Raw genomic sequence first — 219254 nt, 5'->3', positions numbered from 1 at the left:
TTTGAGTGATCTTGTGAATAGTGTGGTAAAATATGAATAACTTAAGATGTTTGATTTACGATTCAACTGCGAAAGGAATACTTTGGTAAAGGATGCTACATGGTAAACCTGTTGATCTAAATATCAAGAGGTTGCAAATTAATCAGAATACAAAACTTCTTTTGCTTTACTTTAGTTTTGATGATAAAAATCCTTTTAACTGTATTCAGAGCAACTTACCTGGCTTTTTTACCTTTACAGTAGTAAACACACTGAAATATTGCAACAACTAAGAAAACCAGGGCTACTGCAGGAAGAATAGTTACTAGTATTAAATCCAGTGTGTTCCAAAGCTGGTTACATTTGGGGCCCATGTACCAATACTCCATCCAGCCCTCTCTGTAGTAATCACATCTGCAAATAGAGACATTCAAATTAAAATGATGTTGCTAAAATGTAAATAACAACAACAAAAAAAAGAAAAATTATCTTATTGTAGAATTACTCACTAATGGACACTGCAGGAGTCCAGAGATTCAGTATTTTTTCAGTTTGTCTAAAGATGTTTCTGATCTGAGATTGTCTACTCGTCTTATTCTAGATATGATGCAAATACAGGGTTTGCTCAACCACGAACCTCATATCCAAATTGGCACTGCAGTAATTCAAAGGTAATAAGCTTTGCTGAGAAGAGAGTATGTAACCTTAGTAGTCACAGATCAATTCTGCGTCAAAGGCCTTTTCACCATCCATAAGCAGGTGAAACCTTCACTATCTCCAGGACAGAGACACAGATATCTTATACCTTGGTTCATATGCAATGCCTATACTGAGCTGGATGTGATATAAATATATACATTTACAGTTTCAAGTAGCATTTTATTTGCTGGCATTGCAGGAAAATTTAGGCAGTATTCAGTTATCTAATCTGATATATTGGCTAAAACAGGAGGTCAGCTGCACATAAACAACAGAATATTATGACTGGGTCACAGAGAAATGAATTCTTTGAGTCAATTAGTTAATTAGATGAGCTTCCTAATTCTGACCAGTTATTTTCTTGCTGACTTCCTACAAGTCTAAGCGCCACATTTTCTACTCATATAATGATTTTTGTTTTGAAAGGAAATAAGCAAGCACATCTTGGAGAATAAGATGTTTAAATACATGATTAAAAAAACCCCCACACATTAATTTTGATTAATCTGAGAAAAAATCCCACATTATTACATATTTCAGTTGTAAGGCAGAATATTCAAGACAATAGCAATTTGTGGGGAAATTGAGGTGGACAGTGATTATAAAAATGATTAATTACATAGTGTAAAACAAAATAACTTCACATTCAGATCTCAGCTGTGATGCTTTCCAGCAGTTGTGATTTCACGCAGACTGTGAACGAGGATCAACATTTACTGTCACGAAGCACAACACTGGGTCTACATTTTCTTCTTTATTAACAGTATATTACACAAGCACATTTACACGAAAAAGACCACTACGACCTACCTGCAAAAAGGTTTTTCATTTTTACATTGACAAGGAACACTGGCAGGACAGAAGCTGCCGCTATTATGACAGTCACTGAAGTCCTCAACTCCAGTGCAGTTGGCTGTAAATTAAAAACAACAAAGAAAAACAGCTTAAGACCTTTATATGGTGCTATACGATACTGTTATCAAGGTGTATTTCCAGTTACATCAGAAATTTAAGCTTCATATGAAATACTCTGCAAAAAATACTGTATCTTAATTTCCAGTGGCTTGTCCCTTAAAACTTTTGAAATGATTGGAGAAATTAAGGCTTACCAGCTAAAATTACTCTGAATTTACAACAACCTTCCAGATAGCCAGCAAAGGGTATGGTTGATATGATTACAATTTTAATCACATTATTTAAATGTGGCTATATATGAATTGTACTGTGTATAATCTCTGGATCGTTGGTAAGAACTAGAAATCATAAAACCCATTTGGGACTCAAATTCTCTGTCTACCATCCCAAGCAAAACCTTTTTGTATGGTTTGCTTTTAGATTATTCTTCCTCAGTATAAAATAAAGGATTTCTTTTGCATTAATGTATCTTCTCCTCCAACTCTTCTGTTATCTATGCATTGTGAGTTGTAAAGTATGTTCCAAAAGTCAACTGCTTACAGTACTACAGTAGCACCTGGCCATCTGAAAATAATTACCTCACCAGGAAACTTTTGTCAAACCTCAGAAGTTACCACATTTGACATTTCAGCCCTTTACAACCCTACACATTCTCTGCTATCTGTTTCTTTCTTACATAGGATGTGGCCTGAACACTGTACTCATCATTCACACCAGCAAGCTGCACACAGAACCAGAGGTTCTGGTACAAAGCTGGTGAAGTCTAAGATTTAGGAACACACACCTGAAATCTTTACATGTAATATACAACTAAATGACCAACCAAAAGGGACCACTGGAAAAGGTGAGGAAGATCATCAGAACTGAAAGACTGTATATTGCAAGGCTAAGTACCATTATGATTCAGAAAAATAACCAACACAACAACCAATACAGCTGAATATTATTTGCGTAACTTTTCACAGTAAGATAAACTTCTAAAGAGCGTCCTTTGAATTAACATTCAATTAACATTCACATTAATATTCAATTTCATTAAACAACACTCTGCTGAGTCACAATATAACAATATTTTTTCTTCTTAAATGGTTAAAGAACACTTAAAGGAAACGTTCCTATAAAACCAGAAATTCCATCCAGTTCTATAAGTAACTGAGTCAGAAATACTTCCATATAATTAAGTCTTCATGTAAAACATTTTTTCAATGCATTCTGGCTTCATGCTCTTCATAACTGATCATTTTCTTCATGTCAGCCTCAAAAAAATCCAAAATTTACTTTCTATAAAATGGATGTACAACTTTTAAAAATCCACATACTGAGCATCTCTTCCAACTTAAAAAATAAGCTAACTGTCCTACTTGTTTAAAATATATCCCATCAGACCGCTTGGCTAAAATGGTCCAAAGCACTTGGCAGAAGAACTCAAAATCTTTGAAACACTTCATAACAAGAAGCAGTTAACACACAAAGATCTTAATACTTCACTGTTCTCCCATTATTCAAAATTATCTCCTCCTAAGTTAGAAGAACTTACTCAGAAGCAATGCCACTGGGCTTGCAATATTTCAGGAGTACTACTAAAAGTTAGCAAGTATTCAACAGAAATATTATTCTTCTAGCAAACTATAAAGCAAAAATGCATTTCTTACGTTCTTGACTCAGACAATCACCAGCCACCAACAGAATGAAAAACAAGACTTTAAGGACGGACATCCTGAAGCCAAGTGTGACAACAGACGGCTTTTCCCAGATGTTGGTAGCAGCAGAATGAAGTTTCTGCTACTGCAGTTGACCACAGCATGTCAAAGATCATGGATTTTGAGCTTGTTTTATAGCATCAATCTCTATAAAAAATTACTAATTAACTTGCATCAGATACAACTTCCTGACAATTGCTCCACAGAAATTCATCTTACGGTAAGCGAGTAGTTCCATAAAACGTTCATTACCCTTTCAATTTCTGAATACATATGTAAAGAATTCCTTTAACAACACGACTTTCAACATGCTGAGGTATGTGACACAAGTGTTTATCTGTTCTCCTTTCAGGTGTACCTTGCCTTTTCAAGATAGCAACTCTGAATGTATTTGAATACAGAGTTCCTTGAACATACAGTGTTTTAAAAATGCGTCAGAAGTTTGTTATTTGTATTTGTTATTCGTCTTAAGATGTTTGTGCTTTGAAAATGAAATCTGGCTGCAATGATGGCTTCTCTGATTTCTAGACACTGCTGCAGCTCCTACTATATTGCTGACACCTCTTTCTTCAATCCACAACCAGCTTAATCACAACACATGGTTGCAATCTTTTTGTATTTCTCACAGTTTCTCAACTTCTCATGTCATGATTTTTCCAAAGCCTTTCCCACAGTTGGACACGAAACAGTATGCATATACTTCCTCATTATCACCACAGTAATTATTAATTTCCTTTTCAAATCTGATTGGAAAATTCATATTTCTGAACTGACTAGACAAGATTTTTTTTGCATTTTCTACCATCTCTGCATCTCTTCTTTTTACAGGTGTGGCATTACAGTTTTATTTCAGTCCAAATTGTGAAGGTAAAATCATGCCTGCTCTCCATGAATAACTGCATCAGATTTGAGTCCCAAGCACAAGAGTTCAACTTGCTACATTTGGAACTTAAACAAAAAAAACTTAACAACATGGACTTCCTTCCCTATATTACTAAAAAAATAAGTAGACAATATCTATATACCTACTTCAGTGACTGCGTGTTATTGGTCTTTCCGAAAAAGTTAATGCCTAAGACATAGCTAGGCAGAGGTTTGCGTTAACAAGTCCTGTATATGTTCTAGCAAGAACCAAGTGAGAACAAAGAAATCTCTCAGTTTCTAGGAAGTGACCAGTACTCTCTTGAATCAGAAACTGGGGTTACAATTATTAATTTCACCTCAGTGAATGTTGATGCTGTTTGCTCCTCTGCCACTCTACTGCATGAACAAACTGTTCTAAGGTGTTCTTTGATAGGAATTTCTGCAAGTATTTTGTTGTGACTTTAGTGAATTAGTATGTCAGAAAAACTTGTTTAGTTTACATGAATATTTACTTTTGGTTTTCTCAGGACCTCTTCAGCCTCATGCTTCTGATTCTGGGACTGCTTTCTTTCAGACCTGGCTCTGACACCTGCACCACAAGCTGCTTCCAAATTTGCCTGGTTAACAATTCAGGACGGTTCTAAAATTCCACCTCATCAACAACAACTTGGACAGGAACGTGGCATCTTTTCCCATCATATTGCCTTCCCTTAACAACTTTTTAGAGGCTTACTAGAATCTTTCCTGGTGACCAACTGCGCAACATTTAGAAGGGCATTTCTCCTCAAAAACACAACATAAAATTGTTTCTGAGTAGTTCAGTTTCAAAATTAGACAGTCTGTTTAGTACCTTAATATACTGTTAATGTAAAGGATTACTTTAGTCATGTTGTACTCAGTTTACACAGTACTCATGCAATATCCACAGTAGGCCAAAACATACACACACACAGAGCACAGGACAATTTTGTCCTACCTTAATGTTAAATATTTGTTCCCTGAAAATAATTCTCTATCCTCGATCAGCAAGTCTCTGAGTGAATGCCTTGTCATCCTGAAGAACAAACAACAATAAATGGAGACACCCCCACAGTCTGTGAGAGTTTAGCTGGCTTGTAGTTGAAGTACAAACATTAGTTTTAAGGACAATTCCTCATAACTCAGAAAACACCAGCACAGATTTTTTATTTTTTTCTTTAAATTGGGAACTAGTTGCTTAAAAAGACATACCAAGCATAGTTAAATTACCAATGAAAGGTAAAAATTAACCTTTATTTTTCAAAGGATAAATAATTATCGGTAAAAATCAATGCCTGGTACATCCTTCAAACAATACTGCTTTGAAAGTCAGATTTTCAGCCCTGTCAGAAGGGTGTTCCACAACAGATCTGGTATCATATTGAGTTTTCCTCATCCAAGAAAAGAGAAATTACCATGTACCCTTATAAGAAAACGTGTAATCTTTCTTCAGATGTAAGAAAGCAGAAGTACCTGTTTGTATACATGCTTCATTGTTCTAAATGACATGAAATTTTCCCTCTGGCTCCAACTCACAACTACCGAATGCTAAGCACTAAATACAGGCACTTCATGTTGGGGGATAAACAAACAGTTCTATCTAAGGCTTTTAAATTTGATTAAAACAGAAGATTCAGGAAAGCTTTAATTAGTAGATTTTACCCAGATGAGTTGTTCTAACAAATCACACTACAAAATAAAACAACAGATCACTGGCTGTCTATCGCGCAACCGGATTCTACTGAATGCAACAGGTTCGGACAGGGCTTCACAGAGGGTTCAGAGAGGTCAGCAGTAGGTTTTCCTTTTAAGTTCCTACTTACGTAAGTACCAAACAAGGAACTAAGTTTATGCTGCATTGTCCAAAACTGCTTTAAGCTTTTCACTTCACAGCATACTAATTTCTTTCTCATACTGCCCCGTTTCTGGAACATTCGTCAAACCAAATTATGCATTCTACAGCTACAATCTACATAAGTCAACATCTAGACTAATTCGATAAAGCTGTGGAGTCTCCTTATCTGTATGCTGGCCTGTGCAACCTGTTGTAGGGAACCTGCTTTAGCAGGGGCGTTATACTCAATGTCTCTGGAGGTACCTTCCAACCTGTACAACTCTGTGACTCCATGAAAGTTACTGACTGAAATTACAGGTCAAAGCTGGTCAACTGCTTGTTAGCTATAATCTTAATTCCAGACCAAGTTCAAGACAGATTGACACACCCTATACTACCATTGAGTTGCAGAGGTCCCAAAGGAGGAACAGAAAGTAAGCTCAGATATTATTATTAGAACCTTTTATTAGGACCACTACAAATGAGGCTTATGAAAGTTAACAGCAGTTAAAAACATGGTAGCCTCAGTTTAGATCTATTATCTGATCACAGCAATGGAAACACCTAGCATTTCATTCAGTTATTTCAGGATTTGCCAATTGTTACATTTCCTTCTGCTTAGCACTTCAGTCTGGTTTGTACATTTGCTATTGTCTACGGGAAGAACTCATCATTAATTGTATAACCACAGTGCTAAATACAATAACTTCTCAAATGGTTATGATTATGCTGCTTTCTTGACCATGGCTTACTACAAGCAACTTACCTAAGCTTTTTTTCACCGAAACCCTGCAATCTAAAATAAAAATTATACACAATCTAGTCTGTATTAATGCTTCTTTTCAGAAGAGTACGTGCTGTAATACCACTTTTCTTCTAATTTAACATATATATTTTTGTATTTTAAAGACATTGAGGAATACTCACAATTGTCACTATAAGGTAGCTACGCTGATGTATTAAAACAACCTTTTCAACATCTACCAAGTTATTCAAGAATGATAATGACAATATCACATTTAAAATGGGCACATTCCTTGTTTGCACATTTTTTTCAGGCAGTCATACTGTAGTTCACACCATACGTAACATTATTTATCAATATTTGGATTGAGAAATTATTTTACCTGGGAGATCATCATGGAGTCATACTGAAGTAAACATATTTTCTATGTCTCAGGCTTTAAATAGAACGTGCCCATTCCTCCAGCGCGGGTAAAAGCCTTTTTTTCCTCTCAGTCCTGACCATCAGTAGTCTTGAAATCATCCAAGAAAAGAAGATGGAAGCACTTTTCATTATTCAACACACACAAACAACTGAAAACTGAGTTTTGACATGTATTGCATGTTTGCACTGTACGGATATGTATTGATGACTTCTGCCAGGAATGCTGTTCAAGCACTTCACAAGAGAGGACTTTTTTCTTCTACCCAACAATAGTGAAACATCTGTAACTTGGTCACATTTACCACTTAACTTTTAAGATGTACTTTAAAGAAAAGGAACTGACAATTGGCCCTACAGTTGAGGAAACACAGGAGTTAATGTTGACAAGCATCTTATCACCCTTTATTTTCAGATGCTTCACAATATCATCACAAAATAAGGTATCACAATCTGTTTCAGGTAAATAAAAATGATAGCATCAACAAATGCCAAATCTTGATATGAGCAATACAATCAATTATAAATAAAAAACCACGCAGTAATTGAAAAATGTGTATATTATAAAATATTGCCATGTGATCCAGTTCTTTAAAAGACATTGGATTTTTCAAAAATACAGAATATACATTAAAAAAATTACATCCTATTTTCTTCTGTTGTGGTACTGTATAAATTCAACTGCACTTTTAGGATAAGCTGTAAGTTTATGTGGCCATAAAATGCCTCTGAAATATGTAAAAGTGTTTCACTAAAATCTAATAAAGCCATGTCTTGCATTGCAACCTACCAGGTGTGCTTAGGTTAACTGCTCATTATTCAACAGGTTTGAATACTGAATCTGAGCTTATTACAAAGACTGCAAGGTGCACAGACTTAAAAATAGGACTCACAAGTGTGTCATAAGGTACACGCGAAGCCATGTTTTTAAAGCCACTTCACAGGTCCTTTGCCATAATTAATACAGAGACATGTTTAAAGTTCTTTCTACTTATCTGGAACAAGCCATATAGAATGTGGAGCTTCAGATGTCTCAACTGAAGAGGGACATTTCAGATTTGACCAAGAAACACTTCTGAGAACACAATTTGAGTAACGAATACTCATCACCATTTTAATATTTTTACAAAACCAGCCTAGCAATCTGACATTGCCTTTCTTCTAGCAAATATATTCCAAATTTCTGATTTTATCTTACTTTTAACCTCTCAAGTGTCTGACATGGGTGGACAAGACTGACTCCATCAGAAGTTCACGTTAGCATAGAACTATTGCTTAGATTAGATTGCTATAGATTAGTATCTATTATCTAGGTTGCAGAAACACCCCTTGAGAGACTGGCTGTCATCTTCCTGAAAGCAGAAAATGCATCCAGCAAGGATGCAAAGCTTTTCATACATTTTTTGCCTTCTCTTCTTTGTTTTGAGATCCTTAGGCTGTACCTGCCTCAGTGCAGAAATCCAGGCCACTGATTTTAGTCCCAGGCCTTTGACTGTGGGGATCCTGAACAAAAAACAAAATCCCTGTCTCATGTGGAGGAGAATGTGTAACAAGAGAGAAATCCCAAATGACAAAGAAACTGTGCTAAGAAGTGACAGTAGCAGAACAGATCCTGAGGTGGAACAAAAGCTTCACACACTCGCATGCTACCTAGATCCTCCCTTGCACCAGGAGGAAGTAACACAGCAATACTGCTCTTAAGAATGCCAGACCTGTATTCCTCACACTATTTACTCATCAAAGTGAGTACAAGCAGAATTTTAAGTTATATCCCAGAAAATGCATCAAGGCTTCAGAGCAACAATTTAACTGTGAAACAGTTATATCAAAATTTTGTCCTGAGGAGTAATTAAAGACTGTTTTACAGCATAGGCACGGCTTTGTGCATTGTGTCCTTTTGCAACATGAATTTCTTCTGAATTCAGGGTTTATAACACAAACTGTTTGGATGAAGCATCTAGGACTGCTCAGCTTAACTATTAGGAACAAACCTTTTCCAGACTTATCTCTATCATGAGATAGGAGTATTAATGCCCTGAAATTAAAAGCACTGGAACAACTTTTTTTGCTTTCAGGTAGAGGAAAAACTTGTAAGGCCTGCTCTTGCCTGGAAAGGACACACATGCTCATTCCTTGGCATCTCCCTAATGAAACTTTCTACCCTCCTCCCAGGAGATTAATGCACAGCTTTTTCATACTTTGTCCTAGGAAATGTCACCACAGTAAACCATGCAAACCTGTATCATCTTACCTTTCTTGTTGACCTGTGGAAGAGCTTCACACAAAGGACCTAAATTAGAATTTAAATAGAATCCAGGTGCAGAACAAGTGGTTTTGCCTTCATTTTTTAATCCAGAAGCTGACTAACGGACCAGATATGGAGGCAGATAATTCCTGCCATCCCATCTAGCATTTGAAAATGATCTTCCTTTAAATACTTTCCCTTCCTGCCTTCCTAACTTTTCTACTGCTCTCTCTGTAGTGAAACACTGTTACATAGGAGCTCTGTGCAGACTGACTTAATATTTTCTGAAGCATGGCAGTTTCATTGGCCTTCTATGTGATTAAAGAAACAAAATACATGAAATTCTAATTTATGGATCCCAAGTGAATTTAATTAATAGAATTATTTTTCTTTAAACCTTTTATTTACTGACTTTACTTTGTATTGGACTCTGTACAGAGTAAACACTTCACCTGAAATCTGGATTACAGAATATTGATACATCTGTTTCTAAACCAACACAAAAGCCTTACTTGGCTCATCTGTTCATTCAGCATGTTCCACTGTGCAATATCTCCTCACTAGTTCTGTTAGCCCTACAGTGACACTAGGAGCACTGACTTTGAAGTTGCAGCCTCATAAGAAGGAATCAGGCAGTGAAATCTATTCTTATGTAGAACAGGGCAAATATCCTTTCAAATCCCATTGCTGAAAATACATTCATGTGAAGCAGTGTTTCTTTTCAGGTTTCAGACATAAACCAAACTACCTGTTTCTGTCATGGTATTCTCACTTTTTGTTCTATTTATTACTTTGGCAATTTCTAGATGTTTATCAGCACTTTCAACCATCCACACATTTCTTACTTTAAACTTTCAAGCTCTTTTCTAAACATTACTTATTCACTCTATATAAATCAAACAGCATCAGCTTCATGGATTCACCAATTTGCATACAGTTCCTCAAGTTATTAGAAGTATGTAAAAACTAATGCATAGTCTATCACAGATGTTTTTAAGATCAGTTGTTTCCCAACATAAGTGACATTTAAATACAAAACACGAATGCACAAGAAATTCAGTTTCCATTCATATTTGTGAAAGAGGCAAACAAGAACAAATGACTCAGCAATGAAGGAAAAAAAGTGATTTGTTTACGTAAGCATTAGAGATAATGTAATACATATGACAAAGTAATCAGTTAAGGACACTCAGGCCATTAAGAGTTGTTCTTCATCCTAGAGCTTAAAGTGAAAAACAAAGAAGCCTCTCTCACCCTACTCATGACATTCCTCCTTTCTATCAGAGAACATTTGAGCTGAAATATTGCTCAATATGTTCACCTTTTCAAATACCTTTTGTGAAACGACATTTATTAACAAGTTTGGCACAGAGAAATTTCACTGTGAGAAGACACAGACAAATCTCATTTTCTCAGTGTCGCAGTAATGACACTGAATATGAGTGAATTCTCACTGCTTTTAAGTAGTGAGAAACAAAATATTCATTGAACAGAATCGTGTAAGTCAATAATACAGTTCGGAATATAAGAAAATACCTGATTAAGTTATACCTCACACAGTATGAATCACAAGGCTTATTCCTTCCCTTCTTCCCTCCCCCTTATCTGTAATACTTTGCAATGATTTGTAATCAGATGTCTTAGCTTCTTGTACTGTACATATCCACATCTTCTGGGCTGGACTGGCCATGGTCCATAAGTTTTGGGTCAGGTTTAAACTTTCTTGTCTTCACTGTTCCTGTAAGAAATATTAGAGAAACTTACTGGAGAAATAACACAACCCACATCACATGGTGTGAAACAAAACATTATTGATGGAAAAATCAAAGATGTATAAGAATTTTGAAACTGTAACAGGGAGCACAGTGAGAAAATTAAAATATTCCTGTAGCTGTTAAATGATATTGTCTTCAGTATAATCTTGAGAATAATAAGCTATAGCAGTCTGTTCTATTTTAAAGCAAGGATAAGTACAAACTGTATCCGAGTATCTCAAAATATGCATTGAATTTGTATATTGGACCTGAGATTATAACTGGAATTTTTCATTCACCTGATGAAGGCAGTGGATCTTTAGTACTCCAAGACTCTATAGGAGAACAGTCTGTCCTGTTAGATGATTGTGATTCAATAGCAGATTCAGACTGTATATTAGATATTTCTTTCTTTTTCTTATCTTCTTGTGTAACCAATTTTGACTCTTGCTGAAGCTGTGAACAAACATTAATGCAAAATAAGCTTGTATTTTATAAAATTACTCTCAGGTATGACATAATGCAATGACATCATGCAACGACATTCAGTCAGTAACATTAGTGAACTGCATGCACTGGACGCACCTATAAAAAAGATAAACTGCAATAAAAACCCCCACAGCTTTGATACTCTAACTTGAAGCTCAAATTTCAGCAAGTTCATTTTTCCATGAGTGTATATTCAAATCTGGTGCTCTGTTTTAACCTGAGACCCTCTAACTGCTTCACAAAGAAGTCATCGTCCTCTACAGCCTTTACAAAGACAAAAAAAATAGAAAAAAAAATGTAGATCTTACAAAACACTTAATACTAGACTACTTACTACTGATAGACTAGATGATCTTAGATGTCTTTTCCAACCTTAATGATTCTATTGTATCCTTAGCTAACAGAAGGGAGAGAGACCAATCATCATGTCTCCCTAGTAATGGAAAGGAATACGTTGTTTTGGTTACAGGCTTCACCAAGTGGAAAAAATTAAGCTAACACAGAGTAGCACCATACACTTGTAGCAAAATACTCCTAACCATTAAGATGTCTGAGAAATTTTCATTTCCTTTAAAAACAGCAAAAATAATACCGTGCAGAACTGAAACTTTATTTAGGCAAATACTATCTTTTTCTAAGTGTCTTAAATGTTTGCTGGACAGAAAAAACTTTCCAAGTTACAGGAAAAAGGAGGTCTAATTCACAGGGTAACGTAAATGGACTACCTGAAATGGTTATGGAGTTTTCTTCATTCATATGTTTAAAGACAAGTTAGTCACATCTACAGTGATTCTTCTTCGCTAAGCTAAAAAATGAGCAGTAAGAGAAGCCCAGTCTTCTCTTGTGCATCTTACACACACTGTGAGAGCACACAGAGGATTTCAATTTCCACTGCTCTGAACAGTGCAATAAATAATACATTAATTAAATATTTGAATTATAAAAACATCAGAGAGTTTTCTGTACTTCACTTAAAACAATTAGTGATCTTAAACAGTATCAGCAGGACCTTCTCACTTACTTTCTTCACCCTCTGAATTTACAATCTGCAGTCATTACATCAGAAAGCCTACCTTGGAGGCATCTTCTTTCTTGGCCCATAGGGATCGTACAGCCTCGTAGGTTTTATGGCTTGCTGAAATTACCTTTTTCCCTGTTACCTATTAAAAAAAAAAAAATGCATCTTTAAAATAGCTTTAAAAACAACAACAGATATGTAGACCACTCAAACGCAACACAGTTCATGAGAACATGCTCAACACCATGCTGAATAGGACATACTTTAACCATCTGCTTCTCAAAATCAATTGTATATTTATTTTTTCATCAAGGAAGTCCCATCTATCCAAACCAAAATCAAAACATACTCAAAGAACAGCGTTTTGTTAATGTTAGTACAATTGACCAAAACAACTATGAAAGAATCCAGACTTGCCTCAATATTCTGCAAATGACAGTAATATTATTATTACAAGACAGCAATACAAAAGACTGAAGAAAAACAAACAAAAAATCCCCACCATAAGATGACCCAGTCCGTGTAAGTGAGCAGGGTTCTGCTTTACACACCTGAATCCTTCAGTCTTTCAGATTTTAGAGAAGTAATTTTCTAACAATGCAGTAACCGTGGAGAAACTTTACAAGTATTCAGTAGACACAGAATATTTCATAGCTACAGCTACAGAAAAGCTGCAGAAGTTGACAGAAGTAAATGGGAAAACAAGGACTTAAGACTCCACTACAGAATTTCTATTCATTTCTGTGTCTTCCAACCCTGACACTTAAATCCCACTCTAATGAGACAAGGAAGTTCCCCCAGTGCCTCCTGAGAAACTGTAATCCTCAACAACTTGTACGAATGAAAACAAATACTTCTGCTCAGCTTAGTCATAGAAGGCTGCCCAAATATTTTAACTACAGAATTAAGTCTTTACTATGTCTCCCTAAATATTCCAGAGATATTGTTGAGATATGATCCAGAGATATGATTCCAAAAACCAGAGATTCAGATTAATTTCAAGACCAAGATGCAACAACCAGAACTACGTCTTCCTACCTCATACACTTCATTTAGAAATGCAGTTTTTAAACTACAAACACAAAGACTATTGAGGAACCAAGAAGACTTCTATGAAAACTACAGCAAAGGAAGAGATGTGGTGACATTTTCAATTCAGTCTTTGTACAGAAATGTACTGTAAGCAAACAATTCTTGCATGCAAAATACGAAGTGTGGTGCTGCTTTTCTACATAAACAATGGAGACATTAATCAGGTAGGCAACTGCAAGATGACTGTAGTTTGAAAGCAAGGAATCTTATAAAAGGTGTGGTTGTATTTCAAACTGCACATCTGCCAAATTCAGCAACTTTGTATTTATTTTCTATTTATTTTTATTTCAGCGAGACAAAAACACGTTCATTCATTTGAGAAACAAGGACTAAAACTGAGAAGCTACACAACCACACTTTCAAATTCAGTCATTTTATTTACTTCTGATAGTTACACAATTAACAGCTGTGGTATACTGTGTTTTAATGAAGATGCATTTGAATTCCAACTTCCAACTTAAATCAAGTGAAACTGGAATGCTGTGACTAAATTCACTGTTAATTCAATATTAAAACACAAGTAAACTTACCTTAGCAATTACTACTGCCTGAGCTGGGTAACAAACTGAAATTCCTACCGTAGTAAGTCCCAAGGGATATGCAATTTTCTTAAATCTAGAACCTGTACAAAGCCAAATATTCCAAATAATTAGACACTAATGTAACATAAAGCTAAGTGGTCGTATTAATTAAACACAATCGTTTAACCTCTAACATTTGTTTTGCATCCAGTATAAATCCACCATGGCTGATGGAGAGAATACAGAATGTTATTACAGTTCAGTAAATGGCCAGGTTAGCAAGAGATACTGATATACTCCAAGTTGGGTTTCCCAAATGAGAAAATCCCAAAGCAGATTTGCCAATATTGTAAAATAAAAAGAGAAGAGTGTCAGTTAGGAGCTGCTGGAGCTTTTCAGAAGCTGCATTCATGCTCTCTCAAAGAAAAGGGCTGAACGTGGAGCAGCCAGGGACATGAAAACTTGGGCCTCTTTCCTCAAACATGAGGATGGCTGAGCCAGACTGAAGTGCCCCTTTGCTGACAAGAAGCCCTGCTAATAGATTCTCAAGTCCAATTAAAAACAAACAAACAAACAAACAAACAACAATTTTAAATATCAGTCCACCAAAAAGTAACAAGGATACAGTAAGAAATCTACCAATCTGTCAAAAATTTTATGAATCCATTTCCTTTACAAAACATTGAGATAATGTGCACTCAGGTACTATAAATGAACATTTTCTGAACATTATTTTCTAGCAGCCTAAGTATTATTCTTTTCATATTTATCTTTGAAAACGAGGAGACTATCTCTACAAGAACTCTTCTGACTCCAAAGTTGCCCAAATCACACCTTGTGATGTACATTCCCCTGTGCCCATCAGCCAAATCCCATGAGCTACTTCATTCTGCTCTATTGTTTCAGCCAACATCTAAAATAAATATTTAATAACACCTGTTCAATTTATCAAGGAGGATTTTCTTTGAATACTAGCTGCTTATTTTCTCTATTTCAGAAAAATCTCTGGACCGTTAAAACTGCTACATGCAACATACACAATACACCAGCAGTGAGAATAAGCACAGAAGCCCTACCTTTTCTTGCCAGCACTGCACCAGCTAGGCCTGATATTGTAATTATGCCAACTCTGGGAAGAAATTCTGGTGGTGGATTCTTCAGGTAAACGTAAGCATCTTAGAATTAAAAAAGAATTAGAAATGTCAAAGAAGTAAAGCAAATGAACATTAATCTCTATCTTTGTTTCCCACTTTGGAAACAATAATGGAAGTAAAAATGTAAGTAGCCAAAACCGAAAACTGTGTAAGGATGAAATTTTTGTTAATGAACGAAGAAGTCTTTTTTCCCCAGATGCATCCTCTAACACCTGTGATAGCTGGGAAGGGAATCCCAGTCCTCCAAGCATAGCAATAAAGTCAGTGATTTTTCTCCCTAGAACCATTTTTATGTTTTATCAACAATCAAAAAATAAAGCAAAGGTTTAAGTTCGGACAGTACTATTAGTTAACATAAATTAAAAACATTTTTGAATTTCCCTGTATATTTTTATAGAAAATTACTCTTATTTCCAATTTCTAACGCTGAACACTAACATGCAAACACTACTTGTGACTTGTGCAAGAATAAGGTTTTTTTACAGTGAAGATAAGTTGTGGAATTTTCATCCCTGGAGTTGTTCAAGGCCTTGCTCTGGCCCTGCTTTAATCAAGGACTGAGTGATGATTTACAAAGGCCCTGAGCTGAGGGCTCTACAGACAGTCTACAGAGGTTCCAGCTTCAACAATTCTATGATTCTAAAAAGAAATGAATGGCAAATAAAAAGTACCACTCAGAAGACTCTGAAGACATTTGCTCCATTCTGAGCTCAAACGTTTACACATAAAAGTAAGCACTGCCTACAAGCCATCAATTCAAGAGTCAGTGCCTTCCTCAGACTTCAAAAGACATTCTACAGAATAAATGCAAGGCAACAGGAGCGTAAGACATGTTCTCTGCACCTCCCTTCATCACAATGACATCTAACATTTTGACACTCCGTACAAAATCCCGAATCTGCCAGAACAGTATTTACTGTAAGGTCACAAAATATAGAAAGCTAAAGTCAAAGGAGTGAGAAATACTACTCAAAGAGTCATGTCTCTCCCCTAAGGACAGAAGTGGAACTTTACAGTGATATAATGAATTAAAAGTGGCCCCAGCCATCTTCTTCCCCACACTCCTGAAAAGTACTGCAGTGCAGACCCCTTCCATCCCCTCCCTCCCTTTTATTTTGTTCAAGTAACATTTGCTGGTTAGACCAGTTCTTGAAGCTGCAAGGAGACAGAACAGAGAACATCCAATTCAGAAGTAGCTGACTTGCTTACCTTTACCAAACTGAATTGAATCCACTATTCCATTTTTAGCAAAGAAAAAAACATCCTACAAAAATAATAAAATAAATTTAAGTACTTCGCAAAAGTAGAAGTCTGTAGTACGATCCAGCCAGCTGCTACGTATGGCTCAACAGAGAAATAAGACAAATATTAGTCAACTTTAAAAGAAAGCCCCACCAGATCTGTAAAGTTCCAGAGGCTGTGCCGAGACTACCTCCTTTTTGCCTAACACATTTAAATTATTTACATTTTCCTCCACATTTAACTAAACAATTTCTCTTTGATTTAATGAGAATTTGTTCAAAATTAACATTTTAGGGACAAAACTGTAGGGCAGCAGCAGATCTGCACCCCAAATGTGCAACAGAAGAAAGTTTCATTACAAAATATCATTACTACTTCCCCAGAAAATCTTGCCCTGCAAAACTATTTTTGTCATTTAGATTGCAAACACGGTACTCAGTTCTGCTGAAGATAAGCAATACTCATCAGTATTAAGATGTCTGCTCAATTATTTTGCAGGACTCCTTTCAAATTGATAAACTTACCTTATTACAAAGGCCTTTTTTTAATCCTGTTATTAGCACCACTGTCCTCAGGCTGCTAAACAAATCAAGCAAGTTTACTTTCTTTAGGAAATTTAACAGAATATCATCATTTTCCTCACAGAAAAAAAAGCTTGCAGTAACAGTGACTTGGTGCCACCAGAGGTCACTGCTCCCTCTCCTTGACTGTTAAGGACATGGAATCGAAGTTTGATACAGATTTATAACTAAACTGCTTCAGTTGTTTAGTCACTGGCCATACTTTCACAGATCAACACAATCAGAGTTGATTGAAAATACACATTTTGATTACTCTTTTTTTTCAGCTACTCTGCTGTATCTCTAAGAAAAAAGTACAAGCAGAAAAAATCACTACCTGCAGCATGAGAAAGTGCCATTGACTAGTGGGTAAGAGAATGCTGACAGGTATCACATCTTTTTCTATACTTAGAATATTTGATAACAGAGTTGCAAAATACTGTTGATGGACACTCAGTAAAAGGCTGCTTTAGCAGTTTGATTGGATGCACATTGTTCGCCTTCCCTAAAGGAACTGTTCCTGGTCTTTTGAAAGCAGCACTCTTTCTGGGACTGTACCTGGAATTTCAGACACCCAGACATAACAGCTATGCTGGCAGGAAGTTACCTACAAAACTCTTACCACAAAAGTTAAGCAAAAAGTATTTCTAAAGCTGACAGCATGAGTTGGCCTTGACCCACTTTTGTATCGACTGAAAGGGATCTATTTGATCTTTCTGACATCTGCACTGGAAAACAGGGAGAACACACAAGTTCCCTGTTAAAAGAACAGTAGAGAAAAATGAAACAACTGTTCATTTTTGCATTTGAAACTACAGGACTGTGATAACACAAGAAGTTGCCAAAAAAACCCCAACAGGGTCAAGTAGGATATATATATATATATTTTAACCTTTTAGTCTAGTACTATTAGGAACTGTAGGAAACCTTGGGGGCAGGCATTTCTTACCTTACACCATCCAATATAGCGGCCAGTTGTCTGTCTTATTGAAGAGAATTGCTTCTGCAAGCGACCAGGCTGTTCTTCAATGTATTTCGATTTCAAAGGTGGCGAGCAGTAAATTGGAAGCTGGAATCACAAGTATAACCCTACTGCAGGGAGACCATTCTGTAAACTGACCTGCATTTACTGACACTGAACAGCACTTCTCAAACCCACAAATCTTTAGCCTTCCCATTCCGCAAAGAAAGACTGTATCAAATAGTGCTTTTTTACATTTAGAAACTTAATCACACAGGTATGTCTACAGGTCAGTTCTTCACAATTGAAAACAAAGTATTGTACATGCTAGGAGAAGTAGAACTACTGAGTGACAGAGATGTATTTTATTAATGATAAGCATAAGAAAGACAAATTGGAAGAATCATGTAGTTTGTTGATCGAAATTGTACAGTACAAAAGACTTCTTATCAGAAAGTATTATACTGTTATCTCTAACTCTAGAAAACAACAGAATGATGAACACAAGGTAAAATTCCACTCATTTGCACTATTCCTTTCTATTTGTGCTGTAGTGGTCAATTATTTTGGAGGCAATTTGTGTAATCACATAATACTCAGTTATACTGTCTTTTATTTACAAGTTAATGATAATCAACAGCAAGAAATCAGAAAAGCAGTAAGAACCGCACGCACCTGGTTTGGCTTCAGCAGCTGACTTGTTGATTCCTTTTCTGTTGCTGCATACACCGCACACAGGAATGGTAGGGAGGAAGAAGCAGCAGCCAGCCTTGTCACCTGAGAGATGAAAGAAGGAAGTCTTAATGTAGAAATAAGACTTCATTCCGTCCAGGATTTTGCTATCGCATTGTGCTTGACCACATACAGGGTTAAACAAGTCATTTTCAAAGCCTTTCTAAAATAGGCAACTTTCAATAAATGCTTGGTACACAGACACTTTCTCAAATATCAGTGACAAAGAAAGAGCTAGAGATGACCACAGTTCTGTGCTCAGTGTCATTTTAATGCTTTCATTGCTCCTTACAATAAATTAAGTTCTACTCTCGTCAATGTTTAACTACTCCAAGTCAGTGAATGTCATTTTTGTCTTGGCAAGTTCAGTGTTACTTGCAATAATCTGCCATCTCCCAGTTCAGAGAATGGTCCATCTGCTGTCTGGAAAAACCGCGTGTCAACAGTAAGCAACAAGATCAGAATGAAGAACCACCTGCTTAACCTGTCTAACCCTGTAAAGTCTGGTCATAACAGCTCCAGGTCTACTTAAATTTGGAAAAAGAAGAATCCTTAACTCAGAGGTGAACTCAAATACTGCTTCATGGGAAGCTGCTTTTTACCTCTCTGCCTTAAGACACCAATAGGATGCGCTCCAGGCACACGGTGCATTAACCACCAGACCAACACGCACTGAAGCATCTGCACCTTCCATCAGCAACGACTTTTCTGCTCTTCACCTGAAGCATTTCTTAAACTGCAAAAACGTGAAAACAAGGATGGAAAGCATTCTGGGATCTGCATGGTGACGGCAGGGGTAGTGACAGAAAACCTGAAATCCAGGATAGAACCCCACACCTTGATTTCAGGAATTCCTCACCATTATCTTCACTTTCAATTGGAAATATCTTGCCAAAGGAGCAGGATTAACTCCACAGCATTTAGGTACAGTAATGACACCAAGGACATGGTTCCACAAAACAAGCACCAAGAGTAGAAGCACGGCCCTGAGTGATTCGGGTTCACCCGAAAAGCCACAGCACACAGACTGAACCACCCAACACAACAAACCTTCATTGTTCCCAAAGCAAACAGTGTGACCATCAGACCAATGCTTTCAGATCACACATTCACAGCCAAACAGAAGGCAGCACAGGACTGCTATGAAAGAAGGAGCAAACAGCCTGCCAATAGTTATTATTTATTTCATGCTTTTTTCCAACATAGAAACAGCACAAAAATGCGTAGGGCAGATTTCTTGTGATAATGGCTCTTAGAGCCAAACAACACAGTCTGAGCTCCAGCAGATTTACGGAGGCACACCCATCCCCTAGGAAAAGGCTGTGCTTTATGTGAATTATTAAAGAAAACTATTTAAGATGCACCGTAATCCAGATAACCTACTTCAGAACAAGATGCAACACTCCCATTTCCAGTAGACGCTACCAGGAAATTTTGAAGTGAGAAAGCATTCAAGAGTTACATTGTTCACTTAAATCTGATTATTTCGGAGAGTTACAACGAAGTTTATTTGTGGTAAAAGTAACAGAGAAAGCTACAACGTGAACAGTGAGAGTACTCCAATTCCTGACTGACACTAATTGCTTTACTTTTGGACGCCTGAAGACAAACACATGAATATTTAAAATCCCAGTGAACAGCTCTGCTATCTGACACTGATCTTGGCAAAGTACAGAAAGGTTTAACTCATTTAACTGAGGAGAGAGAAAGCAGCATCACCTCAGCTACATTCAGTAGGCTTCACTGTACCGAGTTGTTACAGAACCAGACAATTACTGGAGTTGGAAGGGAGCCTTAAACACCAACACTCCAACCCCCCTGCAGTGAGCAGGGACACCTACAGCTCCATCAGGTGCTCCGAGCCAAGTCCAGCCTGACCTTTCTAGAGCCTGCAGGGATGGGGCACCACCACCGCTCTGCGCAACTTGTGCCACTGCCTCACCACTCTTACTGTGAAAAACTTCCTTATATCCACTCTAACTCTCTTCTCTTTTAGTTTGAAGCCATTTCCCTTTGTCCCATTTGCCTAATGAACATTGCCTAATTAATTCACTATTAATGCCTTAAAATTATTTTATTAAAGATACAGTCAAAGGATAGCAAACATTAAACAAGGAAAATAACACACTGTTTACGTAAGGAAGTCAACAGATAATTTACTTATGAAATCTTCTAAAAGTTATACATTACCAAGCAATGACAGAATGCTGTTATAACTAAGGTGAGGAGAACAAAACCTCTGTAAAAAAGCCCAGGCTGTAAAATACATGGGAATCACATGGTTCATCAGTAAAACAACTCCAGAATATCGATAACCGATTCAATCCAAAACAATCTTCCTGCTACTAAACTGTTTAATTCATCCTTTAAAAAAAAGTTTAGTTTAACATCTGACCCTCATTTTAATAATAGTTCTGCTTTTGCCCGAGTTAAAGCTCTGACCTAAGCCTTAAGGAAACAACAAAAAAATCATTTAGTTCCTAATAGCAACAGATCCAAATACCAGCAGACAGAAGAGCCAGGAGCCCAAATAATACCTTCTGGAAATGAATTTAATATGAATATAGATCTAAACACTGCCAGAATTGCAGATACTAGAAGTTATGCACCTTAATGCCTTGGATAGGAGGAGGACGAAAAAGAAAAGAGAAAGGTCAACAGCAATAGTCTAAATAACACTATTAAATAACAGGTGAGCATCACAGTACAGCACACCAACCCACTCAGATCTATACCCTGAGCTTCACCTGGCCGTGCTATGAAGCCCCATCATTTCCTTTCTCAGCACAACCCAAAGCAACAGCCCCGATCTTTGCTCTGCAAAAGAAAATGGGAAGATTCACACGTGAGCAACCTACTCATCAATGCGACTGCATGGAGTGGGAAACCTGACTGCCTACACGAGAGAAAGCAGAGCTTTGAGGGCACGCCTTGCCCTGTTTAAACACTCTGTTATCCGTGATTGCTTTAGACACTCGTGAGCCCGTTTGTTACGGCATGTCTTTAATACTCGTGTTTTAATGATGCACTACACTTCGCCACCCTCCTACCTAGCAAGTATCGTGATGACATTCGATACCTCGCGTAAGGAGCAGAAGGCGTTTCAGACAGCTGTTGTTAGACGGAGAACAACCGGAAACAAACTACTTTTCCTGCAGAACTGAAGCCCTGCGGCAGCCGCTCCTACAGGCACAGGTCCGGCGGCAGAGGGCTCGGCTTCCCGCTCCTTTCCCTCAGCGCCAAGCAGCGGCCGAGGCGCGCGGTGGGAGGAGGCAGCCCTCAGCTCCCACCCACACCGCGCGGCCGCGCAGCCGACACCGGACAGCCCGCCAAGGGACGGCCGCGGGAAGCTCAGCACGGCGACCTCGTGCCCTCACAGCCCCCGCGGGCCGCCCCCGGCTTCTCCCGACCCGGTGCCCTCGCAGGGCTACGACGGGAGCCGAGCAGCGAAGGCCACAGAGAGACGGCGGGATGCGTCGCTCCGCGGAGCCCTGAGGGACGGAGAGATCGCGGGAGACATGGCAGCCTGCCCTCGGGCCCGCCCTCGGAGCGGAAAGGGGCGCCCACACCTGCGGAGCCGCCGCAGCGCCGCCCTCCCCCCGCGCCGGGGGGCACTCACCTTGGCCGCCATCTTAGCGACAGCCCCGCAGCCGCGTACGGCGAGCGGGAAGGGCCGAGCTCTCGGCCGCGGGCTCCTCCCGGCGGGGCGGGGCTCCACGGCGGCTGAGGCGGTGGGAGCGGGCCGGAGTGCTCTGCCGGGCGGTGCGTGTGTGCCGGAGTGCGGGCCGGCCAGCCTTGCGCCGAGAGCGGCCTGCAGCCCTGGTCCGGTCCTGCTCACGGCACGGGGCTTTTGTGGTTACTCTTCCTAAGTGCAGTTATTAGAGAGCACGCGCTAAAACAACGTGAGCACAGAGTTTAAGTGCAGATAATTCCGTTTATTGAAGTCCAAATTTACAACTGAAGTTTACAACTTTTTTTTTTTCTCCCCCCAAAACAAAAGCTTCGTTTGAATTTAGGAAGAATAAATGTTCTGTTTAATAATGTACAGACTATATCTCTTAAATAAGTTAATATCTTTGAAAAAAGAGCAATATGTTCCTTTTTTAATGTTGCAGTGCAACTTACAACTTACACGTCTGTGCAATGTACCATGAGGTATCTGCCCAGTGAGCAACACACAGTGAAGTTTTCCATTCATAAATTTTCATTGTAGACACACAAAAAGTTAACAAGTTCATCTGTGATAGAAAAACGCAGCCAGTTACAGTAGTTCACACAGAAGTCATCTGAGAAGAGGAAAAAAAGAAACCTAACGTTCACGGCCTATATAAACTATTGGATCATCTCTCAACATAGACAAGTAGAAAATTAAAAATACTGTTGTGAAACCGAAGAATACTGTATTATCCAGGGGTTGAAACCTAGCCTAACCTGTATGCTTCCAGTTAGAGCAGGTAATCTCTCTCTGTTTCAATGAGCTGAAGGACTTTACTATGGTATCGGTAGAGCATCTGCTCATAAAAGCGCTTAAGCAAGATGGTAATTAGAGAAAAATTGCAGGATGTCACAAACTGTGATACAACTCAGACACCTTCCCTGGCGTGGGCAGATGGTTCACCGTGACCTCTCAGTTCATCTCACAGTTGTTTGGAAAAACAAGGCTGAAACATGGAAGATTCCAAGTATTTGAAGCTTTGACGCTTCAAACATTTCAAGATGGCTCTTACTAAAAATACTTATTTTTCATAATGACATAAAACACATATTTACTTTAGAAAGAATCAACCACAACATAACTTGGTGATAAATAACAGTTCTGCCGCTAATACTTATATACATACTGCTTGTAAACAAAAAATGCCCACAGGTCATGGAGTCTCCATGAGTTTTATACAAGGCGCTATAGATTTTTTTTTGTTATTGAAAACAGTCCTATTGAAAGTTTGGTTTATAACCTCCTATTGCTACAGAAACAGTAAGAATGTTTATATTTACAAAGAAACAAAGACCATGGAGACCCCATGGCATTATTTGCTAAAGATTTGAAGTTAGTGGGGTTTTCAGTACACGTTTATCAGCACGTTCAGATTTAATTAACAGTACAGGTTGAACACCAGCAGTACAATTCTCTAGTGCTTTGGTATTTCAACCCCTGAATATACAAAGACATTACTACAGCCTACTTCACAGTTTAATGCAAGTAAAGTGCAAGCCATAGTACAAGGGTGTCATACATTTTCATACATGTAAGCATTATCTATAAAAGGCTCTCTATACAAGTTTTATTAGCTACTTTAGTAAACTAGACAGAAGTCACCTATGGCCCAGCAATTAATGCTCTTGCAAGGATATTGTCTTTGTAATACAGTATGTGTCAAATGTAAAAAGTTCATTAATACTAGTGCATTTCTCCTATATTCTAACCTGCTTCCATTTCAGATCTGTAAGTTGAAAACCTTGTTTCTCAATAAAACAAAAGTCTTAACTGGTAACGAGGCCTTTGCTGCTGTTTTGGCCAGTGAACAAGTTCTGTTAAGACATTTGCTTCGTGGTTGCCAGTGAAAAAAAACAAAGCAATAGAGCTAATATGTATAATGTGGCATCCTTATTTAAACTGCAGCATTCAGACAGATACATTTACAGTTAGTAAAAAGATCTGTATTGATACCCTCACCAGTGCCTGAGAATGAGTCATACTCTAGAAATGTGAGGACAGAAGTCAGTGGACCTTTCAGGTCAAACAGCAATTTGTTGATATATTTTTTAACTTCTTCAACATTGCTTTCTTTCAAATACTGCTCGTGCAGCGGCATTAATGCATACAGCAAAGTCCCTGGCTGTCACATCAACCCTTGTATGCATGTGACACAAATAAACACATTGTGTTTGTCCGCAGTAAGAATGAATGTGGTTCTAAAGATAATGGTGTGCAGTATCTTCCAGAGAATTGTTTGTCCTTTTCTGACCACTGCGTCCCAGTACAACATCAGCTATCTCAACACAAAGAAAACAAAAGAAACACCCCCCAAAGCTGAAACTCTGCTAAAAGCTTAAACAATATTCTTTATAGACCTCAGGCTAAGTATGCAAGCATGGCATAAGCATAGAAATTAATCTTAAACAAATGGTTTTTCATGTACCATATCAAGTGCAATACCAAGAATAGTCACCTGGCTAGATACAGTGAATGGAACTGCTCAGAAATAAAATACTATGCTTATAAGTAATAGGAGTAAATAAATATTTTAAACTAAACTAAGACAATACAACTCACTTGTTCTCTTTTGAAACAACAGTGTATTCTCCATTCATTAGCTGGCAATATGTCTCAGGTCTGATTTCCAGATGTGTGTTAACAACCACTGAAAGGCACAGCCATTCACTGTAAATAGGAGATGGGAGAACCTGTCTCGAGTAGCCTGCCTGAAAAAGCTGCTCTGAACCTTAGCTTTAATGAGGGAAACATTCTAGAAGGAAAGAAGGAACTTGTTGCTTAATAGAAATTAATTAGATAATATTTGCTTCTTGCGTCTGTCACATTATTAGATATTTTTATAAATAATTATTAATAAACATCATTTGGCAATAGGGAATAGTGCTTATTATCTCAAAGGAGATCTTAAGCTCAGTGGTCTAAGGCCGGTGGTATGTGCAGTCTTCTACAGATTTACCCTACAGACAAAAAGGCGTTACTACAAGGGCTGCTCCGTAAGTAATGCCTCCCATTTTATTATGCTGGCTCATGATGTCAGAGACAGATGTTGGTGGGATGGCAGGAGAAGTTGAACCTTCCTACCAATATTTTGTTACATTTTGCTGCTGTGTGACAGATGGCAGCAGAGGGGCAGGTTGAGAAAATGATGTCTGGTAAGGAATTGCCTATGAAGAACAGACGTAGAATTGAATTCCTTCATGCAGAAATAATGACATCCACTGATGTTCATCGACACTTACTGAATGTTCTGGAGACCATATAGTGGATGTGAGCACAGCGAGGCCATGGTCGGTGCATTTTAGCAGCAGTGACAGCAACATGAAAGACAAGCCCTGTTCTGGATGGCCATGCACAGCTGTCATACCACAAGATGAAGAGCATCTGCACCAGCTCATCTGCATGAATCAGGTAATGGTGATGTCAGCGTTGAAAAATAGTATTTGCAGCTGAGAATTTGCTTTACCAAATAGTCTTATTGTGCTCTTTGTTGCCTTCTTCATGGAAATAAATAGTAGGCATTACTATTGGAGCAACTTAAGCTCTTTCATTTGATTTTTCCCTAGTTGGAAAATTAAGCAAAAATAAACAATCTATTATGAAACCAAGATGCCACAATATTTTAACAATATACTACAGGAACTTACATGTACTATAAACAGATTTTTCTGAGCAATTCTCAGTGTGTCAGTGAAGTGACCTCTTCAATGTTACCTATGCAATCCTTCCCTAAATTCCGAATTGAATAATTATTTTGGTCTGGAAAGCTGGAATTGCTGATGACGGTAAGAATTTAGCAAGAGATACATCTGACAATTCTCTGCAACACTTTTATTTTTCCCCTTGGAAAAAGCAAGTAGTGCAGCACATTACTAGCAGAAAAGATAGTAGTCTGGATCTGAACATGAACTGGCTGATCACATTCAGAATTCCCGGCCTGGAAAAGGCATCAAATCACATCCTCCAATACCTTTTAGTAGCAACTGATCAGTCTCTCCTTGTGGCACTAAAATCTAATGCAGAGCAAGAAGTGCTCGTGATGTGTTTGAGAAAGCAGAAGATACAGTAAGGTGGGTTTTGCCAGTGAAGGAAAGCAACTGGCTCTTTTGTGGAGGATACAGATCCCCTGCACAATACAACACAGACTGATTTTGGTGATGACAAACAGAATCCTACCTGTCCTGCCTTCAAGTATGAAGCCAGTATTTTCCCAACTTTATTTCTGTCAAAGAATTTGGGGACACAGACTGATGAGAACCTCCTTTCGTTACGTCTTGATCACATTACCAAGACTAAATTCAGGAAAGCTGTTGCCTAAAATCTATGAAAACAAGAAAAAAGCTCCAGTATTCCCAGGAAGTGCTACTGAGCTGGCTTCTAAGATGGTTTTCAACAAGCAAAGAACTCAGTGGATACAGAACAGTATATTCAAAAGAAGGGGAATCAGTGGTTTATTGAGAGCATGAAATCAGGTGTATAGAAAAGTATGTTAAAAACAAAAAGACTAAGCTGGTGAGGCCACAGAATGATGATTGAGGGACATTTTTCCTGCAGCTAAAAAAAAAGTATGTCAGGAATTCTGCCCGAAGACACACAGATGGCAAACTTTAATAAAATGTGCATAAATAATACACATCCAAACAATCTCTTCATGTAGTTATACGCAGTAAGAATCAGTTTTTGTTTAAGCAGGCAGGAAGAAAATCTATTATGCTAATTAATGTACTGTAATAATATAGTACTGTAATAAGTAACTACTAATGCTGTTTATTTCCCTTGAAAAACTCAACAGCAGACTTTCTTTTTTCTTAATTTAAAAACATTATGTAATCACAGCTGCCTTAATGATTTCAGCTGCACTGTACAGAGTTAGAGAACCTTTTGGTCCAGGAGAAACTGACTTATTTGGGTTTGGTACATGGATTTTGGATACAATGTCTTTATTGCTCTTTCATTCAAGTTATTTTGAAGATCATGAAATTCCAAATAATTGCTCTATGGTGACTTTGTGCATTAATTTCTGTAGTTCAGCTGGATTAGTACTTAAATGCCGAAAGAAAAAACTAGTGGTGGGGAAGGAAGGGCTTTAGTATGGAGTTGAGTGTGCATGCAAGAAGTATGTAAAAATTCTTGTCAGGTAGCCTTTGTGGAAGAACAGAATGTTTGTGTTGCTTGATTTAAAATTAGATTTTGCTTGCTATAAAGTACAAGCAATACTTAAATCTTACAAACTTTATATTTGTTTATGAATATAGAAAATTTGATCTACTTAATTTGGTGACCATCTATCACTGCGTACACATAAAGTATGAATTGGTTTGTAAATGGTTTGTATCATTTATGCATTTCCTTGTTTTACTACTTAACTTTTCTTCCATATTATACGAATGATGGTATTAAAAATAGTGAAACACCTTTCAGAGATCTGCTGTGAACCAAGTTAAACAAACACCTTCTATTAATGCTTTTGCTGTTCAGTTACTATAGCACTCACACAGTAAATACGTTTAAACAGAGTTTTACATTTTGCATCAATACTGCAACTCCAATTTTTATGACAAATTGTTGTTCTCTGTTTCCTGTATGTTTTTTAGGTGTTAGAGCCCTCAGTGTATGCTTAATATTCAGTAGGATATGTATGATGTGATCCTGCTCCATTCTGACACATGCATCCAAGGAGCCATTGCCTTCAGTGACTCTCAAGTCTATAGTTAGCTTGCTAAAGCATGTCAAATATGCCTTCGTGTTGCAAGTTCTGTCCTATTGTATTTGCTGCAGTGATGCTGCAATCAGCTGCTTTTGTGATGAGAACTCGAAACAGCTGTCAAGTAACAGATCCCTACTAATAATATCTTACACTATTCTAGAATTCTGTTTAATCACTGCACCCACCGTGGTTCAAATAAAATGCCAAAAAAACCCCACAAGAATAAAAATCAAATCTGAGTTGTGTTTCTTCAGGGCTATATTGAGTTGACAGGGCAAGGTTCTGGTAGCAGAAAGGCTGCAGGAGTGGCTGTGTGAGAACAGAGCAATGGGCTGTCCTCACGTCAGACAGAGCCCTTCTGGCCAGCTCCAGGATGGCCCTACCACTGGCCAAAGCTCAACCATCAGCAAAACAGATGACATATTTAAGACAGGACAAAAAATACCATGCACTATTTGCAAGGGAGTGAGAAAAATCAAAGAGACAAATTTGCAGATAACAAGAACAGAGAAGGAAGAGCAGGGGGATGTTCTCAGGCACAAGAGCAAAGATTCCCCTGCATTCTGTGGAGGAGCACTGGGAGCAGTGGATGGATGTGCCCTGATGGAGGCTGCAGCCTGTGTGGAGCCCACAAAGGAGCCTGGAGGACACAAGCAGGAGCAGTGTGCTCTTGAAGGACTGCATCCCACAGAATGGACTCATCCTGGAGTAGTTCTGGAAGAACTGCAGCCTGTGGGAAGGACCCATACTGGAAGCTGATTAAGGACTGTATCTGCAGGAGTGGCATCATGCTGGAGCAGAGGAATATAGTGTGAGGCAGGAGTGGCAGAGATGGAGTGTTACAGACTGACCATAGCCTTCCATTCCCCATCCTCATGGTGAGAAGAGTGGGAGGAAATAGAAGAGCCAGGAAACAAATGAAGTTGAGGCTGGGTAGAATTGGGACAGTGTGGTTTTAATTTTGTCTTTGTTGCTCATTATCTTGCTCTATTTTTAATGAACAGTTAATTTAAGTAGTTTTCCACAAGCTGAGTCAGTAATTGCTAAATGATCTTTCTGTCTTTATTTCGAACCAAAAGCTTTTCTCCCTGTGTCCTGTTAACTTGCCACAGTTGCGTGATGAACACTGTCCTAAACAAAAGGAATACCTCTACCCAGTCCTGGTTTTATGAATACTTAAATCTCTTTCTGGAAACTAGAACCTCTTTGAGATAACATTTTTTTCCCCATACTATATTGAATTCTATGAATTTTACAGTTCTCGGTATATGAGAGACAGTTAAGTTTATATAGTGGCAAATTATCAGTGAATATCTCTGTTTAAGTAAAATGGCATCAACTGAATTCACACCTCTAGAACACCTCTGTTCTAGAAATATTCTAGCAAGTGTAGTTGAAGAAAACTATGAACCTGTGCTGGAAACTTATGTTCAGTAACATTCAGAGCAATCTTTTTTTCAAGAATGCTGGTATTTTCTCCAAATTCTGATTCATCTGATTCAAGCAAGGAAGTGAAAAACATGATGTGACCTGTGTGTCTTTTCAAAACCAATCAGTACGGACTGGTTTTCTTCAAGTGATGTCATGAATAACTTCACCCACTTGCTGATGTATTACTAACAGTTAAAAGTTATTGCCAGACATTTGATGATTTCGAATCATTTACTCACTTCAGATGCCGGTCTATTACAGAATTTGATTAGTTTAGATTTTTTTTTTTTACTCAATGCTTATCCTTGAAGCATCGGAGCTGTTTTGAATTGTGTGACTCACAGGCATGCGTCACTTAAATTCACAGTGAAGAAACCATGAAAACCTGCAGAATGTGCCGTATTCAGTGCAGACGTTTTTCTTTCACCATGAAATATTTCAAATTATGTTAAAAGCAGCGTTAAGTTGCAGCATTAGTGAACAACCAATATTGTTCTACTCGTATCTTAACTTCTGTGCCACACCTACACACTCATATTCATTCACTTTAAAGGCAGGCACAGTATTTTACAAACATAGTATCTAAATGGCATATACTGTATGCCCATAGGGCCAGATTGGGATCTATTTGCTAGATGTACAGTGTACATTTTAAGGCACACTATAGGGATTGAGTTTACATTTTGATAAATCTGTCCTTTTATTTGCAAAGATGGTCACTACTTGAAAATGTAGTAAAAATAACTGTTCATCTCTAAGAGTGTCCAATGTTTTATGTTTTCATTTTATATTTTCTCAAGAAAAAAAACATGAAAATGTGAACTGTAGAGCATTAAAAAAGTAAATATCAACTACTGTGTTACGTTTTATATACATAGATATATTCAAATATATCTAAATATATAAAATGATTGCAGGAGCTCATACTAGAAGCTTGGTTTTAGTACAGTACTTTAAATATACTGGTGTTTGTTTTCAGTTACACTTCTGCACGGCTTCTTTCTAATGCAGAGCTTTATACGGACATCGATCGATAATAGCAAACAAAAAAAAACAAAACCAAAGAATATTATTGTCTTATCATGCAATGTAGTAGGCATCCTGTGGCACTATTCTCTTATCCAACTTATTTACAGTACTGCTGAGCACATTATTTATAAATATTACAGTGTTTGTCTTACTGATTTTTCATGGCACCCAGCAGTTATTCATGATACGAGTCCTGTCAGACATGAGTTTCAATGAATGAATGTGTATGTGTCAGCATTGGTGCTGAGGTTGCAAGTTCAGAGGCTCCATTTTGAGATTTCAGAGCAGCACTGTACTCACAAATGTCCAGGAAAAACTCATAGTTCTTTAGTTTCCAATCTTTAAACTTCTTTGATGTTAAGTTGGGATCATCCAGGAGGCTGTTGATAACTGTGAGGTCCCCTTCCTTTGCCTATCAAATTCCAGAAAGACACAGTACATGTCAAAATGAAATGTATCCCACACTTTGTATTTTGGAATTTTATTTCTTCTTTAATTGTAATGCAAGGTACTAAAGAGACTGCTATGGACACCTGAATTCTTTTGTCTATATTCAGGAACTACTGCAGCTTAAACTGGTTGACAGGTTATGTCCTGGCACTTTCTACAACGTGCCTATAAACAGTGCCAAGTAATGTCTGGTTGGCTGCTTTTGGCTTCACTTTGATTTGAGACTAGAATGCAATTGCTTTCAAGTACTGTTAGTTTCTTTGAAACTTAATTCTAAAGCGGTAAAGAAACACTCTATATCTATGGGAATACACTGAGAGTTTATACTTCTACGACTTCAGATTTCTCATACACAAGATTAATGATAAAGCCTTACTTTTAAAGTGCTCTTGAGTGCTCTGATGTGGTGAAGCTTTTCATTGATAACTGGATCATTACATCGCTTTACAAAAGACTTGCGAAACTCCTGCTTGGTGGAAGGGCGCTGTTCTCCAAAAGCTGACAAACTAGCTTGTTCCAGAGATTTATAAAGCTCTTGCAGACCATCTAAGTTTTCTTCAGTTTCTTTTATGCTTTCTGAAAGAAAAGAAAGAAAACTAAGAACAGCCACAGCAATTCAGCTGAAGTAGATAAAAAAAATAAACTGCAAATTAGTGTGTAAAATAACCTTTGACACAGCCTTCCCATTTTCATTTTGAAAAGCCACAAAGCTATATCATTTAACACTACATTCAAGCATTTTAAATGCAAAGACCTCCACAGTCACTGATGAATTTGTCAGAAACAAATATTGATGGACAAAAACTTGACTGAGAATAATGGAATTATTACTCTTCCAAAGCAGTAAGTAATATCAGAGCATCTCCAAAAGCTTACCTTCTGCACAAAAACTATTATGCCTTCTAATAGGAATTTTCTCTTCTAAGTTTTCCTCTGTTCCTTCTATGGACTTCACACGTCCCTTAACCCTGACATCTCTGTTTCGTGGAAGACTTTGACTGCGTTGCTTCTGTGGCCTGCTATGAGAGCCATGTCCTCTCTGACATTCCACTAAAGGGAAAGGCCCATCCTGTTCATAATTATGACGTCTTTGTACTGGCAATGTTGCTTGTCTTCGTCTTTCTGGTGACATTCCAGGCTGACCACTCACATATTCTGGATCAGGAGGAACAGTTTGGAGAAAATGGAGCCCTGAACTGGTTAATGGAGTCTCTATCAGATCCTGCCATGAGCGTCTTTCTCGGTAGGGAGGTCTGCATCCTGAAGAATGTGTGCTTCCTGCTACATCTTGTCGAGAATCTTCAGCAGAAGAATGGGAATATGTTGATTCACTTGAAAAGTGTCGTCCATGTTTGACTTCAGGGAATGGACTTGATGAAGTCACCTGGAAAGAAACAAAAAAGATCTGACTTTAAGACAAAGTTTCAAATATACCCAAGAAAATTTCAAGAATGATATTTACTAATAAATTGGGCTTATATGTGTGTTTTGATATGTCATAATATGAACCTTTGTGAACAGAACATACCTAGCTGTGAATACTTCTATACAAGTGCATAAAAAGTATTCACATAAAGTATGCTATGTTTTAACCACTCCCTATTCTTGTTTTGCACATTCTCTGCCTGTTGTTAACTACTGCTGGAAAGAACCACTTGGTAACAAAAGTCTTCTGAAGACCTGTCCAGTTTATGCTCAGTCCAGCAGAGTGCTGTGAAGACATGAAAGCCCACAGAAGAAACCATAATTGGATTTTTATTTTTATTATTATTTTTAGAGGATAAATATCCAGCCAAACAAGAAAAAAAAAGCCAACAAAAAAAAACTTCAGCACCCAGGAAAATTTCTGAATTTGGGGGACTGCTAAATGTATCTGATCATTTTAATTCTGCTGGGTCTGTGTATCATTGTAATTCAAAAAAACAAAGAGAAAGGCAAAAAAGTGAAAAAACAGAAAGGGAGAGGCTTAACCTGTGTCTCAGTTGATAAAACAGCATCACATGGGTGATTATCAGTCTGAACTTCACCCATGTGATGCTGTTGCCTCAGTCACTCTTTCTTTGGGTCTGGTTGTGTGAGGATCGTGTCATTCACGCTGAAGAAAAATCTGAAAGAAAAATAGAGAACAGTCCTACCTGCTTAGAAACAGATTAAATATCACATCATGTTCTATATGTTAGAAATGTTCTTATTTGCTACTAGAACCTGTTTGTAAACACTTTTTCCTCTAATTTATCAAAACCTCTCCCTACACAATATACTAGAAGTATTTTTGTCTGCTACTTAATGTCTTTTGACGCTGGCAGAAAATACTGTCACTGCTATTGTATTGTATGCAATGCTTCATTTGGTGAAAAACAGACGAAAAAAATAAAAAGCCTTACCTCTAAAAATTCATTTTTACAAATGAATGTTCATACTACAATGTAATTATGAAATGAATGTGATCTGGTCTTAATTTCAAACACCCAATAATATCCAGTGTCCAATACTCATGACCTAAAAACAGTCTCGGTAATGCAAACTGTCCCATTCATTGCATTATGTTCACATTCTGCAGTGAAGTCAGCATTTGAATCTTTTGTTGATATTAGGTATTGTATCATACTACAAAAAATGTAGTATACACAGTCTGGTGGCATATCTGTGTAAGAAGACCTCTCCTTACTTTGTAGTCAACTTCTTATGAAAACACTCAGTTCATAGCTCGTGAGGGACAGCACTAATTTCATTCTTACAATGAGATCTATCTTTGTCCAACCTTTATAATAATTAATATTCTAAACAAACAAAATGCAGATCAAAGCGCATCCTTGGTGGTGACCTAATGTCAGTATTTATAACTCACTGAAGGTGTTCGGTGATAGGTGTCACACAGTGTTGAGGAGCCTTCCTGCTTCAGGGTTAAAGAGCCGTCAACATCATCCTGGTCACTTTCACTCCAGTAATCTGCTAACAAAGCATTCTGGGTTTCAGTGATGTATTTTTCCACAAGAAAGCTATTCTGACAGTTTCAAAATATCATTAGCTTGCAAGGGCAAACATTTCACAGTCACCTAGGTCACTTGGCAGCAACTAAGGAGCAGATCTTGCAAAAACAGACGGTATTTCAGATACACAGGTACAAAGAACTACCTTCCAATGATTTAGGATAGTGTTACAGAAAACACATTAAGCACCTAACCACTGTACAATAAACAACAGCTTCTGGTCAGAGTTTCAAAAGGAAACTTCCTTCAAGGAGCCAATGTAGAACTGAGCCTAAACATTTACTTGAACTGCATTCACCTAATAGGTCATGACAAAAAAGGCAAGGCTCAGAAGATGAAGAATGGATCTAAAGCACGTCTTGACCCTGTAACTGTGATGTCTTCGCTTGCTCTAGGGTGATGAGCATAGGTAATGGCTCTGCTCTCAGGGATTATAATGCAGCATGGACTTTGCATTGTGTTTATCATTTTTCTAAAATATTTCTTAAAATTATTATTCTGTATTTTATTTTATTGTTTTGGAGGCACTAATAAATCTAATTCTTCAAGGCTATACATTCTTATGATAAGACATAGCAGCCCATATGTTAATAAAGAAGTCAGTTATGACATCTTCAGTTTCATTCAAATAATGAACAGATGTACTCTCTGCTCTTTTACTTATCTCTGAAACATCACCTTCATCAGGATGGATATCCTTGTCATCAGGTGTGTAACCAATTGCTGCGAGACCCAGACGATTCATCCATCTAAAAGAATAACAGGAAATGAAGAAGAGGGATACTTAAAAGCAGTGTCAAGTGTAAACCTGATGGTGTACAGATTCCCATCACATATAAAAGTCAGAAACAACAGTTAGTCCCTACACTGAGCACTGCAGACTGTTAAAATCATGATTCAGATAAATTCAGTAGTTAATGATTTCAAGTGACTGAAAGTTGTTCCAGTTCACACTGCATTTATTGCACAGGAGCACACTGTATTTATTTTGATCACTACTTCAAGAACTTTCCTGAAAATGCTACCAAGAGACTATATAACAAACTGGAATGATGATAATACCTGCATGAAAACCCATATCTGAGTTACAGTCTTAAATACTCCCTTACACAGTGACCAAATTATTGTCATCAATTTCGTAGCATATTGAATGTGTTTTCTAGAAGGAGCTCTGTTTTCTTTTCAACAGTGAAACGCACATTTTGTTAATAATTATTTTCTTGACTGATGAATCCTATCACAACAAAAAAACCTTTCAAAGACTGCTCAAGGAAGATATTAGGAAACATTAGGTACTCTACAACAGTCACCATTTTTTTGCAGATAGAAACAGGAAAGCTATTAAGTATAATTAGAACAAAACAAGCTTTTAAGGGCATTCATGAATACATTACTTTTGTAAAGATGAATATGAAGGATAGGAGCAAGGAGACAGAAAATGAAGGAAGAACGTACTCCACTAAAAATAGAATACAATTCAGCATGTATTCATCTACTGGTCTAAGCAGTGCCCTGCAGTTGCTCAGAGCATTGGTCTTCATCTGTAATATGAGATAGAAAACTGACTCACTGTATGGCCTTCAGCAAATCATTCTATATATCTTATGACTTACATAAGCATCACAAGAGGATAACAACATTTACTTCTTACAGGTAATTGTTATAATGATTAGTTCAATTGCAAAAGTATGAAAATACAAAGAACTGTACAATTGCATTGCTTTGCCTTTCCATATTAAAACAGAAGTCCCCAGATTGGAAGTGAAAATTAAATCAGTGATTATTTTTCACAAATACCAGCTACAGGCTTACAACTGCTAACAGAGACATTGCATCAGCATGCATACCTCATCTTTATCATTAAGGAAGTAAATTTCAAATGGATTAACAGGTTTACTGAAAGGCTGATTTTCTGCAGTGCTCACCAGAATAATTTCATTCAAGAAAGGACACGCTGATCACTTGACATTTGCTTCATTTTTAACAGGTGATATTTATAGCAGTAATTGAAATGACATCATACTTTCTCAATATTAAACATTTTTATTTACTATTTTTTCAACAGCTATTCCTGAATTTCTAAGCTTGTTAACATTGGAGAAAAACAGCTGTAGTCATATTTTACCTTGACAATTAAGCATTATGCCTTAGATACTTTAACTAAGGTTCTGCTTAAGCGCCAACAATAACCAGGGTGCTACCATCTTCAAACTCAAACCAAGTTCAGCCTCTTTGGTGATCAGTGCGCTGAAATTTATGTTGGATTAAATTTCTTGCCAGTTTTATCTTGTTGCTCATTGTTATTTGCTGATGACTGTTAATATTAACCTTCAAAATAACATGGACTTCCTCAGCAGACAGATTATCTACTTTATTTATATGGCCTCATCGTCCATATCTGGAAATAGCAGAAGGTACTTTTGCTTCTCGAAGGTTGCCCAGATTTGTTTTTCCTACCAAAAGGCAAGAAGATCCTTGCAATAGTTACAAGTACATTCTTACCCCATTTACCACAATTCAGAGTTAGCTCTTTGTCAAGAAAATGAATAGAGATATCTGATGACATTCACTGGTTTAAAGTGATAAATTCTCATCTAACAAAAGAAAAAGAATCTCAATCTTAGGTTTTGTATTTTTTTAAAAAGCCCAAGTGAATGTTTTTGAGGTTAATCAGGAGTTACAGAAGTGCTGAGATTACAGATCTTTTTCCTACAGTTAACACATCCTTCCCCCCCGCCCCCAAGGAAATGCAAACTCAATTCAAAAGGAAAGCTGTGTAAACATGATGAATTTGCCTGATGAGCAAATGCATGCTTTCATTTTTATTAAGAAAACAGGCAGCCAAGGTTATAAAAAAGTTCCCTCTGGAAAGCGTGAATCTCAGCCACTTGGTTCAGAACTTTGCACTGAATGCCTTGAGGGCAAATGTCAGGTTTCAGGAAGGCAATGGGAGCTGTGTGTCAGAATCAGACTCTCTAAGGGATAAATGACTGCATGCTTAATCAAAGGTCATGCAATGCAAGACTATATGCTATATCTGTCAGGCAGTACAGTGAAGAAACAGGAGATAGTTTGTCTAGTTTGGTTTATACTGCTGATTCCCTCACAGCACTTTGAATTGCGTGGGATCATAAAAAGACGTGAGATATTCTGGCAGGTACATGCATAGCAACCTTACATGTACATCTCCATAGATCTCAGCCCCAGAGGCAGAAAGTTTGATGCCTCTTACTCAATAATAATAATAATAATAATAATAATAATAATAATAATAATAATAATAATAATAATAATAATAATCTTTCTTTCCTTTGCAATTCATTTCTCAAAAATAGGCAGGAAACAACTTAAACAGTACTTTTCACTAGGTTTGATTCTAGACTGGTCAGCAAATGGTAGGGTTTGTATTCTGGACAGAAAATAGCTGTGATGCATGAGGAGCTGTAAGGTATCCCAAGGATACTCTACTCCAACATTTTATTTTCTTGGATGTATAGAAGCCCTATGAGAAACAAGTCTTACCAAATTACATACATTGTAACAACTTATAGGGAAACAACAAGTGTTTTAATGATTTTTTCTTATTGCTTTTACCTTAGAAAGCCAAAAGGAGGGAATGGGAAACCTCAGGAAAAGTCACACCAATACAGGACTAAGTTTTGTACTATGTCTCAATAGCTCAAATTTTAAATAATTCAGACTTTGTTTTAATTAATTCTGTTGGTTACGACCAGGCACTGTTGTCATCGCTTTGGGATAAAGTCGAGCTGCATGGCAGGAAGTTAAGTTAAATTTACTGAGATAATTCTGGTTAGTACCAGGGGATTGCAGCCTAGGGACTGTTCTGCAAGTCTGATTCTACCCCAAGGCCTGGAAAGGGATGTTTACAAAGACACTGAGGGCAGTCATGAACTAAGTAGCTGTGACAATAATCAAAACTTGATACTGAAGAGTGAGTCATGCTTGAAATGCCCTGAGTTGTCAGGAGTCAGCAACATATTCTCTTACTGATCATTTAATAAAAACACTGGAGAAATGCTAAAATGGACTAAACAACCAGAAAAACATTTTCATGCAGCTTCACTGTCCTAGTAGACTGCATTAAAAAACAATGACATGCCACCTCTCATTTTACAAATGCAGCAAGTTTCTGTTTGCTGTTACAATTCCTCTTGCCGAGTATAACAATGAGCCGAGCCAAGGTCAGTGCAAGTCCCTGGGACCAAAGGCAACAAGAACTCTCAGATCACTAATCCATTTTAAAAGTGCCCGGCAAAAGATGGAAACAATTTATGAAGCGATGCATGCTTTCATCAACGGTTGTAGAAAAAAGAAACCATTTCTTTGAAAACAAAGTGCTAACCAGCTGAATCACCTACAGCTGCTAAAGGAAGTCAGGTGAAAAAATAATGATGCAGGTAAAGGCCAAAATCTGAGAAAAGAAAACCACAGATCCCCCTTAAAAAAAGGACTGAAAAAACGTTGCAGAAATACTAGGATATGGTACATTTGAGTTGGGGAGTAAATAGGAAAGTATAAAAGAAGACAGTACTCTTAATTTATAGCAAAGTGCTACCATCAAAAAGGATGGCTTCCTCATATGCGAAGAATTGGTTAACACCTGTATTTAGGGTAACAGAGTAGTGGTTTGAGTCAGACGTCATCCACTTGGCTATTTCTTTCTAACAATCCAGAACAAGGTAAACATGAGTGAAAAAAAGCCTTGGAACATTTATTTTTTTTTAATTCTGAAAAGGTGTAAACTCAGGAAATAATCCCTCCCCCGTCACTATTCATTTTTCTTAAGTGTTTCCTTAAAAATGAAACCAATGAAATACCAAGATGTTAAAGCACATCATAAATAAATACAGAGTTATGTATTTAAAACCCATCTCTTATCTTTCTCGTGTCTTTTCATCAATTAATACTTGCACTTCCATGTCAGCACAGGTTTGTATTTTAAAATTTTCAGAGCAGGAATATAAGGAATATATCTGTCTTTACTTTGGGGATTGCTTATATATATATATATGTGTGTGTGTGTGTATATATATGTATGTATGTGTATATATATGTGTGTATATATGTATATATGTATATACATACACATATACATACACATATATAATATATAATCTTTTAGCCAAATAATGTGCATATATATATATAACATATATATATTTGGCTAAAAGATTATATATTATATATATGTGCACATTATTTGGCTAAAAGAAAAAAAAACGGATCTGAATTGGAAGTTAAATTCAACTAAATCAAGTTATCTTTTAGTTTATTGAAATATAAGTCCTCTTGAACCATCTATTTCATACCTACAATTTATTTAGTGCAATTTATATGTATTTTCAGGTTATAAACTTTGTATTACATCTTCTCAGACCAGTGAGATAATTGGATTCCAGAGCTCACTGTAAAATTATTTGCAATACTGAATTATATTTGTAAATCAATTCTGTATCTGGTATGCTGGCTTCTTTCTGACCAGTCCTGCTTAATGGATGTCTGAAAAAATCAATGTTTCCTTTTTAGGCTCTAAGGGTTCATTATTTTCACTGTTCACTAAGGCTGTACAAGTAACACCCTCATTTAACAGAATAAAGGTTCATGTAATAGGTATGGCTAAGATTATTCCTTTTTTTCACCACAGAAAAGAAGCCCAAACATAACCGATGTCTCACCCTGACGTATAGCACTGAATGGTTTTCTCAATGAGCTCATCTCTCCAAATATATCAACTCTCAACAGCCTGCATTTCTACTGTTTTATTTGACACAGTTGCTGGAATTTGTGAAGTCAAATCATTCAAGGCATAAACTGTAAGTACTCTCTGATTTTATAATTTGACACGACTCCGTGGATCTTGTTTCATGCATTGTCTTCTTAGATTTGTCAGGCTGGAAAAAAATGAAAAAAAAGCCCCAGACACTTTAGGAATTGACAAGTGAACCATAGCAATTGATGCCCCCTTTGTGTGTGCATCTACTTCATGCACTTAATGGGGATTTTTTATATTTTTTATATCTTCACTCTGTCAACTGAATGCACATCTGGCCTTTGTGCTCAGAAATCTGTTTTGGTTCTATTTTCTTCTTTTTTGTCTTTAAATCCTGCTGGATGATAGACAATAAAATTCACTGCTTCTGTGGCAAATAAATAACCCTTGTGGCAATAAATAAAGCAGCATCTTACTGTACAGATATAATTCTGTAACACAGAAAATATATACACAATAACGTTATGATAGACCACAATTTCAAATAAAAGCCTCAGGAAATCTACTGGAACCATCAGAGAAACTCACTCAGCTGGAACATCTCTTGCCAAATTTCAAATACATTTCCAAACACATCTGTAGCAGCTCTAGCACTGCCTAGGCGAAGCAAAAGGAGTAGCCATTGTTGAAATGAACTTGGATTGACATGCTGGTACCAAAGGGAATCAGTTAAGTAGGTAAAGGAACCAGTTAAGAAGAAACTAAAATATTGTCTTCATTAGTGAAATGCAGTGACTGGATTTCACACTAATGTAGTCTTGTCCCATAGATTTACCAGACTACTGTGGATAATTCACCAGACTTTCTTGATATCCATCTACAGGCAAGTACCAGTTGCTACCTCCATCTACCACTTCCTTTACTATGCCATTGCAGATGCTCCAGCATGTGAATCCACCTTGTATGCCAGGAAAAGATATGGATGAGATTTTGGGGTTTGGAGGCAGGAGGCAGAATATTGGTAAGGAAAGGGACGATTTATTTCTGAAATCTGATTTCCACATACTGTTACAGAAATCAGACCAAACAGGCCAAATAATACTGTTAAAGGCCTGATTTTTATAGTTTTATCCACCACTTCTTCTTGTTAGTAAAAATTCCAGTTTTTGCAGTGTTGGCTTAATATTTCCAGTATAACATTACAATTTGGGACTATAACACTTGTTCATTTGTCACTGGGAGGTACAGCACTCTTCTCAAAAACACTGCTCTATTAAATGCAGATGAACTGTTTGGCCCACAGAACAGCTATATCGATTCACAATGGTATTATTTCTAGCAGAATTTGATTATGTTAATTTTGTAATTCAGACTATGCAAATCCTAGTTCCTGTGCATTAGGGATAAATTCACACCTGAATGCTAATTTGGATTGTGTGTTGTGTAATTGCAGTTGTGTTTTGCAAACTCCTATAAATTCCTCCAATGTACTGCTAGAAACCAGTCTAGTCTGGTCTGCATCAAGGAAGAGATAGTAGTTCACTAATCTGTGGAAAGAGTCCATAAGTCACAGAAGGAAGACTTTGGTGGCTTACCAAAAGAAAGGACACTTTGAAAACATACAGGCACCCCCTTGTGCAGCATCTTCCCCAGACTGAGTGCTGCATCTGTACTACTGCAGTGTTCACTCCCACATGTCATGTTTTCATCCAACCTCTGGGGCCTGAAACTTCTGATCAGAAATTTTTTTGCTTGCAACCGATGGGTTGTTATGTGAGCACAATAATTCAGAGGCTTGAAGTGGCCTTAAGAGTGACTTCACTTTTCCACGATTATGAAACAAGTTTGTAGGAAGATACAAAGAAAGAAGGAAAAAAAAAATCTGCTGTTCCTGCTAATTTACAACACTATTGGTAGACATAAATTCAGGGATTTCAACCTGTAAGCTTCTTTCATATTCCCCACAACTTCTCTGGGCAAGATACCGCAGAATAAGAACTCTTTAATAACTGACACAGCTCAATTTCTTAAAGAACTTGTAAATAAGGACAGACAGATGTGACACAGATAGCCTTCCATTTGCTTGTTGACAAGTGTCAGTGTCTAATAGGAGTATATGTCAGAGTTCTTTAGTTGCCAAGATCTTTTCTTAGGGGTTAGCTTAGTCATAAAGAAAGATTAAAAGTAAATTACAACTGTAATACACGCACAAATACTGGTCTTGTATCCCACAGCTGACCCGACACTTGCCTCAGCTGATTAATCAGAAGTTAAGGCTGTGATTACCAATTTCCCATACAGGTGTATACACTTGTTATACACCATACACAAAAATTCAGAAGATACGCACCCTGAAAATCGCTTATATTCAATAGCAGTTTAATTCAGAACATATCAACCTTTTAAAGTTTCTTTTTAAGAAAAATAGTGTTTTACAGACTTTCAGGTCTTGGAAGATATTATGAGTGATTCCTCCCAGATCAATTTATCATCATTTTAGACTTAAGTAGATAGTGTAATTTTGAATGGCAGCCAAAGATTTGTGGGAATTATTAATATCATGAAGTTAACCCAGTTATTCAAATCAAGCGTGGTCAAATGGTTCAGCCTATAACAGGAGGGTGTTTTTTTCCTTTCTTTAACGTTTGGAGTCTCCAAGGAGACTGTAAATGAACCACATGCTTCAATCACAAGGAAATTTTAAATAAAATAGACATTGTAAAACAACTGAAAATTAAATTCAATGCTAATTTCCTTAGGAGTATTAAAGCTATAAATAGGTTATACATGGTCTGGGAACAGATGAAGCACTTGTGTGAAATAAGGCTTTAACAAGCTTGGAATACCACGTGACCATGGCAAGCAAAATTTGACTTCATCAATTTCATTATTAATTCATTTCTAAGAACACAGCTATGCTCATGTAGACCTGACAAAACAGCACGAGCATTAATTTTGCAAAGCAAAGTCTGTCTGCAACATGCTACACAGCAGGCAAAATTCTGCTGCAAAAGAACAACACTATCTGCTACACACAAATCAATTACTACCCATCAGTGAGTAGTACTTTCAAAGGCCACACAGTATTAAAGGCAGATTCCAATATTCTAGAGATTAAAAAAAAATCCAATCTAGTAAACAGTGAATCTTGAATAAGAAATTGAATATAAACAGCTGTTAAAAACAAGCTGTCGGTAAATGAAGTTGAAAAAAAAAAGGCTATATATTCTCTACATCATGAATGAAGAAATGCTACTTTCCTCTTCTACATATTAAACCTCTTTTATTTTTCAGTGTAAACATGGAAAATCCAGTTAAATTTTGTGGTGTCACCAGAATTATGAGATACCATATAACGTATTTGCTGTATTACCTTAGAGTACATGGTTAGCAATGTGTTGGAAGGATAACAGTTAGCTTTTTAGGTGCATTTTTTTTTTCTATGAATCTTGCATACTCCATTTAAATTTCAGACATGATGTCTGGGGTGAGGAATTCCAGGAAGAATATAAAGGCTGCAGGGGATGCCCAGAGATTTTACAGAGGCAGCATTGCAATCCATCATTTGGGTTGCTGAGTGAATTACAATGACCCCATTGGAATAACACTTCTGGTGGAAAAATACTGCAAAAGAAAAAAAATTCAAGGGGAAACCTCACCCCTCTTTGTCTCCTCTCATGGAAAACAGAAAAAAAGGCTCTAGTTAATTCCAAACTATTGTGACAGTATGATATGAAAACAGATCCTGGCACCCTACCAACTGTTAGGCTCCATGGAGGCTGTACACTGTCATAAAGACAGCTGTGTTGTCTCCTTAGTATAGGAAAATCAATAGATATTTTATTGAATGTACATCAAGACTTCCTGGTTTTCCTTGAGTCAGAAAATGTTATGGTATAATAGTGAGAGCTTAGCAATGGCACTTCAACAAATCACATCTATCAAAGTAGCTAAAATTAAGGAAGAAACCATGCATATTTTAAACTGGAAGAAGAACCTCAGTTTTGTACAGAACAGATCTCAGCCAGATTACATAACCAAATAATGAAACACTGCTAACAATGAAAACAAACTTTTTGCAGTAAATTTACATCCAGGTAGTAAACTTTGCTACAGTGAGATACTCCTGAGAACTGAACCTCCTCCTCCTCCTCATTAATGAATGATGAACAGGCCTGAAGTGCTTCAATACATCTAATTTTATGCGTCAATATAGTTTAAAATGATCTCTTGATGTTATTGTTCCAAAGAAAAAAATCCATCTGTATTCTGAAGGTAGCTGAGCCTAAGTCTCCAAACAGAGAAGACTAACGAAATTTCAGTTCCATCAGTCTATGCCATGCAAGATTTAAGGCTTCAAAGTCTGGTAAAGTTTTCCCACGTGTCCTTGCTTTTTACTCCGGCTGTGAATAAACAAATTCCCGAAGTAGCAGGAGGAGGTGAAACATCTGACTCTGTCTTTGATCCTCCCAGACACTTCCCCACCTTTATCTAGCCTCTGCCTTCATCACTGAGTCACAGGATAGAAGTACAAGGTAATTTAGGTTGGAAGACATCTCAGGAGGTCATCTGTTCCCACAGCCTACTCACTGCAGAGCCAACTTTAATTTTGGATCAGGTTGTTCGGGACCTTGAATGCCCTCCCTGCGCAACCAAGGACATTTGACAATACACAGCAACACTACCAACCCAACGTTGTTAGCTTTGTTGGAAGAGTGATACAATGGATCAAATTTTTGTTGTTGTTCTTTTTTTTTTTTTTTTTTTTTTTTTCTGAAGTATTTTGACATGAAGAATAAATGCATCTCATTAGTTTAGTCTTATTCCTGTTTAAAAATAAATATTTGGAATTGCTTTTCACAGGCTTTTGGTGGCATTATGCTAAGATGAACTAACAGAACTCAAAACTCTCTTATCCCATAATGCAAGTTACTCTCAGAAGCTTTGGTAGGCATGCATTGTTTTTACATACAAGAAACTGTTAGAGCATAACATCTATAAGGATATTTTCAATGTTTAACAAAAACAAACAAACAAACAAACAAAAAACCCAAAGTGTCATAAAAAACCTCAAAAATTTAATGAACAGAGATGAGACCCACACAGCCAACTTTCCTAATACCTTTACAGAACTGTGCTACATGGCATGACAAAAAATTCCAGCCAACAAAATAAGCCACACAATGTAAAGCTGTACATACTAAAACCAGTGGAGGACCAGAATGGATCATATTGAGAACACGAATGATCAGCATTACATCATGCTCCAGGAACACATTTCTGTGTGAGATGAAGTATTATTTTCAATTATTGGTGTATCAAAGAAAATAATATATTACTTACCTATTCATTTCTTCAAGGCAGTCTGTTGCAAAGTAGAAGCTCTTTATTTTGGGGTGACATGCTTTGAAGGCACTAGAAAAGAAATGCAAAGAAGAAAAATATATTTTCTTTCAAGGATCTTGTCTACAGACACTTAAGACCAACATGCACCATAATTATTCAGCATGTTACAAGCTTAACAGGCCTTTTGAATGCTCAGTCTTTCAGATGGATTCGTACTGATCTGTTTACATCTACATTTCAAAATTTACAAGTTTCAGAAACACCTGAATTACTTAGAAATGTAAATTCATTTAATAACTGATGATGTTATAAATTAGAAACATTTTAGATGAAACTGAAAATCTTATCGAGTAAATTTAAGTACTTAATAGCTGTTCCAAAGGTCAACTACTCTAAAGGACTGTGATCTTGACCCCACCAATTTTCTCACATATGGCTGTGGCTTTTGTTCTACTCAAAGAAACACTTAGGACAACCATTTTTTGTATCAATTAAATAATGTAACAATTAAAAGGAGTATTGCTATCAAGGAAGCCACAGGCTCAGACCATTAAATACTACTGTTTTGATTAGCTGGCAAATGAATAGAATAGAATAACAACTATCATACATAGAATTTAGGTTAAAATACTGACATTTATATGGTAATCAGTAGATGTAAGAATTAGATTAGAAATCATTATACATGACATTATGAACAATCTGATTATGCATGTTTTCCACTATTAAAAGCTTAAATGTAAATGAGTGTTTTATTAATGTCTATGATTAATTGCAATTTACAGAGATTGAAAGCTGAAGAAAATTGACTTGAGCACACCTATTTTCTTATGTATACTGGTAATGCATACAGTAATAGTCTTTCCTAACAAAGGATTTGCAAAAGAATGAGGTAGCAGAGTTGTATTCTCTGTAGTTTCCTTTTTCATGAGTTTATATGTATATTAGAAGGATAAATTTACCTTTGCACAGAGGGTCATCATAAAACATCTCGAATCCACAAAAAAAGATGCAAGAAATATTCAAGCATTGTTTTGACTTATGAATTGACAATTTCAATGAAGATCCTAATCTCTACTTCTGCTGATTTAAAGCATGCACAAGTCACAAGAAACTTATAAAAATGTGATGTTCTAATGAAATGAAAAGATGAATGAAAAATCAGTGGACAAAAAATAAGCAAGCAAAAAGGCAGAATATTCTGGCATTTACTGTAAATACCAACACTAGAAATTCCAAATAACAGGCAGCTTGTATGTTGCAAATGAAGACAGAATGCATGGGAAATCCTTAAATAGAAAGGGAACTTTTCTGATGCCCACTAGATGGCATACAATTGTTAATTATATATACTGAATTTTAAGATTTTACTGCAGGAGATTTTGATCTAAGCATATGTTATTTATGGGTACATTCTTTTCCCTGACGTCAGTTCTCTTTACGGGTAGTTGGAAACATTGCACAACATCTTGACCTTCTAGTCTTCCATTTGCCCAACCATCTTCCAACCTTGAGATTTAAACATTGACTTGAATTGGACAGGATTATGTGGTGGATCTAGAGATTCTAATCCTTTTGATTAAGCCTGTTAGAATATCACATGATGGAGTTTCTGCTTGTAAACAGGATTATTTTTCTAGACAGGAAAATTACATACATAAAAGCATTAAAACGCCAGTATTAGTGTCTCAAAGTCAATCTGTTAACAGTCAAAGGATTTCAGATAAACAGACCTTAAATTTGTCTCCACTATGTTCATGTAATGGCAACATGAAACTGCAGATAAGTTTCCAGATAAATATTTCTATACATGTGGATAAAACAAATAATGTAGAAGAACGATGTCTGAACGATGTCTGTATTTTTACCTCTGGCTTCTTTTGGAGCACCCCACAGTGAGTGCTGTTTGGTTTGCAATCTACCAAGACTGTTAGGCCTGTTTCCCAGCCAGCCAGCTCCCTGCAGGGGAGCTCATTCACAAGTGCAGTACTTTGCAGTGTCGTTGATGGATCTTGGAAGATCCTTGCCAACCCATTTACCCAGACTGTGTAGATCCACCCAAATTACAGCCCTGCTCTTGAGGCATCAACACTTTCCCGCTCTTTGCTGTCATCTAATGTGGGGCCAGAAGTGTATTTCAGTTTTTAGGAATACTGCTCTGAGAACAACATGCTACACCTTCAGACCAAGTTCCCTGCTATTTCAGGCACTGTATCACATAATAGATTTTGCAAAGTTATCAGAAAACAAAAATAAAAATTACACAATTGGTATCAACTTCCTAGATAATGTAATGCCCACATATATTGGGTGACCCACATATGGGTGACAGAGCACTGGAACAGGCTGCCCAGGGAGGTGGTGGAGTCTCCTTCTCTGGAGATATTCAAGACCCACCTGGACGCCTACCTGTGCAACGTGGTGTAGGGAGCCTGCTTTGGCAGGGGGGTTGGACTCGATGATCTCTAGAGGTCCCTTCCAACCCCTACAATTCTGTGATTCTGTGATATTATGTCAATGAAATATTATATAGAATTCTGGCTGCGTTGTTTCAACTTGAATCAACAGCCCAAGTGGTCACTTTTTAAATTTTTGGAAGTTTGGTCAATACATTAGTGATCATATCCTCATTTCCATTCATCTTGTGGAACAGCATCATCACAGGACATTATAATGATCAGTATCTTTGAAAATAATGTGATATTCATGTTATGACACGTAAAAACTTAAGTAACTAAAATTTCTAATAAAATATGATCATTCTACATCATGAAGATGCAGGCTTTGCCCAAAAGCAATGGAAAGTTTACCAGCATGAAAACAAGAAAGCACCTCTAGTAGGGGCAAGGTCGTTCTGCATCCAAATATAGCCTAGGAAGCTAAACTAGTCTGAGATAGTGCCATGATTCATATAATAATCAGAGTCCTTTCATTAAATGCATTAGTGAGGCAAATCATCAAACCGTATCAGACAATGCATTCAATGACTGTATATTTTAGTTAAAGCTTTCTTAACACTATTGCATTCAGTGTACACTATGGACATCAGGAGCAGTCACACTGTAACACAGCATTTCCCATCTGATAGAACACTGGATAAGACAATCTAAAATCTAAAAATAAAGGACATTATTCTTGAAAGACTTCAAATTTTTATGTTCAAATGGGAAACTCTTCTGCTTTGAACAGTGGTGGCTCCGAAAAAAAAAGGCAGATTTGAGGAGAAATCCAAGCTGAGTGCCATAAGGATTTTTTGAGAGAGCTGGAAGAATCCTAATATGAATATTGCTGGGCTTCTATTATGTACTAAGTGCTCTTTCAGAAAGTTTTAATTCATGTAAAAGTGCAAGAACCTACCTAAAAAATAGGAAAGAATTAGGATTATTTCCCATCCTTTTTAAGACAATTGCTTTACTAATTTTTGAACTGTTAAAATGAACTCAGTCATACAGAAATAAAAACACAATCAGAATTACATTTCCATATTTCAAGCATGCAGCAAAACAGGCTATATTAAACACATACTAAGAAAAACTATTACTATTACATTTATTATTACTATTATATTACTATTACTACTATTATGACAAATATATTGTAAAGTGGAAAGAAGCAAGAACAGGTCCTACAAAATATTCCCCTAGCTTTCTTAAAAGGAGGCAAGAAAATCCTAGCTAAAGTGTTTCATTATAGTCCAGCAGAGACAGGAAGAAGCATTTCTAGGTTATATTTATTTAGATTGCGCCACCATCACCTCATTTGCAAAAGGAATGCAGAAGAATCAGGTCACAGAACTTTGTCCCCAGGCTCACCAGAACCGTTAGCTTCTGAGCAGAATCAGGCAATATCAATCATTCTCAGTCCTGTCCTCAGTAGGGCAACATCAAAGAGGATCAATAAGTGCTTTATCAGTGCACTTATAGAAACCATGAATTAGAGCTGTAACACAAGCGGGGCCTGTCATTCACATACACTGATGATACTCTTTTCAGTCTCTGGAAAAGCACATAAAAGACTAGCAAGTGTAACATGTAGTTTTTATGATAGGGCAAATATATAAATGATAGCCCAGGAAGAAATCAAAGGAAAATTCTGCTCAGTGAACAATGGGAATACTATTAACATCTTCATTATACTTTTACCTCTGGACCTATGTCTTTTTGAAAGTATTCAAAGCCTGAAGGTACTCAGCTTTCAGTAGTGTTCAAAGTTTTAGTTAATCAGACTTTCTGCGCATATACCCTACAGAAATTGCTCTGTAAGAAGTGCTAAGATTAAAGCTCTGGAAGCTATTTCCAACTGTGCACAATTGCCCTCTGTTAAATCTTTATTAATTCACTGAAATTTGTTAAGTGTTTTAACAAAAGGGTATTTTTTTTTCCCTGTATATTTGTTCAATATTATTATTAATATCTACTTGCTCACAGAAAAATTCATAGTGCTCAGTTCATGTTAAACTTCTTCCGTGATAGTCTCAGTTGAAAGAAGTATCATAACTATAAACTGCACTGTCATCTTCTCCGACAGTAATAACACCTTCAGACAAGAACAAGCAATTGAAGAGATTTGATTTGCTAATCAGCAGCCTCTACTGTAATTCACATCTTCTGTGCTTTCTTGTGCGCATGTCCATAGTTGTAGGATGCATTCCTCAGACCAAAACCATGTTTAGTCAGCAGAAAAGCACGACAAAAATTCAAGATGCTTAGTGATAACTGGAATAGCTTTAGCAAGAGTATTTTAAAGCTATTCTATGTAGCTCCTGAGGGTAGCAAGTTTTAAAAATCTATATGATGCCTGCAGATATTCAGGAGATACTGCTGAGCTGCTAGTCTCAAAGCATTAGAATTATTAAACTTACTGTTTGACAGCTATGAATTCTAATCCCAACACTGCCTGCAAACAGTGCCTGTTATTAATTATGTGGCAAAGCTTAACACATGCTTTTTACTGGGAACAGAAGGCAGTAGCAGAAATATGCACATAAGAAGCAGAAAAACTGAAACACTGTGTTCATTTTGTATTTGGAACCTAAATATTTTAGCAGTTGAGAATAACTCAATATTGGATATATAAATGTCCTCCATAAAGGAGAAAACTGAGACTATATTCACCAGCTCTTGCTATGCTAGTTCTTAAGATATTTCCTATGGTAATTCTTGCACATTTGACTCTTATCCTGAAGACTATACTGAACCTAAGAAACTTTCTATCTGTTGGCTAATGTATTCCCTTTTTTCCCCCCTGTATTTATTTAACTAAAGTTGGAGCTTGGCTGATGAAAGCATTATACATTTTTTTTGTAAGATGGCTCATAGAATTTACATTAAGTTGCATCTTTTAAAATGAACAGAAACAAAGACGAAGCATTGCTTACAGTTTTCAAGGATTTCTTTCTGAGTTTTCACTACCATGTATAATTCCAAGAGCAATCCTTGAATTTAAAAGCATAATTGACACATCACTTACTGTTTTTTTCTGCATTCAATTGCTCTGTCTATCCTGAACTCAGGCAAGCTAATGAATCCTTCTGCTTTTTCATCCTATCGAAAGAGAAAAAGTGATAGGAGGAACACACAGCTGAAGAGAAACAAGCAGTGGTCATTTATGTCTTATACTAAGAACAACCTCCCAATCAACTGGAATACTGAACATATTTTCTCTAAGAGGTTTTTATTAAACATTTAGTTTACTTGATTTTTATGAAACTTTTATGAAGTAAGTAAATTGACTGCTCCTTAAAGGAGCTGCAGTCATCCTAAAGTCCCTTTGTTGATGATTACTCAAAACCTTTCAGTGCCAAATGAAGCACACTGTATAGCATTCAGGATGTTAACAGCCACAGGAAAAAATAAATCTATTTTTTCTTCATATATTCTGCACATTGAAACTGTTTTGTGTTTAAGCCACAATTGTACAAATGATCTGTCCTTCTGGTAATAACCGCGGAGGTTCCTACATTGAGCTCACTGGTGTTTAAATGGAAAAGTAATAACTAGAAAGTAGTTCCTGTCACTTTTTAATTCCCCTGAAGTAATTTGCCTTAAAAAACAAGGAGATACAGTAACATCAGTCAGATTGTTGAAAAACACAAGCTGAATGTGAGTGCTGTGTTAGTCCAAACAAGAATGGAAGAATATTAAATACTGATATATTTGTTGCTTTAAGAGAACCATGAACCTCGGCTTTTTATTAAGAATTCAAAAACAATTCCAATTGAAGTGTTCCCAGCTCAAGTGAACCAGACATGGCAACTAAATTGGCTATTCTCTAATATTTATAGACTTTATTCAAAAGAATGATAAAAAATAAGGTTTAATTTAGGCTTCCTCCAAACACAAAGTATACTTACATTCTGGTTTGTGTACCAGTACAAGGAAGAATCCTTCAAAATAAACCAGTACTTCTTCCATTTCTGTGTGAAGTAACCTTTGGCATCCTTTTTCTTCCACAGCCAGCCTTCACAATCTCCATGCCCCAAGTCTTTGCAGGAAATTCGTCTTCTGCTCCCACTCGTCAGAGAGCTCCCTGAGAACACAACAGCAGTGTGAGACATCTCTCTGAATGCTATTCTTCTCAATATGACCGCATTACTAATTTTAAATGATGAATCAATTCAAAAGTCTTCAAGCCAAATCCTGTCCAATTTCAGAGAGGAGACTGAATTAACTGCTTCCAAATTCCACAATGCTCTACAGTTTTGGTTTCTGCATGAATACAAGACAAAAAGAGCTTTTTTAGAGGATCTGTTCCTCTTAGGACTGCATTTTTAACTGATTAAAATAGTTATGATCATTCTAAGCAAAAAACATATTCCATTTAGTCTTGAATCTGAAACTCATATAAATAATCTATATCTAAACCATTTCTGTTTTCAGAATGTTAACTTGAAGAAGTTACCTTTTGACCATTTCCTGGATTTTACCCTGAGAGAAGCGTAATGGAATGACTGTAAGAAAGAAAAAAAAAAGAGGGATTATTAAAAAAAACAGTTCAGGTAATAGAACTGACATGGAACAGCTTTCACTACCATCTCCATGGTTATCTTAGGATTAGTTATTGTAGGATCTTACTTTTATTTCTTTGTATTACTATTATAAACACCATAAAGAAAACAGTGGTGAGACTACCAATTAAAATCTCATATTTTCCTTTATTAATTACACTTCTTGCAATCAAATCATTACAGTTCTTTGGTCAAATGGATATGAAGGAACTTGAAAACTGAGGATATAAACTTGCACACTACCACACTCAAATAGCAAATGCTTGTGACAAAGTTCTTGTAAGCAACTCTGAAACAACATATTAAGCGTAAATATCACACTATTCAAATTAAAATAACTGAGGATTATAACTAAAAGTAATAAATTATTATTAAGAAATTAATATTTAGAATGGAATTTTTCAGTTTAAGCACTGTAAGAAACCAACATCTGAAAACAGGACCTTAACTACCTGCAAGATAGAGGCAACTTTTAGTTTAAAATAAGAATAAAGGGGGAAGGAGTTGTTCTGCACACATCCTGTTACCTCCCTGTAACAACAGTCAGCTTACACTACTGAATGCCATGGACACTTCCTGGTGTCTTACAGAGATCAGTAATTCTTTGTTTTTGAGAGAGTTGGCCTGGGGAACGCCAGCTTGCATGTCTGACAGGTGACAAGCTCTGTAAGCATACATGCATAGTATCACTGTAAGACAGCTGCAGAGTTATCTGTTTTTGGTTGTTTTTTTTTTGAGAACTACAGAAGACAGAATATTAATGCTTGTTCCCACACTGTAGGAAAGACAGTGAAAGACAAGCAGGAAATAGAAGAACAGAACTAAGACCATGAGAAAGTATTAAAGATGCACAGCAAAACTCATTATTTATCAATGTACTATAAGCCCCAGCAGCAGAACCAGTCAGTCACATTGTCTCAGCTGGCCTTCTGTGGTGACCGTGACTAAAACAATCTGATCAGACTCTCTCTCTCTCTGCATAGAAATGCATTAGCACAGAACAGGTTTCTGGTTCTGCAAAACAAATCACCAACATTTTCCACAATTTAGGCTAAAAGAATTCTTCAGTGAGGTAGAACTCTATAAATCTAATCACATCTGAACATTCTAATTTAATTGCAGAACTTCAAGAAAATGAAGAGCCGGAGGATATCTGCTTTTGAATACACACCAGAAAGTGGTATGTATCATTCAGTATAACAGTTCTAAAAATAAAGAAAGTTCAAGTATAACAAAACAAGAATTGAAAATATTTGCTCTTCCAAAAGTACAAGTTACTTAATCTCACTACATATTGTTCATGCAGACATACATGGTATTAACATCGTATTAACAGAAAGAAAACTAGAGAAAGACTTGCAATTCCTTGCAAAGAAAAGTTTAACTAGTGCTGCTAAAGCTGCAGAATTCAAGCTTCATATTCTGAGAGATAAAGACACTAACTTATAATTAACTTTGTGGTAAACAGTTTAAGAAAACAGTCAGAACTTACAACATAAAGTGAGTCAAAGTTACTACGGGAAAAAGGCTGATGACCTGAGAACATACTGTGGTTGTACGCATTTAACCTCCTGACTCAAAACCACAACATGAGGCAGAATGTTAAAGCACGCCACTACCCCCACCTCAGTCAAGAAGAAGAAAACCATGGAAAAAAGATGGTAGAACTGAATTTCTGCTATGTGAAGTTAAATCAGTGAGACTTCAGTACATCCACAGTGAAGCAGTAAGAATGCTGTTTAGGTGTCACAGAATCACCAAATGAAAAGTTAGGTTTCATTTTAAAAATGCCCTGGAGAACTAGAAATTCAGTCACCTGTCAGGATGAAAGGAGCTAAATCATTAATGCAAGCCTGGTAGCACATGCCTCTGCAATTTTGAGGGAAACTTTAACAAGTTCAGAACACAGCAATTGGTGCGTTCACTAGAACAAAATGCACAAATCATGGGGCATGTAGTGCTGATTTCCTCAGGTTACGTGTATTAGATTAGTTGTAGTGCTGTGATCCCAAGGAACTGCAACAGGCTTAAGTGTTTTTCAAGGGAGGCAGCACACAAGGTAGGGATTGACAGGTAGAGGAAAACTGCAGAATATTTAGTTATATGCCTTCTGCTACAGCCACTGACATTTAATATCACTGTGTGAATCCTTGGGAGGCAGAACGACATCTGTGAGCTTACAGCATCTCACAGCTTATCTACTCAGGAAAAAAAGTCTCAAAATGAAGAAAAGGTATTCTATCACTGAGGGTTCCACTGTTTGTCCTTTTAATGAAATACTTGACAAAATATGAAATGACCAAAAAGTCTAGATATTTTCTGTTAAAGGCCTCCAAAATCGTCACTGTAAAACAATGAAAATCTAAATAATAAATATCCTTGTCAGAGTATGTGTACTATTTAAATATCTTAAGAGTTTTTCCAATTTTCATTTCCTTTAGGACAACATTGGAAGATGTCCCTTTCCAAACTGGAGTTCACTACAGTTCTCCTCCCAGAATTAATACATGCCTTAGCTTATCTAATGAGGTACCTATTAAACTTTGCCAAAATTACTGCATACGCTTCAGTCAACTATGGTTGCAGTGGATACGGCTAAATTCAGAAATTATTCTTAGGCTTTTGTTTTCTTTTGTAAATCATTACCTTCCTCATGGATGTACTTCCTTGACGGTCAATGGCAGAACTAGCATATCTGGGAGAGAGAGGAAGAAAGATGTCAAATAACAACAGGAAATAATATTCTGAATAATAACAAATGCACAAACACATTTCTAAATGCATCCCTGTGGATATATTTACATTTTCAAAGATATTTAAAATGCAGCACCTAAAATATGAGGCATGTTATTTTCAGTGTCTTTGTTAACGTTATTCAAAAACATAAAGTTATTCTCAGTACTGTGACTCAAAAAGACAAATCATTTCAGAACATCCATCTCAATAACTACCTGAACACGCTCAAATTTCATCAGCCAAAACTCAAAAGCAAACAACAAAGTTCCTCCCTCCTTAAATGATTCTTAGGAGATATAAATCAGAGTTAGCAGGGCTAACTGTTATTTGCACATTTTGAACAGCAAAATTTGCCATGGGCATAAAGGACTCCTAGTGTTTAAACTAAACTAGGAATGAACAAGTATTTTCAAACAAATAGCAACAAAAAGAACTGCAAATAAATAAATTAGAAACTATGTCTGAGGACTCATTCCCACTTAAAAATGTAATAGGATATGGATATTTACTTGAACATTTGTATGTGACATTTAGGAAACACTCCTATGTGTTCTACATCTTGCAAATTTAGTTCCTTCCTATATCATTAAGGAAGAAATTTGATTTCTCCTTGGTTTGATAAAGAAGCATTTTCCTTTGAGATTTTCTGGGTATTCTATATAACTTTAGCAATATGTAAGTAGATCTATAAACAGTGAGACATTAAATACATAGCTGTTGGGCTAAATTTGATGTGACTGTCAGATGTTTGCCAGGTGTGGAAAGTCTGATCTTTTCTTTTATGCAGTTCTTTCCCTGCCACCTCCTCTTTGATGCTTCAGAAGCACTTAAAAACAGGAAATTCATAAAGACCACAGTAATGTAGCAGTTAGCTCAAGAAAGGTTCTTTAAATCATCAGAAAAGCAGTAATATTTTTGCAGTACTAATATCCTAACAGTACATTCTTGGCTGGCAAACAGGGAATGCAACAGTTACATTTGTTGTTGTAGGGAAGTCCAATTTTTCTGAGCCCAGAAACAATCTTGATGAAAAGAATAAAAACCAAATTCTTAACAAGAAAAAACCAAATGAGTGAACTTTCCCAAACTGATCATGATGTAGGCTCCACTGGCTGCTACAGTTTAGTCATTATAATTTTTAGCACCAGTATCCCTGTATTAGAGATCTCCGTATACGGCTTAATGCTTGGAAAGGCTATTGCTGCGTGCAGTTTCAGTTCTACAGCCCTGGAGAATTCTGGGCAAAGTGTCACTTTTCTGAGCATGAACCACGATGAGCATCTTGACACTGTGGTCCACGACAGGTTAGAAAGGGAAATACCTGAGACTGCAGCGAAAAGATGGAATGAATAACATTCACATTAAAATTACAAGTTAAGAATTAAAAGTCTGAAGTTCTGAGCTGCCTGTAGATTACAAAGATTGAATGAAACAACTGAAAAAACAGAGTTGTTAAGCTTACAACATTTGGTAAAGGAATGGACAGAAGCCCAAACCGCTGCAAGGCAGATTTTGTCATTAATGCTCCATTTCTGTCTACCCATGAGAATGCCATAAATGCACTTCCATCCTGCTGGGCATTCCCCCCTGCTTTCTGGTCTGTTACTTTAATCATGGCTTTGACCCATCTGGAAAGTGTCAGTTTCAATGCCTCCATTCTTTCTCTCAGCCAATATACAATATGAACAATACATCTGCTTTTTTATCTCAAAAGTCCTTAGTCAAGTTTCATTTGCTTCCACGCAAACACCATAATGCATCCCCTTGCCATAATCATAGACTCTACTTACCAGCAACAATCTTGTACTTATAGAAATTATCCGCAATTGGGTTAACTCTTCAAAAGTTAACATCTAATGAAAGGTCAGGAATATGTATTCTAATGTACAATGAGAGTAAATTATATCTGGGAACAGTTTTGCAGTCTGTGGGGTTCTTTTAAAAGGTTTTGTATGTATTAAAATCTTGACAAAATTAAATTATTCCTCAAACATTCAGATCCACAGATGACAGGAGAAGAAATGGTGACCTTTTCTTCTCTTCAGACGAGTAAATTGTCTATACGGAACTGGCAGAAATGATTAATTTAGACATAAAGGAACCCTAACATGTCATCTATTTGTGTTCACTTTATCTGTACCACATTTAGTTGAGTTATTCCTCACCTTTCTTTTGAGGAAATCAGCTGTTACAGAAGTGAAAGAGAGAAGAACGAAGAGGGAGATAAAGCCAAATGGAGTGATATGGTTATGATGGCCAGGCCCAATATTTCTCAAATCAGTTCAGAGAACTGATCTTATGAATGCTTGTTTTCATGTCTATGTTTAATACTGGTTTTGATACAAACCAAGAACTAGGAAAACAAAAACCAATCTCTTATAATTAACTTATGCCAACACATCAAAAGAACAAATTAAATACCAGGGTTGCTCTGAAATTAATGCCTCTCATTTTAATATATTGGCCCAAGATATTGCAGGCTGATTTTGGTAGCATGGCAGCTGAACCGTCCCACCAATATCCCATTACATTTTGTTGCTGTGTGACAGATGGCAGCAGAGGGGCATTCTGACAGAATGGATCTGACATGGATATATCCGTGAAGCAAAGGGGCGGAACTGAATTCCTCCATGCAGAAACAATTACACCCACCGTCATTCACTGACACTTGATGAATGTTTCTGGAGACCAAACAGTGGATGTGAGCACAGTGAAGAGGTGGGTGGTGCTTCAGTAGTGGCGACAGAGACAGTGGTCACAGGAGTGGCATGTAGGCTCTTGTTTGTTACTAGCAAAAATGGACAGCTACTGATGATGACTATGTTGAGAAATAGCATTTTGTAGCTGAGAATTTGCTCTTTCAGTAGTGTTGTTGTGGTCTTTGTATCTGTTGTGGTTTATATGGAAATAAATAGGAGGCATTGCTTCTGAAGCAACATAAATTATTACAAGATATTTGCAAAATCAACAATTGCCTAATGACATAAAAAAGGCAATGTACTAAGCAAATAACCTTTGAAAAAAGTAAATGAAGTTCAATTTTGTTGTAAACCTCATTCTAAAATAAATATTCTCGTGCATTTTTCTTCAAATGGATTTCAGAGATATTTCTGTTTGATAGAAATGTAAAAAATTAACAACTCTGAGGTTTTATATACTCTGCCTAGCTGTATCTCATACACCGGAACTTCTATGGATAAAAAGGTTTTCTCCCTCCTACCCAGACATTATAAGCACACCAAAACAAGTATAAAAAGTTAAAAATTATGAAATCCAGGTAAAAAGCAACAAGCACAGATCAAGGCTAAATCTATCTCTAGTCTCGGTATTACATGCATATTGAATCAGTATTCAGTATTCAGTACACTGAACATGGAGCTAAAGTAGGAGGGCTAAGAAAAAGCTAAGAAAAAATGGGAATGTCTTTGACACAGGTGGTAGCAAAACAGAGAATTTAAAAGACTCGAGTACCTTGGTGGCTTCCAGCTCACATCTTAAAAGACATGCAAATGAAAGTGCAATCAATTGCTGAGGCTTCTAATGAGGATTTCAAACGAAGAACAGTACTATATGATTAGAAAATAGTGATAATGAATAAGAATGGTAAAATCAGAAGTATGAGGTGGCAGAAGTGCTGTATTCCAGCTTTATGTATTTTGATAAAAGCTGCAAGAATCTGAGCGTACCATTATACCTGAAGTATTTTTATTGAATGCCGAGAATTGTCACCGATTGAGCACTGAATGTGGAAATACAACAGAATAGAGGTATAATTCTGCATTTTTGCTGTCAGAGCAGTTGTAGCCTTTTAAGAGCATTGCTGGAATTATGAATAGCCTGCATTTTCTATTCATATAAAGAATCCTCTTTAGTGAACATAAGTCACATGGTTCTTCATTTATTAAGCATCATTAAACAAGTGCAACTATGTGCACCACCTCCACATTCCTCTTTTCCTTTCCGGGAACATGTTTTCATTTTTTACTAGATAAAGATAGAAGCAACGTCACACAAAACTCTAGAAAGGAAAGGTGTTTAAGCTTGTAGCATTCATAGAACATCTACCTTGAGAGTGACTAAATCCATCATTACATGAGCTCAACTATCAGAACAAATTGGCATATCTTATTAGATCCCTATCATTTTGGTTTGTCCACAGGTGATCAAATAATAAATATTAAAATGATGGTGATGTGAATATAGTAAAGCAAAAAGAATAATTATTTTGAAGTTCGCTTACCTTTCACTTAGCCTTTGGTATCTGGAATAGTTACAATCAATATTGTTGACTTTCTTAAAGCCCTGATTAAGGGGGTTCTGGCAGTAATGGATAGAATTATAAACTAGAAGCAATATAAAATGATTCTAGTTATAACAAACTGCTAATATATATTTTCCATTGTTCTGAAAATCATTTTATATACGACTCACTGCTTTAAGTTGTATTTATTATTTAACTACACAGAGCAATCTAATCTTACATTCTCACTATCCAAATCTGCAAAAATTTCCCAACCACTGAAAGATTCCAGTATGTTAAAAAGAAAAAAAAAAAAAAAAAAAAAAAAAAAAGGTCATTTACCAGAGCTTACTTACTTTTCAAACAGAAAAAATGGATATTCACTACTGAGTACTGCATTTTCCTTCTGCTGTGATTGAATATCCTCCTGTCATTCTGACTGGAGACCTGCCTGGAATGTCCCTACTGATGCACAGTCACCACAGACTATGTTGAGTGCTTCTGCTGCTCTGCAAAATGGCTCCTCTTTCAAAAGATTACATAAATACAGGATCTCAAGTTTAATGAGCGGTAGAGTCAAGAAAGAATTTTGAAGTTGCTGGTTAAATATTATGCACTACATCTGAACACAGTCCCTACTATCAGCTGGATACCTAGTTCTATATGGGGATTCAAAACTGTTTGAGTAACACCTTCATTGACCCAGTGCAAAGAACAACTAGAAAATGGCAAATCTGTCTCCCCGTTCTTTTTCACTTAGCATATAAATGGGAAATAAAATTCTGAATGTAAGCAACATGCAAAAGTCTCTTCAGCTTTCACATCTCACATTCCAGATTGCTTCAAGTCCATCCTGCTTGCAGCTCAGGATTAAAGCCAACAAAAAAAACTTCAGGAAAATGAAAGGTCGTGGAATATTCTTCTTTGCCTTTGTTTTTTAAGTCCACTCTTTTTATGGTATTTATGTGGTATACAATTTTGCTTTTTCAAAATATCTATATTTTTAATACTACACCTGTTCCTTTCAGTAACCACAAATATGGCTTTATACCATTCAAAACTCCTCAGAGATTTGACACAATTCAGTAAAAAATACTTTTCTGTTTAAAATGTCATTCTGACAATGTTTCAGAATTCTCAGCTTCAACACTGAGCAGTCATACTGCTTAAGGGACCTGACTGCTGCCCTAATGCATCTATCCCTGATGCATTATTTATTCTAAAGAACCGAGCACATTCTTTTAAAATAGGTTAAATTCCTCACCGCTGTAATTGCACAAATTTGAAAGCAGTGTATAAGAAAATGCATTTGTGCAGAACTATATTGCACCTTATGTGACATTTCCTTATTGTATGTTCTGAAGAACACTCATGTAGCAACCTGGATGGACTTATGTGGTCACAGGAGCCTGTCTTTGACTGCTTTACATGAATTCATGATTTCTAGTTAAGTTCTTGTAATCTCCATATCGTAATGCATTCCTGCCACAATGAGCAAGTGCTCACTGAAAATTAATTACTGAGTATTTTGCAGTGAAATTTGACATCTCAGTTCTACACTGGCTCATCTACTGATTCAAAATGATGCTACAGTCTGTTACTTGATATGTCAGGCACCAGCCAGCTATCAGATGTATCCGTACTGTTCTGGACTACTGCAGGAGCATCTGTACATTCAAGTTGACAAAACAACATCAAGAATAAACTAGTCTCTTCTCTCTGATCTCTCCAGAATTAACAAATAAAACAAATCATTTCCAAAGTATGCCAAAGCCACCAAGGATATGATAGAAACATTTTTTAAGTATTAATATTTAAAAATACAAAGCACTTTATGAAGAAGAACCTGAGTTATATTTCCAAGTATAAACAAACTGCAATTAGTCATAAAGCAGTAGTGTTAAAACTCATTATTCAACTAGCAGCTGGGCAATGCATGAATGATACAATCCTTTTTAGCCTTCTCTTTTCCCTGCGAGCCTGTGTGGTCAGAAGGTTAGCAAGATCTTTAAAACCAAGGTATCTGTAATGATGTCTTCTTGAGCAACCTGGTCTTTGAGCAACGTGGTCTTTTGAGCAATGTGGTCTAGTGGGAGGTGTTTCTGCCTATACCAGATGGGTTGGAACTAGATGATCTTAAAGGTCCCTTCCAACTTATGGTTCTATGATTCTGTGTCATGGCTATGTTGTAGTTGCACATCTAGAATCTATTATAAATATAAAAACTTCCTATGACTTATATTTGTTTTTCCAATATTAAAATTAAGATCAAAGAGCACATGGACATTTGCTTTGAAGAACAACTGGAGAAGCAACTACATGTTAGATGTCTTATTATTAGTATGTATTATTAGCACATTCTCAGCCCTGAAACAATAACAGTTGTAACATACAAATGTCTCCCTTTTCTTCTGCTCAAGCCTAAAAAACCTTACTAGATCTGCTTTGCATTCTACTCATCTTAAGGGATTTGTAAGCAAGATTCTGTAGTCGCATATTTTGCACACATCTGTTTTTGGCATTTGGCTAGTTTGTGGCTTTGACTAATGCTTTTTGTAACTATTTCCTTTAGTATGATGTATGTTTTATTACCTGTAAGAACCATCTTTTTGGCTCTTTCTTTTTTCTTTTTAGACAAAATGATGTAATCACATCACTGCAGCAACACAAGCAACTGTACAGTCAAGGCTATTTCATACAAATATGTGAAACTCTTCTCACAGCCCCACAGTACTTTACTATATGGGATAAAAATCCTCTGACAGATCCCATCTAAGCTGATTTTAAGCTGGAATATCTTTATATTAGGTTATTCAAGCCCTTAACAAAGTTGCTTACGAGCAAGAAGATTTCATTCCGACATTTAAAGATGTTTTTCAAATTTTTGTGAGATACAAAACAGTCACAGGACCTGAAATTTAAAACCAACGGGAGAAGGACTAGAAAGGGAAAATCACTCTATAAAATAAATTAATTTTTTGGGGTCCATAGTAGAATTCCAAAACCAAATACTCACAGTTAAACCAAATATTTACAGAAAAATGGCAAAAGTCTAGTAGAAATTTATATTTTGTCTACCAAGAATGTTCGGACATACTAAGCACGTGCAATCCTCTCAGAGTAACTAGGTATGCTGACAATCCCAAAGTAATTGGCACCAGGTGATGTGTATAGTGAGAACAACTATCCCCTGTTGTAGCCCTGGATACTGGCTATGATGTAGTGAAAGGTACTGAAGGAGATCGCCAATTTTAAATACTTGGTGGAAGCACTGTAAAGGTATGAATTATTTTGTATTCAGTGCGTGGTTTTACTTCATTAACAAGTTTATGTCATTCGCAGGATGAAAATATTTTAAAAAAAGAATAATTTTCCATATGTATACACTGCAACAAGCCTTATTTACAGCATTCCATGATAGTCATAAGTTATTTCAGACTCATTCTTTTAACGTGACATATTTAATGAAACTTAAGTATTTGGTACATCATCAAATGTGAAGGAAATAAAGACAGAAATCACTACAGTATTCATTCAAATGGGTTCATTAAATTCAAATGTAAGAGAAACAGCAGTCCTCATTCTTAGAATTTATCAAATTTAAGACAGTTACAAGCAGGAACTTTTGTGCATACTGAATTATATGTTAACTGGAAAATTCTGCTTGTTCCTTTCAAAAATTACGTTAGTCACACATCTGAGTTTTTATCCTCAGAGTCGTTCTGGAAAAAAAAAAGCTGAAGGGTTGTTTTGTTTGTTGTTGTTGTTATTTGTTCCTAACACTGAGAGGCAGCGTCTCATGCTTTGTACAGGCATCATTTTTTCCACCTCATAATTTTTAATAATTTTGCACCTGAAGCATTTAAATAAAGAAAAATCAACGTGTGTAATTTATCTTCATATTTGAAGTTAGCAGGTGAAAGAGTTATGATGTTTGTTAAGAGATATTAATGCTTTTCTCACTAAGAAATTATTCCTCAGGTATTGCAACTGAGTTTCTACAAGTTAATAAGTACATGTAATTCATGGACAAATTATATTTATTTAAACACAAAAATAACAGAAGAAATTACCTTTCAGTATCTCCACTGACTGTGTCCCCTGCTCTCTGTAGAAGAAAAACAAATAGCATTAAGCAACACTAAAGAGTATGAACTTCCTTGGTGCACTCAGCGTCATGATAACCACAGTAGAAGACGAGACAGAAGTAAATCACACCACTCATTCTGTAACTCGAAGAGAAAAGAAATGGAAAAGACCAGTTTCTACGTAGATGTTATTCCACAATGAAGATCATGTTTAAAGCAACTCACATCTTCGCTTGCAAATGACTTCAGCTGCTGGCATATTGTTATCAAACTTAAGTAAAACAAGAGGCTAAAAATGTCAGCAGGTCAATGTTTGCAAAAATGTTAAAATTTGAATGTGTGCTCCAGAATGTGTTACATGCAAAGGAAAACTTTACAATCTAGACTTTCAAATGAAAACTGCAGAGAACGTTAAAAACAATGAGAAACCTGTAATCAAATCTTTCATTAACACCATGCTTACATAGCTTTCCATAACTTGATTTTCTAAAGTGAAGTTATTTATCTGAAGTGTGGAGCTGAACTCTTTTAGAAGCAAGTGACTCAGGATTAAAAATAAAATATTCAGACTCTTTATTATTTTAAACCAAGCTTTCTGATGGAGAAGTTTTCCCACAGCTAAAAAGCAGTTTCTCATCTTGAAATGCAGAAATTGCCACTTGAAAAAATTTTGACTTTAAATCCTTACTGAAGAACCAAATGGGAAACAGATTCTTTTTTTGGAAGTATAATGCCTGGGGTTTAACATCACCACTTTTGGTACACTGTAAAATATTTAATCTCATATGACCTCAGTAAACAGTTACAGAACTTAGCTGCTCAGTTCACATAACTAAAGACAGGAAGTCTGCTGGTTCTATTTTTAAGTCTGCTGGTTCTGTATTTAACTCCATAGACTCTGAAAAACATATTCTAACTCACACAGATTTAAAAGAAAGTTTTGTAATGTTCAGGGGCAAACATTAATTCTGCCGCCTCCTTCCTTCAAACCAGATATTATCATAGATCATATTCCACTGTGATATTTCTACTATGACTAGTGGATGGTTTGCCACTGGAAACAGCCAGAAAACGTTAAATTATTAAGTTATTCTGTTGATAAGTTAGAGAGGAAATTATGATGTTGCAATATTTTTAAGTTCTCATGAGTCTTGTTTGTCAACTAATAATTAAGTTCATTACATCTAATGAAATTAAACTAGTTACCTAGCATGATATCTCAAAGGCATTTTATCCACAGCAGGACCTTTAGTCTTTACTAAAGAGTGAAACAGTCCCTGTTTTAATTGTCATAGAATTCCAGTACCCTACTTATCTATGATGCCCCTCATGCTCTCTTCTCTCTTATTCTGACACATTGTGGTTATAGTTATAAAAAAGTATTTTACAATAGACTTTAAGTTTGCATCCCTACAGGATACAAGGAAATGTTTTATAGATGCTTCTATAGCAGCTGACCTCTTTACTAAGTTAACCATGAATTATAAACAATGTGTAAGACCATTTAAAATAAGGTAGCTGACAAAGAGTACAGAAATGACATCCTCACAGATAAAAGGAAGGAAATCTCCCACATGTCTTATTAAGTCTAGGCAATGACATGAGCTCTCTATTGAGTGATTGAGCACAGAAACTGGTAACAGGTTTTCTTGTTTAAACTGAGTGATATAAATGACTTTATCCTCCTTAGAGTATACCTGAAATCTAAAGTGGAAAGTACCTACAGAAATGAAAATATAGCGTCTGGAAGCATTCATCAGATTTTCTTGAATGAGACTGAGTGATAAGAGCATACAGCTATAGCAAAATATCTGTTTGAAGAGCTTGGTAAAATCCTGCATAATAAATGTCAGATTTCTGCTGCTGTTAATGCACTATTAAATATGAATGAACTGATCTGATCATCCCTGAAAATAGTTTGGACAGCCTAGTAAAATACATCTTGCGGCCAACCAAGCAAAAGAAATTTGACAGCAGTGCTACCCATGCTACTTCTACCAAAATAAATTTTATTCATCGGAAAAGATTTGTAGTTTTCTTTCTCATATCCTTCTGCCTTACAGTGTTGCTAATTTTAATCACTAAAAATAGGAAACTAATTTAGTCAGTTTAATTGTTTCCCATTATGACTCCTAACAGGCAGAGGTCTTTCATTTCTAAGGCTACTCCAAAATTAAAGTGTTTCCAGATCAGGATCTATTCGCTTTCTCTGAAAATAGGATTCATGCCATATTCCGTGACAAGGCCAACACACTTTTCCCCATTCACACCACACTGGCTATCTTGTTTTCATCTCCTATACTACAAATATTCATTATCACTACAGAGCTGGTCCAGCTTTGTAATTTTCCTCCCAAAATAATGTACAAAGAGCACATTTACCATGGGTGATCATTTTGGATCTGTGTTCAAGGTTCCTTTTGACCAAACAGGTTCAATTAGTGTAACTGTAAACAACTGTTTGCATATTGTGAACTTGCATATATTAGACCGAAATAGAAACAAGAGTTAAGTATGCTTCTGTTAGTAAAACGTGTTTTTCTAGAAGTCTTATTTTCTACACCACTAATTTTCATAAATATTGAATAATAAAATCTAATTAACTAATGGATTGTCTGTCATAGGGAAATTTTACAATGGCTCTATGATAGCAGGAAAAGAAAAAGATGAGTAGAATCTGTAACTACTTGTCAATTATGCATTTTTTTACCTGTTAATAGCTCACTGCAATTTAGCATAGAAGAAAATAGCTGTATAGGCAGAAGGAGCAAACAGCTGATATGAGTCCGTAAAGGATATTTCTATTAAATATATTGCATCAACAGTAATTTAAATCTTATTTCTGACTGCCTACGTTTTTCTCAGTAATTTATTTATTTTTAAAAAATCTTTGTTCCTGACCAATTAATTACTGACACACTTAATACTGCCACTTCAGGAGGGATAACTCACTACTTACATACATACGCATGTGGATGGCATTTTGTTTGACTAAATTTTTACCCAAAATCTATCACTGGAATGCAATCTCAATGCTAACTTGAAATGTCAATCTTATAAAAGGATTTCTGATACATATATGTAAAACCAACAGAACCCACACTGACATTTTTATAAATATGTACAGTGCTGCAATTAATTTCCTTGTGTAATTCAACTGCAGGCACAGATATTTACAGTGACACGTGATAGACTTCTATCTGCAATTTCATCAGTGTTATGCATCTTTTTTTGTGAGCAGTTGCTTCTTAAATTCCTGTTACGTGGAAAAAAATTGCCTTAGCCTAGTTCTCAAATTGAACTTTACTTCATGTTAGTAAAATGCCACGTTCATGAGTAGTAGACATGTGGGAGGCTCATGAAGGACAAGTCTCGCCATGCTGCCACATACTATAAAGCACAGATTCTGTGAAATTCAGGTCACTGGCACTTATTGGCCTTCTTTCAAGTCAGCTTTGTATTCATGTAGTTCCAAGAATTTTCAGTAGATCTACTTCAAATGGATAAGGTCTGTACCTTCAATAACTCAACAACTATTTACCCAAAATTTCTACAGGTAATTGAAAAACAAGTGAAGAAATTATATAAAATCACAGGAAAAAAATCTGCAGAGATACTATAAAGGTGTTTAAAAGTCACTGTTTACTTGCTTACATGTGGAGAAGACTAGACTACTCAGTAGTGAGAGTAGGACAGCTTGATAATGAAAGTTACTAAGTGCAATGATCAAATGAAATATATTCAAACATTCATCATATATTCAAAAACAAAATATAAGGTTTTCCTTTACCTTTATAATAAGTATTGTTCCTCTGCTCCTCTATACTCAAATATTTAATGCTCTCCAAAATTTTTTCTTCAGCTGCTTCCTGAACTCACATATTCATTATCCTAAGCATTTCTTTACAAAATGCTTGTTCAAAAGTAAAACTGTAGCTGTGCTGGCAGGGGCTTTATTTATCTCTCTAGCTCAGTGAGCTGATGCTTAAGCTACTGAAGACATAACGTTTGCAAAATTATTATGCTCTGCTAAAAATGAAAGCTGCCTTTGAGGTTTTTCTTGCACTCCTGTTAAGGGGTGAGATAATAGACAGGAAATAATCTTGTTCAAGACACACATGTGCAATTCAAAGAACTCAATTTTTAAGCTGAAAAAAATGTGACAGATGAAAAAAATAACTACGGATAGAAAAGAAAAATCCAGTCAGAAATTTTAATTATGTTCTACATTATGGATATTACGCCAGTGTATAACAAGTAACAGACAGCTGCAATGGTTTTAAACATCTTAGGAAAGAAAGCATCTAAAAGAGAAGACACCACAGATCATAGATGAGATTTTAAAATGTGCTCCAGGAGAGCATGTAAAAGAAGGCTGCCCTTTGGCTAACAATTGCTCGTGTAATAAATAAAAAAATAATCCACAACAGGCCAAAGCACAGCAACCGATGGACTGTGTCTCATATTCACTGAAGTCTCTTTCTCCTCATCAGTCCATCCTTTTAAAAGAAATTTAAGGGAGGCTGAACCTGAACATCAGAAGGTGTAGACCATGAAGAAGCAAAAAAGCCAAAATATGAAGCTCTACCTAATTCCTTCAAAAACTAAGCATAAATACAGCACTCTAAAGAAACTGAGGAGGTTTTATAGAATAATTGTTTAATAGCAATGCTGTTTACTAGCAATCTACATTTGACACAAGATGTATAGAAGCTGAAGAGATACTCCTTTGAAGTATATGCTAAATTTTAAAGAACACAATTCTATTTCATTACAGAAAAATTACAAGATAGGTAGAATTTTAGGCTAGCAGTATTGCAAATGGTGTAAAAGATCACAGACATGAAAAATGTACTGCTGTTCCTTCTGAAAAATCAATGTACAGAGCCCTAATACAGCTGGAAATCCAATCACATGAAATTATGCTGCAAGATAGGGAATGTATTTTTGAACTGTAAGTTTCTAATGTAAAGAAGCAAAATATTTTCCTGCTGAGGAATTAAAAAATTTTGACATGCAGAAAAATATTCAACAGTGATTTTCCTGCTCATTATTTTAAGGCAGAGGTAAAGGAAGCAAAGAGGAAGAGTGGTCCAGGTTGGAAAGATATAGTGCAGCTTCAAGAAGTTACACAGGCCAGGGAAAGATTCAGTTCTTTCCCCTCCTTTTCCTCAAGGTACAGCCTACCCAGGGTCCTGCTCAATGGAGGACTGATCTTTTTTCTATCATGCCAACCACGCTGTCTCTTGACTCCCAAAACTTCTTGCTCATTCTTTCACCTACCAACCTTCTAGGTGAAAAGTGAAAGGATGGGGGCCAAGGCTCCCAGAGTGTATAGAGGAAGACTCAGAGGAGTGTCTTAAGAGTACTGCAGCTGGCTTCCTGCATACTGATATTTTGGTCATTAACAGCAGGAGATGATATCTGTATCACAAGGAAGATGAGTTCACACACTTGCAGTTTGTGCATTCTTCTGGATGAAGAATATTCCAGTTATAGTAGAAATAACATCAGTTTAATAGTAATCAACATGTGCTGAATCAGATAAGTCCAAATGGCTGTTAATTTACCCTTAAAGTACATCAACAAGATCATAAATATTTATTCAGGCTTCAAAAAATTAATAAAAATAAATTAATCTGCCTGAATAACATAAGACGGTAAATCTTATCTCTACTGTGACTTTCTGGAGGTAGAAGACACTAGATTGCTTCAAAAATTGCAGCTTACGTATGAGAATGCAGCAAGTTAAGAATGCTTCACCTGCAATCTCTTATTAACAGTTAGTAGTAGTTCATTTGAACATTGTAGAATGACAATCTGTGCTAACACAGCAGAATTATTTATAAAAACATGCTGTATACCTGCATAAAGATAGCCTCGTATATTAGGGTGCTCTCAGACTCTGAATAGTGCTAATAAATTAGGAAAACTTTTCCTAATAATTTATTTCCCCCAGCAACACCAGACACTTTAAGATGAGGGGGGGGAACCAGAGCAAGCAGCTCCTATTTATCTGGAGGGCAAAGCAGCAAAGAGCAGATACAGGGAAAGTCTACCCCTATATAAACAAGGGGTAAAGATGTTGGAAATGCTGAGCTACAGGATCACCATCAAGGCTTGACACTATGAGAAGCAGCAGACGTGCAGTGCACAACAGGAGTTTAAGTGGAAGGTGATACTGTAAATTGCCTTTTCTATTTGGAGTTATGTTTATAGATAATGAGATGTTCATTTACAGAATTATGTTTGAAGAGAACTGCAAATAAATATAATATTGGATATTCGTATTTTAAGGTGGGTCCTTACAGCACCAGCTAGATACTTGTCAGTTCAAGCTCCCAGGGATACAGTTAAGATGCAGAGATACAGTACAAATGCATAGTAATCTTATCATGCAATCACTAAAAATGGACAGAATCAGTTTGAACCTACAGAACCTAGAAAAACTCATATTCGTTTCTCTGATCTTCTAGGTTCCTTGCAGTGATCCTCATGGTGACTTCTGAACATACCAAGAAAGTAGGGAAAGAGCATTTTGCACCTGTCAGATGCTTAAAAAGAAAAGATAGAAGTTACCTGTGAAGAAACTCATTTTTGGACATTTCACAGGCTTCTTTTTTCTTTTTTTTTCTTCTTCTTGCAACAGAAGGCAAGCAATAAAATATAAGTATTTTCCCTACAAAATTGGCAATAGAAGAGTCCTTCTTCAGTTATACGGAGCTGAATACATATGCTTCTCCCAGATTACCTTATTATATTTATCATAGTAGTACACAGACTGCTCATCATCCAGAATAACATCTGGAACATCTGGCACATCCCAGCAAGCATGCGTTACAGAAGAAGAGAGGATCTGCATTGTTTCTGCATATGTTTTAGTTCTCAGCATGTACCACTAAATTTTATGTCTTTTGTAGAGCTGCCTTCTGCAGTTCCAAGAACAGTCAGATAGCATTTACATTATTCAGTGCTGAAAAAAGGCGAAAACTGCCAACTTTGTGTCATCAGCAGCAAGAAATTAAATAGCAAGTTTAGCAATCACTGTGAAACAGTGACTAATCCCACACTACTATAATGCTTCAAATTATCTTTAAAATGGTTCTACTGCTGTAATATTCCCAATGACTACCCCATTGCAGCCGTTATTTGGTTTACTAAGTAGAGAAAGTTGTACTGAAAGAATATATCTTAAAAGTTGTTAAAAAATTGACTTTTACACTGAATTTTAATTCACAAAAAAAAATTAAATGATTTAACACAAGAAATTAATTGGAAAATTAAGATGATCTCAAAGAAATGATTATAAAAGAAAAAAAAGAAAAAAAAAAAGGAATTAGTACCAGCTGTTTGGTAATTTGGTTAGGTAAAGCTTTAAAATGTCACCTTTTAAGTCTTACTGACTGTAAATTCTCAATTGAATAAAATCTCATCACCTAAATAAGTAAATATGCTGAAATACTGATAAACATATATATGTATATAAATACATAAAGGTAATGAGATGTTTCTAGATAGAAATATATCTTTCTTTCCCTGTCAAAATGCCATTAAATGTTCTTTGATACTTAAAATTTTCATTCTGAGTAGATATTTTCCACAATTTTTTTGCTTCACTTTTCAGAATTCTTTCAGTATTCAAAATGGAAAGACTTTGTTCATAAAAATGATCCTAAACTGGCAAGAATCCAGAAAACCCATGTCAGCAACTATTGTATATTTGTCGACTCAGTTCCTCTTGTATATTTATAAGGCAGTTCACCGAGTGCTTGAGATATTTTGAATCCTTTGACTCTCTCCTGAAGAATTGTAAAGTTGTGACTCAAATGTCTGAAACACTTAGGCTGACAGAAGAAGTTACACCACTGTGTCTGCCAAGGACTGTCTTCCAGGTGTCCTCCTCTACAGTTACCACACATTATTATTGACCTTATGTGACCGGTACTGAACTGTCTTTTGGGGTAGACCAACCACTTCATGTAATGTCTGGATGAGGAGCTACAAGATATGGTTTAGTGGTTTGCTGTAGCTACAGTAATGGGAGGATGGTTGGACTAGATGACCTTGTAGGTTCTTTCCAACTTTGTGATTCCATGATTCTATGATTCTATGATTATGTTATGTGCTCCCATGATAAAGCCTTTTTTAAATTCAGTTTCCACCATCACATTCAAACCCTTTATAGCTGACATATAATGTTCTTAGATTATGTTTTCATACTTCTGTTATCCTGCAATATCATATTAATAATTTAGTATCTTTGTTTAAAAATGATACTCTTAATACAGAATGAAAGTGACAGCCTAAGAATTCTGCTCCTTGTCACCTTGATCTACAAATAGAAAAAATGGTCAATAATAATCTATAACTGCATATTACATTATTGCAGTTTTCAAAATGAAATGAGACTTCTGTGATGTGCTTTGTTGTTGTTGTTTTTTGTGTGGGTTTTTTTGGCAATGTGATTGGCAAATTGCTGTTCAGAACACAACCTTTATATGAATGTATTAGAAAAAGTGTGAATATGTGGTACATTAGCTTTAAACAGAAATGCCTTAAGGTTGCTTCGGTGATGATAAACGGTCTGACAACAGGCCTGCCTCTGGGAACCAAACCAGCAACTATCACTGTTTAAAACTCAGCTGGCAATTTACCCCACATAACCCATTTCCCTTTCTACAGAAGTCAGGTGAGTCAAAAGAGACAATCCAAAAACTCAAGGAAATCGGTTGAAAGAGTGGAGATTCTACAGAGAAACATTTGCAGAGTTATGACATGCTGTTCTGTTTTATTTTATCTTTGCAGATTTGCACAATGATTTTCTCACTCCTAACAAACTCAATGATAGATTTTTTCTCTGGATTTGAAATCCTTTTTCTTTGACTCTGTGATCACAGTAACCTGTATAAGAGTTTAAGGATGTAAGAAACAACTGCCACTAAACAGTCATATATTTTGGTTTATAAGCTACTTGACTTTCTCCAAAGCTGGGGAAACTCTGTGTTTTTTAAAAATGCTAAGTTCCATTGGCATAGGAAAAGGAAACTTACATTTTCCTCAAGAGAAAAGGAAAATATCTGATCTTCAGACTATCAAATGCTGGCAGCTTGCAGGAAACAGAGATGAATGGCAGGCTATGTTTGAATGTATCCCCTTAGGCAAAGCTTACTCACCTCTCAGGCTTGTTGAAACTACAATAATTTCTCAAGATTTTGCTTAGGGAGAGAAACACCAGCAGAGACCCTAAATGCAAAAGAGTATTGAGAAACTAAATATAAATACACCCTAAGAAGCCCACACTGATTGTGGGGAGGAAATCTGCTCTCTTTTAGTAAAATTGCCTCAAATACATTAAGGTTTGAGCCCCAAAACCTTTGAAGGTACCACTCTGTGTCAAAAGAATGGAGTGGTCTGCTCCCAAATGGTAGGACCATGAATAAAGAAGGCAAGATACACATACAAAGTATGAACAATGAAAACTGATGTCTAAAAGGCTATTCCTTGTTTCTAGTCACCTAAAGCAACACCAGAATTCTGTACTAGCTGACAGTTGTGGGAACTTTTTCATTGTAGTTATGAGAATTGGCTGTTCATCTGGGAGATACAATTATTCCAGATTTATTGCTTCCAGGCTAGTGACAATCCACAGTTTTCACTCCAAAATGTTTTCTGTATTATTAAAATACATTACTGGATGGTGTCCATGGTATCACAATATAAATAAACAATAACTCCATTAAGCTCATGGTAACTTTAAGTAATCTACAATTATTATCAGAGCTTGAGATCCCTATGAATCATTTAAAAAAAAAAAAAAAGAAGAAAAAAAGTCAAATGCACTATTTTACTTAAAGCATCTCATACCCAGTGGTGCTTGCCATGCATTTTTCCATCTGTCTAGACTATTCTTATGTGAAAGCTACCTTGATGTGAGCATTAGGAATATTCTTGGACCATAAAATGCAAAATTAAAATTCAAAGTATGTTATATGTGTTTATATCTTATCAGTCCTTAAAGGAAAATACTTTAATGTTTTTCCATGTAATAAATAAAATCAATAAATAAAAATTAAATAGCATTTTTGTTATGTACTTACATGGTAAAGTGGAACTGTATTGTTTTCTGCTAGTGCGAAATTCAAGATATCTTGCTGTCCAGGTTCAAGCCTAATGTTAACAGTAGATGTCAACACAGAAGGACTGATAGGGTAGTTTGGACTGCTTGCGCTTTTGCCTTTTTTTCTTGACCTACGACCTGTGTCCCTTTTGCTGTCTTTCTGTGTCAAAGGCTCTTCTTGGATAACCAATATCTTATCATCACTCAGGTACCGCAGAAGTGAATTCTCAGAGTCAGTGGTTGGATGGAAAAAAAGTGAAAAGAAATACAAGTGAGACAAAACAGAGATTTTCATTCCTACAATCATAAATGGTAAGGCAAGTTACCAGGTAAATATAAAACCTTGTTTTTCTTTAATACAAGTTTATTTTAATCTGATCTAAGTTTACAATAAATATTGCTCTATGATATTTCAAACATATAGCTTGTTTCAACTGAATGTTATATGAAGTGTGTTTAAGCACAAGGGAAATACAACACAGCTGATTTTTCAGTTTTTACGCTTACACAAAGTATTGGCTGTCATGAAGAACAATCTTAATTAAATGTGTAGTGTTCCACTAAAGAACAAAACAATACAATGAAATGAAATGCAAAACTGCACTTTTTTTTTTCCCATTAAAAAAAAAAAAAAAAGACACAATAGTTAGAGATGAGATGTGGAAAGGAGCCTTTTAAAAATCTATTTTTCATTTGTACACAAATCCCAGAATCTAGGAATCCAGCCCTGAATCTTCGAAACAGATCAGTCTGTGCATTCTTCCTCAGACTGTAAATCAGTCTCTCATCTCAGTGACAGTGTTGCTGAACAACACCATGTGTTCAGGACTACAGAACTATTTACAGGGAAGCCATTTACATATAAGTTTGGTTAAAGAAAAATCACCTATATTTAGAAAGGACATATGGACCGGTCCTAGTAGACAGAATTAACACCTAACTTAACATTATCATTAAAATCTACAACAGTATAAACACACAAAATGATTTACAGTGTGGGTAAGGTCCTGTTAAGTTAGGGATAATTACAGAAATAACAAGTGGAGTTGAACTACAGTAGAGTCATGTATGCCATCCTCTACTGTGTTAACAAATGACAGTACTTTTCATGCAATGCAGTCTTTAAAACACACAGCATGAATGCTTCTTTCCAGGGTACATCAAATGCACGTCTTTGTAATATATATGCCTTGTAACATATATGTCTTTGTAATTAGTTTATACACATACACACTTCTAATCTTTGTGCACCTACTTCCTGAGTCAGTGTTATTTTTACAGAATTTTGCATGCCATTTTGAATGAAAGTTTTGATTTAAAAACAGATTTTGGTTACAACAATTTGAACTAAACAGCATCTATGATTATTCTGCCTACATTTAAATATTTCCTTTACTGGAGAATCTCCACAAGCATTTGAAATGTCTCACTGCCTTCACTATTGTGTTCCCAAATATATCTCAGTCATTTGGCCACAAAGCAGAACATAGCACTGATCTCATGGTAACATTAGATAGACTGTACTTCTAATAATTTAAGATTTACTTAAAAAGAAAATGTTTTGTAAACTAAATCTCCTATTTTCTTAGTCATTATTGAAAAGGCCTATACTTTCCATCTCCTTCTGGTTTCTTGCTCCTACAGATAATACTGTTTTCTTTTGCATAGTTTAAATTTAACCTGACCTTTTCAAAGGAATGCTCATTTATGCTCAGTTGTCAGCCACAACAGTGACATCTTTACAGGCAAAATCTTTAATCTAAGCAAACTTTACAGAAGAATCTTCATTGAAAAATAGTTTTTAATTGGCAAAACATGTACCTAACTTAGTTTTTGAAGTTTCAAGTGTAGATTTCACAATATACTTCCAAGTGTTCAAATCAAATCTGCTTTTAAAATCAAATTATTTGAACCATTCTAAAAATGACAGTTAACTTATAAGATAAAAAGTACCATTAATTAGAAAATGTTAATATTTCAAGTTCTTTCTGAAATCAATTTAATGAACCTAAAGTTTAGGACTGAAAACACAGGAATAATTACATTCTTTGTAAAATAGTTTGATAGAATACATTTGTAGTTGTGTTTCTTAAAATTATTGTAATATGAATTTTTATTTATTTATTTATTTATTTATTTGTTCTATTTCAGAATGAAAAGAATCATCAAAAGAACAGAAATTAGATCAACAGGAAAGTCCCATTCTCCAATCTTAATTCTTATCACTTATTTCACAGAACGGTAAGGATCAAGAACTGATTGATATTAGCACATATCTTACAGCCTTTTTTTTTTTACCCCTTGGTGTTTATCTGCCATTCTACTAAAAGTAAAAGCCTTGTACTGATACAAACTGTACTAGCACAGTCTATTTTCTGTGGTAATCAAGAAAACTAAGTTTAGTTTCTGAGATGATATCTTCGTGGGAAAAAGAAACCTTGAGGAATAGCAGAGAAAAAAAAAAAAAAAGAAAGAAAGAAAGAAAAGAAAGAAAAGAAAGAAAAGAAAGAAAGAAAGAAAAGAAAGAAAAGAAAGAAAAGAAAGAAAAGAAAGAAAAGAAAGAAAGAAAGAAAAGAAAGAAAAGAAAGAAAAGAAAGAAAAGAAAGAAAAGAAAGAAAGAAAGAAAGAAAAAAAGAAGGAAGGAAGGAAGGAAGGAAGGAAGGAAGGAAGGAAGGAAGGAAGGAAGGAAGGAAGGAAGGAAGGAAGGAAGGAAGGAAGGAAGGAAGGAAGGAAGGAAGGAAGGAAGGAAGGAAGGAAGGAAGGAAGGAAGGAAGGAAGGAAGGAAGGAAGGAAGGAAGGAAGGAAGGAAGGAAGGAAGGAAGGAAGGAAGGAAGGAAGGAAGGAAGGAAGGAAGGAAGGAAGGAAGGAAGGAAGGAAGGAAAGAAGGAAAGAAAGAAAGGAAGAAAGGAAGAAAGGAAGAAAGGAAGAAAGGAAGAAAGGAAGAAAGGAAGAAAGGAAGAAAGGAAGAAAGGAAGAAAGGAAGAAAGGAAGAAAGGAAGAAAGGAAGAAAGGAAGAAAGGAAGAAAGGAAGAAAGGAAGAAAGGAAGAAAGAAAGAAAGAAAGAAAGAAAGAAAGAAAGAAAGAAAGAAAGAAAGAAAGAAAGAAAGAAAGAAAGAAAGAAAGAAAGAAAAACTCACCACGGCTTCCTCTTTTGTAGATGTTTTGTTCCTTTGACTCCCCTATCCAACTGTAGTCAGTAGGCATTGAAACAGGTCTTAAATCACCTGGAAGCAAATCAAGGTGAACCAATATAATTTTTGAAGATCAGAAATAGCAGTCTGTAGAATGAATAATGCCCGCACATTAGAGACGTGACATAACCCTTCAGAGCAAACCTTTTCATCAGCGCCTATGCATTATTGAACTACAGCATTCTGAATCAGTTAAACACCACAGATGTTTATGCTCTTCACTATATGAGGGAAGGTACCAATGATATTGGTGAAATTACTTGTAGACTTCAAGTACTTTTAAGTTCTTTTCCAGTAAATCTTGATCACTCATTAAATAGATCTTTTGTAATAAAAAAAAAAAAAAAAAAAAGGCTTTTAATGTGGCTAATTTAGAATCATAGAATCAAAGGTTGCGAAGACCTCTAAGATCATCCAGTCCAACTGTTCACCTATCACAAATATTTCCCACGAAACCATGTCCCTCAGTACAACATTCAAACGCTTCTTGAACACCTTCAGGGATGGTGACTCCTCCACCTCCCTGGGCACTTCTGACCACTCTCTCTCTCAAAGCATTTTCTAATGTCCAACCTGAACCACGCTTATGCAACTTGAGGCCATTGCCTCTAGTCCTATCATTGGTGTCACGGGTGAGAAGAGGCCAATGCCCACCTCATCACAGCCTCCCTTCAGAAAGCTGTAGAGAGCCTTAGTAAAGCTAGAAAGATCGTTATTACAACTACAAAATGAAATATCTATCAGTTAAACAATACAACCTATCTGACCTGGAAAACCACATGGTAAGCAGTGAGACCTCAGTTTCAAGGAAGACTGATTTCAAATGCCTTAAAAACAAAGACGGAGTGTGGTTTGCTAATAACAATAACAACAAAGATTTGAACATTATAATTTTAATTAAAGTGATTTTGTGGCTATATGGTTGTGAGATATTCATGTATGTTATTCATTCCCCACTTTGGTATCAGCAGAACATCAATAACAGAACATTAAACTTGGAATACTACAAAAACTGACCATAAAGCATAAGCACTTTGGCCTTTTTTGGTGTATTTGTATCACAAAACAAAAGACTGACACCTTTAAATTATTGGTTAAGTTTTGCATGACCCACAAAATCACGTGTGCCAGCTGACAAGTACAATGTTCCTTAAAAAACAAAGAAACACAAAATAAGTCAACAAGACGAGAATATGAATAAGAATACACATAGCAAATTGAAATTAACAGAAAAACATGGCAGCTTTTCTGTTCAAAAGAAGAAAAGGCTGAAACCCTGATGAGATTTGTAACACATAAATCCCAGATGACACAGCATAATCAACATTAAAGGTGGGAACTTAGGATGGAAAATACACAAAAGTGAAGAAAAAAGTGATTCTGCATACATTAATCGTAAGTTCTTTCCCAAATAAATGTAACCTATGAACTTGTTTTACAGTTGTAACTTGAATACTAATAAGACAACAGGAAAATTACTGTGTATAACAATAGAAATTAAAGGAAACAATACTGATTACGATACCTTGGTCTCTAACAGAAACAGAAAAGATTTGATATGCTTTGCTACAGGATCTCTAAATGCAGGAATTCTGTTAGAGTCAAGACTAATATTAGATAATAAGCCTTAAAAAAAAACCAAAATGCACTGCAACCATGATAAATACGATCTTAATTTTCACAAATGTTATGAAAAGAGGAGCTTGTTTGCCTCCATGGACTTTGCATACATTATCAGTATTGAGGGTCTCATTTTCCTGTGTAGTCTTCCATCTACCACCAGCTGCAACAGAAACTGATTTCTGATAATCACTTTATTTCTGGCAAATCGCTGGTAGGAATTTTTCAGCTGCAGTTTGTGTGAGTTCTAGCAATAATGAAAGCATCTGTTCAACCATGAAAGACTTCAAAAGTCTCATTTTTTCCTGTTTTGCCCATGGCTATTTGGTTCCAGCATCAGATGCATGCTTCATAGATCCACCAGAAATCTTGTCTTTCCAAAGAGACATACAGTCACTTTGATGAATCAAATGTACATCTTCAAGTCAAAAAGTAAAAACATACACTACAATAGAACAACATTTGGAACTGCTGGTAATTATCATATTAATTTAACCTGTTGTTTTTTAAAAAAAACTTTGGTTTAACAATTGTTTTAAAAGCAAAAAAGAACAAAAAAAATCCTTTGGTTTACAAATAAATTCTTCCTAGATTTTAAAACACTGTCAGAGAAAAATCAGACAGAACTCTCCATTGTAAAACCAGGAAATTTGCATACTATTATGATTTGGCACAGAGCCCAGTATTTTAAACTTGAAGTCATTATGTAGCAGTATCCTATGAAAGCATGCCAAATTCATCCATCTGCTTCCAATTTTAATCACAGTTAATATTTCTCTTTCATTCTAATTTTATTATAAAATGATGTTGCTTATCAGGGAGATAAATACAATGTTACTGTACTTAAGATGGTGTACTGCTCTTCAGTGTTAATGTGGCTACAGTTCTCTCAAGCAGTGAGTAGATGGCTGTAGAAGTTACTAAAAATATTCTATGTAGAACAAAAAACTGTTAAAATTTTATCAAAGAGGAAGAAACTATCTTTGGGTTTTTTAACAAAATGAGAGAAAGGAAAAAAAAAAAAAGGCATCAGAGTTGGTGGATGTAGCACTTATTGATGGCATCATAAATATTTGACAAAAGATGGAACCTAGCTGTAGGGAGCATTACATCCAAAAGCAGACACAAAATGCATGTCATCTGCATCACCAAATTCACATATAATCACAGTTTTAATTGTGAGTATTTCATCTTAAAATTCTGTAATCAGTAGAATTCTGAACAACAGTAACTTATTACCCTGAAAACTGAAACACTTGAGAATGCACTCTGATATTACAGTTGCATCATTCTAGAATTCATCAACACCAACACCAGAAAGATCATTTTTATAGATAAACTAAGAAAAATCTCATTTTCAACAACAACATTACACAGATAAACACATATGCAAGCATGTAAATGTGTAACTGTAATGATATGGGTATACATACATAAAAATATTCTAGTAAGCAAGAGTTGATTGTTGTTTTAATAGTATCAGATATTTAAGCAGTCATTATTTGAAGATAACTGAATATATTTATAGTATTAAAATTCATTGTAGGACACTATTTAAACAATTATACCTCTTCAAGATGGCGCTGATTTTTCTCTAACTTTATATTGTACAGACATTTCAGAGCCAATGGCGCACCATCTAACAAAGAACGACAGCCACTTAGGGCTGTTGTAGTATTCATACTACAGTTTGTAAATCCAGTTAATTTGAAAATGTTAAAGAAATTAAGCCTACCGTGAGTGGGTGTTTTTTCTCTTCTTCGCACCCCTGCAGCTCTGCTTCTCTCATAGTCAGAGCCTGTAGGGTGGCCTTCACCTTCAATTAACGTGTAGTATTTACCACTTTCATGCTCAAGAAAATAACTTGGAGACTCAGAGCCTTTCATTCCAGACTTTCCAAACTTGCTGATGTCATCACAAGACATGATGCCAATTTCATCCCTAAAAATAGGAAACCAGACGATTATGAGAAAATCAGCCATTTCATGAAAAACCTAAAGCGTACCAACTGTCTATCATAAATAAATGACAAATGAATGGCAGTTGAATTTCTGCGAGTGAGAATTTTCATAAAACTGACTTAATTCAATTTCAACAAATGTAAATTAATAAAATCATTAAATTCCATCTTAACTGCAAGATAAACATAGCTAACCAAGAGTTTTCTTCCATTTGAAAGGGAGAATCACTGAATGTTGTAATATGAGATGACAAGGGTTTCCCCTGCAGAAATACATGCTTTCGTACAAACTGCAAGTCACATAAGAGTAAGTAAGAAGACTAAATGATGAAAGACTTCTTTTTGCTAGTTTAAGGAAAACCAGGTTTTGCTTAACCTGTATGCAGCTAATTCAATGTTAAAAGTGTCTCAAAAAACTGCTATGCTGTTTAAGGTATTTCTGGCTCATAATTTCACTAAATATTTAGATGAGGGTTTTTCCCAGCTTTTATTAATCTAGTGAAATTACAGGATAAAACTTTGTTTTTCAAGACCTCAGATTCATTAGGAATTAAATACCTGGGGCCGTAAAGTCCTGACATGGGAGAAAGAATGTAAACATCCTGGAGTGCTGAGTTTTCCATTTTGGAGGACATGCCCATTGTACTTGTTGGTGTTGTGGAACTGCTTGTTGGGCTGGTTGGAATTACAGGCTGCCAAAATAAATAAATAAATAAACAGTTAGAGAAATAAATAACTAAATAAATCAGAAACATATGAATGATAAATTAATGCTTTCTGTGATTCAAGCAACATTAAGTCAACATGCATGATCTTACAAATCACACCTTCTTTTTGAATTAACCATTTTTAAATTACTGAAGACTCATACAAAAAGATGTCCATGGAAACAGCGCTTCAGCAAAAAGTTCAGTGCTAGTTATAAAAGATGCTAATAAAAGACCATTAACGAAATCAATGGTACCTCATGGAAAAATCTGAGATTCAAAATCAAACGGTGATTTTTAGCCAACACAAAAAAATCAGTTGAGGAGAAAATGATATACATGATTGAAATACCTTACATAAGAATAGCTAGAGAAATCAGGGAAACTTTCAGTGAACAAAAGCACTCAGAATAATAATATCGATTGCTATTTATTGCCAACAATTGCTTATTATTTTTCCCGGAAATCATAGCTGTGATGCATGCATCATGAAGATAACAAATAGTTTCGTTTCACAAATAGTGACTACTATCAATTAATCTAAGCAGCAAATGTGCATATGATATGTGTTTAAAGTATTACTAAAAAGTGAGTTTTGTAGGATTTAATATATTTTTATTTTTTTAAATTTTTAGATGATGAATTTTTCACCCAAATGTTGTAGGGGTGTCCAAGTCAATGGATATAGGATCAACTAAACAAATATTCAACGCAAAGTCATATACACAAAATCTTTTTTCAGTCAATGTGCAGTTTGTTATTTTCGTTCAATAAACAGAAATTATTTTAATGTAATATTATTAATCAGATAATGTATATGAAAAATTCAATTCAAACACAGAATTGTGCTTGAATAGTTACAACTTGTTTTCTAACATGAAACATGAAGACTAATGGTAATATTTTTCTGAACAGAAAGCTTTCTTTCTTCCAGAGATAAAAATTGAAAATATATTTATGTCATTCAACAAGAATAAGCTGTTTTAAATATCAGCAAAGAATATCTTTCCATGAGAAAAATCAGACTGCATAGGGGTCTTCTCTCTTATTGTTAATTCTCGCTTATTTAATTCAATGTCTGGGTTTATCTTTTATTTCATAAATACAAATAATTAAAAAATTACTGCCAAAGATAAGCATCATTTATGACTGATTTTCTAATTCCTTGTCTGAAGATTAAGGACTGGTGCAGTCTGCACTATTAGCTACTGCATTCAGCATACCATCAGTATTTCAACAGTTATCACAGAATCATAGGGGTTGGAAGGGACCTCCAGAGATCATTGAGTTCAACTCCCCTGCCAAAGCAGGTTCCCTATACCAGGTCACACAGGTAGGCGTCCAGGTGGGTCTTGAATATCTCCAGAGAAGGAGACTCCTCAACCCCCTGGGCAGCCTGTTCCAGTGCTCCGCCACCCTCACCGTAAAGAAGTTCTTGCATATATTCGTGTGGAACTTCCTATGCTCCAGTTTCTAGTTATGGTGTGGCAGTAGCAGTAGAGACTAAACAGCAAATATTCCAGTAATCACCCAGCTTACCTGCAGTTGGATGCCTAGTTTTATGTTATCACCATTAGAGACTGACAAGTAGAAAAGGCATTTCAGACTCAGAAAAGAACTACTCTCTAGTGAGTAATTCCCAGAAAATTAGAACTTTCCCATTCACTTTAACATTTTATTTAGTTTTTTGTTTTGTTTTGTTTTGTTTTTTACATTCTGAATACTATCTATTTCCCCTTTCTTTGGCAGCAAGAAAACTGTTTTGTTTTTTTTTTTTCCTCATATGGTTTGTTTCCAAGGACACTAATGAATTGTACTGTGCTCTGGATTTTCTCCAACTGACTAAACTAGGTCATTTTAATAATAGCAAATATCATCACAGCCAGGGCTATCAATTAAAAAGATGTCCTCAACTTTTTAAATTTTCTGTCTCAGGTCCAGTTAATGTTCTTAAAGTTATTTTCCTGACTCTCCATGTGTGTGCCAGGGATTGCTTAACATAATGTATGAGAAGTCACTCATGAGCAAAAAAATAAAAAAATAAAAATAAAAAATATCCCAAGAAAAACGTGTTTTGTTTATAAAGAACGTGTTTTGTTTATAACACACCAGGTAACTTGCTGCTAGCTATTCATAATTTCTAACAAGAACAGTTCATTATAGGTAGGATAATTAAGTAATGTTTAAATATCAGAATGAAAATGAAACACAAATTCAGCGCTCATCAGAAATAAACAATTGCTTGCCAAATGGAAAAATTCAAACTGTTTTGGAAACAAATACATTGTTATGACTCTGAGTGTGTTTTGAAAATATTGGGGATAATTACATACTGTGTCTATTTCAAAAGTGCTGTTCAAAACAATAAATATATGGCGTCAGTGTATCCTGCAAAAAACAGCAGGGCTAGATCCAAGAAGCTGGTGAAGCCCAGTAATACAGCAAGAAGAGGCTTGAACATGGACATCCCTTACCTTTAGAGGGGATTTGATGATTAAGGATGGGGCACTGAGACACTGCTTTCTCCCTTGAAGGAATAAACTCAATCCCCAGAATTCCCCTGATGGGTGAATTCACAGAAAACACACAGGCGTCACTCTTCTATATGGATTGTCTGTGGTAAGGGAAAATTGGGCTTTGTAACTGTGTATCACCCTACGAATTCCTATTGCGTGTCATTTTTGTCAGAACAGATTCATTCATGCCAGCGATATGGATAACTAATTGCTTATTTGACAAGCTGCTATTCAGAAAGGTTGAATGTTCAACAATAAGATACTCCTCCTCCTAAGTACAAAACAAAATCTTAATACTACTACTACACCAGTCTTTATCACATACTGGCAAGTCAGTATGGCTGTGCTGTGAAACAGCTGGTACACTCACAGTATGTTCGTGTCTTGTGGATTTATAAATTTTTGATAGTTGAAATATACAGCTTTTTTGATTTCCACGTTCATCTAAGCAGATGTTATTTTCCCTCTTTGGCTCTATAAGCATCTGTTCTCATAATGTTACAGAATTTTTCTTTTGTTTAAATTTTTTTTTTTTTTTATTATTATCTACTTAAGATCTGAAATGAGTTCCTTACCTAGAGTTATTTGGAAGATACTTATTAAGTCTCAGGGCATGGCATGCATTTTTGAATACGTAAGAATTATTAGAAAACTGTCAGTGTTGAAAAGCTTTATTACTCACATCACCAACTGGCAGATTCTATAGCTCAAGCAAAATAATAAAAAGTTTAGTGTTCTGGGTCAAGTACTTGTAACAGGAAGAATTATTCTCATTAGAAAATTTCTAGGAATAAAAAGAAAAAATACAATAAATCCTTGAACTGAATGAAATGGCTGGAAGCTCACTTTTTTCTTAAAATAAAACCAACAAACACAAACAAACAGAACCCAGTTTGTCATTGCAGATGAAAGAACCACTGAGTGGAAAGATAATCAAAGAATTTAAAAATGAAAATCATTTTTCTAGTGTTGCATAATGTCAAATAGAGACAAAATAAGAAAAAATGGTATGACAGACACATTTCATTGAAAGATAACTGAAACAGAACTTCTATTTTGACAGTCTACTACATGAAGGAAAGCTATGCAGATAAGAAATAGGACATTTAGATGAAAAAAATACCATTTGTGCCCATTGACAGATTCTTCATCACTAATGATTCATGAATTGACTTCTAATGTTTTTTTTAACATAAATATTGTGAAAAAATTAAAACCTGTATGTATCTTAAGCAGTCATACAAAATCTGAATTCAAAAAATTCCTGCTGAGTATCAGATAACAAATATTTTTTCACACCTTTGAATTTCAAGTTCTTAAATCCTACCTCTGAAATTCCATTCTGCTCTTTTAATAAGAATTATATCTTACATTTTAGCATTTTACAAAGGAATTCATCACATATTTGAATCATACACATACTTCATGACGCTATGTGCAGGAGTGACCGTATGATTTCTACTAAATAAATTTGTTCAACAACTCTTCTTATTCTTCATGAAAAAAATATCTCTATATACCTATATCTCTCTCTATATATATCTCCCATAAAAGACTATGCAACATCTCTGACTTAGAAAAAGGTACTTTCTAGGTAACTGCCTGATTCCTTTAGGATTCTGCTTTCTTGTAGTTGGTGAGGGCAGGGGAAGGAAGGAAACATTTGGCTTATTTTTTATGAAAGATTTGGGTTCACTTTACACAACATATTTCCTTACTTGCCTCCTCATAAAGTAAAGGAGAAAGGAAAATATAGAGGAAAAACACACTACTGTTAGTGAAAGAATTTTTATCCAAAAACTAATCTGCTGTTTAAACATCACAAATACTATGTCAGGATGGAAGAATGTTCTGCATGCACTCTATCTCAGGGTGTATTATGTTACCCTTTCTTTTGTGATGGTCTGACTGCTGGATCATTTTCAGTGTTGATCCACTTTAACTCAGACTTTATTTTGCAAATTGTCAGTTGGCCAGACATTGCACATCCTAAGGTATAAAACCTTGTCTATGCTGACTGTATTCCACTTATCTTTTAAAGTCTGTCAGATAGCTTCTTGATGTTCCGTGGTCAAATTTATTCTAGAAGTGGTAGGAAGGCTTCTGGTTTTATTTGTTTTTCTCGTGCTTTCAATGAGTCAAATGGATCTGGAGAGCCTAAAAAGTGCCAAAGTCAAACAAAGGCAAGGACATCCTGCAGCCATGAACAGGGAGAGGGAAGTGAGATCATTGTTTCTCAGCAGCATCAAGCTGTTAGGTCAGCTGTCCAGGAAACACAATATTTAGTATCATCTTGAAATTAATTATGCTAGTTCCAAGTCATTAACAACAACAGTAATGACTCTAGATCTAGGTGAGAAACTGGCAAAACCGAAAACTGCATTTGGAATTGTTTCTACATCCTGACACTTGAGATCATTTGTGTGGACTGAAGGCTAAAGTAGACCACAAGACATTAAAGATCTTGTTAAAGATTTTCAGCATCTTATTACAAAGTCTACTGTTAATAAATAAACCTGGGAATGTTCCTTTTGTTTCCTGAGATGATTCATGTATGTATGGAAATCCCTCATATTATTCTCTGGTATGGAAGAAGATCCTAGTTACAATGATACTTAAAGAGCCCTTTGTTCCTCAAGGGCTCTTGATTTCTGTGTCAACAGAAGAGGACACATCACAGAAAGTGAAAATGTTGAAAATGCTACAAAAGACTTCGATGCACTTTAATATATCTGACAGCATGACAAAGGGTGATAACTTATGTAAAACATACAATGTTGTATACACAGCAGATATTAGTTTCACATTGATTTAGCTTCCTGAATTTATGATACCTGTGAATTACAATTCTTTTATGTAGCAACATAAAGAGAGGTTCTCCATGGAAGCAGTATTGCAAATGCCTTTCATTGTCTCTGGAGACTTCATATGAAGTTCACAGACAGACATACAATCATACTGCTAGAGAGAAGGACGTTAATCCTCTGCCCTTATGACAGAAAAATCTGATTGGATCTCAGTCTCCTCTGAGTGTCACAATGTCCCTTTTCTATCCCCCAGTAAGGGTAGTCACAGGGAAAGGAAAGGTGGCATAAAACAAAATGTCAGCACTCACTCCTGAGCTGCAAGGATTGCACATATTGCTTACCTGAAGTAGCTGAACAGGATGTAGGTACTTTAAAGCATGAAAGGTTCAATAAAAGGCAGGTGGGGGAAAAAAATGACAGCACAGGTCTGAAAGGTTTGTTTTGTTTCATTCATGTAGAAATTATTTAGAAACACAATGTATCATGTGCACCAAGCAAACAACTCTGAACCTTCCATGTTACAAAAATACACGAACTTCCTACACTATATAATACATCATTAAAGATAAAAATCATTATCAAATGCAATTTTTAAGTTGATAACTGCGCATATTTGAGCTGTTTGTTTGTTTGGTTTTTTTTAATGATGTTTCTATCACACATTGACACATTGATTCTTTTTCTTTTTCTTTCTTTCTTTTTTTTTTTTTTTTTTTTTTTTCCCAATCTATATTAATTTCAAGAAATATATATGCAGAAATATCAGAGGATTCATTAGCATTGCCACCAGAAACAAACTGATGAGAAATGCAGACTGCAAGGACAGTTTTCCTGAAATACTCTGCCATTCTTGATCAAAACCAAGTACTTTTTATAGACTGTGAAGAAATGAAAACAAAGAGAGGCAATTGCTAGCCAGAGCACATTACTCACACTTTGGCTGCCTAGCTCCTCAGTAATATTATGTGTAAATGAACTCTTATGATTGCCAACTTCAGGAAAAAAAATGAGGAAAACACTGTTAATGACACATATAGTATTGCCACACGGACCTAGCAACCTACTTCAAAGGAACTGGGAATCCTTTTTAAAGAGGATTCTGCTTCTTCTATTGGAAAGAACGGTTCTTGGTATTTTCCCTTTAATTATGTGAAGGATTTACCATGACACCAGAGCTGCAGCAACCTTCTTACCTGAAGTGCAAGAGGTTTCCACCTGACGTTCTTCAAAAGGGCAGGAGCAGAAACCAGAGTATTCTGAGGACGTTTTTTCAAGGTTAAAATCACACCATTTGGGTCTTCCCGCAATGCATTTACCAGGTTCTTTAACTGCCAGCCAACCTAAGAAAAAAATTCCATTTTCAAAACTGAGTTTTGAAAGTTCTCCATTTAGCTCTAGATGTGAAGGAAGGCTTCTATGGGCTGAAATGGCCTATTACCTCCTGCTCTTTGCTAACACAAGCAGTTTTTATAAAGTATATCTGATTACTTCTGTTGGACTGAAATGATGCTGGTGAAGTTGGGTCATTTCTGTTGTTTTTTGCTGTTGTTGTTTTGTGTTTTTTTAAGCCTAATTTCTTAATAAAATAATGTATAAGTGAACACTCTCTTCTTTTTAATAATTTGTAAGGTCACTGTATATTTTAAATCAAGTTTGCAAGCAGAACTGATATTTTTAAAAAAGTTAGGACATGAGAAGTGCCACAAAGGATTTCAGCAAATGATTTTGCAAACACCAAATTAATACACTTCTAAGAGAAAGACAAGCAGAACTCATATTTTGTATGTTATATTGGCTGGGTAACCATTCCATGTGTGCTTTGCTCACAAGCAGACAAAATATTAGTGCTTTCAGGGGTATCATTAATGGTAAACGGGGCAGGGAGACAGAGGAAGGGAGACATGGTGATAAGTCAACAGACAAAAGCCAAGGCCCTCTTCCCCTCCAGAATTTACTGGTTCCACTTCTCCCAGAGCACTCTGTGAGACAAATCAAATTTTATATTATTCCCAGCAAGTATCAGGAAAAAACAACTTTTAATACATTCAATATTTCAATGTGATCATTATAGACAAATGGAGAGAATATTTTTCACAACTTCCAAGACAGAAAACTTTGCATTCCCTGTTAGCTGTGTTATGGAATAATTTATCTGGATTCCTTGTTGAAGCCCTCACTGTGGAGGAGGTAGACATACTATGCTTTCTCAACATATACAACAGTTTTTAGATCCTACCTGAAAATAATTATCAATTACTAGATTCATCAACACACACCCCAGACAGAAATGAATAATTCAAGTTACCATAAAGGGGAAACAGACATTAAAAAAAAAATAAATAAAAATCACTAAAACCAAAAATATTTTAAGTGTACCTCTCATAAAATGATTATTTATAGACATTTATTGATTGTCTTGATTATTTCAGTATGAACGTATATAACCATGAAATCGTTATATCTGAAAATAAATAATAGATTTTTATGGGATTTTTTATTAATGTTTTACAATACCCTATCATCCTGAATGGGTGAAGAGGTTTTGAATAATATAAGATATATTAATGCTTATGCATTAGTCTTATGTTTATATGCTGATGACCACAACTTTCTGAGGTGTATAGGCACATGAGAAAAAAATATGTACCAAAATGGTCAGATGTATAAATTCAGAATAGAAAATGAAAATCATTAAAATTCACATTTTTGTAAATTAAATCACAATTCCTACCTACCTAGACATAGTTACGTATTCTTTTATTAAAACACTAGCTTAAATATGAGAACAAATTTGGCTCCATGAATTCCCTAAATTCCTTCTAACATTTACATTTTTGTCAATACATTTGTGACCCTGCCTAGATAATGAGATGTCCCACAACTTTTGAGCTTAACTCTTTAACTCTACAAGTATATGCAAGCATTCAGTGCCATTATATTTGCTATAATTAATTTTTGACTATTTTTAATAGTAACTGATTATACATGAAGTTGGAGAGAAAATTATAAGGGTAACCATGAAGAGTTCTCAGTTCAAATCCTCTTACAAGACTGTAAGAAAAAGGCTAGAACCCTATTGTTTTTATCTGAGCTACACAGTGGGCTGAAGCCAGGATCCCAAAAGTGAACACCTACCTTGGAAAGAACTGCAATATGCATCATAGTTTTAAAAAGGATATTAATAGCCTTTTAAAGTTCTATTCTATTTTTACTGTTGCTGGAAAATATTCTAAAAATGCATTGGTCAAAGGAAAGCAGAAAACGAAAGTAATTTTAAAGAAGCCACAATTGAAAACATATATATTAACTTCCAGTCCATACTAACTATTCTAGTTTGTGTCCTGCTTATAAAATGACTGTATATGTATGTGTTTTTTACTTAGTTATAGAACTGAAAGTGAAATATTTTTTATTTTTATAGGTGGCTGTAACTTTCAGTATGTTGAAACCTTCAGAGTTCCCCGAGCTCCTTTTAGATAAGAATGATAAATAATTAAGTTAATGATGAATTATTTCAATGATAATCTTAATGACAAAATTATTAAATACCAAGATCTATTAAAGAACAGTCTGCAATCATTACTACTAGGCTATGATAAAATGCTCATAGGAATTTGGACATGTTATTATTAATCGTATTACTAAAAATATCTTTGAGAAAATAGAAGTCATTATAGAGGATTAAAAATTCTTTGTTGAAAACCAGTCCTTCAAACAGAGTATGACATTTATTCTTAAACATTCTTTAATAGCAATTATCAACCTCTGGCTGTGGTGAGATGTGATCAGCAAAAGGATATTCTGGTCCTTTAAGTTTTTAACTATTCAGTTAATCAGATTCTACAATGGGTTAAGACATTTCACTCAGTATTGAATGTTAAAGTTAACATAAGATTAATGAGGAAAAAAAAAAAAAAAAAAAAAAAAAAGACTAGCATGACACTTTATTTTCCTGAATAAAAGAAACGGGTGCAATTAGAATACCAACTAAATGTAAATCAACAAATTCAGGACATTATTATGTCTGTTTATATGATGTGGTAAAGCTCTGCATGGTGCAGTTCTCTACTAGACATATTTATATAATGTAATACAGTGCCCTATTTCTATGTATGTGCTCTCATAGTTAACCAGGCCTACAGAGTGTGAAAAGTCTCATATGCCTGAGGTATATCTGGTTCATAACCCAAAGAATGTGAAAAACACAGTCAGAGGCCTGCAGTGAGGATTACCACCAAAGTCATGGAATCATAGAATCATTAAGGTTGGAAAAGACCACCAATCGTCAATCCATCCCCACCACACCTGCTGACCCATTTTCCTCAGTACCACAACTAGTCTTTTACTGAACACCTCCAAGGACAGTGACTCCACCATCTCCCAGGGCAATCTGTTCCAACACATCACCACTCTTCCTGAGAAGTCTTTCCTAATATCCAACCTGAACCTACCCTGGAAGAATTTAAGGTCATTATGCTTGTCCTGTCACTGGTTACCTGGGAGAAGATGCAAAACATTTGTAAAGAGAAATGTTATATATTACAGGAAATTAGATATTCCAGGGCTTTAAATTTGTTTAACTTCATAACATTAGCCAAAAAGAAAAATTCCTCTTAATTTAGGTATTAAAGATAGAATCACAGAATGTCAGGGATTGGAAGGAACCTTGAAAGATCATCTAGTCCAATACATAGATTAACGGAATGTAAATGAAAAATGATAAGAAGCAAGCAGAAATTTAATATCTTTTTCCTGATTTATTTTTAGGAATGTTCAATTAAAACTTTTTATTGATTTGTACTACTGTATTGTTAAAAAGTGGTTCTAGTGAAATAATTTTGCTCTACTCTTGTCTGTTTTAAAGTATTTTCTCAAAGAAAGTACAAGAGACTTTTTTAGTGGATACTGGAATAACAGAGCAATGTTAGCAGGAGGACGGTTGGACTAGATGATCTTATAGGTCCTTTCCAACCTTGTGATTCTATGATTCTATGGTTTAAAGCAGCAGTTCAAAAATATCAGTCTTTATGATACTAGATTTCCTTATCACAAGAGTATAATGATATAAACATACACAAGGCTGTAGTAATTTTTTGTACCTAAAGCTGATAATTTTACAGTTAAAACTGCATGAGTTGTATGTTCAGAAAAACAACTCACTCATTAACCTACATTCAATTAGTTCGTCTTCTAGTTTGTCTGCAATAATTTCTTTAAAGTCTCTCAGTATTGACTTTGCTCCTTCACAGTGCATTTGTACATGAGTAAGCCTATGCATCTGTTAAAAGAAACTGAAGAAACAGCTGGGCTGTTGAAAACAATGCTTATCAGAGGATTCCAGTAGTTAAGGCCACCACAAGAGTTATTTACCTCCATACTGGTTTCTTTAAAAACTCAGAGAGTGGTACTAGAAGTGCTTAGTCAATAGAATACCTATATTCTTTCCTTTGCTTTTCCTGAAAATTCTAGGGATAAAGTATAAATGCATTTCCTCAGTTCCTTTACTACTTCATCAAAACCTATACATCAATTGAGATTCTAAAAACACTGAAAACTTACGAGAAATACAAAAATATATAATGCATCTCACAGAAAGAAGGTAGATTAAACCTTCATCCATTTGTGAGAGTTGTGTGTATTAATGGTATCACTTGACAGGCTTTAACTAAAAAGGAATTTAAGACATGTCTTCCGATGCATTTGATCAGGAAACCAATAGTAAAGAATAACATTTATAAAATATTTAGAACGTATGACATTGCACACCACCTGCAAACAAGTAATTTTGTTTTGACTCCAGTAGGACCTAACCCCTACATGAACCAGGACAGATGTTTCCCCTCAAGGCTCTTTGAATACATAAGCAAACCCATCTGGATATTTACTTGAATCTTAACAGCGTGACCTTTCTTCATATTTTCATTAAAAATAAATATGTAAATAAATAAAAGGACTGCATAAGCTCAACATTTTGTTAAGGAAAAAGACATCTTTTTGTATTTTAAAGCCATAATTCACTTTGCCTTACAATACTGCCCAGGTGAGGGGACTAATCAAGGGAAGCAGTTTGATTAATATGGATATCAGAAATTATTATTAGGCTGTAAGATCACAAGACTACTTTTTGTCACGAAATGGAAGCTCTTCATTAACACTGGTAGCCGATTTGCTCTCCTCATTTATTTCTTAACTGTTACTAACAATAATTGATGGTGCAATTATAAACATTCTTCCTTTATCATACAGAGAGATTTTCATTAAGTAACAGAGAAACAATGAAGGGCAGAATTCTTAGAGTGCTATGTAGACATTCCCTTACAAACCAAATGACTTCTTCTGGGGGTAGAAGTTGTAGTGATTATGACATTTTCTCTTCAGTTTTTTATCTTTCTTTTTCCTACTTACATTTCACAACACAGCGAGATTAAACACAAACAGTACAACCTGGTGCTACATTTACAGACATACCTCCATCCACAGTGAACTTTAATTAAGACTCAAATTTACAATTCAATACACATACATCTGCAATATTAATTCAATAAATATTCTAAACTTCAATAAGGTAGTGCTGAAATTTACCAAACTGTTGCAGGGATCTTAATTTTGTTCCCTCTCATTTAAAAGATCCAGATTTATGTGAATGGGATTCAGAATGCAATCCATAGCAAAAGGAATTTGTGCATTTTATGCATCCAAACAGTGTTCATGCTGTTCTTGCTATTATCAAAGTATGCTAATTGACATACAATGAGCAGTATGAAAGGGCATTAGACTGCTGATCATGTACTTATGTAGTATCCTTCACTCCAGAGAATAACCTTATCAAGTATGAAAATGCATCAACATTACATAATCATAATAGCTATTTAGAGATAATGTACCAAATACCTGTAACAAACACAACAAAGCAAAGGTTTTGGAAGAGAAAGAGCCTTTCCAGGCTACTACATCCATTTGTTTCCTGTTCTATGTAGTTGCAGGCAACTACAGGTTAATCATTTTCATCAGTTCCTCAATCACCCTCCTAAACTGATCTCTTTCAGATTTTACCACAGATCTACTTACAGATGTTTGTCTGGATGTTTGCTCTTCCACAACATCATTTTTTGCCTTTAACTGTTCCTTCCCTTTCCTGACCTGTATAGCCGCTACCTGTTAAGGCAGAAGAATTCTATTTCCTCTCAGGCCCAGCTGGCTAAGTTAACCAAATTAAAGTCCTTAAAAAATTGGAACTAAAGAATCCCTTCATCTGAGACACTATATTCATCGTCTTTGCCTCCATTACATTTTTAAATGTTCATATGTAAATTCACCTTTGATGACTGCAAATGACCTGAACAGTATTTCAGACAAGATATTACCAATGTCAAGACAATGGCATTAAAACTCTATTTCCCCTGGAAACGTGTTCCTGATTAATTCCGAGTTCATCTTTGCCATTTTCAGTCACATCACCTCCGTGGTGATGAGTCGATTTGGGATTAATTACTACATTCTGACTTCTGGATTCTCGCCAGCTGCTCCTGAGTAACATTTAGCTTTCAACATGAGTTACTAAAAGCATTATTATTGCTCTCTGTCCTATTAAATGACCTTCAAATTCTAATCTTCAAAAAAGTTCTTGGTTTTCTGAAAACTCATTTTTCCCTAGTTAATATAATACTTCTGTGTACCAAAGTAGATCAAATATTTTACAGATGGTCACATAGTTAGATCAGTATTTGTTTGGATCTGTAAGATTTCTGCTGTCTGAAAAATGATCAAAGGTAGAACATTAATCATTTATGCTTCATAAATGTGTATTGTATTTCATCTAACATGCCTTTTTCTACATGTCTTTAATCATCCTTTTCTCTGTAAATCCTTCTATAGTATTTGCTAGTAAGTTTTCCTCTTCACATTTCAACAACATACAAAGTTATCCTAAAGCAGAAAGTTCATTTAAAACCTGTGCTTAGGAACATGCAATTGAAGTGTTGTTGTCTTTAGCAAACTTAGATATAGATTATTGGGCCTTCATTTTTCAACTTTGCTTCCAATCTGAAAAGGTATGTATTTCTCTGTTTTTTATGACTGTCTTTCTTCTAACTGTCCAACATTTTATATGATTCATGTTATGGAAAATGGAAAGAAATGAGTATTTCTTAGCACTAATTTTACCCTATTTTCACTGCATGACTGTCCTAATCTTTTGATTAATGAATCAATTCCCACCTATTAAAAAAAACAAAAACAAAAAACAAAAAACAAAAAACAAACAAAATCTTTAACAAAAGTTAAGACAAAATGAAATTTGCTTTCCTTTTATTTCAGCTAACAGCAGAATAGATGTATTTCACAGAACTTATGGTGTAATTGCAATTTTTATAAACAAATAAAAGCACAATAACATATAAATGACTTATGTTTAATTTTATAAAAAAAGGAAACTAGAAATTCTCAAGATAGTGGCAGAATTAGTGCCTGTTTTTACTGATGAGCTACAAAAAGAGTTAATGTATTTAAGAACATGTAATTTATTTTTCCAAGTATCTTGTGGTGTTTTATTAAAATCTAATAAGCAAAAAAGCAAATAAGGAAATTGGATAATGATTAAGTGATCTTAACAGCTAGTGGTGAGTCGACTGATTTAATTAATTTCTTGCCTAAAGTACTATTATTTTTTCTTTGATCTTCGTAATTGTATAACAGAGTGTTCTTTGGTTAGAGCAAATTCCATGTGGTAAATCTTTTATTTCTTACTCAACTGTTGCATTATATAATTTGTAAGCAGCTTTGCTTTGATACTTTTATGAACCCACTTAAATTTTCATCTACACTGAAAAATCATTTGAAAAGTAAAGCAAGTTGCATTGTTTTGTTAATATGGTTAATATACTTGCTAATACAGCTGATTTCAGGAAAAAAAAAAGTATTAATATTTTTACCTTTAGCAATCAGATACTTCTTAATTCAGATATGCTTTATATAAAATAATGATATAAATTTTAAGCAACAAGAATTATTTTGAAGACATACAGCCACAACATTCCAGTCACACCAATCCGAAAATACTTAACTCCACACATACAGCAATTCAATGGACTGACATTGTCAGCATACTTAATCCTCTGCTATAGCTTTACAACCCCAGAGAAATGCCTCCAGGATTAGAAGGGCTGTTATCTGTGCTGACTCCACTGGAATGTGGGGACAGTATAGCTATTTTCCACTCTACATCCTAAACCTATTTAAAAGCTTACTTCTCTCACAGTTTCAAAATGGTTAGTGATTCCTCTCTTCAAATGGACCCCCCAATGGAAAGAGACAAATTTCAATTGAAATTACAGTTTTTATTTTATAGAGAATAAATCCAGGTGTTCTTTTAATTTCAATTTTGCCTGAAGAGAAATGAGCAGTAGCCTTTAAAAAATGGCAAACAGCAAGTTAGTGGTTACACTAAAATAGTCTCATTTGTGCTATTTTGGCACAGGTGTATTGCCTTGTCTATGAATTTATTTTTCCTGTAGAGCAGTGACTCAGTGTTAAATATGCAAAGTATTACAGCTGGGAATTTAAACAAAGTGAGTAATGCATTATGATGAAAATCTGAAAGTGCTCAAATTATTTTGGTTATCAAAAAAAAAAAAAAAAAAGATGAAAAGTTAATTTGATTACACTCTGAAAATATCTACACAAGAAATGGGATCTCCAGTAAAATAGATATAAATGTGTCAAGATCAAAGGACTAGAAGCATAATACAAATAAAATGACACCCCACTCAGCAGTGAGAATAATTAATGACTGGAACAACTTATTACGGGTTATGGGAACATCACTGGATGTTGTGAAAAATCAAATTATCATGGTGAATGAACAAACATGAATTTATCCAGAAAATATATCGACCTTGTTTAGTCAGAATTAGATGAGATTATGCCAGTAGTCAGTTGCAGGATTAGAACCTATATACCTAATCAGGGAAGTATTTTCACTAATGGTAATACAGAATGACTACATATAATCATTTTCAGAATGGATTTTTTTAAAAAACAGGATTTATACTTGACAGAGTAGTGTAACATTAAATAAATTTCCATCTTATAATGATTTAAGTATGGTCCCTATGGAAAACAATCATGCTACTGGAGACAGTAGATTTCATTGGATACATATATTTAAAATAATATTCAAAGAATCTTGAAAAGTCTAAAAATCCAGGAAATATTTAAATGTAAAATAAGCTGCTTATTCACATGATATAAACTGAACAGTGTCACGTTAGAGAGACATTTTCTTTCAGCTCAGGAATAGGGTAAAAGGTAAATAGGATTCCCTCATAACTGGTTATAAATCAGTACAAAGTGTTGCTGGATTTTTATTTTAGAGGGAATGAAGATGTGACACTTGAATTAAAAAGTGAATAAAGTATTGAATAAAAGTTTGGGGAAACAGAAAATAAAAGAAAAAGGGGAACAGAAATATTTAGTCTCCACTTTGTGGAGATGATTCTTGCAGGTTAATTAATGATAATTTCTGCCTTTTTAAAGTGTAAGCAATGATTATGATATTTTAAAAGCCATGAAGAGTGATCCACTTTGGCAAAGTTTCCTAGTAAAAGTTATTATACTTTTAGCAGTGGGAACAGGCAAAATCTGCAGAGCAGAACCTCCAGAGTACTTACCACAGTTTGATGGTTGACTTGAATCACCTCATCACCAGCATGGATTTTCTTGCACTGGTCAGCAGGAGACTAAGGACAGGAGATAAAAATTAACTTTATATTTGAGGTAGAGGAACATGAGGGAAGAGCATGGATGAAAAGCATGAATGGGCAAAGAGGCGAGAAAACTCTGCCCAGAGAAGTATTATTATCAAATAACAATAATTTATTATATTAAAAACTGTATCTGTGAGGAGCAACTTTTTTTTTTTTTTGTAACAGATGGCCATTTAGTGATGAAGTAATCTCAAATCCTACTTCCCAAGGTGACAAACAACCTTTTTGACTGTTTGAACTATTTTAGCTTCTTTACCTCTCGGGGGGGAGTATCAGGCCATGAGCTGTTCCAACCTTGCTTGGAATTCACTGGGTGAATTCACATCACATAGCAGTGAATCTGTCAAGCCAACAAATACTGAACTACAGCACATCCAGGGACAGGGCTGGGAAAAACACATACGTAACAAAAAAAGCAGGCCTAATGCAGACTTTTATAGAACAGGTTTTCTGCTTAAGTCACTGCAAATACTCAGGAAATATCCTACAGCTCCATCAATTTTAAGACATTACTAGATTAACTATATGAATACAAAATGGTAATTGAAAATGTATTACATCCTCCACAGTCTGGCTCTTCAGTATATATAATATTACTCCACTCCCATGATTTTGGATCTGACTAGAAAAACTACCTTACAATAAAAAAAGCTTCTTCTGATCATATTACAATGCATTCAATTTCACTGTCCTGCAAACCACCTGAACATGGACAACAGCACATCAAGAAATGTGACAGTAGAAAAGATCTACCTGCACTAAAGGTGACTTGAAGAGGCTTATAAGCATGACCTCACTGCCTACCAGTCAAAACTTCCAGAAAACTGGCAAGAGCTGTTCTGTTGGCAATCTACTCCAACCACAAATCACAGCTCTCATTTTTTTTCCACTATGAGGATGAATATTATAAACAAATAGAAGTAATAAGGGCAACATGAAACAACGTAACAAAAAACGAAGCAGCCATTGGACAGAAAATGACTACAATTGCTTCTAAACAGAATACTAAAGAGATTGTTATGGTTTAACCTTGATAGGTTGGCAAACATCACACAGGTGCTTGTTCACTCCATGTCCTCAGCAGAATGGGAAGAAAATACAATTAAAAAGCTCAGGGGTTTAGATCAGGGCAGAGTGATCACACACCAATTACCATCACGGGAAAACTAAGCTTTCTTAAACATGTAAGTAAAGAGACACAACTGAGCTAAGGCCAGTGACTTTTGAAGCTGCCTGGAACTGGCTCATATCTGACAGTGAGCAGCTTCCAAACTCTTCTTACAGGACTACCCTACAAACCCTACTGCTAAAATTGTGTCACATAAACACAATTCAGAGACAATCTACGAGGAACTCAAACACTCTCTGATAGTGACCACCTGCTGACTAATCAGTAGATTTTGCCATCTACACAGTTGCTAGGGAGTAGTAGGAAACATCATTAATTATTCAATAAGTAATAAATAACAAGCCAGTAGGGCAAACAGACAATATTTGACACTGATTCCAAATGTTATATGTACTATTCCAAGCTTTCACCTCCAGCCTTCTCCTTGCTTATCATTTTAGTCTCCCTTCATGAGCTGTTCGCTAACCACTCACCTGCTTGATCTCTGCTTGTTCTTTCACAGGGGTTTCTCTATCTTGTGTAGCAGAAGTCCAGCCCTTCAGCTAAACTGCCTGGCTATTGCAACCTGCTGTCATTTCCTGACATCTTAGTCCTCCCACACCAAAAGAAAAAGGATTTTGCCTATATATTTTCTAGCCAAAAACTGCCTGTCTCTAGCATCAATTTATCTTTTCTAGTGGAAACACAGAATTTTGGCAGACTGCTCTTGATACAGAACTAAACTTATAACAGAAAGATATTCTGCTTCCATGTCTAGAATTCAACATGAACATACATTTGATTGCTTTAACCTGTGAAAGAAAAGTAAGCAGGAAATGGAAGCAAATTTCACTATTCATAATGCATTTAACTTCAGTTGACATTAGTTGAGAAAGCAGAGGCCTGGTTCTTTTTTTTTTTTTCTTTTTTTTTCTAGGTCCTTTCCTGACTTTGACAAGGCTGAGCTAATTATTATCTTTTAAAATTAAGCACTGGTATTGAGGTCAATTATCCCTTCAAAAGGAATGAAAAATCAATTTGCTGAAATGCCAGAAATTAAATGTCTTTGAAGCTGGTTTAACTGCACATGTGATTACACTGTAAGAAAAAATAAAACAAAATAACAACCAAACAACTTCTTAGTGCTCTTTTAACAAAAAAACCTTACACAGACAAGACACAAAAAGTTTTAGGGTTTTAATGCCTGGTTAATTTTTATCTCCTCCCAGGAATTTCAGTTATATGTTTTTCCTACAAACTGCTCCATATTTCTACGTAAATTACAATGAACAAGTATTTTAATTATAGGAAGTGTTATTTGTTCTGTGGCTGCAACATGATCAAGAGTTCATAGGTTTCCAGAGTCAATATATACTTTTTACATCTATATTTATAAATTCTTATGACTTCTAAATGCTATCAATGGTGTTAGTGTAAGTAAGTAAATAAATTTTAATTTACATTACATTTGTCATAAACTGTGAAAAATAAATAATCAGGCTTTCCCTGGTCCTCTAATATCTCAGGAAATGAGTGACAAAACCCATACTGATTTATACAAAACAAGGAAAACAAAATATCCATATTACATGATATGTGATATTTTGGACCCACATGGCTAGCTGCACAATGTAAATTTCATGTTCCTTGGGCATTGCTCAGTTTCAATACCAGCTTTATGAAATTTCAACTTCTAATTTATCCAGTTATTCACTTTTAAACAGTTCCAAGGCTGAATAAAATCTTTGTGACTAAAACATGAGCTATGTGGAAAACAGAGGGGGTGGGTCCTATTATCAAGTCAGTCATAAAAATTGTATTGCAGAAGTTGAAGTGAAATCATTTTTTCAAATTTGTAATTATGAACTGCAAGTTAAGTAACAAGAAGCTACTTCACAGATAAACTGAACAGTATGACAAGAATAACAATCAGCCATGCTGATTTATGTGTTGCAATATGCTTATCACTGACTGCAATGTTTTGACTGGAACCACTGAGCACAGAAGTTCAATATTTTTGTCTTTTATGATTAGTTACTTCATCACAGATATTTTTCTACATCTATTTCCACCATTTTCAAATTTTTAAGAAGGTGACATAGTATGTGTAAAATAAATAAATAAGACAGTATTGATAAGAAGTGCCTTGGTTTACTTCAGGTTTTGATATTAAAAAAAAATCACTGCAAATATACAGAGAATACTTGCATGCATGACATAAGTCCTTCAGGCTAAGCAAGCTTACATTTTCAGTTGTTCCTGTGATTACATGCAGCCCATCATATGTTGATTTGATATACATCCCCTGAAAAGAGGCAAAAAGGCAATTAATACTTGTGAGAAACAAACATTGTTTGCGTGATAATACAGTAATATGTATGTCTGTTTCAGTTTAAGAATGGTACCATTTTTGATGTCTGGAATATATCATGTGTGAATAGCATTTGCTATGTTAAACACTTTTGTATCATTGCCTGTTATACATAGTATGCATTTTTAAATTTGAAAGAAGTTCTTGGATAGAATTTGGTGTCAAGCCCAAGTCTCAGCATAAAATCTTTATACAATTCAGTATTTGAAACATTTAACATAACCTCTCTTTATTGCTACTGGCATAAGAGAAGTATCAAAACTGAAACAATAAACACAAATAGTCTTTAAAATTATATGCCCTCTTTTCAGAGGTTCAATAAAAAGGAAACAATGTGACTTAGAAAATACATGAGCCACTGCTCACATTGCCAAGTTATGTAGAAAAAATGAGCTTGGTGAGCTAATAGGAGTTTTGTAATTAGTCCAGCAAGAATTCTGCTTCAAGGAGTTGATTGATGAGATACAGAGAGACAACCTAAGTAGGTACCTATCTATCTATACATGCGTGCACACACATGTACACCGAGCCTTAAATGTCAGCAAGACTCAATTGCTTGCATTCTTACCTATCACGAGTAAGGTCATAGCTTCACGTCTCTCTGTATTTTGTGGTTATACATCAAATTTTGAAATCTAATTAATCTAATTGATACATTGTACTGCTGATTCATTATCCTTTCAATAATTCTGCATCACCTTGCACTGTCAAAATGGAAGTTTAGAGCCTCCAGCAAATGAGAAAGAACATTTTGTTCAGGAACTGATTTCAAGATTCCTGAAAGTTAATGAAGATCTGCAGGCTAGTTGTTAGCCTAAAAAAAAATAGTAACATTTTACAAAGGCAAGATTGTCTTGCTCTCTACAGCTACATAAATTGCAAGGCTGCAGAGAATTCAGAGCCAAACTCGTTCTGAAAGCATGAGATGGGAGCATGAGAAGTAAGAGATTCAAGTTGGAGCTTTGCAGAAAAACAATTTTATTTTTGGTTTTACTTTTATTTTTTTGAAACCCTGAGGGTGATGCAGCTCTGGAACTGGCTGCCTAAAGAGGAATATCTGACCTTGGAGATGATCAAAAGTTGACTAGATGAAGCTCTGTGAAACCTGCTCCAACAGAATCCATTGTGACTTTTCATTATGACAAAATGTGGCTTCTACCTTAGTATTAACTAATAAATTTTCAGATAAGCTTCACTTTCCTTAAATCTTAAAAATAAAAGCTAATACAGGTTATACAGCTTAATTTTATTGCTTTTGAAATACCAGTTTAGATAATGCTCACTGTGGATGTTCGTTCTCTTTGTACGTTGCCTTGTTATGAATGTTTGCATTTATTAATTTTATAAGGTCATTTCATTAGATCACGCAGTTAGTGTTTTTATTTCAGTTCATAAACACCCATGCATGTTCACTCTGTTTTTATACAGTCACAGCTGACAAACTCAGACATAAACTGTATTAACATGCCTACTATTACAGTTCAGAGGAGGCTGTTCAGCAATGTTGAAAGTTACTTCAGAATGTAATAGAGAATATATGGAGAGGGTTTTGGTATTTGCCACAGTATCTTTCAACATGTACATCTCAGTGCAAAGTATTTTGTCAGACAAGCAGCCATTGAACTATCAGAAAAGAGTTTCTTCTAGGGAATGCTTGACATGAGATTATTTTTAAATAAAGGAGGCTGAAAAAGACATTTTAGAATAAAAATAGACTACTGAGCTCATAATAACATGTAAAGAAATTTAGAAAACACTATCAATGAAGGTACATTTTCGTACAAAACACAATCCTTTTCTGAAAATGATTAAGGATATGGTATTTATTTAAACCTGGAAATTAATTCAGTTTATATTTAAGTTTATGCCATATCTATGGGATGTCAGATTCATTTGCTGAACAGATTAGAAAATGTATAATAAAAACTGTTTTGCAAATGAAGTGTTGCAAATAAAAACTCGCAATTAATAAAACTGGATTTTATTGTAGATAACTGAATTCTTATATAAGTCTGAGCTATCTGTTTAGAACAGATTTTTCACCAAAAGTAACAAACATTCATTTTCCAGGTGCCAACTGTGCACAAAGCTGAAGCTGCTGATCTCAGTAGCTCATAAATTCTTACCCATGCTTAAAATCAAGAGTAGTTGTGTTTTATAGTCAGTCTATAAAAGTGACAAGCCTTCTGAACAACATAATGGTATAATGTGGTAAGCACTTCCCATTGAGTCTCCAAAAATAGATTTTTGGTGATTTTGCCCCAAATTGCTTTCTGTATGAGATTCTTACCTATAAAACTGAAATTACAATATCACTTTCACAAGTATGTATTGAGGATAAATTAATTGATGTCTGTGAAGAATCCAGTAGGGTCACATAAAAAAAATTCTCATGATGAAATTGGTAACTGAAGGGAATGCAGAGCTTAGATGAAGTGTGGTAAATAATACATCACACCCTACACTGAATGATAAGGATAAAAATGGAACTCTGAATACTTTCCATTCAGTGAATAGCATTCATTTTTCTCTTGAATGGAGTAGAGATCCTGTGGAAAAAACTGCTATACAATCATGAGAAAGCCATTTGTAATTCATTACTCTGTTCTATATTTGATTCTGATTAATGTTTTACTGCTCACATGATTTTTCTTTTATTCCCATTTATAGTTCTTTTTCATGTTTTTTTCCTATGCAGAACACAGTGTCAGCAAAATTGATTATAAAGAACTTTCCAACCTACCATGTTATAGTGCATTCACAATTAGGCACAGAAAAGTCAGTCAATTCACAGTGATTTCGCTTCAGCTCAAAAAAAATTTAAACGGGCAAATTTGATTGCAATGCTTATCTCACATCCTCCATCAGCAGCACCCACTTACTGCAGTTGTGTTAGCTATAAAAGTACTGGTACATTGCAGATGGTTGAGTATGTACACCACAGCACTTTCACCTAGTGACAGAGCCTATTCTACTGCATGGGCAAAGCACAGGCTCTGCTTGATGTTCCACTGGAAAAGAGGGCAGTTTGGAGGAAACTACAGGCCATTTGACTGCCCATGACAGTGCAACCAAGAAGTCTCATTTTGGTAACCAGTGTCATAAAGGATTAAATCAAACCCTGAGACTTTATGATAAATTGCTTTGAGAGTGTACTAATCACATCCAAGAAGCCAGTTGAATGTTTCTGGATTGAAAGGAAACTCATAGAGATCCAGATTGCTAGTGTGCAGGACTGTATTAGCCTTAATGCAGGTCAAAAGCATCAGCAGTGTTACAGTATATATATTAGACAAACTATAAGTGATACTGACTTGACATTTCTTGGATCTCCCTGAATTAACTCACTAATTGGACAAGAGAAGAAACTAAGCCAAAAAGACAGGAGATTTGGTCATTACGGATGCATCACAGCAAATAATATTTGTCTGTCTTCATGATTACATATTGTAAAAGTGTGTATGATGCCAAAAAGTTGAAGTATTTTATTGATCTGTAGTGTTCTTTATAAACTGTACCTATCTAACACTAAATTACATATATTTAATCGTAAAAAAAATTACTTATGGTATTAATGCAGTCTCAAATCAGTATGTGTACCTCACTAATTATGCTCTTGTAACTTTGAGAGAATTTGCACGTCATCTTTGCTGCTGTTCATTCAGTATAGAATAAAGACTAAGATACTGAAATAATACAAAACAGCTAAACGGGAATTAAAACAAACACTCAGATATAAAGAAGAAACATAACACAGTGTGTATAGTGACACTAGAACATGTTTTAATTTGGCAGTAGAATCTTAAGTTCCCAAGCACTTTTCCTATCTAAACCTCTTACAGCCTACCGATACCAGAATGTATCAGTGTGAAGTGGGAAACTAAGGAAAAGATACAGAAATCTTTACCTACTGACACCTAAACCTCACAAAAATCCCTTGCCTAAGTGTAACACTACAGTAATACTAAGAAATGGTAGCAAAATAATTATTACACTGTGAACTCTGGAGAGAATTTTAATTGTATGACCAATTACTAATGCAAAGCAACTGGGATGTTGAGAAGACACCTACCTGGTCTGCTCAGCGAACAGCAGTTTGTGAATATAAGGGATGTATTTTGCTTTTGGGGTGATATTTATCAAAGTTTTATTTTACCAAATGGTAAGGGAGGCATGTAACTATTTTAATGCAAAAAAAAAAAAAACAACCTACCGGCCACTAATCATTTTCAAAGCACATTAACTAATGACAATGAATGCTCAAATATGTACATATACAAATAATAATAATAATAATAATAATTTACTATTTTAGTGCATTTCAAAAGCTGTAATAGGGTTATCAAGAGACTATAACTTATTTTCAAGCTGCTCATATGTTTACTAGTTGCACATCAAGCTCCAGATGAAACTGACAATGATACTGACTACAATCCTTTTATTTGCATAAATGCTAATTAAACTACTTTCAGAAAACATATTCAGCTTACTAAAAGAAATCAAATAAATATAATAGCAGGATATGAATGAAAATACATTCTCATTTCTTGAACTGTACTTTTATAAAATAAAGATATGAGGCTTGTACTCTAATACTTAAACTCCTTTGGTACTTACCAAACCTTCACTAGGCATGATGCTGGTGAGATGAACTACCTCTAGATGCGCTGACTGTGACACCAGAGAATCAGATGAGAGTGAAATGATGTGGTCACAAATTCCAGACAAGGTTTTACACTACAAAGGAAAATAAGTCAAAGAAAAATATAATTCCTTGTATTTAACTGAAACTACTGGCAGTGTTCTTATGCCTGAGAACAATCTGAGAATAAACAGTTTATTTCTCTCCTAAAAACTACAGGTTGTCAAGAATTGAAGTTGTGAAGTATTGGGAAGTTAAGATCAAGAGCATAGAATGACAAAAAGTATCTGTGCCAATAAAATGCCTGTACAGTACTTTTGAACAAAAGGTTATACTGTGTACTGAGAGCATTCATGCATCAAAAATACCCAAACATACTTTAAGAAAATGCTTGATGAACTTAATCTGGTCTGTTATTATAAGAAACCATAATAAATTAAATGGAAATAGAGTGAAGCCTGCAAAATCCACTTGTGAAGTGTGTGAATCCACAGACACCTTCAAAATAGGAACCATATTTCTAAGGTGGTGATAATGACAAATTAAATCTATTAACTAAAACCCTTAAGTGTGTGGATTAGAAAGAAGTTGATCTGGACTCTTGGAGAATCTTAATGTGTAAAGACCAAGTTTAAAGCGTTCAAAAAGAATATGTCCCAAAATATTTGAACCTAGTCTGAAGGCATGTCATGGTTTTGCAACTTTGTAATTTTACTATCAGTATTCCACATCATAACATCATGTTAAGCATAGATAATTTTGACGAATCTGCTGCTCACAGAAAGAAGACTACATGTCCCAGGGAGCACCACGGTCAGTCATATGACCAGGACTATATAATCTCACTTCAGTGCTGGACTCGTTCTCTCGGATCCTGCCAGCCATGGGGGAGTGTGTGGAAGCGTTCCAGCCGTTTCGCCTAGAGTTACAGTAGGCCTCTCGGTTTCGGGACTCACTCTCTCTTATTTTACTTGATTTGTTAGCCTTAATTCCAATTATATTGCATTATATTGTGTTATTCTGTATTCCGATATAGTATTTAGTAAAATAAGTGTGCCTCCTTAGATCGTTGCCGCTGTATTTATTTTCTCTTTCCTTGTTTTCTTTTCCTTTTGGGATAGCGGCCCTGCAGGCCGTCTATACCCCTGTCATGGGTGCCGGTAGATTTTAGGGTAACCTGTGACATAATTGGTGGAGAATGCGGGCAGATTGCCAAGAAATTTGGGCAAAAAGGGGCAAAAGTGGGCAAAAACTGCAAAAGCTGCTGTTTTTCCTGCTGTCCTTTTAGTTTTTTACAGAGCTACGAGTTTTTTTTTCATTAAGGAGCTATCTGAAGTTTACGTTTCTGCACCTGGGAGCTTGACCTTGAAAGTCCAGGCGGACTGCCAATACCCCGGAATATTTTGTAAACTTTTAGCTCTGCTATCTCGTTATAGAAGAGAGGAAAAAAAAAAATGTGTGCTCTGTTAAAACTGCTTGTAAAACTGCTTTTCAGGGGACTGCATGCTCCTTGTCCCTTCCCTGAATCCATTATGCAGTTTTTGAATGCCCATTTGACCACACTGTTAATTTCCCTGAACATACTGTTGGTTATTTTATTAATCTCACTCAGTATCTGGATTTATAACATTCTGAGGAAGTCTTCCCCAGAACCAGAGAATACTGAGTGGCAGGGAGTGTGGAGAGGCTTTGATGAGACTTTAAAAAGACAGACATCTTCAGCGTCATGGAGCTTTACTCCTGAACACTTGAAGAATCCTGAGAGCTTGATCGCATATTTGAGGCAGGAATGTTGCGGCACAGGCAGATCTCAGGAGGCACAAATGATTTGGGGCCTGGCTAATGCCTATTGGGCCTTATTCAATTTTGAAGCTGAGAGAGAGAGTCTCAGAGCTGAAAAGGCAGAGAGGGAAAAAGTTTTTGAAGCTGAGAGAGAGAGTCTCAGAGCTGAGATGGAGAGTCTCAGAGCTGAGAGATATGACCTCCTATATCAGCGTGACACCCTCCGGTCCGAACTTGATGCCCTCTGGTCCAGGCAAGATGCACCCCAGTCTGTGAGAGACGCCCTTCAGTCCGAGTGTAACACTCTCCAGTCCGAGTGTGACACTCTCCAGTTCGAGTGTGACACCCTCCAGTCTGGACATGACACTCTCCAGTCCAAGTGCAACACTCTCCAGTCCGAGCGCAACGCCCTCCAGTCTGAGCACGACGCCCTCCAGTCCGAGTGTAACAACCTCCGGTCAGAGCAAGGCTCCTTCCCGAGCCCAGACGAGGCAGCCTGTAGCGGAGCAGCGCAACCCCAAGCGGACAACACCGGTCCCGGCTCCCCCGGTGGGTCTGTTCCATATCTGGAAGGGGTTAGTGCGCTTCCGGGCTGAGCAGGCACCCGCTGCTATGGCCACGGGGCAGGAGGTCGTGCTGCCCCCCATCCAGCCCGCTGGAGGCCCGGCTGTCCGGCATGAGGGGTGGCCTTAGATGTGGCTGAACAGGAGAGGTGGCCAATGCTTCATCTTTATACTGATTCATGGACGGTGGCAAATGTCTTATGGGGGTGGTTGCAGCAGTGAGAACAAAACAACTGGCAACGACAAAGAGGTAAACCTATTTGGGCTGCTGAACTGTGGAAAAACATTGCTGCCCAAATAAGAAACATTGTTGTAAAGGTGCGCCATGTAGATGCTCACGTGCCTAAGAGTAAGGCTACCGAAGAACATTAAAATAACCATCAGGTTGATCGAGCTGCCAAAATTGAGGTGGCTCAAATAGACTTGGACTGGCAGAACAAGGCCGAATTATTCCTAGCTTGATGGGCCCATGAGACCTTGGGCCATCAAGCAAGAGATGCAACATATAAGTGGTCCAGAGACCGAGGGGTGGACTTAATTATGCATGCTATTGCTCAGGTCATTCATGACTGTGAAATATGCGCCATAATTAAACAAGCCAAGAGGAGGAAACCTTTTTGGGGGGAAGGGCGATGGCAAAAATATAAATATGGGGAGGCATGGTAGGTTGATGATATCACCTTGCCATGATCTCGCAATGGTAAGCGTTATGTGCTCACCATGGTGGAGGCAACCACTGGGTGGCTTGAAACATACGCAGTACCCCATGCTATCACCTGAAATACCATATTAGGGCTGGAGAAGCAAGTTCTATGGAGGCATGGTACTCCAGACACTGCCCCAGCAGTTCCACTCCTATCCCTGTCACCTGGGCAAGAAGCAGGAGCTCATGGTGAGGATGGTGTGGATGTGCCAAGTGAGCCACCCCGCAGTGAGGGGGGTCATCCCGCAGCCACGAGGCCTGGGTTCACTGTTCCCCTATGAGGGTTTGGAGCTGAACTCTCCAGGCCAGGATGTGAAGCTGCTGGCACAATCGTGTGCCCCGGTGGCGCGGTGATAGAAGTGCCGCTTGCAACACCGGAGGCCTGGGTTCGAATCCCCGCTGTGGCACAAGTGGTAGAAGTGCTGCTCTGCTACACAGAGGGCTCGAATCCCGGGAGTTGGACTCGATGACCTCTAAGGTCCCTTCCAACTCGCATAATACTGTGATACAGTGATCACCTGCTGGGGAGTTTCTTGATGAGCCCCTCCTTGATGCTTCTCTTCCACTGGACGGAACAGATGACTTGGAGGATGGCCATACCACCAGCAGTGATGCTGGTCTGCTTCTCCCCTCTGCTTATGCTCTGGGCTCCTGACCTGATATCCAGATTGATGGAGACAGAGGAGGACAGTCCCAAGAAGTCCTCCGTGCAGTGGCCCTGTAGCTTAGGGAAAGGATGAGTGCACCTTGATGTGGGGGAGGCCCCACTAGTGCTGCCTTTCCCCTTTTTCTCCCTCCACCGTTATCATGTTCCTCTTTCTGGCAGTTTTGCCATTTTCTCGAGTTAGTAAATAATAGTGTGTTAAGCTACGGAGTTTTATTTTCAGCTTATGGATTTGCATGAAATAGAAAATAAGGTTGCTGATTGCTCACAACTATGTATGTGTGTGTGTGTGTGTGTAATAAGCATAATGTAATGATGTAGAATAAGGGGTGGAATGTCATGGTTTTGCAACTTTGTAATTTTACTATCAGTATTCCACATCATAACATCATGTTAAGCATAGATAATTTTGACGAATCTGCTGCTCACAGAAAGAAGACTACATGTCCCAGGGAGCACCACGGTCAGTCATATGACCAGGACTATATAATCTCACTTCAGTGCTGGACTCGTTCTCTCGGATCCTGCCAGCCATGGGGGAGTGTGTGGAAGCGTTCCAGCCGTTTCGCCTAGAGTTACAGTAGGCCTCTCGGTTTCGGGACTCACTCTCTCTTATTTTACTTGATTTGTTAGCCTTAATTCCAATTATATTGCATTATATTGTGTTATTCTGTATTCCGATATAGTATTTAGTAAAATAAGTGTGCCTCCTTAGATCGTTGCCGCTGTATTTATTTTCTCTTTCCTTGTTTTCTTTTCCTTTTGGGATAGCGGCCCTGCAGGCCGTCTATACCCCTGTCATGGGTGCCGGTAGATTTTAGGGTAACCTGTGACAAGGCATGCATTTAAGATGAATTCCAGAGTGGTCTTGCAGTCAAACTTACTGTATGCATCTATTTTCCTTCAGGGACTACGCACTCATTTTCCCTAATTATAGAAAACGGTAGTGAAATCCCTTAAGGGAAGTTTTGTTTCAGTCATTTGCAAAAGCATGAGGATTTCTAATATATCATTTGACACTATACATACAAGTTAAACAAAGTTGTCATGAGAGATAAAATTAACTGACTGAATTTATAGATTACATTCCCATTCACTGTATGGTTACTCATCTGGAAATGTAAGTACAGCTCTGGAGCACTGGATGTGGCATTTGTATTTTGGACCAGATGCAAGAAGCAAAGCATCACATTCAGGTATGCATGACTGCATCAAAAGGTCAGCAAAATAACAGGAATGTTTCCAGCAGTTTAAGCTCTGGGCCAGGACCCATAAACAAAACTTCAGGTCTTGTCTTCTCACACTGCAGATATGGAAACTGGCTGGCTCAAATAACGTATTTTACTGCTGTTCTACATAAAACCTGCTGGCTGACCCTGGTTGCGTGCAAATGATTTCAGACAGTTTTTGAACTACTGTCATATCAAAATAATATTATTTCCAAATAAAGCACTCTCATGCTTTCACATCTTCTTAAGAACATACAAGCAGATTAAATGCAGATTAAATCCACAGTCTACTTGTGTACCGTTTATAATTTTATCAGTTGTCATATGTAAATACTTTCTCAGTAAAGAAGCTTTAAAATTAAATAAAAAGTAAACAAGTTTTCACTCAGATTTAATCTTATGAATCTTAAGATCTCACCACAGTTCACAAAGTTATTTCAAATCTGTGCTGGGAAAATACTCAAAAATAATATATTGGAATAATTTCAAGTATTACTTTACTGTAAATGTAGTTCAGCACGAACAACAGACACCTGACACTAGTTATAAATAATGCAAAAGCTGAGACAGTATTGATGGGAACAACTGAGGAGAATTTATGAATAACTGCACAGGGAAATATCATTTGATCTAGTGCTATTAATATGAGAAAATGCATTAACATTTGCTAACATTTTTGCCATAAAAAAATAGAAAGTTCTAAAGTCCTGTATACTAGTTTAAAAATGGAAAGTATAAAACTGAAACTTTTCCCTCTTCTACATTTTCAAGCTTCCATTGAGAAGAGGTAGCAAAGTCAAAAGTAACATAAAGATGGAGTTCCAGAAGATGTACACAGATAGAATCACAAGCCACAAATTAAAAGATGTTTGTGTATATATATATATATACATACTCCAAATCCCAGATGATTTTAGGTGCTTTTAGTTCTTTTCAGAATCAGGTTTGCAATAGAGAGCTTTTCTTCCTAAAAGTCACTGCATGCTTTCTGAATTTAACAGCACATCAATGTTTTATGATATATTTTAATCCCTGCTGGAAGCAGAGTATGTGTAAAAGGCTCTAAAAAAAATGTCAGGCACTTGGTAAGAGCTTGTCAAAAGCTTATCTAAACTTGTAAATCCTTCGAGATTTCCCCCAAACCATACATTTTAACTCTATCTTACTGTGAGGACAAGCTTTTTGTTCACGTACCATGAAAATATAAAGTATTAGTACTTAAAGGCCAATATTCAATCGATAACTTTGCATGAGATTCTTCCATTTCCCTTTAGTCATTAGATTTGTTGAGTGCTGGAGGCTTTTACAGTGTTCTGGGTCAGTGACGACCAGAGAAGTTAAAAATGCAAATAGGCAATGGACTGAGAGCATTCTACGCAAGCAGTACTAGCAAGAGTATTACACTACAAAAAGTGTACTGTCGCATCGTATTGTAAAGCTTCTAAAACAACCTGAGAAAAATAAAGAAGTATTCTTAATTAACTGTAGTTGGGGAGAGTGAGATGCAGCCTTGCATGCAAAGATAAACAGGCATGGGTACCAGAAGAAAACTGATTCTTAAGGCTTAAATTAAAAAGATGTCCAATTTAGCAAGGTGTAAAAAGACTTGATAGTTCTGGTTCTGAAGTTAATCACATCACCTTCTGGGATCCTCCAATCTTCAGAGAATTTGAAGACATTATCTTAGGTGAAAAAATGTTTTAATAACATTTTTGTGTAGAGTCTATATTTCTTTAGGTCGATTATAAAAGAAAGCACATTTTGGAGTTTGAAATGTGGACTACTGAGGCAATAATTAAAGTGGCTGAGAAGAGGCACAACCTGCTAGTACTAAGCTGGTTTCATGGGCCACAGTCTACACAAGCTGATCTCTCTTCTTGCTTGTGTTAAAAAGACTTTTTAACTACATGCACATATAAGTATATGTATATATAACAGTTTTATTTTACTTATGAAAACTTTAAGTTTCAGCAACTGATATGATTCATGATGAATTTAGTCAAAAGTAACCTTATTGTCCTATAGTGGAATTTAATACTTTTTAAAAAATGATTAAAGGGCATGACATAGGACTCGAGAATACCATAATAGAATACTTACCACGTGAAGAATTTTGTTTTCTGTTTCATACACTGTACAATCCTATGGGAAAATAAAACAAACATAATTAATGCATAGTGTTTAAATTTCCTATTAAGAAAGAAAAGAATGCTTAATACTATCAACTCTCTCTTACAGATGAACCACAATCCCAAACTCTTCAGTTCATCATGTCCAGAATGTCACTTCATAAAAGTAACCTGACTTTTCTTATGGCTCATTTAACCTCAGGGATGATCTAGTCTTCCATTATAGTAAAGAATTTTTTCTGCTCAGTACAAGCAGTAAAATACATTTAAAGCAGTGGGGACAGTCATGAAAATAATAAATTTAAAAAAAAAACAAACAACAAAATTAAATGAATGTAATTGATCTAGCATCTTGGAAATTCCCTGAAACTCAGAGCAGAAGAGGCATTGCCCAGCTCTGCAAGGAAGAATGCATGCTGTTGTACAAGTGGTGTGAGGTGCAAACTGCTGTGTCAGACATAACAATGGGCAGGCTGTGCTACTGTAAAGTGTCAGAAGCAGGAGTAAGCAAAAATTATTTTGACAAGTACAACATTAAAGATGTTAAAGATTATGTGCTTGGTTCATTCTTGCTTCAAGGCCCTAATTATTTTTACTGTCTGCATGGGACAAGAAACAGCCATGGTCCCATTTCTTGAAAGAATTTCTGTAACAGCTCTAGTTTGGGGTTTTAGAGAACACAAGTCACACCAGAAAGGGATGGCAAAAGACTCAGGTTTGCTCATACTGCACACTGGTTCAGAGATATCCAGAGGGTTTCACTGCTTTAGAGTTCCCAAAGTTAGAACTGAAAATATAGTCCTAATTGTCCTCTATATTTGCTAACGGCTTGTAACTTCCAGAGCAGCCATTTTCCTATTTGTCACTTTAAGGATAGTAATTCTTACCAATCATAACTTAAAACACTGCTCACATAACTCACATCTTTTATTTAATAGCATTACAGGCAGACAGAATATGACTTATATTTCGTGAATGAAAGTACAACATTTCCTAAAAGGTTTCTACTGCCTCTACAAAGCTCTTTAAACTTTGGAAGACTTCCTCAGAACAGTTCTCTACTGCAAAGCACAGCCATAGCATGAGAGTACTGAATCCTTTCCTACAGAAGAGAGTCCAAGTGCACTGAGAGAAAAAGCAGCTTCTCCTGCCAGTAAGTACTCCAAACTGCCTCGCCAGCTCTCATGATGTTTTACAAAAATTAAATTAAAAGGAACATAACAAAACTGCAAGCGTGCCAGGCAAAGTGAGATTAAAATAGAAATGCCTGGAATTCCTCCACAAAGCAGTCACCTTAGAGGCCACCTGCAGCCCTGTCCCCAGAGCTCCAGAACCTTCTGTCCCCGAAGGCTTTGTGGTGGGCACTGGTCTGTGACACCAACCAATTGTGTCAAAGGGGGGCTTTTATTTAACAAAATCTGAGGAGAAAATGTTTCTGAGGTGTCCCAGCATTTCAGCCATGCTGACAGATGTTATTTAAGTCAATTAATGTTTAATAGCAGTAAAAATAAAATTGGAAAACTGCTAAATGAGTCATTGCATTGGAAGGAGCATTTTACAGAGCAAGTTAAGGACTTCAGGATATACTTTCAGGTTATATTTGAAGTTAAAAAAATACTTTGGTTTCTTTTCCTTAAATAAATTTTTAAGTAAATTTTACTTTCTGATATACCTAGAAGATCCTCTAACTTAAGTTCCCGTAAAGTTATCATCATTTCCTCTTTTCAGGATCAACAAGATAGCAGTAACAGTTAAGTGCTTTAAACTTCCCATAAATTAATTCCAACATCCTCACCCCATTTGCTCTCAAAGTAGATTAGCTGCATGATCATCTTAGGCTGTGGCATTCTCTGCAGGAGCCTCTGCAACTGACTGACAGCTCCCTGCTCCCCTTGTCCAGCAGAAAAAGCCCTTGGCTGTGTCCCATCCAAGAAGGCCATATCCAGGCCTGCTTTTGTGGGCCACTGTGGTGAGGAGCCCAGGGCAGCTTTACCTGTGTGAACCATGCAGCCTTGTGCACACACCTGGAGCAACAGAGGCTGCTTCACCCACATCATTAAGCATTTATTCTGGAGAACTGGCACTTCTGTGGAAGAATTAGTCTCCATGTGAAGACAGTTTTCAAAATGAGAAAGTTAAAACCAGATTGCGAATGACAAGGAACACAGAGGAATTTATATTAGCATTTCATGGTCAAGTATCCCTTTGATGTTTCCTCTGTATTCATGCTGTTATTTTCTTCAGAACAAAAATAAGAATGCAATTAGTCAGTTTGGTTGGCAATGCCCAAGGCAGTTTTTCTTACATGCTTTACACACTTCAAACAGCATATCTACCATCTCCCTTTAACCCTGCAAGTACCAAGAGAAACACATGATCACAGGAGTGCTTATTGCTTGATTTCAGAGCTAATAGTGCTATCTAAATTATTCCTTTAATTTCTGTGCAAGAAAAATAATATGAGCTTAATTCCAAACAAGCTCAATTACTTTAGGTCAAATAATAGAAGACTTGCGTAGAGTAAAACTGAAATTTTACTGCTTTGTAGAGCAGAATTAATGTTAGCTATACTTAGGTTGCACACCCAAGATTACATTAGCATTAAAATTGTTAATGGCTTTGGGATTCCTTCCAAAACATATGTATAAAAACCTTTTTTTTTTTTTTTTTCTTTTTTTTTTTAACTGAGAGGTTAAAAGCACTTGCAATATTATACTAAAATTCTAAGATATATAGGTCACAACATCCTTCTGATGTTTTTTGTTTTTTTTTTTTTTTTTTTTTTTTTTTTTTCTTGTTTTTCCCCTGACACACAGAAATGCACAAGGGATCTCATTAGGAAAAAAATAAAAATAAAAAATTCTTCCAGGACTAACATTAATAGTATTTTGATCTACTCTTTTAGAAGACAAATAATAGTTGTATTCTTTCTCCATCCTCCATGGCCATGAAGATGTTAAAAATGTATTGTGTTTCTTCGAGCTAAAAAAACTAAAATTAAGCAGCAGCATTCCATTTCTCCTCTGCAAAACAGGGAAGTACAGGAATTATGAAATAATCACTCCTACAGTATTACGTACAAGCCAGTTTCTGCACTGCCCACAGCATTCTGACTTGGAAAGGTATCACACCTTCACAACTCTTTTAAGATAAAAGAGCTTGTTTTTGAATATTGATAAAGAAAAAAACCTGGTAGGACTTGCATACAATCATGGTGCATTCAAAATTTTAGTTTGCAATTCTGAAAGAGATCACAGATACTGCTGAAATTTGCAGATACTGTAAAAACTGTGAAGGGTAATTGGGCCCCAAAATTAAGATGCCTTTTGCAGCTTCCTATGTAATGCTTTTCATTTACAATTTCTCTATTTATTTTAAGGAAATGTAGGTTTGTGAGGGATAAGAAAACTAAGTACAATTAAGTGTTACATATCTAAAATTTATCTCATTCAGTATAAAAAAACAGTCTATGAGAATGGTTTCTATTATTTATGCCACTCACTTCATATTTTAGTCTACAGTTAAGATTACATGTTTTTTTAGGTGAGACATCTTTGCTTTCAGATCAGTTTTCCTCAGATTTAGTAACAATAAAGCCATCTCACTCTGAGGGATATTGTTTTATCAGTACTTTTTGGTGCTAAGTTGTACATACTGTAAAACTATCAGATAGCTATGAAGCAACGCAGATCTGAAAATAAGGTAAGAAAAAGACAAACCTGGTATTGATTTGTAACTAAACTTAAAAATAAACTAAACATTTTTCATTCTGGGTTGTCCCGGAGACTGTTCTCTAAGATACATTGTTTTTAAGTTGCCAAAATGAAGACAGCTTTTGGAATGAAATGGTATTGAAGAAATAAAACAAAACCCCAACTTATTACTGGCAGAGAAGAGAATTTCATTTGCCAAAAGCAGTCAAAAGAATAGAAGAAATGGAGACCGCAATTTTCTTATTTTCACCTAGACCACTGGGAAAAATTAAACTCACACAAAGAAAGTGCAATATCAGCTGAAGAGAGGAATCAGAATCCAAAATTTTGTACTGCAGAGAAGTTCATTTTGCTTAGTCTGTAAATCAAAAATAGCCTAGTGTTATAAACACTAAAAGGAAGCTTCATAGAGATACATTAATAATTAAATGTCTACATAGGAATTTATATACAAAGAAAAGAAAAAAAAAGGATTGTTTGTTTTCTACTGCAATAGTGCATAAAGGTAAAAAATTCTCAAAAGCAAAAAAAGCTGAGTATTAGAAATTAAGGATAATAGCGTAAAAGATGTAATTATGTGTCAGTCTTGGTTACACAATGTACACACAAAATCTGGTAGATACTTGACTTATTTGCTTTTTTTAATGCAAGAAATAATACAGAGGAAAAAAAGATTGCAGAATATTGCTATTTCAGAAAGCCTCTTAAGTGAGTTTTGTTGCTGATTTACTCTGTCTACCTGAAGAACTGCCAGATAAAAATCAAGGGGCATGCAATGGATTCCCCTTCTACTGGAAGAAGGTCCAGGTTGCTTACAAAACTACAGTGAAGCAAGACTTCATCTTGTTTCCCCTTCACTTTTCAACTTTCAATTTTCCTTCCTTCCAAGACAGTCCTTTTCTGTACTCCAACATCTTCCACTCACAAGAAGGGAAGCTCAGTGTAAAAATTTGTGAAACTAACTCACACTCCATTTTTCTGTACTTGTGTGTGACTTCCTTTACTTCAGAGGCAGATGCTGAAGATAACAATAGCGACTCTTATTGTTTGTAAAACATGTAGAACTACAGAACCCTTATTTGCTTCATATTTCACTAGCGTAGTGGTAATTACAAACAACTTTCAGGTAACAGACTCTCTTTTGAGTGAAGAAGACATAGTACAGTTGCATCTTGATATAAGAAAGAACTTGTCCCTGAAATATTTTTAGTTAAACATATTTTAATCTCTAATGATTTGTTTTTTTAGTATTTAACCAGTGGCATTGTTCTTCTATGGCAGTAAATAACATGAAATTGTCCACACAAAATAAAAGTGAATTATTTTTAACTACACGCTATTCTTTGATCCATCCAGATGCATGATTATAGCCAAAAGCTAAAATCTTCCCATCCTCTTACCAAAAGAGGATACAAATACCAAAAGGAATACAAAGGTAATATGCAAAAACAATTTTTTTCTGGTCAAGTAAAAGCTTGGCAATGTTTTTATTATTATGATTTTTGAGCAACTATAAGTACTTGGATATCCTGGAAGATAACCACTCCTACCTGTTGTACAATGGTTGTTAGTTCCAGGCACAGTTGAACAATGTTGTTTTTCAGCAGTGAGTATTCTGTCACACTGACAAATGGAGACCTGTGAGAAAGGAAGGATAGATTTATGTGATATTAAGGATATCTCACAGTACTTATGATTAGTAAATTCATTTTTATACAGGCAAATGTATTTTGTGGTTTAAATCAAGAGAAAGAGTCCAGAAGTAATGAATATACTTTTCAATAAAGCAGCTTTACTGTTTGGTTTTTGTGTGTGTGTGTGTTTTTGTTGTTGTTTGTTTGGTTGTTTTGGTTTGGTTGTTTTGTTTTGGTTGTTTTGTTTGTTTGTTTGTTTGTTTTTGAGTCTTCAGTGGCATTTAGAAGATGTATATAATACAGAGATCGGCTGTACACATGCAAAAGCATGAATCACCTAATCACTACAATCTCCAGCACAAGCCACATAACTTTCATAAAATATGACTATGGAACAAGAAACAATGTTGGCTGGAAGGAAGTGGATCTTGGCTAGAACACCAGAAGTTATCATTCTTAACGTCAATGAAACACGAGTTTCCAAATTATTGTAAGCAGTCAAAATTTCCTTTGTATGGTTCATGAAAAAAGCTTTACTAACTAGTATGACAGCAATCTTCTGCAGCAGTTAGCACCTTAATTCAAAGAGGAAAATAATGCCTCCTTAGTCAATAATAACTTCCTGTGAACTGGGATTTTCTGCAGGCTTTCCACATTCTAACCAAATCTGACCCCGTTTGAATTTATAAGAACTGACAAGGTCATAGCCCAAGAGAATATGAATGCTGGCATTAGGTTAGGGAGATGTCACCAGGATTATACAAATCTCATAAAGGAGGGTGATTCACTCTCACTATGACTTCTAAGGTACCATTTATATACTCAAGAGCACTCAGATTCCAGATAAGTGTCTCTACAGCTGTAACTCCAGAAAAATGGAAACACACAAATTCCATGATGCAATTTTATGTTTTGGGTTCTGTCACCATACAGCTAAAATTTTAACCACATTTATCTGGATTTTTTAATTGAGACAGTGATGGAATCAGGTGAAATAGTTTTAAACTAAAAGAGGGGAGTTTTAGATTAGATGTCAGGGTGAAATTTTTCACTGAGAAACTAGTGAAGTGCTGGAACAGCCTGCCCAGAGAAGTTATGAATGTCCCATCCCTGGAGGTGTTCAAGGCCAGTTTGTATGGGGGTTTGAGCAACCTGATGTGGTGCCCATTTTGGAGGTTGGCAGGAGGATTGGAACTAGATGATCTTTGAGGTCCCTTTCAACCTGAGCTAATCTGTGATTCTATGATGATTCTATGATTCCTTTCCAAATTAAGTGAATACTATCATTTACTTCCATATCCCCATGAGTAGAAGGTCAAGAAAGAGTAAATTACCTGTCCAGCCAGGCTAGTAAGTTCTTGGCAGCACCAATCAGGTCAACTACAGAGGTAAGAAAATCATTTGGCAGTCGTCTGGAGGCCCTGCCATCATAATGGCCACTCCTCCTTCTACCCGTTATAAAATTCTGAAGATTTTTGGCCGAGGCATTCAGCTTGTGAGAGAGAGTTCTCAGGTTTTCGGTCTCCAAACCATAGTTCTGAAGGGAAAGAGGAAAATGCAAGCAAGTGAAATAGGGTGTCGTAAGCCATGTGAACAGAACAATGAGGCAAAATACTCTGACTGGTACTTGGCTAAATAGAAACAAAACTTATGGACATCTGGTGTTATATTAAGCAACAGGATCCTTTGGTTGAAACATGCCCATAGTGCTACCGAGCATGGTGGTCTTTTTGTTCATCTTTCACCTAGCCAATTCTCCACTTAGAGCCAGGTGATAAGTACAAAGATTTCAGCTCTAATACTCTAATAATAATAATAAACTCAGATTCATAGTGAAAGTCTCCAACTGAACTGAACCAAGATCTCTTCCTGCCACAGCAGAATTTAGCGTAAGAAAAAAATTTAATGAGCACTTAAATAAAATCATCTTTCACCATATGAATTGATTGACATTATTCATTTCAACAGTGTGTGTTTTAAAGGATGACTGTTCATCAATACTGCATACTAATTTTACTCACTAAACTTCTTCTTCAAAACAAAGAATAAAGAGCAGCAAGCAATAGGCAATCTTGTTGGATGACAATATTGATATTCGTACAAAGATTAAATGTTTCCAACAACAAAATTCTAATTCTATGATTTACAACAAAATTCTAATTCTATGATTCTATGTTTCTATGAAAAAGACAGAATGCATTGAATGACAACAAGCATATGAGATGAGCTGTATGAAAATCACACAAAATATAAACAAATGGTAGGTGAAGCTACTTGCTAAATTTGGATCAGTTCTGACTGGTGCACAGGCCGGTGCCTTTTCAGCCTGCTATTCTCCCTCTCAGATAATAACTGAAAAATAAATGAAGTTCTCTACCTCCAGCTTGTAGGACAAGGCATGGAAACACTTTGCTATGATCTTAGCTCAATGCAAAGATCTGACTTTTAAAAAGAATTCTAAATGCTAGGGACAGAATTCATTTCAGTATTATGTACATACTATGCCTAAAGCATCCCAGTCAGTCAATGAGGTTTGGAAGCATCACATAGAAGACTAAATTGTGAAGCAAATGAAAATTACATTGGCTTAGTTACAGACAAGAACAATTCTCTTAATCTTTTTTTCCAAAACAAATATCATACAGTTAACAACAGTTTCACTGAAGGAAAGCTCTCTATTTTCAAAAAGTTTATATTTAAAAAGCATGTTGTATTTGATATTTGCATGCCATCTGTTTAATATTTGCAGCTAATCTTTCTTTTATTAAAATACTCAATGAGTTCCCTCCCCTCTATTTTTCTGTCACTTCTACTCATGCCAAGATGATGACTAAGTGGATGTACTGGGATTCCTTCACCAGCTTGCAAACTGTACTAAGCAGTGTTCAGATTCCCCTAAGGAAGAGTTTGATTTTGCATTCTCAACAACATTTTTTTAATGATGATAAATCAGATCCTCCTCCTTTTATTTCCAAGTCATGCCTTGGTTATCCCTGTGGTAACAAGCAGAAAATGCTTCTCCAAATAATTCATTATAGCATAAAAGCTCAGGGAACCTGTCAGTTTATTTTCAATAAAAGTCAAGAGGGAAAGGAAACAGCTGGACCAGAGAGTCCATGAAATGCCAGTGTACTTGCACCAGACTGCAAGTCAAAATTTTGAAGAATGTGGGCTGGTTACTATCAGTGTAATCACCTGGAGTGAATTTTATAGTCTTGATTCAAGTCACTGGAAAACACAAAATGTATTTGAGGAAATCCACCCACTAAGCAGGATTTTTAATCTCAAAGTTTACTAATTAGCATGCCAGTGGTAACTTTAATTAAGGAAAATATAAAGTCTTGAATGTAGAATGGACTAAGAATAAATAAAATGCCATAAAGATAATAAAAGATTAAAGGTAATTTTTCATCACTGTAAAAGTGCTGATGCAAGCTGGAGATTTAATTGAGATCTATTTAGTAAGGTACAATAAAAAGAAAAAAGATAAAATATTATAAAAATGACAGTGAATTAACATCTCTGTGGAAGACAGACATTGTAGTGCTTCCCTCAAATCTAAGATCTTCAGGTAAATGAAACAACCTGAGACAACTATAAAACTGGGAAAGGAAAGATTAAAAATAGTCTTTGAATGTATCACTGCCAAGCACTTCATCCCTATTTACTGCATTAGAAAACTGCTGGAAGTTATGGCTCCCTTAGTCCTTCCCAAGGAGGGAGAAAAAAAAGAGATGTCCCAGAAGAGATAAGAGCAAACAGTTGTTTACACACTCAGATTTGATCTGACTCCATTATGATTCAGTGAATGTACTTAAAAACAAAAGATGGAAAAGAAGCTGTTTAAGAGAATCAATAAGTAGGTGGGTAGCCTTGTTCTGTATATATGACGCTACAAGTACTTGGATCTCTTCTAATTCCCACAGGCATCTCATCTGCATGATGCCAACAGGTAGTCTAAAACCTGCCAAACTAAATTATTATCACAGCTATCATATCAGATCTCAGTTTTCACAGCTACATATTCTGCTCTTACTATGTTAAGTATGTACTGATGCTGTGAGAGATACTGTAGATATGTTTTCAGCCTATGAAATTCTGGCTTCTGACAGGTGATTCCTCTCTTGCACAATAAACCCTAGATATTAATCTGGCTGTAAAAAAACAAAATAAAGAAATACAAACAAGGCCACAATCTTGAAAAGGTTTCAAGTCAGTGCCATTAGCAGTTAGAATTATCTCTTCTGAAACAAACGAGTAAAAAAATCTTCACCAAAATAAAAACAAACCAAATCAAGGTTTCCTCCATTCCCTGTTTCTATTTCATGATGCTTAAGGCTGTTAGATAGTCCTTTTGTTTGATTTATTGATTATTCTATTAGTAGCAGTGGACACACAGGTTCAGATGAGAAATACTGATTGCTGAAGTGACCCCAAGCAATGTGTCACTAGAAGAACTACATAGCCATGCACTTTTCCTAATCTCCTTAAAAACTTGGTTACAGGACAGCTCAGTGAGAACAAAGTCCAGATGAGCCCAGCACACTCCCTGTCAGCAAATCAGGACTCACAGGTATATTGCAGGAAGTGTAACTGCAGTGAGAAAGTAAGAGCCAATCTTGAACACAAAACGTGAATGGCAAGTCTATGAGGAGTTTACTTCATCTTTTCCATGTTCAAAGAGTGAGCTACTTTTTACATCCACTTCATATGGTATATAGCAGCATTATTACCTTCACATACAAAGTTACATGAAGATGATATGATTTGTTCAATGACAGAAAGATTTAATAGTACATTTTAGTTCAGCAGTTCCTGGTGCCAAATCGAGCATCTTTTATGAAGCTTAACACATAAGGCATTCAAAACAGCACAACTTAAACACTAAGCTGCACTCACATTTGCATGTTTAATACAGAAGGTTAAGAATCCCCACAATTTATCAGTGCAACCCAGCTGCGGTGGCTGCAGCTGCCAGGTCTCGGTTCCAGACGGCAGCAGCAACAGCTCGGGACCATTAACAAACCCACAGAGATGTGCCTTTGCCCCTGTGGGTACTATTTTGTCCCTAATACCAAAACACTCTCAGCACTTCAGACTACTCCTGTCCCAGTCTGCCCCAACAGCAGCATGTCTGGACTTACCGTGTGCTCCACTCCTTCTCAGAACCAGGTTTCCCAACTGCTTTCAACTGATGTATTTGTGAACTGCCATAGCAAGATGCTGCTATGTCCTAGCTCAAGTCCCAGCACTGATGGATAATGAGCTGGATTGCAAATTAAATTCAAAACTCCACTTCGGCCACATAATCCCACTACAAACTGGCTTTTGACCAGACCCATTCTCAGACGGCACAAGCTGACTTAAAGGTACTGTGGACTTGCAACCACTGAAGCAGCTCTTCAGGGATGCTCTGCAGAGAAGCAGAGCTGCTCCCTGCAGGCTGCCCCACTTGCTGTGCATCCCACCTGCCATGTGCCACGTGCTGGGCCCTGAGCTGACGAGGAAAGAAAATCCCCAAGAACAGTAATGGAAGACTGGAACCTCCGTGGGCAAAATACCACATGGGACCCTGCAGCTCACGGCTGTCTGCATTGCTGTGTATGTAGCTCCAGCAAGAGCCACAGCTTTGCAATGGAAACCACAGTGCCCACAACAGCATGTTCATTATTCAATACTGAGAGGAGGTAATCACAGCTTGTTTAATTAAGCACAAAACCAAAACCACATGTTTTTAGCATAAATTGTTTTGATATTTGAATACAGTGAGAAAAATAGGTGCAGTTTGTTAGTTTTTGTTGTTGCTGTTTTTAATTGCCCTTTCTGGATGTGTATTTTTAAAGGTTAAAACCCTCATAAAAACTCATCATAAAATACTCCTTTTTGTAAACAATTCTTTGATTTCATCATGTAGACCCTGCTCAGAATTCTTTTTTTTTTTTTTTAATTATTCTGTTGATGATATGAATGAACAAAGGTTACCAAACTAGCGGGAGCCCAGAGCCTGTCAGGCGTTGTATCTCAGTCAGGCATGTCATAGTTTCCTCTAAGAATTTGCAAACTGAATCTCCTTTATGCACATAGCAAATGGAAGGAGGTAAAATAATTTTTTTCGTGTAAATCACAGAGGACCTTCTCTTGAAATTATCTGAACAAATAAACGAGTTTTACTGTTGAATTAGAATACTAAATTAAAAGTGTGTATAAAACCTCCGTTCCACAGAACATGACCTATTTTTAAGTATTTATTATAGATTTGAGATAAAGTGCTAAAAGATCCAGATTGGTATTTTATGTGAACAGTTGTGACGTAGACTGAGCTGAAGGAAAGAATAAATTACACCCTGTAATTAGCATATTAAATTTGATAGTGCTAGAGATCTGCTGCAGTGGTTTGCAGACAGGATGAAAGGATTTCACATGCAGTCTGCTAAAAGTTACTGCTTTGGCACAACTAGTGCTTTAGCATGCTGGGGTCTGCCACTTAATATCTGATGTATTGTACATATAACTAGATATGTATATATTATGTGTAGGTCGCTCTGAAAACAATGCCCCCTATGTACTTCCGTGGAAACTACAACAGATACAAACAGAAACAAAGAGCACAAAAGCACTATCTGATAGTTACAAAACAGTATTTTTCAACACAGTCATGACCAGCAGTGATGAACAAGGCCTGCATGCGTCGCTCATGCAAATCAGTGCCAGTGGAGATGACCACTGTTGCTGTTACCACTGCAGAAATGCTGCATTCACTGCCTCACTGCATTCGCATACGCTGTCTTGTCTCAATCAATGTTCAGCAAGTGTCAATGAATGTTAATGGGTGCCATTTTTCAACTACCCCCCTTTGCTTCCTATGCACTTCCATGTCACACACCTTTCTGTCAGACTGCCCCTCTGCTGCCATTTGGCACAACTTACCATGGGCTATTTGCATGAAGGTTCTGCCCCTACTGCCATCCTGCCTCAGCTGTTGTGAGCAAACATCATAAAGTAGGAAACAGTACTTTCAAAGCAGCCCTCACAAACACACAAAGGGGGACATAAATATATTTATATATGTATATATATATATATGTATATACACACACATATATATGGTTCTGGGGTGTGAGGTGAATGTGTTGCGCTGGCTACTGTTTGCTGATTGCCTGTGTCTGTTGGCTCAGAGCAGAGCTATTTTTTAACCAAAGAGCTGTCTGCAAGTGACCTTGTAGCATGAGACCCAGGAACCTCCTCTGTCTTGAATCAACACAAAAAGCTCAGTAGAGATCATGAGTTGGGATACAAATTCAGGTCTAGAGTCTAAAACTTAACACGCTTCCTGAATGATAAAAAAGGGCAATGCTCATAATGAAATGCAAGTCTTGACAACACTTAATGAAAAGTTAAAAAAAAATGCTAAGAAACCATGTTCTAGGAAATGTGTGTCAGCTGTAGCTCACACAGTGCCAGATTTGTCACTGCGCAGTAGTATTTTAAATTGGGTAATGATCATGATCACATATTTGGCGAGCAAAGGAGTAAGATGTGTGAATAATAGGCAATTGAACCCAATGTGACCTAATTCTCAGAATGTCTTATCACTAACCACCACTTCTGCACAGTTTAACTTCTCTGTCTGGAGTAAATGTCTAGTGGAATTAGTGCTGTAATAGCTATTCCAGCTACTTTCTAGCAAGGAGACACTGTACTGCACACTTAAATGTATTAGCACACAAAATGATACCTGTTCCAAAATGATATTAGGATCATTTCCCAGATTACAAAGGAAATCTAGCTTACTAAATAGCATGTGCTTTGTTCTGAGCTATGGAAGGGAAAAATATAGGTCACCTCTGGATACATGCTACTTAAACTAAAATATCAAATAATTTGTATTTTTTGAAAGTACAAAAAGTCCTACCACCTGCTGTTTCACTAACTGTAGATAAATTCCCCTGTTGATAAAATACACATTTGTGGTTGGAGACTGCAGTTCAAGAAGAATATTGTCATAATTTGGCTCAGAATTTTCTTGAAAGATTTCATTCTAAATCAGTAAATTAGCAATAATATAATAAAAACAATCCTTATCACCTTTAAGATAATATTTGACTATCATTTTACTATGGCTGTCAAACTGCAGTAGTAAAATTTAGTTTATGTACACAGAACACAATGATATTTCATTATGAAATTCATTCAGTACGAAATGCATCAATTTAACTATCATAGTACTACACAAATATGTAAGATCATAACACAAATTAGAGTATATTATCTGAAACACCTCAGTTCTTTTCTCTGCATAGCTTTCCTCCCCCTGGTGCTCTCTTCCATTATAATTATCTGAAGCAAATTGTGTCACAATTCTTTCTTGCATCCTAAGTGTATAATTTGGAACTTATCACAGTGCTTTTCAGCACTTCATATACCTTCCTACCATCTTGTAATAGATACATTAATTACAAATAAATATTTAAACCTTATTTTAAAATGAAACTATTGTATTATATTTTAAGCCCCAGAGGAAGCTTCGGTGTTTCCATTGTCACTTGTATGTATAATGTAATCAAGAATTATTAAGGTACAAGATGATAGGACTAAAGATATTGCATTATCAGTCGCTTTACATGCTCTGCTTTCACTTGGAACCATCTTCCAATACACCAAAACAGACACTAGTCTATGATGTGTTGTTTCACAAAAATATTGAATTACAAAACTTGTTCTAAGTAAAGGTTTTCCCTCAGAAGGGAAGTCTCATGTCTCATTTCGTTGGGAAGAGATGCACGGTCATCTATACTGAATTATTTCTGTGGAGGCAATGAACCTTTTCTTTCAGAAGGAGAAGAGACTGAACCTTACCCATGCTTAAAATAGCACTTTGGTTTATCTCAGAAAGCTAATGCTTTTACTCCTTTTCTTTGAACTTCAGCAGCATGCCTCTGAGCACTTCTTAACTGCTCTTTGCTGTACTTTAATTCACATTTTCTGCTCAACTCCATCTTCACAAGGGGTTTGGATCTAAACTCCCATTAAGTGAATTTGCATTTAAAAAAAAATATAAAAATTCTCCACTTTAAAAAGCATTTCATATTTTCTCATATTTTTCAGCAAAACAGCCTCATAACCACAGTGATGTAAAACTGTGACTGTACTACACCACCCATATATCATCTCTCTGTCAAGCTGACATCTGTGCATATTTAATAGCTGCAATGTCATATCTCAGAAAATATACCAGCAAAGAAATAAAGCTGTGGCAGCATTTCTGTTCTGATATGCACAAAAGCAAGACCCAGAAGGATGAAGGAAAGTTGGGCTGTTTTGTGGCTTTGCACGTCACAAGATAAATTGTTTCCAATTACTGTACTTCAGTAGTAAGGAAGACCTAACTGCATATGGCTTCAATTAAAACCCATATGTAAGCCAGACCTCTGTGATGGCTTGACCTCTTCCGTATGTGCTATGCAGAATATGCTGACTGTGGATGCAGTGATAAATAAACAAGACCAAAAGATGACCCAGTAGATATTCCCTCCAAAGCATATTAGTCTGTGATCCGCTAATTTTTAAGCTGATTATCAACTCTTGCCTGCACTTGTGGTTACCAAGTGTCCATGTTACAACCAAAATCTTAATTATTTTTTTTTTTAAGGATATCTAAACTACATACAAATTCTTTATTAAATATTCTATTGCAGATCCAGGAAACCCCACTGGTTTTATTTCATGGGCAGAACATCTCGAGCTCCTACCAACTCTTTACAATACTCCCTAACCTATATCATTTCTCTGCACTTCTCAACAAAACCTAATGAAGCCACAGATGTGGAGCACACTGTTTAATAATCACAAACCTTTATAATATTTTATTAAATCTTGTGACCAATTAATCTTTGTTATTTATTCATAATAATCATAATTCTGTGGAAGAAGCAATTGTCCATTAATACAAAGTTTTATTTTAACCTTTTTAAACTACCTCTTGAAATGAATTATGAGTGCAAGATTACAGAGGATAAGCGATGCAGTATGTCGCACAGAATTAGGACTGTGAACAGCAGCGAAATATTCAAAGTTCAAATAATGATTGATAGGATTGCTTTTTGGAAATACAATGTCAGAACTGAGTATTACACTCCCTGCATCTCCTTCCCACTGAGAATTTCTGCAGTACATTGCTACTTGTGCAACACAACATACATTGAATCAGTATGGCTTGCAAATCAGCATCCTAAAGAAGAAAATAAATTATTGCTTTCTGCAAGGGAAAGAAAATTTTGCTATTGAGATACATAAGCAATAAATAAAAATTGATCCTTCCCCATGAGAAAAGCTGCAATCTTAGAAATAAAAAATCCATTTTGTTAAGGTTCCTAATATTGGTTTTAAACAATTATTTAAAAGTCCACATAAATAGTAGTGTTATTATTTTTCATTACAAGACTAAAAATTAAGAGCGTACTTCACATGGGCCATTGCAAAGACAAGAATTTATTAGATGTTTAAAACATGAAATACTTCACTGAGATTTTAAGTTATTTATAAAATACATATATATATTTGTGGAATACTACTTTTTTCAGTTAAGGAGAAAAAACTAATCTCGTCATGCAACGGTTTGTTCTTCCCCATTTATGCTCCAAAAAATTGACTTGTACCCCCTAAACTTAATATACTTTCCTTCTACTATTTAATGTAATTACCTGAGTCTGAATCGATACTCCATTAGCTGGATCCAGTCAGTGCAAATTCCAGCTTTAACGTTTTGACCACCAGCAGAAGTTACTGCAATACAGGCAAACTAGTACTTCAATAACTGAAGTTTAAGCTGGCAATTTCAATAGGATAATAGATTTATTTCTTAAAATGTTCAATGAAGTAGTAGTCAATGTTATACAGTAATTCACAAAACACATCCAGGTTTCTGAAAGAAAGCATGAAGGCCTTCTATGCTGAAAGTCTTGATTTTAGAGAAACTGCATATTTCCCTCAATACAACCTAGTTAAAAATATTATTTCTGTGTTTGCAATGAAGATTAGAAAATAAGTAATGCTGTCATGAATCACTACAGAGATTATAGATTCCCTGAGTTTAACTCTTTGGTACATAATGTTATTTCGGGGGCATTTTCGTGTAATCGCAGCAAGATCTGTACTTGTATACTTCACAAAATGGAGCATGAACTTTTAAAAATCTTGCAATGAGTATAGAACAACAATTTCCAGTGATTTTTACTGTAACAATGGTTTGAAGTCATCAGTGCGCATTATTTAATATCTTTATATCTGTAAGGGTCTATTGGGTATGAATAACATACAAGTCAACAGAACGTGAAACTCAAACAGCCCGTCTTTGCCCCTGCAGATTTTCCTCCTCTCACATGTGAAGAAATCAAACAAGAAAGATAAAGACTATCTGAAGCCACTGACATAAGCCTCAGTGCACATATGGATACCTGAGCTCAGTAAATTAACATGGATATGCATCAATAAACAATAATTATGTTTTACAACAGCCAATAAAGAGCAGAAGCATGATGGACTCCCATTGTCAAAGCTTCACGGCATTCAACTACAGAAAAGTTTTCATTAGACCAAAATTTAATGCACCCACCAAAAATAAACAAACCCTAAACAGCCTACAGCCAAATCTCAAAACAAGGTATCTGTCTAGTACTATAGTTACGTATTTGGTCAGTGTTCCTGTACTGTCCGGAATCAACAGTATTTCCACAGCTACAAAACCCCAGAAGACTCACCCCAGCAAACTTGACCAAGACTCTGTTAGCTAAGTTGCTTTTCATAAAAGACTAGCAGCTTACTTTTGCTATATACATTTATATGAATCAGTATATGTTGTCTATAAAATACAAAAAAATGCCTAACCAATGCCCCCACCTACACAAATGAACAGCTGCTTGGAATTAAATACCACATAATACTGCTATGAAAAGTACATTTACCAAAGATATTATATTCTGTAGTCTATGGCATTCTGTATAAAAACAGGAACTCACAGAAATTAGAGGTTGTGACAGCTGATCAGTTTTGTGCGTGTGGTTTTGTATGACAGGACTGTTGTTCATGTTATAACACAGTAAAGGCCATCGTGAAAGCCAGAGTAATCTGAAAAGGATAGCCTGACTCAAATTCCCACATTTCAACTTGAATTAAAGTTTCATCCCTTCAAGCTGGTCAGGTCTTGGTTCTTATTTACTCAGTCTTGCAAAACATTCAAAGCCCACCTTCCTCAAAGCTCTGTAAAAATGTAAATGCACTCTCAGTCCTCCACAAACATCATGCAGAAATGGAAAAAGTGTAAAGATTTATTTCAAATTAATATTTGCAGTAGCAATAATGAAAATCTGTTACAAGATATGTATATATTTTAAATTTATTTTGTGTGTGTGAGTGTGGAAAGCTTTAATCAACAATCTAATGTTGTTTAAAGTACTGTAGAAATTCAGCAACATGTTTTATCATGAAATGAGAAATGGCAGAGGACAAACTGTTCGTTGCAAGGGAGTTGAGCTAGATAACCTAATGAGGTTCAATAAGGCCAAGTGCAGGGTGCTGAAGTTGGGTCGGGGAAACCCCAGGTTTTATACAAACTGGGGGAAGATCTCCATGCGAGCTGCCCTGTGTAGAAAGACCTGGGGGTCCTGGTGGACAAAAAGCTGGACATGAGCCAGCAGTGTGTGCTTGCAGCCTGAAAGGCCAACTGTGTTCTAGGCTGCATTAAAAAAGGGATGGCCAGCAGGGAGAGGGAGGTGATTGTCCCCCTCTACTCAGCTCTTATGAGGCCCTATCTGGAGTGCTGCGACCAGGCCTGGAGCCCCCTGTACAGGAAGGATTTGGAGCTTTTAGAGCAGCTCCAAAAGAGGCCACTAAGAGGATCAGATGGCTGGAGCACCCCTCCTGTGAAGAAAGGTTGAGGGAACTGGGCTTGTTTCGTTTGGAAAAGAGAAGGCTCTGGGGAAACCACATTGTGGCCTTCTAATACTTGAAGGGAACTTAGCAGGAAGGGGAACGGATGTTTACAAGGGTGGATAATGATAGGACAAGGGGGAATGGTCTTAAACTGAGACAGGGGAGGTTTAGGTTAGATATTAGGAGGAAGTATTTCACACAAAGGGTAGTGAAGCACTGGAACAGGTTACCCAAGGATGCCCCATCCCTGAAAGCATTCAAGGCCAGGCTCTGGATGTGGCTCTGGGCAGCCTGGTCTGGTGATTGGCAACCCTGCACATAGCAGGGGGGTTGAAACTAGATGATCATTGTGGTCCTTTTCAACCCAGGCCATTCTATGATTCTATGACCTTAAAAGATCCTTTCCAATTCTAAGAATTCTACGATTCTGTGATTATATGAATATTACAAGAATCCCTCTTTTTAATTCACTCTGGACCTGAATCATATAATAGAATCATAGAAATGACACTGAAAAAAATCATACTTAAAACTTAATTACCTTTCTTCAGTGTCCTGATCCTAGTCGATTTCTAGAAATACAATATTTGGTAACACACTGGAAGATCAGGAAAAAAATTACCAGTCAACATAGAATCCATAAAATTGTCCAAACTGCTTGACTTGAAAGCCTAAAGAATGAAACAACTAGAATAAGCAAAAGATGATGCATCCTTTCTGTTATGTGGAATAGTCAGCCAACCCATGCAGTAGTATTAATTCAATAGGCTGGCACAGCATAATGGATACCACTGGGCTGCCAAAAGATGGATTTCTTTTCAAACTGAGATTAATAAAGCCTTCTGGATGCATGTGTACATATAGACAAAATTAATGCATGTGTCAGTATTCTCTAAGGACACTAAGGAGATAGAATACCTCTTCATTTCTCCCTGCAGAATATCTCAAAAATAAGATGATTTATTTCCATCTATTTAAGCACCAATATATAAAATGAAGAATTCACTCTGGAATAATTATATTAATCTTTGAAAAGGGAAGGGGAGGTTGAGGAAATAAGCATCTGACACATCCAATGCCTTGTTAAAAATGCAACTTGATTACACATCATGCAAAGTAATGAAAAATTCTTCCCAGAGTACTCCCAATACTGATAAAGCAAAAAAGAATCAGCAGAAAAGATGAAAAAGATCTAAATAGAGATCATAGCTATAGCCACTGAAAAATAGCATTATTTTAAGCAAAACTTGAGCGATTTTAGTACTGAAGAAAGAACTTCATCAGTAGATACAGAGACAGCTGTGAAAGACTATCTATGTTGTTTCGACATGGTGCACCTCACAATGAAGGCCTACAAACTGCTTTCAGCCTGGCCAACCAATTATTGTTATAATTTTGTCAGTGATGAGTCTGGTCATTTGTTAGGGAAAGAAACCCAACAACCACATTTATTTGATAGCTATGCCCCAGACATACATAGCTTAAACAATATTGGAAATATGCTAGCAAATTAAACTTGTTAGAGACATGTTGATGCACAGGTGAGTAATTTGCCTTCTAGCAGGAAAGCTGCCATTCTTGGACTGCTAGTCTTTGCAGTAAATGCAGGGAGTATGTTTCTAATCTTTATTTCTCCTTAAAAGCTATCACAGCACATAATTTCGCAAGCTGAATGCCTATGAATTAACTGTACTTTCAATTACTTTAGATACAATCTATATTTGAACATGCTTTTCGTCCTTTTCCATTCGTTTTTCTTCTAGTCATCATCAAAGTCCTAGCAGGATGTTTGTGTTTTAATTGTGGGGACCTTTACTACATACTGACTCCAACTGTCCTAATTAAATTAATTTTAAATGCATAGATTTGAAAAACAAGCCACATTGACCCCAAAATCACTCCTTTCTCTTCCTCCCAATATATTTTACCATCTCTCAAATAATTATTTTCCCCAGGCCCTGCTACTGTTTCTGTCAATCAATGCCTTTGTGAGATTAGTCCTCCATTACATTTCCTGATCAGCATTTCAACTTTAATAAAATTGCAATACAAAACCTAAATGTCCTGAGTGTTTTCATCCATAGATGTTATTTAGGTCACTTCAAATAAATAACCGCAAAGCAGTTTCTGACCACAATGGTAATAAAGGATTTTGATGTTTAAGATACCTTTTTTTTTTTCACCACAGCTATCATTTCCAATTATCTTCATAATTAAAACAGTACTCAAAAAAAGTCTTTCTAGAATGGTCAAAGAATTAAAACTGAAAGTATGGCTCACCTATGACTTTTCCTTTCACAGCATATAAATTCAGCCTTGAGCAACCCCAAGAAATTGCCAGCTCTTTCTCTCCTATAATGAAAGATACTTTCACCCTTTGCCCCTCAGTTCTACCTTTTTAAAAATCAGAATATTCTAAAATTTTACAAATTTGAATTTAAGATAAAAACTTATGTTTCTGTTACACTTGGGTGTAACAAATACTTTCGTTTTCCCCTTTTTACATTTCACATATCACCTTCTTTCATACTGCATATCATTTTCCAACAGAGAATCTTTTCTATACAGGACTCTCATAATTAATGCCTAAATAGATAATGCTCTGAACTGAGCTTTCAGAAGAAAAAACATTATCTGAGACTGTGTATATCAGTAACAACTCTAATGGTTTTATTCAGAAATAATATTATGGTTCGAATCAATTAACCAAGATATAATATTAGATTATCATTTTATTCAGGTTCATTTGTGAAAAGTGGATACAAAATCACATGAAGAGCAAACATATAGTGGATTCCTCCACAAAACCTTCCCTGCCTTCAATGGTTTGCATTTGAGTCTAATTAATAGGTGGCTCAGGACAGGAAAGAAAAACACAGAAGTGTCTCCCATTTTTAGTTTCTTTTTGCTCTTAGAAGCCTGGGTTATTGACAGGTATTTAGTTACGTATGTGCTGCGTGTTGCTTCACATCACACAGACAGAAGCAGGGGCACTGCTCTTTGATGCATAACCTCCAACAAACAGGCGCTGCCCATCCCTGCCAAAAGCCAGTGGGCTGATGGCCAGAGCCTAAGGGAGTGCATATGGGAAATAGAGCTTTGCAACGTGCACTTTTGGTTTGTTCCAAGAGCCTGAAAGGAGACAGTCAAATTTCCCCTGGTTTCCTGAAGCAATAACATAACTGTTCTGCAGCTGAAGTCATAGCCAATGTGCAGCTGAACTTCTGATGCATCGCTGAGCCTAAGCTTACCTGAGAGATTTCTACAGCACATTGGAAACGCTTCTGCTTAAAGCCTTATATAACCCATCTTGCTAAGATGGAGTGGAATATCCCATCCCACTAATGCTGCCTGTAAGAAATAGGTCACGTAACTTGGATACTGCCAATTGCCAAATAGAAATCAATTTCAAATGCCATGTACAGAAAAAAAAAAAATCAATGCTCATTGACATGGCCCAGCAAGCGGATGATACGCAGAGCACAAAGCAGGACTGACGGGTATTGATGTGAACAGGAGCGCAGCTCTCTATAGTTGGGCGTGCGCAGCAAGGAGCACGGTGGATGCTCTGCCGGTGTGTGGCTGGAAGCACAGGGTGTGCTGAGTGCTGCGGGCAGAGTGAGCAAGCCCTGCTACTGCAGCACCATCCTGCACATGGTGTGCTGGGCCGGGCTGCCTCAAGGGATGTTTCCTCTGCATTTTTTTTCAGTATTAGACTATTTCAGTGTTAATAAAGGCAGCATCAGATCTCCTACCATTCAACCACTGCCATTATTTAAAATAATTTTTCAATTATGGTTTTCAGTTAAAAAGACATCAATTATTATAGGTTGAGAATAGATATATTACTTAATCTTGTCAAAGTTTTCCTTGCTCAGTAGGAAGCTGCAAGTGCTGAAGAACGTGCTGTACATAGCAGCAAGGCAGAAATGTCAGAAGCAAGAGAATACCCCCAAGAGCGGAGCCTCAGGCAGCAAAGATTCACTCAGCAGAAAGCACATGGAATGGGTTGGAAGATAAAAATTTGAAGATGAATTAAAATGTATTTTTAAGTAGGAGTTTTAGAAAGAGTAAGGATGGAAGGAAGGATAAGGGCTTAAAGGCAGGAGGCTAAATAAAAGATACCAAGAGCTGGAAAATCCCCAACCCTGCTTTAAAAGGAAAAATAACAGTGTCATGGGAAAGTAAGAGGAGAGCTGCACTGTTGACCTGCAGTGGGGTCAGCATTTAGGAGGTAAGTTTCTTTTATTAAAAAAAAAAGAAAAGAAAAGAAAAGAAAAGAAAAGAAAAGAAAAGAAAAGAAAAGAAAAGAAAAGAAAAGAAAAGAAAAGAAAAGAAAAGAAAAGAAAAGAAAAGAAAAGAAAAGAAAAAAAGAAAAGAGAGATTGAGAGAGAAAAGAAAAAGAAAATAAAGCAGTGAGGGTTCTCCTAAAGGGCACACTTGACTGAAGTTTTCTTTTCCAGAGGAAATTTCCTGGGTCTTCTATGTCTTACTGCTATCAGGCAACATCACTTTAATGTACTTTAGATAAAATAACATAATACTAGGGGATACTTAGGTCCCTTTAATTTTAAATGATTCAGAAACCATAAGATTTAGCAGGCTATGCACTGCACACCAGTTTACAGGTATGCCTGCATCGAGGTCAGAAGCATTTTTCTGCTTTTAACATAGTTTTATTTATTATTTCCGCATATTTTCACATAGAAGTTGCTTAATTTGTAGAAGTAGATGTCAAGTTACCTGAAGTGTATTTTATAATTAAGAGTACTCACTCTAAGCATGTGCACAATAAAAGGTACTTCATACTGCTTTTGTCTTCTACAACATCAAGTGCATTTTGATGCAATTGTTTTCTTTTTTATTGCTTAGTGCAAGTTGCTCTGTTGGAGACAATTTATGTTATCAGAATTCCACAAGATAAGTGACTTGCGTAAAAGCAGAACTCATGATAAAGAGGTAAAATTCTGGAACTGTCCCTTATAATTTACATACAGAAATAATAACCTGTTATATGAAAAAAAACAGGTTTCTTCAAGATTTGGATGCTTGCAGGTCGCTAAGGAAGCTTTAAATCAACATACATGCCTGTTCCTTGCATACAGTCAGTTTTATCATCCCAATCTTGTCTTAAATCTCATTTTAAACAATCTTCCACTCTAATAAACATTACCTTCTCGTTCCTGAGTACAATCTTTCTGAATGCTGGCATGGTTAAAACATTCAAGTGTACTTGGTTTAGTGTAGTGTGGCAAATGTCTGTGGAATGCAGGGGCATATGGCATATAATTACAGAACCATATGGATGCCAGTAGTAATAGTCAACAGCATTTGAATGCAGGACCTAATAAGTTGGAGGAAGAGAAATAATTGACCATCATACACAACCATAAAATCACAGAATGATACGGATACATATAGTTTCTTTACAGCTGAAAGAAGCCTGTCCTTTAATCTGGCAAAGCCAGAGTTTCTGTGCAAACATATAGCAAGAGAATGTAGTCTGCATTATTTTAATTTTGGCTTGGAAATTTCTAAATTTCTAAACCCACATCATTAAGATGAGTGATGCAGAAAATTACTTACCAATGCACATAGCAGATCAACTGCTTCCAGTATCAGTTCTTGGTGGCCAATGCGTGTTACTCCCAGTTCCTCAAGCTCTTGATGAGTGATGTGTAGCAGCTGTTCACCATTGATCTTTTCTCTTTCAAAATTTTTTATGTATTGTTGGAGGCAATCATCAAGGCCTTTTAAAATAAAAAAAGCCAACAATGCACATTCAGACAAACAATAATTCTACAGTGTACAAGTAGAGAAATTTCTGTAGAATACAAATCCTTGCTTAGATCTCTTAAGGAAAATAAAAATAAATATAGCTTAACTTACATAGTAACACACTTCATAGTACTAAAAACCAAAATTTGTACTACTGACACTATTTTCAAAACCCATAACCATTTTAAATCTAATTTAAAGTCTTCATGTTACTTATTAGGGAGATAAGGAGAAGGACCGAAGAAGCACAGAATGACATCATGGAAAACTTTTTTCTTATGATGTTGTGGAGACCTAAGTATATGTTTAGCTTATGATTGGAACTAAATTCTTCTTGGGATGCCTCCTGTACAACTCTTCCTATGGTGCAGTTATCTCTGTAATAAGAAAGAGTTCTTCAAGCTTAATAAACCATTATTAAAAGATCCAGTTCTATATTTTTTTCAAGTCTAACTATTCTACTTTCTGAACCACAGTAACATATATCTGTTATTGTTACAGCCAGAATCAGATTCAGGTATGCATTTTCTGCCCAGGCACACAGAATTACTCCACTTCATGCTGAAACTCGATATAGTTAAGAACAGACTTGGTTGTTGTCAGTCTGCTCTCTGAGACCAGAAAAGGGACCAATTAACAACCTGAGTTCACAAATCTTCCATTCCTCCAAATCCATTTCAGAAATACACAAGTTAGAACAACAAGACTTTCTACTATTGAAAATTAAACTAGGTTATGTAGAATTCCCTCAATTTAGAAGTGTACATGAAAATAAATAATAGGCATTACTTTCAGAGCAGTCCTTGTGCTATATTTGCTAGAAACTTGCTATTCTCAGAAAAATTTTGGAGACCTACAGAGCAGATGTAATTAGAAACAGAATTTTTGGAGGTACGAAGAGTTTTGTAGGCAGGGTTTAATCTCTAGCATTTGTCTTCTGGTGAATCAGGTAAACTCAAAATCCCTAAGACGTATGGATATCCAAGAACCAGTGCAGTGTTTTTGCATGAAAAGCGCATTCATTCAGTATATCTTTTGTCAACTGTTTCACTAAAAAATGCAAGTGCTCAAACAGTAACAGAATGCAAATACAAATAATCTGTGTGAAGAAATTAAAAAATATTGACAGAATGGGAAGCAAGAGACAGATTAAGCTGTTCTCCACAAGAAGGAAAATTGTGTACAATGACACTTATGAAGTGCAGAGGGAAGACTGTTAAGACATCTCCCTTTCTATTGCTTAAAATTGGAAAGATTGGAATAATGTTGAAAATAATGGGGTTCAAGTTAATTGTATCTATTATTACAAGTAAAGCTGCCTGAAATTTTCTTAGCACTGCTGAGATTAGAACCAAAATGTAAACAAGTAATTAAGTCTATATCTCAAGTTCCCATCTACAACAAGCTCAGTTTTAGCTATGGGACCACTGTCTTGGAGACAGGGTATCTCAGGTAACAACCATAAAAAACTCCTTGGAAAATCATGATGAAACTGGCTACACATATTTAAGGACTGTTAGGTTCCACATGGGATCTTTATTCAGTGGTCATGAGAAAGAATATTCAGCTCTCTTTCAAAGGAGAAAGGAGTGTTTTTTTCACAGCATTATAACCAGCAGTCTGTTTATAACAAACGCCCAAGCCTTTCCTCTGTTCTGGAAGTGTGTGCAAACAGGAGACCACTTCTCTGCATCTGTTCCTGGGTTTAAATGATTTAATGAATGGTTTTATGTGAGTAGGTTTCAGTCTGGATTGGTCGAAAACTGGTCACTGCAAGTTGTGCATGCATTTTTTAACACTGGAAATTCAGAGCCGCTGCACATTTCAGTTGGCTTGCTTCTAAATAATTCTCAGAAATATTCAGAGTAAATCCCCACGGTTTAGGCAAGTGTTCACCAGAAGCAAATACATTTCTATGAACAAACTTGTCAGAAAAAGTCACTGAAAAGACTATCAAAAATAAAACTATTTTGAACAAAAGTGAAACAAATTAATTTAGGACATCAATATCATGGCTACACATGAGCATTTGTTGTAGTCAGAAAGATCTAAAAAGTACCAGATGAATGTGGCATTCTATGAAAAGTGTATAGCCAGATGTATTAAATGTGCCTTTGTACCAGAGACAATGTATGACAGAAGAGCAAAATATGAAATTTGTGTTATGCATTCTGCTCTGCAATACCTCCCTGGGGCATCTTTAGAAGGCGTTAACTTACTGGTGCAAACAGTATGCCAGTTGACAACAGAGTACAGAAAGACATCATTAAAAATCCAGGCTGTCTCATAGCATGACAGCATCTAATAGACACACACACACAAAGAAGTATCTGTCAGTCACTCTCTATCTACCTAGGAACCAAGTACTGTATCCTATTGCTCCTTTTCTTCTGATGTAAAAAATTTTCTTCAGTAAATGTAAGGTCTTACAAAGCAAGAATTCAGCTGACAGTAGTTCCAGGCCTTATTCTCATGCTTGTAATTATCTTGAGCAGGAAAATATCAAAGATGCAATTAGAAAGAGTATAAAATGAGATCACTTTGACTCACCAAAGCCAAACAGAGTATTTACTTCCTCAAGCCACTTAGGCCTCATTAGTGCTCTTTCTGCAATTTTGTCAATATAATTTCTGTTTACAAATAAGACTTACATTAGTTAATGTTCATAGCCATGAAGCTGTTAGAGGGCATTAACCCTGTTCTGCATGTAGGTAAATAACATTAAATCAGTATTCCCAAGCCACACAGTATCAGCGTCAGTGTTTGCAGGAAACACGGAAGCTTTCATACTCTTACATTATGGGGGGTAGAGTTTGTAAATAACCAATATAGCCTTCATAATACAATACAATAATTCAAGGAAAATAGTTTATGCATGCATGTCTTAATGTAAAGCTGAGATCCAATATCTATGAAATGTGCTACATTGTCTCTTTCCAATTTTAAGTAAAAGACAACTTATTCCATTCACATGGACTAGGAAACTTTATCTTCGGATCCAAAGAATAGATGAAAACCAAGATCTTTGCTATGTTCACTGCAAAGCATGATCCTGAAAATAAGGCAAGTAAGAGTGACTAAATCAAGGGAACATAAAGAGAGATTAGAAGGAAAAGGTCAGAGAAAGGGTTGGAGAAAGAAAAGTCAGTTGGTTTTATGGTGGTTTTTTTTGTTTTTGTTTTTTTTTTCCTGATCTGCACAATTATTAAGAAAGGAATTGTTAAAACAAAGCAAAGCAGTGTGTAATAAAAAGATTCTGCAGTGACCTAGCTGAAATCAGATTTAGGTATTAACTCCAAGCCAATGTTACAAACAAAATACTACATGTTATGGGGAACAAGGCCCACTGAGATTAAAATGAATCTTCGCATTGATGTCAGCAAATATTGGGTTTGTTTTACATTAAATCCATAAACATAGTTTATGTGTTATGTAAGGATCTGTCCCATTCTCTCTGGCACTAGGGATATTGACAGAAAAATGTGAAAAAGGAAAGCACAACTTGTTGCCTTCTATATAGGAAATCAAATTATGGAGACAGGGCAGCTCTCACAGGGGAGAAATGAGGTAAAAGTAACTCAGTCAAGTGTGATCCATCACAAAAGAAACATTAATTGCTAAGTTAAAGGTGTGTGATTTCTATTTTTTTCATGAATGTCTCCATAAATTACATTTATTCTCCTCTCCTTTTCCATTTTTTGTTAATGTTAATGAATTTTTGCAACGTACTGTAAGTTATACTGTTTTTCCAATCTGTCCTAACTATTCCTAACCAAACGATGGCTTTGTTCATGCTACATTACTATTCCCAGAGAAAAATACAAGGCAGCTGGCTGGCACAACAAACCCCTGCCTCTAAAATGGAGGGTTTATGGGAAAGACAGATAGGAAAGTTCCTTTCCAGTTCAGTCTGTCAGTACACAACTGCTCTCTTGAGCTGAGTCTTCTGACAGCAGAAGGTACACAATACGATATGTTCTCGTATAAAAACACAAGGTTATTCATTCTGCTTTTAGATCCTAGGATGAAAGAGAATGAAAACAGCTCAGTGACTTTGGTTTAGTACTGATGCAAGGAGGTTAGGAAGACCAATTACAGTCAATTTTGCCCAGGAATTAGGAACAGTTTGAATAAGGATCTGAGAGAATATTTAAAAGCACATGGCAGAAATGTGAAATCACATTTGCAGAGATGTTTCTATACAACAGTAGCTGTGAAGTACAGACGTTAATGATTGCGGAATGAGTATAGAAAGGACAAAACCTGGAAGTCAATGGTGCAATTTTAGTATTTTCAGAAGGATTACAGCCTGGTTTGGCTTCACTGTGGAAAGAGCAAATTAATATTCCTCTGAATGTATCTCAGCAGGCTAATAAAAGCTAAATAGGAATCACATCTGTCATGACAGAATAGTGACTTGTTGAAAAAAACTATAAAACCATCAGCAAATCCAAGCAAAGCGAGCAGATTCCATGTTAAAATACTAACTGCTGTACTAGATATTAGGAGAAATCCATTAAAGCTTCTGTGTCCTCCAGTCCAGGTAAATGCTGGTTTGGGAAGGCGGGCACCTTCTGTAGCATGGCCAGCCTGCAGCAGCACATCTCAAAGCAGCAACAGAGCTGGGAGCCACCAGGGCCACATCATAATTCAAAAGAAAACTGACTGTAGTGGAGCTGTCCCCGGGTGACAAGGGGAAGAGAAGGACAAACACTGCAAAGAAAGGAGCATAAAAGGTAGAAGACCAGAAACAGCATCTGCTTTGAGAAAAAGCATAGAGAGAGGGACTGCTGAAGCAAGTCTAAAGCCATAGGGAGAAAAAAATCCACATCCTTTCATTTCAGCTGCTTATGCAAGTGTCCTCATGTGTTTCAAACAACCAGGACTGCACTAAAGACAGCTCACCTGGTTCCATTAAAGACTTCTCCTCCAAAACAAAATTACTTGTAAGTCCAGAACATTAGCTATTCACTGCTAGCAAGAAAAAAACCACTCATTTCTGTGCTGAAAGCTACCTAATTAACCTAATTAACAGGGCAAGGCATCACAGACTTCTGCTCCCATCACGAGCTTAAGTTTACATACGCAGATCTGCCAGTGCATCTCTAACAGCTGGGACTGAGCAATAGTAGTTACAGGAAGAAAAAAGGATTCTGGAATCAATTGTTTTTTCCTACATAAAGCAATTTTTAGCATCTAACTAGAAAGTTCTGGATGGCAAATGGAGAACATAGGTAGGGAACACGTGCATTTTGCTAAATGAAATTATATTGAATACACGCATCAATTCATGGGTAATTTTGATTTAAAACACCTTTGATTTATTACATTGGCTTTGTCAGAGTGAATCTTTTCCAATCCCTTTATAACTTCTAACAATGAAGATCATCAGGTGGGTATTTTTTATCAGTGACATTAAAAGCTTTGTAAGAATTATTCAGTCCAAATAAAGGAAGGGCATAATCCTCAGGAACACATTCACACTAAGCTCCTGCTCAAGCACCAGCTGCTCGTTCTTAAGCCCTGTGTGGAAGAAACCATTGTTTAAAGTGCCTGTGAAAAGGATCCTTGTGCCCCCAGTTCAGAGGGAGATGGAACACATTTGAAAACACCTTAAAACACCAACCTTGGAATATTTTAGACTTGCACTTTAAAGTCTATCTAAAAACGTGAGGATCTCATACATTTCACATCTTTAAAAGCATACTTGTAACAAGCCTGACCTATAACAGTACTTACATCATAAAATTGTAGACAAAACCTACATTAAAAATTGCAGTACACTGCATGAATGCTCAAACAGGCATAAAAGCAAATTAAGAATCTTCTTTGAAAAATATTCAGTATTCAGTTCTGGTATTATATGACCTTTAAGTGCTTGACTGTGCAAGTATAATATGTTTAAATGTTGCTTCCTGGGTAACTTTCCCCTGTGTCATTATAATAACTTTCACACAGAGATACAGATGGATGTTTCAGATGCAAATAGAGGCAGAACTCCACTACTTGAATTCCACATCTGAGAATCAGAGTGGGATGAGATGTCTGAGTGGCTGCTCCCCATATACTGACTGACCAAATGCCAACATCGCTGTAGGCTTCAGGCAGCCAAAACTTGGCTGGGCCCAAACCCTCTTCCTGTCTCAGCCTCCTGCACCTCACTGGGCTCACTCCTCAGCCACATCCTCGGTGACCTCATTGCAGGCTCCACAATCCCAAATTCTCCCATTCTCCTAATAATAAGCAGAAAATTGTAACTTAGAAAAAGAAAAAAAAAAAAAAAAAAAAAAAAAAAAAAAAAAAAAAAAGCATGGACAAAGCAACAGGCTCGGCTCTCCCATGATCTCACAATGTCTATAATTACAAGCTCTTTTTGGCAGCAGTTCTCCAAGAGAACTGTAATATCAAGACAAAAGCAGTGCTGAAATGTTAATATTTTAAGAGTTCAGAGCACCTGGAAAGAGAGTTTTATGAGCAGACGTGTCAGGCAATATTAATAACAAATGAGCAAACTGCTCCACTTTCAAAATTTGATTTAACGTTATGCCATCACCCTTAAATTGACATTTGGATATATGAAGTAAGTGACTTAATATAGTTCTGCCTTCATTACCTATGAGTGAATAATAGTGAGTGAAGATGTATCCCACAAAGTGACAGGCACTGCTGAGCCGTGGCACCACTGCAAGAGGAACAAGCAGCGCTTTCAGAAAGCTTGCTGGAACTACACCTGACCTTGAGGATGTTTCTGGAGGATAAGTGTCACTTTCAGGGAGCACAGCACATTTTCAAACCAAGACCATACTCCTGCACAGCAGTCTTAAACTTGAGAAATGTCACTTACACTGTTACTGATGAACTTGCCATAAAAGTGATAAAATACCCAAGCAGTTTTGTTAGCTCTCTGTGCTAATAAAAGTTTGTTTTTCCCTAGTCCCATTAATTTTCTCCTTGATACAAATACTACAGCAGCCTCCAGTCATTTTGGAAGCAGCATGGCTGAGAAGGGTATGGAAGTGCCAACACGTCCAACAGCCAGCATGTCCACACCTCGCATTTGTTGGATTACATGCTTCCATATTGTGGTGTGACTAAGCTGAGATACTTGGATACTGGATCTGTCTCATTACATTTATTTTAAAGAGAAACACTTAGGCCAAATGCTAGGCAAGTCATTCTGTTCCCTGCACTGGACTCACGTACCACACTGCTTTGCATTTTGGAGACAAAGTTTGATGACAATCCCTCCTGGCAGGACACAGTAGTGCCAGCTGTGAGCTGGGCCACTCGCCCTGCTCCTCACGCCTCTGCGTGGAGCTGCACCACAATCTGGGCCACAAACTGCTCCCGTAGCTCTGCTCCTTGCTTACCAGCTATGGAACTGACACAGAGGAGGTGGTGAACATCATCGGGTGACAGAGCAGCTGTTCCAGCTGGCACCACTGCCAAGCATGCTTTTCAAAAGCTGTGCCATAAGAGAGCCCCACTTGGGACTTCTTTACTTCATTTACATTTCTATTTGATGAGATGGCAAACTTAAGATCATGGTTCCAGCCATTGTTCCAGTCATACTGACAGCTATCTTGGAACTATTAGAAAACCTTTATTTCATATAGTGACTTATTTACATAGCTCTTAAACTGAAAAGGCTATACACAGATAGGGTAGAAATTTAAAGTTGGGTGCAATGGCTCCTACTCTAAATGCATCTCTGATTAATTTGCAGTAGCAATTCTACATTAAATTCAGCTCACATTCACATTCAGAAATATCCAGGCACAATGTCACAGATGCTTCAGAACAAAGATTTCCCAGCCAAAATGCACATAAAGGAACAGAAAATTTCTGAGGCACGTGTACTCCTGCAAAACACTATCAAGAAAACAAAGCAAACTTGTAACAGTATAGCCAAAAGCTCCAAATCCCATTTTGTCAGCAAATGCTAACACTTGCAAAGCTGAGAGGCGATAAGAGAGCTGACAGAAGACAAAAAATTGCTACAGATATTTCAGTGCCAAAATGTATTAATTCTTGTTTTGACTTCACTGACATGTTTTACTAAAAATCCTAGATATCAAAAGAATGGCAAATCCAGTGCATGCATTTATAGCAAAAAGCACAAAAGAATAAGGTTTCTGCTCAATAAAATTTCTTCACAAGTCTGGGATCCCATACACAATAGTTTAAACAGCTGCAGGACACAGATCCTAGAAACAGAACGTGGGCTTGGCAATTCCTCACTAAGTTCTTCATGAAGTTGCCAAAAGTCATGGGGAAGCTGCCTGTGAGTGTTGCAGGAGTCAAAGAAAGAACAGTATTCATGCTTTCTACAGAACTGATCAGCAGCTTTTTGGATAGCATCTGTCAGTTGCCACTTAGCAAAGCTGTGGATGAGGTGGGCTGAGGTACACACAACTTTTGTCGTGGAGAAAAGGGACAATACGACTCCCAGCGCCTCAGCTCTCCATCATGTCCTATTAGCAGCACAAATCTGGAGGATCTTAAATTAAGCTCTTAAGCAGTTCAGAGGAATTAGCTCTAGCAATCACTGATTAGCTCAGCTAGAAGTCAAGTGATTGTCAGGAGCTGTCAATTAATTGTCAGGAAATTCCTAAACCAGGAATTATTATTCTTTTGTTACAACCAGCGTGAAACTAGCAAAACTAGTAAAATAGAAAGAAATAAAACAAGAAAAAAAGTCAAACTGAAATCCTACTAAAGAAAAGCTTTCTTCTTATATTTACTCATTTTTATTTTACTTATTCATATGACAACGTCTAAAAAAAATCATTATGGTTGATTCTGAACAGGATGAGGGCTAGAAATTGCTATTTGCTACCATTTTTCAAGCAGGAGAAGATTAAGGCAGATTAAGTCTCTGGCTTCAGCTACTCAACAAAAGGCATTGCTACATTTTAAATCACTACTATTTTGTGTTTGAATTCTGAATTGTAAATACTTTGCTATTTGATCTGGCCATAGCTTGTTCCAGATTAAATTCTATGTACCAAGAAGAAACTGGCAAGAACTACATCATTTCTAAAAATAAATATATGGCCAAATGTCCATGGACAAAATGATTACAACTCAACGTATAAGAAAACTCTCATCTGCCCAGTGAAATAAAAATTTCTGGTAATTCGTTATTAAAAAAAGTAAAACCAAGTGATTATAAATACAAAACACATAGAACTCACATGCTATCACACGCAATCACACACAGAGATGCTTGAGCATCACTTTATCTGATGCTTGGACACTTATATGGTAGCATGCAGAAAAGGGACATAGGACAGGATGATCACCTGTAATTTAAATCCAATCAGGAAGGGTCAGACTGCAAGTACTGCAACATTTCCATCTAGAGCTAAATGCTGCTGCGGCTCGAGTGCCCACTGGGGCCCACATAAAAAAGAAAAAGAACACAGAAAACAGAACACTGATTCAAAACCATTTCCAGTTATTTTCCCGCTCTCTGTGAGTAAACAGTTATAACTGTTTACTTAAACTATTAGGCAAGAGGTAATATACATGATGGTAAAAGATAGGTAATGGCAAAGTAAGTAGCAAGACTTGTCCACAGAACCTCTAAGCAACTGCCGGTGAAAGGGCAAATGTTTAACTTACTAAGACTACTAAGCTAACAACCCGAAGCAAGTTGCTCTAACTGAGCAGGATTCATTAATTCTTTTGTCAGCAGAAGTAGTCTAATACATAATAACATTTCTGGGTACATTCCTCATGGCTTCTTAGGAAGCAGGCTGTCCCCCTGCTCTTGCAGGCATTTCCCAGTTAAACCTCTAAAAAAGCCTCCTTGGGTTCATGGCATTATTTTTCACCTACGCCAGATAAGTAAACACAGAGAGACGGGAGAGGATTAATGGTGCTGGAAAGAGGCTGGAAGGCTCCATAAGTCCCAGTGGGGAAGCAGCTCGCTCCTGCAGCAGCCATCCCCTGGTGCAGGCAGGATGCTCACAGTTACGCTTGCTGCTGCCTCTTGGAAGGGTCTCTGAGCACAACCCTGAGCCACGAAGCTGGGAGGCTCTGGCAAGACCAAGTCACATGAAGACTAATGCAGGAACAGGAAGAGAGAGTATAGAAATAAATGGAAGATTTATGGGTTTCTGCATTAAATAAATGTGACAAGAAAAGAGCAGAGAAGCCAGCCTGAGATGATATAAAAGGCCAGAGGTGAACAAAATGTGACTTTCATATTTATGAAATGTTTTTGTAAGTTACGTAATTAGCTCTTTCTAAACCATCATTTTTTCTGACCTTCTAGAGACGCTAACTTCATTTCACAGACCATAGCTAATTGTTGTGCCACCTGTCACTGCAATCACTTCTTCCTGTGCTGCCACTCAATAACTCACAGGTACACCTGTCTGCTACAGCTCCATGCTATATTCAGTCTTTGTTTCTCTCTCTTCTTTTGCAAAAATATTGCTTTATGTCTTCTTTCCTACTGAGCCACTTCGCTATTCACTGCCTCTCAGCATCACTCATTTTTCAAGTATCTGATGTGTCAACTGTACTTCTAAAGATTATCTATTTCTTATCTTTGCAGATATAAAAATGTCACTGAAGGTGCAGTTCCATAATGGACATAAGCCAATTTCAAACCATACTGCTGCCAAAAGAGGGAACAGCTTTTCCTTTCACCTCCACTCCTGTATTGGCACTGGTAATTTTATGGCAGTACAGTGAACCAGACCTGCCCGTTTCAACAAGTGAAAGGTGATGTGCACAGAAGGTGAAGGGAAACTCAGCTGCTCAACCTTTTTTTTCTTTCTTTCTTTTGTCAACATGTTAAAGAACTTTGGTTTGAACATTCAGCAGCTAAAGCATTCTTCTGCTCTTTGCCTCTCACACTTGCTACCTCCAAATGTCTTTGTGGCGGCATGTTGGGCTGGACCGGGGAGCTGAGCCATTTGAACAATAGCTCAGGAAAAATACAAGAAAAGGTTTTTGTTCAGCAGCTGAATATGCTCCAATGCAGTTTACAGTACAGACACCAACCAGAGCCAGCATTAGCAGCAGGAAGGGCAAGGAAGAGCTACAGGGCACAGTGTGCAGGGAGAAGAGAGTGGCTGCAACACCAAACACAAAGCAGGACACAAAGAGGGTGATGACTGGCTGCACTTGTGAAAGCTTTTGAAAGCAAAGATGGTTCTGAAGTACAAAACTGCTACCAGTTATGGCAGTTTTTTTGTTTGTTTGTTTGTTGTTTTTTGGGGTTTTTTTAATGTGTTAGAAGTATAGAGGGTAACAAATCAGTTCTTTTCCAACTGAGATGGTCTGATTTCCAGCTAGCCCTGATGGAATTTGTGGTCCCCTGTGTATAAATGTGGTCAAGAAAAGAAAAGGAAACTGATGGCTGGGTTAATAATAACAAAACTGCAGGTGGGAAGTTGATTTTGGTATGCTGCCCTAAGGAATCATCAATTAAATCCTACACAGTTACAGAAAATCTTAAAATGCATCTTATGTTTAATTTCATAACCCAAACAACAGTTATACATCTTGACAAATTAAGCACAATTTGTTTAAAATATAAATCTAATTAACTAGACAGCTTTTTTGACAGACCTTTGCATTCTGTGGAAATTGTAGTACTAACATTTATAAGAGCCCCCCCAAATCACTGGGTCATTGAAAAATGCATTTATTTTTTTTTAATTCTGGTCAGAACTTGGAGGACCTATTCTTGTTACCAGTCATTATTTAATATGGGAAGCACTTTGGTGATTATTTGTGCGAGTCTGGCCTCAATCCAACTAAGAACTTAAATGCCTGCCTCACTTCCATATATATTGCTAATCTTCCCATTGATTTGCCCAGGAATATTCACATGATTCTAATTAAGCTTAAGTGCATTGCTGGAGCAGAGCCTGAGAGCACTGAATGCTGCATGATTGAGCCCACAATGGCCAAAGGTTTGTGGATCATCTCATTCAATTTCATGGATCGAAATTCATGTCTCTGTGCAAGGGCATCACACAGAAGAATTATACCTCACTTAAGTCCTTCTCCATTTTGAAAAATCCTCTACAGGAATTAACTTTTCCCATGATACTTGCTGGTATATGTGTGTGCTAATTTCCTCCATAAAGATGGCCTTTGGTAGCATGATTACATTTCCCAGTGCTTACAATTGCAGTGCCTTCTCCACTCCAGGATAATCAGCGACATGACCTGAACAAAGCCTGCTTGTAGAGAGATTGCATTCCTTGAAGTACCGAGTGCTTAGTGTCTTCAGGAAAATAAATAAGCACTAGACAATATTTTTCATTTGTTCTCATCATCTATAGTCTACCTTTTTAATAACCTTTATAATCTTATGAGAATTTATTATACAACCCTATACAGTTATGTGAAAGTGCTGGTTTAATCAAGAAAATGCTATATCATCTTTGGGAGATCTAAAGTTATTGCTTCTTAATCGACTAAGAAAGTCAGTAGACAGGAAAGATAAGAATATTGCTCATGTTAACAGAAAGGAGGTACTGATCTCAAGGAGATGAGAAAAAAATTCCTCCAGCCCACACGCAAAGGCTGAGTCAGTTCGGAGGAACTCCAGCCAGTGAGGAGCCAAAAGGAGCAGAAGTGGCTTGTTTGACACTTTTCCAAGCTCTACCAAGGGACTTGAGTGTGAGATACAGAACTTTAAGAAATTTGCATTTTCCCCAGACAAGACTCTTCCCAAGGTCAAGATGATACGCACACAGCCTGTGCTGAAACCAAAGAGACATGGCTCTATACGTGGAAAAATACAAAGATCAGAATGAAGCTTTCTTCTCAAGGACTGAAGGAAAAATCCTTGGAGGGCAGAGTACTCACTGATCTTACTTAAATGGATGTTCTCTTCTGTTTTATGATTAAGTACATTTAGGCTTTCCAGAAGGTGGTGATCAGCTGTACCCAGCTCTCCTTCTAAATGCAAAACCAGTGGTATTGCCACCAAAAATACTTGCACACAGCATCTTCCAACACTAGCTTTATGGCAGTAGTAAATTTCATCTCCTCAAAGTTACGTGAGATGCAAAGTAAATGAGCTATAGACTGACGGCTTAGGTGAGAATTGGGCATACCACAGGAATACAGATAGAAAGAAAAAAAAAAAAGAAAAAAAAAAACAGCTCCATTTCTAGTTGCCCGTGACAGAGACAACCAAATTATCTGAAGTGTGACCTCTCATGCTTCTTGCTCAGATAAAGGCAGGATATATATTCAGCATACAGGCATCCCACAACGCTGTTACACTTTCAATGACTCCTTTCAATCCAGCATACCCAGTAAAGTGGCCAACCACACATCTGAAACAATTATAGAATCCTCTGAGTTTAAAGGTGCCAATAAATGCCCTCTAATCCAACTCTTCTGCAATGAACAGGAACATCTACGCTCTATCAGGTGCACAGAGCCAGGTCCGCCCTGACCTCAAGTGCCTCCATGGACGTAGCATCTACCACCTCTCTGGACAACCAGTGCCTCACACCATGATTGTGAAAAATGTTATATTCAATATAAATCTCCCTTCTTTTAGCTTGAGACCGTTTCTCCTTGTCTTATCACAACAGATCATGCTAAAGAGTCTGTTTCCTTCTTTCTTGTAATCTCCTCTTAGATACTGATCTCCAATCCGTATTATCTAATATTGCAACCTACTGGAGGGAAAAGAGACTTAAACTTGCCCCCTTTCCAGCTATAAAACCCTGATAAAATTCTTTATTTTGTTGAAATGTTCATCTGAGTATTATTCGTATGTCACAAGTTCTAGTCAAACAACTTATTACACTTTATTTTTATTTTAATAAATAGACTGAAAGCAACAGTAGTGAATTTATTTTGCATACTGGGACATTTTCATGTTTTGCTCTAAAGCAGGTTGTTTTACTTGCTACTACACACTTGGCACATTGGCTGTATTTTGGATATACTGCAAACACATTTTGATTTAATTCTGGCAGGCTCCCAGTTAAGCTGAATTACAGGGAATGCCAACACATTACAGTTTCTTTCAGTAAACAAGCCAGTTTCTTAGGCAAGAGTCCATATGCCATGTTCTCGCAGTATTCATTTTTTAACCCAAAGAGCTGAATTTAGCCATTGCGTATGAAGGAAAAAAGACAGAAAGTGGAACTTCTCTTATACTTGAGGAAGATGAATTTGTCTCAGTGTCAGAGAACGATCTGTGTGAAACTACCCTGTACAGCTATGCCAAATAGGGAAAGGGAATTCCACTCCTAAAGAATAAAAGCAGAGTTGAGAGCAGGGAGACAATGCCTTCTGTTCCCTGAGTTTGCTTGAGTTAGGGAGATTTAATGCTGGCTTCTGTGGCCAGATGAATGAATAGTAACTCTAAATGACCAATTTCTATTGCATACAAACACCCAAACATGCCCTGTTTTCCAGAATGATGAACAATTCTGTTCAAGAGTTTGTAAATTTATTTTAAAGAGAATCTTAAAATTTAATTAAAAAACACATGAAGACAAACCAAGATGGGTAGGGCAGGCCAGAATCTGGAGCTCACCCCTCATTAATGATCTCATCTCTGTCATGGTTTTATGATTTTTGCTTACTGGTATTTCACATCATAATATCATGTAGTGCACTGGGAGATTATAGTTAATGTTCCAGTTCCAGGCACCTGTCCCAGAAGAGAAGAAAAACTACATACCCCAGAGGACTTTGTGTTCAGGGAGGAGGTAAAGCCCCTGGCAAGGTCACAGGACCAGGCTCTCCTCCCTTTTGCTCATCTCAAGTGCTCGTCTCGCATCAGCATTAAAGTAAGGCCTTTGGCTTTCGGACACTCTCATTATATTTGATTTAGCTCCAATTCTAATTATATTGTATTATGTTGTATTAAAGTGTATTATCTTGCATTACGATATCATATTTAGTAAATTAAGTCATTGCTGCTGTTATTTTTGAGGCTCATCTCTCTTTCCCTGTATTTTCCCCTTTCTGGAGGCACAGACCCAAAGGCCCCTCCACCCCACTAGTCACAGAACTGGGCCAGATCAGCCCATAAACTGTTGGCAGTCTCTTACACTGAATGTGTACATGTGATGCTAACTCCCAGCAACCTAACTACGTAGCTTCTAAGAAAACTGTTTCTATTCAAAGTCTATTATTAATCAAAGTATTCCCAAAATTTCATAATTTCTGCAAGACAGTTCTGACAAAATGTTTTTGATAAGTCAGTGACGGGCAGAGGCACTGATAGCAGATAGGTCTTTTGTTAATCTTTTAAAACCTAGCAGAAATGACAGCTCTCTCCTTTGAAGCCTGTCCAACAGACAAAAAGAAACAGGAGAATTCAAATTCATCTCAAAGGGAACAATAACAAATACACAAATGGGTTTCTGAACTGGAAGGCGCTTTCACACTTGCGGCACCTTCCTCCTGCATCTGCACACACAATTATGAAGCTGTGGAAGTGGGTTTTAACAGCTGGTGGATATTTTTTTTTTGATCCCTCTTACAGGGCAGCACACTGCCAGGATAATGACAAGACCACAGCTATCTGTGACAGCCCAGTGTCAGATCAGCTTCAACTGGTGGGGAACCTGCACCACTGGTGCAGCTTCAACTGGTGGGGAACCTGCACCAAATATACAACCTCCTTTCCAGAGATACTCCAAGGTTCCTTCTGGCTTCATAGCATACAAACTCTCAAAAAGCACAGATGTATAAACTTAAAATGTGTCATTATACATATATGTATTAATGATAATAATACCTTATCCTTATGTAGCAAAGCTTATGTTAGCAAAGCTCACGGCTCATTATAAATCCCCATTTCACAGGTTAAAAAAGTGAACCAAACAGACGTAAAGCAATTTTCACGGAATCACACTGAAGAGCAGCAGGAGAGCTAAAAATAGGCACTGTGCCTCTTCACAGTTCTCATGCAAGCGCCTAATTAAGAGGGGAAAATTAGAATCTTCTCTAACCAGAAGAGAAATGAAGCACCCATTGTCTCAGAAAGCAAAGAAAATTTTTAACATACACTTTTCCTTTTTTTTTTTTTTTTTTTTTCTTTTTTTTTTTTAAGATTTGCAAAAATCTGCAATAAGTGCTGCTCAGGCTGAATTTCCTCTAATGCATTTCAGATCACGAGTGTTGATAATCAAAATAAATCCAAGTGTTATGAATGAGGCATGGAAAATTACATCCACTTGGTCTACCACATCTTTATCACATTCCTCATGCCAAAAAATTCAAGTATGTATTATGTATTCACACATTCTGTCACTTGCTCTTTAACTCTACTTGTTTTCCCACATATCCCTTGTTCATTTTGCAAATGCTGTTTTAACAGCCCTGTCTTGTTTTAGTTATCTGTACTCTCATTTGTTTTTCCCAGTACTTCTGTTTTTAGACTTCCCTTCTCCTGTTTATTTTATTCCCATCCTGCAGGGTCAGCTCTGACTCTTGTTTCCTATCTGCAATTATCTATCACCGTTCCTAGTAATAAGCAGCTGAGTGGCTGTGAGAGCATAGTAATGATGCAAACATCTTGCATTTTGCCATCTGATGTTTTTTGCAGTCCATCTATTCCCATCTAAGCAACTTTAATTCCACTCTGCAAATTTCTGGCATTCTTCTCAAAAATCAGCATGCTTTGTCGTGTCAAAATTCATCCCCATCAAAAGATTTATTAACAAATTAATAAAACTAAATTAACAGATTTCATTCTGTACTTATCCTATGTTTAACTGTATTGAGCATAACATTTTCCCAATCCTTGGTTTTCAATTATTTTAACCCAAACAGTTCTCCTAATTCTTCTGCCACCAGTTCTCTCACTGCAGTAAATCTGCAGGACTCGTTCTCCCTTCATGGTTTCAGTCTGATCAATAAATGGGTCAAAAGAAGAGTCAACTTCAGCTGCAGCAAAAAAATCTTTGAGAAATTACAGAAGAAAGCACAACTGTCTCAAGTAAATCTCTCTCAAAATATCTCAAGGAGTCAACATGGGCTGCATTGTGAGCAATCTCTAGTTCTATCTTGTTTCTGTAATCAAAATGGATATGAGCTTTTTCTTCAGTAATACTTCCTTCTGAACCACACATCTTTATAAGTGAGATTTTTTGCTCCCCTTTAGTGCTAACTAGATCTCTTTGGAAGAGCAAGCCCAAATGTAATTGTTGAAGTGCATCATGCCTCACCTGGAGGAACACTCACTCCATGTTCATTTGTCAAGAAGAATTATTAAATTTTACTGTTCACCTCTCAGACATCAAACAGCCAAAAAGGTGAGCAAGGATTGCTTAAAAATTTTAATCCAGCTGTATTTGTGTGCTGCAGAGTTTCCTGCTATACCTTCAACTTACAGAAGTAACTGGTTAAAAGCTCCCTCAGATTTACCTGCATCTCCCAGTCCCAGCTTGTAGAGCCTAGTTATCACTCACACTCATTATCCTTTAATTACTGTGTCCTTTTTGATCTTAAGCACTCGTCTTCCCCTCTCCTGCAAAACACCAAGTCTCCCTGGGAATCCACCTCCAAACTATTTATAGCTCCTGCACCATGTTACCTTCCAAGTCTCATGGTATTTTCTCTTCTCCCTGCACATATTTCCCTTCTGCCTTTTTAAAATCAGCTTCTTTCAAACTTCATCAAAACTGCTCACTTCCATTTTCCTGGCCATAGCAGTCAGTGTGCTCATGAAGCAGATTAACAATGAACTTAAAAGGCTGTGTCAATAAAGGCTGAAATATTGTCTGAAAAGAACGGTATGACTGAGTGGAAACTGAATGAAATACAGTAATATAAAAGGTCGTGCAGTCTGGGAACTGTTAACAGATTACTGCTACTGTGTGGAAAGTCATCAATTAGAGAAAAAAGAAAAAGTAGAACAGGGAAGAACCTGAGTGACTACAAGATGACTTCTACACAGCAAAACGCTGGGGCTACAAGGAAGGGAAACATAAATCACAAGTGAAGTGGAAGATATATTTTCAGTATTTTTACTTATTTGTACTGAGCTTTCTCAGTTGTTGTGATAAGTTCTGCATTTCAATTTAAATATGTCAGCTTCATTAAGGAAAAGTTTTATTACTGCTAAGCAAAACTGTGGTTCTTAGATTGTGTCACAGAAAGTAACTTGCAAACCATTCCACAAGTTCATTTTCTTCATTATTTTATATATATATAGTTTTATATATATATATAAAATTTTGGAAGCCTAAATGCCACCTTGCATTTTCTTGAAACTCAGAGTTTACAAGCCCACGTGTTCACATTGTGTTAATTATCCTAGCGCCACTTACCCTCGCCAATATCAGCATCTGGAGTGGCCAAACCAGAGGCAAAACTTCATCTTGCTCTCCCATCTACTGACAGAACAGAATGCCACAAAATCACATTGCTTAATTTTTCTGGAGTGTTGCAAACTCCCTTTCTCTTTGAGAAATAAGATTTTTCAGTTCAAAACCAAATCAACAGAAACGCTTTATCACAGCACCACTCAGAAAAATTACACATACTGCTTTTGGGTGTTTTAGCCATTGCTTCCTGCTGTTGGGATTTTGCACTCTCTCATTTTCTAGGGAGGTCTTCACGAAATTTATGTGATTGTATTGAGGATGCTGTCATTTTCTGCTCAACTCACTGCAATTCTGATTTTTGTTCAAAGTTGATCAGAAACCGCTTTTACCTCCAAGAAGCTTCTTCCAGAAGGAAAAAACAAACAAACAACAACAACAAAAAAAGATGAAATAGCAGCACTGAGGATATGATGATAAAATGTGTTTCTGAGCAACAGGGTTTTCCTTATGACAAATCTATACACAAGAAAATAATAAAATGGAATTATATATAACAAGAGAGGTATCCCATAGGGATGGTTCTCTTTTCTGGCAATGTACAAGCTTTTCTGCTCATACAAGCTTTCATAAGAATTATCTTTTGCTTTGTCGAGTTGCAAGTGCCTCAGGAGATATTCAATTCACTGCCACTGAATTTAGCATATATGCAACTACTAGTCTAAGATGCTAGCATAAATTCTGGGTTAACCAGGCATTTTTACCCTGCATTGATGCAATGTGACATGAAAACTGATAACAGTCACATTTATCAGTTTTATCAGTTTGCCAGATTATCACATTTTTCTAGCTAACTTGCAATGTTTATCATCTAACACAAAACTATCTGGTTTTGCCTCGTGTTGTAGTTAACTTTAATATACTTTTCCAGACCTGTGAAACTTTGTGCACAATTAATACTACAAACATCACAAACACATTAATGAAAGCAGATACTCAATGAAACCATTTGCTCAAGCATGCAATGTCATACAGTGCATTGAGGAATTTTGGAAGGAGCAAATCAAAGAACTAGACTGCTGAGAAGACTACAAAGCACTATTAGTAGGGACTGGGCCATTATGTAGCAAAGACATTCTGCTGTTAGGAAAAGAATGCTAATGCTTTTATGGCAGCCTCATCTGATTGTATCAGGCAGTACCTTGGATGAAAACATTCTCCCATCAGATACAGGAAAGAGGCACTTCACAACACATTGTCCATTCTTTCAGTTTTTTCTAAAACCTAACAGTGTCCAACCAAACACAACCCACTAACACCAAACGGAATTAGAGATCTTTAGAAGATGTACAAGAAGAAATAAGTTTTCATTTTAAATGCTTTCAGTGCCCAATTACTTCCGAGAACAATCACTGTGACTGTACAGAAGTTGTCAGTATTGTCAACACCAGTACAGGCATTGCTGCATAAATCTGCAAATACACTCTCCACAATTTCCAACATTATATGTATTTTTCACCCTTCAAAAACAAGACAAGTTGCACATGAAAATTTACAAACATATGCCTCAAGGTGTACAATTAAGGTGCTACATAAGGTTTAAGGCTTCACCTAAAAACAGTAAAAGACATGACAAACAAAAGCAAAACTTCGGTTTCTGCTTCTCGTGAATCAAATCTAAATTTTCCTCGTGAAGGTGAACGAAAAGCGTTGAACTGACATTAAACTTTGATTTAAAAATATATATATATATAAATATTCTTATAATGCTAAGAAGGGAAGAATTACAACAAACTCAGAAATCTGCCTTAGGCTGCTCGCCTCTTCCTCTCTTGGTGACCATTCTGAGATGTCAACACAGCACAAACTTCAAGGAACCACTCAACTTTTCTAAGTTCTGAAACTTTATTATTTACGCCTAGCCTTCATTTTCTATTTTTAACAAGTATTCTTCTTGACAGAAGCTTACTGAAAATTTACGTGCAATACAGTCAACTGGATCAAATATGCCTCTATCTGCCTGTGCACCAGCTCCCTCAAGGAACTCTGATATTTAGGAGCCATAAGTCCACTTATAAAGCTGTATTGATTCTACCTAATGCATCATATTTATTCCTATAACTCAACTCTTAGTTTTTGCTGTAGTTTCTACCAATCTTGCCCAACAAGGAAATAAAATTTATATCTCCAGTATTCCACAATCATGTCAGAAACCCTATTAAAGATTTATATCTCATTTACAATCTTCTATCCCTCTCATACTATGGCTGCTTTCATTAGAAGTTATATATCAGTTAACTCACATTTCAGGGTTTTTTATGAGCTGGTTTTGTTTTGAGAATTATTTTAGTATAATAGCAGCTTGTGACAATTTTTGTCACCTAACAATTTATTAGATAAATCATCTGCTGCCATTTTAGACAACGCTTCAGACACTCCCTGTAAAAAATAGCTCTCAGATCTCCTCTAGCGATGAGTTATTTTACATTACATTTTCAACTCTGTAGACAAAAGACAAATGATGTTATGTAAAATACAGTTTAACAGAGGAGCATATAATGCTCAAATTAGGCAATTACTTGTAAAATAGTTGTGATGAATACTGCACTTTAACTCAATCATGCTGTTTTTTCAATTTTTCCTGCACCATGCGCAGGCCAAAGCTTCCTAAATGGATGTAGATATCCAAGCAGTAAAATGAATCATTAGCAGATAAATTAAACTTGTTATCAAAATGCAACTCTATTGTTAACAGGTGAGAAATGAGTAGATCAAATGCCTGCAGCGGGAAAATCTAATAAAAGCTCATCTGTGACCTGTCATCTTCTGCCATAGCACTTAATTCAGGGTAATGTATACTCACCAATTACTTTGTACCTGCCTGCATTATTGCATCTCTAAAGTAATTTCAAGATAAAGCTATGCAGCTTAATTTCTGAATTAGCAGATAGCAGGGGATGCAGTATCAGAGTAATAGACCAAAGGAAAAAGAAGAGGAAAGAGAGATGCTGGGAACCTTCTTGGACAATCATTAAGTAGATTCTTCCAAGGTTTAAACATGAAGATGGGGGAAAAGAAACTGAATCAAGAAGATCTCACATCTATACTGAACTTATTTTGTAATTTATTTTTTATTTTATTTTATTTTTTTTGTCCTAAAAACATAACCAAGGAAGAGGACAGGTAGACTGAATTAACTACACACACTTTTCCTGTATTACTGATTTTCTTCTCAACTGTGAAAACGTTTCATTAACAGGTTCTCCATCACACAGTAAATGGAACAGAAAAGGGTGAGTAGGCAGCAGGTTGCCAGATGACTACAGAAGCTACTGGTTTACTCCAGAACAACTCCAGCTGATTCTTAAGCCATTTGGATAAAATGTTAAAGAAATCCCCTCCCTAACATCCTTCTCCCCTTATAGCAAAGCAAAAGATTAGATAGTAGAAACATCATACGGTGCAGGGGCAAGGAAACCGAAACTTCAGAGGGAATGGTCTGCCACTGACATCAACCTGGGATAATCCTTAAAGTGCTGGTTAAAAAGAAAGCTGCTCTCAAAAGGAGAAAGTACCTAGAATGCCCTTTCCCTCTTTGACTGACACTTGTATGAATCACAGAGCTGTGAAGAAAACATGGCTGTCAGTTGTATTCATTTCTTTTCTGCTATGTTGTGATGACTCTAAACTATCCATCTGAAAAACAGTTCTGTAATCTTCAAGCCTTTAAGCCAGCACTATACCAGCTCTAAAGGACTATAACTTCTTCCTTGCTGCTCTGCACATCAGTGTAAGTTTTTTCTTTCCAGGATGAGGTGAGCAGGCAGCCAAGGCCCATCTGTGCTCTCAGACTGGCTTAGATCCCAGCAGCCAAACCCAGTAGGCAGGATAGGTGCTGGCAACAGAGCCCTTCAGCAGCCAGCAACAAGTCAAGCCACGAAACAGAAACTAGGAGGCCAGTCCAGAACAAGAGAAAGTGGGGTCAGACTTGGAGACAAAATCCAGTGTGCATCATCCTAAGTGAGCCAATCTAGAAGAATACCTGCCCCCACTGCTGGTCTGAGCCACTCAGGGAGCCCAGCAAAGACAGCCCTGCTTACAGTTGAGCAGGAACTACGGGCCTGGAGCTGTGCTGCAGCAGGGTTCTTGGGCACTGGTGAGGTGGAAACCCCCCGGTGAAACTTGTCAGAGCAATTTAAGTTTATGGGCACCTGCAGAGCTCTGCTATGGAGGTAATAGCTACAACTGGTGATGCTAGTGCTGTGTCATGTTTTTTTATGACAAGAAGGTTAAATCATAGTTCTCCTTTAATACTGGTTAAATCAAGTATTATATTCTTTGGGAAATAGGAAATACTATTTGTCTTCAGTTTTGCCCAAATTTAGCGCTCAAAGCCTCATGCTGTCTGAGCAGGGGATAACATCTTGATGCAGCCATAACGGACTAAGGTCTGTAGACAAACACCTTTACTTAATTTAATAGGTAAGTTGCCAAGCAACTGCTATTATCAAAACAAATGAGTAATGTGCAAATTTACAGTGTTGTAATGTTAAATGCTTCCTTTAAATGAATATATATATATATACATAAAGAAATTCTGATAATATACTAATAGATATAAATAGAAGTTTATTGAACCACAGCTGATAGCTGCTATGTAAAAGGAAGGAACTGACAAATTGAAAGAGAGTCTCCATGCAGTAGAAAGTGAAATATACAGGTATCAGTAGAATAATAAATCCTCTGATACCATCTCTGAGAAGCCTGAAGCCATCACACCATTATTCAAAGTGTTATTAATGTGAGCAAAATCTTCATAGGAAGATTATCTTCATCTTCCCTTAGCATACCCTGCATTCTGTGATCAAAGCTACAAAGTCTTCTGTATTCAGCTTTCCATGACAATCTCTTACTGATAACTTCTGCAAGTCAAAGCTACCCAGGAGTCTACAAAGGCTTTCTCCAGGGTTTTCTCAGGCTGAAAGAAAGGAAATTGCCAAAATCCTTCTTTTCTTTCATGGTTCACTTTATCCCTGAATGTGCTCTTTTTTGTGAGAGTCAAAATATGTGAATCAAAATGCAATGCTTGCCTCTGAAAGAGAGGACATAACTCCCCGTGAGTATCTCTAAATGTCATGTCCTTCTGTTTTACAAGTATTTTGAATGAATTTCTGTGACCTATAATATTAGAAACCTGTCCACCCTTCCACAACTGAAGAGATTTTTTAACCTTCACAGAAAGTGTCTCCCAGTTTCATGTCTGGGTGCCATTGTCTCTAAATCATGGGTAGATAAAAATATGAAAGAGTGGTAAGACAACTATTTCCTTGTGTATGTTGTTTTCATTATGTTATTTTAAGCAAAGTATTTCTTAAAATCACATCTCACAGCTTCATATTTATTGTAAAAATACCAACCAGTAATTGCTTTTACCAGCAGGCTAAGAGAAGCCATTAGTATGATTTCAGTCCTGTAATCAACACACGCTCTAAGCCACACTATTCAGTCTGACTCATTCTCTGCACAGACTCTAATTAACTTCCGAAGGAAAGCCAGGGGATTCCTGATGGTAATAATGCCATTGAGACATTATGCAAAACCTCTAGGAAACGATCTTGTCTAACCGTGATTGCATCTTACCAACAATGCAGAAGGCTTTCTAATTTGGTCACAAAGAATATAATCAATCTGTTAGCGAGAGAGAGGGAAGATTTTTTTTTTTTTGCTTTTAAAATGAAAAAAAAAAAAGGAAAAAAGGAAGGAAGAAAAAAAATATTAAAGTGACAGAATACCATAGGTAAAACTGGATAGTACACTAAACACTTTGAATCTATGCTGTATGCATTGAATTACCAAAGTAGTAACTCTAGGACTGGTGACCATATGCCCCTGAACCACTGTGTTGCTGAGGCTGGTGCTACCAAGGGTCTTCCTCCCATTCAGGGTTAGGAAGTGTCTTACAGAACTTACATGGAAATAGTACCCATTGCTTGAAAAACAAAAAATAATCTAAAATCTCCAATCTCTGACCACTGAGGACTGTTCAGTATCACTAAGATGATGTTGGAATTAATCTTTAAGAGAGAAGTATGCCAAAGTATGTCTAAATTCATTTATTTTTCTCACATTTTTTTGTCTCCTAACTACCTAAGAGACACTGTAGTTCATTCTGTCTCTCCTATCCAGTTCTAATATCCTGTATTTACACGTTGCATGTTTCTGCAACAAAGAAGAAGTATCATTTGCACATGGCAAGCCATTCTTGAACTCCATTTAATTCCTTTCTTTTATTATTATAGTCTTAACTATTTTTTTCCGTCCCTTCTTTCAAGCCAAGTTTTTATATATCATTATTTCCATCCATTGTCAGGTGATTCATTGTTGACATTCAATTATCACCATTTCATTCCGTCCTTCATTAAAAATCTCACCTGGTACTAAATATAAGAACACTGCAAGTAAGATGTGCAGATTACAGAAAGATCAGTAAAATGATAAACAATGACGAATTTAGGGCAATATACAGCACAATCTAGATCATATAACAAGTTTGATCCATTCAAAGAAGTGCCTTTTTTAAACAGCCAAATACATTTTACACATTTGTGAATGTAGACTGTAAGGCACGCTTGCAGAATGGGGGCACACATCAGGCAAATACTCTGAAAAAGACTTGAGATGGTCCAGTAACTTAATATGAGCCCCAGGATACAACAGTATGGTGAAAGCTATAATGTGATCCTAAGATAAATACATAAGAATGTGCTGATGGAAATAGGGAAATGATTTTACTTCCACACATGCCACTAGTAATGTGGCACTTAAATATTACATCCAAAGTCGATGCTTGTTACCCTGGGACATTTAAAAAGAAAAAAAGAAATCAGGCAAAAAAGGAAAAAAAAAAAAAAAAAAAAAAAAAAAAAAAAAAAAAAGGTAAAAAGGTAGAGAAGTTAGAAGAACATCATGAGAAAAATTGCTTCACTTAACTGATCAAAATTAAGACTGAAGTGATACAGGTTTATAGGTACCAGTAAGAAAAGAAATATCAGGAACTGAAGGAGTTTAACTTTGCATACAGTGACTAGCTGAGAGTTAAAGCCAGTCAAAAGATGGGTGTTAGGTTCTTTAAAAAAAAAAGGAAAAGAACAGCAGAACACAAGAAACCCATCAATAAATGGAAGAACAAGGAGCCCTAGACAAATGATGGCTGTTCCATTTCCCAGTGTTTTCAAAGGTATCTTTCAGGAAAATTCTGCTGTAGTAAAATCAGTTACTACATACAGTGCTTTGCAAATGGGAACAAGATTTTATGTAGCATACAGGCACTACCAGGCATCTCAGAATTTCTTTACTGTAGTTGTTCCATTAGCTGTGTTTTTCTTAATTTGTTGATCACAATCATTATTTATCACAAACGTTACTGTTTTAAAATAACGTGTAGTTATCAGTTTTTCTCCCTGCGTATGTTATGAAGAAATCAGCAATGGAAAATCTTAAAAAAAACACTCAGAAAATATTGAGAGGAGAGAAAAAAAAAAAACAGCAAAATGGGGAGGCTGTCTCATGTATGTAGGCCAAGCAGCAGTTTTACTCTCAATAGCATTCTGCAGGTTCTGTGAGTTTCTGATTTTATTTTTATGAATGTTACCTTGCTCAGTCAAGAACCTTTCCCTTTTCTTCCCTGACTTAAGAGGCAATCTTTTTTTTATTCCAGTCTACACTTTCAGCAGTGCTATTCCACGTAAATAAACTCTTGCCTTGGGTAGTAAGCTCTGAACTGTGCAAAACACATCAAGGTAAGACAGCCAGGTAAGCCCCAAGGGAAAACTGAACGTCAAAAAGCAGATCCTTGCCTTGAAAAGGAGCACAGTTAAGGTCCAAAATACTCCAACATATTTCTCATCAGCACTTCAGATAATTTCCAGATATCAGAATAAGTATTTGGACACTGAGCAATGTGTTTATGTTGTTCCATACAAGCAGATGATGGGTTTTTAGTGTCCACAGAGATGTGATTTCAGTTTAACAAGTTTTATGTTGTTATATAAAGAAACAGAACGCTCCGGTTTCTACTCAGTATACTGTAACTGTGATTTGCCTTTGGAGATAAAAATGAAGAAGGGGAAAAAGTGAAAATAAGAATGATTTATTATAAATCGTCATAATGGTAAAGTGTGCAGGTGGAGGGGTTAAGATTCTCGTAGTGTTACAAGTAATAATACTTTCACCATTGCTTTCCAATACAACCTGTATTTAATCTAATAACCTAGGATTTATTTTTATTTTTTTTTCCCACTTAAATACATTTCCATGTCTCTAAAATTACAAACAATTGTTTCAAGAATCCAGAATGTGGAAAACTATTTTTTGGCTTTTTCTCGATGGTTTTTGTTGTTGCTTATTTTCTTCTTCTTTTTCTTTTTTTTTTTTTTTAATCAGAAACAGCTCACTGTAAATCCAATATTTGCGATGCAGGTCCATGACATTTCCACAGAGAATTTCCTATCAAGTTAGGAATATGGCTTGATTTTCAAAAGCAGACTGTAGCACCAATTTTCATCTGCTGATGAAGCACAAGATTTTACAGAATTCAGAGTTCTTAAAATGTGTTGACTTTGCTCTAATTAAGGCCGCAGGTATTCTGCAGAAATCAAGCTGACAAGCAGAACTATGCAAGGCAATTCACGTCACTGGAAAAAGTAGCAAACGTTACAGTGGTATGAGATCAAAGCAAATTCTCTACTTCAAAAACTTCTGCGAGAAGCACAGACCATACTAAACTATCCAAGCAGGAAATTTAGGATTTTAAAAGTTGTTAGGCATTTTATTATTTGCGTCAGTTATCTTGCCTTTCTGATAGTTTATGCAATGCTATCCATTTGCCCCAACAGTAATAAGTCTATAGAAGATCAAGTTGTGCAGAGCTATTCATAATCCCATAACTTAAACACAGAACCACCACCACCACCACCACCAACAACAACATTTAAAACTAGTGTTATCATTCACATTATACCTCCTCTCCTCCAATGTGAGAGTCTATGCAGCTTCCTCCCCTACCCATGTTGAGCTTGTAAGACTATGCGTGGAGCCATGTTTGAAACAGGCTCAATGACATTTAGCTTAAAATCAACCCTGCAGAAAGAAAAGGAGGGGGAACAGAATTTCAGTGTTTAAACTCACCACAAACCCTACATATACTTGTTAACGGTACAATCAGGGAGATACTGGATTGGATTAATCTGAATTTAATTAACCTAGCCTAAGTTAAATTAATCTAATCATATGAAAAACTGAGAAGTAAAATAATGACCTTTACTCTCCAGCAGAGATTCCTTCATGTACATGCTAAAGTTGGTGTATTACACTGAATATTAAATACAGCAAAAATGTAATTTAACCATACTTTTGATACTGAAAGAATTTTGTTAAACAGGTAAGGTTATAGTTTTGAATTCTGGGACTAATTATTCCACTTAACTGCATAATATCTATTAATACTGTGTGAAAACATGAGGAATCAAAGTTTTGTACACAATAATATCATTTGCTAAGCTGCCTAATTAAATCATCAATAACATTATCTCCACCTGAAATATAATTATCGGTAAAATTCCCCATTATGTCATAAGTAAGATTAAAAGATAATAATAACTTTAAAAATCTGTTAAGAATAAGCTGTGCTAAAACAAGCAGCGGGGGACAGAAAAGCACCTGCCTTTTTGTAACTATGCAATTCTAAAGGTGGACATATGGCCTATAAAGATTTTTTTGTACTTTCTATTATCATTTTACAGACTGAATCTTTCTTCCTGCATTTTTTTCTTATCTTTGTGCTATTGTTTTCCCTTCCATATAATTAATTGTTATGTTCTGAAGTAATGAACTAGTTTAAAAAAAAAAAAAAAACCCTACCTCTCCTTCCAGTAAAGAGAAAATAAAAGAGAATAACAAGTGGCAGTTTTCTCCTCTGAAGTAGATGAGATCTTTACGTTTTTTCCTCAAGTATCTACTAGTGGGTAGAGTTTAAGGTTTCATGGAGTACCCACCATTAGGACTAGTTATGTATGGTGTTATAACTACATAGTTACAACTTTTGTCATGTGATCTAAAATAATAATGATAAATGTCTGGAAAGGGCTGTAGCCAAGAGTTTCGTATTTCAACCACAATGTACTGATTCCTTTGTTTTCACTAACTGTGCTGGAAACCTGAAGACTCCCACAGCCAGTGACTTTAACTGGAGGGAACATTCAAAGAATTGTAGAATCATAGAATCCTTAGAGTTGGAAGGGACCTTTAAAGGTCATCTAGTCCAACTCCCTTGCAATGAACAGGGACACGCGCAGCTAAATCAGTTTGCCCAGGGCCTGATCCAGCCTCACCTTGAAAGTCTCCAGAGAAGGGACATGAACCGCATCACTGGGCAACCTGTTCCAGTGCCTCACCGCCCTCACTGTAAAAGACTTCTCCTTATAACCAACCTAAATCTACCCTCTTTGAGCTTGAAGCCATTTCCTCTTTTTCTATCTCTACAGACCCCGCAAAAGAGACTGTCCCTTTTTTTCCTGTAACTCCCCTTCAGATATTGAAAGGCCACTATCAGGTCACATTGGAGCCTTCCCTTCTCCAGGCTGAACAGCCCCAGCTCGCTCAGCCTGTCCTCATAGGAGAGATGATCCATCCCTTAGATCATTTTTATGACCCTCCTCTGGATGTGCTCAAACAAGTCCATGTCTCGCCTGTACTGAGGACTCCACATCTGGACACAATACTCCAGGTGAGGCCTCACCAGCGCAGAGAGGGAGGATCACCTCCCTCACCCTGCTGATCATAATTTTTTTGATGCAGCCCAGGATATGGTTGGCTTTCTGTTCTGCTAGGGCACATTGCTGGCTCATGTCCAGTTTGCCATCCACAAGTACCCCTAGGTCTTTCTTGGAAGGGCTGCACTCAGTCCTTTCATCCCCCAACCTGTCTTGGTAGTGAGGATTGCTTCGACTCAGGTCCAAGACTTTTTGACTTGTTGAACCTCATGAAGTGAAGCCTGTCTAGGTCCTTCTGGATGGCATCCCATCCCTCTGGTGTGTTGGCTTCACCCCATAGCTTGGTGTCATCTGCAGAATTGCTGAGGGTGCGCTCAACCCCACTGTCAATGTCACTGAGGAAGATAGTAAAGATTACTGGTCCCAGAACTGAATATCTGAATTGCCTAAACTAACCATGAAAAATGCCTCTACACAGAATTGGATGCTGTATAGGTTACTGAGCTTGAAAGGGCATTCTAATGCTAGAGATGTATAGCTCAGGCAGGCTAAGACTGTCTATTCCTAATTAAATCAGCAGTCACTCTGGTTTGAAAACTGACATTTTCTATGAAACTTAGAAAGATCAGCTGTTATTTAAAATATCTTCTCTACAAACACTGAGGTTTCAGTAACATCAAAGCTATAATATCTGATCAAAAGAACAGACCTTACAAACGCACACTTAGCAGTGATGAGTTAATGAATATGTTATGCTGTCACTGAAGTACAAAGCAGTAGAGAATTGTTTTTAGACAGAGAACTGGAAGCCTAGGAGATCTGGATTACTGGATGATTTTACACATTTATCAAAGCTAGTTTCTTTCTTAAGGATGCTTCTAGATGAATATGCAACTAAAACGTAGTGATCATGAAAAGTTATCCATTTCACACCTCAGAAATTATGGAGCAGATATTTCCATTGTAGCACATACTACAGCATAAATATGTGAAATTTTATATATTGAAAGAGCATTTTAAAAGTTGCTACTAAAAACTGCTTAAGACATGCAAAATAACTGTAAAGAAGAAGAAATTATGTATTGTTTCTCTGCATTACCATGACCAAAATTTGTGCAGGATGTAAACGTACTTAACAGTTGTTTTGATCGACCAAAAATAAATAGATATTTCCAAGATATCTGTTGAACTTACTCTGCCTTGTTCATCATCTGGGACTCTCAAACATACCTGAAAGTGTTTGAAAGGAAAAATTCTAGTGAATTTCACATAGGACTTAATATGACATAACCCTTTTCTTCCTTTAAAGATCACAAGAGCTATATGCATTTGCTTAGAGACAAGGTACCATAGGTTTCATCTTTATGAGCTCATCTTAGTATCTACAGACAACAGAATGAGTTTGCCATTGTCCCAGAATTAAACAGCACTATCCTTAAAGTCATATTGTACAGTGTAATACTCTGGAAACAAAATAGGTGTTTTTTTCATTTGTTGGGTATTTTGTTTTGTTTTGCTTTGTTGTTGTTTTTGTTGTTGGTATTTTAAGCATTGCTTAAAAAATTACTCTGGAACTGCTTCACAAGGTAGTTTTTTTGGTTTCTAAAGTAGCTTTGTGCTTAAATGAACTGAGAAATGAAAATTGCTCTAATACACATGTTTAGGGCTTAAATCTTCAAGTCTCTGAATATTCTGGTCAAAGTGTAAGCATCTTTCTAGCTGAACAGGTAATACCAAAGCAGATCCAGCAATCACTGGTGACCACACTTTTCACTCCCTTGGAGAGGAGCTGTCTGAATTTATCCTCTCAAAAATATGAGATCAGGCAGAACTGTATAATAGAGGCTAAAGTCTGCACCTGAGCAAGGTCAAGCCTTCATTTCTATTAAATCTAAGTTTTCTCCAGCAGATCTGTTAGGAAGATTTTATCATTAGCATGTCATTTTTCATAATTAAACAGGATTTCAGAAATTATATTTAAACTTTTAATAGAAGCGAGTACATCAGCCTGATCATCAGCTTCCTGTTACATTATTAGCAAGCTCATTATTGACACTTCCTGAATATATTTTCCTGTTAACAGGGAGATCTAAAACCATCTCACTGTGCTCTTCATCTGAATACTCATAGCCACATCCTTAAAGCTAACTTCATGTCTTTTTTTTTTTTTTAAGATGAAAATAAATAGTCAGTAGCTCTGCAGGAACATGAAAGAGAGTTTACTGTGTTCAAAACAAATCAAGGCTCAGTTCCATGTCTGAATAAGCACAGAAAAGAGTAATATAATATCTAATGAGGCTCTTGGTAAATTATACATAGCGCTTCTTATTTTGGAGGAAAATGTTGCATAAACATTATCGCACAATTCTCCAAAGTATAATGCTTTACAGCTTGTGCATTAATACTGATGTCCAGCAGAATTCCTCAGATGTGGGACATAAATGTCAGTAGAATTTGCCAAAATTGTCTGCAGATGTCTGCTGGCCATGCAATCAGGCAGCAATTCAGAACCGAAATGGTATTTAATGCAGCCATGAAAAATCAATTACACAGGACCCCTGTGTTTCTGTTCTTTAAAATATGGCAAACTTCCCTGTACTGTTCTGTTATTTGCACTTATAGCTTTCCATTAGTCTTGTAAAAAGCTATTCCTGAATCCATTCATTATATCTGACTAGAATTCCCATCAGCCCAAAGATAACAATGTGCAAAAGTAAATCTTATATCCTACAATTTTCCTTAGCAAACAAAGAGGTCTAGTAGAGAAGCTGACTTGCAACTCAGACATATTTATAGATTTAGATGGCTTCTACCCCAGCATCTAAAATGCAAACTGTTGAAGGATCCAGATTTGGAGCAGACATTGACTAATGGCTGAAATTAATACTGTTACTTTAAAAGAAATCTATGATTATTTCCAGCTGTAATAAATACATAGTCTTCCATTCAGCCCTGACAAATGCAATCTATACTCTGAAAATAAAAAATATCAAATGGAAGTATCAGCATGCAGGAGAAATAAGTAATGTATGGGACCAATACTTGTTCCTTTTTTGATGAAAATATGTGGTAGGTACACAGAAAAAAAAACAAACAAACAAAAAAAAAAACTGTAGTAAATAAATGTAGTTCAAGTGTTTTGTTTTACTTAACCAAATTCAGTAGTTTTCCATGGTTTGCCAGAAATGGCTTGGATTAAAAAGCAGGCAGAGGTAGATTTGTTCTATTCCATGTTCTGCATAACTCAGTTAAAGAAAAAAAAATGTATTCATACTTTATGTTCTGGATAAACTCACTTTGAGAAAATACATTACATGGGCAAATATTCACTCAGTCCCCTTTGCAGCATTTCAGATTCAAGCTAAAATGTAACTGAAATGTTTTGTAGTCTGAAATGTTCTTGAAAATCTACAGTTTCCTCTCTATCATAGAATTCAACACAGTTTGAGAATGTTGTCAGATAAGAAGCTAAAAGTAAAAAAAGAAGAGAGAGAGAGATTAGGGGAAAGTTACTTTTAATTTTTGATTCTCCATAATTATCTCTATAAATATAGCAAATAGAACAATTGCGTAACTACTTGAAGCTCAGCCCTTGCCCTTGTTACTTTAATATATTTTTAGAGAAAATACCATAATCCATGAAAAATGAATTTAAATTTTGAGATGACTTTGTTTAAATCTACTGAGAAACCAAAAAAACGATGTAAGGATTACATACTCCCTCCTATTTAGGGTCTTGCAACAGAGATCTGCTTCAGACACACCTACATTTATACAAATTTTGTTGTTCAAAACCCCTTCAGAGAATACTAGTACCACACTGCTGGCATGAGCACAGAGGAAAAAACTGGAGCATGAATAACTCTTAGAATCACAAAGCCATTAAGGCATTACCACCATCCACTAACTGGGAGCAAGTTTTAGAGATCTTTCAGGAAATATATAGGTCAGCATCTGTCATTTATAGTTCTACTTGATGAAGCTGCTTCTATCAGTTAATGTTTTAAAACTGGTTTGTCATCTGGGACTGCTGCTCTGTGTATCAAGCAGGACAAAGTGTACTGTTACATTCAGGTAAATTATCCTTCACTTCGGTACACTGCAGATTTTTTCTCTCTTTCCCATTCCTGAAATAAATCAGCTGGAATACATTTTGTTTGCTGTTTGGGAATGAGTTTAGCTCAGGTTGATGTATTTAATTTCTGAACCAAAGTGGTGATGATAATCTACTATGAAGAAATAGATTGGACTTTGCTTACTCTATAAATCTAGAAGTTTTACATGATGTTAATAACTAAATGCTAATCACTGTATGTATTTGATCTTCAATATGAAAAAATGAGTTTTGGGTTCCCAACCCTAGATTTGGTTGAGTGTCTAAGCATTCGCTGGACCTCTGGAACAAATATACTGGGTTTTGTATCACTAGATATTGTGACAGAAATGTACACATAACGTGCCAATAAATAAGGAGAAACTTGGTACCACAAGATGCTGAAACTAATTTTTCATTCCACATAACAGACCATGTACATTCTTCCACACCAGCAAGACTTGAATGTTACTCCTGACTAGCAGTCATTCCTTAGGGTTAAGAAATAGAGTGGTGATGGAGGAATGTAATGGCATTCTCATTATAAAAACTGAAATGGATCCCCAGAGATCACTCCAAAGGGAAGATGTAAAAGCACTTCTGCTGGAAGACAGAAAAGCTTTCCTTTATGTTAAGTGGTAGAAAACTGTACTTCAGGACTAAAGAAATCAAGGCGGCAGTATTAATTCCTTTCTGTAGATTCATAATTAATGTAATAGTGAAAACTTTTGCACTGCTTTCTCTGTCATAGCATTGCAATAAAATAAATGAGCTTAAAACCAAAACACTGAGTGGTAGAACAGAACCAACTTCTTGTGGATCGGTTGGCATTCATTGCTGGATGCCTATTTATCTGAAGTTATGGAATTTATGTGCACTATGCTGCAGTAGACTTCACTTATTTGCATTATGCTGACTCCTTTCTGATTGCTCAATAAAAAACAAGAACTTTTAAAAAGTGACTGAAAGAAGATGCCAAGACTGTTATCAGAAAGCACAGTGTTCAGGCTGAAATGATCAGGAGTAGACACAGTTAACAACAGTTTATAACACTTTCAGGTGTTACACTTGCCTGGTTTAGTATTAGAGTCTGCACACCATTTATGAATTATTTGCAAGAGCTATTTCTCTCAGCAGTGTGGTTGGAGATACCTTTCAATTGGAAACTTTTTACCACTGCAAAGTCTGGCAATACTTTCTGGACAACATTTAAATCCTATTCAACTCTCATTTAGGCATATTATCGGTAAATTATTTTTTTCCAATAGGTACCAGCCTCAGCTAAGAGCATGATTGTATGCTGGAACAATTTATGGTGGTACAAGCCCACCAAGTAGGTTATTTTCTTATAAAAGTGCTCACACCTGAGTTCCTATTCCCCTTTCTATACCAGCACGATTGAAAAGAATTACATTCAGATAATTTTGTCCCTATAAAAAGAAAAGGACCACTTACATATCTAACCAGGATAACCAGGGCCAATGTAATGCATTCCTTTGAAATCTCCCAGCATATGGTAAAACTGCCCTTTTTCTTGAACACATGAATATCAAATTAATAGCTTGCCTACCAGGCTTCTCCACCTTAACACATGTTGACCACTATGTGTTTGTTTACTTATAGAAGTATAATCTTTTTACTTACAGAGAGAAATAAGATTAATATTTTTAAAACTGTGATATTTGTGCTTCTATTTAAACAATACATAATTAGACCTTTTTTTATTTTTTTTTTCCCCCATCCCAAGACTCCTTTCAAGTGTTAGACAAATCTCCTCCAGTCTAACATCAAAACATACTGACAGGAATAAGACTGCAAGGCTGCTAGCTTCTCTCAAGCAATGCCACCCATTGATCCATGAATAAATGTTCCAGCTTCAAGGCACATCTCTGCTGTAAATCTCTCTCTTTTGAGATTCAAAGAAGAGCTCCTTGTCTGGTGCCCAGAGATCTGAAAACCTGCTGTAGTAACTGTGGGAGTCAGAAACTGACATCATGGTTTGCAGTGTTCAGTAGGATTTACCGTCTCATTCTTTTATGAAAAAAATACCAAGGGAATTTTACAAGAAGTATATATACATAATATTGAGAAATTCCATTTTCACATTCTGGAATTCTGCTGCAAATTTTCTGCATTTCACGATTGCTTAAAATAAAAACATTACCTGTTTACAAATGACACACTCAATAATTTTTTAGTCCTGAACTGAAATGACAAAGGACGAGGTTTCACTATGTTAATAAATGCTTTGTTGTGATATTGCACTAATAATTTACGTAAAAAATTCCAAAGCATTTTGCAACTTATAATGCACTAAGAATACTGAAGTTGTAACTAAAGTCTTTTAGAAACCATCTTTCTCCTAAAATTAAAAGCTTTAAGATGTATTGCTTTGGTTTTAATTACATGTAATGAATAGAACATAAAATACACAACTTCATTCATTTTTTTTTCCCCCAAAGCCTCTGTAGCCTAGCATCTTACCCAGACCTCACTTTATAGCCCACCCCAGCATTAACCCCTGGAAACCAAGTACATCTAGGAGTAGTAGCACAAGTGCTCTTGAATTATATTCTGAATCTTAAAGATGAAGTGAAATTATTGCCAATCTTTGTTGTCATTCTGAATAAAAGGCTAATCTGTTATTTTGTTAAGAGTAGTTGAGCATGAACAATGGGAACAATATGAGGCCATTAGTTAGGGGTGGAGTGGTATGGGCGTAGAGTAGGCATGAAATATTGTACTAGAATTAATTAATAATTAATAATAAATAACCACTCCTTGTACCATAAATATGCATGTACTCCCTCTTTAAATATGGGTGTTTACCTGCTCCCAGTGTGCAGGCTAGGAAGTTGTTATCCCCCCTGCATCCAGCAGGCCAAGTAAGACGTAACTGCTCTACAACTACTTCATGCTTACAGAGTTTGTTCCACAAGTCAGTTCAGAGCTTTGAAACCTCAGCGCTACTAAGGCTGAAAATGCAAAAAATAAATATATACTCTTTAAGTGGAACTCTATAACAAGCACCTCCTCCTGACTTTTTGTGGCACTACTTTAATTCAAGTCAAGTGTTCCAGTTTGTAAGCAAGACTGAATGAGACAGTGTGAAGAAAATATGAAAAAAAAAAAAAAAAAAAAAAAAAAAAAAAGCTAGACTTGTGACTGTTCCTTATCTGAAGAGTTGTGACAAATGCTGCTATAATATATCAAATTCCAGTAAACAATAGTCTACTGAAAAAGAGTTGGCTTTGAGATATATTTACTCACGTCATTCTTGGCAGGCATACAAAGTATGAGTCAGTCCTGGAACATTTACACTATTTGTTACAGTTAAAATGAGATTCGTGTCTGACTATTAATACCCAAAACACTTTAATAATATTTGTTTTTCTACATGACTGTTTCCTAAATTCTGATGTTCCAATTATATTTAACTTCTTTTTAAGGAAAAAAAATACTGTCTTGGAAGTTAGAACCTATTTGTGAAGCAAAAATGGCAACATGCATTGAAACTGATTCAAATTAATCTAAGCTAAACAAAGTAACTGAAATATAGGTTGAAATAGCTGCCAGCCTTCTTCTGACATAGGCTTTAGCTCAATTATCTCAAACCTACAACGGCTCATACATTTGCAAGAGCTGTCATTAGCTTTCCAAAATGAAAATGACTGTAAAATGTGTTCTAAAACCACACTAAGTTGCCAGGACACCAAAACCAATCACTTTCAATTACCCAAAGTAATTGAGAGTTCTGGTAATGCAAATGAAGCAAAAAATCGGTAGTTACACAAACACATGCATATTAAACTGCAGAGAGCACAGAAGCATCAGGACCATTATGGGCTATGAAGGCAGAGATCCCCCAGTGAATGCTGACCCAAGTCACAAAAGCCATGTATCACAGCACTGCATCGAGCGCAGCTCCGCCGCTTTCACACCCACGCAGCTCAAGGGGAACCAGCTCCGTGTATCTGCACCTGCAGCCTGAATAACTGTGAGGTGATTGCTGATGAAATCAAAGAAAATGAGCAAGCTTTTACTCTCTGCAGAGCTATTTATCACAAAAGCCTAACTGCGGTGCATAAAGATTGTAAGGAACTAGAACAGGAATGTAAAATAATGGGCTAGCTTATTCCCCAACAGCTAAAAATAATGTAATTTTAACTTGACTATACCTCATCATTTTCAAGAAAATTATATACACACAAATTTACATCAAATTCCAAATATAAAATGTGATTTGGATTTTTATTGCATTGCATTCTCTTAGGATGTTAGATAATTATGGAGTTATTGGTACATTACATACAAACAGACAGACATAGACTGAATAGATTATGGCAGGGTATAGGTATTCCTCTGGTCAATTACATCCAAGGGAGAAATCACCAGTACTTCAGTGAGCTGAGCCTTTTAGAAGAAGGAGTATAAAGCTGATTGGAAGGAGATTATAGCAAGAAGAAATCAAGGTGCAGATGAGGTAAGAAGTTAGTGCGGGTTTCTGTTTTGTTTAACAGCTGGTATTTACTCAGTCTCTATTCTTTGTCTGTTAGAAGAAACAACAACAACAAAAAAGGTATTACGACTGCAATGATTTTAGTAGCTACTCTCAGTATTGGAAAGCAACAACATAGTCTAGTTTGCACACATTTGCACAAATAGGCGTTTAGTCTCACAACGCTGCCTCTGTTTGCCCTCCTCCCACCCACTCCCTTCAGCAAGCTTTCATTCCACATAACGACCTGCTGGAATTATTTCCTCCTAAGTAGCTCTAGTGTAAATCTGTTTAGCAAAGTACATGAGCACAGGGTGCATGTCTGAATTCCTCACAACAGCAGCTCACTGTCTCACTCCAGGCCCACATCCAAGCCCTCTCCACACAGCTGTTCATCATGCAGCTCTCCCCACGCACTCTGCACACAGTTCATGGCCTTACGTTTTTCTTATATATATACATATGTATGTATATATGTATGTATATATCCTCCTCCTCCTCAGACAGAACCTGATTTTGTTTCCCCATACCTCAGTCCATGGGGATGAAAGCTGCAGGGAAGCTCTGGAGGAGCACACAGCCCCATGCCCCTCAGGCCGCCTCGGGCCTACCCATGAACACAGGTACTGTGCAGCCATTCTGTGAGGAGCAGGTGCGAATCTCTAGCATGCATTGCCTGAGGCTGCCCTGAGGGGAAACCCAGCCTCCAGCCTTCTCCTCATGGAAGGAAGACCTGCTGAGCTTCCAACGATGTGCCCTTCAGAGCAGTGAAAGTTGGTCCATGTTGCAACCTGCTGACTTCCTGAAGCCCCTCTGTGCCCAGGGACATCCTCCTTATACCCTCAGGCCAGCTCTGAGGTAAGGGAGACCAGTTTTGCCTCTGCCTGTCTGCAGTCTAACTGGTAAAACTGCAGCCTTGAATTTCCCTGTGCCAAATTGGATGAAATGAAGAAATATTTCTGTGTTTGGTTGTGGAATTGCTTCATTACTCCCTTCTCTCTGTTCAGGGAAAATGATATTAACCCTAGAGGCAGGAATTCCTTATTGGACAATCCAATTTCTAAACCATATTATATTTTCCTAAGTATACTCTAAGCTGTTTTTTCCATATCCAATAAAATATATGTTAGCATGACAAAGTTTAGAGGTTATTCACATTTATGTGTTACTTAAGAATGGAAATCTTGAGGAAAACTGTGCTAAGGCCATACAGTATCTTTTCCTGATCTTGTTGCTGTAAGTACAACATTAGAATTGTTCAAGGATTTAGGACAGTCTTTAGAATTATTAAATAATGGAAACCTTTCTATATCCATCAAAAATATCCAGTCTGTTGTACTTCTGATGTCTGTAGGAAAATCAGGATAAAGTTTTACCTAAGAGCTTTTGTTTATCCTGGAGACCTAGGGAACTAACTAACCTTCTGTGTGGCTTTATTCCATGTGTGTCTGTCTGTGTTTTCTGTTGAATGTGTTTTTCATCTTTCCCTGGCTCTGCCACATACAGGCCTGTCATGAGGAGGGAGGGAGAGGCAACATTAGATACTTGATACTGGTGCTCTTCTACAGGATTCATGATCGCTATCTGTTAGTTTTCTATACCACAAACAAGTGCAAATGGCACAAAAGAAACAAAGATAATGCACTACAGCTTTATGTCACTTGTTTTGTCACTGTTTTACTGAAATATCCACTCTTTTCATTTTAAAGCGTAAAAATTGATCTGAAATTTAAAATGCAGCAGGTTGCATCAGAACTAGCACTGTATCTGAGAACAAAGTACATCTTCTGTTAATTAAAGTTTGTAAAAACACTACTGTAAGAATGTAGTGCAAGGTGGCACTGTTTTATTCATATTTACAGAACCTACCTGAAACAAGTATTGGTTTCCAGGATAGTCTTATTATATGTACACCAGGTAAGCTAATTATGCCATTAAGATAATCAGCAATGCTGCTTCAGGAAGAGGAGTTTGTGATGGTACTGGGAAGAGTTTACTGAACTGTTACCTTACGTGTTGTTCTGTGGGTCAGAGATCAAAAGGAATAGTCAACCTTTTTCAGAGCAGCTCTCTGGAAGTTAAAGAGAACTGGTTTGTAATCTTTGGGACCTGTTCTGATCTTGCAGATGAAATGTTTCTGTACATTCAGGATATCAGATGTATACCTCAACAGCAGATTGCTCATGTTTCCTGAGTGCAGTTCATTGTTAGTTTGGGACCTATTGTGTAAACATAATATTAAAATATGGTTTCTAAGAGCCAAGTAATTTTGGCTGTAAATTTAAAATAGTACTGTTTGCTCAGAGATGTATCCAGTTCAAATGCCCAAGATAATCAAGTAAACACCAAATAAATAAGTCTTTATAATTAGAAAGTGTGCAATGCTAACATTTTCAACATGCTAGGTAGACAGATCTATGGATGTTTAATAGCCATTATAGGCTGATAGGAAATCCCATTCAGTAGCAAACTTAGATGCTGTCAGTGCAAGTATGTGTGGCACTGTTGAGAACATGGATGCACAAGGGAAATGCATGTGGTGTGTTTGCCTAAGAATGCACACACGTACACGTTTCTCTGCAGGAATCCAACAAATGTGTTCACTTTTGCCCAACTCGAAGGGTTTTAATTCATTTTCTGATATGGATACAGCTATGCAAAGATCAAAAAGATCTCACTGCATTATCTAACTAAATTGGGTACATTGTAAGACTTTCACAGAATCACAGAATCACCAAGGTTGGAAAGATCACCCAGTCCAACCATTCACCTATCACCAGTAGTTCTCAGAACTAAAGAACTTAGTATAGTACTCAACTCACACTTATATATTGTTCTTTTTCAGATGACTTACCTTTTGAGTGCTCCTTTAAATGTTTAAATGCTGTTAGTAATAACAAGATGGAATAATAATGGACATTATCAGAACAGTTAAGACATTTAATTATATGAAGGCTATTTAAACAGATGCACTCTGTCAAGTTTGACTGGAGGGTCTAAATGAAGTTTAGTAGGCATGTCTTCAACTAATTTGTGCATAGCATATTTCATGGAAATACACTTGAAAAGCCAGCCTGAATGCTTTTTCTTCTGTTGTCTTAGGAGAAATCAGAACAGTGACTCTTCTGCATTCATTAACTGAATCTACCAGCAAAGCTAACAGAAAAAAACTGTGTAGACTCCATCAGATCCACTTCCAATCTTACTCCTTCTGTGGGTTTCCACTCCTTCCTTTGAACACAGTTTTATGTAAACATTACAGTTGCCTGTAATAACTCTTGCTTTGGAGCCAGTGATTGCAGTCCTTTCTTGTCTCCATCAATGTATGAGACAAATGAAGCAAAAGACCAGTTTACTTTCTAGGGACTATCCTTGTCAATTTTCAGGCTTTCATCACCAAAATCAGGCAACTTCTGTATTAGTATGACTGGCAGAAACCTTGTAAATAGTCTTCAAGCCTAATGGTTAATTAGAAGAAAAACAAGGTAAAATTCCAAAGTCATTTAAATGAATTAGGACCTGAGTCTGTCATCAGATGAGCTGTTCTGACTGAGCACAATGTTGAAAGGTGTGCACTGCATACAGCATACAGGTGAGTTGTACTTCCTGTGCATATCTTTGCTTTGTATACTTGATACACAGTTTTGTTTTGTTTTTTCTTAGCTTCTTGTTTAAAATCTACCACTGAGAGTGTTTAAACTAATACAGATAATTTTCAGAACTGATTTTTCACAGGAACCAATCTTGAAGATGTATACCTGCTTGTGAAAGCTATGTTGGTCTTTAGCTGGTATAAACCAGTGTGTTCCTAATTATATTTGGTAGAATGGAAGTCCCTGAAGAATTTATGTATTTTTTTCAAAATGCTGCCTCTCATTTTAAAGTTTGTTGTTCTTTTTTTAAATGCTAATCATTAAGTCTGCTGGAAATAAAATGTATTGAGTTCATTTTCTCCTAGTGAGTTTACGTCATTTCTTCAGTTCATTCCAGAATGTTACCTGTTTCTAAGTTAGGTTAGCTTCTCTTTATGGATGGCTCTGTCTTTATTCAAATAAATAGAGGACTGAAGTGTTGGAGAGCTGGTGCTGCAAATTGTGTGATGATAAAAAGTTACCAATCTATGTAAGCAGATATTGTCAGCAGTTATTATTGCTTTATTAAATACAGTTGTCTCTTTCATTGGCTTCAGTGTTACGCATATAATTCTTTTCTCAGTTCAGAGGCTGGTGACTTAATTTGAAACGTTAGCTACATTACCTTATACATGTTCTTTTCCATTTCCAAATATGATCTTGTTAAAATCCTCCAGGTGATGATGTAGCACTTATGATGTAATCCTGCTTTTTTGTCCTTTACAGCCAACTCTTTCAGTATTTTATTGATTAGTGTTCTAGCATTTCACTGTTAGGCATTCTGAATGCTTCTCTTGCTTTTAGCAGTTATCTGATTCTTGCTTTCTTGGCAAATGTTATTGTTCTTGACAACTTCCTTCCTTCCTTCCTTCCTTCCTTCCTTCCTTCCTTCCTTCCTTCCTTCCTTCCTTCCTTCCTTCCTTCCTTCCTTCCTTCCTTCCTTCCTTCCTTCCTTCCTTCCTTCCTTCCTTCCTTCTCTCTCTTTCACTCTTTATTAATTAATTTATTTATCTATTTTCCCATTAAAACATGCTGGCATATAGCCTGGATAGTTTGCTTGCTGCAGCAATCTTGATAAGAACTGATTCTCCTTCATTATGCATCCTCAAATTTGTTTCCAGCTTAAAAGTGAATGGTGTTCACTTTGTAATTCAGGCTGTTGGGAACTTGTATTAAAGTTCATGTTTCCTATGTAAGCAAGATTATTAATTCCTTTGAATTTCAGGGGACTCATACTTTTTAAACCTATTTATGCCTTTTCTTATCTGGAGATGGAAACACTATCTAGCTGCCTGGGGAACTGGAATAGAAGTGTTTTAAATAAAACTAGTGAAAGAGCTATGAGCTAAGCCTTTTTGCTTCTAATTCTAATCTAGGTTATTCTTGGATTGCATTTTCCAGTGTTGCAGATGCTTGTTCCTTTGCAGCATATGGGGTCCTGCTTTGTGGACCCTGAAGTCTTGTATGTGCCATATGATATGCCTGTGTGGCTGCCATAGACTTCTGTTAGTGAAAGAGGTGATTTGCTGAACATCCCTATCAGTAGGGAGGGGTTTTCAAGTGGATATGATTTACATAACGCACACTGATGTGCAATTTTCTGTCATAGTTAAAGGGCATCTCTTGGAATATGAAAGTACAAACCAAAAGTAATAGCAAAGGCCACGCTGTGCCATGGCTGAGGGACATATACGTGGCATGAACTGTGCCCTGCAAATCAACTCAGCTTGATTTGGTTTGTTTTTAACCAATGTATGGATACATTTTTACAAAGTTACAGTAGTGAATCCAACTCATTCTGATTACCCTTCTATTGCTACAAACTTCTTGAAATGATTATTTATTCCTTATTAATGTTATGATTTTGAAGTTGTTCACACAAATATGGAAGTCAAAGGCAAGCGAATGGGAGAAATGCAGTCTCTTCTCCTATGGAACAAGACTCCTGTGGGGATAAACTAAGTGTGATGCTGAGAGCTGTCAAGACAAATTAGCTTGTCTGGAGGCATCTAAACAAGTTTGAAATTTAATGTGAGTAAAACTGAAAAAGAGAGCTTTCAGTTTTCATACCCAACATTTAGACCTGCAATATTTGAGCACTTTCTTTTTTTGTCCCCCTAAAAGATAAACCTATTTTAAAAAATAAACTATAGTGGCTGAAACATCACTTCATTCATGCCAACAATCTAATTGAAATGTCTTTCTAAGGAATCAGGTTCTATGAAATCTGTGGGAATACAAGAAAAGCTGTTCAGAGCAGCAGAAATCAGAAAAAAAAGAGCCGTTTTGAGATTGAAATTCATTCAGTAAAAGTTATCAGAACTGCCAAACCAGTGATGTTATCACTCTGGTAATTTAGAGTGTAAGCAAACTCAATTTTAATTTTGCAAGCAGATGAGCCAAATGCACCAGAGAGTGTTGTCTCACAGCTGTGAAGTCCTCTTGCTGAAAAAGGTCATTTTTTGATGCAAGTGATATAGTCTATATTAGGAAATCTGGTCAAATTTTACTTGTGAAATTAAATGTGAACAAGAAATACTGAGAGTATTTAAAATGCTAAAAGTTAGCAGTTAGGGAGAAAAACATTTGGTGATTATCTCCAGTTATGGCACAGTTTGATGTAGATACCTATATTCAACATACAAAGTCCTTAGTTCCACACATTCTGGTACTGTTCTGGACCACTGTCTGTATCAAAGCTGGAAAAAGATCAAATTCATATTATGACAGCAGCTGGAAAACATTCTGGAAACAATTTCTCTTAAATAATCTCCCTGTTAATATTAGTATAAATGCAGTACTAAATTGGAACCATGCACATTTCACAGTTGCTAGAAATACTGTGACAACTAGGTGCTCCAAGCTCGAGGCAGTGAGCCAGGCTGTACAGGTTTGACACCTGAATGTTGCTGACAGGATGGCTGTAATGTCGTGGGTTTTGGTTACACAGTTCTCTGTGCTACTTGGGTACTTTTACTGAATTGTAAACGCTACTAAATGAGCCTGATTAATTCAAGATCTGGCACTGCAGTGAGGACATGATGGAGATACACAGTAAGAGCTACTGACCACAGCAGTGCAGCAGATGTGTCTGAAGTAAACAATACTTTTCCCAGCCAGTGTTCCACAAAAAAAAGCATATGACTGGATTATAATTGTACTGAAGGTTACCTTTAATCTGTGTGTTTTCTTACAGAAATGATAAATGCTATGGTCAGTTGGGAGCCTCTAAGATTTAGGAAAAGATGTATCTATAAAGCCTATGCAGAAAAATATATGCTGTCATTTTTTGTGAACTGACCTTCCATGTAATTGACACCTGTCAGAAGGGGCAACCACAGGTATCTGCATTATAGTCTGAAAGAACCACCAGAGAAATCATACAGCGATATCCCTGACACTGTACAATTCCAAGATACCTGAAATCCAGTTTTCTGATTCTCAATGCAGATAAGTTATTTGGTATAGCAATTATTTATCTGTTCCTCTCCTTGTGACATTTACTTGTCATTTATTTTAGCATCTTGGTTCGTAAAAATCCACTCACTACATACATTGATTTGCCCTCTAAATGCTTCCTATAGTTTTGTGGTATCATTTACATGATGCTCATACTAACAATCCTCTTTTACAAAGTGGATCCCCATTGATAATTTATATGTTTACCTATCAGTGCAATAACATGTTTATTGGGTTCTGTTCTCACACTGGCCTTGCCTTTGATGGCATTCTTGCCATCAGCATTCAGCAATACTGTGCAACATACCCCTGAAATCATTACATTTTTGGACTTTAACTATGGCTTTAGTTCTGGGAATTCCACACCTGTAATTAATATACAAAGAAACTACCATTTTAATATTTCAAAAGAAATCACTGGAAATATGAAAATAACCCAATATGCTTGCCTTGACAGCAACATTTCCTGGTGCTGCTTTACCACCAGTGTAACAGCGTCACTTCAGAGAAGGCATGCAGATCTGCATGTGTCACCTCATCTTTGTGCATGTGGCCTGCAGCTTCAGCTACCGCTGTGATCCCAAAGGGTGGCTCCCCTGGCAAAACACAGGAAAGTCTTCATTTAAATACCTACTGGGGTTTCAGAATTCAAGGCCAGTGAAGATTCTTAGTGCAGGAAGGGATGTATGAAGTTTGGCTAAAGAGATGCACTGTGTTGTTAGAATAAATTTCTGTCCAAAAAATCAGTATTTCCTGGCAAAAAAAAAACAACAGCGTAGAAAGGGGAAGTACTTTAATAAAGATTAAGACAGTTAAAGCTTTAACATAGTCCAGGGAGATCTATGTCAGAAGAATGCTGTAATTCACCTTTGTGGTAGCTAAATTTGTTGGCTTAGTTCACACATGCTGATTGAGGAAAGATTTTGTTTGTTCTGATGTTTGTTTGATCTTTGCATGTTCTGCTTTTGAAAATTATCAGCATTCCAGGCCAATGCCTTCTAGAGGATAACTAAATATATTGCAAAGATCCAGCTATATATTTCCAAGAGTTGGCTGTTCAAATGCAATGTTCCAGAATTGTCTGTCTTATTTGATGTCTTCCTCAACCTGCTCCTCCTCCTTTTTGAATTTCATACAGTGTTTGTTGTTGTTGTTTTTTTAAGGATAACATCAAAGAAGCTGGCATGCATGTCAATCCTGCAGATACTTAGCGCATTGCTAGCGTTTGTGTTATGAAAATGTAAGAGAAGCCCCGTTTGAGAAAAGCTGCTACAAAGCAGGTAGTGATTTAATGAAAAGCACGAAGATTGAAAGGGGTTTGCCGGAGCCCTGTGTGATGTGAATGTTAAGAAGCCCATTCACGTCATCAGCTTCCCTGCTGTACTTTCCATCCTCCCTCCTTTTTCAAGCTAGCTAGAATACAGAGAACTGCATGCTAAGGAAAACCTTAAACTAAATGTGTAATCAGTCTAGCCATGATCAATGCAGCATAGTTAATAATTCTTTATTAACTGAATTAGCTTTTCTTTTTTGCTGTTTTTGCATGTCTTTTGGGACTGAAGAAACGTAAGGCGTATTTAAAATCTGGTTGCTTTTGGAAAATTCTGCTTATACACCCAAAAATAAAAACAAGGCTATTTTTCCTAACATAAATGTTCACCTAAAATATATTTAAATAACAAAAGTGTATGTCTGATGAGTGTGCAGGTTTTGCTCTGAGGATCTGATTCTTCTCCTGAAACAGTGTAAATGTGTGCTAATGCAGCTGAAAAATAAATAAATAAATAAATAAATAGATTGTAAAACTGTAAAACTGATGTTAAATGAGTTTGCTGGAGTCAATGAATTTCTGCTTGAAACAGTTATGGGATTACAGCCAAGCTAAGCCTAGAGGTGTCTGGAGGTGCACAGGAACAGACAAATGATCACCACAAGAGCTTTTTAGGTTCACCGAGCTAATGTTGTTTTGGCTCAGTAAGTCTACAAATTTTACATTAAGTCTTTTATGAAAAGATAAAAAGTGTCTTTGCCATTGGGGCATTTCGCTACCAGCAAACCCTATAAATTTGTTAAGTGTGTTTAACATCGTAATATAACAAATAGGGCTGTGTTCTGTAAGTAAGTAGTCCAGTTGTTTTAAGTGAACCCTTCAACACATGATGCTGAGTGGTTTTAATTATCTGTAATGAGAAATTAGAGTTTTCCTTTACACTTAATTCCTTCTTTTTTCTAAACCAGATCTGTTTTTTAAGCAGTTTTTTAAACAGTGCAGCATAAATTCATTGGCATCTTGATACAATGATTTTCAGTGAAAATATGCCAGCGATTTGCATTGGCAGGATTGGTAGGAGAATGAGGCATCATATCCCTATGAGCTTTTTTTTTTTTTTTTTTTTTTTTTCATAAATATATACAGTCATTACTAAATAGACCATTCCAATATACTTCTAATATATGAGAATATATTTTTTTACTGCTGATTTAACTTGATGCTGCACTTTGCTATAGAACATAAGAAACTTTTCACTATGCTTCTGATCTGAGGCTCCATGTTGCTTTGTGAATATCATTGCTGTGTTCTATACTGAGTACTGATAGAGAAGGTTGTGTCTGTGTTTCTATTTGTATAGATTTAGTGACAATACAAAACCAAATTCACTGATAAATAGGTGCTGAGAAATCAGACAGTTCATGTAGGAGTTTCCAGAAATCACTTGCTGTGTTGCCAATAAATTATTTCATATACACAGTTGGTTAATTTTCCAAATTCACTGGAAAATTACAACACAAATTGCATTCATTGTACTTCATTGTCTGTGTAAAGATGGCAGTTTCAAAATGTTTGCATTGTATTCCCTACATTTTAGTAAAACATTCCAAAGTCTAACATGGATTTTCTATTCTAAAATAACGTAATTATTTTTTTTTAAATAACCCCATTTATGAAAGTTATGAGATATGATGAAAGTTATGAGAAAGTTGCTGTTAACAGACTTTTGCCTCTTGAAGTAATCTGCAATTAGGTAACCAATAAAAAGCTATTAGGAATAATTTTCATATACTCTACTTGACTAAATAGGCAAAACTTCCTCATAATGTCAGGTCACTTCAGCGCACTGAAACAAGGCTTCCATTCTTCTTCTATTTCAAATGGCAAAAAAATTGTTTTGTATTCAAGCATTATAAACCTGTCGCATCTCCAAACTAAATAGTGCTGTAAAATAATACTCCCTAACCAGGTGAATCCTTCAGCTTAAATAAAATGGCAGCATCAAGCAATCAACTCTAAATAAGTAGAGTGGAGACTAGAATATTTAACTTTACTAAAATTCATGTTGGTACGACATGATACAGGAAGCTAATATTTTTAAAGAATTGTCTACATTTTTAATCTTTTAATCTTAAGAAGTGTTTCTTTAACATAAGTAATTTAACTGCAATATTTAAGTGCTTTTGATTTCCAAGGGATTTGACACCCCCAAGTGTAATTTAAACCTTTTAAAATTAGTAAATATTTTATAAAAATACAGGATACATCGTAGTATAGTTACTTAGGATTGCGTGTCCAGAGTCTCAGAAGTTTCCTACAGTTCTTTCCTACTTTTTAAGGAGAAAACCTTTGTTACATTAAGAGGCTATCTACACACATACTACTTTCAGTTTGTTTTCTCTTATTCACATCTTCTTACTTTCCTCACTGCTTTTCTCATCCTTCCCCTATGCAAATCAGCTCCTTGACTTGCACGCAGTTCTTTCATTGCAAGTCTGATAAACTACATTCTTTAATATTAGCAGTATGCATCTTTCCCAGTGTATTGCTTTGTCAGTTGAATATTTGTTCAGTGGTACAATTCAGCCTAAGTCAGTGGACACTGATTTCTAACTGCTGTGTTTCGGATTTCTTCCTGACTGACCTGCTTAACATAATTAGCTTTTTCCTTATGCTGAACTGACAGATACCTGAGAAACAGCAGGCATTCTCAATGTTAATAATGCTATTCAGCCCAAGGCTTTTCTTCTTAAATTACTATAATATAGAAGATTGCAGTAAGTAAGTTGTATTTGTTGAAGAAGCTGTGAAGATCTTTTAGCTTAACAGAATCAAAGATGAAATCAAAATACACAAAAAAGGAACAGAGAATGAATATTATATTTTCCCAGAGGCTCTGGTTCATGAAGTACTTGGCTTATGATGACCAGACTAGGAGATTCTGTTTCTCTATGAGATTCCTGTTTAATGCTAGGTCATGAATCTGTATATGACCTATCAAAACTGTCTGTAAGAGCTCTTTGGTCTTAAGTGAGAAAAAGTTCTCTATCATGACTTAGAGGTAAGTCATTAGATGAAATATCATCAGATGGATTTACTATTGAATCAAGATTCATTAAGGTTCATTATGCTCATGCTGCACATAATTGCAATAAGAATTAGGCCCTTTAGCACAGGTTGCTTTCTAAATCCACCAAGAGAGGAAACCGCGGCCACAGTAGTTGCTCTAAAGATAGCAGAGAAACAGAAATACCTCCTCCTCTTCTTTCTCCCTAGTTCAGCAGCCTTGTTGCTGGACTATACAAAACATAGCTGTTCTTTCCCTAGCTAATTTACCTGAAAACACATACTCATTTATGACTTCTTGAGCATCCGTTCTATCTTAAATTAGCACATTCATACTCAGTGAATTTGTACTGTCTCCACATCACGCTGCAATATAAACCCAGAACACACACACATTTAGGAGACAATTCACCACATAAAAGTCAATGCAGAATAAAACTTTTCTGTAGTATTACTTTTGACGATAGGCATGCAAGTTATTTTCTACTTTGGAAGTGTTTCAAAATAAGTAATCTCTAACTTAACGAGTACTGTGGATGAATGGTTTGTGTGCTTTTGGAGCACTGTGAAGCAAAGCAGAGACAGTAAGAAGGAAGGAACATGGAGCTAGTTGTCCTGAAAGCCTCGATGGCATCATTAAAAATATTTTTTTGTTGTACTTGTTTAACAACTAGCTAATGATTGCCAACCCACATGCTTGTAGTAGATATCTAAAACTTTGCAGGCCCAATCATATATTGTCCTTCAGAGCAACCCTTTCATATTACTTAATAATAAAAGTTAAGATCTATATTTTAATTCTCAACACTTCAAATCCAAACACAGCAAACATGATGAATAATATGCTTTAGATTTTCCCTTGAAAAGTGGGCTACATGTGTGCAGAAAACACTTCAATCTTAGAGCTGTGATTTCCCTGGTGAAGAAATTGCCAGCCAGATCTTAATTCTTGAAAGTGTTTCCCCACACTGCGGAACAATGATTCTGAACTGCAAGTGCCCAAGGTGAAATTTCATAATCCTCATGTGCTGCAGATGCTAATGGTAATAACTGCCATTTCTCTGCATTTCACCATCTCTCTCTTATCTGTTAAGTACAGTTTCTCTTGAAATTCTTATTACTTGTAAAGCTCAGAACATGAATCTGCATCGTGCTTCTCATAGGCACTTCTCATATCTCAGTCCCTACTAGATCTCCTGGTCATTGTGGACATCCTCTTTAGCAATCCACAAATGCTTGAACCATGCAAAGCAGAGTTTTTTGTTGAAATATTTCTCTATGGAAACAACATATCCCCAAAAGCTTTACTAATCCCCAGACAGCATTGTGTATAAGTTTGCATTACTCTGACAGTAAATATTGCATTGACTCAGGTTACTTGATCTGAAGAAGACAAAAACCTAACAAGCAGCAGGATACTAATAATGATCCTACATTTGCACAGTGCCTCTTGTCTCAGAATTTTAAATTCTGTTATAACAGATGCACAGTGGCAATTTTATCCTTAGCTGAAATTCTGGTTGCGGACTGAAGTGTGATTGTTGTTTTAAACAGAAGTGAACCAGGCAATGCAGGCATTGATAAGACACAAAGCAATCTGCCTTCTAGTTTTCACCGGGTGCAGATGAAGTTACAAATTTTAACATCGTTCTTAGAATCACAGAATGGTTTGGGTTGGAAGGGACCTTTAAGATCACCCGGTTACAACCCCCCTGCTATGGGCAGGGACACCTCCCACTAGACCAGGTTGCTCAAAACTTCATCCAGACTGGCCTTGAATGCTTCCAGGGAGGGGATATCTACAATCTCTCTGGGCAACCTGTTCCAGTGTCTCACCTCCCTCTCAGTAAAGAATTTCTTCTATATATATAGTCTAAATACAGTCTAAATCTACCCTTTTCCTGTTTAGAACTGTTTCCCTTTGTCCTGTTGCTACATGCCCTTATAAAAAGTCCCTCCCCAGCTTTCCTGTAGGCCTTTTTGACGTACTGGAAGGCCACTACAAGGACCTCTGGAGTCTTCTCTAGGATGAAGAAAAAAGCACTTTGCTTTCTGTTACCTCAAACTGTTGGAATCTCAGGTCACATGAGCATGTACTGTCATCAACACCAATATGCAAAAGCCATTAACTTGGGTTAATACAGATTTAGAAAAAGATCATTTACTGAACCATAAACATTTACCTTTATTATGCTAATGTATGCATTTCCATTCTGATGTATTTGCAGACCAGTGGAAGTATATCTGTGCATAAGCAGTATTTGTCACTTTCATTAACAACTGTGATTGTGCAATTGCCCATATATGTTTTATCACAAGTTATATGTACATTTGCCCATACATGCACTAGACTACTATGTTTTCTTTAAATAGTTTTATAGTCATGTTTTTTTTCAACTCCTGTTATTATCCTCCTTTGTATATTAGCATTTATTGATTCTTAGAGTCAAACCAATGAGCTAAAACACAGAGGCTGGAAACACAGGTGCAAACCAGAAGATAATGAACACTGGAAATAAGCATGGCTTTAATAAACATTGCTTTTTTACTAGATTCTAATTGATTATTTGAGGGAAATGCTTGGAAGATCACTATACCTTTTTAATCAAAAAAAGGAAATATACCAGTGCATGACTGTACTGTAATCTAAAGAGTCCCTTGAGAGTATTTCTTAATTATATTGCTTGATCAGTTTTATCACCTTACCCAGAGCAGTCAGTGTACAAGATATACTGATGCTACCATATAAAGAGATGCTATGCTATAATGATGGGTTTATTTTTTCTATAGTTGTTTCTCATTTACTGATTCTGTGAACCATGTCCAGCTATATGCAAGGTTCACTAATACAAACTCAAGGTCAGTTAGCTTTGGGATGAAGTCTTGCAGAAAACTTAATAAAAACCATGCTCTTCTTATTCTGTTTCAGTGTACAATTGTTACTGACAGTCATTTGGATTGAAAGCAACACAGATGGTAGTGCATCAACAGTCTTCAAATACAATTGAATTTCTTATTTTTCAGTAAAAATCTCAGATAATCCTTCTTTCCTCAGATTTGTACAGATAGAGAGATTGTGGGAATGGCCTTAAGGAAGACCACATGCTTTCTTTAAATACACGTACACAACTTGCAGTAATTTTGAGGCACCTTGTGAATTCATCACAGAGAATTTATCACACTCTGTTGGCCATCTAGGCTTGTAAATTAATTGTATTGAATAATCTTTCCTAGAGTTAGTGATAAAATGACCTCACCAAAATTACACAAGTGTGCCTTCAACTTCTTCTGAGCTTTTTGGATGTAAAATGGAAAATTCATTTTTTCAGTTACAGTTCATTTTTTCAGACCAATTTTATTTATTATTATTATTATTATTATTATTATTTTAGTAAGAAGTTAGGCAGTGTTTTAGCATGTTCATAGTTAGATGTTGTTTTGTTTTGTTTCCTCAAAATGCTTTCTATGTTCTTTATGTGCACCAAAACCCAGAAATGTGGATTCAGTTATCATTTGGGCAATGATTAGCTGTTGAGCTTCAGTACCGTGCTTTAGGGCTGTTATCTCTAGAGTACAGAAAGTCGTTGGTTCCATATTTATTAGTGATGGTCTTATTGTTCCATTGTAATTTATTCTGGTGTCTCTTGAGCTGCTGCAAAATAATGCTACATATTTCAGTGTTCTGTGTAACTTATGAATTTTGTGTATGATTGAGACCTGCTCTTCATCATTTTCATCACACATTCTCAACAGCATTAAGACAGGAATCCAGAATGTGATTTGTGCAGATCTAGATAAGCTTGCAGGAATGCTTACTAGGCTTAACCGTAGATGCAGATTATTCACCCATGTTCTTTCACCGTTTCCATTTGTTTCATTACAAGAACAAATACAGACTTCCAGGATGGTATTACATTATTACAGTATGCTATAAGGTTTAATTTTGCTGGTGACATTGTGCTTTTATGTCACATCATACCAGTTTGCAAGCAAAATCAAAATAACTCCAGCAATTCAAACCAAGTGTGAAATCAGATGGCAAAAGAAAAAAAGAAAAAATCAGAAGGATGAATTATTTCATTCCTTTCATTTCAAGCCTGCCCTGCAATCAGCAGGTCGGGCTGACATTACAAAGATGAACTATACAGCTTTGTTTCACATGGAATTTCTGCTTGGATGTGTAAAATGGAAGCTGAAGATCTGTCAAAGGTATACCTGAGATACTTTTGAAAACCACCAAAGATTATGTGGAATTAAATTATAAGAAATGTCAGGATTTCACATATATCAACGCCCTTTTATTGCAAAAGATGTTCTTAAAAGAACATGTAAATATTCAAAGTCTTTTAGGAATGAAGCATGCTGCTTTGCCATTAAAGGAACTCACAAAGGAGGTCTTACTGAAGAAGTAACTGCCTAACTACCATTAAATAGGTAAAAATGTATGGAACTTAATAGTGGAGAGAATAACTGAAGGACAGCTCACAATACATTGGGGTTAAGAAAGTATTTTCTTTTCATGTTCTGAGTGATCATGGGGCTTTTTGGAAAAAAACAGAGATTAAATTAAATACTTGTTTTGAGTGATCACTTCCGTGATTTCATTTGCTTTTAAGATATTTAGGCATTACTGATATGCAAATCATTACTTTGGTTGTCACCACAAAAGCTATTGATAATTTTTGCTGAGGATCATCAGATAAACAAGAAATAGCTAATAAGATCCCTCTATCTACCCTTCTTTCAGTGCTCGATGTCTTGCTTAGCACAGTTTGTAGGGCTTTTAAGTCCAGTTTTGAAAGTCTCAAGAAGCATTTTCCTCAATTTTTCTAAGAAAATTAAAATAATTTAAAATTATCCTCAGTCTGTCCTTTTACTAACGATATGAAAACTTCCCATCTCTCTATATGAAGTTATAGGTACTGTTTTGCTATTTTGATGAATTAGTTGTTGCGTATTTGATGCATTATTCACTAGTTCTCTTCAATCTCCTTTTTTTTCTTTTTTTTCTAGAAATGCAGCATCTCCGAAATACTGTTCTAAATGGATCTATTTCTTTTTTTACATGAAAGTCCATTAGTGATCATTCTAAGACTCTATTATATTTTTCTAATAGTTTCTCCCCAGTACATGGTTCAAATGCGAGGTTCAAAGAGTTTCTTCTCTGCTTTGAATGCCTTTTTCTTCCATAAATCACAAGGTGGATTTCTGCACAACTAAGGGAAATTCACAGTGTGTCTTGGTAACTAACAATTAAAATTTCTTGACAGTGAGCAATTAAAATCTCTCCTTGGTGTTCTATAAATTAGGACATTTCAATATGAGCTCATTGTTCATGCTGAGTGATCGATTACAGGTGCCTACATATGATTTTCCTGCCTTTAGGAATGCGCAATGGGTACCTTCCTATTTAGAGCAAGAGGTCTTCCCACTCACTGCAAAGAATTTGCTAAGTTGATACCACTGTTGAAACACTTCCCCTCTGTCTCCCAGGGAAGCAAAATTTCAGTCTGAAAGAGAAGTTAAAAGCATCCTTAATATTCGTGGTAGATTTTAATGTAGATCTGATGAAACATTAACATGCAGCTTCTTCCAACTGCACTTTAAAGCTCCAAGAAGCTGTGCTAGAGCTTTTTAGGCTGGGAAGTTTTTAGCTTTCTCTGAGCAATATGAGGCTGTTGAAATGGTTGATGGCTGTTGAATTTCCTCAATGGATGTATATTTCAAATATACAGAACCATCTCTGGTTTGCAGAGCCTGACACCAAATCTTGCTGCAGTCATTTGCTTTTTGGTATCTGGAAATGCTTCATAGACATGTCTCTAATGCTGAAAACAAATTATTGAAAGATTAGAATTATTTGCATTTCAGGAGAGGCATCATGGCACAACATCTGACATTTGCATTATTTATTAAATCACATGAACTTTGTCGTATAGAATGGTTAAAACTCCCACACAGGAGCAGAACAGGTTGGAGAATGATGGGAAGAGGGGAGAAGAGAATCTTATATTCCCACACTCTTTATTCCATTTCTTTGTCTTGTTGTTCTCACTTATTTGCTCCTGGATTTTGAAGGCAATTCACTTCCAAATCACTGCAACCCCCGATTCCCTGAGTTATACAAGGCTAGAACTAGAATTTAGTGTTAAATGAATGATTTACTTCACAATCTGATTCTTTGTGTCTATATGATTACAAAATAAAGCAAGAAACATACTGTGAAAGAATAATGAATAAATAGGAGGAGAGAGAAGAAAACAGAACAAAGCTAGTGAAGAGAGAGCTATAACATGCCTTTCATTCAAGTGATAATTGCTATGTCTGAGTTGTCAGGCTGATGTCACCACTGTCTATCTTAACTCAAACAGAGGTAGTTTTCCACGTAAACTAAAAGGCAGATGTGTGATATTAATCCTTTCTATACTTGCAGTAGTTTCAGTACAAATACAGACGACACAATTACTGCCTCCTAAAATCCATACAATTGTCTCTGTGTGATGCTTAGAGTGACAAAGATGAACACGTTTGCAGGCAATAGAGCTGAGTGTATTTTGTAAAAATATAATCTATTTCATTTTTATCTTAAACATCTCCCACACTACAACTGAAATGTACCAGAGTCCTTTCGTAATTCTATTTTGCTGTATACTACCTGGTGGAGAATTTGAGTAAAGAAAACCAAACATGGCACTTGCCTTGAAAATTTTTGAGTGCATCAGTATAGAAGGGCTACAAGGATACTTGTTGGGAGCCATCTGAGAATTAGTTTATCAGGAATAATTTTATTCTGAATCACCTCTAGAGCTCTTTACAAATAGAACCTTACAGTTTTTTCTTCTCTCTGAAATCTATAATAATAACTCATTGAGCTCCATCTTCCTAAGTCCTGTCATCACTACATAGCATCATGGTACAACCTGAAAGTTTCAGATTTAGTAGGAGTAGTAAATTATTGCAGTAGTAGCATTTAGAAGACATCTATAAAAATTAAGCTGACAGGAGATGATGAATATACGTAGTTGTTCAGCAATATTCCATACTATTGATATTTATTAGTAGCGCTGTTTCATTTATTATCTTTAAATACATCTATATACATAAATATATATATACATACATATCCACTTCTGTCAGCATTGGCAGGACAGATTTTCTCAGGAAGAACAACACTGAAGATTAAGGTTGTTCAAAGTACTTTCCTTTTTTTTTTTCTTCTTCTTCTTCTAAACCCTTCAAGATCTTAAAATAATTTCTCAAAACACCTCAGAGCAAATCGTAACATATTTTTGCTCTCCTCGCATATGCAAGCATTGTAATATTTATTGCACCTCATGCATTTTTTTCATCATTTTGAATAGAAATGTAAGAGATTAAACCTGTAAGAAACAGATGTATGGAAATTGCATTGGTGGGAATATCTCTTTACTTGAGTACATGAAGCATCCATCTGACCCATAGAGTACATTTAGGACACCATCTTGAGGACACTCCCAGAAGGTGCCTTCCCACTGCATTTGAGATTTCAAAATTAGAAAGAGAATATTAGAATGAGAAATTAGGAGGGCAAGAAGGTATCCCAGTATTATGTCTGGGAAGAAACCCTGACAGCATACTCAGTTGCTCAAGGAGCATCCAGTATCTCTTCAGTTTTTTGATGTACAGTGCCTCGTTTAATTAGATCTGAAAGTGTCATCCATAGGATCCAATCTATTCTGAATTTTGTTTCGTAATATACTGCATTGTGAAACAGGGAGACCTGAAGGGGGCTGATCACTTCTGAATTTGCATTGTTCATCTGTTCTTCCTGTAGTGGTCAGAATTTAAAGAAAGGCAAGGATTTTGCATAATGTGTCTTAAGAACATGTGATAAGGTTACAGGATACTGTGCTGCATGACAAGCATATCTGGCTGCCTGTGTTAATGTTTTAGACAATAAAATAAATTTCTTCATATCATGACCTGAAAGATTAGTTACACTTGATAAATGTAACTGGAGGGACACTCATTCATTTGGCTCAGATTTCTCTGCATGCAGATTGGCATTTATTTAAAGCAGTCTGAATGTATAGTCTTTATAGATGTGAAAAATCTGTAATATATCCCTAAATCTCCAGATAATAAATACAGAGCATTAAATTGCAAGCGTTGCTGAAATCTTTTATGGGGATAGTGCTAATTCTCAGTCAGTTCTTGGAAGATATATAGATTCTAAGTCGTCCTCAAAAAACCTAGGAGAAAAGAGGTAATAAGGATGAAGAAATATCTCTGCCACATATTTTCTATGTTTCTATATTATATGGACAACATATAATATGAGGTAGGTCCCCACTACCGGCATTGCCCATGGCAAACCTCAGGAAATCCACATTTGTTGTGCTTGCCTTGCTTAGGGAGAGCCCACACTCTGTGGTACAGTAGCTGCTCCTGGAAGGAGGGCAGCAAAAAGCACAGAAATCCCTAGGGCCGTTATTCCAACTTCCCAGCCTAGCTCTTCTTCATTATTTCTGTGCCACTCTCTCATCACTGTTGGAAAATTTGGGGTTTTTTGGATGATCATTGAGAATCTTGGAGCTCAACTCATGAATCAGGTATTTATCAGCACTAACTCATCCTGTTCCATATTTCTTAAGATATCACTATTTTAATTTGGCTTAATAATAACAATCAACAGTGTAGTTGCTGTGATAATTTATTTCTAAAGGGTATTACAGTTTAAGACTTCTAGGAGATCTCAGAGAAGAATTGCAGACAATTCTGATCCAATGACTTCTAGCAAACACTGGCAGTGTGGTACTAGAGGGACACAGAAATCCAACTGGGAGTCACAACAGTAAATTGTTTGTTTCAGTTTTGGAATTGAGAGTAGAAGGAAAATGATGAAACCTTCACTTTGGAACTGCTTGACAATTCACTGCTAATGCTGTGGACTTCTCTGTTTGTGGCTCTCAGTTTTCTTTCAAATCTATTTGTCTACAAAAGACCTGAAAGGACGCTACAAACTTACATTTTTCTAAATAAGGAATGACCTGGGTTATCTACCTAAGTTTTAAATTGCATCTTATGAAGACAAGTTCTTGCATTACAGGATTCTAAGGTCACGAAGGGGGATCAAGGAAGCTAACTGTCATCCAGATCAGTTCTGTAAGGCTCCATTTGCAGTAGATCACAATATTTAGCTGGCCTCCACTACGCTGCAGGATTTTATATATTACGCTCTGTAAATAGAGGAGACTCCCTGTTCCTGACATGCTGCTGCAGAACAGGTAGTGATCTAATGAAAAGCAAAAGGAGACTGAGAAGGGGTTTGCCGGAGACCTGTGTGATGTGAATGCTAACAAGTCTTCTCACGTCATCAGCTTCCCTGCTCTCAGCTCCCCCTCCCTCCCTTCCTTTCTCTTTTATGAGCCAGCTTGAAATCAGGGAATTACATGCTAAGGAAAACCCTTCAGCTAAACATATAATTATTCTGCACAGGATCAGTGCAGCACAGTTAATCAGTTTACCAACTGAATTAATTTTTTTTTCCCATGTCTGTATCTCCTGTTGAGAGTGGAGAAATTCTAGATTTAAGGGGAGAAATTGGCTGCAGTTGTGAAATGAATACCTAAAGCTGAGCATTCATTATGAGAGAATCCTCTACTGCAGGCTGTTTGGGCAGACAAACCTTACTGCCAGTCCCTGAGACTTGGAGTAATGGACTGCAAGTGGAATTATTACTCACAGGTGCTCGAGCCACCACCAGTTCCTTATTGTCATGTTCAGCTGTTTTCTGAAAGTCAGAGCTGTATTTCATTGCATTGGATTGTTCCAAAGAGTTAGTATTTATCTGTAAACAGGTGTCAACCCACTGTGAAAGAGTGTCCCCTCCAAGTCCCCCAAACTCTGTACATGATTACCCTCCATTGTGCATGGACACATACCATAGAATCATAGAATCATTTGAGATGAAATGGGCACATAGTGCAGCTCCCCTGGCTCCATTGCAATGAGTAGGAGCATCTGTGGCTGAATTTGGTTGAGGAGTGCTCACTGATAACGTGCGAGCAACTGCAAAGTGTCTTTGAGTTTCACAGTAAGTGCAAAAGTTCATTGGCCAACAAGCACTAAAGTCTCCAGGTCAAAGAATTACAGATGTAATTATTGAAGTACATCTTGTCATTTAATCATGTTTATTAGAGGAAAAAGAAAACCAGCTTGTAAAGTATCATGATAATTAATACCCATGTAAGTTGTACAGGTAATATTTGTTTTCCCTGCTGTGCTGAAAGCGAACTTAAGCAATGCAATGTAAAGTTCTGTCTCTTAAAGTAGTGGTCAGACTCCACAGTACAAATCAGAAGAAAAATAGTTATGTAAGAAATGGAGACATGCCAGAAGAAATACTCATTTTCTGAAGGGAAAAACATTTACAGAAATTTAAATTTTTGGAAAAGAAAAAGAAATAAGAGAAGAAAGCCCTGCTTTTGAGAGCAACCTCACAATTCATGTTTCTACTCATCTGAAAAGTTTCTTTTTAATCACAGTGCCTTCTGCTATATATTTGCTAATCCTTACAAAATATTTTGGTACTCTCTGAAGACAATTACTTTTCTACAAAGGTATTTCAATCCTTAATTTCCAGTCCTATCTAAAGCCTCTGGAATCAATTTCTAGAAACTTGCTTGGCTTTTTCAAATTGTCCACAACCTCAGATGCAGTGCCCAAGTTGAATTCCAGATGAATGCATTCCTGAGATAGGAACTGTGGATAAATACAAGATGCCAACTTGTCATAATAATGTTTCTGAGAGCCTAGTAATTTTTACTTTTTTTGGCAAGTAACATTTCCTTAAGGAAAAGGACAGAAGGATGTTGAGACTTGGGCTACAGCAGCTTCTGCTAACAGCACGCCGTAATCAGGATGCATTCTGGGTAGCCAGGTCTCAAACTATTAACATCATTTCTGTGTCTTACTCCCATCTACTATTCAATTACTTGGTACTGCTGGTAGTCACTGCTAGTTAATTTCATACCATGTACTGTAATAACAGTTTTTAAAACTAAGTTAAGGAATCTTAAATAGTTATGACAATTTCAAGTTAAAAAAAAACAACATATTATTTACCTATGAAATTTCTTATAACATGCAACCTTTACTCCAAAGCTAACTGACTAGATATTTTTAAGGAATAAAAAGACATATTACACCTGCAATATTAGATACATTGTTTATTAAGAAGTTACTTTCTATGGTAAAGACAGTGTTCCACATTTATAAAGCGTTAATTTCCCTAAAATGTTTCCACTGCACCTTTTGGTCCTCCTAAAAAAGTCTACCTCTCAGTCTAGATGACGTACGTAAAAGCTGCATTACTATGTGAATATTGCTACCTGGGCAGGACTTTGACCTCTCTAATGCATTCATAGCCATTTAGAAGAGTAACTATAGCTAATGGAGCTGACATACAGAATACACATAAATTACAGGAAAGTAGTGACCACAACTGGGCAATTTTTGTAAAATCAGGAATTTCCATCTACTTTTAAACTAATGTTGGAATGCTTCCATTTGTGTTTGTTACATCTCTTCTTTGATTACACCTGAAGTGTGCATTTTGTAATGTAAACGTTGGGATAAAACAGGAATGTGATGAAAAAGGATGTATATACAACTTTACTGTTTGTAGGTCTGTAACAGTCATGTTACCAGGGGAAATCTCCGACTCGTGAATACTTCGGTGTTCACTGTATTATATATATGCATAAGCCCAGAGGCACAAAACTGACAGTCCTGTCTATTCCAGACTTCTTTATGGATGCAGGATGCAGTCTTTGTATAGAAATGTAACCGTCAAACAACTCAATACATTTAGGAACCTTTTGTTTATGTGATTTTCTTACTTCCTGTGGATTAGTGCTCCCCCAGATGAAATTAGTTTACATCAAAAAGGATAAAAAAGTAGTAGGGAGTATTCTTAAATTAAGCAACAAGTATTACACACACTAGCATTCAATTTACATAACAGTTCAACTTGTGAGTTAAAATAGCATAACAAGGTCTACTTTGTAAGTCTTTTACACACTTAAAATAAAGGTGCAGTTCAGAAGTCTCCATTTCACTTACATTAGGTATTGATTTCAAGTAATGCAATTGGAATATGGGAATTGATCCTGCACCTAATGGCTTTGGGATGCATCCTGATGACCTGCTTAACACCTCCCAATTAACCTGAGTTGACAAACACCTGAGATACAAATGACATACATTCTCTTGGATACTATTCACTTCGCAATACTGTATGCTTGCAAAAGAGTAGTTTGTCGAGAAGTGCCGTGCTGCTGATGGGCACTCCAACAGTCCCACTTCAGTTCTGTATGGAGATGTATCTCAGCAAAATGAGGTCTAAGCCATTCCCTTATTAACAACAACGCATTGAAAGCTTTAAGGACATTATAGTGGGCATCCAATTCATCCCTCCAATAAGTTCAGTAATCACATTACAGAAATCATTTCCGTGAATAATTCACAAACAACATTTGCACCTCTTTTCCTTATATAATGGAGATCCATTAGAGCAGAAATCATTTGTCTCTAAGACAGGCAGCTCATTGGAAGCAGAGTGTAACAGTAATGCATTCCACTGTGGAAATACATTTTCCTCACTCAGGAGACATTTAAAATACTTCTCATCTTGAGCAATTCTCCTCCCTCCCCTCCAAACCAAGCTGTGTGTAACACTGCTGAGCATTATAAAGCAAAACATGTCACAGCTTCTGGCTGTGTTGTGAAGCTGCAAATGTGCAGGGAAATTGTCATTCCTGTCAAGTTATCTGGAAGAGTTTCCCCCGCGAAGCCGTGCTCAGCACCGCGCACTTCCCACTGCCCGCCCCACATCGGGCGCAGGATGCACTGTCCTCGGTACCGGGGCCGCCGGAGACGCAGAGCCTTGCATAGAGCAGCACAAGCTGGGAAGCCTGAACGAATCAGGGCATGTCACCAAAGCATCAGGATTCCTCAGACCAGCCACCGGCACCTTACGCTCCTTGTATCTCCCCAAACTACACACGAGTGCTGCACAGACACTGCATCAGATCACCTGACGTGAACAAAACAGACCTAATCAGGGCAAATTTAAAGCAGCCAAACATAATAACGTTACGCTGTGCAATGCATAATGGAGCCTCGAGACACAAATACTTTATGTCTGCGCTTTCCAACAAATGCATTAGATCCCTGCTCAGCTCCCAGCAGAAATTCCGACAACATGCTGTACAGCTTAAACAGCCTTGCTCTTCAGTCGTGCCTCTGAAAACTACTGTGCAAAGCAGTATATGGGTTATTAAAACTGAATAAACTCTTCCCAAAACAAAGAATACAGGAGCAGATACATATTTGCAAGGATCCAAAGTACAGACAATGCATGATAATAAACAATCATACCTTTCATCCATTCCACTACTTGCTTGGGCATCCACTTGCTAATAGGTTCCATAACGAGAGCCATCATCAGATCACTTATCATTCACACCAAAATCAGAAGAAGGAGAGAAAAAATGTATCAGAGCATGGCTGGGATAAGAGAGCTGTAGGATTTTACAGTGCAGTCCAAAGAGAAGATGATGCTTTGTCCCTCCAGGTTTCTCCTGCACTGATTCAGTAATGTATAAAATTACACTGCTTGATCAGCTCTGGCACCTCCCCCACTGCACACAGCCTGCAACGCTGGAGCACACTGAGCCAGGAAATGGTGCAGTACGTATAGACTTACTTACAAGAGCCTCTACCCAGTGATCTACTTATTAGACTGGCACAAATATAAAACTGTATTACACAGAGAGCAATTGGAGCTGGAGCTATTCCAGGCACTGAGTTTTAAGGAGCTTTATTCCAACAAGCTGTGGGATCTTCATCGGGGAAAATATCACCACTGTAACTTGATAGCAGATTGTCTCAGCTTCATTGTGAATATGCTGACTGTCATTCAATTTAAAGAGAAGATAGAAATATCAGAGTATCACTTGGCATCTGGCAAAATGCTGAGCATCTCCATCTTTACAATGCAAAATGTTGCTGGAGTCTTATCCTATGTAATCATGTAATTCAGAATGTCAAACAGTCTAAAAAGTCTCACCAAGATAAAACTATTGGAAGAAAACGCTTTCTTTTCAGGCCACATTCAGAGCCAGCCTATTTCCTCCTGTGATCCTCACATTTTGTAGTGAAAAGTGACAGCACAGAAGGCTGGAGTCAATTTTTACTGCTACGGCACTCTTAACAGACAGGTGTAGTAAGTATTTTGATTGAAATACATGGAACTATTAGACAGACTCTCCCTTCTGTTAGGAATAAAAATGTTTTCAGTATTCCTAATAATGAAGTTTATTACCTTATCAAAAGATGAAGGTGAAGCATCTCAGTGAGATGTGCTGGACAGTACTTTCTGGACCCGTTTATGATGGATTGTGCCTTGTGCAGCATGTGTTCTGCATCATGTGGTTGAAGAGGTGTGTGCTTTCTGTTCAAGCCACTGTCAGAGATACACAGACCCACCATTTTATCTTTGGAGTGAAAAGACTCCAGAAGAAAGGCAGAACAAAGCAGTTCCAGCTTTCTTTCCAGTAACCTTCCACTCATCCCTTTTCTCCTGCACTGTTTCAGTCTCCACTAGCATATTAGAATAAGAAAATGATATTATTGCCATGTCTCCCCCACTCACCCCTCACACAAGGACCATGTTGATTCATCTGTTCTCTCTTTCTTACACGAGGGAACATAAACTATAAATGTTTGTGCTATGCTGTTTCAAGCTTCTTCTTTAAGTCTATATAGATAACAGTGCAGACAAGCATCCTTTTTTCCCCCCGAAACGCCTCCAAAGGGATGCACCATCTCAGTTCAGTGATGCACTCTATCCTTTTTTATTTTTCTTTTGCTTTGGGAAGTAGTGTGATTAGTATTCCACGATGTATTTTGAGTGCTCAGAGCACAGATCTCCTATTGAAAAGGATTCACATCAATTATCCTTCAAGAAGGCTGTTTGCTGTTTCCAGCTGAACAGCATGTCAGCTTCCTCTGTGAGTTTTGGGAGACCACTTTCAGTAGCTTTAGTTCTAAATAGCTATTTACAATGGACATAATAATAGCAAAGATTTGAAACACATCGTGCTTCTCTTTTGAGGTAATAGAAGCCCAGAACTGAGATATAAGGACCAAATATTTGTTAGCTACTGGAAACTGTGCAAGATGTTTGGTTTAGGTCTGTTTCTTTCCTAAAATTATTCTTAGAAAATTATCACCTCTCTTGGATTCTTTTGAGTTTAATACAATTGTGAAAGAATTTGAGTTTAACTACGTTGTGGATGAATTTGGTATTTGGACATAGTATACTGGGAAACGTCTTCATGATTGCTTGGACTTCTTCCCTAATTCCTGTAATTTGACAGGCACTCCGTCAAGGTCCTTTTGTCTCACATTTCCTAACCATGCTTGACTGGGCAGACATTTTTGTATATTTTGACATAGTTTTGCAAGAAGATGGAGTCTGAATTTAAAGCTCATCAGTGTCCGTGGGCATACTTCCATTCATTTTTATTGTGCTTTGACAACAAAAGAAGCCTCAAGCCTATTATTTTAGAATCAACACTTCCATTTTCGGAATGAGTATTAAAAAAAAACTTTTTAATGCCCTGTTCCTGATGTGTTCCACTAAAAGCAGGCTTGCATTTTCATTTACTCATATATTATTCACCACCATGTTGCTAGCTCCATTCCTATGTTCTTTCTTCTGGCCAGTCCCAGTTGCTCTGTAGTTGGAGAGTCTACAAACTTCTGGGTAGCCATCTACATTTTATACTACTTTTCAGGAATTAAATATTTAGAGTTGTTAAAAGGAGTAACTTTGTTTCTCTCTTTCCTGACCAAATGATTTATTCATATATTCACCTTCATTATCTGGTGCATAGATCAGTGGGCATGACTGCAGCTTGTCAGTAATCAACCCCCAAAAAGGCTCCTCTGACTTCTTCCATGCATATGTATGTTGTGACAGTCCATGGAAAACCATACCTGGGTGTTTCCTCTTCTTTTTGTTTTGTTAATTTGACACAGATTTACTTCTGACACCCTATCATATGAGAAACAGGACATGGGAAGGCCTTGTCTAGATTAGAAATGGAATACCTGTGACCAACCACAAAGCTCATTAATGAATATAACTGAGCAATGGTTTAGGCCAAGATGTGTTCAAGCTGTTTCCATAAGCACAGTTCAAGTTGGGGCATCTCATTTTGTAATACAGGCTGTCCAGAGTGCCAGCTGAGGTAATGACTCTGAAATGAGTAAGCAAGGAATAAGCCATCCACTGAGTTATCCTTATTACTGACATGGTTCTCAACAAGGTGGTGCTAGAGTTAAATTGGCCAGGTTACAGTTATTGGCAGCCATAGGTCAGTGTAATAAAATCAAGTTTGAAAACTCTTTAAACAAGAAACTTTAAAAAATGTAATCAAAACTCTCTAATCTCTAAAGTTATTCCATGTGTTTTTCTGCCCATTTACTGCAAGGCTTCTGCCTGGATCTATCCCCCAGTCTCTCTTGTATTGTTTCCTAATACCAACATAAAAGAAACAATGCATTCCCATGATTACGTTTTTCTTCCAGGCTGAATACAGCAAACCAACAGAAAAAAAGATCAAGGAACATCTTTCTCACTATTATTCTATCTAGGTCATGTAAATGAGAAATACTTTCTGACTGAAGTCTGCAAAGGCATTGGAGCAAAGTAAAGCATTTGAAGCAGGGAACAGACCTTTCACTGTATGGTGCACAGTTGTTGTCAAAGGCCTACAGAACATAATCCAGTAATTTCAGGTCACAATCACTGCTGTCGTCTCTGCCAACGAAGGCCTGAGACATAACAGGCGAGTGGAAAGATTTCCAGTCACTCCTTTTTCCCCAACACTAATGCTGGTTGTTCTTTAGCTCTTCAGCATTGCCTGGTATCTCTGGGATTACTAATTAAACCATCACTCTCTGTATTTTCATGGTCACCGTGGGAGGCAGTTAAATGTTCTTGTGTAGTTCATGGCTGGTGATAACTTTCCAATTAATGATTATGCTCAAACACAGTGCAGCAGTTAGCTGGCCTAACACATCGAGCTATCATTTCTATTTCTTACATTTTTCATTTAGTAAGAATTATTCTCATATCCTCTGATGAAGAAATCACCTATATGTTGTCAGATACATTTTTACAGGCAAGTAAGCTTAAGAAAATCTTGTAATAGTATTTGATAGCTGTTATGGAAAACATGAGCATACGGTTTCAGCTTAAATAAATCATGGATCCCCTCAAAAAGTGAAATGTAATACAGCTAAGGATGTTTACATGGGCTGCTCTGAAAGTAATGCCTTCCATTTTATTATATTGGCCTGTGATGTCAGAGACAGACGTTGGTAGAATGGCAGTAGAGGTTGAACGTCCCCACCAATATTCCATGAGATTTTGTTGCTGTGTGACAGATGGCAGCAGAGGGGCAGTCTGACAGAACAGATTTGACTTGGAAGCTCATATGGAGCAAAGGGGTGGAATCAAATTCCTCCATGTGGAAAAAAAAAATGAACCCACTGACATTAATCAATACTTGCTGATTGTTTATAGAGACAAAACAGTGGGCATAGCACGGTAAGGTGATGGGTGGTGCGTTTCAGCAGTGGTGATGATGACATGAAAGACAAGCCATGTTCCAGACAGCCAAGCATAGCTGTCACACCACAAAATGATGAGTGTCTCATCCATGTGAATCAAATGATAGTGATGACTATGACATAAAATGGTGTTCTGTAGCTGAGAATTTGGTCTATTCAATAGTGTTATTGTGCTCTTTGTATCTGTTGTCTTTTCCACGGAAATAAATAGGAGGCATTACTTTCAGAGCAACCTACGTATACTTTGAATTACTAATGCAAATATATAGCAAAAGCTCTATGGAAATGACTGTTGACCTCTTGGTTATCATTAAACATTTTTTAACATGTACCGTTCATGTACTAGACAGTTACTTTGTGCTGGAAATAACATTTTCTTTAATAACAAAACAAAACAGAACGTATCTAAATTATTAGTTTTGCTCAGTTCTAAGCTCCATTCTTCCTGATGCTGCTTTCACCCAATCTTTTCCCACTGTAACCTTTCAGAGTCTTTCGGTTCAAAGTCAAGAGGGCACGAAAGCTGCCTTTGGTGCACCTGTAAGACAGAACTAAAGCTTCTACGGAGAACACCCCTCACTTGAAAAATGGGATAGGCACACCAAGTCGGCATACGTTGCATCGACACCGCAGCTGGTGCCGGGGGTTCGTTCTGCCCTGCGGAGGCACCAGCCGAGGTCCTGCGGGCACCCGCCCCGACACGGCCGTGCCGGGGGCTGCGGAGACAGTTTGGCGCACGAAGCGGCCCGCAAAGCCACGAGCGGTGTGAGCGGCTCTGGCTGCCATCTGCTGGCTCCGCACCCGCGGCTCCGCTCCGGAGAGACGGCAGCGTGCCACGCGTGACATGACAGCCATTCAGCCGTCTGTCACAAGACTTTTCCCTGCCGATGAAGCCCTAAAGAGGCCAGCAGTGTTCCCCTGGTGCTTCACCGGCGCTGGCAACGTGAATGTCACCAAAATCTGGAACTTTGAAAGCAAGAAATCTTCTTGCCTTATAAAATAGGAAGAAAGCAGTTAATATTTACTGCAAATATTTGCTATTAGTACATTTTACAGTATTATTATAAGAACCTGCTGCAGTCTCTGTTATTCATTTGGAGGTATTGTACTAATATTTCAGCTTTTACATGGAGCTTCATAACAAATTTACAGTTTTCATGCTCCATTAGGTGATATAACTGCATTATTAATGACTGTTAGTGAAAATAAATGATATCTTACATTAATTTAGTATTAAAACCCCCTTAAAATAGCTTGGAAATCAGGACTAGCTTTGCAAAAACACAGAAAATATCCCATTTTCAGCACTATAGGAGAATCATTTTATAATTGCTAGTGAAAAATACGTCTTGACATTTCTGAGGTGTTTTTGTGCAGTGTTTTTTTTTTATACTATGTTTTAGTGTTTGTGAAAACTCCTGCTCTGACATCCCTAGAGACTGAAGCCCTCCGTTTAGTCACAAAACAGGTATAGTATGGACAGACACGGTGCAAATCTCATCCTACCTTACCATCGCTTTTATCATAATAAAATCAACTATTTTTCTCAGAAATTGCCCTTTAGGTTTGTTACAATGCTTTGACATCAGTAGTGTTTTATATAAGATGGATTCTCTGCGCTATACATTCCCGGGGAAAAAAAAAACACAAAGTTAGAAAGGTCACTTTTTGAGGACATATTCAGGGTTTCGATCATATTCTGAGTGTGTTAATAGCAAAGATATCTAAAGACACACAAAAAGGAAAAAGAACAAAACTATCAAGATTATAGTTCTTCATCGGTGTAAACACTTTGACCTTGGTGAAGACACTGTGAAGTTAGAGCAGGAATATATTTTTTTTCCCAAGAAGATGAGCTAGCTGTTGCTTGACTAAGATTGCAAATGGTTTTCTGAGAAAAGAGCACAGAAATGTTTTCATATGAAGGGAAACAGGAACATGTATTTTATTTTTAGCCTGCTTGATATTATCACCAACATCTTTACAGCCTTCTAAACAGCTCCTGTAAGCTGGCACTCTCAAACCTGTGAACCACTGTGACAATCTTCAAAGCACCGACACAAGAAAGAAGGCACCTTAAAGAAGCGCATTTGTCACTTTTCATATGGATGCTTTTATACAAAGACTTGAACCAGTGGAAGCAGTCACTTCTACCTCCCTGCAGAACAGAAACTTCATGAGGATACAGATACTTAAGTCTTAACTTTCAGCTGCTGGAAAACAGAGAGGATTGATTATACAGGTATCTCATCTGCATAATTTCTCTCTTAAACTTGCATAATTAATGTATTCAGCTTGCCATCATCTGCTTCATAAAAAGGGAACAAGTACAGAAAGATATTTCTTGTAATTCTTCTATATAAAAAAATGGCTACAAAGTTTTGCTAAATTCAGAATTGACTGGAAACTGTGACTAAATTAATCCCAAACAGGAATATCTTCCAGCAAGTCTATTTCAGTCTCAAATGGATCTTGTTACCTCCAGGGTGGGTCCTACTGCATTAGAGTAGATGATGCAGGGAGCATCAGCAGAGCTGGTTCAGATCCATCCAGTGCAGACGTTTACTAACGCTGATATCATGATGCCTGAATGACAAGGGTAAGCCGTAGGACTTGCACGTCAGGATCTTGCAAGGTGACAACCTTGCTACCCCTCAATGAGCAATAGTGAGCTCGTTGTAGCAGCATGCCAGGAGCCTCCCTCATCCTGCAGACCCTGACAGCATTCCTGTGTTCCTTCATGCCCAGACCTCTTTTCCATATCCTATAGATTTTTTTCTTCCATTGTCATTATTCCAATATTAGAATATTTATTAATAATATGTTTCATTCCCTACCAATATGTCTGTAATCATTTGTAATACAACATAATTTATTTGCCTTTCCCCTTCTTGTAGTAAATAAATTGAAAATATTTAATTATTTGATAAAAACAGAAAAACTGCTTAATAAACTTCCTCAGCAAGAATCAGATAACCGTGTATAAGCAATAAACCATCTGCTTCTCACTACATTAGCTAAACCATATTACTCTGGAAAAAAAATAGCAATAATGGGAAACTTGACAACAGTAATAAAACTTCCAAACTATTGATACCAGGTTCCCTTGTTATTCATTATTTGCTGGCTGGATAGCAGGCTCTGAAATAAAATTTCCCGTTGATTTTCCTAATGCCTTTGGAAAATATGACCTGTATACTTCTCTGCCTGCATGTATTTTTTGACATTTATTGTCAGAAGAAAGCAGTTCCGCAGCATCGCAAACAGGTCTGAATTGTCATTGAGAAACAACAGTGGTGGAGGAGAGAGAAGCTCAAGTTCAAGCATACAGGAGGGCACTAGAGTATAATCAAGGCAATGATGTGTTGTAGTATTCCACTGAGAAAAGGCATTTTATTATTGTGCTCTTCAGCATCTTCTTCTTCTGTCATTCCGTGGTAAAATTTGCCTTACAGAAATATTTGAACGTGGGCTTAAATATTAAAAGAGTCATTTTTGCCTTGCAGAGATATCTGATGGGGTCACTCAGGATGTGCTGGCAAACAGGATGTCAGATTCATAAAATTATAACAATTATTATTATGCCAACTTTATTTTCCTGTGTGATTCGCAATTCAAGCCTGTCTTTCACATTGCCAAGTGAATGGTGACAGGCAAAGCTTTTCTTGAAGGCATTCTCAAGATGGCTTTTGCTTTATCTTAGTGTCTCTGCAAAGCTCTGTTATTATTAGGTCTTTCTAATGCCTTGGTTAAAGCCTCAGAGATTATTCTTCTACTTTATACTCCAATAGCCTCTTCATTCATGATGTTTAGTTAGACTAAATATTTGCCTGGAGGACAGGCTGTGCAGTGACCATGGAGATATTCCCATCACATGACTAGAGCCTTTTTTTTTTTTTTTGCCTTAATATTGTAAACAGAAAAAGAGAAATGATCATCTGAAAGCTAAAAGAAAGGAAATTCATGTAGGCTGCTTATACCTGTCAGACTAATCTAATGTCCAGACATTCCTTTCAGCCTTCAGCATGTTTATTTGGGGGAATTCATTATGTGAAGCTTCCTGTACTGCTCTGTGAATGACAGGTGGATGAAGCACCAGGTTTAAGTGCATGGGGTTTAAATGCAGGGCTAGGATTTGTTGGTCCTTGCTGCAGTGACGTAGACACAACATAGACACAACATAGACACATAAGAAGGTAAAGGGATCTCTCTCCCTGTCTGTCTCCCCAGATTATATCCCTTTAACATTGAAAGAGATCAAGAAGATGGCGGTGGTGTTTCCTGTTGTGGTCTCCAGTACATCCCACCAGCACACTCTTTGCTCTTAACCACGAGCCTTTGTATCATTAACTGCTTTTCCTCCAGTAATTTGTTTGTCAGGACTTTTCCTTTGCTCCTTTCATTTCACACAGCTCTGCTCTCTCTTAGACACAAAGGTAGCTTTATTTTTAAAGATCTTGGGAAAGAAACAACATCATGTTTTTCTTTTCTTGTAAAAATGCACTTGAGCAACCTTAAGCCCTTTAGATGGTGACAATACGTGCTCTGATCAGGTGGAAGTAGATTTAAACTAATTATGGAGAACTGAAAGGCTCTGTATCTGTGGTGCTGCCAGCTTTCACTTCTCATTCTCCTGCAGCTACAAGTCGTGTGAGATCAGCTCCAAAGAAAAGATCTGCCCTTCTGAAGTCTCAGTTATACTAGAAGCTGTGTCTGAAGTCTGGCCATCTGCATTTCCTTCTCCTCACTCTTCCTCCTCCTGACCCATGGCACTTCCATGAGATGTTTCGACAGCCCTCCAGCCAAACAGTCCATTTGTTCCCTTGAAGTACAAGATTGTGCTCGCAACACGTCCTTCTGTCAACAAAGAGCAACCATAGTTCTAGTGTTAAAATCTGGGAGTGATCTTATAATCTTTCTTTGTTTCAGGAGTTTCCAATAGTTACAGCAACCCTATAAATGCTCTCGTTTGTGATGGCAGCCAACTGCTGAGTGTTTCTTTAGGACCTGTCCTCCGAGTCCTTGTAAGAGCTATTTTCTTTCTGGGTCTGCACATGGAGTCTGTCTTCTCTTTCACAGGCACTTCAGAATGACAGGAACCTGCGTTTTAAGCTCTTAGTGGAGATTGTCCATGGCCTAGGAGAATGATCAGAAATGCACCCTAATGGCTGTGAGTAGCACAGATACGTCTGGGACCTAGCCCTGCCCTTGGAGGTGCTGCTACGTGTCCATCAGCAATTTCTCGTGTCACTGAGTTTTACTATCTTTGTTCCTCAGGCTTCTGTTTCATTTCCCAGAAGAATTCAGTCCTCTGTAGCTGCAGTACAAAGTACTTTTTCTGTAGGAAAACATCTCCTGCCATTTGTTTTTATTTATTTTATTATTCTGTATGTGTGTGTGCGTGTGGTTTTGTGCTTTGTCTTTTTTAGGTCAGGGCAGTAGCAGCAGCAGACATTTCTGGCTACAAAACCTCTCTGCATGTGGTTAGTGCTGCAAGTCAGTGCTTTGAAAAGGTAAGAGAAACAGGAATTCTGCTAAGAACCAGCACTCATTTAATGGTCCCTGTAGAGAGGGCCCTGTGCCTTCCCTCAGGTAGAGCACCATGATTTTAGTGCCTGTTTCCCCAGCCTTCTGAATGGATTCAGATTTCAGTCCTCATGGCTTCTTGGGTCTGCTTTTAATTACTAGGGAAGTTAAAGGAGGCCATTCTATGATTCTATGATTCTATGATTCTATGAGTGTAAATGTAGCTGAAAACTTCTCCCCGGGTTTAGCTGACATGAGGACTGCTGCTGCCTGACTCCTCAGCTCATCTCACCCTCCTCTCTCACTGTGACATTGGTCCCAGTTCCCCATTATTTGGAATGGGGACAGTTCTGCAGTTCACAAGCAGACACAGAAGAACAGAGGAGCGGCAGGAGTAGCTTAGGGCATGGTCACTCTCACCTGCAGCACCTAGTTCAAGTTTAAACACACTCCTAAGCCTTATATTCCAGTATGACTTGATTTTTCATAGTTTCTTCAAGGCTAATCTCAGAATAATAACCTTCCACTGTACAAGCTACCCATTTAACATCTTCTCACTGCTTAGATGAAAGGGTGTAACTGCTCAGCCAACCTAAATTCATTTGAAAGAGTTAGAAAAAATATTGATTTCATTCATCTATGTATGGAACGATGAATACCAGTTCCATCTTTTATTTCCATTTTTTCATTCTAAACTAAAACACACACCATTGCTCTTGTTTAATGCTGGCTGCAAGCTTTACTCACAAAATGCCATATCTTTTCTATAAACATCTATGATTCTACAGCAATGTATCTTTCTAAGGAAGCTCTTACGCTTTTTATACATCACTAATTTTGTTGTATTGCTGCTTTCTCACAATACATCATCATGAAATTTAACAGAATATTTTTCATGTTGTGGACATTGAATAATTCAATATATCTGAATGCTATGCATATCGATATTTATAATTTCCCAGGGGGAAAAGCTGTTTTGTTGTGGGGTTTTTGTTTGTCTGTTTGTTTTAAGCACAGTTTACTTTCATATTTCTACTTATTCCTGGAAAACATGAAGATAAAATATAGTTCAGGCTGAACATTTTGTGGAAAGCTCTCCTTCTAAATTCTAAATTACATTATTTTACACAATGAAAATTATACACCAGTCTGAAACATGAAAAGGCAACAGAAGGAAAGATTAATCTTGAAATGCACTTATTTATGGTAAATAGCAAAGTAAACAAATTGCTAATACATCTTTGATAAGTTTTCAGGTAGGACACCGACCTGTTCATAACTGTAATATGCTCAGGAGGTAAAAGTTCATTCTTTTTGCTATTAAAATAACGGTGGAATCAAAACTTTCTAGGAACTGTGATGTGCTTTTTGCTGTTCTTCCAGTTTTGATCTCAAGAAATGGGGTGATTTTAAAACTTGCTATGCTTTTGATTCCATAGGCTCAGAGTTTCCTTGCATATTTTGTTTTATTCAAGTGTTTCATTCAACCGGAAGCTGTTTAGTCTGTTTGTTTTACATTCATTCAAATGCTTAAATAACTTTTTAGACATTTGAGAACCATTTCCAAATCAAATACAGTTGAGATTTTCAAAAGGAACCCTTTACGTGAATAACTTCATTTCAGATCAGTTATTGAGGGTATGGACTGAAGTATTTCTAAGGAGCCTCTCCAGAAAAACAGCCACTTTTGCATAAACACTGAAGCCATCCCGACACACAAATAAATTTAAGAAGTGTTTGAGAGTTGCCAAATGAACAGTACAATTTTGTGCAGCAATTACTTTGGTAAATGAATTTTATAGATAACTACAGGCTATACTGTCTATGTATTTTATCTAACTGCTGTCCAAGTATTTTAAATAGATATTTTGGAAGCTGGAATCATGGCGTTCTGTCCACATTTGTTAAACCCTCCTTTTTTTTTGTGAGCCCTGGATTCCAGTGTAAGTAGAATCATAGAATTACCCAGGTTGGAAAAGAACTTGAAGATCATCAAGTCCAACCGCAGCCTAACCAGTACCCCATCTCTAAAACAAACAAACAGCCATTTCCCCTCGTCCTGTCACTTGTCACTAGTGAGAAGTAGCCACTGAGGCCATTTGCAGAGCTGACAGCTAGGCAGAGGTACGCGGATGTTTTGGCTGAGGCCTCTGACCCAGCTGGCGCAATGCTGTAGGATGTGCCTGTCTGCCTTGAAGAATGTGAAAAGGCCACTGGCTGTCCACCCAGCTGGTGCCTGGTTTTCCAGGCACAAAATCTGATTAGAAACTTGTATTTTGCCAGGATTTGTCATAGAAAAGATTTCAAAGACAAGAGTGCTGTCTACTGATCAAATGACATTTTTCTAAAAATATCCAACCAGCAGACTCACTTTCCAAAGGCTTGCACATCTACGCTCTTAGGATGCCAAAGCAGATAACTAACTACATTCTCCTGTTATTTAAATGTTTAATTGATGTTCTATTTTAGGTTTGCTAAATAAAAAGAGAGAGAGAGAGAGAGACAAAGGCAAGTCTAGCTAGATCCAAAAATAGCGGTTCTGCTGACCTGCTTATCCATTTCTTCTTGTCTCATAAAGAATGCAACACAGGAGGAAAACAAAATTTACTAATGCATTACAGAACCTCTTAGCTTTTTGAAAGGCATTTCAAAGGTTAATCAATGTATTTAATTTGGGTTTAGGCAGATTTCTTTATTTCAGGAAGTTGTCAGCTGGTAATTAGCCAGTCAATGCACTGTTAGACATGGAAAATATTTAAATGCATAAATTCAGGTGAAAATCTGTATAAAAATATGACATACAAACGTATGAAATCTGAAAAATATGCAAGAAATTTCTAAAACCAAAACCATAAAATATATTTCTCTGTACAGTTTATATAAGGTGTGGATGGCAGTACCCTAAATATGTGACTTCATTTGGGACAGACACAGAACAGAGGAAAAATCTGTGATTGTGTTCCCAATCTCAGTTCTGCTTGAGAATGAAATTGAGTGTAAATGGGCTGCAGTCAACTTCTCCTATGCACTTGGGTCCTACCTTCCCTGCACATGGCTCTGTACTGAAAAGGCTTCTTTTTCCACTGTTATGCTTATTACTTCTGTGCAGTTATTTTCCAGAGGGAGGCTGGGGTGACCATGCAGGCAGGCTGATGGTGACTGGTCTGGAGGCCATGCAGGTTTGGAAGACTGAATGTCACAGATTTCCTTCTGGTAGTTTGCTGGCTTTCTTTCAATTTCTTCTATATTGACTTATCTTGATTAGCAACTTTCTATGAAAGAAGCACTCATCAGAATTTCTCTGACTTATTCATGTCCATGAAGAATTTTGTTGCCTGAAGTAAAAAATCCTTTGGGCTTATAACTTCCTCTTTCCTTTCTACAGGGATGAAAATGATGGTCTGTGTCAATTAAAATGTATTCCTGCTTTAATACCACTTAAGGAAAGCATAAGTGGCTGGTTTTGCTTGGAAAGTGGTTATGCTAATTAGCTTAAATTTGCTAGAATTTGACTCAATGGAAACAACTTGACATTTAGTTTGAAAGGTCTAAATGTTTCTGTACAGTTCAGACAACAGCCCTGCTGGTAAGATGCTCCTCCATTTTTTCTTTCTTTTCCCCCCTCCCCCCCTCCAAAAAGGACACTACAAATACACTACAAATACAAAAAGTTAATTTGCAAATGTTTACCTAAAATAAAATGACTTACATTCAGGTCTATCAGCACAGCTGACACAGATCACGATTACGTTCGATCCCAGGCAATGGAGTCTGTCACAGAAGTTGGGCTATTTGCTTTTCTTGAATCCTCCCTGGCTTTACATGCTTTCAAATCTTTTCTAATCCTTGCTGAAGGGCAGAGCTAATTAACCTGAGAACAGTGCTACATTACTGCTTTTGCAAACTACAATGACATACCTGCACAACACTGAGCTGTGTCTGTAGATGTATCAAGTAGCTCAGGGAAAAAAATACGTTTGAGGTGGCACAAAGCCACCTTTCTGTCCCCTTTCTATGACACACAAAGGATAGCTCTCCTGCTGCAAGGCATCAGAGCCATGCAGTTTGCTGCACTGTGCCTACAACATCTGATTGATGGCAAACGTTATGAATTTATTTACTTCCATGCTTTATATTTACAAAAGCAGACTAGTTCTTCCAAGACATTCAAGGCCCTGTTTCATTGCTCTTCATTCCCTTAGAAAGCAAAGTGACACTTGACATCTCCTCTGTAGTCCAGTTAACACACTGCTTTGAAGCAAACAGACTTGCTTGAAAACCACTTTGAAGCAATGCTCCCTCTGAAACTCTACAAGTACAATGTGTTGACTGCTGGCTTCACTCTTCATTTTTTTAATTCCCAGAATTAGAAACTGATGACTTAATGAAAGTTTAATCTTGATGGGTTGCAGCATGCTACACTCTTCCTCTTAGCTGTGCATCCAAGATAATCACTGTGATTTGGGTGCACTGAGCAGATCCATCAACTGCATAGCATAAGAGGTTGCTGCTGGTTTTGTTTTTGGATATTTATTGAAACAGACTGCTAACAGCTATTGTTGTGGAGTTTTTGATTTGCTTTGTTTTCATATTATACTGAAAAAAAGAGATTGCTTTGCTCCTCATCTAATGGCAGGGCAGAGCAGGAGCTGGAGACCTGCATGGGGCAGGGGCTTATTCCAGAACCAAGGCACCCAGGGGCTGTCCTGGGCTATGGGGTGGCCCCTGAGGGGCTGATCAGGGCCAGTGTCTTTTTAACCCTCACATTAGGAAGCCACGACTATGACCATCTGTCTTTCCAGATGCCACTGAGTTCACCTTTTTCTGGTTCAGATTTTTAATTTAAATCATTTTTGGAGTCATTCTGCGTGAACTAAAACATTCTCATGAATCAGTGCTGTCCATCTATTAGTACACATACTGTCACTGCACCTGGTTAAACATAACCCGGAGTTGCTGGGTAGCTAGTTACAAATACACATTTAAGCTTTCTATTAGTATTTTTAGAGGACACCAAGTGACAAGCTGACTAAAGAGTGAATCATTAAGCGTTAGTGGTGCAGACCTTACTCTGACCCAAAATTGCAGCATTTGAACATATGGTGCCATGACAATGCATTCCAAAACACAGTCCTCAGTAGCAGTTTGTAACAGTGGCATGACTACGCCTGTCACTGTGAATGCCACTAAGGAGCAAGCAGTTTGCACATCTTTCACCACATGTTATTAGCTCTATCTACTCATTACATCCTTTGTCGCTGTTGTTGTTTGTTATGTTTGTTTTTATGCTTCGTTGGGTTGGTTTTGCAGTTTTTCACCTGTTTAGGGAAAAAAACAGTTTTCAGAACCATTATTCTGTAAATAAGACTCATGTTATGTATGGTTGCCCTGAGTTCATTCCCCTCAGAATAAAAAAGTATAACTCCTATCATTGCTGAAACCGATACATCCACTAAAGCAATACAGCTTGTTTTATTATAGTCATTACAAGTAATATAAAATATTCTCCTAGAATATATCTAATAGTAGAAAGAGAATATGATTGAGATTAATGTCAATTAAGAAAACTGTAAATGACTCAACGGCATGAAAGGAAAATGGTTTAGTAAATATCCCAGGTTCCATAGCTAGAAGTTCCCTGGCCAGCAGGCATGTGGCAAATAATAGCATTATGTTGATACTGTCAGGAAACTCCATTTCTCACAGCAAGCTGATCTTCGGCACATCAAAATATGATAGAAACTGTATTTATCTAAACCACTGATTGTTTGAATTACAAATGAGTAGATCACTGTACATGTGTTCTTTAACCCAAATCAACTACAGTCAGCCACTGTAAGAGAAAGGACACAAGGCTCAAAAGGCTTTTAATATTACCCAAAACATTTGTCCTCTGCTCCAGTATTCTTATCTTGCTTTTGAAAGGAGACGACTCTATTTCTGCACCAAATGTTGCTTCCAAGTGCATCACCAGAGCAGCATTGCCTGATGATATCAAGCACTGATGACAGCGGCTAGACCTGTATCTAAAGGAGATTTGGCATCCTGTCTTGACTAAGGAGAGATTAAAGGGCATTTTCTAGATATGGTTGTTCAAGAAGAAGCATCTTTGAGGAACCCAACAGTACAAATTATATTACCAGTGGATAGTTACAGTGATTGGGAAATGTAACCATCGCTTCCTCTTAAAAAATTCTCACTCGAATGCTACATCATTCCATTTTATCTGGACTGAGATTCAAGACGACTCCACATATGAAGTAAAAGAGATGGGAATCAATAACGTAGTTCTACCACAAGCAGAACCTAAAGAAATTGCTTAAACAAAAAGTGATTATTGCAAAAGTGCCTGCAGAGCTTTGAAATGATTGGTTTCTTCCCTGAAACCAATTCACCTTTAACCAATTCCCTCTGCGTGTAAGTAAAACAATATGACAGACTTAGTGTAAAGGGAAAATTATTTGACATCAAATCATCAGTACTTCAATGTTATTGTCTCAAAGACAGAAGACTGCTTTGTAAACATGTTTCTTAAGAAGACAGGTTTCTAATGAGTGATGGCAGTTTGTGATAAGATTCAATCTTACACAGACTTTCTGCACAATATATGCAGTGCGATGGCATTGGACAAAGCAGGATTTTGCTTTACAAAAGACAAGAGCTCTCTCCCAAGGAGGACACCCTGCAAACCAGGCTGTGCTGTCAGAAGAATTCACAAGAAAGTATTTTTGACCAAGCAGTTAAGGATGTGTTGTATTGAAAATCAAAAAATATTAAAAAAAAAAAAAAATAGGAAAAGGCAAAGTAAACATCTTTAAAAAATAATAAACTGAAGAACTGCCAGTTTAGGAATGCAGCTGATTTTCCACCTCCAAAAATGTCAAGAGGCGTATTGGTGTGGCACACAATCAGCCTCCTGAAGGTGGCATATGGTGGAGTTAATAAAGATACTGAATGTAATGCGAGGAAGAATTTAAGCGTGTTCGGTTTGCAGCCTACAAGTTTTAAGACAGCAGCACTCCTTCTTGGGGCACAATGCCGTGTAGAACAGCTGTGCTTTGAGTGCATTGAGAATCGCAGGATTAGGCAGAACAAACTGCAACTCTGCATCCATAGATTGGACTTAAAACACTTCAAGTAGTGGAAATAAAAACTGTGAAGACCGTAATGTGAGAAAACTCAAAGGAGCAGAATGTTCTGAACAGCAGCACGACTGAACAGTTCCCTCAAACTGAAAACATACAGCTGCACCCTGGCCTGCAAAGCCAAATAATGAACGCATCCAAAGGAGTGGGAATAGCTTCAGAAAGATTTTCTGGTTGTGGGGCGTGATTGCTCAGGAAAATAAATGCCCTTCCTTTCAGGAATTCTGTAATAAAGGTCTGAAGCAGCAGACTGGTGGATTCTGTGCAGACACATCACAGCCTGGAAGAATATAGGATTCATTTGCATAGGTTTTAAAGAACAGGTCAATTGTGTAGGAATGATAGGAAGAAAAAAAAGCATGGGTTTCTCTCCCAGTTCTTTTCTTCCTGTCCCAACTGTTTCTGTTTGTATCTCCATTTAAAATTGTCTTTTTCAAGTTTGTACTATAAAGATACCAATGGGTAAAAGACCAATATTAAATACTTCTCTCTTCTCGGTTTTGGTACAGAACAGTTTTATGTGTTCCACAAGTCCATCTTTCTCATGGCTCATCAGTACAAAACCACTCGAAAATAAAAAAATAAAAATAAAAAGCAAAGGCATTCTCGATTTTCATAAGAAATATCCCAAGGAGTAAAAAAGTGGAACAAACCCTGCAGTACATACACAGCCAGGCTCCTGGAGTTTTTTTCTTCCAGAAGCACCAGCTGTTTTTTTGCTCTCTAGAATAAGGGACATATTTGTAGCTGCAGTTTATGGGAGTTTTGTTTATGCACTGGGTGGGGATTAACAGTTAATTTTAATTAATGTGGCAACGCCAGGTTCAAAGAAGATGGGAAAACTGTCAGTCTCCTAAGACCACAATTGCTGCCTGTGTCTGTGGATGCAGAAAAGGTCTGCATGGAATCTTCCACAGTTACGTGTCTATAACACGTTACACGCTGTAACCATTTCTCCTTCCCTATTCCATAAAGAACCTCCTGATTTAGCAGGTCTTTAATTTCACTCTTGTGCCTTCCAGTCTTTAGTGTGTCTTCACAGCATTTCTGTAAATCAGAGAAATACCGCTGTTGCCATTTCAAGTGATGGTTCATCAAGAAGAGCCCGTGACAGAGGAGGCACCTGACTACACGGGTCTGTTTTCTGAGCAACTGGCACCTGGACAAAGCCAACCTCGTTCACACAAAAAGAACGGCACACCCATTTTCAGGGAAACAAGTAAATGGATAGCAGGAAACTCGGACTCAAAGATAAATCACGTCAAAGTTTCCCCCGTGACAGAATAATGAGCCTTGTGTAGACATGAAAGTCATACTTCTTGATTAAGCAGCGCTCTTGGTATTGTCAGTGCTCTCACAGTGAAGCTGCGGAAACAAAAGCTCCGACCTGGTTGAGTTTTTTGGTTGCATTGTTTGGCTTTGTTTGTTTGTTTGCTTGTTTCTGGTGTTGTTGTTTTTGTTGTTGTTGTTGTTTGTTTGTTTCTTTTGTCACTGGCTTTCCAGTGCTTTCCCACACTCAGCAGAAAGCCAAGGGGATGAGGTTGGGATGGAGGATGAGAAGGTTGGGGTGATTTTACAGTTTGGTTCCTGGCTGGGAATGCAAAGCTGGACTTCCGATCTATTCCATATCCAGTATGGGAACAGTGTGACAGTCACACCCCGTGGCTGCCATTAACACGGGGTACACACAGCCACAGAGCTCACCAGCTCAGCCCAGTGTACATCCTGCTGACAAATTCTTTCCGCCACGTAGAAGTAACAACCCAGACTAAGCCAAGTAAATAACAGTAAGCTGAGCTAATTAGTTTAATGAGCTAATATGAAGTAGCTACATCAGAGTCTCACTTTGATGCTAATTCCCTCATGTATGGAGTCCTTTTATGTCCCGGGCTGCTGTTCAAACCACTGGACCAATTTGCCAGCCTCTGTTAATTTAAGTCTGTTATTAATGAATGAGAAAGCTCACGGATCTGGTTGCAAGAGAAGGATATTTGTTTTATGTCATCCTGTCACAGCTTTTCCCTCAAGGTTTGTCTCACTGAGAGGGAAGTCACACTACCAGGGAAGGACATAAATAGTGCAGAGTCTTTTCTGGAGCTGGTCGCTCAGCTGCTGTACGCAGCCCCCTCAGGCTCTGCAGAGTTTTAATGCTTTCTGGTAAAAGCACTGACTTAAGGTCTTCTAAACAAAAGTCATCAAGATGCTTCCAGCCCGTCCCTGCGCTTTCATAGCAGGAGCCTTCCAGCTTGTTGTCTCTTTCCTGCCCCTTTTTTAACCTGAATGTTCAGTGTGCTTTTCTAAAGTGACTCCTATGTATTACTGAGTGCGCCTCTTCTACCTCACTATTACAGGGTTTTGATTTGTTTTCTCTTTCAAATTTACTTTCTTTTGCTATTCTTCTTGCTGAATACAGATTTCCCTGCCTCAGCTCTTGGTCTTACCTTTCTTACTGAGACAAATGTCTGTTACTGGGATCTGTACATCCTTTGTGTGGTCACAAGTCTGCGTACTGCCTTTTGATAATGTAAATACACAGCTGAAGTCTCCTTTAAGAATGATTCCATGGCTTTTTGATACCAGCTGTAGAAAGGAGCACCCGTGAGCCCACTGTTAGCCTGAAAAGAGCCTTTGAAATAGTGCTTTCTCCTGTTCGTCGTTGAAAAAGTTTAATAAGCTGTATTTTATCAAATATCACCGTATCTTTTTCAAATGGCTTTTGAGAACGTCTCACCATTTTTGTTTCCTAAATTCCAGACAATGTGAAAAGAAAACATTGCAGTTTTCTCTGGAATCGTTCCATAGCAAATTCCCTATCGATGTTTTCTGCAGAAGCGGTGTAGTGTTTTCATGATTGCACTATTTACTTCTCACAACCAGAGTGTTGACGGCACCAGAAGGGGAACATATCTAGGGGAAGCACCAGCATAATACCACACTTGGGATTTAAAATACATGGACCATCCCTAAGATCCTGCTAAAAAATTGAAGTGTTCAGTGCTACATCACATTCAATGTGACTGGGAGCTCATGCCCATAGGGATGCTCTGCCTCTTTTCAATCTTCAGCTGGGCCATTCCATATCAGCCCAGCTCCCGCTGCACCACACAACTACTGGCTATGACACAAGCCAAAGGAAAGACTGATCCTTTGCTGAAAACACTATCAGTAACATAAAATCGTTAGCTAAATTAAGCTTTATTAATTGATGATTGACTTTCTAATGTGGTAAAGGAAATGTAATTACAGTGTGGACAGAACATGAACAACTATTCAACTACCGAAAGGTACTCCTGGAGGACAAACTTTCCTTGTGAGTGAACACACAGCTTGTTGTTAGATGGAAACCCAGAGAGAACATTGGTGGCCAGAAGCGGAGTTAAGTATATAAAGAATTGGTTTTAAAAATGTTGAGTAATTGATTGTAATATTACAAGAGCTGTACACACGTACTGACTGCTTTCCTGCTCCCTGCCAGTGCCAGTTCTTGAGATTCAGCCC

At 36.7% G+C, this 219254-nt stretch overlaps 2 protein-coding genes across 3 annotated transcripts; both read right to left on the bottom strand.

The window, feature by feature from the left end:
- Positions 1-369: 369 nt before the first annotated feature.
- On the bottom strand, positions 370-22803 carry APOOL (apolipoprotein O like). 2 transcript variants are annotated; one of them, XR_011903511.1, is made up of 13 exons: positions 22562-22803; positions 18886-18987; positions 18199-18318; positions 16657-16711; positions 15370-15468; positions 14303-14394; positions 12736-12822; positions 11473-11629; positions 10971-11157; positions 7137-7265; positions 5134-5211; positions 1489-1591; positions 370-393 (listed from the first exon to the last, which is right to left on the bottom strand). XR_011903511.1 is itself a non-coding variant. In XM_072336255.1 (9 exons), the coding sequence occupies exons 1-9, from the start codon at positions 22571-22573 to the stop codon at positions 11060-11062; spliced, it is 822 nt and encodes a 273-aa protein (XP_072192356.1). In that variant the 5' UTR covers positions 22574-22803; the 3' UTR covers positions 7273-11059. The 2 variants fall into 2 exon arrangements, 1 of the variants encoding a protein (XP_072192356.1); XM_072336255.1 differs by lacking the exons at positions 370-393; positions 1489-1591; positions 5134-5211; positions 7137-7265 and having other exon boundaries at positions 7273-11157.
- A 62-nt stretch (positions 22804-22865) lies between these two features.
- Positions 22866-199932, bottom strand: LOC140251378 (connector enhancer of kinase suppressor of ras 2-like). The gene is made up of 25 exons (XM_072335085.1): positions 199766-199932; positions 198820-198893; positions 136141-136304; positions 118962-119164; positions 117544-117631; positions 112252-112293; positions 105186-105305; positions 100443-100502; positions 96994-97062; positions 87520-87666; positions 80855-80988; positions 80072-80277; positions 76665-76749; positions 73506-73761; positions 63394-63428; positions 54991-55039; positions 52239-52287; positions 51691-51866; positions 50808-50881; positions 45336-45407; positions 34940-35010; positions 34120-34223; positions 32148-32655; positions 31648-31847; positions 22866-31233 (listed from the first exon to the last, which is right to left on the bottom strand). The coding sequence occupies exons 1-25, from the start codon at positions 199930-199932 to the stop codon at positions 31018-31020; spliced, it is 3369 nt and encodes a 1122-aa protein (XP_072191186.1). The 3' UTR covers positions 22866-31017.
- Positions 199933-219254: the final 19322 nt, after the last annotated feature.

This window comes from Excalfactoria chinensis, chromosome 4, assembly GCF_039878825.1.
Source record: "Excalfactoria chinensis isolate bCotChi1 chromosome 4, bCotChi1.hap2, whole genome shotgun sequence".
Lineage (NCBI taxonomy): Eukaryota > Metazoa > Chordata > Aves > Galliformes > Phasianidae > Excalfactoria > Excalfactoria chinensis.
The sequence above is the reverse complement of the archived record's forward strand: the minus strand, read 5'-3'. Positions and strand labels throughout refer to the sequence as shown.

Excerpts from the sequence above, each read along its gene's own strand:
- APOOL (XM_072336255.1), bottom strand. Across the intron at positions 14,395-15,369 it reads TGCAGTGCTGGCAAGAAAAG|GTTCTAGATTTAAGAAAATT; the intron begins GTAGGGCTTCTG and ends GGCTTTGTACAG. Across the intron at positions 11,630-12,735 it reads AGAAAGAAGATGCCTCCAAG|CTTCAGCAAGAGTCAAAATT; the intron begins GTAGGCTTTCTG and ends GTTTGTTCACAG.
- LOC140251378 (XM_072335085.1), bottom strand. The coding sequence starts at position 199,932 with ATGGTGGGTCTGTGTATCTCTGACAGTGGCTTGAACAGAAAGCACACA. Across the intron at positions 73,762-76,664 it reads ATCTACAAAAGAGGAAGCCG|TGACTCTGAGAATTCACTTC; the intron begins TGGTGAGTTTTT and ends CCATCCAACCAC. Across the intron at positions 31,234-31,647 it reads CACTCAAGAGCACTTTAAAA|GCAAAGGAAGGGGACCTCAC; the intron begins GTAAGGCTTTAT and ends GGAATTTGATAG.